Source organism: Neopelma chrysocephalum, unplaced genomic scaffold (genome assembly GCF_003984885.1).
Source record: "Neopelma chrysocephalum unplaced genomic scaffold, ASM398488v2 Primary Assembly neopelma1_147, whole genome shotgun sequence".
In the NCBI taxonomy this organism is placed as follows: Eukaryota; Metazoa; Chordata; class Aves; order Passeriformes; family Pipridae; genus Neopelma; species Neopelma chrysocephalum.
In genome coordinates, this window is record NW_020897809.1 from 3,591,986 (window position 1) to 3,860,843 (window position 268,858).

The window sequence follows — 268,858 nt, forward strand, 5'->3', positions numbered from 1 at the left end:
GGACACTCCAAAAGCCAAAATGAGTGCAAGCCTGATAAATCCTACCATCCTGTTTGCTACAAATCTGCTGCTGAGACTCCAGCCTGTAAATTTGACCCAATGTGTAAGAATGAAAAACTCTCCATAAATGAAAATGAAATCAGTTCATTTCCTCCTAAGACGTATTACATAAAATGGCAGCAAAACCATATCTAAGGAAAATAAAAACAACCCCAGCATCCCTGGGATATTTTCAGTAAAAACATCACCAAATTCTGTTGCTTTTGGAGGTCAGATGGCAAGCTTCATGTTCACAGTCGTGACTACATGCTCCTGTGAGTTTGTTTCCCTGGCTTTACAGGGACTGTTCGCGTGAATAACTGCTCCCGCAGAGTGAATAAAGGCATTTGCAATCTGGTCCCAGCTGGAAACTTATTTCTGAAGCCAGTTCACTCCCTTCATAAAGCACAGATTCTTTATTTTATCTTGTTTTGTATTTAGTTCACATGATTTGAAATCTTTAGGTTGACTGCTATACCATTCCAAATTGCTTCCTACTGGAAGAGGCATACGTTTTATAGCTCTTAATTCTTTCTGGACACATATTGGAATAGAGATATTCTTCTTGTCTGGGAGGAGAAGGGTAATTGCTGCCTGCCTGGATATCAGTTAATTAGCAGTCTCCTCACCAGTGGACACCTGGCTAAATCCACTCCTTTGCTGAGTAATTTATTAAATAACTACAAGACTATTGAGGCAGCCCCAACAGTATTTTACAACAAAGCACTAATTATTTGGTATATTAATGGCAAAAGAGATGTAAGGAAATACAGGGCATATATTCTCAATTGCTTACCAACCTTTCTTTCACATCTTTCTCTTGGATCACAGAGCTCAGTGAATTAGATCCAGTTGTTCCTCAAGTGAGGATGTGCCATAATTTCAGATAGTTATTGACTATCCTTTTCCTCTGTGGTTAATGCAATCTTGGCCTGGTTTGGAATGCAGAGTAACATTTCAAGCAGGAATCACTGTCAGCCCTGGCAAGGCTGCTTAGATAGGGAGAATCAGCCCCACTAAGTGCTGACGCCTGTGCAGTGGCTTGGGAAATGTGCGGAGGAAATGCCTGATAAACCTTTTGCTTGGCTGCCCTGTCACATCTTTGTGGGGCTGTCCATTAACATGCCACCAGCCCAGTGACAGCACTGGGGCCTGCCCAGATCACTTGGCCGCTGTCTAGTGGATAAGACAAGCTTTTTGGGGAATGTACCAAGATAATTACAGGAAGGTGAAGCTGAATTGTGTACATGTGCTGCGCCGAGTGCTCTGAGCAGGGGAGGCTTTATTCTGCAGTACGGAGACCAGATGGACTCTGTGACTGTTCTTTCGGTTTCTGGGGGAGAATTCAATACATATGGTCTGGAATCAACACCTCTTTTTGTCAGTACAAGTCACACCATCACACTCTGCTGCCCCCCCCCTCTAATTTTTGTTGTTGTTTTATAAACAGAAGATCTGCTGGAAGCAGGTATGTGTTAAGGCAGCCTTCTGAAATTTGCCAGCTCTTTATCCCTTTTGCTGAACCCCTGCTGGAATCAAATAGCCCAATTTCTTTTCTTCATCATTCCTGCAGGGTACAGACAGCTGTTATTTTGAAAAGAGAGGCTTTGTACCATAGTAATTCTTCTTAGCAATTTGAAAAAAGCACAAGCTTTCTTTTACTCTAATGTCTTATCAGATGGTATCTGTTGATACATATATAACATCCTACTGTATAAATTGTGAAAGTGGAAGGTCAGTAGTTTTGATGGTTGGGTCTAACTCTGTTCTTTTAGGGCCAGTCCTGGCAGCGTATCTAAGATATCTTGGTACACAAAAGGAATACACAGGTATTTCCCAGGTATTACTGAATAATACCAGTGGTCAGTTTAATGCTGGGATATGCTGACCGGGGAGGAAGCACACTCCAGTTTTTGGGTACTGCTTTCTAATACTTGATTCCTACAAAACCAAGCACTTTAACAAGTGTTAAAACATTATTCTGCATGGCATTATAGTTCATCTGTTGCAGTGTATTTTTTTTCCCAAGGAAAACAAGGTTTAATTCCATATCTTAGTGTACTGAATAGTTTAGTGTGCTGCAGATTAATTTGAAGAGACCCCCATTACAAGCAACTATAATAAAACTGTGGACCTAAATTGGTAACTCTAGTTTAAATATATATGACTGTACTCCATGATATGTTCACAGAAAAGAATTTAAAATCCTTTCTTGTCCATTTGTTAAAATAATTTACATTTTAATTTTATGTAGAACTTTTTTTGCCACATCTTGAATTGTTGGAAACCATGAAGCTTTGTTTTTAGTGAAATGTGCATGGTACAAAAAAAGAAACTATAATTTTAGATTTTCGTATATAATAGGCAGAGACCTAGATGATAAGTTTCAATGTCTGTTGGTTCTTCCTTGACTAAACACCTGCCCATTCTTTAGTGATGTTTGTGGTAGGGCAGATTTGCTGTTGTGTCATCCCACAATTCTAGAATATTAAGGCAGTAAACAGCACAGAAAATAAATTTTTCATATTGGAGGCAACTAACTCACACCAGGACCAGAATGTGTTAAAGGACAAAGCTGAAACATTGTACTGTCCTCTTGTTACAGACCAGAAATCAGGGGTGTGGGCAACACAGACCAGATAATTTTTAGGCTTTAGTGGGTTTGACCTTGAATTGGTTCAGAATATTTTCCACATGAGTAGCAAAACTGAACTAGTCTTTGAGGTAAAGGAGAAGCAGAACCCCACGGTTCTCTGATACACTTTTGTTTTATTTAAAAGAGTTAGTTTCCAAGGTAGAAGGGGTTAGTAATGATCCTAAAATGGTGATGATTTCTTTCTTATTTTTAAAAAAATCTCCTTCCTGAAATGTTCTTAAATGTTGTTTAGAATGCTTTCATTTAAATTAAATGGTTGAGTGGAATGAGATAAAGAATTATGCTGAATTCAGCAACCTTTCAGATGGTGGTGCCAGTTTGCTCTTAGGAAAGATCCGGGGGATTGTCCGTCAGAGTGGTCACTATTGCAGCTCTTGTACCTCACTGACCACTGGAGTTGCTGTCTTTTGTTTTTACAAAAGTAGCTGAAGTTTGGTTTCATCCTGGGCTGCTCACACTGACTCAATGCACACTTCCAGGTGAGTATATGAAGATCATTAGTTTGAGAGAAGCAATTTTCATGGATTCCTTATGTTTGATGTTGCGTAGGACTTGAATTGTGCACTGTGGACTCTGTAACTCAGTTTCATTTCATATTTTAGAAAGCATACCTGTAACTTGTGAGATAAAAAAGTCATTGAAGCTGTCACTGTCCATTGCACTCATGCTTTGACTTCTCCTTTGTGGTTCTCCTCATTCATTAATGCTGACATGCTGACTGATCTCACTCACATTTTATGATGCACAGACACTCCATATGTATGAGAAAAACCTGCCAGAGCCTGGGAGGCTTTTTTTCTCCAGTGAATTGATTATCTTCAAAGTCCTGTCCCATATCTAATTTTTTTTTTTTTGCAACAAGATCTTCCTGTGTGTCAGGGTATCAAAGGTGCCTTTAAACCAGCCTGTTTCCACAGCTGAGGGATCAACCTTAAGATGGTGTTGGTTTAGGATGTACTGGAGGGTTGGGTGCGAGGGGTTTTACAACTGCACAACCTCCACACTGATGACAGGGGTTAAATTGCCTTTAATCCCCAAGTATATACTAGCATAGGATTATTCTGGCTCCTGTTTTTTCACTGTAATTCCTGTCTACTTGGTGGGTCTTACACTTAGATCTATTCTAATGACCTTCAGGAAGTAATTAATATAACCTTCATATATATACCTTCAATATAACCTGGGAAAAGAATTGCAAAACTATTGTGAAAATTTTTGTTTTCCCTCTTTCATTTGTGGATAAGTGTTTGTATTTCACCCTGACTCAGAGGCACTTCCTCTGCTCCCTCACCCTCCATCAAGGAGCTGATGGAACAGGCCTATCCCTGCATTCTGCATGAAATGGGCTCCTTTTCCTCTTGCCACAAGGCTTGGACAGGAACGAAACAGTGGATGAAGCGTCCACCATAGGGTCATTTTGCTGCTGTTATGTATCCCTGTATCTACCAGGCTTTCCCTGATACAAGTTGGGATACCTTGCTGGAAAAGCTAATAATGCCTTTTGCTGTGAGGATTCCCACCTTGCAGAGCTCAGGATGAATGTCCTCCACAGCCTTGCTTCCCTAGAATCCTTTTTGCACTGTTTTGAAACTGCACTGAGACCAACCAAGTGGAAGTTCCCACATCATTTCCAGCCCAGGCAGAGATCATGCTGACCTTGCCCAGACTTCATGCTTGAATGTCTCCTGTGTGCTCAGAATTCTGATAAAAAAATCTGGGCTTTGGGTCTGGAGAATAGTACAGTAATAGGTACTGAATAATTTGACACATGTTTCTGACTGGCTGGAGGTCATTTAAGGCTTTGAAACTAACCGTGTGAAAAAAGGTGATGTGGAAGCTATTTTTGGAATAAAAGCAAATTTTAAGGTGTCTTTAGTGGTTCACAAGGATGAACCTTTTAAAAAGGATATAAAGTACCTATTTATATCTTTTCAGGAGAGGTATTGTAATTCCTTTTTCTGTTAATATAAAATATTGAGTTTAGAAAATGCCCAGTGCATTTTAAGCACATTTAAACTTTATATTCTATGAATTTGGCATACATACTAAAAAAGTAGCAGCTCTTTCTAGTCTCTTTTTTTCCCTCCCTCCCTGATTATGGATCACAGACACAGGGTGTAGGATTTATAAAATGTATGCAAGTGCAGACACATTCCTAAATGTCAGGGCAGCTTCAGGTGATTCTATCTAATTTTACTGCTTTGAAAGCTGATAAAATTTAAAATTCCTAATAAGCTGTAGAAAAAAAGACTTTTTACTGTTGGAAAATACCTAATTCAAAATATCTTCTAGTAGTATGGACGAAGAACTTGATATCGAAAACATTTAAAATGTTTTAAAAATGAAACTGAATGCTGTATTTCAACATTCCTGTTTTTCATTTGGATCTTTTTTCTTGTTCAAACTTTTAGCTGTACTGTAATATTTCAATATTACTGTAAAAATATTTCAACAGGACCTGGTTGATATTCCTCAATTAAGGTGGTGCAATCCACATTTCACCAAACATTTTAGGGTTTCAATATTTTTTATCCACTAAGGATGAAAATAAACTTTGAAATGCCTCGATTTCCCAAAGGATAGGAAATTTATTTCTCTAACTAGAAGTGTTTTACCACATTCTCCCTGAAGTAGGATCTGTGTCCTTATTACACAGTGTGCTTCCTCTTGCAGTCTTGATGATCAAAGCTTGAGAGCTGTCAGGTGAGAAAAAATGTGTAGCACATAAGAAGTGTGTATCAGTAACATATTGTTTAAAATCAAAGGAAATTACAACCAAAAAAAATCATGTTTCTTTTCACCTTAAAACTAAATCAACCCAGTGTTAATTAACCTTCAGAGACAGCAGTAGCTTCAGAAAATATTGGCTTTTCTGAGATTTTTATCAGAAGAAAGTCCTTGATCTCCAAATACATAACACAGAACTGGTTTTACAGTTCCAAGGGATTATTTAAAGAAAAAAAGAAGTTGCATCAAGATTTTTAGTCTCACTGAAGTCCATGAGCATTGGATTAGGTCCTTAGATCCGGTTATGTAAACATTTCTGTAACATTTTTAGACTGTAATGTTTGGCCTGTTACTATAGAGCGCTACAGTGCTTCTTATAGCTTGATGTTTTAATACCTACATTTGAAGAGCTTATAATTTATTTTTTACCTGGTACATCCACTTCCCATGTTAACGTTCCTTTCCTTTCTGCCCCCATCAAAACATGTGAAACAGCTGCCTGGGGTCTGACACCATGTAGGAATGCTGTTGAGTATCAGCAATCCCCAATTCACAGGAGAGGAGAGCTTATCCTTTGCATTTCATATTGCAGCTATTTCCTGTTTAAGGTTTTTTTAATCCACTGTCCTTGCTCCTTGTGCCTACTGAGTGGATAAATTTGCCCCCCCCTGTGAATGCTGCCTCGAAGACTTTCAACCTATTTTCTCTCTTCCTTACTCTGTATAAGCTTTATCTCTGTATGGTTTTATCTTTGTATAACGGGTCAGTGCAGAGTCTAAGGTTTTTGCCCAACAATGCTTAACCCCACCTAAAAACCTTGCTTCAGGTGTTAGCTGGGCCTGCAGTGACACAGGAGGGCTGTGCCTTGCAGAGGAGGCCTGGAAGGAGAGGTCCAGGAAACACTTGGCTTTGGTTCAGGGAGCTGCATGGTCAGGTACACAATGAAGGCAATACTCCATGTTCTGGGATCCTCTTAGAAAGAAATAAGGATCTCAGGGTTAAAAAGACTTGGCTCTTTCCCATTAATTATGCATACTGCACTGACTTTTCACCTAATTTTTCAAAAGATGTATCTCACTATCAACTGGATAGTGTTAAACAAAGGGAGCAGATTGATCTAAAGGGGGTGAATAATAGCTGCCTTGTGTCAGAACTGCTGAAAGATTGCACACTGAACCGAGTGAAACATGGTCCCTCAGTCATTGTTCATTCACTCTACTCTCCTGTGCCATCTGTTACGCGGTGCAGTGACACGCTAAATCACTGAATCTCGAAAGCATCAGCATTTTGCACAAAGGAAAAAGACTGAGAGTGCCAGGAAAATGCTTGTGAATGTGTGACCTGTATCTTATGCAAGCAGTGTGCCCTTCCCTGGCAGCACAGGCAAGCAGGGGAGTGGAGTTCCACCTCTTCTCTGTGCTAAATGACAATAAATATTATATTATATTATATTATAACATGTATGCATGATCTGATAAACTTTTGACAGAACTGTGGTTCTTAAGCACCAGCAGTGTTAATTACTACAGTGAAAATAATTCCTTTGCTACCAAATTAAACTGATGTTGCGTGGGCATGTGTCTGTTTTAATATTGCTTTTATTACCCTGTTTCTTACAGCCATCAGAGCTCTCCTAAGATGAGCACAATGTAGTTTTTCCATGTTCAGCAGTTGCACTGCTTTAAGAATGATGCAATAGACTTTCTCAAACACTTGAATGTATATTATGAAGGATGCACAGCTGCCCTTCTTCAAAAGCTGCTGGAAGAATATCACAGTCCAAACCTTCACTCATTTATTAAGTCAAGAAAGATGTGACCCTTACAAAGTCAATGGGGTTAGGTGACCTATATAGTTGTTATCTTACAATCTTTGTTGTAACTAATTCTGAACATGAGAAATAAGCACCCTCTTTTTTGACTTACTGAAATTCTTAAAATCCTCATAAAAATTTACTGAGATAATAATAGCAATCATATGTTGCATAGATAGTAGAGTTCATCTCTAAGTGCTTTTTAAAGATAAGAACCATCTTCATTGATGCTGAAACAAAATTAAAATGGCTTGTGCTAAGTCCCACAGCACCTACTGACAAAGATGGGCACTGATGAAACCATCCAATGCACCAAGTCTGTGCAACAGTACTTTATCTTTGTTGTTCTTGCCATTTTCTATGAATCAAACCTGTTAAAAAACTTTTTAAAAATATATAAAATAATAACTAATACTGTAATCTGTGCACACTTTACCTTAGCATTGCCTAGTTGTATTACTGCAAGAGGTGGTCCTATGTCAGTCCTGTTTTCTTTTATTTTGGACATTTGGAATGCTGGAGCAACAATCTCAATGCTGAAAGGAAGAAGGGAGAGAGGCACTCTACACTGCTTGAAAGAAATCTCATATATTAGTGGCATTTGCCACTCCTCAAACCAGTCCAAGCAGACCTATTTTCCTGCATTCCCAAAGTGAAGTCTGATCTTTACTGTTCAGATGTAGTATTTGTGTGTGGTCTGCCTTTTCTTTCTGCTTTATTTACTTCCATTGTTCTGCAGCATAAATTTGACTTAAATTACCATATTAATACTTCCCCTTCTGGATCTTTTAAGCCATTCATAGTAGTTTCATAACAATATATCTCACTGTGCTTTCAGTGCAATCCCCTCTCTATCACACCATGTTAATGACAGAAGGGATAGTTTTCCCCACTTAACTTCTTGCATCATGCTTTGTGAGATACTATTTGTTCCTGACATATGAAGGTATCTTGGGGTGCTGTCCTTGAAACCTTTGCTTTTCTTTTTGTTGTGTTCTTATTGTGTCTGCCTGGGCTTTAAGTTTTATGCTCTGCCAAATTTTAGCCCGGAGTGACAGCGGAGAAATGAGCATTATAATGAGAGTGCTGACAAACCCTTTGCTGTAATGACGTGAATGGCACAGCTATCACTTGAGTTTGCTGTGTTCTTTACTGTAAATCTTTAATGCTATTTTCTCTTTTTATCCCGTGTTGAGCAGTGGGATTACTCAAGTGGTTTATGGCTTAGAAGTTGTGCCATTGAGTGAGTTGTTCAGTGGGGTGGAAGGACTCCTCTCTGGGGGCTGCCTTCTTTTAGAGGTGTGGAAAAGTTTAGGATTTGAGAAGGAAAAACACTGTCAGCAAGAGGGTCAATACTTTATTGTCATTCCAGCACTGCCATCAACTTTGACCCCTGAGATCACTCCCTCTAATGACACCTAATTTTATGTGTGTTGGGTGAGGTAAGGTCAGTGTCCTCTGAGGTGGAAGAAACAGGGCATTTTGTACTGTAAAGAGGATAACAGTGAAGCCTTAAAAGTGAGAAAATTTAGCTTGTAATAAAGAAGTGTCAGTGGATGATGTAGGCATTAATATTTTAGACTGTAATTCATTTGGAGCAGGATGTCTGCATTCCTGTGTGCCATGGATGCTACCCAAAACATTTCTGACATTACCACAGTACAAATAATGTAGGGGCTAGATATGAATCCATACTGCAGTGCCCGTTCCCTGTCTGCATGTACCTGATGTTGCAGCAATGGAAGTAACAATGCTATGGAGTTTCCCTTTGATTTCAGTGACAGCAGAAACAAATTTTGAAGATGCTTTTTGGATTGGATCTCTAGCTTTTCTAAAATGGCAGAAGTTGTTTCATCTGAAATATGCTCTGGTATTTTATACCAGACAAGGATTTGGCTCCAGGAATCACCTCTGCCTGATTCCAGTCGGATGCAATTAGCATGTGGGTGGATGTGTGGCTCTCACTGTACCATGTGACCAGGTAATGCTAAAGAAGAGGGAACTATAATCCCTTTAGCTCCACCATATATCTTCCCATGGTGACAGATTAACACTGTGTCAATTTGAACAAAGTAAAAATGGTATGCATGTATTAAAAAAGATAAAACAAGGTGTATGTGCAGAAGGATGTTAAAAGCCTACAGATATCCACTGACATGAGCCTCATGAAGCTGAGCCCCATTTACCCATTGGGGAAATTAAATCTTCATCTTTGGACATGAAGAAGACTTGACTGTGCAAGGCCATGAGCAACCTGATCTGAAATGGTTCTGCTCTGAGTAGGGGATTGGACCAGGTGAGTTCAGAGGTCCTTTTCAGCTGATATTGTTCTATGAATCTAGTCTATTAAAAGAAAGATTAGTGGTGAAGTCATTGTCCTTTCTGTTGTGAATCTGACAAAACTTCTGAGCCAGTGGGTGCTTAGACCTGTCCAGGTGGAGATTAATGGCTCTGGCAGGATCGCTGAAGGAAGACCCTTCAAATGTGTTATACCAGAAACAGATTACCTCATTGTTGTCAGCAAAGTTAAGGTACAAGCTTTCATTTCATCTCCTGTGCTTCCCTGTCACAAAAACTGAGATCTATGTTTCCCTCATTCTTTACTATGACCTTTGAATAAAAATGCTTGTGACTCAAAAGTTCACCTGCTTTGTCTGAAATCATCCCACTTTTCCTTTGCTTTACTGTATGGAAATGATGTTGATTCACAGAGATTACTGTGCATCACCTGCCTTTGCTCTTTTTCTTTTTTTGCTTTTCACATGTGACAGCATTATATCACGGGACTTGCATCTACTTCTCAGGTTCTCTGGAGCAAGTATGATTTGGGCAGTTCCTGGAATGGTGTTCCACAGATGTGGCTGCCCTGGGGAGCACTGCTGCAAGCTGCTTTCCATAAGAAACAGCACAAACTCTTCAGATCATTCTCCCTCTTTAAATTCCCTCCATCTTTCAAGATTTCACTGCATAAAGAAGGCACACAGACACATTGTCTCTACAACTGTGTGTAACACTTGATTTCTTGAGCTGACAGCTACCACCAGTTATTCATTAATAGTCTTTTGAGGGACAGTGCTAATAGTGAGAACAGCAGCAGTGGGGGTGATATCATTATTCTCTGAGTCAGGTTTGATTAAAGAAGCTAAAAAATCACCAGGAGAAGCTTCTGAGAATCAGAATTGCAAACTAGATGATAACAACCTTCTCTGGATTATGTGTCGCCCTTCAGTTAAAACAGTTCTCTGTATTTCTGAGCTCTTAATTTACAACATTTTGCTGTCATGAAGCATACGCACAAAAGAAATTGTAGGGGAAAAGACCTGTGTAACCTTCTTGCTTTATTGTGCTTTACCATCACTGTACTCTCGGGCAGATCACAGCAGATGAGGTAAAGGCAGAAATTTTGGGGGTTTATTCTTACCCCAGACCTGTGATAGCAATAAAACTTGTTTCATCTCTCAATGCCTCATCTTACCTCCATGTAAAATGCAGTGGTTTTGGTTTATATTAAAAAGGAGGATTAGAAGCTTAGTCCATTCATTTTTGTAAAGCATTTTGAAATATTTAGAAGAAGATGTGAGTACAAAGGTTGGCGGGTTAGGAGCCTGCTGAGCAGGGTGGCAATGGTAATAAAATCGAGATGTGAGTTTTCTTGATTGCTTTTCTGGACTCTTGATTCGCAGTGTGACATAAAGAATTCATAAAGAGCCCTTGGCAGAGGTGAATAAGTGCAGTTATACAGCACCTCCAGAGCAGATACATGGTGATTCAGTGACTCCTGGGTTGAGAATAGGTACAGGAGGCAGATACACATATTTTCTTGAGTGTACAACCGAAGTTGTAAGTAGTAATGAGTAGTAAGACTTGGGTGTTAAGCATTCTGATTTCATTAGGATTGCTCTTTGAGACACAGATATGAACTGAAGTATAAAAAAGTTCTAATTTGTTGAGTGTCTAGTAAACTTTAAAAAAACTTCCAAAAATAGCAGCATAACTATAAGTGTAATAAATTCTAGACCTTTTGTCCCTTGTACCACTTTTCCAAATAGCTTACAGGAAGTCAATGTGTTAAGTCAAGCAGAAAGCTTTAGAAAACAAAATATATCTATTCTGCCCAAGAAGTGACACAATTTTTCATCCCTGCATGCCGAGGCAGTATTTGACACTAGGACATTCTGGTATATATGGTAACACATAAATCCATGCTGGTTCCTACAGACACCCTATATGGGGCTTTAGCCAGAAGCCATGGAAAGAAGTGCTCTGCAAAGAGACAGACAGGTATGAGGATGTGATCTCAGCCCCCTCTGTCCAGTGACCTTTTTCTGGCAGCCTCCTTTTCACTGGAACCTAAGGGAAAACTACAAATTCATTTTCGGAGGGACTATGGCAAAGACCTGTGGGAGACAACAGTCCCTTCATCTGTCTCCCTGTCTTGGTCCTCACTTACCAACTTTGGTGCTGCTAAAACTTGTCCTAAGTAGTTTAGCTCGTTTCCCTTTCCCCCCACTTAAATGTATGTATTAAATCAACAGCAAGTGTGCATTCTATTCTGGGAATTACTTCCCTGCACATTTCCCTATGGAGAACTAACATGTATCTTGCAGGGAGAAACAAGTGTGTTGATGTCTGACACATTACATTTTCTTCTATATTTGCCCTTCCTTTGTGTACAGCAAGAGGCTAAAAATTGTTGAGGATATTTGTTGCTTGTCACTCTTATTTGTGCATGATCATACACATACAGCCTTATGCAGGGACATGAAAACTTGGAATTTTAAAACAGTAAGGAAAGGTTTTATATCCTTGTTTATCCTCTAGGCACTGTGCTCTCACTTCTCTTTTGATACTGATGGGAAAGAGGCTTATTAATGAGCTGGTTCAATAGACTTGTTAAGAGATTTTCTTTATAATAAAAGAAAAAGCTTACCTTTTTGAAATTCCATCATTCAATGAAATTACATCACTGATTTAGTCTTTATTTTCCATATGACTAAGCATCTCCTTTTTATACAGAATAAAAATTCTTGTCAAGAAAAATTGGTCACAGTTCAGATGTTTTCTAACAAGACATCAGCTGCATCATTAGTGTGGTTTTCCTCTAAGCTGAGCATCAGCTTATATGAGAAAGAAGTGATTTGCTGAGCTCCACATTCTTCCTCCCTCTCCGATCTGCATATCGTGCTCCATTGCTGTGGTACATTAATTCTCTTGTGACCCAGCCATTCATAAATTAGCTCTCTCATCATCACTGCAGAGAGCACAGAATTGCAATTTAGTGAGGGAAAGATCCTGTAGGTCAGCCCATTCCATTTCCTCACCAGTATGAGATTGAGACGGGCTTGTGAAGGAATGGGGGAAACCAGAGGCACTCAGGTTCTGTATTATTCTGGTGGCATAGGTGGAAACTGGGACAACCACCACCAAGATGCTTGTTTTCCACTCCCTGAAGAGTGTGAGACTCTTCTGTCTCTCCAGTGAAGACCTGGTATCTTTATTTAGAGGCGTTTCTTCCAAGGAAAAGCCATCTTATTCTTTTCCCCATGAATTTCAGTGCAGAAGAACAGAAAAAGGATCCTTGTTGTTCAGAACATTTAATTTTAACAAGTGCATATTTGGTATTTGAGAAACAATCTATATATTTGTTCTGTGTAGCTTGAAGTGAAATACATGAGTGTTATCCCAAATATTCTAAAGTTAAATACAGTTGTATGGCAAATTTTGTTTTCAGGGTCTTTTTCTGGTTTATAAAAATCAGTCTCATACAAATTCTATGTTTTAGTTTCAAACCCAACCTTGCTTACTGTTTTTTCCCTGCATAAAGCCTTGCAATGTAGTGGCAGCTCATGTATTTACAGACACACAGCCTTCTCAGATGATGAAGGCAGATGAAGGTAATCTAGTCATTTTATTGAGGTAAATCTTCACACAACTATTTTTCTTCTGAAATATAATCCCTCTGGTTTTTATGTTTAGAATTCTTTGTTGACCTTGTCTGCTCTTACAACTCTCAGATCCACTGCTGTACTATGCATTGTATGCAATGTGCAAAAGAGTTTGGAATGCTGTGTTGTGTTCACACAAATAATATGGAATTTTTGGTTCAACTTTAAAGGAAGAAACCCACATTAGTTTCCTAATGCTGCCATATTTTAATACAAAATGCTTAGTGCTTTATGTTTGAGAAAATGTACAGCCCTAAACTCTGGTTATATCTTTTACACTCATCTTATAGTATTCTGACTGAAAATCCCACAGAACATGATGGCTCAGCTTTCAAGTCACTCTTATGCTCCTGGGCCATAAGAGTGAAAATGTATTTTGACAATGCCATTCAAGCCATACAGTGAGTTACAAATACCAGTTGACAAACATCTGTTTCATTTCTCTGTGGAACTGTGCTTGACTAGTGTGTGATAATGGGTGGACATACAAACATATTCCCTGAATAGCCAATAATGAAAAAGGATGATTTTATTTCTTACACACAGTGAACCTTCCAGTGCCGTTGTTCATAGTAATGGGTTGAGGCCACGCTGCTGCTGAAGTGAGAGTCAGTCTATCTCCTGGAAGATACAATTCTGTGGGAGTTTTGCATTTTCTTGATTATGAACAGCAGCTTTATTCAGGTTGGGCAATAATTTCATCAGCTGAGCTCAAAAAACATCTCAGGGAACTTTCTGAGACATTCCTCTAAGGCAGTTAAGAAAGTTTAATTCTTGTGACTACTGCACAGCTCTTTGCACATTGTATTTCCATTCCAGACTAATGTGCAGGGTGAGCTCCAAGTCAAATGTCCATTGGGATTTTAAGCCTGGTTCTCAACCCAGTTCAAAATTAGGATAAATGAAAATGGCCAATTCTCAGACTGGCTTCACTGGTGTCAGAGGTAATCACAAGTTTCTGCATGAAGTCCTAGTCCAGATAAAACCTGGTAGGAGCTGTACTAAGCAAGAATGTTTAGTGTCTTCAATACAGGCTTCTCTTTATGGACAGGGAACAATGTCCAGAGAACCAAATGGAAGAAGGATTTTTCTCATGGTAACTAAACATCAAAATCACACACACAGTGAGGTGCCAGCTGTACCTGCTGTTGTGAATGCAGTTTGAGGAATGACCTGACAAAGAGCCACAATGATTAGGGAGGAGTTGAGGGGCAGGAAAAATAAGTAGTTATTTAACTTTTCTGAAACAATTTAATAGCTAACAAAAGTTCATTCCCGTGTGTCCCTTTATCTGTGAGACATTTTTCTCTTGAGAATTGGCTATATGATAACATGGATTATTATCTCCTTCACACTCTTTTACACTCAGTATTGTCAAATACACATAAACTGAATGAGAGTCTTGTTTATTTTGTGAAAGAGTAGAAAAAGAGAATGGAAAACATAGACAACATCTACTTTAAAAATACTGTAGAATTATTAGATACAATAGATGCTAATTAACAGCTGATGGGGAATTTAAACCCAGCAATTTTGTGTTAATTCCCAGATTTAAATAACTGCTGTCAGTGGGAAAGAACTGATGATGTATCCAGATGACAGATTGCTCAGTGGGACATTCCTTTATTTGAAAAAAGTGAAAAATACAGCCACAACAATTCTACAATTAAAGGCATAGTAACTGATCAGCCCTATTTTGGCATCCATTGTGTTAACCCTATTCACACTGATTGACTCCCTAACACATATGAAACTATTTTTTGGAGAAAGGAGTGTTCATGGTGTATAAAATTGTCAGAAAGAGACTCTTAAGAAACTAAAGGAATAGTTTAATCACATTTTATTTTTCCTGTACATATTTAAGTACTTTCTGTCTAGGCCTATTTCTAAGGCTTTATTACTTCAGTTTTTCAGTACTAAATAAAATTTATGAAGAAATGATTGGGAAGCTCAATAGGTGCTTCTTTTTTTCCCAGGTTTTTCTTGAATTTGTGCAGCAAAAAGCTTTTTCTAAAAGATGCCTTCAGGAAAATGTCTTTTGTTTCCACTGCAAATGTATAGTGCTGTGACCACTAAAATGTGAGTTTGGAAATGAGAGTAGGCAGTAGCAGATGAAGCAGCACTACAGCTGTTTTGGGAACAGGAAAAAGGTGTGATCTCAAGGCAACAATTTGCTACTTTTTGGAAATCAACTCACTATATTCTTCTGGCTCTTTCAGTGATAAAAGGAATTAAACATGTCATAGATATATATGAAGAAGCTATTCCTAGTCAATTTTGCAGTCAACGCGTGATCATAATTTTGGTGAAAATTGGATTTTAACATTATTTTAAGAAAAGTATAATATACATAATAAGTATATAGTGTGTGATCTTTTAAAAATCAATTTAACTTGGCTCAGCATTAATGTGCACAGATGTAGCAGCTTGTTTCTTCAGCACTGTGAGTGAAGTGGCCAATTTAAACACCAAAGGAGAATGTCCCAGCTCGCTGTCATATGACATCTTTCCCCCTCTTTCAGTGCATTTTTAAGATGTAAATCCTGCTGCCTCTGACCTGCTGATGCAGACAGTCTCCAGCAAAGCCATGAGCCACACCTTCAGCTCCAGGTACCTGCAAAAGTCCAGTTCATATTCTGACTTCCAGAGCTGGCAACAAATTACTTCCGAGGTACTTGCCCCAAATGAATTAGGCAATCACAGTAAGTTTAGAAGAACTTTAAAGAAAGTAATTTAAAAAAAAAGCCAAATGGTAATTAAAGTACAATGCAGTATAGATACTCTATAAATAAATCATGCATGAATAAAGCACAAAACCTGCAAACCTGCCGAAGTCAAAAGGATTTTGTACCAGGCTGCCAACCTATTAAGAAGGAAAGCTCGCCCAGCTGAAGGATCAGAGAGTGCTCTGAAGGAGGTCTGTGCCTTCTAGATGGAAACCCCTTCAACCATGGCAATTCAACCTGAGAGAAATACCTTCTCACAGCTAAGCTCTCAGTATTTTTCACAAATGCAAAGTTGCTTTAACCTAACAGAGCACACAGATACATGTATTTTGTTGTTTGCCTCGGGTTTATTTATGCTAATGCTGATAAATCTTTTCCCTCTTGCCTCTGATGCTTTGTAGCTCTTCTCCTTCCCCCTAGCTCAGCTGAATGAAATGCTGTCTGTCTGAGACCTGTGCTCCCTGAGTTACACTCTGAGCTTCTGTGTGCATGTCTAAATTACTTTGGGTAGTTCCTTTTGTGGTTTATGTACTTGGCTTTTGTAATAGGGATCTGTTGTTACACCAGAGTTTCACAGTCTGAGACAAATATTTGATTGCTAGGCTGAAATTAAATGATTTAATGTAAAGGTGAAAAATTTTACTGCATCTTTCTAGGAGGAGCTCTGTTCAAGAATTGGTCTCCTTTTTTCCCTAGATGTTTTTGAATACTTTCCATAAAATCTTCAAAGATCTAGGACTTGTGCTTTCTAGAAGATAAATATATCTGCTTGTAATAAAACATAAGGTTTCTGTTGAGATACTGATGCAAAGGAAGGTCTATATGTCTATCAGAATTATTGCATTTCCTATACCGATCTATTAAATTCTTTTTCTCATTTTCCTTCTTAATTCATGACGTTACTAAGATTATTTATTTTCTGAAAGTCAAAATGTAAATCAAAGGTTCAGTTTAAACAAGAATTTTCAGTTTCTTTTTTAAAAATGACACAATCCTACCTACCCACTTATAGTCTTTCCTGTCTCCAGCATGAGCATCTGAATGTGTGATGCATGATACATGATACCTGAACCATTAATTTGTGCCTTGAAAAGATGTTGAAAGAATGATCTTCACTTAATAATGATTCTACATGACAATATATGAAGTATAGACCTGTAGATTTTAAGCCCATTAGAGACTTTTGTGACTGTCTATTTTGATCTATATAATTTTATGAATGAATCATTGTAGAATGTCCAGTAGCTATGACTGAAAGAGAACTGAGCCTTTGGGAAAATATTCAGTAGTGCAAAGTCCTTTGCAGGCCCACAGTTTATACTTTGTTCATGAGGCACATCAGGCAGTGTTTCATACATTGTATAACAAACTGATATCATCCACTTTTAGTTATCAAAAGATCATGTCAAATACCATAGAGAAATCTAAATATAATACATATTTTATTAAAACATCTCTTAGTCTCAAAAGGAAAAAGTGGCAAGATGGTCTGAAAGATTTATTTTCCATTGTCCTATGCCAACTTGTATGAATTATATTACCTTCCTTACTTACTGTTGCTTAAAAATTCCAGTGCTGACTTTTTTATTATCTTGCCCAGGATCTCTGTCAGGCTGACAGACATATAATTACCTTGGTCCTTCCATTTACTCTGCTCAGATTTGGCACAATTCAGCTTTCTTTCCATCAAGCTGAATTTTAGTATTGAATTCTCCTTCCAAGCTGGGGAACTGTCCTTGGAAAACTTAAAAATAATATCTGACACTGTATTGTTCACATCATGAAACCACAAGCATATGTCACTGAGAAATAAAAATGTTTTTCAAACAATTAAGCTTTAAGTCTTAAAAGAAAACCCTGCAGCAGTGGAGAATGACTTTAAACATGACTTAATGAATGACTTAAAATTACTTACTTTTTTGTTAAAAGTAACTTGGCTTCAGTAAGAATTTGAATACTTATTCTCTTGAAGTGCTTAATTCAGTGGTCAGAGATGATTTTGAAGCACTGGCATTTCTGACACAGGAATGCAAGTTGGGGTGATAGGTTGTATTGCTACTTAAAGGTTTATAGTGGTTTATTTAGAGGTCAAATGATGACAAGTTAAAACAAAACATCTTGCTAGTTATTAAGTAACTTGCAAAAGCAAACTAATCTTCACGGGCACTCGAAACCATCATGAGTTGATTATGAATTCAGAATGGTCCTTCAAGAGAGCATTCTGGTTTATCAAAGTACTGCACTGCATTTTTAAATGCAAAAGTAGTAAAAAGGTTGATTTTATTTATAATTACTTTTAGTAGTGATTCTATTGCAAACCATAGGATCAAGGTGTCTTTTATATTGTGTAGAATCTATCATGACATGGAATATGTTCTTTGATATAAATAAAACTATTAAATACAGGAATCTGAATTCCTCCTGCTTCTTCATTGCACTGTCACTGACTTGCTATTTAACATCATTGAGTTCTCTTCCATTTAATCTTCATTACATTGCTGGAATAGTTCCTGCAGCAGAAAGTTAAGTCCTAACACTATATAAATTAGCAGCAGAGCTCCCTCTGGTTTCAGTAATTCCATGATTTTATCCTGAATGCATAACCTGTCCTAATGTCGATTAAATCAATGTGAAGCAATGAAAGCTACTGGTTTGGGGTGCCCACAAATCATCAGATTGGTTGCAGTTAAAATCCATATACATAAAATTATATATCCATATATATAAAATACAATTACTGTTATGCTCAGGTGGGATGCAAACCTACAGAAACCTTATTCTTTGGTTTCATAAGCACACACAGGAACCTTCGTGGTGTCACTGCAAGAGGTGAATTCTGGCCCCATGGAATCGACGTCTCCCAGGGAGTTTTGCCTCCTTGCTCCAGCAAAACACTTGGCTCCAAGTTCTGCCTTGCCTGTGACTGCTCTGTAAAGCAATTAGCTAACTAGCCTTGTTCTTACAGCTATGCTGACATCAGCAGGGATGGTAGTGGCCAAAGAGTTTTGGCATGGATCTCTTTAATGTAATGTCATCAACCAGAGCATCCATAGTAGCTTCAGTACAGCCTGAAACACGGGATAGTGGAGGATGTCAGGGATAGTGGAAGGGCAGTAGGAGGTAAGAAGCATATCCAGAGATATTTATATTAAGCAGCATTCAATGACATTAAGGTGAAAATGACATAAAGGTTGTTTGAATGTGCATTTAGAAGGTCAGGTATATACAGAGAAAAAGAAATGCGAGTTGCATAGTGGTGAGTTTATTTAGTGTGCAGAATATAGGCAGAGGTATTGTGAATCTGATGAAGAGAATAGTTAGATAAAATGTATTTTTCAGCCTATTTTGGCAGTTCTTGGGCTTCAGACATGAGTTCAATAACCTCTTCATGGCAGAAAATGTTGGAATTAATCAAAGAAATTAAGCATTGTTACTGCATGCTCAGATGTGGAGAAGCAAAGAATGCAGTAGATTCTCTTTTTCTCTGGCTGACCAAATTACTTACTTGATACAAAAGGTTTAATCAAACTAACTTTAAGTTACCAAAAATTACTACATTCTTCAATTTTGTCTATAATATCTTGTGAATCTAAGATGGTCACTGAGTTCCTTCCTTCATGCTGCTAAATGTAAAGCCAGTGATCGGATGCAGGATGGGCCTGCTGACCTTTTATGCAAAAATCTGGTAGAATATAAGGTAAATACCCTGGTGTGAGGATCTTTCAGGTTTGGAGTTATTTTAAGGTGCTGGGAAGGGCTCATGACTGATCCGTAATCACCCATTATTTCAGATGTGCCATCATGTTTTACTGATTCCCATTGAGGATACGGCTGCTGCTGCTCTCCATTGGTTCTGCCTGAGTCGTGAGCCACTGGTTTCTGGGGGGGAAAAAAAGAACAGAAACTAGGGAGAGATTGCAAACTGTTGTCTCAGATTGACTTCACTTCAAAGTAAAGTTGGAAAATGAAGTTTGAAACATCCTGTATTTGTAAAGGTTTTCTCATTGTTGATTGCTATGGAATGCTTTTTATTTCTTCCTAATGCTATACCTGGTTACTATCTTGTGCTTTAATATCAGTAGCATCAGTCTGGACATTCAGGTTATAATGAGTCATCTCTGCTTTCCTGCTTCTTTCAGATTTAGTTTATTTTTTGTGTTCATCTTGAGCTCTTTCTGCAAAATCACTGTTAAAGGGCCACTGCTGTTTCAAATTTTCTTTCAAGTATATTTGTCACAAATAATGTAGCCTCACAGCTTCTCTGTGTTATTGGTTATTCTAGGTGGCACAAAGGTTATAGCTGATTTTATTGCTCTTAAAATCTTTTTTTTATACAATGTCTCCTCTGGAAGCTGTGTTCTTTTTTTCTGGCATTTCACTTTATTGCATGGATATTGAACAGAAGTGGGCATTTACATTTCTAGCTTTATCTTGTTGTTTTGTTGAGTCCTCTCATGCACAGGTTCTGTTAAGAGCTCAGTAGCTAATTCCTTGTTGATTCTCGTATCACTTCAATATTTTGAGACCCTTTATTTTCTTTCTTTGCAATCTTCTCACTTTGTCAATTCTGGCAGCCTTACTTAGTGCTGTTATTGGGTTTGGGGGTTTTTTTACAGTCTTCTAGTTCCATTTCATAATTCTCTTAATCCTCTTCAGATTTCATGTTCTTATATGTGTCATATACCTTCTATTTTTCCTCAAGAACTCTTTCAACATTCTTAGTCATCCACATTGGTCTTATCCTTCTTTTATGCCTAGAACAGCTGATTTTTCTCATGCTCTTGCAATCCCTTGTCCTCCCTTCCTTGCCCCACCTCCTGGTTTGTTCATTATTTAGCACTGGATGTGGCTGGATTGAAAGAAATACCAGATCTCATGGAAGTCAATGATATTGAAGTGTCTGCCTATTTAGGGGAAGCATTGATGTTTAGCTTCAGTGGTTCTGAGTCAGCCTTTGCCCCCAGGCCACTGCTGCATTGCTGGCTCATTTGAACAGTAGAGAAGGTGGTGCTTGGTGATGCAACAGGCACAGGCTGAAAAGATACAGATTCTGTTTGCCAAAAGGTAAATCTGTATGTAAGCAGGATGCTTAGGCAGAGGTAAAAAATAAACTTAAATTGCTTCGTTTTTCAGATAAATGTCTAGGAAGGCAAAAAGGTCCTTCTGTAGAGTGTATCAGCTAATGCACTTGGAAAACATGTTGTTTGGTTTTATAGTGGGCACCTTTCCATCAGAGGCAAGATCAAATCCATTCTCTATACACACTCCAACCCCAACCTTCATATTTGAATATAATTTAACTAGTGTTTCTGAAGAAGTTTAAACATTGTAATATTGTATCTGAAAACAAAATTAGATTTGAAGGATGGAGAAAAAGAATATTTCACATGGGTTTACAGTGTAGACTCTTGACAAAAATCCAACCTAATGAAGAAGCATTCCTGTCTGTTTTTATATAGCTCGATTCCTCATGTGTTTTAAGTATCCTAACAGCTTATTATTCTAAAAAACAGGTTCACAACCACCCTTTTTTGAAGTCCCTGTTACATTTGCTCTCTCCAGAGTTCTGAAGCTCTACCTCCCAGGCATCACAGCACCATTCCTCACTGCCACAAATGAGGAACATTTTAATGCCTCATTACAGTCAGCTACTCCCTGAACAGAGTGAGTGTTCTGTGTGGGTGTGTGTATGTTGTGTGTACCCCAGGAGCTGCCCACAGGTGAGATGCACTGCTCAAGAACAGGGGCAGCAGGGAAAGCAGCATTAGCCACCTTTCCTTGTGTCAGATACTAAAAGTCATAAAGATGTGCAGTGCTTTTTTTTAATCTTATTGTTGTTAAAACCACCTGAAATATTTGAGCTCTTTTTTCTCCTTTCCACTCTGAAAGCAAACTTTCAACTACAACTTGTTCCTCAATTAGAACTGCTCTGTGGAGAGATGGCACTGATGGAAAGAGGTAGTTTATATTGTGGCAATCCAGGACTACATCCAGGGGTTAGTCTAATATCTGACATACTTTAATTTACCTTGGACACTTTTCAAATATATGCCTGACTGCAAGATGCTGAGAAACTGTATCGTTAGCCAGGGATCTCCTTGGCAAAGGTCACAATCATTTGTATTTCCATTGAGAACACAATGTACTGAGGGCTAAAGCAGTTCTGAGGTTCCTCTGAGACATCATAATCTCAAAAATACTGATGGTTGAGAGAAAGTATTTGCTAGGATTTTTAAAATAATGGCATTTTTTCCTCTTTCAACTTTGTTTAAACCTTGGATTTTTAAACAAATTTTTGCTGGACTTTATGACTATATAAGATAATAGGTACGGTTGTAACACACCCACATTGTGTGACTCTTGAATGTGATTTTGTATGCATGGGACACTCAAATGTGTTTTATATTGCTAGGTACCTATATTAACTCTCCAGGGGCAGACTAAAAATTATTTCTCTCTCATCAAGCATTGTTTTACCCACTGTGTTGTACACAAAATAGGTCAAAATGTGCTACAGCTATGCAGAGCCCTTAAACCTAAATCAACATAATCTAAATTGAACTTCTAAGTGAAATTCACCATTTGGCTTGTTTACAATTTTCCAAATTCAGTATGAGACAAGAGGAAGCAATCTGTGTCTTTAAAGAATTAAAATGTGCCCATAAATAAGCTCAATCACTGGCCTTTGTAAAGAACAGGACAAAAAACCCCTCATCTACTAAATCAGCTAGAAGCTGGAAATAAATTTTGAGATTGTACTCTATGTTGTTGGGTTTGTTTATGTGGAGGTTTTTTTTAAACTGTGTATTTATATGGAACAGCAAACACAGATTATGCCTTAGTAATTTTTATGGCTTCGGCATCTGTCCATTTGCTTTTATTCACATATTTTCATAGCCATAATCTCTAGTTTCTTATTTGATGATGCAAACCTTTCAGATGTAGAAATGGATAAAAATCTTACTGAATCTAGTGAGAGTCATTTTCAGGAATAATCCCTTTATTTGACAGGAAATAAAGACCCCGGGCGAAAAAAAAAAGCAGCATGCATATTAGGTGACTGAAGATATTAATAGTGTCCAATGCTTTTATAGCTGGGTTTCTGCACAGGGAAATGCTAGAATTGCTCCACAATAACAAACTGGAAAAGGACATAATCCACCTGATCCTAAGTTTTATTTTGCATGCATAATAAAACTTTATTGTGTTTAAATTCCGGAGTACGTTGACAAGTCTGTCATCTGTCTCAAGGCAATACCCATATTAGGATACACCCCCTTCCTTGGGAAATGACACCCCACTTTGAGACACCAGTTCCACAGTCACTGAAAGGATCTTTACACATAAGTTCAAAGCTCTAAGTGAACTGCATCAACAAGCCAACTGTGTGAGGAGGGTGATTATAAAATATTGAGATTTGGCTGCACTCACTGATTTTCAATTAGCTTCAAGGGCATGCAGAAGAAAGCAAAAGTGTGACAGCATTTGTTAGTTGTTTTAGAAATATCAATATGATGCAAAACTGGAATATTTCCATTAAATTAAACACATCACAGCACATCCTCATTTGATGTGCTTGGGCAGTGATGTCTCTGATGAAAAAAAAACAATCCCCAACCCTCTACATAACAAAGCTTATTTCACAAGCACCTTTTGATAATTGCACCTGCTGGCTGAAAAACATAAAGGGAGAGCCCGTTGTGTCCTAAAGGAACTTTGTTATTTGCATCTACTCTATTACTGATTGAAAGCTCCTCTGTTGCCTTGTCTACTACTGGTGTGATCCCTCAGCGCTTTTCTATAGGGATTTGATTCCCTAGTCTATTAAGCTGGTCTTTGTGTTGTCAAGAGCTACACACTAAAGTCTTATGACATGAAAGGATATTTACTTTGCTTCCTTGTTTATGCTTTTGTCCTTTCAAACTCTTTGAACTCCAGTGAAAGCACCGTTGTCAGAGGTTTGACCTGACATGGTTCTGTGTTTTTTTGCATGTCACCATAAAACCAGGAAGAAAAATTCTTGGTTGGGTAGAAATCTGGATATCCTACAGCATTCAGAGAGACAGGGAAAGGAATTTTTGAATAATATAAAACTCATACATGTGTTTAAAAACAAAGGCTGAACATTTATACAAGATGTTAATGTTAAAGCCAAAGATGGGATCTTTACGTGACAGTCCCAGTTCTACCTGGTGAGGCACTTTAAAAATTATTGTCATATCATTTATATTGAGATTATATGACACATCCTCAATTATTTAACTTCAATCCTTTACTCCTGTGAGTAGTGCAGCTCATTGGATCTACTTGTAAGAATGCCAGATTTTAAAGAAAAATTGCTTTAAACTCTTGCTCCAGATGTGAAAATCTAGACTTGCGTTTCACTTCAGTAGCAGTTTACACTTGTTTCCCCCATTCTCTAATGTAGTTACTGGGATTGTCCCCTTGTTCTATAGGCCTGTGATTTTCTTATTATCTGTGGCTCCTGTTTCAGTGTGGGGTGCCTACACCAACAAAGAGACATGACTACATTTTCTCCAGTAGGTACCAATTAGCATAGGGAGGACGGTTTCTTCTTATACTTGTTAGCTCGTATGTACTCTAAAAGTAGTTTGTACCCACTGCTAGACCTACTTATTGTGAAACAGGTAAGGGCAAATCCTGCATGCTTTTGCTGCAGTAGAAAATTGTCTTCCAACAAAATAAATTTGGAATACATTTTGTGTCGTATCCGTAGCTGAATACATAAATTAATTAATTGGGAGAAAAGGTAAATATAAATATTTACCTTTGGTTTCTTGCTGTAAGTGTGGGCTGTCTCACACACTGAAATAGTGCATATTCCTGTAAAAGGAAGAATGGATCATGTGAAACTGTGTCATGATGCAGCCCCAGAACGAAGTAGGACATTTCTTGACCTTGGTGTGCCCAACTGTGCAGCTGTAGTGTTCTTCAAGAGCTGCTTATGACAAGGAATGTAGTAATTTTAAAAATCTATTTGGGAAAGGTTCTACACAGAAATTTGCTAAGTTCAAGTTTCCTGTATCTGCCAAGAGTTTTTTGAATCCCAGGCAATGTGTTGTGTTTAGCAACTGAACAATTTGACCAGTAACTGAGAATTTGATTTCACTCTGTACTCTGCTATATGTAAAACCCCATGAATTTTTTTTTACATATTCCCTAATATCTGTGCCAGTTTGTTAATATTTAATGCAGAGCTAATGAATTTCCCTTGTTCTGGCAAAAGTACTTCCAGATAGCACAGCAGAACAAGTTGGTTTAAAAGCTCTAAGTAAGTTTACATTTGAAAGGACACATTTGGGCTTTATAGCAGAAATCAAAGGGCTCTGTAGGAAGAGCAAGGACTCTTGCCTGAGGGCGTTTTCATTTGGGCTGGGCTCCCCTTGGAAGCAGCAGCCGGGGTAGCTCCCATGGGGTGCGGTGGGAGATGCTCCTGGGGCTGGAATTCCCACTTGATGCTGTGGGACCGGGCCGCCCCCTCTCCCGCTGCCTGGCTCTTGTCTCCCGCAGTCGCCGTGGGAGAGCCCCCACACAGCCGTGTTTGCCTCTCTAAAGTCTGTGCAGTTTTTAGTAGTCTCCCAGCCTCCGGTGCGGGGTTTTGAAACTCCATCACAAGCCACCAGCAGAACATTCTGCAGAAACTGGAGTGTGGCTTGTATTTATAAAAGTTATTTGTTTGCATGAGGCACATGTGCTGATACTGTGAGTCATCCATCCATTTTACTGTGACATTTTCAAGCACAATTATGTGTAGTGGAATTTTTTTGGTAGCTGGCTATGTTGCCCATCTGTGAAATCATCATTCTACCGAGCACTAAAAATAGAGATGAAACTCTTGAGAGAAAATTTTGAATCTACTTAAATGACAGTTTGAAATGTGCTCCTGCAGTCAACAGTTTAAATATTTTCTATCCTAAATATGGATACTCTAAATTTAAGGTGATGTAGTCCTGCTGTCACCACTTCAATTCACCTTGCTAGCACAGTAATACAGTTGGAAATAATTTCTGGCCAGAAACCCAGTCTGGTGCCCACCAAAGCCAAATCTCTTGGGCCCCAAATGACTGAGACTGGCGTAGGCGTGCAAGAGCTCTGGAAGGTGGATAACACATGTGTTGGAAAGGATTTATTAATAACAGGGGATCACTGGAGAAAAATGTGAAGACAGTCCATGATTGTAGATCAGAGGGGAACAGGGACAAGATTATTTCTTGAGTTTTGACTACTAGGAAAGGAAGCTTTGAGATAAAGAACAACAGAATATCCAGTAACTTTTAATTGGCTGTATTTTCAGTCAAAGCAAGTTAGTGAAAGATATGGTAAACACTGAAAATAGCAAAGAACTACAGCTAGGAGAGGGAACTGCTGGAAAAATATGAACTGTGTTGCTGAGTAATAGCATCCTAATTGAAGCCACAGAAAGCCAAGGAATCTAATTAGTCAGGAAAACACATTTCATTACATTCTTAGTAATTTGTTTTGAAAAAGTCCAACTGGATTTTAAATTGAACAGATTTTCAGTATGTTCAGAGCAGATTATATTGTTTATACTTTCATATAGAGACAATTCAAAATCATGTTTGCAGTTGTTCCTTGCTATCTGTGTGCCATTATATAAAGTTGTGCAGAGAGGATGGGAAAATAAATGAGGACTTTTGTTGAGTTGGTAAGCAATACTGGAGAGCATCACCCATTTCTTTAAACCACAGGCAATCTGAGACATACTTGAAGCTGTAGCTCAGCCAAACAAATGAAAAGAGCATTGCCTGTGCACCCTGCTGCCTTCCCTCCTTCTCTCCCTCCTTCTCCCTCCCTCTCGCCCTCCCTGGTTTTGTACAAGTTTTCACAATGAGATTGTTTCCACAAAATGTACAGCTAAGTACTGAAGTAGTGTTACTCACTTCATTTACATTCAGCTCTAAAAAATTTGTAATTTTGGTGAGTTTACATGCAAATGATTACATGGCAAGACCTCAGCGTGGTAGGTTTCTTGTATCTTGAATTTTTTTTCAAGCATTAAATAGGAGAGAAGAAAATCAAAATTATGCTTAGTATTAGTTACTTTGCTCATGCAAATTAATAAAAAAAACTGGTGCAAAACCATAAAAGACTGTTCTTGCAGAGGACACATAAAAATTCAGTGTTCTATCTCTTGGAAGTTCTTTTACCTATTAAATCTCAGGCATGGATATGGTCAATAACACGGACAATTAAGCCTCCCTCTCATCACCTTTATTCTAGAGTGGATTAATGTATTTTAAAATCCACTTATGCATAGTTTTATCTATTTCTGAGTTCCCAGTTAATGAGTTTTCAGAAGTATGCATGTTTTATATTTGTCTATATAAACTACATCCACAATAACAAAGTGCTATTTTAAGTTCTTTAAAGAGCCACCGTTACTTGTAGTGACATCAGAAAGATGATATTCATTGATCTGGCATAAACAATATACAGACATTTAAATTTCATCATGCTCTTTTTTAGATAAAAATTCTAACTCAAACTGTAGCTCTACCACAATTCAGATGAGAAGAATGAAAATAAAGTCTTTAGGCAAGAAAAAGAGGAATGCACCTGAAAATGTATACCAAATTAAAAGGAAATACATAACATGGATGAGAACGAATCCTGCAAGTCCTTGTTTGCAACATAACCACCCCTAATTAAAATATTCCTCCCATGAATAAGGATAGTAATAGTTTAGTATATATTAGCATAGTAATAACTTCAGCTGGACTATTAGAATTAATAATGGATTAACCCGCATGAGTGAGAATCCCTGCCTTGCTAAGGACTAGGCTGGTTCTGTAGCTTCCCATTTTTTATAAAATTACGTATTTGTTACGTAAGTTCCTCCCACATGCATTGCAATTGGATTTATTCTTTCTTCCTGCAATGATCCACTGCACAGGATTGCTCTGCTCCACTCCACAAGTTCGTCGTGGCTGAAGTTTTGGTTTATCCTTCTGCACAGCACCCCGAAATTTCTACTGGGCTCTGCTCCCATAATGTCCATAAGAGGCTGTTTCTTTGGCCGCCTCTTTTCCTTACAGAGAATAAACCCCTGAGAAGCAATAAATGTTATTGAGAGGGAAATGATAATAATTTAGTAGCAAATCTGCAATTAATGTATGATAATATTAAATGTATGTTCTCTCTGTTCTACCATTCTATAACATATAAGGGACGTACACTGAATATGGTGTGGTATAGAGGTATGACAGGTGGGGACATCCATATTTGTTTCTTCACTGAGGAATAGTTGTTTCCATTCAAAATGTCACCACTTATTGTGGTAGCTGGGACACATTCTAAAACATCCACAGGATGCTGGCTATTTCATTCAGGAATGAGTGATATAAAAGTGACAGAAAATTGATATAATTTTAGCAAAATAATTAGACACAAGTTTATAGAAGAAGGGAAAATAGCTGTGCAGAGGAGAATTGATGGCTTCAGTAAGTAGCACTTTTGTGACTAAAGGCTATCAGTGTTCTCAAATACTTTCTCAAAACTTTCTAAAAGGACTTTCTTTTTTAACTCTAATTATGATTTTGAAAATATAGTAGGGAATTTGAACTAGCAATAAAAGGAGAGTTAGCTTTTGAAATATGCACAACCATATGCTGTTGGTTTGGACAAACCACGAATAATTTTTTTCTCTGTTTCATGGTTTTATTGAGAGGCTTATGAAGTTTGGTTTTGAGGAGTATTCGGTAGCTTCCAAATACATATTGCTGTGTACAGTATATTTCAATACATATTCCAAGTACATATTGCTATGGTCCATTGTAAGGATTGGGGGTTAGAAAATAGATTTTAGAGAGGCCAAAATCCAGGAAATTTATGGAAACATTTGCAAGGGGAGCAGCCCTTTTCTGTGTGATGCTTTTTTGCTTGTGTTAAATCCAGGCCTGATTAGACATAATTTTCTCAATAGTGTCTCAGTGCTTAACTTCACAAGCCTTATTTCAAAAAAATGATTTGGATGCTGGAGTCCAGCTTTGCCAAGGTACTGCGTGCTGAGCACATTAGGTGCCTCCTTCAGTGCCTGCAGTGGTTGTTAGGCAACTAGTCTTGATTTAGACACTTTTGAAAATCTACCAAGCATTTTTGACACCTAAATATCTGACTGTTGAGAAAAGAAGTACTTTTGTGGACATTTGAGGCAAGTGCCCAAGTACATAGTAGACTATTTAATCTGGAAACAGCTGCTCTGTAATGACACCTGTGAACAGGGTGTGGTGCCTTCCCAATTAAATCAAATCTGCAACATCTGAGCCCAGCAGGTCAGAAGATTATAAAAGAGGAAGCACTAAACTGCAGGTCAAGAAGTGTTAGTGAGGGATCTTTCTGTGTGGGGTTGCTTTTCAAATCAACGTTGTTGTTAATTTTTTTTTTAATCCTTTAATTAACGAAGGTAAAGCCAAAAGGGGTAGGCTCCACCTAACAGAGAGCTTCTTCTAAAGCTGGAGGCTGAGCATTCTTCACCGAGTCCCTGGAGAATATCAGTGGTATTAAGGTTTTATTGCTCTTCTTCTAATTACTGTCTGTAGATGTTATTTATTATTAATTAGATGGAGGTAGTTGTGGATGAAGTATGGCTCAAAGAGCGGATAGGGACATGAATAAGGAAAGGGATGGTAGAAATGGTTTCACTGAGATGTTTTCTTAACAAAATACTACCTTTGTCAAAGATAAAGGTTCAAACCCTTTGGGTGTGATAGCGGCTTGTTTAAAAATTAATCATGCAATAGTATTTGAAAATATGGGGAAAAGTTCATTGCAGAGAAAACAAACTAATTTTGGAGCATCAGTTCTGTTTTGAATTTGTATGTCTATAATTCTTATTGTATTTCATTGATTACTTTTGTAGTGATTGAAACACTGCCTTGCCATAACTGAAGGCGGCTGTCCCGAGTTTCCTCCTTTGCAGTAGCACCTCACGGCCCCTCAGCCACGTGCATCGATACACGGCACTTCTGGGGTAGTTTCAGCACTAACGAGCAAAACCTTAAACGAATGTTTGAGGGCTCTGCAATGAAAAGTAATGCCAGAATTCATTCATTTCAAAGCCACATGATTTATTTGGGTAAACCATGGAAACCTCGGGGTCAGCTTGGAGTCAGAAAGACGGCATTTCAACAGGTCAGCGGAGAGCTCGGGATTGGGATGGGTAACTGGGGGGTTTCCCTGGAGGTGAGGGCAGAGGGGGCGGGCAGGTGAGCTGTGAGCTGTCTAGAGCGGGGAGAGGGACCTGGTGCCGCGGAAGCTCCTCCCGCACCTGCCCGGGACGGGGACGGAGGGCGCGGCGGGAGCGCAGCCGGCGGCGAGCGGGTTAAGGCGGCGGCGGCGGGCGCGGGTCTATTTGTGGTGCCGGAGCTGCGGGCGGCCCGAGAGCGGCTCCGCGCCCCCGCCCGGCCCGGCCGAGCGGCAGCAGCAGCAGCAGGTGGCGGCGGCAGCAGCGAGGGAGTTAAACCCCGCGGCGGCAGGAGGAGGGGGACTGCGAGCGGGCGGGCGGCGGCAGCAGCGGCAGGAGGAGGGGGACCGAGGCGGAGCGGGCGGCGGCAGGAGGAGGAGGAGGGGGACCGGGGAGCAAGGCAGCAGCGGCAGGAGGGGGACCGAGGAGCAGGCGGCGGCGGCGGCGGCAGCAGCCGGGTTGCTAGGGATGGAGAGATCCCGTGTCACCCGGATGTGAGTGTCATGTTGGCCCAAACTCTGAGGGATTTGGCAGCGGCGAAGCAGCAGCGGCAGGAGGAGGAGGAGCAGCAGCAGCCCCTCGCACGTCTCTAGTCACTACCATGGGGGTCGGGTAGCGGGTGGCGCAGGGGCAGCGCGCACCTGGCTCGGGGTGGGGTTGGGGGGCGTCTCTGCCCTTTTTTGTTTTTTCGTTTTCCTCTCACACATTGGAGAAAGTGAGAAAAATGCACCAGCAGCAGCAGCCCGAGCAGCACCCAGAAGGTAAGAGCCGGGGCGCCCACCAAGGGCAGCGGCGTGCTTGGGGCTGAAGGGAGGGAGGGGGCGGGGGAGGATTTATGAGGGATTTGGAAGTCGGGGATTGGGGGGGATTAGGGAAGGGGTTGAGGATGGGGTAGGTTTGGGATGGGAAAGGAATGAGCGGCTGTGTTCGAGGAGGGACCGGGAAGGGCAGAGGACGAGGAGAAGGCGGGATAAGGTGCTGCTCTCGGCGTGTGACCAACGTGCGAGTGGATTTATGCGCGTCTGTCTCTTGTCCTGGGGCCATTAATACCAGCCGGGAGAGGACACAGCTGGGTCTGCGTTTGCCTCTCACTTGTGTAATTGTGGACGAACCTGCCCGGGGATGCGGCTCCCGGGGGTTGCCCCGCGCCGGGCGGGAGGGCAGCGGGGTCCGAGGGCAGGGCGGCGGGTGCGATGCGCTCGGCCCCTGCCCGGCGGGGCGCACGGGGGCGAGACGCGCGGCTCCGCGGCGCTAATCCGCTCCGCCGACGGGCTCCGGCGCTACCTCAGCCCCCGCTGTTGTTTATAAATGATTCCTCCCTCCTCAATCAGCTGCAAGTTTGTGTTGCCTCCGAGGAAAACGCAGGCACCCGGGCTTTGTTTCCCTTTCGAGCATCCCTTGAAAAAGACGCTGGATGTATAGATAGATGGGTAGGTGGGCGGTTTATTTGCGCCGAGCCACGTTTCATGGCATCCCAAAGGGCAAGCGGAAGGCGGGGGAGATGGCTGTGCCATTGCTTTTATATCTGGAAAAAGAAAAAAGGGGGAGGAGGGTAGAAGGGATGCTTTGGGAAGATGCTGGAGGCAGATTTCCCACCTTTGCCCCCGCGGCGGCTCTGCCCCCCGTGTCACCCAGCTGTTGATGCGCCGCCGCTCGCCGCTGGCCAGCGCTCGCCGCGCCGGTGCCGCTCCCCGCGGCAGCTCCGTGGGCGCCCCGCCGTGACCCCCCCACTCCCCGCCGCCATCCCGGGGAGCCATCTTATGGCTCCCGCCTCCCCTCGCCCCCGGAGCGGGGGACGGGCCGGCCTCGGCCGCATCCACGCGCCTTCCCGGCGCTCCCGTGGTCCGTTCCCCCCGTCTAGAGCAGGAGGGCTCTGTCTCCCGTGCCTCTCCTCGACGAGCAGCGATCGCCTGGGAGCTGTTTTCCTCCCCTGCCGGGGTAGATCCGTTTCACAGTCATCCCGCCTGCCAGCCCGGATTCCCGACACGTATATTGTGCCGTTCCTCCATTTTTTTCCCCACCCAGGCATCTTCAAGTTTTGAATCTCACTCAGGAGCCTCTCCTTCCTACAGGTGCATGTAGGAGTAGACTGTTGCGCTAGTCAAAGAGCTCGCGAGGAAGGATCCTTGCGAGGAGGTGGTGTTTTGCCTCTTTGCTGTCATCTGTATAAAGAGGACTCGATTATTATTTGGAAGGTGCAGTTTATTTTTAAAATCCTTGTGAAAAAGCAAAACCAAACTCTGTCCTTTAACAGTGGGTTCACGTTTGTAATTTTCTAGTGTGAAAGATAGCAGAGTTTTATGAACATTTTCATCACAGACAACGTTGGATTTTTGCTTGTAGGAGGCATCCACGCATTTTTCTTTGAGAATGCAAAACAAGGCAAGATTTAACTTGCTTACAGGACTTCCCCCCCACACCCCACCCCTCCTTGCTGGTTGGTCTTAATTGAACAATGTGTATGAATTTTAAGCTACTACACTTTTTGACCAAAATGAATTGAGATAGTAGTAAATACTAAGGTGCTACAGCAAAGTTGATCTTCAGGAGTAGGTATGTTTTCCTGAAAAAAAAACATGAGGGCAGAAAAGCTGCCATCCAGTTAGGAAAAGAAGTGTTAAGTGGAAGAACCAAAATAAGAAGTGTAATACTTGTGTCTTGATGCTTACATTAAACTTGAAGTTATAATACTGATTCCTGAGCACAGTTGCATCTACCACAGCACAAGTGTGTGCATATGTCTGTGCCTGTGTGTCCAGTGGAAGCAACACACTGTCAAGAGGCAGTCAGAAATATTGGGACCCGTTCTAGCGTAAAAAATTATAACCAAGTACCTTTTTCTCTTGTCCCACAGAGGTGAACTATGCAAGTAGCACCAGAATTCCTCTCCCTGGTGACGGACCAGCTTTTCAGTCAAACAGTTCAGCACCATCCAAGCAAACTGTTCTATCTTGGCAAGCTGCAATCGATGCTGCTAGACAAGCAAAGGCTGCCCAAAACATGAGTACCACCACAGCCCAGCCTGTAGGATCTCTGTCCCAAAGAAAACGCCAGCAATATGCCAAGAGCAAAAAACAGGGTAATACATCTAATAGTCGGCCACCCCGTGCCCTTTTCTGTTTATCCCTCAACAACCCAATACGAAGAGCCTGCATTAGTCTAGTAGAATGGAAGTATCCTTTGCTGCAGTTTACTTTTTTTGTAATTCTCTTATGTTTTCTGAATGTATTGAGGGTTTTTTTTTTCTACAACATCTCTTAGAACATTACAACTAACACAGTAGTTCACTTGCACGTCTGGGTAACTGTCAGTGTTGATGGTAGTCAATTTTGCTTCAATTACTGTTAAAGATGGCCTTTTGTGTCATAAAGACACAATATCATTTTACTGACTTGAGTAGCTCAGTCAGAGAAAACCTCTAAGCTGTTCTTTTTTTTTTTTTCTTGAGAGGAGATGGGAGAACATTTTCAAGCTTACATTATATTCCAGCAAATCTCTGTATTGCATTTTTCACCCTTCCAAACAAGGTTGAATGGCTGTGAGTGTATCTAGCAGTGTTAACTGGGAGATTACTGAAGATGTCAAACCTGTGTCTTCCATGTTGCAGTTTGGTATATTGCCATTAGGGCAAATGGGTCAGATATAGAAATCTTTATAAAGAGATTGTTTTTCCAGGTACTAAATGTAGGAAGATTTTTACTTAAGCCAAGGAATCACTCTAAGTACACACAAGTGTCTAAAATATATTGATCTTCTGAGCTTTTACAACATATGTCTACCTCCAAACGTATTTGGAAGCATGTACATCTAGAGAGGAGATCAGAGATAGTGGCCTGTATTCATCATAACCTGTATGCTGAGAAGGGTTGCTTTTTCTTTAGTTCAGTGGTTGTGATGTGGAAATATGTGGATTTCTCTGGCAGAACTGAGAGCATGTTGATTTGGTATGTTATTTAATTACCAAGAAGAGGTTTGAAATAGAAAATAGTTTTGCCAAGGTACCAGGAGAAAAATGTTAGCCTATTAGCCATGGCAACATCCCTGTAATGGGAAACAGCTGTTCAAGAGAGTAGATTACTGAGGTAAAACTCATTTTGTTACTATAAACAGAACAGCCAACCTGGCAATAAGAGCTGTTACTCATTTATAGGGTTTTGTTTTTCAATTCTTTGAACAGAATTCAATTGTAAATTAAAGATAGCGAAATGGATTCTTCTTTCATTTAAACTGGTAGAAGTCCAAGTAATTTCGGTAAATTGGCCTCTCCTTGGCTAAGGTCAGGTAAATGAAATTACTATGGATCTAGAGTGGAATAACTCAGCGAGAATTTGTCCCAGTAGCACCACATCATAAAACAGGGTTGTCAGTCTTGTGCTGGTATGAATTGCTCACTTCAGTCTGGAAAATGCTGAGTGTTAAGACATGTGTTATAACTTTATTTTGTACACAGTATAGCAGCTGTTGATGTTGATAGGCTTTGTAGACATAAACTTGGCCCTTAAGGTGACAAACATTTTATAGACCAACAAAGAAAATTTAGCAAATCTTCCCCCAATCTTTTATGGACCTCTTGTGGAAACATATCAAGAAGTTATGCATCAAATATAGGAAAGGATGCAAAAAATCATAGCTGAGGTCCAAAGTACTTCCTTTCCAAAATTCCACAAACAGGTTCATCTGGGTGCTTTTATGTTTGTAGTTAAAAGAAAACGATGAAATACTTTGGGATAAAGGAGAATTAATGATAAACTGAAGGGTGAACTTCATAGGCATGAATTTTAAGAAATATTTTTTCTTCTGGAGACAAAAAGTATCTCCAGGTTTCTACTCCTGTCATCCAGATACATGATAAAAAGCATAGCTGCAGTTCTTACTGTTGTCAGTGTGAAAGCCTGAAGCCTCTCCTCATGCATGGCTACCAAGCCAGTCATGATGTTCTGTTCTTCACTGTACTCACCTAAACTTTGATCTGTCCTGACCAAAGCAAAATTATTCAGGAATCCAGCTGTTGGAGACATGAAGGGGCTCAGAATTTCCCTGCCTTGACTGTACAGCTTCCCAGGGCTCATACAGGGGAATAGTTGTGGTTTTTCTGGCACTCTTTCTCATATCCTGCTATGAACTATATCCCAAATTATTTTCCTCCTTTGGGCAAACATATTTCTATTTAATATTAATGGGACCTTTGTAAGTATCTGAGGACAGAACAGCTCCATGATTATTCCTTGCCCATCATGATGACCCACATATTGATTTAAGAGTGGGTAATTATATTCATCTTTGGAATTTAATATAAAGTGCTCTGTGGCAGCATGAGTAATAGTTTTCACTCTTTTCAAAAGGAAGAGGACGTTGGAAGATCATTGTGATGGAAAAATCATATGGTGTATATATAGTGCTATAACTAAAGGTGATGAAGTGTTTGTCATAGTTATCAGTCAAAAGATTGCCTTAAAGTAAGACTTGTTTTACAATTGTTGATACTGAAAGGAGAACTAGACTTAAAAGTTTGTAGATACTCACAATTCATGAATTCCTTAACAGATTTTCCAGACCATTTGACATATTTATACTACTGTCTATTTTTGCCAATTGTGTGGCCTTAGCTGTTTACATCCCATTCCCAGAAGATGATTCTAATTCAACTAATCATAATTTGGTAAGTAATCTTGAATTTTAATTTTGTGTTTGTTTGTTATGCTTTTAATTTGGTGGTTGTGATTAGCTGCTAGTATTTGAGACTGCATTAAGTAGAGGTACTTTCAGTTAAAAAAATTAATATATAATGATACGACAAAATGTATATGGAATTGTTCTGTTTTTTTCCTCCAGTATTAGGGTGTGCTCCCTTATGTAAAATGAGATTTTTCAGCAGTGAAATCCTTTGGAGGGAAATGTACATTAATATTATGCTGTGTACATGTGTATATTTGTCTGGTATAAAACCTTTAATTTGTGTTTTTATTGCTTATATTGATTAAATATATTTACTAGCTGTTATTGTTGCTGACACTTGTTTCAGATCTTCTGAAGGTTTGCTGCCTTTCCTAGTTTGTTGTCTAGTCTGTTTTCAGTTTTTAATGATGGTGTTTGGCTATGTATTTTCCTTGATATTTTAGTTTTTAATGAGAGGATGGTGGGAAATTGTACATTCATGTATTTTAAAGTGATAGGAACATCAGTGTGAGTTTTCAGAGTGGTCACTGCTGATATAAGTGATCTTTAAAAAAGGGATGGTACTGCAGTAAGTGTATCTGGAGATGTATTTCTTCCATTGAAAATAGTATATTAGTGTTGTGCTCGAAAATATATAATGGAAATTAATTTTTCTAGATTCTCTATTAAAACTTATAAAGGCTATCACACTCAAGGGTAATATTGAATTACATTGCAGTAATTTAATTGTTTATAATAAACTCCATCTTGAAATAGTAGAGTTCAGTGGTCCTGTGCACTCAAAACCTGCATGTGACTTTTTTTGGAGAGGAGGGTCATGAAATAAAGAATTGAATACCAGTAAGTGGGTAATTTTGGATTAATTTACCTGGAAAATTGGGGTTTATATGAGGTATTCTATTTTATGAACACCTTTGCGTAATTTGTGATATTTGGACGCTTCTTTATTTTCCTAAAAGTAATTCTTCTGTATGTATGACCCATTTCATGTATTTTTTTTATTTATCAAAATAAAGCAAATATGGACAATACAAATTGCTGATGAAAGGCAGAATAATTCAGGTCAATGTAAAGGAGTTATGCAGCTGTGTATCAAGCCAACCAACAGTCTTTCTCTCTCCTTTTTTTTTTTTCCTCTGAGAAATTCAGGGCACAAATCTCCATAACTGTCAATCCACCAAGAGATCCTCTAATAACTAATTTCATAAGGCATTACATGAAAAGGGTAAAGCAGTTACTTGTGTCAGAGGCTAATCATTTTGAGAAAATGTTTTTAGCACTAAATTTTTTAGGTTCATGTCTGGTATTTCTGACCCAATTTCAAGTCTACAATATGCTAGTATTTAGAACAAAATCGACATCTTCATCCCTGATGATTTTTTGGTTTTTTTTTATCTACTGTGGCCATGTTAGCCTAAGCAAAAATAAAATTCTGTGGCTTTTTTTTTCTTGCTAATAAAAGGTCCTTAATCCTTACTCATTTTAAATAGAAGGGTTCTTGAATATGACCAGTGTTCACTTGGCCACTTTAGTTATCTCAAATTGTCACTTAAATTTGCATCCTGTTTATACTGAAGTTGAGTTGTTCCACTGTGTTTGCTCAAATAATTTATACTGACAATGTATTTGAGTGGTGGAGTAGAGTTAAGTCCAGTAAGGGAACACACAGATACACCCTGTGTGCCCCATCTAATAAAACAAATAGTTCTGGAATGAGCAGCATTGGCTTTTCTTACAGCTAAGGTTCTCTATTATGAAATACATTAACCAGCAATCTAGATTCACGTCTCTCCCTCCTCACTGACCATTTTCCTAGTGTAGACCCATTTATTTGTTACTGTGGATTCAAGTGTGCTGTGAGGGAATATTACAGAAGAGCTGAGTTAGAAGTCTTCAGGCTTGTTTGGGAATGTGCTGGAGCATTTCCTGGTGCCTGATGTATATGTGTGTTTGAGAAAGAGGGCTGTCTTATAGTGGAAGCAGAGATTAATCTGTTAATGATGTTCAGATATTTTTGTGATATAGATCCAAAGAATAGACCAAATCTTAAAAATCACTGTTGAATGTTATAGGTTTGGTAGGATTTTAGTCCCCTGCATGTAGACATGTGTCTTTCCTGAGCCTTACACTTCCAGTTTGATCTTGCTAGGAGACTACTCTACTCTGGCTTTAATTCAAGTTCATCTTCATACATTTTAGTTTGCATATGGATGTTATATCTAGGGCTTGGTTCTCAGGGAATAAATCAGTGTTGCTTCATTGAATTGAATAGATTAATTGCTTTCCATCAGCTGGCTGAACTGGCTCATATTTTTTTCATTTGTAAACAGAAAAATGAAGTATTTATGCATGTGGGGTTTGTCTGTGAATACAAAATATACATAATTTGTAATCAGCCATGGAAAGAGGAAGCAATAGTACAAGAGAGCAAAAACCAGTGGAACACTTGAGTGGAAAGTAGGAATGGAAACTTTTCCAGTTTTTCTTGGGCTAGTGAGAAAGGCTCTTTGCGTATGGGGCAATTTGAGCAGGTGAAGTGTTCATTCCTTATGGCTCTGGGAAGTCTGCAGTGGCAACCACAATGCAAGGGTGCATGTGTAGAGTAGATGTTCAGTCCTCTCTGTGGTGGTGGTGGGATGTTGGAAGGCAGCTTTTGTTTGATGGAATTTGCAAGACTTGTAAGAGAAACCTGAGATGTGATTTCTGACTCTGTCTTCACCTGTGACTGAGGCAGTGAAACACTGACTGTGTGTCAACCACCCAACTGCTGGTTGGGCTGTGAGCGAGCCCTGGCCTTGCTTTGTCATTAAGGTTTCAACATGTGGTGTCTGACCAACACAGTTGTATGTTGCAGTAGTAATGGCAAAATAAATTGTATCACAGAATAACAAAAAAATTGAACAAACATTTTAAGAAACAGGTCTATGTGTCTTAAGAGAAATAGCAAATCAAATGTATGCATATTTATGTATTTCTTAACAATAGGCTGTATCTTGGGTATCATTCTTGAAAGTGAGTCAATTTTTGCTCCTAATTATCTTAAGATAAAGGTCTGTGAGAGAGTTCCACAGCTTGTTTTTAGAACAGTAGACAGTTTATAGACTACTGACAGTGCAAGCCAAGTGTAAGGATGGTACAACTGTATTTCTGTGTTGGTCACTTGTCTTTGCTGATCTATGAGTTGTCATTACTGATGTTTTTGTGATGGAGCCAGCTGCATGCTATGAGATAATGATGGTAATTTAGGGAAGTGAGAAGTTTTTTCCATATATTGGTGACTAAATTAAGAGGGTGGTAACCACAGATGATGTAGGATAGGAGTCCCTTTCATTATCACTTTTTTTTTGCATGTCTTTTTGTCTGAGTAGAGAAGCTTTGATTTCTGTTTTGCCTTTTTGCCATTCTCTGAGAGCAGAAGGTGCACTACAGAGATCTTCTTGCTCAGGGCATTCCTGGTCATACTTCTTCTCTCTGAAGAGTTGTGGGTGATACAAAACAATGCATTCAAATGAAGCAAAAGTGCAGGATTAAATAAAGCTTGACCACTTGCCAAATGTTCTCAGTTTTATCTAATCCTTTGTCTGAAACACCTTCATGTGTCTCTGATGTGTTCCAGGACAGGCAGGAGGAAGGAATCTTCTTTTCTGAATTTTGAATGGAGTAGTGGGTTTGTGTTCTGCATAGTGCAGTACAGACTGATGAACTTTAAAAACAGTTACTGAACTTGATTCTGAATTCTACTTCATTAACGATTAGGTCCCTAATTGGTGAAGGTACTTACACAAGTAGGTCCAGTTCTTCTGCAACTAGATGGGTGAAACTAGTATTGAACTGGAGAAGTTATTTTTCTCTTAGAGTGAGCAGGGGCAGCGTGCTTTGGGATAGAATCCTCATTAGCTCACTATTTCATATTTTAATGTAGTTTCTTTAGAAGTTTCAGCTGATCTGAACTTTCCATGCTTGAAAGCTCTCTTTTTGGAAGTGTTTCTTGTCTGAACTTGATAAGAAGCAGTTTCTGTCAGAAAGGGTTTCCTGTATATATCTTTCTTCTGTTTCTGCTGTATTTTCCTTCCCCCCTTCTCCCCCCCCATCTGTGGTATGTTATTTCCCTTCATGTCTTTTGTCTTTAACTTCTCACTCATTTCTTTCCTGTTGTCTTTTGTCTCTACCCTCTGGCTTCCCTCCGCATTTACTCTTCTGTTTGTCATTTTGTGCAGAATGATTTGCTCTATCTAGCTTTCCCACCTCAATTTTTCTTTCTGGTATCATCCTGCTGTATCATGTTCTGTTCTCCTGTGCTTTGCCTCCTGCTGCCTTTCCCATCAGCCTGACTGGCACTGGGCTTCTTATTTTTTACCATGTGCAGCCAGACTGGCATAATACAAGTCTGGATTTTGGCTGTGATCAAGACATTGTTGGTTGTTCCTTTTTCTTTCCTTTTTTTTCAATAAGTAAATGTGATCAATAAGATGGCATCCAAGCATATGGATTTATGAAAGCTATGCCCCTGAAGTTTGAGTCTGCTTGGTGTGTACTGCAGCTCTTGTGACTAGACCCTGAAGGTTTTCAGTGGTGACACTGTTCTACTTGAGAAGATTGACAGCCTGTGCATTTTGGGAGACTTAGTTGTATAAATTACAGCAGATTGGCAATTGCGAAGCCATGTGAGCAGAGAACTTGCCCCTAATGCATGAAGGGCTGGAAGGTAATGTTAAAGACTCTATGCCCCTGACAGCAGGATTCTTCAGCCTTGTGTCTGGCTACCACTGTCAGTGGGGAACCCTCTGAGTGAGGTTCTGTGTTAAAAGGTGGCCTCTCCAGCCTGTGCTTGCAGAGCAGGTCAGGTGCTGAAGGTCCTGGATGTCTCTTTGTCCCAGGCAGTTGGGACTGGGAGAGCCATAGTGGGGGACACTGCTACAGAAAGGTAATGTTTGTGTCCTACTTTCAGGCAAAGATTTCCTCTGTAAGTAGCTTTACGTGGATCTTTCAGTCTCTTCAGCAGTAGGAAATCCAGTGTTGTGCCTTCAATCTAGGGCACAGCAGGAGAGTACTCTGAGAAGAACCGGTTGAACTCTTGACTTAGAGGTGTCAGGCTTCCTGTCCTTATCTCATTAGCAACTCTGACTCATTCAGTTCTAAGGCCACATGACTAATTAATCCATCCATTGAAAAGATTGTTGGTTTTTTACCTTGCACCCAATTGTCCTCTAGATGTAGATTATCTGAAAACATTGTTGTAGAGTTTTAGTAATTTAAACCACATTTATTAAATAATTCTAAATTTTTTTGTTTAATTGCTAAATGTTGTATTTTAGAAAGATTTCAATGTATATCTGCTGTCTTGGTGTTTACTTTTTCAGCTCAGTGGTCTTTGAGGCTTTGGTCTCTCTCCCCTCAGAAAATTTTCCTATCTAAGTAACTTTTTGATACTGTATTTCTGATGTTTTTCTACCTTTGAGTTCTTAGCTAATGCTCTCCCCAAATGTCTAGCTGGCATAAAAGTCACCCAGGTAAACTTTTCAGGAAAGATGCAAGATAATTTGGACTCTGAAAATACTTCCCTTTGTATGCAAGGAAAACATGATGGAGACTTTACAATGATTTGTGTATATTTAGCCAAGCACCTACGTGCCTGCACTAAAGGCACTAGAATTTGTTTTAAGAGAAAATGTCATTAAGATTCAAAAATATAGGATGTATTTCTGTCCAATATACTACAGGAATCTTACGTTGTGTATCAATTCCAGTCAGTGAAATGTATTTACAGTTCTGTGTGTGAATAGCCAGGAGGGGCCTGTGAGAAAGTCAGTTTAATTTTGAAAAAAAAAATCCACAAATGTTAGGAGCTGTCATTTTTCACACAGGTTTGAAAATGAAGAGGTTTAGATCAGTTTTGTGACTATATGCTCATGCAAATGATCTTTCTTTTCTGCTCTTTTTAACGTACATTCATTACCCTGACATATATTTTCTCATTCAAAAAGCCATGAAATAACTATTTAACTGCTAGACTAACCTGCCTTATCTTTCATAGTAAAGCTGTTTGGTTATTAGGTGAGACAGTATGCAAAGTAAGTAACCTTTGCACAACTGCAAGAATTTCTTAATAGATGAGACTTCTCTAAGGGGATTATTAAAAAAATTGTAATATAGTATTCAGACCTATCTACATATTTCAATTTTTTTATATTACTGACAACCCAAAACTTCCAGTAGTATGCATTAGCTGATTATGGATTGCTTTGACTTTTATCAATGCAAATGGTGTATTCAGAAACCTTTTTTCCTTTATGGTGTAACGAACACCTCTGCAAAATAGATGAAAATTTGGAGTTTTTAATGTTTTACTCCCACTTTATCCTGCAGGAAGTTCCTAGGCTTATTCTATCTGTTCTGCATTACACCAGTAGTCTTGATAAACATAATTGAATGGGTCAAGTCCATTTCTAGTTGTGAATGAAACAAATTTTATTTCCCACTCTGGCTTAGGAAGAGGGGCATTCCTGAAAGAAGGATATGGCCAAAATGACTGGCAATTTCCAACTGGTAGAAAGGTCATTTGGGTTTGTAGAGGTTTGGGAGTAACATAGACAAGTCCTTGTTCTTCTCTATTCTGTGTGTCCTAAGATCTATGTGCCCTGAAGATGTGGCTACTTCAGCCCAAATTAAAATGTCTCTTTGGAGTACAGGGGTGTGAGAAGAAGGTCCATGACTTTGTGTTAAAAGTTTCAGTTAATGATGCTACAAAAACTTTTTTTTTTTAAATGCAAGAGAGAGCTTCTCAGTTGTCCAAACCAGAAGGCTTTACAGAAAGATGTACTTAATCATTCCAATTTGAAAGGAAATGTTTTTTCCGTGTTCAAAGTTGCAGGCTTGTTCCTGTGGGGAATTCCTACTAAGGACTTGTCTCTCCTTAAAAAGATTTGCTGGTAGTGCATTACTGGCAAATTGCCTAGGGAGAGACAGCATACACCAGAAAGAGTTCTTTCTATTATAGCCTAAAGTAAGTCTCTCAAATAGAGTAGTGCTGCTCTGGTAGAGAAAGCCTTTTCTTTTGGTTTCATTGTGCTGTGGGTAGCAGTGATTCCCTACCCTTCTTTTCCCTTACTCCCTGCTTGATAAAGATATGCCTGCAAAATGCGTAAGTATGGACTGGTCATGCTTAGTAAATAAGTAAATAATAAAAATAAATCAAATACATCCAAATACACAGAATAATTGTATTAGTTACCGTAGCAGTTGCGTGGTCAGTGGGGAAGTAGTTAGATTTGGTGTTAAAATAGCTGTAAGTGAAACCCAAATTGAGTGTTTAGGTTGAGTGGGAGAAGTTTGTACTTCTCATACAAACTATTGGAATAGAGTAAAAGATGATTTTCAAATGTTCTGAAAAAACCATGAACAGTCCTGGTTATAAAACCAGTTTGTGATGGTTATGTAAACCATGTGAATTACTCATTTACCCCAATATTGAGCATGTACATTGAACAGAACACTAATTATGGGTTTATTCCTTGGCAGTAGCTGCTATGCTAAAGGAAACCCTGAAAATTGTTTCTGAAAGTTTTACTCAAAAGATGAACGCACAGAATTGACAATCTTTCCATGTTGCTGTGTGTCAGTGCCACACCAAACAGACTGGCATAAGTTACTTGGATTTGCTCTGTAAAACCTGTTCTAAAACTCTTGTTTATGCTGAATATGGGTGTTTACCTACTTTTAAAAAGGTACTTCCTGTCAGAAGTATGAGAGACATTGAGTACTGTGTGTATTTGTTTTTTAATATGGCTTGTGAGTCAGTGCTGTGTCTTGAAACACCACGGAGTTGGGATCCATTGGTTTTTAAAGTGCTGCTGAAGGCTCACTTGCTTAATTTGAGCAGCAATGTGGAACTTTTTTGGGTGCTTTCAAAAAGGCAGTCCTTGTAAAGACTCATGTAGCTGTTAAATCAACTGAAATGTATTTTCTAATGTGGTGAACTTTAATGACAAACTGTTTTTGGTCATGGTTAATTGAATGTGTGATTTGCTTTACCATTCGTTTTGCAAGAATTCAGATTTGTTTATACTTCTGTCATGCAACAAAACCTTTCTTTTCCAGGGCCATCTGGAAAAATTGGGCCATGGAGAAAGGTTAAATGAATATATATAGTGATAGCGGGAGAATATTAATTAGGATGGATTTACTTCTAAGTGTTGTCTTTCTTTTGGTCATTGTGTAATAATTTGCAATAAAATTTTCATTTAATGAATTGCAAATTGAATATCGTTATATTCCCCCCTGCTCCCCCCCGGCCTCAGAGGAGATTGAGACCACAAGTGTAGTTTCTGGTTGTATAAAATTGACTTGGTAAAACCAATTAGCAGCTACTGTGGCTTGTGGTTGCTTTCATAGTAGTTTTTGTGAAGAACAGGGCTTTTAGAGTTCCATTTTTCTTGAAGAATGCCTTGATTAAACAGTGTGATTCTTCTCAGAGATGTAGGTGCTTGACTTCAGCATTTGAAACAAAACTTGAAATAAAGATTTGAGATTTATGCTCATAATTTAACTATAAAAGTAACATTTTCAATGATGTCAGCACAGCTAACCAGGATACATAATTTGTTTGTTCAATATCTGCAGGGATTGATAGTAATATTAAACTTTGAAGTCATGAGCAGATTGATTTGCATGGATTTATTTAGTTATGAACCAAGATTTCCCCTTCCCCCCTCTTGTTTAATATTAAAAGGTATTATGCCAGTATATTTTCAGTTTAGATACATGGCTAGAAGTCTGGGCAATGTTTGACTCTGCTGTTATGATATTTTTCATAGTGATTGTTATTCAAGGCAATAGAGAGCTGTTACTGGTTTGAGATCTTGTAGAATTATACATTTGGATGATGCCATTATTAAGGATCTGAGTCTTGCTGTTTGTTACTGTGGTAAATCACATAGTACAGACTGTGATCAGTGTTGGTTGGTGTAGCTGAAGAGATGATGTTTCTTGATTGATCTGATGTATCTTAATTGAGGAAAGTAGTTTAGCCCAAAGATTCATTTCTCCAGTTGTTTTAGTTGTCCTCCTCTTGTGGTACAAACCAGGTGGAATGTTGAATTTTATCACACTGGACATCTGATGTGTGTTGTGCTGAGCTACCAGGCTGCATTTCAGTAAAATTGTGTGGAAGATCCAGTGTCACAAAGGAGCAAACAGAGCTGTTACACTGGTACAGCATGAGGGCCAGAAATCTCTTTGCAATGTAAGAATATGAACATATGAAGTGCTTGTTAATAAGGTTCAGTGGTTTAATAATTACACTTTTCTGGGTTGCTGCAGAGTGCAGCAGCCTCCAGCAAGAGGCATCTTCTGTGGCTCAGCTAATCAGACAAATGCAGTCCTTCCAAGGAGCTGAGTAGCAAATACCCCAAAGCTGTCTTATGTTTATCAGACATTTTGTTAGTGCAGTTTTCACTCTGTTGGATTTATTATATTGCCATTACTTTTTTTTTTCATATATTCATCCAGACTCCTTTAAAACACATGACAATGATGTGTGGCATAAGCCAGTTATTCATCATGAAATGATATTTAAGTAATTATATACTTATCTTCATCACAAGAAGACTTATTAGTTCTGAGTGCAGGTAACTTCTGTTATTCAGTAATTTATTTCTTGCTATAGTAAAGGAAAAAGCTGAAAGAAAGCAACCTACCAAATTATATACCTCTTGTATGCTTATTTTAATAAGGTCTTAATCTCTTGACACTACTGACTTCAGAAAAAAGTGAAAAAATTAAGTGATAAAAAGGAACAGTGTTTAACCAAACTGTACCTAAAAGTGTCACGGCATGAAATGATGCTTACTCTTTGTGCTCTGATAGAAAGCTGGAGCAAAGGTGAATACTTCCAGGTATCAAGTATCTGGGACTGGCCTGCATCTGGCTCTGCCTCCTGTGGAGGTGCCTCAGCTGCTGTAATTCTCTAGGCATAGTGTAGAACAGGAAGCTTCTTTGTATTCTAGTACCACGTTGAGTGGTATTTCAAAGGTTTTAGGTTTTGTCTCAAATATAATGAAACTATATCATTTAACTGAAATTCCCTAAGAGCTGGTTTCAGCAGAGGCTGTTATTTTGCTGGCTAAGGACTCAGTTTTGTTTGCACTGTCACTGGTGTGTTGGTGCCAGCCCACCTTAAGCCCAGGCACGTGTGCCATCTGTGTTCCTAATGCAATAAGGAGACCTTACCCTGAACTCGGAAACACCCTGGAGGCTTTGCAGTCTTGACACCCATAGTTAATGCAGATTGAGCATAGGTAGACTGGGCGTGCACAGACCTAGTCTGTCAGCATGGGTTAGATTTGTGACTTTTTAAAAGGACTTTGTCTCCTGTAGTAGAAGAAAATCAACTGCTTCTCACATCTGTTTTCCCTAAGCACTGTATGGCTGAGAGGGTTTATCAATGTGGGTGAAAAATACATGGGCCACAAGTTCTGATGTAGCTTCAGCTTCTGAGAGCATCTGATTTCAGCCAAATAAAGCAGAAACAAATTTCTGAGTTATTTTTACATGACTTTTGAGAACAGGAAGGGAGAAACTTGGTGTTCCCTCTCTCCCCTAAATGCAGGCTGCAGCAAGAGCCCAAATGTCATACCAAAACTCAAGCAATGGCAGGCTGTTGGGATGAGGCTTTATTAATTTTCATGCTTACAGAACTGATTGTCTACTTTAAAAGAAACACTGAATTATGTGGGTTAAGAAAGGAAAATTGTTTGGTGCCATAGTGGAAAAGGTGAGAGAACGTAGGTAAAACGCTGACCGAGAACTTCAGGGTGAGCATTGAATGTTTTAGTTTGTCCCTAACTTCTTGGTATTCTTGGACAGGATATTTATATTTCTAGTATTTTATTTCCCCACCTACATAATAGTTTTCTACTTTAAAAGGATATCCACACTTTGATGCCATGAAGTATTCAGATATGGTGAATAGGGTTCATGTGAACAGTTAAGTGGAGCGATATGTAGGGAGTGCTCTTCAAGCAGTTTCTTGCTTTGCCTTTATCTGGAAATGCTTTGGCTGCCTTTCTGGTTAGCGCTTTCTGGAGAATTTTGTTGTTAGAGGCTATATTTTAAGTTTGAGTACGCAGAGTGTTTTGGCAGCAAATTTTGGCGAAGAAAAAGTGATTGGTAGTGGCAATATAGGAACAGAAGGAACAGCCACTGTTCCCATAGTGATACAGCAAAAGCAGTGACATTTAGGTAAACAGCAGTAGGACAGGAAATTTGGGGGAGTTAATGTTAGATGTCTCAGAAGATACAGTGAGCTCCCATACGGTGTTCGTGTGTATCTGAAAATGGTAATGTTAAGCCTCTATTTGTTACATTAGTAGCACAAGCACCCCTCAGTGTTTAGTTGGGAAGGTTGAGTGATTTCCTGAAGAGGTGATCTGTGAATGAAACAAAGGCAGGCAACATTCCATTCAGCAGAAATTGCACATAGCAAAAGAAAGCCTGATATTTTGAGTGTTCACAAATATGCTCATGGAACTGTCCAGCTGGTGGGAATAGTACCACTGAAGGTCTTTTTGTTTAGCGAGACTCTGTGTTCAGAAATGTTAGTTTAAGTTCCACGTTCCATCATTTAACAATAAAAGGAGAGAATCATAGAATGGCTTAGGTTGGAAGGGACCTTCAAGATCCTTGAGTTCCAACCCCCTGCCATGGGCAGGAACACCTTTCACTAGACCAGGCTGCTCAAAGCCCCATCCAACCTGGCCTTGAACACTTTTAGGGATGGAGCATAAACAGCAATGTTATATTCTTTTGATATGTGACTGTGAAATGCTACTAAACCCATAAAATTCTTTTGAATTTGCTTTTAAAGAAGTGCAGAACTTATAACGTTCTTACTCAAATTTCATCTTTAATGAGGAACAGAATTTACATGTAGTAATTCAATCTTTGGATCTGGTGTCTTTGGTGTGCAGAACTCATTTGTTTTTGCGAGGTGAATGTTTGCTCTTTTAATTTCATTTGTAAGTCAGGGAAAAGAAGGGATCAAACTTATGTGCCCAAGTGCATGCCAGAAAATATAAATCATGTGAAGAGGATTTAGTCCCAAGAAGAGATTATAAAATTTTTCTACCAGATGTGTAAACCATATTTTTGCAGAATGTGGAAGAAAAAGTGTAAACTCACAGAAATCTTATTTAAGTCTTCTTCAAATATTAAAACGCAAGTTAGTATGTCCATTTTATTCCACAAAACTTCAGTATTTTGTATCAGACTCTTGTTTTCAGCATGGCATTTGGAAGAGTTTGTGTTTGAGATACACAGCCGGTCCTATTATTAGCAAGTAATCTCAAAGTAAGTCCCTGGCAAGTGTGAAGGACAAATTAAGGTGCCAGAGGTTCAGGTACTTAGGCTATTTTCCACTTAGTTGTTTACTCATTTCTTTCTTCCACTTCTTCTCATTCTTCACGGGAAGAAAGTTGGTATTGGAGGCTCTGAGCTGATATTTTCACCATAATAATGTTCTTTTTGCCTTGACAAGGAGTGGAAGGTCATCTGTTGTTCTGAGAACTAAATCTTGACTGGTATGAACTGATGGGTAACCTCATCAGCTATCAATGAACTTAAAGGATTTGGATGTCTCTTCATAGTCATTGTCTGCACACACGGAGTCTGTAATTACAGAGTATAATGCTGATGTCTGCTCCTTGCTGAACTATTAGAGAGGTCACTAATAACAGAGATACTTAGGTTTCTTGGGCAAGGGGCAGATTTGTAGGCTCACATTTGTCTGAAGGAGGCATTTCCTCACCAGACAGGCAGCATTCAGTGTGCCAGACACTCCTGCACAGGGTCAGCACTCAGTACGCTGAGGTGACCCTGCAACAGCAGCTCTTCCTGCGTTGTACAATTTGTAAGCCCTCTGCAGTACATGGAGACAAGACAGGGAGATCTTAGAGTGTAAGAGCACAAGTTTTCTTATCCTCTCTCCTCTAAAGGTTTGGGGGGCCAGGAGGTTAAACACCAGTAAAAAGCCTGTGAGTTTAAAGCCCATGAGTTTACTGGTAACAGAGGCAGTTCAGGATGTGCTCTACAAAGCTCTGATTGTGTATTTTAGCAAAGACTGGCAAAGTTGCAAATGCTTCCTCACTTTTGCTTGCTGTGACTCCAGTCATGAATAGTGCATGTTGAAGTCCTACTGGAATGAAAGAAAATCCTTGAAGTCGAATCCTTGAATTTGAATGTTACTATATGAATTTCTTAAGTTTGTGGTGGAATATCTATTTCTCTAAAATGAAAATGGGGTAACTACAGGTGTTTATCTTGACGTAGAAAGGGAAGTTAAAGGGGCTTATTATCATTCTATCTAAAAGCTAAGACTGAATTTTTTTTTTTAATTTTAAAATGGTTTGTCCTTAAACTTAATATAAATCTGTCTTTGCATCTCTTTGTGTATTGACTTGATTAGAAGTGACTGGGTGGTGCTCTGAGACTACCCAGTTACAGGGTGACTCCTCTCATGCCACCTTTTTCATGGCTGCTCACGTTTTAAATTAATGCATTTTACTTGCAGTTGTGTTAAACACAAACATGGGAAGTATAATGACTTAGCTAATGAGTGATAAACTGCTGTGGTCTTATGATCACATTGAAATACCTGACTCCCATGGAGTAGAGAAGTTTTCAGCTTTCAGATTGTAATTAATTAAGTGTTAGAATTGTTATAATTTGAAGTAGGATGTAAGGTCTCAAGGGATTTTTACATTTTTTTAAGCCAAGCCTAGAGTGTGGGCATCTTACATAGAACCTGCCTTTTAAAGTATCTAGCTGTGTATTCAACTACTGTACCTGTTTTCAAATTAGAAGTAGCTTATCTAAGTTTGTATTGCCATTTGTAGTATGAACTCTATTATGGATACTTCTTTTTGCATCTGGTTAACTCTTTCCTAAGGCTAAAGGCTAAATAAAGGCTGTGGCTCTCAGAAGATTATTGAAGAATTCACTCATCTTTGAAAACCCATAAATAAGTTACATGTTACAGCAAAATTGTAAAAAAAAAAAATCAGAGGCAGACATCACAGTGGATTAATTTTTGATAAATGTCATGGCTTTGTGGTGTAATTTACTCTGTCAGGAGCTTTTCGGTTGATAAACGTTTATGAGAATTGATTCCCTAATTTGTAAGTTAGCCATGTGTTGCATGTATCTTTGCTCTACCAAAATAGTTGGATTCTGGCACATTTTATTCTATAGCTTTTCCTAATACAGTTTTTCTACCCATACTAACAGGTTTTTAAAAGCAGTGATATTTCAATGACGAAAATAATAACACTTCAAAAGACATTAAAATTGGTGAATGGTTTCCCACGACTTCAGTAATAGTTGAATGCTGCTATATTTTCTGCTAACACATGCCATGATTACTTGATAACTTGGTGCTATATCTATTCAAGCTGTGCATGAGTTAAGGAAAATATCACATATTTTAGCTTAGAGTTGCTAACTGTAATTTTGTATAGGCAGTAATAAGCAGTAAAATGTGCACTCTGTGCTTTGCAGTGACCTTCATTGTCGGATAAACCATAAGAGAAAAATAAAAATCAAAGACATGCTTAGAAATTCTTTGTTTGGAGGGCTAAATCTGGCCTGTATTCTGCTGTCCTAATTGTGCACAGTGACTGGGGACCTTTTCAGCTTGGGCAGGCACAGATCTTCCAAAGGGCACAATCAAAGCACTTGGTTTTGTTTCTGTTTTACAATCCTGTACATGTATCAGTCTAAACCAGTGATGTTTGTTCTGAGCTATAGATTTTTAGTCGGCATACCTGTTTTTTATGTAAATTTGAAAAGCACTCACACCTCTGTAAAGGACCAGTAGGTTATTTTTATCAATAACTTAGGCACCATAATTAGTTGAAAGTTAAATGTCAAGAATTCTCTCTCAGTTTGGATGTGCCCCAAAATTAACTTGGTCATGCTAGAAGCAACTCTACATTTTAGCAAGATTTTCCTTAATGTAGGAACAGCAAATTATAGCAGCTCTGCTGGCTTGTAGGATCAACCCCCCAGTCCTGGCTCTAACCCTGGCCAATAGGGAATGTCTGGGGAACAAAATAAGTGCACAGTACTGGATCCAGTTGTCCTCCAGAAGTTTGAGCCAGAGGTAGGTCTTCTGTTTAGTGGTTTTAGACGTGACAGTTCACATCAGTTTAATAATTCAGGCCCTAATTTTTTAAAATGTGTTGAGGGAACATCATCTGGTCATTGTACATGATTATTTTTATTCTAAAGATGCTTCAGCTGAGACAAATATTCTAACATCTCCCCCTAAAAAAAACTTCAAATATGGAACAATTTCCCACTCACCTGCAATTTTTTTTTTTTTACTCTTTCCATTTTGTCCTTTTGTGTCACTGTAGTAGATGTTTTTCCTTTTTCTTTCTGCACCTGTAAGGGAGTAAAATTTAAGAATGCAGTGATGGTTACTGTGAAGGTATTGCTCAGAAATAATACTTTGAATCAGAATGCTTCATGACATAATGACGTTACCTTCCAAGGAATCCAAATCTGAGATGCTGTTATGTATACTGTGTCACAATTGAGTGCTGTATAAGAGAGATTCTGACCCTGTATTCACCAAGTGGTGATCTGGGTTACAAGAATATTCTGTTTTTCTTGCCTTTGAAGGATTCCTAGTCTCATATAGTGTGTAATGGATAAGACACTATTTATTCAGGGTACGACACTATTTATGATGGATTAACTATTTTCTGTTAGCAGATATCTTTTAAAAACTGCATTTAATAGTATTTTGTCTGTTATTAATTTAATGCTTATTTCGGCAAACAAACTTCGAAGTTCAAAGTAATCCAAGCTTTCTTTGTCAGAGGTCAAATAGAATCCAACAAAGTTGTTCCCTACATGGATCTCATTTTTCCCACTCAGCTACCCCTCCAATTTAAGTGTTACTTTTTGGATACTGCAACTACCCCCCAACATCTGATGTTCTGTTTTTGAGATTTTGAATTGTAGCAGTATTTGTGTAATGGAGGGGTTAGTAAGAAAAGTACATTTTGAGAAAGCAGCAGCTGTGATCATAATATATCTGCTTTTGTACCACAAGCAAACAGAAAATGCACGTGGAACTTAGTACATCATTTAGGGCTGTGTCAGCTGTGCCTTTCAGCAGATGTCACTGCCACAGGTTTCTCATTTTAACTTTAGCATTTCACTGTAGAACTTTTGAGTAATTTCATTGGTAGAAGTTAGAGCCAGTAGGTCTTGGACAGATTCTAGTAATGACTTCAACTAAATCAGATGATCTCCAGATATTTAAATATAGTTTCTGCACATTATTGGTAATGATATCACATTACATTTTACTTACATGTAATGCTGGCTCACAACATCCTTCCTAAGTGTACTATTGCACTCAGTATTTCTCATTAAAGTATATCACAGTATTTTAAACATCTTCCTATTTACTTGTAGTAGACAAACATATTCCGTATCATGCCACCATGAACTTGTTTGAATTCTCTGGTGTTTTTTTGTGGAGAAGGCAGACAGTAGTGATAAGTAAGCTGCAGAATATCCCAACATTTGTCTGGAATTAAAATGTGTGGTGGATACAATTTGACAACTATCTCTTGCTTTATTTTCTTGTCCCAAGATTTTAGTCTAATTTGGTGACTTAATTTACTGATTTATAGTTTACTTAAAAACACTTTTGTATTACCAGATTACTAAATCAACATATGTGTTCAGTAAGCCAGTGACATATTCTTTTTCTTAAAAGGTAGTGAAAGAAGCTAGTGATTCCAGCTGAAGTAGGAGGAAAACACAGTTGGACTGAAATTGGTCAACAATAGGCAGCAGCTGTTAAAATCAACTGTTCTGTTTTCATCTCACTTACACTGCCTTCATTACCTGATGGATTGTGAATTAGTTACTTCTATGCTGACTTCTTGATTACCTAAGAGAAAATAAGACATTGTAGTTAAGCAGTAGAAAACAAATTCAGTTGGAATTAAATAATGCCAAAATGATTTGTTTTCTGTTTTGTTTTGGAAAACTATCCCACCTCTTTGATTCTTAAAAATAAAAATCTTTGTAGAAGTTTTGAATGCTGGAAGGGGTCTATACTCCAGCTGGTTTTTCCCCTATTCTTGTAAGTGATGATGATGACAATCATATCACTTTGCTGTTTTCCAGTGAGATAGACTAAAGTCTCTGTATGAGGTCCAAACCTTCCTAATTATTCATCAGAACAGCTTTGGGATCCTGTTCAGACACGTTTTTCATTACTATGGTGCTACATTTGCTACTAGAGACACTGCAGGAAGGAGGAATGGGAATGTTTCTGGGCAGCAACCTTCCTTATCAGGGCCTTCTCTTGACCTTCAGCTCAAGTGTTATTATCTTCAGTGTTGCACTGGTTCTAATAAATGAATGTACAGTCGAGGTATGAAAAGAGGCATTGCCCTCTTAGTGAATACAGATGATTCCACTCAAACTTTCTTCTTCTAGCTTGTTAGCAGTCCCGTTAGCTTTCAGCTATCCTAGATGCTAAGGAAGGGTGGACTGCACATTTATTTCTTCTGAGATTTCTCTGTTCTGCAGAATCTTTCAATTAGCTCATTGAGAAAGGCAGCTACAATAAAGCAGAGAATATAAATAACAGGCAGGGGATACAGTCATCTGAGAGAGCTGCCTCATCTGTAAAACTGTTAACTTCAAAGCCTTCCAAACTCCAAGAGTTAAAACCATGGGGTTGTTTGGCAGTTGGTGTACACCCCCACCTCCATGCCTGTTTTCCCTTGTCTTAATTGTTTAATGTAACTCAAATTTTAAATGGGAGATTGTTCTACTACTAAAGTGCTCTCTTTAGCCACTGCTGCTGAGCTGAAGTATGTAGTAATCAGGACAGCAATGGTGAAACTATGTTACAGGAATTTCTTTCTCCATTAGATGCTCTTGGATCACTGATAAAAGCTTCTGTGAGTTGCTAACGGAGATTCTAAGTGGTACAGATTACTAAGTAAGGAGCCATCTCGCAAGCAACTACATTGCTTGTCTAAGGTCAGCAGGCTCAGTGAGGAAAATCTATCACAGATTGCTTCAGCTGAGCTTTGTGGCTTTGTCTGTAAATTTACTTGTCTATAAATGTCCATCTCCTGGGAGGTGAGACAGGAATCAGTGAGCTGACTGGGTCTGTTTGGTGTGTCCACACCGGGAGGATACAGGACTTTGGTAACAGAATATTGGCACACCACAGTTTAAAAGAAAGTTTCCATGCCGGATAACTGCAAATTTCAATTGCTCTGTTGGGGGTCTGCCTAGGAAAGCTCCTAAAATGACCTCCCCATAGGGCACGTGGATGTGGCTGATCATGGTTTTCTCAACCTTCTGCACTGGTCACAGGCTTGGGCGTGGAGTGGGATGAGGAAGTGGGAGCCTGATGGTGTGTTCTGCTTCAACACCATCCTGTGTCCTCGTGTAGTGGAGATAACAAGGTCAGGCTCAGGTGCTAAATGGGCCCTGAGGGCACTCTAGACATTGTCTTGCTATGTTTGTGCTGGTAGCCTACAATGGTGATGGTGCTTCCTGAGAACAATAAAAATGCTGCAAAATAACCAGTATAATCTATGTACTGTTAATGATGGTTTCTCCTCTTGACCAGAAACTATGAAACAATGGCAGGGAGGTTGGAACTAGATGATCTCTAAGCTCCCTTCTAAACCAAGCCATTTTATGATTCTGTGAAGCTGATGGAAAATGGGGAAATACATTCTGGAAGTCATGCGCCATTTTCCAGTCTTATAAATTACTGCATTTGATAGTATTTTTGCATTTGTATTCTGTGTTTCTATGTTTTCTGTCAGCCTCCAAAATGCAGGTTAGTGCATCTTCTGAAGTTGATACCATAATTTTTATATAGTACAACTTTCCATCTTTTTTTGAAGTGGAAAGTTATTCTGTGCTGAAGGCTGATGTCTTTAATAGTTTGTGTACTTGTGAGAAGAGCCTTTCCATTTAGCTTATCAGTCAGCTGTACCTCTCATTTTTATCTTCAGATGTAGACAACAGCTGGGAGAGGCATGCTCTGGGTTGCTTTCATTGCTGATAAATACTTCAAAAATCATTAAAGAGAAGGCTCTTTCATGCTGAGTAAAAATCCTGCTTTGTTGTCTGTCCTTTCATGAAAATGTAGAAGATTTTGTGTGTCTCATTAGCATTAGTTATCTGTTGCAAATATGCTGACTACCTCTGCAAGAATAAGCTGGCAGTTTTTTAGCATTATTCTCAGCTAGCAAAAACTTGCTTTATCCCTTGCAAGCAGCATCTTGCACAGTGAGCTTGTGACTCAAACTCTGTGCATGAAAACAGTTCAGTCTTGGCTGGGGGGGTGGAGGGGAAAGAAATAGCCAAGTCCCTACTGAACACTTTGTGTGGAATTACTATTTAGGTCATTTTCACTAAGAAACACAGTGAATATAAAATTCATTTATTTGGAATTCTGGTCTAGAAGTTAGTCGAGAAGCTTTTTGCTTTGGACTAGAACATTTTGAAAATTTTAGTTTGTGTCAGAACTTTGGCCCATATGAAGATTTTCTGGATAGTTTGTAAAGAAATGCCAAGTTTCTGAAGCCAGATGGATGTTTTGCAGTGACAAAATCTATTAAAGGCCATATTGTACAAAGTCAAGATGCTTGCGTGTAATCTGTGATTCTCTCTTTTGGTCTTTTTCAAAAATGAGGTTCCAAATATCACATTTAATCAACACTGGGGTCACAGAGCTTGCTTGCTACATCAATTGCTTTATGGAACATTTCTAGGTGGAAGTGTGTTGTGATAACTTATTTTTTGTATTTCAGACAGTGACTACATAAAGCAAATTAAGGCAATAATATGTTTCATTCGACACGAGGCTCAGCAATTTGCAAAGGGGAGCCTAGGACAGGAAGTTCATAAAGCAAGTGCTTTTATATTGTAGTCTATTCTAAAAGTAACAATAAGGTTGAGGATTAAAAAAGTCACTAGCAAATGCATATTTGAAATGTTCATTTATGTCTTAGTGGTATAGTCTTCAATTTGCAAGCTGATTTCAGATATCAGTTGTGATAAGGATGTGGTCCATCACCTTCAACAGTTGAAGTTCAATGACATAGTAGTTTTCATTTATGGTGGAGGAGGAATAGAATGATATTGGAATATATCACTTGATTGACAGTGGAGATGATGCACAGGAATGATGTTGTATTGTTTTATCTGTCTTCTACTAAGGAAGTTGTCAGACTTGAGGTGTAGTTGCTTTCTAAATATACTGTTGAATTTGCTTTTGGACTTCTAGGATTTCAAAGTCACTTAATTGTAGATTTTGGGTGTCAAGCTGTGCCATGTAATGGGAATTTGTATATGTGTGTCGTGGTCCTCAGTTCTTGTTTTACTCACTGGCAATTCCTAACTCCTGTCTGGTATTTGATTTCTTCCTGGCTGGTGGTGTTTATCCTAACTGTGGTACTGCTCTCCTAGAATTTGAAACTAGTAATGATTGCCTGGCTGAAAAATTCAGGTCTCTTGAGAATACAACAAAGACGTAAGAAAGGGAGCCCATTTGTGTGGCTTTGGAGAGAGGCCAACGCTTCTGGAAGTGTTTGGAGATTGGGATTAAGGAGGACCAGCAGCAGGACTCTACTACCCATAGCACCAGGGAATTTAACATGCTGAGCCTCAAGGACATGTGCTATCATAAAAGATGTTCTACATTAGGTTTCCTTGCAGAACAGAGGTCAGAGCCTATAAATGGATGATAAGAAAATTAGGGGTGAGAGAGGCGAGGCTAATATAGTTATTTGGGAATGGATTCAGAGCAAACTGAATCAATTACTTCAGACCTAATTTTCATACTAAAACTAAATTTGTGCCAGGATGTTTGGTGAGAGTTGTCTGTATTTAATATTCTTGTTTGAAAGTCAAGTATTTAATAAACTTGAACATTTTGTTCAGTTACTGGGCAATGTCCCAGTTCGTGATGCTGTTGAAATGAAAATATTTTGAATGAATAGTGTTGAAAAGCACAGCAGAGGTCTTAATATTGATGGCATTCAAGTATTAATCAGGAACATGGTGTGTAGTGGGAAGTAACTATGTTCCTGTGTAAACTTTGTTACTTTGATATGACAAGAGGTTGTTTCTTTAAAAGTGAAGACCTGGATTGATTCCATTTTTACTCATATAAACTAGGGATTTATTCCTAAGGTGTCTGCATATAAAAATATTTTCCACTTGTCTGAACTAAATCTTTGGTGGTGTTGGTTTTATAAAGCATTGTAAGTCAATTTATAACGTCCAGATGTGCTAGCATGGAGCTGGATTATATTGTATAAATATCACATTTGAGCTATTAAGCATCTACGGTGACCGTGCAGTAAGTCTTCTGACCTCATTTGTTGATGTGAAGTTACTTGAGTAGCATGAAGGGGGTTTAGCCTTCAGAAGAGTGAATGGATATTATACACTATTAAAGTTTCCATACATGGATGGTTCAGGAATGTAATCTGAAGAGTTTTATAGCTGAGAAACCAGAGAAGTAGAATAGGATTTTTATTAGTATTGTAGAATTGCTGTTCAATTCCTGGCTTCCAGTTTTGGTTTTAGCAAGCTGAATGACTGTATCTTAATTCAACTACTTTTGGGGGGCTGGGAAGAAGGAGGGGGAAAAGGGAGAGAAGGGAAACTATTAAATTTTGCAAAAATCTAAGCATTTCCGAAACATTCGGCATTGTCAAAAAGGTTAGATAGGACTTACTTGCATCATGGGTATTATAAATGCAAACATTACATAAAGCATTTAGGATTGCATATTCAGAAGCCCTGTCTTATGGAAAGCCCTTTTTCTTTTTTCTGAAATCCACACACTTTTAACATGACCTTTTAGCTTGAAAGGTAGAATAACTTGGCAAAGGTAGGATAAATGGTTTTTATGAACTTGTGAAGAGGTTTCAGAAACCCGGTAAAAACTAGGTTGACTGATGTTCAAATTTGAAGTCAAATTCAATTATACATATAAAAATGTTATAAGTAGTTTAAAAAACAGATTGAAATGTATTAAAAATCAGATTAATCATTAGCTCCCGTCTCCTCTGCCAAAGGAAACTTGCCTCACATCTGCCAGCCAAATTTATTGTGGTTATTCCCTATCCTTGTGTTTCAAAGTGGTTTAGCCAAAATAGTTTAAACAATGAGCTTCACTTTTTTTTCTTTTCACCCTAAACTAAGCAGTGATGAGCAGCTAAGAACAGACTGAATGAGTTCTCCTTTCTGCTCTGCAGCTGGATCCAGAAGATGTTTGCTCACAGTTTCACTTCCAAGTTTAATACATAATCTTTACTTGACAATTATTCCCCTGTGTGAGGGGTTATGCAACCAGAATGTCCCTCCTTTTGTTGGAAGCACAGGAGGTGAGCGAGGTTGAGAGCTTTGTTACTACACAGCAGCAGGGATTGGACTGAATCAGGCAGATGTGCTTGAGCAAGGGGCTTGCATGGAATTGCCCCTGATGGATTTCAAAATATTGGAATGCTGTGAGGCTTCCCCCATTTATGGAGTGATGTAAATTCAGCACCAGTGAAGAGAAAGAACTGAAATTCTGGGAATGGAAACCTAGGTTTTCCTGTTTATTTTTGTTTTGCCCTCTGTGGACCATTTGTTTTGTGGATAAATGGTACTTACTTTAGCACATGGCCAAAATGTTAATTTTACTAGTTCAGGTAATTCAGAATTAATGTCTCTTTTTATGCTTCAATGCATTTGCAGTGGAGAAGCCTCAGCACATACATGAGCATGCAACATTTGGTAACGAGACATTATTATCAATTTGTTAAGTGCACAGATGGTACCTTTAATGCCATACAAGGCATGGAGAGATATGTTGCCAAGTTCTTATTTTAGTTATACTGATTGTGACTATAATTCTGCAGTTCTAGAACTATATCTGAATTTAGTCCTGGCTTTGGGTGGCAAAAAACAAACATAGGAGCTGAAAAAGTGCCCCCCCCTTTTTTTTTCAGTACCAATGCCAACAGATGATTTAATTACTGAATTTAACTTGTCCTGTAGTGAGAAATTCTTGTGATGCATACATGCAGTAAAGTGAGCTGAAGCCTACTCTTGGGAGTTCAATTATTATTTTTTATATTTCTGCGTTGTACATGTACAGTTTTCAGTTAGAAGCAGCTTCTCTATTTTGGTATTTTGAAAGGCAAGCTGACAAATGCCTATAACAGTCTACATACTTACATATGAGAAGTGTGGATGTAATTTAAAGCTTGTTGTGTCGAGCTGCTGTTACCTCAAAGAGTGGTGCTCTGCCAGTAATAGAGCATCTGCTCTCTGTTGACATTGTCAGAGGTTGAGGTCAGTAATGGTATTATGATCTACTGTATACTTAGCAAAGAGCAGGGTAAAGCCTTTCTGCTTCTAACATGTTTTGTGAGCCGTGTTTGCCACCACTATCACTGATTATAAAAAACAGAACTGTTTGTAGTTTGCTTAGGTGAATTTGCACATTGATTTTTACTGTGCTCTCAGATTTGAGAGCTACTGGTATTCCAACCTGATCATAAAATATAAAAGATGTCAGGCATACTTCTGGTGAGTTTAATGTCTTTCATCATCAGGGTAATATCCTCATCTGTGTAGTGTACCTTCTGAAACTTGGGTCTTGGGAATAGAGATCTGTGCTCAGAAAGATGATATCACACCAAAGCTGACAGCCTTGGGTATTGCAGAGGAGCAGTTCTGGAGGCTTAAATGGTATCAGAGAGAGCTACTAAGGAAGACAGGAAACTGAGGTATAATGTGGGCAGTGAGTACAGCTCTTGTGTCACCAGATACAGCAGAGAAAGGGGATCGATGTGAACAACAGTTGCTGTTATTGTATTGTTTTAGTGACATTTTGCTGATGCAGCAAAGCTGTGGCCAAAGCAAATCACACAGCAAAAATGTACTTTCCTGGGCTTGTTTTGCTGATGCTTCTGGAGAAAAAGGAACCTGAAAGGTGTTCCTGTGCCAGTGAAAGCACTGATAGTAATATTGTACCTGAAATCAATATGCTTTGTATCTTTTATGAAAGGCATAAGCAACTGAATTCTACCTCCCCATGTGAAATTGTCACTATAGTTTGCTTGGGCCTAGCAAAATTCCAAGTGATTCAATAGTAAACCAGAAGAGCTTTTTTATTGCCTCAGTGTATTTAATTAAATAGGTTTAGGAAAAAATAGGACATGAGCTTTGTGTTTAATTAAAATGCTAATTTGTAATTACAGGAGGCACATATGACCTTAAGTTATTGTGTGATAATCCGTTTCTTGTCAGATCTTGCTTCTAAATGGTGTAGTAGCAGTAACACTTCATGTTAGAGTGGTTTTGGTAATCAGAAGCAGTTCCAGTTCAGCACAGTAAACTCTAGTCAGTAATGCATCTTACGTACAGAGTTTGTTTTTAAACTTCTTATGAGTGCCTGTCGTTAGGTAGTAAAGCACAGCCTCTCTGAAACATTGCCAAAATCTTATTTTTGGTCCTGCAAGCTGATCTGGCCACACCAACCTCTTCCCCTGTGTGAAGAGCCGTTGGCTTTGCTGTTGTGCTGCAGCAGTGCCTGGAGAATGCAGGTGTGTGTTCACACAACGTGGGTTTAGTCTTAGATATCTGAGCAAGGTGTGCAGAGTTGAAATGTGTTACCAGGGATCTTTTAAATATGTTGTATAATTGAATCTTATTGATTACTCTTCCTGGCCCTCTGTGCTGGGTAAATATTTTATTACGTTTGAAACGCAGGTACTGATGCACTGGGAAGGTCGGACTTTGGGCACCTGCCTTTGTGTTTGTGCTGTTAACTTTTGCTGACTGGCAATGCAGGGACAGCTCCCCTGTGGCTGCAGAGCTCAAGCTTAGGTGGTGTTGCATGTGTGACCAGTGGCTGTTTGATGGCTTCTTTCTCATTCTAGGATCTACTTTGGGGTCATTTTTATAAGCTGGTGTGTAGTTTTAGATCTTACTCTTTCTTCAGTGGTCTGCAAGTTATGTCAAAACATAGTGTGTATATGGTGTGTCTTACATGAGTTGTGTTGTTCTTTGCTCTCTGTTACGCCCAAATTGATTTGTCTCACTCCACTTCTGCATTTCCTCAGCACACCACTGGAGAGCTGTTTGTACCTATGCTTGTGCTCTCATCCCATCCCCACACACCTCTATGCTGCAGCCTGTCTTTCTGCTTTTTAAGGCTCTGCTGTCATACCATGCCTGTATTCCTCTACACTGATCATGAATGTTCCATTTGACACAAAATTATCTACTTGTTACCGCTGTCTATGCGCAGCTGTGCTTATGCTGCGTGAAAATAAGCACAAGTAAACCAAACTAGGCAATGTTACCTGATGTTTGAAAGAATTGTTACGGCTTCAGGTGGTTGAGACATGTTCAGGCACAGTCTGTCTGATAAACCTTGGTCCAGAAACCCAGTACAGAGTCCAGGGCTTGTGCCTTGTCATTGGCAATACTGAATTTAACGGGCTATGGTTGTCTCTGCGATGTGACAGAAGTCCAAGCAATCCTGAAAAGTTGGTACATGAGAATGGATTGCAATCATAAGATTGCAAGATCTTCCTCTGGTGAGGTGGTTATGGGGAACTGTGTTAACAATTTCAGCAGCAGAGGAGTTCCCAAAATTCTGAGATTAGTAAAACAGTTTGGTCTTAGATGATCTCAGATTCCTTACTAAATAGAGTTAATTTTAAAGCAGCACTGTTATCCTTGAGTAACTCTACAGCTTCCCTGTGTTGCTGCAATAGTTTTCTAAATTAAAATTGGGAACGGTCATAATTTTTTAATGTGGTCATAATAAGCAGATTTTTCATCTTATAAAGAAACTAAAATGCACATAAAATAACAAAGACTATTTTTGTGTTTGCTACTCACACAAGATTAATTTGCAGAAGTTCTCTAGCAAAAGTTGGAGTACAAGAAGTTAAGATGAGAAATAAACCACTGTTATGTGCAGTTATGTTTCATTTATCAGGTTCTGTTTTTTCTTAATGAGCTCTGAAGTTTGGATGTACACATGGAGAAGAAGAACTAAGGCCAAGATAAAATAGCAGTATTGTCCTCTCATCTGTTGATTGCCCTCATGATTTGCAGATCCAATAGTGTGGTTTTGTCCTTACACTGTCTGTATACAACACATTTGGTAAGGGCTGCACTATATGAAACTTCTCACTGGGAAAAGGAATGAAGTTACAGGACTTTTTATTCAGGGAATATCCAGCCCTGTTACTTATCCAACTACTCCTTGGCTCAGAGCAGTACTTCTCTGAATTCAGTTTTGTTTCAGTGTTAGAGTAAAAGAATAATATATGTCTATCAGCTTGGGAAGAGACTGTTTCCTAAGTTCATTCTCAAATAGTCTTTTCTCTAGCAAGAATAATGGCAAAATTGGTCACTAATAAAAGCCCTTCTTACTGCACCAGATTAATCAAGAGCACAAAAATGTGGAAACTCTGAAAATCTGCAGGAAGTAGAGGAAATCTTTGTATGTGTGCACACACATGTGTGTTCATGCATGACTGCAGGCTGATGAATGAGTATTGGAATAACTGAAACTGAAAAATGGTGCAGTTCAAATACAGTTGTAATACGTAATGTTTATAAACATGGTTAATTCCCTAAACAAGGGAACTTCACATGTTTTTGTCTTCTGTGATCTTATCAGAGGGATAATTCCCCTCTATGGAAGATTTACATGATATTGCAGTAGGTGGGGGAAAATATACTGAAAAGTTTTAAGACTGGTGGAAAGCTTGTAAGTACACTCATTGCATCTGCTTTATACTGCTGACTAATTGTGTGAGTTAGCATGTATTTTTTTAGTATAACCAAATAGATTAACCTTACGTGTTTTTAAAGAATGCAATTAATCAGCAAAATTCTCTTGAGGTGGCTTTTTTAAATACCTATTTACATTTTTAATGAAAAACAAACGGAGTAATTCTTCAACTGGAGTAAAGGTACAGTTCCATAAACATGGATTAGAAGCAATACTGTGATTATTGCCAAATAAATATACTAGACCTGTTCATGCCTGTAAGTCTAGTTCGATTTTTAATGTATTCCAAAATGACTTGGAAAGTGCTGGGTACCTATATTTAGAAGTCTGCTATTGGAATTTCTGTATCAGAAGAAGGAATGAATCATCTTTAATAACTTGCATTCAAGTAACGTGATCCATATAATTTTTGCTGATTGTGTACAAAGATATTAAAGTTAAAATAGTTATGGTTTATTTATTCTCACATGCTGTACCTTCTCAGGAGGTGGGAGATGGTGGTCTTGTGTACTAGGTACAGACTCCACCTATAAAGTTCTGTAAAGTTACAAAAATAACATTATTCAAGGTAAAATTGATCAGGATGGAAAGAGTGTTGTGCCAGGCTAGTGATTCATTGCCAGAACACTTTTTTCCTGAATGCTAATTTTGTCTCCTTTAACCTTTTGGTCAGGTTAACTTTCTAAGGAGATAAATTGCACCTCACATGAGATCACAACACCACACAAAAGTGAAGTTTCCTTCTTTAAGACACTAAACTTGTATATAATAGTGTTACAATTTTATATTTTCTCAAATCTTTTGATATTATTTTATTGCATATAGCTATGAATTTAAAAAACCCAAATGGCTTACCATTGCAACTTGTAAAGCAGTTGTTCTCTTTCTATTTTTTTATTTTGCCTAGGTCTGTCTGCTCAGCTAATGCTGTGTTTTGAATTCTGATACAGAGGTCCAAAGCAGGAATTGGGCTTCTTTTGGCTTTTAACTTCTCCCTGTGATTAAAAAAAAATAGTAGTAAGGAAACGGTTGCATTTCTCCACAGCACATAACATTTCTAAGTTTGTGCAGTTCCAAGACAGCTGCTGTTGCAGGACATTAGATGGCCCTCTATGGAATGTACTAATTTTACTACTTGATTTTTTTACTTCTTTGTTTGGGTTTTGTTTGGGTTTTTGCTTTGTTTTGGGTTTATTTTGTGGATGGTTTTGCAAGCCAGTTACCAGGAGTGCAATTATATAATCCTGGTTTGATCACAGAGTAGTGTAAATTTGAAAGACTGTTTTACATAGGAAGCCAAACTTATCTGGCTCGTTGGCAAAGACCTGATTTTGCAGAAAAACTTTCATGATTTTGGTCAATGAAAATATGTAATAGTACAGGTGACCACTTAAACCCTTTCTGGGAAAGGCACTGGCTATACAGGTCACAAAAATGCATGCAAGTGTCATCCCTTCTGCAATAACTTTTAATTACGGAATACTTTGGATTGGATTCTTTTAACATGTACTGGAAGAATAAAACAACGTAAGTCTGTTGGTTATGTTCATATCTGAAAATAAAAATCTTTGAATTCTGCTCCCAACACATAGTTAGGGAAGAAAACACTTTTATATCTTAAACAGAAACAGTAATTCCATGTAGGACCTTACAGTCTTTGAGGAGTTACCTAAGCTTCTGACTAGGAAACTGTGATAGGAGTGCCAACTGTTATAAATAGTTAATCTAAGAAAGAGGATGATACATTGCTAGAAGAAAGATTATGCATATGATATGCATGCTTCTTGTTATGGGACAGAACCTTTTTCTGATTTCTATATGTGGTTGAAAAGCCACATTTTGGGACACTTTCAGCTTAGTGTTTCTGTATTTTTAAAATGAATAGCTAAGTAACTGCAGGAGCATCATCTGGGTATTTTTTTAAAAAAATCTCAGGGATTTATGATTAAAACTACTGATGTAGTAAACTAAAGGAAGTTTAAATATATTCTGGTCTGAATTACTTTGCATTTCTCCTTCAGTAGTTACTCAGTACAAGTTTTCCTTGTGGAGGATTAAAAGACAATGAATGCTGAAATCACATGCCCTAGGAACTCGTTAGCTTTTCTGCAATCTTGTAATCAGAGCTCCATATAATGAAAACTTCCCTTGTGGAGGTACTAATCTAGGAAGCAGGCCTATATTAATTATGTAATGGGAGTTGCTTTAGATGCAGTTTCCAAATGTTACTTTGTTACAGATGACTCTTTGCTCTTGAAGTGTTACTACATTTACTAATAAGCTTAAGAACTCTAAATTGTCTTTATCAAAAATAGGTCACCTGTTTTGTTTTCTAGCAGCAGAATTACTTTTTATGATTTAAAATCTCATTGTTCATTTTTTGGGCCAGCTCAGCTTAGGAGAAATCTTTTTGAATTTATCTCTTTACTATCCCTTAGTTTTTCTAAGCTACTTTCACTTGTATAAAATGTTTGGATTGTAGTCAAATGAGTAGAAAGACTGAGCAACTCAGTTTCTAAAGTAGAGAGGAATTCGATGGAAAAGGGACATGTATTTTGGTAGAGTCCTTACTAATTTAGTAATAATATGATCCACATGCAATTGCAAACTTATTTTTTATTCACCATTTGTTGCATTCAGAATATTTTGTTAAGTCACAGTTAAGGATACGCAGTTGTATTTACTTTACTGTATTAATTTAAATTCAGAGGAGAAATGGTCAGCAAAAGGTGCTCTCTGTCTAATAATTCTCTTAAGCATTGTGTTAACCAAATTTGTAGTATTGGTTAGTCCTCAAGCATCTCGTTGAACTTCACTTAACTGCTCAACACTTTATTTTGTAGGCAGCAGTACAGATGTTGTTGCAATAGTTGAACCAAGAAAATTCTGCACCAGAACTGACCATTTTTAGTACCTACCTCTGGCTTTTTTCCGTGCATGAACAGCCAAAGCAAGAGTATGGCTATTCCTGCTGGAGGAGAAGTTTAAATATTAACTCTTATGTACAATATCCATCAAGTTGAGCTGGTAGAGGAACATTATCCTCGGTTTTATCATGACTTGGTTTATGACCCCTACTGTAAATTGCATCCGTATAGAATAACAAATGCTCTTAATTGGAATTGCTTGAACTGCTTTTATTTAATAAAATAGCTTCTATAGGACTTTCCTTAGTCATGAGAATAGATATTCAAATGTAAATGGGTACAAAACACAGTCTATTAGTACATGTTGGCATGAGAATGAGCTTCAGCAAGTTTTATTCTAAATACTTGGTTATAGTGGTGCAGAACTTTATTGTAACAAATCACAGCTGCTTTGAAGATGAGCACACAGCCTTAGTCAGTGGCTGGTAATTTGTACTAACTTGCCTTTTTCTTCTCTCTATTCTGAATCATCGTGTAAATTGAGGTGGCTGAAAACTTTTCTGACATAAATAATGAAAAAGTAGTCACCTGGAAAAACAACATTAACAGTTTCTCATGTAGAGTTCAGAACAGAGTAATTGAATCTTGACAGTTTTTTCATTTTCATTGATGATTTAAAAAATCTTTTCTAGTAGGTATACTATGGTGAACAAGTTTTTAAACTTGTTTACATCTTTGAAAACAAAAGACAAAAGTTTTTGACAGCCTTTTTTCAGTTGTTCCACAGTTTTTTCCTTTTTTTATTCGAAGCATTGTGAATATCAGAATGTTAAAGAAAACATTTATATATCTGTCGAACTCAATGTAAATATCCCACTTGCTTTCTAAATAATGTTGATTCAGTTGAAGAAATTAATAAAAAAAAATGTATTATGTATATTGTGAAATGCTCTTGGAAATCCAGGGGAGATTTATGTCATTTTTTTACTCAACATGGCATTTGTGATAGAGAGACTTGTTGAAAAGCATGGTCTGATTTGTTCCTTAAATACTGTGAGCAATGTTCCTGTGAAGAACAAAATTTTTTTTGAAGGTGATTGTGGATTTTAAGTGTCTGAAATTGAGGCACTACAAATTCTACATAGTTTTGTGAAAGTTCAGTTGGAAATTGAAATGTTAAATTTCAGATTTGTTGCACTGAGTTATTAAAAAGAGAGAAAAATATTTGCCCTCCAGGCCTTGTATAGGAGTAAAAGGCTTAACATTATTCTGTACCTGTCCTCATGGTTCCTACAAACTATTATTTAGTCTTATTCTGGTTAATCTTAGAGTTAAAATAAAAAAGTTGGTCCTTTGAAGGATGTGTCCAGTTTCTGTCACTCTTTGCCTCTGATAGACAGGTTCTAACCACTCTTTGGGGGCATGTGGTACTAACTGGAGAGGGTTATGGTTTGGAATATTTCAGCTGACATGTTTATTCATTAACCTTACCCACAAAATACCAGGCTTGCTGTCCTATGGACTTGTCTAAGCCAAGGTCAAAAAATTTTCTCCCCCAAACTGGCCCCTTTGCTTGGTCTGTGTCCCAAAGGGAGCACTACCTACTCCTGCCATTTTTTCCCTTCATAATATGCAACAAGTGACTGGTGATGAATGGGTTCTTTAGCAAAATTTCATTAAGTTCATTTCCCACACGCATTCTAACTTCCTTCCAAAGTGAGAACCCGTGTTCTAAACCTTGTAATCATGTGTAACCTATTGCAAGAAGTGAAATTCTTTCTGCACTCAAGGGAACCTTATAAAACTTCAAGTATGATTCAGTTGTTCTTGCATTAAATAGTACTTACTCAAGGTGTAATTCTATTTGTTTTGATTATTAGATGGTTATTGTAACACTTGATCAGAATGACTCCGCTTTTAATTAGTCTCCAAGGACATGATGATGTGACTCATCCTCATGCTGAACTATTTTTAGTAAATATTTATGGTCTTACATAGTACTGGAAGGAAATGGACCCCAGTATGTTGACAGAGAAAAGAGTCCTTACTCTGGAGGTGTTCTAAGGTGTTGATTAAATAGTGTGGCTTTTTCCATGTGAGTGTTACAAGATTAGAATTTTCTAGACCACGTGATTACTGAATGTGACCAGGGATGTGAGAGTTGGATATAAAAGATATTCAAAGAATTTCAAATCACTGTCTGGTTTCAGGTAGATAGTAATCTGTGTTTAATATGGCCAAAGCCAGTGTCCTTGAGCTTGTTGGCAGTTTTCAGGGATATTTTACATACACATGCAGAAATATGAGAGATGACTTGTTGTTCAACTTCCTATAAAATACAGGAAATTTCTATACTATGTAGGACCAAATTAGAGGGTGAAGAATGCAGAGATGGAGCTACTTTCAGTATGCAGAGTTGTGGGTTTTTCTGAATGTTGATATCATTCAGTGAAAACTGGCCTAACACACAGTTTTGCTTTCACTGGGTTGGTAGGAGTGTATTTCTCTGCACTGCTGTTATACTGGTAAGGTACAGGCTTTTGGGTGCTTTTTCCCACTCTGGTGTTGCATTGACCTGTGCTGATGCTCTTCTACTTTATCTTAGTCTGTCATCATGCTGTAAATTAAAAATCATATCAGAACCAGTAATGAATGAATATACAGTATTCACCTGCATTCCATTCTGTACAATTTATGAGCTTTTCTCCTGTGTAAGATTTTCATCTCAGTATTCCCAAATAAGGTAGTAATATTTCAAAACTGGAAGGAAGTCATGCTGTAAAACATACTCACAGAAATAGTAAAGTTGTCAGCAGCAGCTTCTAAAATACATCCTTGTTAAATATTTTAAGATTCCATCATGTTCTCAATCATTTCCTTAGAAGGGACTGTGATCACAGTGGAGAATGTGTTACTTTTCTTTGAGCAACGTGTCTGTAGTCAACAAGAAATAGTTTGAGGCTCATGACCTTCTAAAGTCCTGCCAGAATTCTAGTTAGAAAGTTATTCCATAGCTGTAAGGAGGGAATTAAGAATCCTGCTGCATGAGAATAGAAGCCTCTGGAAGCACAAGGTGATTTACATGTACTGTGTTTTTCCTGAGGGGGCTCTGTTTTCCTGCTGTTTTTTAAGCAACAAGCTTTAAAAAATGTTACAAATAATTTCTGGGGACAGGTGATTTCCATATTTTCTGCAGACTTCACTGTTGAGCAAAGCCTTCAGAGACTTTTTAATTTCTGTTTCACCAAGCTATCGGGAAGGTGTTTCGATCACATTTGTGAGCAGGTCTTTCTGGTTATTTGTAGTTGAGTGTTCAGATAGTAAGAAGAAACATTATAAACTTAGTGGTGTGGAGATACAAGTGCAACTCATTCTGATCAATTTTGAGTTTTATATTTGTGTTTTCAGGTCAGCTGTTTTACTGAAAATAACTGCATCAAGAGTTTAAGAATATATAGCTAAAAGTAGTTCATTAAACTATAGGAAAGATGAATAAAATTGAATCCACTAACCAAAACATTTCTAATTGTTTAAAGAATACAAACTATTGAACAAAATAAGCTATACTTTCTTCAGGCCATTTGACATAAATATTGATGCATTAGTATGAGCTATTAAAACTAATTTGGCTTTGAATTCTTAAACTCCCCCTTTTCAGTCTCCTTAGCATGAATCTAGTGAATTTTTAATACAGTTTTTGCTAGTTTAAAAAAATCAAATCAGTACTGCAAAATCAGTGATTCTCAGTGCACCAGAAACACGATTTCATCATGCATTCGAAGAAACTTATTACAGTAAAATACACTACTGCAAAATTTATTTGTGAAGAGAGCATGCAGCACATGCCACTGGGTTGGCTTTTTTGTTGTTGCTAGTGCAATTTTACTAAGTATCGTGAATATGAAGCAAAGAACTCTGAGTAAAGTGGAACTTTTGCTGAGCTTGACATTGTGAGATTAGAAGATTGGACAAGATTAGCTCAAGGTAGACCTGTAGAAGCAAAGAGAAGCTGAAGGAGTTCGGTGGGGGGGGAAGGCAATTTGAAGAAAAAAATATAACTTGGTCAAAGTTCTATTTACCTTTTGCTTTCCAACTGGGCTGTAAAAATCTTTCTTGTCGTGTTTTCTTAAACATACATTTAAAAGGCTTCCTAAAAATACTCCTCACTTTTCTCCACCAAACCCAGATTGTTTTAGATAAAACTTCCCCTTCAGTTACTGAAACGAGTTGGATTAATCTCTGCAGTCCCAAAGAAAATCATACTCTGACAGCAATTTGCATTTCTCTTTCTTCCCTTGAGTGCTCCTGCATTTCATCGCCTGCAATTGGTGCTAATTCAATTTGCTCTCATTATGCTTTAGATCTCATGGCGTTGTCTGGTGCAAATTACTGTCTACAAAATCATGGCAGACTCACTCAGTTTTTCCAAACTTACTTCTGTGTAGGCTGACTTAGATGTGACTGCTGTTAACTGTGTTCATTCATTAAAATTTGTTTTGCTAATCAGATTTTTTGTTCTTGCTAGTCTGGCGAGAGATATTTGTATCCTCTTTAAGGTTAATTGTGTTACTTCTCATTTTGACATGCAATTCCTTGCTAATCTTGTGATTTTTTTTTTCTGTGTTTTTTTTTTGATAGGTTATTGTGTATTCTGATTTAAACTACTGAAGGTAATTTTAAATTCTCTCATATAAGAGAACTGAAAGAGTCCTGGATAGGCTGTGAAACACTTGGACTGTATTTTTGCATTTTTTTCATCCAAATCCTAAACATTTTGCATATAGTGATCCTAAATGTCTTAATGCAGGACGATGAAGCTATGCAACCTTTGGGCTGTAAGGGGAAAATTTTGACCAATAGCAGCACAACAGTGTGGCAGTGGTTATAGCAGATGCCTCACATGCGTCTGACCATTCTCCAAGTCTGGATGGGAGGCTCTTTGCTGTTGGGTTTGCTGCTCAAAGAGGGCAGGAGGAAATCCTAAATTTTTGGAGTTATAGACAAGGTTTGTTTAGGGACCTGTCAGAGCTTTTGACCCTGCTCTCTAGTGAATGACATGAGGCTTTAGTATTCACTCTTAAGCACAGTTTCAATGTTGTGCTTTTCTTCTGACAAGTTTACATAGGATGTCAGCCAAGAAAGAGCAAACACGGTCAGAGGTATGTTTGGAGGGCAAAATGGAGTTACTAAAGTTATTAAAGGACACTTCTTTATTCATAGATTAATTTCTTTCCTCTAGGTTGTTTGAAGGGCACTGTTTTTTGGCCTGAGGAAGGGAGAAGCTTTTATTAATTGAGTTGAATTGCTCTTGTTTTTATAGCTATAAAGTCAAGTCTGATTAAAAAGCATTTCCCTGGGTTGCTGTGGCAGTCATTATTTCAGGCTGGCAAAAGCAATCTAGGCTTTTGTCATGTGTTGGATCAGATAATGATGATTTCTGCTTCAGTTTATAGTTCTGTTACTGTTATTGGTAACTTCCATGGTCCCTTCTTCCAATTCCTGGAAGATGAAATCTGGTATCAATCTGACTTTTCTTTCTTTTCACCTTGTGCCGAAGTTACTTAAAGAATCCAGCCCTTGATACTTCAGCAATTCCCCTGTTAGATTATATGTCTTCAGTTATGCTTTCCTGTGTCATTTATTTTTTCTGTGGACTCTTACTCTTCTGAAAACTGTATTTTTTTTTTTCTTTCCCCCCCAAAGATGGTATATCTAAGGTTTTAGCTTGATGAACAATTTTCAGTCTCCCTGTTTACTTTAGCATTGCCTTCATCCCCCAGTGCATGTTTCTGCTGCTTTGATAGTGGTGTAGCTTTGTGCAGCTGTGAGGTGAGACAGATCAATGAACAGACCTGTGTAAAAATGGCCCCTCCCCACAATTTTCGATGAACTTTTAAAAGTTTGACACTTCATGCACTGAGGGTATTGTCTCTTCGGCCTGTTAGGTTTAGGGATCATCTGACCTACTATAGATGTCAGACTTTTATAAGCTCCATAGTACCTGTTGACAGTAATTGAAGATACACATGATCATGGGCCATGTCTGATGTGAGTCAAAATTCTGACTGCTGGGTAAACTGACATGGATACAGTGTGAAGTTAGTCTCAACCTCCAGACTTTTCTTGCGTTTGAATTCTGTGAGCAGAATTTTAAGGGAAGAACATGAGGACTTGTGGGCTTAGAACTTTCAGCATTGGATTTCTGAAGTTTGAACGAACACATGTGAAATTGTTACAGAAATGTTCCTCAACACTACAGTAAAACTGATGTTTTTGAGACACAATGTTTTAAAGAATACTGCTGAATCCTATTTTCTCCTGTCTTTAAGTTTTGTAGGCTAATGAGTTCTCATTTGGAACTGATTTTTGGTGTTGGCAGTTTGATTACAAGTACATTATCATGGTTGCTTCTGTAACTGGAAATACAAATATTATGTTGTCAAGTGACTCCAAGTACTGTAACAACTGCACAAGTCATCTGCAGAGCACACAGTGTTTAGGCACTTGTAATGCTTTTCTCTAAGGGAAATGTTGAGGGGAAAGGATACCAGATTAACAGATGTGGGTTTTTTGTGTGATTTTTTTAAAATCAGTGTAACAAATCCATTCTATGGAAAGTTAAGGATGTAGTCTCAGTATATGGTGGGCAATTCAGGGATGGAAAGTCTTAAACTACATTTTTAAATGTTATCATGGTTTCATGAATATTTTTCATGTATTTCCTGGTGAACTGAGGTATTTGAGGTAAGGTAGCACACAAACATAGTAGCACAGTAAAATGTCATGTGTAGTTGTGATGCCATATTAATAAATATTCCCTTGCAGATTAATGCTAAAAGAATAAAATTTCTTCATAACTGATGAATAACTCTTTGCTTAAATCTTTTGTGTAAGGCTAGGGCAGCATTCATCCTGTTGGTATCTAACCATCTGCATTCTTTATGGAAAGTGAATTTATTGCTTGGAGCAAACTGAACTTCCTTATCTACAAAATGATACTGTCCAGACAGTCTTCATGAAAGTTGTCAGATGCTTCATTGTGAGCCTCAAGTACTGTAGTTACTGTTATCTACTAAAACCTTGGTCTGGCTGGGCAAGTGATTGAAGACAGATATTAGGATGGATTCTGAAGAACTTGACCTAAACTTTATTAAATTGACATTTTCCAAGTAGACACAGTGTAAGGATTACATGGTTCCTTCCATGTAATCTATAATTTAGGGCAGATCTCTCAGCATACCAGAAGGATTCACCTTTCCTTGAGTTCTTCTGTTTTCATGCTTGATAGAAGAACAGAAAATGGGACAAAGTTATGATTTACGAAGTTATTTCCTTCTGTAAGTGTATGTATGATCCTTTATTTACACTGGAGGTCATATTTATGACAGAGTCTTTTACCTGTGCTGAATATTGGCTTCGAGTTTTAATAGGCTGGATCTTTGCACAGCTAAATGCAGTATCTAAATTTTAGTGTATATACTAATATTGAAATTTCAGTAATATTTGCTAACTAGAAAGTAACCTCATCCACAGTTCAGTCAAAGGTAAATTTAGAAATTGGTAGTTTATCACTGTTTCTACCAGATTGTCCAGCTATTTGTTATGTGTAGACACGTGGTAGGATTTGTTTTGAGCAAGCTGGTTGGTTATACTGTAGCTGCAGAAGAACACTCAAAGAATCCAATTTCAACCCTTATGCACCTAGATTTTTAAACAAATGACTGAAAGATGAAAGGGTCTATATCCTGTTATAACCTACTCTTCACCTATGTTTTAAACTTTTAATCCTCTACTAATCTTCTCTTACATGAACCTTGTGTTTGTGTTCATCCTAAACTGAACACACACAGGATTTTCAGAATTTTTGCCCTAATGCTGTTTTTGTGCTGAAAGCCAGACTTTGTGCAAATCTCTATGAAAAGTGTCAGTGATGCAGTTTTAATATTAACAGCATAGGGAAGTTGCCATCTCACATGGGGGGAGGGGGAAGGCTTTTATTTTTGCATTTTGCTTTAAAAGAGCAAATATATTCAATGTAGTAGGAAGCAAAAATTGGGGAAATTGTTTTTAAAAGAAATATTAATCTGCGTTATAGTGATGTGGCAAGGAGAAATTCTCTAGGTTAGGATTGGGGCAGGGATAGTTTAGATATAAATTAAAAAAATCTCTGTATTTGCAATTCCAGTTTCTCACCTCTGCTTGCTTCCTCTGGCTCTATATGCAAGGGTATAGTAAGCATATGGAAAAGTTTCTGATGTATATATATTTGAATTTTCTCCCTTGCAGTCTGCAATAGTTGGCCAGCATAAACATGTCAGGAAATACAGCCAGGTCATACTGACCTACTTTGCTTGCTTTTGGAGGGCAGAAGATTACTCTTCTATCCTTGTACTGTGATTTAGATGGATTTGGGAATAAGCCCAATTGAGGGGATTGGTTTGAAATCTCACTTTCTCCCCACTTCTCAGAATGTGCTACTATGAGGAGTCACTGCCATTGACAACATCTGAAAAGTGGTGTACTTTTCATTCTCCACTGTACCAGTAGCTTGTGTATTGCATATACAGACTATAATCAGGGTGTACATATAGTCTGTAATATACAGACTGTATATTACAACATGCAGGCTAAGTGTGTGTTTTATGAGCTACCATTAAAACTTTAAAGAAAATGAGATGCATGTAGAATTTGCACATAGCAGTGTTTTAGCTGGCCCAGCTCCAGCAGAGTGGTGTTGGGCTTCATTCCTGGTCTCAATTTCCAGTGCCTGGTTTCATCCCTGCCGTATGTGCTGTGGTAGAGTGTATTTCTGCATACGGTTCTTAGATGCTGAAATAGAGACCCCAGACAGCCAGAGTGCTGTCACAGATCAGGCTGCATGAATTGCCAGCCTATACCAGGTTTTATGGTGCTACCAAACTGCTGGGTCTAGCTGGTTATACACTGCAGCCAGAGGTTCAGTTACAGAATCCATAGGGTAGATTTAAAGCTCCCTGGCTGGGGCATGAAGATCAGCGCAGCTGCAGTGTCAGTGCCTTCACTCTCAGATGGTCAGGACTTCATTGTCAGCAGCTGGTGTCTTGCTGCTGCAGTTTTAAGGCTATTTCTTAGCTAGATTGAGATTAGTCTGCCTATTTATCTTATGATCAGTTTGCTATTCATAAGATAAATACATCTGTCCTTGATGCAGTAAAGTTGGCATTATATATGTATATTAATTACTTCTGACACAGTTAAACTAAGTGAGCAAATATGATCAAAGATTAACCGGAGTGTAGAAATAAAATATCTGTTGTGATAGACAATCTAAAGTAATGCCACACTAAGTGAACTCAAAGAATTATTCTTTAGCTTAGAGCAAGAAAACTCAGTAATGTGTATAAGCAAATATCGTGGTTTTTTTCTTACCTTTTTGCAAACACGCTTTACTCTGATGTTTTGTGGAATTTGGTGAAACATGGAGGTAAAGGGAAGCTAGGGAGGCAAAGAAGCTTGATATCAGTCTGATTGATATCTGTTTCTGTCTTCAGCATATCAAGTGAATTTGCTTGTGCCATCACTATAGTAATATTTTACTGCCTGACTTCAGACTTTACACAACTTGCAGTGTTTCAGAGTCCTCCCAGGAAACAGTTTATTCTACTTCACCAGTGGCTGGGGGCTTTGGTGTGGAAAATACTCTGGATCACCTGGCAACTGAACTAAGTTGTCTTGGCCTTTTCTTGAGACTTTTTATGCTTTTCCAGGGGGGAGAATTGGTGGTATCTCAACACATAATTCTTCAGAAATTAAAATATGCCCTGTAATTTAATTTTATTTGGTAAAACATCTGTGCTGCCCTTTCTTATGTAACGAACCAAAATCTAAGTGGGGCGTAAAATGTTGTTAGTACTCCTCTATTCTTGGTTGGTAGATGGGATAGTAGGTGCAATAATGGATGGTTTAACTTTCAGATTATGTCCTTTCACCTGGGCTAAGTAGAATGGTGCTGTCTGTAGTATTTGTTACTTTGGGGAATGCAAGTTAAGGTGAAAGGGTACATATACCAGAGACAAGGAACAAATGACAGCATTTTCAGTGACCTATGTTAGTGTATGCTATAGAAACTATGAGAATAAACAGCTACACAGCACAGTGCCTGATAATCATACTTTTGGAAGACTGCAAGTCAAAGTTAAAAAAACTGTTGTTCCTCCTTTCCATATGAAGTATTTCTTACAGAAACATTAAGTTTTTAATAATCACAAGGTCTGATTGCCTGCCTAACTTCTTTCTGCTCTTCTCATGGCTTGTTGCCATCACGGAATCTAAACGACAAAGTGTGTGGTCTGAAGACCTAATCTAACCATATCTTGTAACAGTAGTAAAAAGACTTTACATTTGTCCAATATGTTTCATCCAAAAAAAACCCCAACCCCATTACTACAGCAAAACATCACTGGATACTTTCCAAATACTGGATTCAGACCGTTTGACTTTACAAGAGAATAGTGTTTAATTCCAGACATGATAAATACATGACAGTGTATTTACATCGAGGCTTATGTAACAAGGGAAGAGATAACTTTATGCAAACCAGAATAATCCTTTTCTCTTCCAAGAAAATAGATCTGTGTTTTTAAGGATTCCCATAGAAAGGACTCCCCATATGTGAAATGTTAAGAGACTCTATGTGCTTATATAGAAAGGATAAATGGTTAAGGTGCCCTACTGAAAGGGAAGCCTGGGGTGCTTCAAAGACTTGTTTTGATCAAATGTGATTGGAGAAACTAGTGTTGAATCCTTGGTGGAGTTCAAGTGGTGACAATTTTGACCCTAAAGTAAGGATTTGAAGGTACAGAGTTTAAATACATTCACTGAAACAGACATAAAAGAAATTCATATCTTTAAATTACGTAACAGATTTATGTGCAGACTTTGTCACACCATGGAAATTGCTTTCTGACAGAGGGTAAATTAATCATCCTCTTGTGGATCAATTCAAATAAATAGGTGCAGAGGAAGGATAATAGGATGATTTTGTAAAGAAAACTTAATTCATAAGGGGGAACTGTAATAGCATGACATTTTTCAGCTAGGAAAATTGAAGAGAGAGAGAATCTCATTGGGGGAACATGAGGAAGAGAGAAAAGCTACTCAAGCTAAAGGATAGTGTTGGCACAAGAACAATTGGGTATCAACTCACTGTGGGTAAAGGTACATTAGTGATTAGAAGAGCTTTCTAGATGCCAGAGGGGTGAGATATGGGAACAGCATTCCAGTAGGAGTGAACAGGACATTCATTTTGGCAGGATTTGGACCCCAACTTCACATATTATCTTAATGCTATCAACTCTGCTGGGGAAAAGTACAGCAAAGAATGAAGAAATAAAGTAGGAAAAAGATGCAAATTTGAATTTACTGACATGTTGCCTTGATTTACCCCCAAACCTAATAAAATGCTAGGCTGTGTATTTTTTGTGACATTATTGTACAAAAGCAAGCTTTAGAATATGTGGAAGAACACGAAATACCGGGATTTTATTCAGCACAGTTAATTAGTGCTGCTGCTTCTTTTCACCAAAAACTTTGCAATTAGTAATTGATGGGTTTTCAAAGTCCATTGAGAGTTCCTGAGCAAGTAACAGCCCTGCTTCAAAGAGCTGTAGTTCATAGGAATCAGTAGCAGTGCATGTTTTATTATCTAAATGTATTTTTACTTCCTGGTTTATTCTTTATAGAACAGGAAGGATAGGATTTCTAATGCAAAGTCACTTTCCCAGTTAGAAAAGCCCATAGATATTTCATTATGTATACTTTTTGTAATGCTAGGGTATTAATGGAAATGAGGATTTATTGGAATCTAGTGTCACTGATTTTTGAGCTCCTTTCCTAAGTGATAATATATTGGAAATATATAGATTAATGATGACCTGTGAAATTGTATTTAAGCAGAAGTGCCAAAGTATCTCATACAGAGAAAGAACCTGATGGAATTGTAATGTAAATAAGGCTGAAATGGAGAACTATTTTAAATGTAAATCATGTTTTTATTCTTCTTGATCATATGTTTAGGACAAGGATGTTGTAGTTACTCGTGCAGGACAAACATTATGCAGTAATGTGGAAATAATAACATATGAAGTGCTTACCTGCTTTGAAGCAAAACCTGAATTTGTTTCTGAAAACCATTGGGTGACTTTAAAAATGTAACAGTAGTTAAGGTTAATCAAAAGTAAGAGGAATAAATGTATGATGACCTTTGTATTTCAGTGAAATAATGCATTTTTTAGTTTTGATGTTTCTTTCCTGTGGAAGAGCAGGACTGAGTCTTTCAGCAAACTTTTACTGCAGGGATCATTGCAGTGCTTTATGTATCTCTACACCAAATACTGCTGTAGAAATAGCACAATTGCTGGATGCCTTACTAAAACTAAATGTCATTGTCAGACAACAGAAAAAGTAGATCTCTAAAATAATCACTTTTACTTATGCCTGAAGAGTTGTGTTCTGTGATAGCGAGTTTGGAATCTTTCAGCCTTGATTCACAAAAAATGCATATACTCATATAATTTGTCTGATTTCGGTGGTATTATTACTGATCTGTGCTAGAGGAAATCAAGCAACTGATTTTTCTTGTGGAACTGTGATCCTATTTAAATAGTTGTAACTTTAAGGCTAAGCTGCCTTTCAAAAAACAGCATTATTTTAACTCATTGTAGAAATGAAACTGTTTTTGTATTCCTGTTTTTCTGTTTTTCAGTGTTTTAATACAAAATTCTGAGTCATCAGTGAACCTTTGTACAGCAAATATTATCTTTTGTTGTGAATAAATGAAAACTTACATTTTGCATTCCCATAAGTATCTGTTTGAAAAAAACCCCCAAACTTAAGCTCTTAAATCTGAGCTAAGGTGCCACTTGTTGGTTGTGGCTTAGGTGCTTAACTTTTCAAGGAGAAAGCCCAGATTCAACCCAACCAAAACAAAACTAAGAAACAAAGGTTATTCTCTGGTCAACAAGCACATGATACTCTTGCCACTGTTTTTACATTCCACTTTTCCTTCTTTGGCACCTTTTGTCTTTTAACTCTATGTCCAGGATAAACTAAGCATGCAGATTTAAAGACTGTCACTTCATGTACAGTCTGTTAATTGTGATTAGGATTTAGTTTTATATGCTATAAGAAAACAAATAACTGGTTAATATTTAAAAAGGAAATGCTGTCACAGTTGAAATACCAGGTTTGAAATATATAGTCACATTGAGAATAGAAGTTCATTCCCTGGTATTGTTAATACAGACTTTAAATGTTCCAAAATAAGTACATTGTTTCCTAAGTCTCAATATATTTAGGCATTAGTAAGAAATTAATGTATGTAGTCCACTTGGTAGTTACAAAGTATGTTGCATTTTACTTACTGCTTTTGAACATGGTCTGTATGTGTTAATAATTTAAGAACTGGTTTTATTTCCAGAACACTCAGATTTTAGGTCATAATTTTTAGTAATCTGTGGGATTTTTGGAGATCAGGGTAATTATAACAATTGTTACATACTTTTCTGTGAGGTGACTTGTTCACCATGTACAAGGCTGAATTTGTTGCTGGTATTTTTGCCTATTTTTATTAAAAAAAAAAACAAAACAAAACAAAACCAAAAACAAACAAAAAAAACCAATAAACCCAAAACAAGCCACAAAACCAGCCAAACATAAAGAAGTTCAGATGCTTCAAAAGGATGTGAACTAAGCCATGTAATATGGCTGAATTTCCCTGAAGGAGGAGGAAGGTGTCAGTTACGATTAATGTGAACAACATTTATGGCCCTGGAGATGTGACCTCTCGTTACAGTAAATGTGACAGCATGAATTACTTTCAATTACAGTGAACTACATTCAGCTACATTAGTTCTGACACACCTCACTAGGAGTCTGCTGCTGTGGGAGCTTGAACCAAAGGAAAAAAAAGGCAAAACCTCAGAGTGCAAGTGTGTGTGTGTCACTTGAGCAAAAGCACTGGATTCTGACTCTGACGTATTATTGCCTCGGGTTTTACACACTTCTGTTACATCATTTGTTATTTCCACTGGCACTTTCAGGTTTATGCCTTGGGCACTGAAGAATATGGAAACCACCTTTTTAGTATGCCATGTATAATAAATGTAAATGCTAAATTATCTTTTTTAAAAGGTTAGATGAATTATCCTTTTTATTTTTGTCAGATAGTAACCTGCACCTTTACTTGGAATTATAAGTGGGGTTTACTAGCTATCAGCATGTCCAATGTGTCCCACTTTTTTATGGCATAACTACCTTCTAATCTTTATCAACATTATGCATTTATTCTTACAAATTAAATATATCACAGCACAGGATATTTATCACTTGACAGAAGCAGTTCTTATAATGTCAGTACTTTTTCCTTCAAGGTTCAATTATCATGCTTGAGTTTCTACCTCTAAGCTTCCACAGAAAATAAAAGATGCCCAGGGCAGAAGTCAACCTTTCACTTTTGCTACAGAGGAGATGCCATCTATTTCACGCTGTGCTAAGTATTCCATCGAAACATGAGTAAAACAATGCCTTTGGCAAACCATAAATTAGAAATAGCACTAAGCAAAGGAAACAGCTTTAATTAAAGCATTTTGTTTCACTTTGAGGACTCGATTTGCAGAGTATTGGGCATTCTTTCTGCAGAGATGAAGACCCTCTTTTCAAATTCAAGGGACTGGTGTTGGAATCACATTAGAGAATTCATGATGTAAAACTGCTCGTTAACGAAAGAGGAAGAAAAATGGTGGTTGCTGATTCCAAAGTGATTCTGAATTAAGGCTGTAGAGTCTAAATTCCTGTTAGTCTTCATCCTATGTTAAGGACTAATTTTCAAACCTCAGTTTTTCCAGTATTTTCACTGGCCGTTCAATGCTATAATAGTGTTTTGTGAAAATATTTGTAAATGTTTCAATGGATATTATAAAAACCAATATGCAGTATAAACTGACTTCCATATGTTGGCAACTCCCCAGGCCATTAAGATACAAAGATTTGTATTTTAGTTGTTTTACTTACTAAAAATTAGATTAGAATAATATAATTTTTAGAGCTTTCTTCAAATCACTGAAACAGTGGGAGACTAATAGAATTTTCAGATCAGCTATTCTGGCTGTGAAATATCCTCACTTAGGCAGTCAGTGAGGATATTCAGATTCCCTCAAATCCTGTGTTTGGTTTTGGGCCCCTCACTTCGAAAGGGAGATTGAGGTGCCTGGAGTGTGTCCAGAGAAGGGCAACAAAGCTGGTGAAGGGTCTAGAAAATCCTGTGAGGAGCAGCTGATGTTGTTTAGCCTGGAGAAAAGGAGTCTCTGAGGGACCTTATCACTCTGTACAACAACCTGAGAGGAGATTGTTCTCCTCTATCATGTCTCAGAAGAAAGGACAACAGGAAATGGCCTTATAATTGTCCAAGGGAAGGTTCAAATTGGGTATTTAAAAAAAAACAAACCAAAACACTGAGAGAATGGTTGGGCATTAGAACAGGCTGCTCGGGGTGGTGATGGAATCACCATCTCTGCGAGTGTTCAAGAGTTCTCTGGATGTGGCACTTGAGGATATGGTTTAGGTGTGGTTGTGGTGGTGGTGGGTTGATGGTTGAACTAGATAATCTTGAGGGTCTCTTCCAGCCTTGATGATTCTGTCATCTTTGGTAAATGTATGTTAAATTCTGTGCATGTAAGTGAAAGAGACGAAAAATTAATTTTTTGGGTTTGGCTCTTGGTCTCTGTGATTTTTATCTGACTAATATAACAGGTTTTTTTCTTGCCTACTTGGGAGTAGTAGAGACTTTGGTTTTTAAGGGGAAAAAGCCTAATATTTCCAAAAGAGAGATAACAGCTCATTTCATGTAATTACTTTCAAGAATATAGTTTTAAAATATGCTTTAGGGCCTGTCCCACTGAATAGTTGGGAGAAAAGTCACAGGAATTATGACATTCTAAATCATCTGTAAAGCAGTTTTATAGGTGGAGAAAAAGCAGGTGTTGGTATTCTCAAACTGTCTCATAGTGATAATGGAAATGAACTTGAAACAGTGACAGAATACTGAATATATTGATGCGGACAGTGAGTTCTCTGGAAATCAAAACTGATATTCCAGATAAGGGAATAAATTAAAACAGACTTAGATGCAGTTCAGATGGGAATAATAACAAAATAATCTTCCTGATCAAGTGTTCTGTTTGCAGAAGTGGAAAATGAAATAAGACATTCAAAACTTAAATACATCCCCTGGGATGCCAAATGGAATGGGAATGAGAGGAAGGAAATGATTTCGTGTTGCAACTTTGAAATTACAAAGATGCACTTAGAGGCGTTTGCAGAATCTGGAATTGTAATTGTAGCAGGCACTGGAGGGACCCTAAATAATGTTCTTAACATTTCACAGGGTAGTTTGAAAACAGATTCATCTGTAGAGAAGAAAGAAATTTGGCTTCAGGGCAAACAGGCTCATGTCTTCCTTTCTATCAGAAGTGGAAGATTTTCACCAGTAAGGTTTGATCTGCAGATCACAGGAAGTGAACAAAACTTTTTTTTTTTTTTTTACTTTATTCAGTTTTGCTTTTACTGTGGCAAGTTTTCCTGATACCTTAGCAATGTATATCAGTAGTATTTCAAAATTAGTGCATTTAGCGTTACTTTGGTTGAACGCTTTTCTATCATGGGTAGAATGAATAAAAGAGTAGGGCTTCATGGTGGTGCTATTACTAGAGCTATAAGCTAAATATTTTATTTTTTCTAATGAATTTTCAGAAGAGTGGATCAGTCTTGTACCTGAACATGGCTGAAATTAAAGCAGGTGTATGAAATTAAAGGTATATATGAAGTTAAAGCATGGGTCTTGTTTGTGGACTGGGTACAAATCAGTGGTTTAGCTGTGCTGGTTTTGAATTTTTCTCGGAGCCCCTCTATGCTTATAAAGAGCTATTCCACTTAGTATTTCTCCATGTGCTCTGTTTGCAATGGAGCAAAGGGCTTCTGTTGAACACTGTCATGGCAGAAGAGCACATTTCTCCTTGTTTTTTCCTCTACAAATCTGCATTTTCTTTGTTATGGAACAGCCAGAGCAATCTGACCCTCAGATGTGTAATGAAAATGTCTCCATGTTCATTGAGCCTTCTGTTCAAGTTGGAAGAACTGTAGAAATCTTCCCTTTCATAGTTATCCAAATACTTAATGGGCACACAAAATGGGAATCTCCCTGCATTTTATTGCTGCAGGGAAATATCAGTTTCTACAGCCACATGAAATTTTCAATATCTGGAATTTCCTATAAGACATTCTTTCAAAACAAAGTCTTTTGTCAGTGAAAAAACTTTGATTTTTTGCTGTTGAATAAAATTTTTATTGAGTAGACACTTCAACCATTTGGTTGAAAAACAACCACAGTAGAAGAAAAAGTACTAGGAAGAATTTGTTCAGCAAACTGAGACAATCAAGGATAAAGTTGTGCTTTAACGTTTTCATGGCTATTGTAGACCATTCTCCTGTCAGTTTGGATAAATGCATGTTTTTGCTTCCTTACATCACTGTTCTGAACAGTATCTGCAAGGAGTGTTCTATCCTGCCTGCTCCTTCAGTTGAAAATGTATTTCACTGGCATCATTGCTGTCGACAGTTCTTTAGTTTATGGCTCCTAATGCTCTGGCAGGTTGTCTGCTCATAAATAATAGAGTCTTCCTAGATTTTTTTCAGTGGTTTTTAGTGCAATTTTACCTACTAAAAAATATAGAGTAAATGAGAGTGTATCTATGGAGTTAAGAAATTCTTTCTAGAAGAAAAGAATTGCAAAGAGATAATAGAGCATGTGGCATGTTGTTCCCAGAAAGGCATTAGATATTTCACACTGAAACTTATTTACCAAGTGTACCTTCTCCTCAGTGTGGGGTTGTCATATCCACATCATATCATCTGATGTTAGGATGTATTAAACAAGAAAGTAGGAACTCAATACAGATTTCTCTGATCAAATTTCTTAACATTGTGAATCCCTTATATCAGTAACATCCTGTAGTACTTTTAAAAACCCTTGTTGTTTTGTTTTTTTTTTTAATACTTTAATTCTGTAGCCAGTCCTGATACAGAAGACCCAGCCCTGGTCATAGCAGTTGACTGCTCTCCAAAAACAGGGGGTTGAAGAAAATGTTCTCAGTCCTGCTGGTTTTCAATGGGCAATAGTAAGACCACAAGTGTAGGATATTGGTTGGCCACTGGTCCAGGGCTCTGTCATTTAAATCCTGAGAAGGATGATTAGAAAACCTCCAATAAAACAACAGGCCTAAACCTTTGTATTCCTCTCAAAGTCAGACCAGGATATAGGGTAGGTGTGGTGTGTTTCAGTTTTTGAAAGCCTTACTCATGAGAATTTCTTAAACCTTTTCCACTGTAATAAAAACCAACCAGACAACCCCCCCCAAACAAACCCTATTAAACTAAATTATTTGTCCTTACATAATGGAAGTTTCTACCCTACTAGAAGTATTTAGAAAAACAAACTGTCCCATCGGGTCGATTTTTAACAAATCATTGCATAGTTTTTAATCTGACATAAGCAAAGAGCTACTGTAGTCATATATCTGACAGATTAATGAGTAAAGTATTGTGATGAAACTGCTCTGTCAGATTTGCCCAGTTCTTTTGTAATGAAAGTGAAAATTAGATTTGCAATCAGATGAATAAATCTTGGGCAAAAAACACCTACTCAAAGGATGTCATTGTTCTGTTTCCTGGCTGACACTGTCAGTGCAGAACAGAACTACAAACCCAATCTGTTCTCCACATTGTTTTAATTTTTTTTTTCCAGAAAGTCCTTGACATTCTTGAAAAACAGCACTGGATCATTATAGAGCTGTCAATGAGTACCTAACCCACAGAAATGTTACCTTTTTGGTCTTCAATTCCTTTTCCTTTGGGATGCCCCATTCCTTTGGGGTGACTCTGAGAACGCCTGCTTGAGGAATCTCCTGGAAAACAGACTTTTGTTGGGACAGACTTTTCCTGTGGCAAACTCCCCTATATAAAAGCTGAGCACAAAGTGACCATAACTGATGTGAGAGCCACTCCTATACACTGGAGAACTGTATTGGTCAAAGAAGGAAGTGCACAGGTTGGAAAACTAGGAAACTATTGGAAAGTGAACACAGGAAAAGTGGATATATTTAAATCTAGACTATTGCAGCGTCACCTGAATAGGTTGGCTGTTTGACAGTTTTTAAAAGAATTTATAACAGTATCTATGTTTTTGAAGTCTGATTAGCCAAAAAAAATGGGCAAAGCTCTCACAGGAGTATTATTTTTTCTTATATGTTTTGTAGTGAAATGCTGAACTACACTAATTATAGTTTGATTTGATTGGTGAGATTTTGGTCTGGAGTTTTTCTGTTTTAAGGAAAAACAGTTTATTTTGGCTTTTGGAATTGGTTTGTTTTGTGGGTTTTTTTTAACCACTTTGCCCTTGATTTTTTGTTTCTCTTAAAATGTTCTGGGAAGTCTGTATCTACAAAACACTCATAGAACATAAAAAATAGACTTGTTACTGGTCTTGTAACATCTGAAAGTTTTCCAAGCTCCAACATATATGTAAAAAAAAAAATTCCATAGAGGACTTACTGCTGTCAGTGCTCCTGTGTGTTCTCTACTCATGGGTTTCTGCATGGTCACAGTGAATTTATAGGGATTAAAATATTCTCTTGATTTTTAAATTCTCAGAACTTGAAGATGTTCACTAAACTACATGATACTTAGTAATATTCTCACCCCCTGGTTTTTAGCTAAAACCTGCTGTCTTATAAATAAATAAAACTGCTAGCAAGTAACAAAATATGTTTAATGTTAATGCTGTTTTATGACTAGATGCAGGTTTAATTCATCACTTGACACTGACTCTAGTCAACTGCGCAAGGTAAAATTATGAGACAATGTACCACTATACCCAAATATTCTGTTCTACTTTCTTTATTGTGCTGACCTTATTTTTTCTGAATATCATGAATTAGAGGGTGGCAGAAAGGCACCCAAGTAAATTGGATTCTGTTCTAGTTATATTCTTTATTGCTTACTTGGCCTGCTCTCAGCTGTGCAATTCAGATTCTTTGGCACTGTGCTCAGTCTTCAATAGGAGTTGTATGGATTTAGTGCTGAAGCTCTTGTGTCACCACCTGCCAGCGTTTCTCCAGCTTGCCTTCCACACCTTGCGAGTGTGCAGTCAGTGCAAAGTCATTAGTTCATTTTCCCTTGGTTGATAAATTTTCAGTACATGGTAAATTTGTGGTGGGTCTGTTACAGTTTTAATAATTTGAGTAAATTTTCAAAATCACAGCATTTATCTCGTTCTTCCAGAACAATAAGCAACAGTGGATTTAATAATGTGCATATAGAATGGATGTCTGTTGTTTTCACTTAGCTGTTATTCAGCAAAACTCTGTATTACCTGTCAGAGAGTAGAGTTCTGCCTAAATATAACATAGGAGGAAAAAAAAAGAAAGAATTTGGTTTTTTTTCTATTTGATGCTATGAACAGAAAATTCTTACTGAACACGTACTAAACAGAACTTGTACATGAACGGAACCAGCATGGATCCACACAGATCCTGGTAATTGATGTGAAAATTTGTCATTTGGATGCAACATTTTTTTGTACAAACTCTTATTTACGGAACAGAGGTGTTGACATCGTTATTGTGTTACTTACAAAGTTAAGTGGAAATACATGATTAAGAATATGATAAGCAATCACACTCAAAGAAGAAATATAGGTCTACAGTGCATTAAGAGGAATTGATTGCAGGAAATAATGAGAAAAGTCATCACAGTGTTAAACATGGTCTGCTTATTCATCTACCGCTGGCTGCCAGAGTCTGTCAGATGAAAGTAAAGGCATTACTGCTACCTGAAACTGTCTTTGCAGGCTGAGATACTATTTCAGTGATGTAAGTTGTTCAAATGCTCCTTCAGACTACACTGATTAAAAAACCCCAACTTTAAGAAACTTAATGACACTTAATTTTAATTACGGCTCAGTGTAATGCTGGCACATCCATTTTGTTTGTTTGCTGTGCTCAGTATTTGAGTTGTTTTATTGCACGTTCTTTTCTTGCAAACACAAATGCCTGCTTGAGATCTGGAGAATGGAACTGTTGTTAATTGGGGCTATACCAAGAGATTGTCAGTTCACAGTTCAAAAAAGATGAAAAGATTTTGTGTCCTCTTTGGAAACAGTGAAAATTCTGAGAGCGAGATTTGTTGCGTGGCAGTGGTACCAGGAATGTGAAATCCCTTTGGTTTTATATAGAACTGTGGTAGGAATGTTTATGCTGTGCAACACCTGCTTATTTCTACTCCTAAATATGGAGTTTGCATTTGGTTTTGACTTTTGTGTCTCAACCTTGCCATCAGATGTCCCAAACTGCCAAAGCATCTGGATCAGCAGCAATATGATGGTGTCCTATAAAGAGACTGGAGATATTTCTGGGCCTAATGCCAAATTCCTGCCCAGACTTGCCCTGGATTTTGCATGCATTCAATGTATTCAGACATAAAAGGGTCTCACGTACTTGAAATGTCACGTGCACTTGAAGTATGGAAATAATGTCTGTTGGCCCATGTTTGTGTTAAAGAAGTGCAGGGATGGGTACGTGGTTCTATTTTCTGAAGTTGCTGCGGAGCACTGTCAGGAAGCAAAGCTGCACTTCCATGTGCAGACATCTGACATAGCTGAGACCAGTAGTTGCATTCCCTCTGGTGGATCAGGACTGCTCAGGAAGGTACAATGTGATTTAATTGGATTGATCAGAACACAAATCCTTAAAATACTCTTTTTAGAACTCTCCCTCCCTTGTTTGTTATGTATCTAAAGACATAGTTAATCCAATTGTTCTCACCAAATTGTTAAGTGATAAATAATTCTAATTCTTCTAATAAATGGAGAGTAATTTACATGTCTATTCTTGGAAGTAAATGACTTTGTTTTTGTTTTTAAAGTTGATGAAATTAAGCTAGGCATATGGATATCTGTTTACCAGGTATATGGATTCCATGTTTGTTCTATTTTCTATATTGGGAAACTACTATAAGATTTTTCACATGTGGGAATAAATAGGTTTACTTTCCTTTTCTTTTTTTCATTCTTACTGTGGTGCAGGTCACAGATGATCTTCATGGGAATAAAGGTACACGAGGTGAAAAATTAAATAATTATATTTTAAAATTCAGAACTCAGTTACTTTTCTGTCTTATAGATGCTACGTTTTCCCAGTGGCAGAACTTGACAGGATGGCTGTTTGTCAAAAAGATAAAGGGCTTTATATGTTGTTGAGACATAGGTCACGCAACTTATTAAATACCACATGATTGATTCTTTTTTTTTTTTTTCCAAAATTAATGATGTCAAAGTATCTTGTGTTATGTCTGAACTTCATAAAGTTGTTCGGTTTACTTTGCTTAAATGGAGCCACGTTTTCTGCTAAACAGGTTTTTACTCTGATACAGGTGTATTACTCTGGGTGCAAAAATGTGTTTGCTCAGTTGAGAAATAATTGCTGTCTCTGATGCCAAGGGAATAGAAATTAATATGGGAAGACTTAATTACATAGCAGAATAGATTAAGGTTTTGCAAATTAATTACTTATTATTTTGAAACAATTATCTTGTGAAGCATCTTAAGTTAAATGCAGAGTTGTAGTGCATCACCTTACGACATGTAACAGTAGCTTTGCATATTTGTTTCAGAGATTTTGAAAATATGGAGATAAATGATGACTAATGTACACCATCTGGCCAGGGTGGGGGGAAAAAAAGATTTCCTGAGCAACAGGGTTTCTGCTAAGCTGATTTACTTAAAATAAGAAAGCGAATGCTTTTTTTCAATTTTTTTTTTTTTGAGAAAATGAAATTCTAATGATTTCACCTAAACTCACTGGGGAAGGGTAAGCCTTTGTTTTGTACTCCATGATCAATATTAAAGTGGAGCTCTTTGTGCTCCATCAGAAAGGAACTGTATCTTACCAGTCCTGTTGCATCATATATTCAGAAAAAGATTGCTGAGACTTGAAGATTTTGAGCAACATTAACAAAAGTGTTAGACAGCCTTGCAGGAATCAGCTGCCTGTGAGGAGAGATGACCCAGCTTTGTGTGGTACCAAGTCAGTGAACAAGCAACTGTAAATGTATGCAACCTTAGGATTAGATCCTTTGTAATGCAGACATATTGTTGTGCTTCATATCTTCTATAGGATTACAGCTGTCAGTTTTTTTCTGCTAATTTTGTGATGCAATATAGAACCATATGCAATAATAGATGTTAGAAATTATGTGCTATTTCCACTTTAATCTGTGCAATTTCTTAGACCCGAACAGCCTTCTCAGTTTCTTTTAATACAGTTTGTGTTTTGCAGGTACTCAGTCTTATGTATTTCCTTTGTTTCTTTTTGTTTTTTTGTTTTGTGTGTGTTTAGTTGTCTTCTTTCTCAGTGTTTCTACTTCCACTTTTAATGCAATAAAATATTCACTTAAAGATCTCAACTAATTTGAACAAAATAATATGTGTAGGGATTTGTCCACTGTGGAGAAAATAAAGCAGATAAATGTGTGCATCATAACCTGCTAGACATGCAGCCTTCAGTCTGTATTTTGAATCTGTCTTTTACTGTTTTATATTTATTTTTACTGAGCAACCCCACCTCTACAACTCTTCCAGTAATACTGAAAATGATGTGATGGATGAAACTTCATTTACTCTTGAGTAATAGTTGCTTAAGCTCTGGACATCCAAGATGATGTGTGGCCTACAGATGTATCAGGGTTGCAGAGGCAAAAAAATTGATGTCCATGGTGACTGGCAAGAAATTACCCAAGTGTGAGAAGGGACTGCCAGAACCTTCCTGAGTGTGAGCAGGTTGTTAACTTTGCAGTTCGTGTGAGAACATCTGTTGGCTGCCTACTTATTAGAGAGCCAAACAGTCTGTAAGGAAAGCACAGCCTGTACTTGGAATATTGTTAACTATAGGGCCAAGTCATTCATCTAGCCTCTGTGGGAGACACAAGTTGTGATTTAGAAAAAAAAATCAAAAAATTGAGTGTGTGAGAGCGTGGAAGGAAGGAAAAATGAAACACTGAAAAAATAATAGTCCTCTTTGGTTGTAGACATATAGATGTATAGAAATATCTGTGTTCCTTTTCTCAAGGTTTTCAAGGAACTGTGGCTCTGGGATTGCCCAGTGGCTGCTTTTGCAAAGCATCTTTTCTTGTGCCATTGGTTACATTAATAGCATTGTCCCTGATTCTATCTTGTGCCCATTATGAATATATATTTCTAGGGGCAAAATCTGGAACCATTCACATATGTGCTTTACAACAGGGAACAAGGATGGAAGGAAACACTTCCGTTCTTCAGAAAGGAATGAAAACTTTCCCAGTGTTCAAAGTTGTGTAAAATGTGGGAGCTTTAAGATGTGGAATGCACAGTGGGTGCAGGTAGTCATACATGCCCTGAATCTATCCCTACTTTTCCCTGTGATCATGGAAGAATTATTAGAATCATATCAGAATGAAGAAGTTACACAACTGTTACCTGGGAGAGACCTTTGGAAGTTACCTTTTCCTTTGGCTCCTAGCAGGACTGTTGCCAGCATTAGATCAGCTCAGCTGTACCATTGCACAGCTGCATCTTCAAAACTTCCTGCTTTAAACCTGCATGTTCCCGTTCTGCCCTACCCTTTCTGATAAAGAAACTTTTTTAATGTACTGTGAACTTCCAAACTTGCAGCTTATGACTGTTTCTCCTTATTTTCCCATGTGCTGCTAGTTATCATTTGTCTTCATAGTCTTTGTAGCCCCCTTATACTAGTTGTAGTCTACTGTTAGCTCTTCTCTTGAGGTCCCCTGGATGGAAAGGAGATTCTCCTTGCTGGAGAGGAAATATTTCCTTTTCTGGAACCTACACTCTCAACACCCACTTTGAACTAAGAGACCCAAAACTGTAGAAGTGTTGCAGCCTCACAGCACTGAGTAGAGATGCATCACAATTTCCCTCTGTCTGTTCACCATGCTGTTCCTAATACAGCCCAGTATGGAATTTGTCTGATTTACAATGAGCACATATTTAACTTGATGCCCACTGTGACTTCCAGGTCCTTTCTCAGCCCATATTGGTGTGGGATTATTTAACCTAAGGTGCAGCACTTCACATTTTTCCTTAGTGAGAGTCATGTGGCTTCTGTTGATGCAGCTGTCAAGGTTTCTTGTGGTCCATCTGGCAAGTGACACACACTGACCTTAAACCCACCGGTCGGTTTAAAAATGAGATTATCCTGCCTTCCGTGTGGATTTAATAGAATCTTTGCAATACTGTTTAGGAAATAAGAAACACTCCTGCTTCCATAAAAGAAATGAAATAAACAGGAACAAGATCAATATTACCTTTTAAACATGGATGGTAAGCGATAGGGTAGAGTTGTTTAGATTTGAACTGTCCCATTAAAATGAACTGTGGGGTATGTGGCCATTAGGCAGGTTACACTGGCATCAGAACTGGTGTGTAACCCAAATAGCAGAAGAGCATTAGAACATTTTCTGAAGGGGAACTGTGAAAGGCGAAGATGCTTTTTAGGATGGAACCTGGTAGGCTGATGGAACTAAATTACATGTTTACCTGTAAAACAGGACACTGGACATGGTGACCCAGGAGGTCCCATCCAGTCCTGTATCCTGTGTTCTTTTTAAGTAAAGAAGCTATTGCAGTCTTGTATATGTGAAACATATATCTTTTGTCTCACTTTTCCTCTTACTACTATGGTTTTGATATATATTTTGCCCACAGCAAATGCCAACCATAATATTTTTGTCTTCCTTACCTTGTCTTACATTATTTGTCATTCTATATCCAAGCTGCAGACTTAGTTATGTGCAGGGAGACAAAAATAGCTGTTATTGTGGAATGTGTACATGGCAGGATTTGCTTGTATTTAAGCATTTTTTGAGTATGTTTCTCAGGAATGCTGATAATCCATATTATTGTAATCTCTGTGGTGCTCTCCAGCTAAAGAGGTTTGATGGATTTTGGTGCACAAGCCATTCACATTTCTTCTGTCAGGCCACTTCACCCTTGTTAAGCAGTAATTGTTGTAGTTGATTGGTGATAAATTGATGGGTAAATGGAATAGACAATTTTGAGGGCAGTATTAGGAAGATTGAGGAGAAGGAGGATGTCCATCAGTGTTGCTGTACTGGAAGATCCCATACAAAATGTAAAGTAGCTGAGGAGAAGCTGCCTTGGGTGAAGTGTTACAGTGTTTATGAAGTGAGTTCCAAGGAGAGGAAAAAGGCAGGAGTAGAGGACTGAGCTGAGCAGGAGATGAGATCCAGGAAAAAGCCTTACCTGTCAGAGTGATCCCAGGGTACTGCTTATTGTAGGTGAAGAGTACATAGTTTATTGATAAGCCTCTGCATGTGTTTGGTCTCATATGTAACCATCTTAAATGGCCTTTTCAGGAGGAAAAGAAATCTATCTTCCCAAGTTCAAGACCTTGCATGTGAGAATATCAAGGTCTTCTTTTAAATTGTAAATGGTTGAGGCTTCGTTTCCTATTTGGTTGTATATGAAGGTGCCAGGATGTGTAACAAATAGGGATCATGTACTTTTGTGTGTTATACTTGTCCTCTATTTGAATGTATAATAGTAGAAGATTGTAATCCTGACTGGGCAGTCAATGTACTAACATTGCTTGTGATAAGTGAACAACATCATGTGTTCCTGAACAAGTTCAAAAAATGAATCGTACACTTTGTACCTTTTATTCTTGGCTGTAATATTTAAGTAACAATAGGTAACTAAACAAAGTATTATACAAAGTGATTATGTCTGATGGTAAGAACAGACATCTTAACTGATCTCTTTTGGTAGCAGTGGCTTCTACCATTTATCCAAATCAAGTATGCTAACACTGTAGAGAGAAGAAGCCCCCTAAATATTACCTAGTTAGTGAGGAAAAGAGATTCAATGTATAGTTCTGCTTAAAGTAAGAATATTGGTAAAATGCAGAAACTAATAACATTTAAAAAAAAATTAAACAAATATGAAGTTGGAGCTTCAATGATACAAGGTGGTGACACAGTACCTTAAAACTTCTTTGAGCATAATAGGGTGATTTAAAGAAACTGTGGTGATGTGGAAGAAAGAGTAAGTCAAAGTAAGCTTCTACATTAAGATGAAAAAGTTGTAAGACAGTTTAAAATGAAGTGAACACTCCGTTAAACAACTTAAAACTTTCTGAATCTCCTTAGTGTGGGATAATGCTATCTTAACCTTCCTTATTAGCTAGAACTCTGTAGGTCCTAATGAAATAAAGGCTGATGTAATGAATGCTAAGTATACCATTGCTTGCCTTCTGAGGGTATTTCCAGAGCCCTGTTCTACAGCATTTTCTGGTTTTAATGAATGCAGAGAATCCTATTGACCTGGATGGGACTATTTGCTTAAGCCAAAGGTACAGTATACTTCCATGTTTGCAGAAACAGAGCTGTTTTTTCTCTCACAGAGTGTGAAAACAGGAAAATCTCATGCAATTATGTAATTATAACCTTGTCAGTACAGTTATCATTAAGTGTTATGCAAACAAAACCTGTAAAATAAACTGCCATGGAGGTATCTCCTTAGTCCTGATCAATACAACTTACCCTCCTACTGCAAATTTGACCCAGTGAAAAGCTGTTACATTACATTGTCTTTTATTGTACTTTTTTGTCTTCTACAGGAAAAAGTAGAATATGCCTTCCTGATAATTTTTACAGTTGAAACATTTTTGAAGATTATAGCATATGGATTATTATTACACCCCAATGCATATGTTAGAAATGGATGGAATTTATTGGATTTTGTAATAGTAATAGTAGGGTAAGTAACTTACCTTTCATCATACAAATATTTTAAATTTTCTTTATGGGGAGGTAGATACAGGGCTGTTTGGCTGTGAGTAGTAGCCTCTGCTTGATTTCTGTTCCTGTGGAGCAAAAGAATGAACCAAGTGAAAAATTTTAAAAAAGTCTTGAAAGTTTTCAATGCTATCTGTACCTGTAGGCTGCATTGCATGATCAGCTTTATAGTGCAAGTTCCCAGAGAATTCTGAGTTCTGACAAAGATTTTTCCACAGTAGTCTTTCAGAATATTTTTCCATCTGATTTTTTCAAGGTAAACTGATGTCTTTCCATATGATGAAAGTTGATCTGTTGATTACATTATTTCATTTATTTGTTTAACTCTGTGCTGTGATCATGTGGCAATATCTATTATACAAAGACCTCTGGGAGAACCCACATGTTTCAAAGTAAAGAGTGGTCAAGGAGACAAAACTAACTGAGTGATTCCTTGACATTTGCAAAATCTGGGGGAACTTGATTTTGTTTTGAGATGCTGCATGTCAGGCCCCAGATACATTTATGACTTTGGCTTGTCTGGGGTAGAATTTCTGCTAAAAATTATCCTGTGCACCTTGCTATACCAGGAAGCCCTGGAGAGTTTGTTCTTTGCCTCAGAGCTTGGGCCTTACACAGGTTACAGAAGAGAGGAGAGTGGTACATCCCACATTTATGTTGTGCAGCTGCTTATGATGAATAACTTTTGTGTCAGGACTTCACGTCCATGGTTGTTCTAGTTCATTAGATCCTACCTTCAGCTATCTGGGGAATGAATCTCGAGACAGATATTCACTACTTTCCTAAATATTGTGGAGATTATATTAAAAATGTTTTTTCAGTACTTTAAATTCTGCTTATTGAAAATATTAATTATCTAGAACATGGAGAACATCATCCATGTGTAACCTTGTATGTTGTTGCTGGCTTGCAAAGACAGCCTCGGTGTGCATTATGCAGTTTTAATTTCAGTTTTAAATTCAAACTGTATCAAAGGTTGTGTGTAATTGAAAGGGCCCAGTGTCATTACAGTAAGGAAAAAGAAAAAGATGCAAAGTAAAAGAATTTGTAGTAAAGCATCGTTAAATTTGGGCAAGTACTACGAATGTATGAATGCATGAATGCCAGATTTGTAACTATTTGATTCTGAGATACTAAATGTTACTGAGAAGATTGTATTTGGGCCAGTTGCTTGGCATTCAGAGAGTTTTGGTCTAGGACTAAAATTTGTGTATAAATAGATCCTTCATCAGGTCAGGTCATTCTCAACAGATTGGCCTCTGTGCCTGAAGGGGAAGCTTGGTGGGCAGGTGTGGAGACTGTCACACACGAGTTCTGTTCTCTTGCCAAGCAGTCACTTGAATAGACCTCTTCCCTTTTGTCAAGTGACCACAGAGTTACAGTAACCCTGGAGCAGTCTAATTAACATGACCTCTATCTTTGGCCGTGTCCTAAATACATGATAACTAAAAAATTTTCCATTAACTCATAAAACTCTCATTGTTGGAGGCGAAGTGTAGTTAGGTCAAATGCTCACACTGAATCCATTGAAAATATGAATAAAAAAGGACTACAAGTTATCAAATACCTAAAATATCACACAAAGCTTGTCCTAGCTCAAAACCAAAATTTTTGGAATATAAACTATTGTGTAGGTTGTCAGCAGCATACATGTAAGGCAAGGTGGACCTTTCATAACACGTCAGGCACTGGCAAAACTGCAAGCAATGTTTTTATTCTTTAAAGAAGAGCACAGCCTACATGATTAAGCAAGCATGAGTCCCATTTATTTAATTAATATGTAAAAACCCAGTGAAAAATTGATTTTCATATATAACCCAAGGTGGATGTGGAATCACTTCTGGATCTGATTCTATTTGATTGGCTTCAATGTGAAATTTCATTAGGTATTTTAATAGCTCTGAAAGAGCTGCCATGATGTCCTATATTGAATGTATTGAAATTTCCTTCATGTGCTTTCTCAGCAGAAACTGTAACAGTCCAAATGCATTAATCTTAATTATACCCAAAGAAATCTCTACAAGCAAAAAGGAAACATGTATAGAGACTTTTTTTCCAAATCAAATCTGGCACTTAAACTTTCATAAACTGTAGAGGATTAAAAATGTAACTTTCAGTAAAGGAGATCAATAGTTCTCTGCCTTGATGGCTTTATAGGAATGACAAATGTCCTGGTTTCAGCTGGACAACATAAAGTGACAGCTGTAGACATAGCTGCAATATAGATATAGCTGTAAGCAGAGCATGAATTACTTTCAGTGGTCTACTACTTGCCTGCCTGCTACCTCACCTAATTTCCACTGATTTCTGTTAAAGAATAAGGTCCTGGTAGAGAAAGTTTTCATAGCATCTCCTGTGCCTGTAGCCCTGTAACTTTCTGAGTGTTGTGTGAACTGACAGGCTGAAAGCAGGTTCTCTGAATTCAAGACTTGATTCAGAAGTCTTTTTAATGTCTGCTTTTAGAGCATAAATAGTCACTCTTTAAATCATTGAGGTGGCTAGTTTTCCTAGAATTATGCTTCTATTAAATTATGGGACTGAATCAGGACCTGAAATATGAAATGTCTGGGTTTGGTTATAGCAGTATGTAGGTTGCTGATGTTCATTCCATCATCAGTAGAGTCTTTGTGGCTGGGTTTTGTTCTGGAGGAGAATGGAGTGGACCAGGGCTGGGTATTGACTGATGTGGGTTGATTGCTGACAGGGGGAAGGTAAAGTCTCCAATATTCTGGTTTAGGCAACCTATTAATATGTGATTTCAAGCAACTATCCAGCATGAGAGCTGTTAACCAGAGTTATGTAAACTTTTCATGACCAAAGTAAACCCCTGCACATTTCAGGCATCTTCTACAAGTATGAAACACTTTTTAGGGTTACGAAGCTCTACTAACTTTTGATAATCCTTTCAGGAGCAGTGCAGTTTTACAACTACTGAGCTACACACTCTGCAAAGCATAACATAGTTTGTGTGGTCCAGTTGCAGTCTAGAAAACCACTCATCTGAAGTGGAGCTCCAAACTAAAACCAACCTGAGCTTAATTTGTGTTTCAAGCACTTGCATCACTTTAAATTGCTGCTAGAAGTGGGAAAAAAAATAAAACTCTCATCTTCCAAACTGTTCTAATGATGCCTAGTTCATTCCTGCAGGGAAAAAATACAATATAATAAATGAGCCATCTGGGAATATATTTATCCTCAGAGGTATTATGTGTAAGAAAAAATTTTTTTGGTGTTGTTAGTTGTTACGCTCTATTTTTAATATATTCAGTTTCTGCTGACTGTATATAGAATATTGGAACTGCAATGTCACTTGGAATTCATATATTTCACCAAAATTAGACTAGATGGTTTTAGTTATTATCTATATCTTCTTCTAAAGAGAAGATTAATTGCCCAAAAGTTAGAGCTAAAATGTTTGAACCAAAGTAGCAAAGGAGCTTCATTTATTTAAAAGTAGCACTTTGCATATACAAGAGAAATGCTACATTATTGGGTATTGTGTGATCCTTGTTCTCTAGAGGGATTATAAACTCTTACACTTCCTAACTCCTGCTGCTATGATTTAATGTGTAAATATACCTCTCATTTTGACATCTGAACAACTTTTCAGAACTATCTGCAGTTCAAGTAATTTCCAAAGTAATTGTGTGGTAAATGAATAGTGATGACCTTACCTTTCCTCTAATCTTCTAGATTATTTAGTGTAATATTGGAACAATTAACCAAAGAAACAGACGGTGGCAGCCACTCGGGTGGCAAACCTGGTGGCTTTGATGTCAAAGCCCTAAGAGCCTTTCGTGTACTGCGACCTCTCCGGCTTGTATCAGGAGTGCCCAGTAAGCTCTTTTCCATTTAATTCCATTGGAATGAATACTGCAAACTGCTCTGATTATTTCACTTTCTTGTTCCAGGCACTAACAGAAATGAGAGGACAAAAATCTCAACTTTTTACTGTCTGGTTCTGTATATAAAGTGAATTTCAAGATGAGTGATACCCTTTTCCAAGTCGAACAAGGGATTGTGAATTCAGTCAGTGTATGATCTTCTTACACAGTTCAATAAGCAGATGGGGAATACACTTCCTTTTTAGGAGCTTTATATAAAAGGAAATTACATGTTAAAATGCTAAACCACCAGAAAATTAAATTCAGATTTTTTTTCAATTCTAAAAGCCTGCAGGTCTGAAAGTGTAGGTGGTCCTAAATTGGTTTATATGTTGGTAAGTGTATGCCAAAGCACATTACACATTTCGTCTTTCCTGCCCCCTCCAATGCACATGAATGCCTTCTGTTTATCTCAGTAGACCTAACAGATAAATTAGGAAACTTAAAAAGTAGAACAATATTGTTTAAAGAAAACCATTGAATTTTCTGATATTTCCCCTTTTCTTTTAATACATTATTAATTATTGAAGCTATTTGGCCTGAATACAAGATTCATGGCTTACAATTCAGCTCTTTCCAAGAGATTCAAAGGAAGAAAGCTGATTCTGTGTTTTTTCTATCATGGTCTGTTACATGGAAATGATCATGATTTTGCATGTTTGGCAAAAGGACTTCAGTGAGGATAGAAGCAGCCTATGGAATGTCAGAAAGGAAGTCTATTGAATTAAAAATGAGGCATTATTTTATTCTCGTTGGTACTGTGGCAGCTTCATTAGTCTGGGGTTCACTTGTTTTGATAAAACCAAAATTTGGATAAATATTTGATTGAGAAAAAAGAAATGAAGTAGTTCTGAAAGTGATAGGAGAGAGAAATGATATGAGTAAGTTTGTTCAGAGTAAAAATGTGTTTTCCCAATTAACTATATTTTTCTCTCCAGACCAAAAATACAGTTCTGCAATTGACTGAGTGTACATTTTCTCAGGACTTGCCACAAAGTTGTGGTGGCTGCACAGAACTTGTTAAAGGTCATATGAAATGACCCATAGCCCAACACTGATTACATGCCCTTTCTTTTTAGAAAACCGTAGATTCTCCTGACACATTTGAAGCACTTCTGTGACATAACAGAGGAAATAATTAGTCAGAAAGTTTTAGATTCTTTTGAAGCTTTTTGTTACAGGAATATTTTGTGGTTCTGGGCAGTAGAATTTTTTTAAAAAAATTATCTCTGCATGTTTGTTTCAATAATGTCTAATAATCTGCAATTATAGAAAGTTTGGTGGTGTGAGACATAGAAACATGGCTTATATCTTCATTTTTTTTCCCTTTTAGGTTTACAAGTTGTCCTGAACTCCATTATAAAAGCCATGGTCCCCCTCCTCCATATTGCCCTTTTGGTATTGTTTGTAATCATAATCTATGCTATTATAGGATTGGAACTTTTTATTGGAAAAATGCACAAATCTTGTTTTCTTATTGATTCAGGTAAGTCATGAAACTGTTGACTAAAATAAGGGTTTAATTATGTTTTCTTTCAAATCTGTGGGATTTCAGTTTGAAATAGAACCAGGGGCCAAAGCACTAGAACTTCTGTAACCCCAGTTTACACTGTGGTTTATAATTTTAGGAAGAGTGCATTCAATGGAAAAAAAAACAAACCAAAAAACAAACCAGCACCAAAACCACAAAAAAATCAAACCACTCAAAGACTAGAACATGCTCTGAGTAGGTTTTCATTTTTGATATGTATAGTTTAAATGTGCGTAGTGAAAATAATAAGAGTGACTCTGTACAAGGCACAACTTTTTGGCTTTTTTCCTCATTTCTGATTGCTGAAAGGGTACCTAGTCCTCTTTCAGGGAAGACAGACTTTACTGAGTTCATAATTTATCAGTGTTTCTCCTTCAAGATTGTGGCAGTGTGGTAAGAAGTGCAGTTCTGAAATGAGTAAAGAAAGAAAATGGTGTTCTCCATCCAGGTGAAATGATGAAATGGAAGTGTGTGTTGTTGGAGAATTTTGAAGGAGTGAAACCTCATGAGGGAGAGATCTTACCTAGTGGCTAAGGGTGCATTTCTATCAGCTAAGTAATGAAGATGACGTGTAGGAATTAGATCTCTTTTCCTTAATGGTCCTCATGTTGTCATGAAGTGGCAGGAAGTGAAGTAACAGCAATGAAAAGGAAAGAAAAAATTAGCCTGAGGAGCTTCTATGAAATGATGTATTATTGCATGCTACTTTCCACTGCTTAATTACTCAGGCTCTTGTATACATTGTTTTGATTAACTTATTTTGCAGTTGTAAGGCCCAGATGAGAGAGACTCAAAGCTCGAAAGCTCCCACGTGTTGCCTTTCTCAGCATTTCTCAGCTTGAAATCTGGATTTATGTTAGAGCAGGGTTGATGTTTCTTCACACAAGGGGTTAACTCATGAAAAATCGATAACTCAAAGCTGTGTTTTTTTTTTTTGATCAATTTTCAGATATACTAGTTGAAGAAGATCCAGCACCTTGTGCATTCTCAGGGAATGGACGTCAGTGTGTCATGAATGGCACTGAATGTAAGGGTGGATGGGTTGGACCGAACGGAGGCATAACCAACTTCGATAATTTTGCATTTGCAATGTTGACTGTGTTCCAGTGTATAACCATGGAAGGCTGGACGGATGTGTTGTACTGGGTAAGTTCATAAGTCACTGAGCTTGGTTTGCTTTTATGTTCAAATGAGAATTGAGCTGTGTTTTGCAATACCGTCATCAGGAGATCTGGATGAGTTTTGCAGAAGACAAACTCAGCTGCATATTCTTTCTGGTCACACATGTTACTCCTCAGGCTAAAAAGATATTTTAAAAACAAATTTTTTCATTGCTTATTTGAGAGTTTTTTGCCTGTTCCATTTGGATAAATGTAATACTACATTTATGTCCTTTGGACTAGCCTTTTTTCATGTAAACCTACAGTTATTAAGTATGTCTTCAGTGATTAAGTTTAAGAGCTCTCTTTTTGCAGTATTTCTGCAGAATTTTTCACAGTGTTAACATAAATTAGAACAAAGCACGCTCTCAACTGTCATTACTTGCCATGGGGACTGCAAACCATTTGTTTACCATTCAGAAACAACAAATTACAAGAGCCATGACCCTGATGTCATCTCCATAGAAGCAGCAAAAGGTATTCAAAAATGTAACTGTTAAATTCCTACCTTTAAATGCTACTTTGGTGTAAGGTATGGTACCTCCAAAGTCTTGCAACATAAACAAAGTCAGGTGGACACAAACTGTGAAACTGAAGATTTATTTAGTCTTGATTTTCCAAATGAGAACACAGATTTTTAAAGGAATAGTCTCCTAAATATACAGATAGACATTTCTCTGCTTAACCCCATTGCAGTCTAAGGGACACTACATTCTTTCGTGAATATTTAAGCGTTTAGATATCTGATGTGAGTGATTTGTCCAAGGTCATTCAAGAAGCCTGTGACAGCACCTTCCAGGTGCTGAACATCAGCGAGAATATTCTGTACTACTTGGTACTCTGCAGTAAGTCTTTGTGGCAGTTAGGACCTTATAACTAATACAACTCTAACCGTTCAAAGGTTGGAAAATATTTATGGAAGAAAAGTGATTACTAGTAAGGATCACTGTTAGCAAGCTGTTAAAAGTGGACGAGATCTCCAGATGTATTTTACTGGAACTATACTCCGAGTGATGTTGCTACCAGCAGCTCACCTGGTGAATTTGTTACTTTATCTGGCCAAGTGGGACTACTTACTGCTATTATCTGTTGTGGGGTACTGGATGCATTTAAGGATCTGGTATTACCCAGTGAATGAACACACAATTTTATGTAGTCATTTGTTGCAAATCAAGGTTAAATAAGCTGTTGCTATAACATTTAACACCAGTGTAATCTCATATAAAATCTGTGGTACTGGAGTACAGACTATGGAGATGTTTTAAGATAATGTTACTGTTCAAGATAATTAAGATGGTAAATGGACATTCTTTTAGGATGGAAAGACAAAAAAAGGCAAATATGAATATCTACTTCCACTGCCTTACCAGAGATACAAAACCAAATTGTAATAAAAGAATACTACAAGAATCTAAGGCAGCCATTTTAGCTCGATGTGGACGGGTTTTATGGATTGCTTTTTACTTGGAAATCTGTTGATGATACACAGACTGAATCAGTTTTACACAAAACAAACAAATAAACCTAAACCCATACATATTAGAAACTGCAGAACATTCTAATTTCCATTCAGTCACTGTGTGAACAGTGAAATAAATTCGGTAGGCTTATCTTGCGAGCAGGTGTAATGTGAGGGGGTGAAATATGTGCAATATTTTCCATCGTGTTCTGTGGCATTCTGTTAGCAAGGATGACAGCTGAAAATGACAGCTTCCAATAGCACTCCCTGGCACAGCTCGTTATCACCTGGTTAACGACAGTAAACTTGGTTTAAAAATTCTCCAAGCACCAATAATGATTTTTCCCTTAGGCATATCTATTATAAGTTGAGGCCTTGATCCTTCTACTGCTGGGAACCCTTCAGATTGTGGTGACTCACATGGGCATCCTGCTGCTCACCGGTTTGCATCTGAATCCCATATGTCCTACTGTTTTTAAAGTCTTCATCTGGCCCCTTTTTTCTTTCTAACTTACTTGCAACTCACTGGATAGCAGATATTACATATTCCATCCACAAGAAATATGACTCCTTAGTGCCAGAAGCTAGACTTGGGAGGTGAAAGGGTGTAGTGTCCTTGTTTTCACCAGCCAGTGCAGCCTGTGTGGTCCCAAATTGTACAGTGTGTTTGTGGCTGCACACCTGTGTGTCTTCTCCATTTATACCAGGACTGTGTTTATTCCTAGTCCCAGTCCTTTCTGTTTGCTCTTGAGCCCTAACTGAAGGCTCATGTTATTAGTTTTGGATTCCAGTGCAGTCCTTGTTATTGGCCAAGTGGCAGCTTTTGTGTGCCCAGGTTTTTAATGCTCTGGCTCCCATTCTAAAGCTGAGACCATAGTACTCTTTGCCTCACTTTCAATTTATGCTAGCAAGCTCTCAAGAATTACAAAAATTTGAGTCGGCATTTGCATATCTGGCTCTAGATTTTTCCCATGTCTTTGAAACATCTAGATGTATAGTCTATTAATGGCAAACACGGATTTTGTAAATTGGTTTTTATTTTTAGCTGTTTCACTCGATACGTAGGAACACAGATAATGAGCAGTGATACTTGCCAGCAAAACCCTCAATTTTCCCATGAGTACCAAAATTATCACATTTAATTCTTCTTGTTTTCACGATAGTGAAGTTATCTTTAGTTACTACACTCAAATAATCCACGCTGACACTACTGTAACTTGAATGAGAGATGGGCAGGGCCTCTGAGAAACCACCTTAATGGGATGGGCTACCAGCACAGTTGATTCAATGATGGAGCAACTGTATTAGTGGCTACTGAATTTTCCTAGCTCAATGTTATGGAGAGATGCTGCATTACCAAGTCAAATATTAACAGCTCCTCAGTTCTCTGACACCTGGCAAACACTGTTCAGATTGATCTGGAGACTTTTTGAGATTGAAGAACTCAAGCTAAAATTGCTGAATACACCGATATCTTAAATGGTTTTGCCTATTAATACACCTGCTGATATGTTAACAAGATATTCTCTCAAGGATTCATGTTTAAAATACTCAGTTCATTACTTGAAACGTCTAAGCAGTCTCAAATATATCTAAAACTTGCATAAGGTTTAAGGAAGGGGATGTCAGGTTTTTTTTAATATAGCCTTTACTGATACTTCTTAAAACTGTCTTACTAGTTTTTGTTAATAACATATATTATCATCAAAGAAATACTTCATTCATAAAAAAAGTGTGCACTTAGGAGTCTGTTTCTTGCTTCAGAAAGCTTTATATTCTTCACTATATTCACCGAAGCATCTTAGAACATCTGAAGAAAATCCATCAGTTCTGTAGCACAGCCTGTTTAGGCTACACAGCACTTTTGCTTGTGTCTATATGCCATTTTGCATAAGTGTCTACACAGCCATTGCATTAATGTTACTGGAAGTAACATATCAAGATAGAAAAGACTGTATCAGTAACTGTATTTCCATATACAAGTACAAGAACTGTGGCTTCCTTACTGGTTTCTCAATAGTACCAGGCAGTTTTCTTTATTATGCATGAGCTAAAAGGTAGAAAATCACTCTGTATTTATTTTCTACCTAGGTGGGAATTAGAAAAAACTATAACTCCCACATAAATCTATGTATAGAAAAAGAAAATAATTACAATAATAAAATAAAGCAGTCTATTGATTTTTTTTTTTCAGAATGTTAATCAGATGATCAGGAACTCAATCTTTTTAGATTGAGATCTTTTTAGAACGCTCCTAGTTCAAGAATCTTTAAGGAGAGCTTACTCAGAAGTATTATAAGGGGGTATAGTGTACTTGAAACCAGGTGATGTGCAGCCAAAGATTTTTCCTGAACACAAGGAAGTGTTTTACAAATACATCTCACAAGAAAATTCTTGGCTCATGCACAAAATGTATTACTAAGCTATAAACAAAAAGCTGCAAAATATGAAGTGTTATCAAAACTGTCATCAGAGTGCTGAGGAGTCTCCTAAAAAATACTTTTCAAAAAATGCAACCAGCAGTTAAATAATCAATAACACTCTAGGACTTCAAATTGAATGATTTAATGAGCTAATGGGAATCAACTACTGAGGGTGATTTAAGCCATATTAGTCCCACTCCACCTGCAGAAAGGACAGGCATGTTGCTCATCCAAATAATACTTGTCAGCAAGGAATTTCATCTTATTGTCTGAGAGAAGTCAGAGAATGCTTGATAGCTTTTTTTTCCCTTTGTAAATTAGTTGCAAATATTCGGCAGTGTTAAAAATTGTGAAGAAAAATTGCAGAAAATACTTATTTCTTCCTTTTTTTTGTTACATACCTACGGACAGCTTAATGCTGCTCTGTTAGCATCACTCAGCACCACTCTCAGGTCATCTAAGGGAGACTCTTCAGTGGAACAAGTCAGCTCATCCCCAAAGGCATCGATGTGCTGCATGCTCAGTGCTCCCAGCCTTTGATGACTACATAGCCAGAAATTTAACACATGATGTACAGCTGGAGAAAGAGTGACAGAAATTTTGGATGACAGCATTAGTATATTGCATAAATCTTGCTGAAGAGCCAGGGACAGCAGGCAGAATTTTTTCAATTTGAGTGTTAATTACTTCAATCCAGTTTCATGTTAAAATCTAGCTTAACTCCTCTGCCTTTAAGGTAATGATTTGGACTAATTACCTTTTTATGTTCTCTAGGTATAAAAAGCTCTGAATCAACCCATTTTAGATTGCAAAGAGAGAGAACTTAATCTCAGAGAGAAAAGGGAATGATAAAATTCAGACATGCAAACAGAGCTACCATCCCAAGGAATAATATACATATCAAGAGTTTGAATTAGGATCAGAGGGGATGATAATATAGTGTAATTTTTTTCCAATTAGCATCTTAACACAGATCCCACCCGAGGAGGATTTTAAACTACCTAACAGGGAAATATCTTTCCCATGAAGTGAACTTGATTGACTTTGACAAGTTATCTTGTATCTCAGTCTTAGCTGACTGCTGACCTGTACTGCAGTCAAAGCGTGGAACTAATTTCTTGTCACAGATCACTGCAAATACTAAAAAGAACTTATTATTTCTCCCCAGAAATTTTAAATAAAAAGGAGTAGAAACTGGATTAGAAATAGAGTCTGGAATTCAGGTAGTGCTAAGAATTCCACTAGTGGAATAGCTAGAGTTTCTTCCAAAAACTTTACCATGAGAAGAAAACCATTATTTTAAAAGCATCGTAGTTCCCAGTCTGTCCCAGGATAACAGTTCAGTAAATAAATTCAGATCTCCCTTGAGTATTCGGGTTTTGGTCATTATTGCTACATAAACTAAGGTAACAATTGTACATCATCTAACTGAACAGCGTATGCTATTCCTGCATTTTTTTGTGTCCGGCATATGGGGAATATTAAATACATCCAATTGTTATATAATCTTGCATAGGTGGCATAGCAGATACGAAGAGGGTGTTTAGTAACTATCACCAAACTGGGTATTTTTATTTTGTTCATTTTAATACATGATAGCTAAATATTTAAAAAGTAAACACACTATTCATCATATTAGTTACTCAATTCCAATAGTTTTTGAGCCCTTAGATTTGACAAATCAGTGCATAGGTTGTATAAATTTCTTTTGTGAAGTTAGCTTGGGCAATACAGATAAATAGGTAGAAGCACTCACAAAAATTGTTAATCCTAAATTAACAAGCTGAAACTCATGAAGGAATCAAACACTTGCATTTTTTTATACCCATTTTGTTAAACCTGGTAGAGTCTTCAACACCAAACCTTCTCTGGGTTACTCTTTTGTAGAGGTCGTACTGGTAGTACTCCTGATTTTTGTTGCGGTGATGTCCCTCTGCTCTGCAGTTTCAACGTGGCACAGCTCTCTGAAAAAGGACATAATTTCTTAGCAGTCATGTTTGACATCAAGGCTTTCCTTGGAACAATTACTTGATTTCCGCTCGCCCCCTCCCCCCAGTTAGACAGTAAGCTGATTAGTGGAATGCCACTCAGGAATTAGCTAAAATAGCATTATATGTAATATGAAGTATCTGAATGAAAAAGACCTGCATCCAAACAAATTTCTGAACAGTCTTAGTAAAAATTTTACAAACGATCACATTTTAAAGAATAAATGCCTCATGTGAGTACCAAATTTTTATGCTTCATTTGCTAAGTATGCATAAAAACAGCAGAAGGAAGATATTGAGGTCTGTTCAGATAGAGCAAAGCAAATTAACAAAACTGAAGCAGTCTTACAAGTTGAGGTTTAGCTTAAGAGGATCACTTATGTATCCATGTGCAACCATAGCACAGTTTACCTACAGAAGACGGAGGCCAAATTTAAGAGCTGATTAAACAAGTCTGAGGCTCTCTAGGTACTGTGGCAACTTCTCTAAGGGATCTATTTCTCTTTATGCCTACCTTGGTGCCTGAGCCATGGAATTCTGATTTTCCAGTTGTTGCTGAGCTGAAATGCTTAACAAAGCAGTGGGCTCGGTGCACATCCCACCAGTGCACCTCTGCTTGGTTCAGTAGATTCAAAGATGAGTCTGGCCAACCAGGAAAATGTCAGAGAAATCTGTGCTTTGACTCCAGAACACAGATAAGATTGAATACAAGATTTACACGTTTTTACAAACCAATCTGGAGGCTGCTGTACTTCAAGCACAGCCTGTTATAAGTCAGCTTTTAGTTAACTCCAAGAATATCTCAGGAAAAAACCTTTGAAGCCAGGGGGCTTTGAAAAGCTATCTGGTGTGCTCTACACTAAGTAGAAAAATAGCCTGATCTGAGGTTTTGTGAACCTCCATTGTATGCTTTGAAGAATGCAGGGTTAGTCCCACTTCACAAAATGCTGATTTCTGAAGGATTTTTACACCTGTCAAGAGACTGAGTCTGTCAGTCTTAACAATTTTTAAGGTGATTCGGTAGATTATAGGTAGCAATAAGTAAACCCACCACTTACGTGTTTGTTGGAATGTTATGAAAAGAGGAAGGTAAAGTTGGAACCTAAGGAAGCTAAGAAACCTAAAATATTTAAGAGAGTTTGAAACATTGTGGAAAAAAATTCAAAATAGGTTCATGCATCAGCACATTGTATCTGTAATGGTACAAATGCAGAATTAGAGGTGTTACTGCATTGCTTTATCATTATCCCCAGCTAGGGCTTACATAAATTAATACATACAAAGAGCTTGCAACAATTTTCAGTAAAAGAATACCAGGTGTTCAGAAAAGTAAGACCTTGATTTGCATACAATTGCACGTGAGGATTTTACAATTACCACAGATAGGGATAAATGAGATTTTAATGATTTCTAATTGATGTTTTAGATTGGAGTGTGCCATCTGCTGCTGTGTAGCACTAAGGGTTATGTCTGCTGTAAATTTGGCTTTCTCCGCATTTCACTTGAGAGTCTTGGTCTCTGATCACTTATGCTATGTTGTAATGGTAGTTGACTCCACCTACACCACAGCTAACAAGATAATTCACTCCAAGTGCCAGATGAGGCAGTTTCAGACTGTACCAAGTTTGTCCTATCAGCCCAAGATAATTCTTCAAGACTGCAGACATATACCCACAAATATATACACAGAAAATATAAAGAGCCGAGTGGACAACGCATAGTAAACATCTACTGTTATTGTCAAACAGAATTAAGGGATAAGAAAAATACTTTGTTCTTCCTATCATCCATCATTTCATCTGTCCTCTGGTTGATGTGGTGGATAAACTAATTAGAACAGAAATTCAAACAATAAGACTGGATCTGTAAAAACGCACAAGGAAGACCAAGAAGGATGGTACTTGGTGGTGTCCTTGCAATAGGTGCTATGAAGGCTAAAAGCCTCATGGCCTCAAAAAGATCCAGGACAAGTCCATTGAGAGCCATTAAATATGACACCTCCTTTGGTTATTATACATCCCTGAGCCACAGAGCGGGGGAGTCTTGCAAGATGTTTCACTGAGGGTTTGAGGTGTGGTGTCTCCTTCAATTCCTGGTGTCACTTTAACATAATTCAAGGGCTTTTATTGCTTGTATTTCTTAGTTGCAACTTCCAGTACATTTGGAATTTGTCTTTAACTCCTTATTCTGCACTTAGTGTGAAAAGTCAGCATTAATCCTTTCAATCTTGTTTCTGAGGATGGAGATTTTCCTGTTCTCATATATTAACCAAGTTCTGTCTCAGTCTTTAATCAGAAGGCAAATCGACTCCTTTAATCTTTCTTTAATTGGAAGTTGTGGAAAATGCCATTTGACATGCATGAAATAAGCAGCAAAGTTTTCCAAAAGGAAAGGACTTCTTTTTATACTTTGATCTCTGGTATTAATGCAATCTGAAATATTGCTTCATGAATAGAAATTACAATGCATTACTTGAATAGAGTTTAATTGTATCTAGAATTAAACGATAAAGTTGTTGAGTACTGCTGTTTCAGGCTGTTCTTCTTAGGAATTCAATCTTAGATTAGTGCCAAGGTGTTCTACTAGGTTCAGGTGTTCCTGAATTATGGAATGCTTTTGAATTAGCTCAGCATCTGCCCAAAATGAAATCTTTCTTCTAGTACTGGTTTGCTGCAGTTGCCAATTTTTACTTCACGAGGCATTAGTCCTGGATAGATGAGCCTAAAACATTGGGCTAAAAATGAAAGCACATAAATGAAAAGGAATTTTTTTATATGTTACACACTATAATGTGAAGGAAGGAAATGCAAATCACAGTTGCCCATGCTGACAGAGCAGGAGAATTTGAGCTTCACTCCTGAGTTACTGAGTTAGCACAATGCCTGGCTGCTTGAATATGTTCTCTTTGTGAGCAAAAACAGAGTATGGAGTAGTATTACAGTGATTTCCAGAGCTCTGTTTTCTCAAAGTAAAATTGCAAATATTAATATTTCGGGTTTTTTAAAAAGACACATAGGAGGCAAATGTTATCAACACCAGATGAATTTGTCTTCACACTGGTGACTTGCAAACAACTGCTGATGGAATAATTTAGATAGATGCAAAACACATTCATATGTATTTGGAATTTAATTAAATTTGCTCTGATCAGTTATTGCTGGAAAAACACTTTGCCTGTATGGTATGAGCCATGTCTTTTAACATGAAATTGAAGGTAATGATCCCAACCTTTCTAAATGGCTATAATCCTTCTTCATATCAACTTCTCCAAAATTCAGCTCTGTTGAAACTAAAAGGAAAAAAAAAATCCAACCCAAATATATATTTTCAAGTTTTCTTTTTCTTTTTTATTTTTTTTTCCCCCTAGAAAGTCTAAGTAATTTTAAGTTACTTTTCGGTACCTCAGTTCAGTTGCGAAAGCATTTTGGAAGACAATACATAGATTATTTTAAAAGATGCAAGAAAAAGCTGTGTAAAATAATCTTCTTTGGTTACTTAGGAAGTTTGTTTACTTTGGTAAGTATAAACTGGTATTAATACAAATCACCACTGAGGGAAAGTGCTTCTAGGCCTTAACTTGCAAAACTTAATGCGTGTGCTTATATCGGACCATCTATAGGGCCACCCTGCAGAAGCTGAGATTATGATACCTTAATAAAGGACAGAGGAAAAAATAAAATAATTTTGGAAAACATTTGTTCTCTGTTCCAACAGAGATGTTAAGGACAGGGGTTTAACTTAATTAGCCACAGAGCTCAAAGCCTGATCACAAATTTCCGATACAACAAACACAACAGCATTCACAGAAGAGAAAACAGATCTGCAAAAAGGTTGTTCTACAACACCACGTCTAATTTTTATCTGCTGAATTTTCATGTTTAAAAAACAGCTTAAGAAGAATCTAATGCAAACTTGTCAGTATAAACAAAAAAGCCACAATAATTCCTTTTCAAGAAGAGACATTTCCAAGAAGTTTCATGTCAGAATTATTTTTGTTACTTAGCAAAATGTGTTTTTGCACCTGAATGCTACACACAAAACCAAATTTCCCTGTTTTAAAATACCTGTTTTTCTGAATAGGCCTTTTTAGATCTCCATCCGTATATTTCTGAAGTCATCCTTTGATAGGTATAATGATCTGGCTAAGAATAGCCAGTGGAAGAGTTCTTTATAGAAAATATGTGAGTCTATAGAGACTGTATTTAAAGCTCAGTTACTTCAACCTCACCTTAAAAAAATTAATTAGCAACAACTTTTTAAAGTCTATTCAACCTTGATATAATTTATGTTCAAAAGTGTGTCTGGAGTGTTTCCATTATGTTTCTAAAATTTTACACAAGTTTGTTCTCATTTATTTATTTTTTAATTAATTTAAAATATCTGGCAGCATCCGACTAGTATTTCAGGAGAAAACTATTGGAATTCTGTGTTACAGAAAAAGTAATACTTCTTGTACTGTTGAGATACATATTGCTGTTTATTTTCTCAAATGATCATTCATGTCAATAGGATATATAGGAACTAAAAATCCTAATATTTCAATATACTTTGTGATCATTTTAATTGGAGATCTGAAATTTATTTCATGTTCTCAGTGTTAAAGAACAGAACTGTTGTAATGCCCCATTTATGTTTGATAATATTTCTGATCTGAATACTAGGTTCAGTCACCATTTTGTTTTAGGGTATGTATTGGAAATGCAAAGTGAACGTGGCCAGTGCCTTCTTTTGACGTTGTTCTTTCATTACTGAAGGAATGCATAGAATGTTATCTAACCTGAATGATCAAATTCTCCTTTTCTCTGACTCTTCATTGCTGTTAATATAGTGATCTACTCTATAAGATCATCTTATTTCTTGCAGATGAATGATGCTATGGGATTTGAATTGCCATGGGTGTATTTTGTCAGTCTCGTCATCTTTGGGTCATTTTTCGTACTAAATCTTGTTCTTGGTGTATTGAGCGGGTAAGCATACACCTTTTTCATCATGAAGGCAGAGTCCTGAATTCAGTTGCCATGAACACACAGGTTATCTCATACAGGTGAGACTTCAGTTGTGATGACATCTTTTAATAAACCTCTATTGCTTCCTCCTCTGATTAGAACAGAAAAAGTTGTCTCTGGTTATCATATAAATAACACACAAACACCAAAATCAGAGTTTAGACCTATCAATATATATTCATGTCCAGCCTTGTGGCAAAGTTATAAGAAGGACTAATAATTCTCATACACTTAAATGTTATTTCAATGAATCTTCTAAGGCATCACATAGACAAAAAAATTTGGGTAAGTAAATTTAAACAGTTGTTCATTCATTTTTTAAAGAACTGGATAAGCCATAAACTTTGTGTTGAACCTACGTGATCTGGCAGCTGCAAAAAGGACTCTGCTGTTTAATAAATGACTGAATCATAACTTATTTCCTTACGTTTTACAGGTAAATGATGCAATAGGATGTGAATGGCCATGGATCTATTTTGTTAGTCTTATCATCCTTGGCTCATTTTTCGTACTTAACCTGGTTCTTGGTGTACTTAGTGGGTAAGCAGTTGAGTTAACATTGTGTATGCTACTGCTACTTGTAAGATGGCCTCTGCATTTACTCAAGCTTCTCAGCAATGGCTTTTTTGCATGCACTTGAGATTCTAATGTCATCCTACCAGTGTTTGCTCTTTGGACTGAACTGTGTGATTCTACTGCCTGTATCTGTCTTGACATCACGTTCACCATGCTTGCTAAAAGTACTCATTAAATGAGGCACTAATCTCCTTATTCTATAATATTCCTGCAGGGAAGAACATTTTGCACGCAGAGATGGGTGGTGCACCTGTACAAATATTCTGCCCTGTAGTTATATACAAGTGGTTTTTTCTGAAAGACTAACTTCTGCTTTTGTTCAAATAGTCATAAAATAATTGAAGTGTTGTTTATGTTTACTAGTCACGTATTTTGCACAAAATTTTGCAAAGCATTTTTAATGGGTGCTTCAGGATCTGTCTTACAGGAAGAGTGTGGCTGTGTTACCCTGACACAAAGTGTTTGGCGCTTCCTGTGTTGCTGAGCTGTGAACTGCTGTGACAACCTGCACCAGGAGGCTGATATATTTATCAATAATCAAGTATCAATTTAATGCAGTTGTCAGTGGGAGGTTGTCACAGCTTTTTGTTGGTTTGTGAACTCCAGGCTCCAGCCAAGAATTGAAGTCATATCAGCTGTAGCTGTATAATGTGCTTTAAAACTGTAATTTATGGCAGGAGTTTGTCAGGTTTTCTTCTTACAAAGCCCCCTTCCTTGAGGTTGCAACTCCGTTTCCTTTGCTGTTTCCTGGTTACTAACATACTTGAGCTTGGGAAACTCCAGTTTATGGTCAAGATATTTTCTGATAAACATACCAAAGATCCTGCTAGCATTTGAATACTAAAAAGAAAATTAATGTAGTTGTATGTATTAGCTTTCATTTGACCAGAACAGTCTTGTTTGCTGTATATCTCAGGCAAGCTGTGCCATCTTTGTTGGCCAACAGAAGATTTTTCTCTTGCATGGAAAGCAGCCTGACACCACAGTTATGGTGTCCTCAGGCTGCTGATTGTGTGTGCAGCCCTGTTCATGTCTTTGCCACATTGTATGCTAGACTTGAAAAAAATTATAATGCATTATTCCAGGAAATCAGATAAACAAAATTTCCACTTGTTGATGTAACTGTGTTACAGGAGCATTTTTATCTGATGAGTGGTTTTACAGTGTGCTTTTTAAAATCTTAAATCATTTATCTATGATAGGTTACTGTTGCACAAAGGAAACTAGGGAAAGCATACTTTTACCTTACTGTCAGAATTGCTTTACAAAACAGATATTTAAAAGCCAGAAGGCAGTGCTAAACCCACATTGCTGATTTTTTTTTTTTTTTTTAGTTAATCTCTTCCTTCCAAGACCTATCCTGTAAAGTCTGATTTATACAGTCATATCAGCTTTGTTTTATCCAAGGACAAATGTGTAAGCTGTTGTAAAACTAAGGGCCTAGCTTTCAGCCACAATGGACAAACAAAATAATAAATAGAAGGACAGATAAATGAGAGTAGTTGCAGTGTAAATTATTTCTTCTTTCATGCTGTTACCTAACGTTGCTGTGTGACCAGACTTTGCACTGAAGTCATTAGAGGATTAGGCTCTCACAGTTCCTTCCCTGGCCCTTAAGAAGGTTGTAAGCACCAATTAGTTTTCTTCCTGTCGTGTGAAGGTGTCTGGTAACAGATAATAAATATTCCTGTTTTTCCTTCCATGACTCAGATTGTTATTGGTTTGGGAGTTTGGTTTTAAAAATAAATCATAGGGAAAGCTATGCCAGATTTGGTATTTTGTTGCATGAATTAATTCTTCTACTGAATCCATGGAAATTTCGAGAAACCCTCATGACTCTGCTTTACATTTGATTTAATACATTTAAAATACTATATAAGGCTTGCAACATTATGATACATATGATATTTGTTGGAATGTGGAGTTGCTCTTTAGCTGCTGTTCCAATACAGGGAAAGAGGTGTCCCCATGTTCTTGGGTTCCTTTCTGCAGACAAGAAACGACCCCTGATTTCTGGGTATTTTGTGACCCACAGAGCAGTAATGCTCTTCAGAGCCCTTGCTGGCTTGCCTTTGGTTTCCAGTGAACAGAAATGGCAATGTCCAGTGTGATGTGAACCCCTCCTTAAATTCATCCGGTCATTAATTGCTAAATTTATTTTTCTGCCATAGTGTCACCCCACGTCAGGGTCACTTGAGTGAGTGCTCAGGGTGTTTGATGAATTGTATCAATCCATGTTTGCCCTGAATACATGAAAGAGCCTTTCTAAAACTCCCTGGTTTTGTTTTCTATCAGAAGAAAATTACACTAGTGAGCTGAGACACGTGATATATAAATATCACCAAGAATTGACATAAAAAGCAGCAGGAGAAAGGAAAATAGAGTATTCCTAAAACATACTGATCATACCAAACTGATGTTGAGTATAGAACTGAAGAAAATGTCTTGGTGTACTTGTTTAAAACTCTGACAAACAAGGGCCAGTGTGGAATACTGTGACTCTGATTTATTTTCAATTCTATATGACATTTGTATATGAATAATATCTATTTTTCACATCTTTTCTATTTAGACCTAATAATCTAAATTTTATTGATTAAAGTGATGTACTAGTAAAATCCAGTGGATATTTTTGTATTCCTTAGTAGACAGGTAATACCTTTCATTCTGAGCCAAACATTGAATATGTAACACATGCATTTTTTGTTTTTTATTTAAGGGTTATTAGCTTTTACATTTTATGCTCTTCAAATCATAGCATGAAACTTGGTTTATGATAAATCAATAGATAAAATTAAATTTCACTGAACTGATCAAATGGCAAGAATGCAAAAATTATGCCAACTTACTTGAAAAGCATGGCTTTGCATACAGATTTTGAAAGTGGAATCTGAATGCCTTTTCTGTATGAAAGTGTTACTTCCTGTAATATCAGGTTATGCTGTGTACATTTAAATTTGTCTGCTGTTTTGATCTGTTTGTGGGTTTAAAATATTCAGTCATTCTCTTTGCACTCCTTTGTTACCCTGTGACCATCTGCCCCTTTGTATTTCTGTAATGCCTCTTGTGCACTGCATGTTTGATGTATTTAGATACTGTACAAGTGGATGAGAATGATGGTTTGGCAGATCTTTTGTTTTACATCTAGCTGTTTCTGAAGGTGAGTATTTCCTGGTGATCCGTGTCAGTCTTGCCTGCTGAAGGTGACATTCTTAAAATTAGAGTTCATATTTCTAATAGCAGAAGTGTAAATTAATAGAAACAATGTGTGTGTGGAATCTGCATGTGGGAAATATTGTAATTTCTGCATGGAAGCTGACTGTGGAGATTTTATCCTAAATATTCCCTTGAATAACAAGGATGGAGAGAATTCATAGGCTTGAGTTAATTAATCTTTTTCAAAATACTCAAATTTTTACTCTGTATCAGACACTAGAAGTATTCACATTAGTCTAAAAGTGAATTCTCAATTGAAAAGCTTTTTCAGTTTTCAAGGCTTGACAGGAAAATCCATTCTGGAAAAAGACTCCAGGTCAGGTTTTAGAATTGGCTCCAGTTCCAGTTCAGGCTCTAGTTCCATCTCAGAAATTAGAGCCACCTTTAAAAAATACACCAGAAATGGTTCCAGCTTTAGCAGTGACCTGTAAAAGTTGCCCTAGAGGCAGCTCTAGAGATGCTCTCCAGAAATAGGATCTAGATTCAGCTCTACTAAATGTCTCTATAAATTGCTCCAGAAAGGACTATGGGAAAAGGATACAGAACATGCTCTAAATCCATCTCCAATAAATGGCTGGACAATTGAACCTAGATCCAGCTCTGGAAAAGACCTCAGGAAATGGACCTAGTCCCACTCTAGGAAAGAGCAATAAAATTGGCATAAGACGTGTTTTTTGAAAGTGCTCTAGAAATGGCTCTAGACCCAATTAGAGATGTGGCTCTAGGAAAGGGCTGGTGATGGCTCTTGGTCCAGCTTCAGTGGGGGCTCTGGAGAAGGCTGTAGCTCTGACCTGAGAGCAGATTTGACAAACAGCTCAACCCTAAGGATATTAGAAAAATTGGCTGTAGTTCCAGCTCCAGAAATATACCTGGAACTGTATTTGAAATTGTGGTTCAAAACATTTGCCTGCTGATAATTTCTTTCATCACCATGAATTTCTTAGGAATCTGTCTGGACACCTGGAACAGTCAGATCTTTCACAATTCTTTCAATATTTGGAAATAGAGAGCAAAGTGCTTTTGCAGCTCTTGAAAGCTGCTATGGATGTATTCAGATATTTTCATTACCTTTGGCTGGTCTGCATTTTGTTCATTCCTATTACAAATCTAAAGGTATTCATGGCTCTGAATAATTGTTTTAGCTCCTAGAAATTGCAGGGTGATCATGGTACGGTCACGCTCTATTTTGGTTGCTTTGTCTTTTGATCCAGAATCAGTGGGAGGTTCAGTCTGTAAGAGACACCAGTGCACCCTTTTTCCTTTTGTAAAATTTCCTCTGGTTGTGGTATAAGGAGTAGGCATTGCATCTTTGGGGCAACTTCATGCTTGATGGAATGGCACAGAAATTGCTGCTGAGGGGCTGCCCAGTGATTCCAGCTCTGTGAAGGGTGGTGAACTACTTCAGGAGCCTGCTTTTCATGGAGCTTTGATTACACACAGTGTGACAGGCATAAACTGGACCTATGTTCTCTGAAGGCATGAAATACTAGAACAGAAACTGGGAGCTGAGGACAGGCCTCCTCCAAATATTCTAGGATTAAAAAAAACAGAGCATGTCATGGCATTTGATGCAAGAGACCGTGAGCTGAAATTGAAAGTTAAGTTAGAAATTATAGGGTTATTAGGAAGTTAACAACTAAAGATAAACCTTAAAAAATTAAGAGAATTGAGCACTACTCATCCATCCTGAAAGTAGTTTTAAAAGTGCTTCAAAAGTTAAGATAAACATACCAGTAATTCAGTATGCATTAAACTGTTTTGCTATGAACAGAGGAAATACTAGATTATAAAACTTCATAACTTATTTATCAAGAGGCATGGCTTTTAATGATGCATGATAATCTATTCCTGAAGATAGTCCTTATCATTAGGGGATAGTTTCTGCTGACGGCATTTTCTGCTCAAGGCATTAGTATTTCTTTGGGTAGCCATGGGAACAAATAAGACCTTTCAAACACACTTTAATAAATCTTTAAGTTGAATCTATTGCCTTGCAAAAGGGCACCAGAACATAAGCTTTGACATGTCCTTATATCCTCCTACATGTAGTCTTGCAGGTTACTAAGAGAATGTTAATTTTTTCAATTTCTTTCTCCCAGTAATATTTGCGATGTATGTACATAATGATGCTAAAAGCTAAGGGTATGTACTCATCCACACTAATCTCACAGCAATATCTGTCAATTAATGTCATATAAAATATGTTGGCACAGATAAGCTCATACACCTAAGGACTGTTGTCTACAGTATAGATGGAAAAAATTGTAGAAAAAGACATTTGAATAATGATGCACCAAATAGAAAATGGCACTGAACTGTCATCCACAGCCTCTCAGCAAAAGGGAAATGAACTGGTTTTGACAATGTTCCTTTTCACAGCAACAGGAAGGCCTAGTGAAAAAAATAAAAATTATTGCTGAAAATTCAACTCCTTCCCATAGATAAATAGGATATACATTCAAAACAAGAGAGAGTCTCTGGCTGTAGATCTGAGCATGTTATGAGCCAAAGTAGGCTCTTCTATTTGTTCTGTGGCTACTAAAAGTAAAACTCAAACACAAATATATACAAAACAAGAGAATGTTATTCTTGATTGATCAATTGTTATTACTGTTATTACTAACAGTAATAAATTGTTATTACTGTTATTACTAACAGTAATAAATCAGCAAATCCTTTCATCTAAATACAGTAATTACTGATGGACTGCTTTAGACAGAAGCAACTACGGTCAGTGGGAGTAGTTTGTACTCTTGAATAAGAACTTGGAGGGAACTGATTTTATTTCAGTCCTGTCTGAACTGACCACACCAAGGCTTCTTCAGGATTAGTTCTGTGAGTCTTGGCAGGTAACAAACCACATCAGCTTCAGGAACTGTTGACAAGGGCCCATCCCAGTGGTGGGGTGATGGTGGGATATGGTCCTGTGCTTGGTACTGCACCTTCTTTTTCTAAGAATTCCAGTATGTCCTGAGCCAAATGGTCTTGACTCAGGACAGGAAGAGCACATCTTAATGTGCAGATTTAATAAGTCTGAAACATCAGGTCTTGGTTTTGTTGCTGTATCAAATGGTTCCCTGTGTTGCTGTTCCCACCTGTGATCCTGTAGCATTGATGTGCACTCTGGCACAGGAAGGTTGTACAGGCCCTCTGCTACACAGAGGTGGTGCTGGAGCCATTGAATATACATTTTGTCAACTGCTAATGAACTGCATAGAAATAACTATGGTAGGTAATACCAGTTTGCATTTTCCCATCAAGAACCCAATGCTCCTTGCTCAAGGAAAATTCCTGCTAGGATTTTTTTGTGCTACAGAAATAATTTTAGTGTTCAGCCTCTGAGGCGTTTTGGTTCCCCCCCCAAAAGAAGGGGTGGTAACAATGATGTATACAAATCTCCTGTAATTAAAGATGTGATGTTACTTAACCTTTGTGTCTCTCCACATCTGTTACACTTTACACCCAGCTGTGAGCTGTTGTCCATTCTTAGCTGTACACTTAAAGCAGTTTTAGTTCTGTGATTTGATTCTGCTAATTTGTTGGTTGGTATGGTTACCACTGTGTGAAACCTCTCCTGTGAGTCTGGTCCCCAACACTGTACTCCTGTGAGTACATTTTTATTATTATGTGACTATTCCCTGCAAATAAATGAGAGTCTGGATGTCTGGGTGACAGTTTTACGTATAGCATTAGCATAACACTTTCTACATCCCAGACCCGGTGTGCAGCAAGTTCTACACTGCAAGAGATTAATTATGTCTCTCACTGCATTTGCAGTGACACAGAAGGGCAGTAACATGGCTAACGAAGAATTTGTGTTCTGCTTTATGGTTTGACATCAAAAGAAATTGTTAATTTCCCATCATCAATGCCTAGTGATGCCCAGGAGATATAACAACACTCCTGGTGTTGCACAGGCCCCCTTAGGAAATGTGTCTGGTCCTTAGCATGGGGAAACTTGCAGATGGTAGGAGGCCAGAATAGGTGTGTTTGCAGTTATTATGCCCGTGAATTGCAGAGAGAAGGGAGAGTACACCAAATACTCAATTTAAATAAATTCTTGTCTTAAGATTTGTGGTTAATATGGCCCTGCCTGAAATTTCAGGTGTGTGAACCAGAGAGCTGTAACTGAGTCCCAGCAGGTTCTCCCTGCTGCCACTTCCACCCTGTTGCATCGAGCCATTTCCAACTGATGCATATCAGCAGGAGTTATTTCACTCTGTTGAAGGAAGAATAATCTGGCATGATTGCCCCAGACTACTGAAGCATGAACTCAAGCCCTGCATTTTATATGCTTCTGCCTCAACAACCATTGATGATGACGGTGTTGTGCCTAAACAGAGATGAGATCATCTTTCTGCAGGGACACAAGGAATTTTTGGGCAATAGAAATAAAACCTGCATATTATGTAGCAGGTTAGGTATCACTAGAAGTAAATGAGATTATGTAAACGAGTCTCGGTTAAATGCTTTATTTTGCAAGTTATGTCTCTATTCTGCTGCAGATGAAGCACCCCCTGCCCCACATACACTTTGAAATGTCAGATCCAGGTCGTTTTATCAAACCAGAATGAAATGCGTATTTTCAAGTTAGCTCTCTTAGCACAGGCATTTGTGAAACCAAATATTTACAGAGCTTAAGTCCACTTACTGCAATTAATGTGCAATTTCCTGAGCCTGTCAGCTTCAGAGGCTTCTACTTGGAGTGCTGGGTTGATGACAGGGAGGCCAGTTGAGGCCATCAGTCCAACCATGTCAGTACTACGTTGCCTACAGAGCCAAAAGCTTTTTCTTTCTTCCCTGGATCAGGCTGTGCATTCCACAGCCATGAAATGCTGCACAAGCAGCTGTCTTATTCCTCCCTCCAGGAGAGCAACCAATGTCTATGTATCTTTATCTAAATATTCAAATATCTTTTTGTATAAATGTTTTTGTCAGAAGTTTTAAAGAGCCAACATCTCTCTCACTCCTCACCCCCATAATCTTTTTCAAATAACTTGTTTCTTAAGGAAAAAAGATGGTTTTGTTTTGGTAATAGGAAAGTCATTACTTTCCAATTCCATTAAGTTCTACTTTCTTATTCATATCATTTGACTTAAAGGAGCATGTCCATATGTACCTGAGGGATACCACTTCATTGTGGCTGTGATAGAAAAAAATTCCTTAGAGCCAGATTCTTCCTTCTCCTGGAGAAAATGCAGTCTTCTCAGGTGCTATACTTCCTTACAAACAGTCAGTTTTTAAAAAAGTTTTTAAATATCATGGAAATAAACACCCTTCCGTCTCCCCCTACTGATAAATTGCTGCAGCATTTAACAAGGCAGTGTCTGACTTCTGTGCTGTATTAAAGGGAAAGGTCAGAGTTAGCTGTGTATATAAAAAACTGTGACTCTACATTAAAATGGCTACATGCAGAGAATTAAACAGAGTTAAAAGGTGGCTCAGCCATGGGTAAAATGCAGTTTAAACTATCAGCTGTGCCAGCTGATTTATTTAAAAATTGTTTCTTACACTCCTCTCTATATAATAACAGCAACTTTCCTTTTACTTTACCCTCATACATCACATATCCTTTGAATTAATGAGAAACACCCAAAGGGCTTAACTGAAAAAGATGTGAATACTTAGTAAAAGCTAGCAATGCTTGTTAGCTGTGATTTCATATTATGCCATGATAGCTCTTTTTTCAAAGGCTCTGTGGGAAGAGAGGTACGAGTGTGTTGCCTCAATTGGGTGTAAATGACGGTGTCTAATGCTCTAAACCCAGCATTCCATAAACCAAATAGTTTCTTACTGGCTTGTGAAATTCTTTTTTTTTAAAGCAATTATCCTTCAGAGAGGTCTTTGGGGCTCTCTCTCTTTCACAAGCATTTTTGTGACGAGATGGCCTTTTGCAGGACCTCGTCCTTGGATGGTAGATGAAGGGTAGCAAATGCAAAGCAAGCACTGGCGTTCTTCAGCTTCATTACAGTGCCATCAGATGGAACAGGATGATCTCCACGTGCCAAAATGAAATTTTGTTAAGTCCTCAGCTGTAAAAGGTGTAATGCCTGCCTCTTAGCTTTTGCAACAGAAAGCTGTGTAGCTTCTGCAACATAACGTTAAAAAAAAAGCAACATCTGTATTGTAAAGGGCTTAACTCTTAAATTAACTGATGTCTTCTAAACACTAAATTTATGCTCCAACATGTTTGAAGACAAAACAATAAAAATAAGTAAAACCCCTGGTGAGATTATGTCTTTGCAATTCTGAATAAACAATCTATATCACTGAACTGAAATGCCTTCTTAAAGTATTTTGTCTTAAACTGATTTTCTAATATTTTCCATTAGAAAAGGGATTTTATTGAGTGCTTTAATAAATTTCTCCTTTAAAAGTGTATTAATTAGGGACTATTTTCTAGTGAAATAAATAAAGGAGTTGCAAATTCACAGCAAATGAAATTGCTGTAGCCATTTTTTAAATTTAATTTGAGCGCTATTGTAAGATTAACATGGACAAGTAGTGGTAGGACAAGGAATAATGGCTTTAAACTGAACAAGGTCAGGGTTGGATTAGATATTAGAAAGAAATTCTTCCCTTTGAGGGGGTGAGGTCCTGGCACAAGTTGCCCAGAGAACCTGTGGTTGCCCCTTCCCTGGAACTAAGGCCAGGTTAGATGGGGCTTTGAGCAACCTGGTCCAATGGAAGATGTCCCTGTCCATGGCAGGGGCCTGGAACCAGATGGTCTTTAAGGTCCCTTCCAACTCAAACCATTCTGTGATGAATATATTAGTTGGAACAAACCTGATTTTAAATATTGAATTGGTACATATTTACAATACAGTTCAAAAGATGCTTGCCTACCCTTAATTCTATGTGCTGATACTCAGATAAATTGGAATGTGTTCGATCCTTCTAGTGAAGGGAATAATGGGTTTGGAGTTGTGCATCACACCAAATGTTGTAATAATGTCAGCAGATGAGATGTGGTAGAAGAATATACTTGGTAGTGGTTTTGAGTTACAGATCATTAAGAGAATCATAGATTTATAGGGTAATTCAGATTGGAAGAGACCTCAGCAGGCCATTTATCCAATTTCCTTCTCATGACTTCATTATAATAATCATCATTCCATGATAATTTAGGGATTAAGCCAAAACACAAACTAAACTAGGCAGACAGTCCAATGCATTGTTTTGAGATTGGGGCAACGAGATAGAGGACAAAAGGATGCATTTCTGATCTGTGAGAGCAGGATTCTAGGTTCTGTTACAGAGAGAGAAAAGGCAGAACATCTATATCTCAAACAGCACAAGTTTCTGTCCGTGCTGTAGTTAAGAGAGAGCACAATAGTGGAAATCTGGAACGTTTGGGCATGGGCAATGAACTGTGGCTGGAAGAGGAAGGATTTTAGAACTGGATGCCAGAATTTCATTTTCATTGAAACTAATACTCAGCATTGATATTATTTTGTTACTGCAAGTTAATTACTATTTGTAGATAAAAGCGATTTTAAAATCTATATAGAAGAACACAGAATTAAGTGGGGGAATGGACCCTTTCCCTGTGGGACGTGTTAGGAATACCACTTAATTTTCAACTAAGTCAGAAAATCTCTGAAAGTTGTGATGTAACATGGCAGGGATTTGCCATGACTTCTTTGCACCTCTACCTTGTTTTCAAAGCAGCTCTCAAATCTGCAGTGTGTTTTCTATGTCACTGTGTTACTCTGCAATGTCAAGACCTGGATCAAAATGCTTGGGAGTTTGTCAGTCAATGCTTTTTTTTCTGCTTTATCCGAATTTGATAGGGAATTTTCCAAAGAAAGAGAAAAAGCCAAGGCCCGAGGGGACTTTCAGAAGCTACGTGAAAAACAGCAGCTCGAAGAAGATCTGAAGGGATATTTGGACTGGATAACGCAAGCAGAAGACATTGACCCTGAGAACGATGAAGAGGCTGATGAGGAAGGCAAGAGGAACAGTACGTATTCCTTCCTCTACTCCTTCTGTGGGGACAGTTTGACTGACACACTGGGGTGAATGTGGCTGGTCTGATGTGGCTTTCTCATTTCAGTTTGCAAAAGTTTTGGGTAGCAGAGCAATTGTCTGTTAATACAGTGATGCTGAGTCATGGAACATAATTTGGAATCTCACAACACACCAGTGCTCTGGGGTGTCCATGTATAAATCATTGTCTGCTCTTAGTCACCGCTGAGACTTTTAAACTTGGCTTTATTTGTGTTCTGTAAAAAGTTAGTGCATGGAAGCTACGTGCCTCTAGGTATCACTGTAAATCCTTACTCGAGAGGAGTGTGTATTTGCCTGTAGGTGCATGCATGGGAATAATAATAATATAAAGAGCTTAAAAATATGGCCTAAGCTACAGTTAAGAAATAACCTTGTGCTAATAGTGAGGATTTTATTTTTGTTTTGAAGTAGGCAAAGGAGATTCTCGATCTTTCTTTTTGATATTCAAGAAAACCATATAAAATCTTTTTTACTACATGTCTTAACTGAGTGTGAAATAGAGTCTTGTGGGATTTTCATTTGACACTAAGAAATATCACTTACTTACAGTGTATTTATTTGACATTGTGTGTTATGGGACATGTAATTTATGCTGTAGTGACCTTCTTGTGCTTCTGACCTGAGTCCTAAAGTAGAGGAACGAGTTTCATGATATTACAACAACTGTAAAAGTTATACTTGATTTATGTATAGCAGAAAATTCTGGTAACAGCAGTATTTTAGTGTCATAGTTTAGCAGAGGTTATTTTAGCCTCTTTGCTATGTTTTCATAAAAGGATTTAAAATTTTTATGAGAACGCAGTTTCAGAATGTGGTTTATGATTTAATACTAAACCCAAGATTAAAGTCCAAATTTCAATATGTATACTAAGTAGCACCTTGTTATTAATGTCATACTCTGGAAAGTTATGGTATTTGTTTATTTAGATACCACTGAGTATTTATAAGGAAATGCATCTATAAGCTGTTTGTCAAAGACAACTCAGAATATTATTTTCTGTGTTGAAATAATACATCATTACTCCCGTTTTTCTTCTAGTGCTGCTAATTTATTATGGACTGTTCTTTTAAACCACAGTACTTTTTGGATGTAGTAAATAACAAAAATAGTGTGATTTGATATTGAGTTAGCTGTTTTTAAACTTATCTCTGCATTGTATGTAGTTAAGATTTTTAAAATCTTTGCTTTTGAATTTCAGATTTTTATTAGTCCTTTAGTTCACAATAAAAGCAGAGTATGGACCTGTGCTACTGCCTGGAAGGAGATAATCATTTTATGAGAGGCTGGAAGGAAACTTGTGGGTTGATGTTGATGCCAGCATCACCCGGAAAGAAATAATTTATGTCTATATGAAAATCTGTTGCACAAACAGAATTTTTATCTAGAATAGAGCAAAAAATACTTAATTATTGCTGCGAACACTGTGTGGAAGGGATACATAAACTGTGGGTTTGGGGCCCAGTACCAAGTCCTAAGACTGAGAAATAAAAGGTGGTGCATTCTAAGGAGTAAATGCACTTTGTCCAAGGCTGCTGTGCAGAACTGTAGGTGGTACAGAATTGTAGGTGATGCCAAATTTTCACAGAGCGTTGGACAACCACGCTGTCAGCTCTGCTGCCAATGGACTTGGTTTACAGATGAAATCCCAGGAACTTTTTGCATCCTGTTCAAATTGGGGGTTTGTTAATAGGCTGTAAAAACCCCCTTTGCTCCAGCAGTCCTTAAACCTGGCTTCTAGGTCATGTGGATAAAAAAATACTTGTTTGCATAGTTGATTGAGTTTGAAAGAGCTTTTAAGTCTAAACTTTTAACTTGGGCATAATTTTAGGCTAAGTTAAGGGTTGCAGGAAGCTTGCAGAGTAAAAATAGAAGGAAAGTAATTAAAAGAACTTTAAGAGAAATGTCAGGAATTTTATTTCAGGCATGCATATATGTTTTGAGTGGAAATTTCCAGCAGACAGGCAATCTCCTAGCATTCCTGGGTTTGTGCACATTAGCTTAAATGTGTGGCTTGGAATTTCATTTTTCATATCAACTGCAATGGGCTGTAAAGGAGGAAGGGTTACTGAGTTGCTCCACCTCCTTGCATTCAAGACATGAATAGTAAGCTTAGGAAATAAATTTAGTCCACATTGGTGATGGTTTCTTTTGAGTTATCTTTAAAGTATAAGGTGGAGCTGAGTCCCAAGGTAGTCAGAATCATAATTTTCGGGCTTCTAGGCAACTGTATTCCTATTTGAATATCTAAACCTCTGGGTGATCAAGATAACTGCTGATTTATGGTTATAGAAGATTGTTATAGTGCAACTTCAGTGGTGTGGAAGAGCTCTGGGCTTAGGATACAGAAGAACTCTGTGGCAGGAAAAGGTAGAGATTTCAAAGGCTGTTAAGTCAGTGATTAATAGTTTCTCACATCCTTTAAAATTGTAGTTGGGGTTCCTGCAACCCCCCAGCATTTTAAAATTTCTAACCAAGGAAGGCAATAAGTCATTTATTTATTAACTCTATGTATTTTTCCATCTGTGTTACTGATAGTGGGCGGGTATTCAGTGCTGTTGAATAAAAGAATACCTTTTAACTACTAGAATTGTAAATATGTCTTTAGTAAAAGTTGGAAGTCTTTGTTATGAACTAATAGCTGGTTACCCTGAAGTCAATGAAAAAGCTTCCATTGCCTTCAGAGCATTGCAAATTCAGCTCAAAATGCGAAAATCCGTGCGAGGAGAGGGATTTAGCTGTGATTAGTTATGCTGCCGGTGATTTCAGTTTGTTTTGCCTAACCTTGCCTGTGTTGTGTGTACGGACACGTTTTTGTTTTTTGCGTTGCGACTGCTGCCACCTCCTGTGTCACCGCTGGGATTACATGTGCTTACCCAGGGGTTACACTGGCCGACTTAATGGAAGACAAGAAGAAAAGCAGACTTAGCTGCTTTGGCCGTTCTTCCAATAAACATGGTAAAACGTGTTCTGATTTGCAGTTGAACTTTCTTTTGTGCCAGTACTGCATTGGATGTGTTAGCTTTTGGGAGCACATATTGAATGCATTTTCTATAACCAAGGCTATCCATCTGTAGCATGTGACCCCTCGTGCATGCAGTCCTTCCTGCTGGTTGAAGTGCATGTCTGAAATGAGGTGCTGCTCTACCTCCCTGAAGCAGAGTGTTTAATCCATTCAGATTTCCACTGAAGTGTCTTTGTCTGTGACTTTCTTGTTGAAGCATAGGTTTTCTTCTTCAGAAGTCAGGTAAATGAGATAAAAGAAGTATTTTAAATTTAGGTATGAAGAAATGAATACAAATATTTGACAAGCTTTATAATGGATCGTGGTGTAAGCTTAGAACAGTATGATGACAGTATTTACAAATTATTTTTAATACTTACAATGTAGAATCTCACAAAACCTAACAAGCTTTTACTGTATCTCCTTTTGTTATTAAAGGTTTCATTTCTGTGCTTTCTGATCTATTCAGTTTTTCCCCACCCACACTGGAGCTGGACAGGGACTTTAGAGTATGATAGTTATTTTCAAAGCTGCACTTTTTTAGTACTGGCAAATGTGTTGTTTTGCCATAATCACAATTGCAGTAGTTGAGAGGTCTACTTTTAATCCTATCTGCAACAGTTATTTGAATAACTGGCTTCCTTGCTGTCCTAAGAATCACTACTGTAGCCCAGACTGAGGCTGAAAAATCTGATCCAGTTACTTTAGAGAGTGCAGAATGTTGTTAGAAGTTGCTAGGACCCAATGGACTCATTTTGTGCAAACACTGAGTCTGCTTGAAGTTATTTGTGCGACCGTTGCAGATATTGTCTAACAGCTTGCACAGCTTTACAGCCTGAAATAGTTTTTCTGTAAAAGTTGCTGAAAGATGGTTGCAGTTTTACTTTGGATATGTGTTTCAACGCAGCCTTTAAATGAGCAGGTTCAGGTTCTGATGGCTCTCATAAAGTAGCCTGGAACTGGCTGAAAACTTACTGTAAACTTGCTGTTGTTGGCTGGCAGCCCCTGCTGTCTTGCTACTCCCGCCTGACCTTGCTGGTCAAAAACATCCCCAAGCACATGTGCACTGACTTGGTTTTTTCTGCCTTGCAGGGCAAGTAGAACTTTTGTGAGTAGGGTTTTTCTGAAGTACAAGTCAATGGCCTAAGTTTATTTTTTTTCTGTGTTAGTGAGACTTTTATATTGATCTGAGTAGCTCACACTTAGACTGACACTGGATTAGAAATACTACCCTAAATATTTTTCTTTGTTTTACCTCTCCCTCTGTTTCCATTAAAAGCACCACATCTGTGGAGTGTGCAGCATTCCCAAGGTTCATAGTGTCATCCTTCAGGCTGCAAGTGGTTGGTTCAGTGATACTACTGTAATGAACACTGATTATTTTGCTCTCCTCCCACTGCCATGCAGCCATTCAACCTTACATTGCTTTTCCACGGGCTGCCTATAAAAAGTGAGAGCCTACAAGAATGATTGTTGATTATATCAACATTAAATCTACATGAAGACAGGTATCTTGCCATACTGTTGTGTAGAAAATATTCCAAGCAGACTCTCCTTAAAATGAATTTACACCAAGGAGCTTCACAGTCAGAACAGATAGCACCACTTCTTCCTGATGTGTTTTCTGGGCATACAGCAGAGTTAGGAAAATTTGAGGTGAATTTGCAATGATAATATTGCCAATTTGGGGATTTTTTTTTCACCCCGTTTTCCTATTTGACTACCTCAGAGATTTGGTATAAAGGATTCAGAAAATTCATATCCTAATTTAGGAAAGAATTAGGAGAATTTTGGAGCTCAAGAAATTGGTTGGCTATTGCTAGCAGACAGAAGATCACTTTTTTTGCAAAGTTGATTTAAAATTTTGCCCATATAGTACCTTTTAAAATAATTCCAAGATTCTGTGCAGTAACCAATACTGATGAGCTGTGCAGGTCACTCCATATCGGCACATGTAACCAGAAGGCTGCCCAAGGTGCACCAGAGTGAAAATGAGATCAGCCTATGGATCCAAAATTGCATAGTGGAAGTTGAAAGAGGTTAAAATGTTAATTATATACATTCTAGAGGGAGACATTTCTAACAATAATACTTGACACCACAGTTCGGTAGTTCAGGTAATTCTGGATTCTACAGTGATGAAAATTGTGATGAAAATTGTCATATTGCAGGATTATGTAATTTATTTCTTGTAACTTCTGCTGGCTAGGACACGTCACTACTGATGGACACATCACTGCTGATGGGCACTGGCTTGCTCTTTGCTATGCATTAGTTATGTTACATCCTGGAGTGAAGTTTGAAATTCCTGCTCCAAAGTCTGAAAACTCTTTAGAGTAAATAGAGAACATAATAGATTGTTTTTCTTATGTTATATTTTTATCTACAGAAATAAAATGTAGTAGTTGAAGTATTTGACCTGTTTTCTATATACTCAGGAAAGTATTAAGCTGCATGCTGTATGGGTTGCTTATATTGCCTAATGCAAGCACTCTTTTGTTTGAAGTGAGTTAGCTTAATTGAAGAGATTATTAGATCTAGAAATCTACATAATCTTTCCAGAAGAATGCCAGTGAAATAAGGGCAAAAGGTGAATAAAGAATAAATTTGGTCTCTTCCTTTGAATACTGGGCTGCCACTTTAAAGATCTCAAAGCTGACCATGCTGAGCTCAGAGTCTTTCCAAACTTCAGTGTGTGCTGTATTTGCCTGATGAACACCACCTGCCCTTAAGAAGCTGTGGTCATTAAATTGGGTCTTTTGGAGGCTTGGCAGGTTGCTTGCATTAGCAGAGTGGATGTGGACATGCAGTGCTGCTGCTCTTTTCTTCTGGCTCAAGATCTAATGGCATTGCTGGAGCTGGACTTCCACACGGTGCCTTTCTCAGTACTCCTGTCGAGTGTTAATTTTGACGTATAAATTACAGTATAATCACAGCTGCGTTTCTAATGTGAATTAACTGTCTATGGTTCTTTTTTTTCCTCTTCTGTTTGTAACACAGCACCTGCAAGTCACTTAAGAGCTAGAGCAACAGCCATGTTGTGTCTGAAAGAGAGAATAACATTCTGACTGTATTTAATAATTAGCAGAACTGATGTTCACTTCAATAGAGACAAAGATTTTTTTCTTTTGTGCTTTGTTTTTCTTCATGCAGTCCTGTTCAAAAAGGTCTGGTATTATTGTGGACTACCATATCAAGTCTGGGTAGACTTGAATTAAAATGCCGAATAATTTTAAAAATAATGACAAATGTAGTTTCGGTGACACTGAGTGACACTTTATGAAGAACCGGATTCTAGGTACTGCTTTTAGGTGAGGGAAGGGTTGATAAATTTGAAATACAGGTGTGAGACACATTGTATATAAGTAATAATTGCAAAACTGTGCCTAGCTCTGTTTTCCTGTCAGCTCTTAGTAACAATGTATGAAACAAGACTTGTGCGCTCATATTTTGCAGTTACCCATCACAAGTGCTGAAATGGGATCAGGTGACTATAATGTTGTGTTTCCTAACAGCATGCATGTCACCCAGGACAAGGCAAACAGTTCAGTTCTTTACCATACCAGGAAACCCCTTGGATTTATTGCAGAAGACCCCCCTGGCATTTTGAAATAAAAATTCTTAGTTCTGAAGACCTGAGGCTATGTTTGAAATAGTTTTGTGATTTTTTTTCTGCAACCCTTTGAAATTTTAATAGTCGAATTTGGATATCAAGGATTTTTTTCATTACTTCTGAAGCCTGTAAGCTGTGGAGTTCACACAGGACTAGCAATATTCATTTTTTAAAACTGAAGCATGATATTAGAATTGAGGCACTTGCAGGTGCTAACCAGGGACTTTCCATACATAAAGCAATTACAGTAATATTTTGAAAGACTCATCAAAACAGAAGAACCTTGTGAAAGAAGGTGTTGCTGTGCTTATTGCCTGAAGTGCTTTGTTTATTCAAACACCTGCATGGATGTTTTGGATCTTTCTTTGTTATACCACTCTCTTTAACTTTTCCTATAACAGTGACTTACATTTATGGGGACAGATTCTCAGCTGTTGCAAACAGTAGATGAGCATCTGGCCTGCATAGACCTGTCAGTCTCTCAGCTGGGATAGAACTGATGGGCATGGAAAGCAAACCAGGACTTACCGTTCCGTGTATCTTTGTGTCAGTGTTGAGGCAATATAGAGAGACTTACTGACAGTTCTCATTCTGTACCTGCTGTGGAGACAAATCGGAAAATTCAGGGCCTGATTCTTAAATCTCACTTATATTATGAAGTGTGTAATTAAACCTGCTTTAAACCTCTTTTAGGCTACCAAAATAATGAGACCTCCCTATCAGAAGTAGGCAGTGTATCCTTTCTGCCTTTGGTACTCTCAGTGCACAAACACTGGCTTTTAAACCCTTCCCAAAAAAACAAAACAAAATAAACCAACCAAGCAAATCATCAAAACAGTGGAAGGTACACACCACAATACCTTTAGAATGCTCTGGTTTTCTTCTGTTCTTGCTGTTCTACAGTAATTTCAGGGCATCTTCTACCTCTCTTATTTTTTCTTATTTTATGTGGTATTTGTACTGTATAGACCTGCAGCATTAATTTTACATCTTTCCTGTTCCTGAGTTCTTTCTTTCATTCTTTGCTTGCAATGTAGGCATGTTCTCCCCTAGGAAGTACTGAGAACTTCAGCTGTTCATCATTTCCTAACACCTTTTGACACAAGGTGTCCTCCCTTTATATTTCACTTGATTTGAAGATAAATGATGATGATCCATCTTCAAATGAGTTTTGTCTAAAAGTCATTAGCTACAATTGCTAACTGCTCGGTAATGATCCACTATAGGTACAGTAATTCACTGTGTAACAAATGTCATCATCCCCTTTTTAATTAGTATTAATTCTCATCATCATTTGCAGTACCCATCCTGCCATCCCCAGTGCTCCTTCCTGCTGCTCACACAGTATTTGCAGGCACATTTATTTTCTATCTTCTTGCCTTGATAATTCACGATGTCAGGAAAAGCAAAGAGTGGTCAGTATGACCAGAGTGTGATAGTTCCTGCTTTCAGAAGTTGGATGATATTTCCTGGAATTACCAAGCACGTTAACAACTCTTCAGCTGATAAGCATCTCCAAAGTGTTAACAGAATGCTTCTCAAAATGACAGGTCACAAAATCTAGCTCATGATTATTCCTTTACAAGGGGTAGTATTCTTTGTTACAAACCTCCTCTACTTTGTATTCTGTAGTGCATTGTCAACAGTTATGTTGAGTCATTGAAAAGAAACAAAGAAGCCACCATGCTCTGGAGTTCTGTGTGCTTTTGCTCTAAAGAGGACTGATGAAGTGTCTGACTTCATCTACTGCTCCTCCGCTCTTCCAAGCTCTCATTAGAGGAACGAAAGGTGGAGGTATTGTTGCCATAGGACAGGAGATGGTGATGTGTGTGAAGCCTTGGCTGGTGATGAGTCTAAAGCAGTGCCTGTCTCCCCACAGCAAGCATGCCCACCAGCGAGACCGAGTCGGTGAACACGGAGAACGTGAGCGGAGAGGGGGAGAGCCCACCTTGCTGTGGGAGCTTATGGTGAGTACGGGCACGGGTTTCAAGTGCCCACCCTGACCAACTCAAAGTGTAAAAGAATCATTCTTTCCCCATCGTTTATTTAGCCCAAACTGCTTTGAAATAGTCAAGCTTTGTATGACACTTCAGGGGTTTTTTTTGCCTTTCAGTAGGTTTAGACCAGTTATTACAGTATTAAAGTGCTCTGAAAATTCTCAAGGTAGGAAGATATAAAGCAATTCAACTCAACTTGCAATGAAGTCATGTTTTCCTGAGAGCTTTTATAAAATATAATTATTGTCCAGAGTGATAAGAACAGAAGTTCCTGATTACACGGAGGAAGGAATGTTTTCTGTTAAATTGTGCATGACTTGGAGAATATCTATTTTTTTCAACAATAACTGAATGTATGGGAATTATTTCTATATCCCACGGTATTCGCTATTTGTTTGCTCAGATTTTTGTGACTTCCAAGCTTCTACATGTTTATTCAAGGTTTGTTTACTTAGTTTTAAAGGAGATTTCCTTTTTTCTCTTAGAAAATTTGTAAGGCTTCAGGAATGGTATTTCAGAAAAAAATAAATAACAGGCAATAGAATTTCAGCATTCATGATGCATTTTGTTAAAAACTTTTTTTATATATATGTAATTCCAATGCAAAATTCTAAAGAAAATGAATTTGTGTTAATTGTTTCTACATTCTTAAAAATGTATTTTCCTTTTCTTCTAGTCAAACCATCTCAAAATCCAAGTTCAGGTCAGTATTTTCCTCTCATAATCGCTTTTTTTCCATATGACTGTTCACATATCATAATGATCTCACAAAAATACTCTTTATTTAGTGTAGTTTTAATTTTACTATGTGAAAGTTCTTCCTAACAGTTACTAGCAAATACAAAAGTAAAGTATCCAGGAACACTTCTGGAAATCAAACTCCCTCATTTGCTTTGCTGATATTTGCAGCTTTCTTTTCACTTACTAGCAGCATTTGGGAATGTGAGCTTCTATTTTTTCAAGTATGTTTGCAGAAGGAAAGTGTTATAAGCAAAATTAATAATTAATAGTCCTGATACTGCAGACACTGGATGTACCAGTACAAACCCAGTAGGATTCTTTATTTTGATTTTATTTTCCCATCTTATAGGACGTATATTTAGTAATTATAAAGGATAATTTCAAACACAGAAGAGATAGCCCTTTCTGTTTAAAAAGGTTAGGTTACTCCATGAAGGAACAACAACAAAAAGCTCTGTGATTTAAGGTAAGTAATCAAGTGGTTGACTTAGTGAATCATGAAGGGCAAAGACACTCCTGCAATTGCAGACAACCCACAGGGTAAATATTTTTTGCATAAAATTATCAGTGAGGGACAGTCAAGAAGATGTGGCAACATCTGGCACCAGCAGTTTAGGCAATATCTGGAGTAGTTCCAGTTTTTTAACTCTGATAAAACTGATTTTGGTGTTGGATGCAGAGCAAGTAATTTATTGGTAACAACAATGTGTTCTCCTTGCATTGGCTTCAGAAAGCCTGGAGGTGCAAAGTTTGAGCCTGCTTTTGACTCCTACAAGTAGAGATATTCCAACAGTATGATCCTTGTCTCATTGACTTCAATCATAGGATGTTCTGTAAGTGTAGAAAAAAGTCTGTTTAACCTACCCAGGGAAGGAGCCATCCTGATGATGGCCATGGACATAGCCCTTATAGCAGGGATTGGCAAGATAAGAATGTTCTTGAATACCATGTTGATTTAGGTCAGGACAGGATATTTTTCCTTTATATGGTTAGAATACTGCAAAGGCTTGAGACATCTTTGTACTGATTTCTGGAACCAGTATTAATTTCCATTACTTCAAGTACCAATTTAAGGTGCATAAGGAAAACTCAGCTAATGCTGGCATACAGTTCCCAGAAGTGAAGCAGAGATATCTAGTTTTATGAATCCAAAGATACACCCTCATACCTAGGTACAACTTTTAATTGTACTTTATTATCAGTCTTATTTACTTCACAAACATTTGCTCACTGACACAATTTCAGGGCACATCAGTAGAAATCTCTAGGATTTGGTGAATAAGATTTGTAATGTTACAGAGTAGATTTCTAAAAGGTGACCTTAACATTCCTACCTTGCTTAATCCTGCCAGAATTCTGTCTGTGGTTTAACTCAAAGCCTGCATTTTCAGACTAAATTTAATTTGAATTCTAAGTTGATTCATTGGCTTTTCTTTATTGCTATTAAGGGTATGGGGCCTTGGAAAGACAGATCTATCTTGTTACTCAATGGAATGTTGAATGCAACCTAATCTAATTATGTCACAGGCAATTAGAGTCTGCAAAAGTTGTGGTTTACATTTAGAAATCTATAAAGAAATCTAAAAAAGGAATAACACATTAGCAGTCCCTTATCTGCAGCTGGTAATAATTTACACAATTATTGAAATACTGTACACGTATTTATGAAAATGTACTTGCTCACACATACGTACTTGCACTGTTTCTACACAGAAGAAGCCGTCCTTAAGTTTATATGCATTTTCTATATAATAATAAATTTGTTTTTATTTGAACTTGCAGTCGACGCTGGCGTCGCTGGAACCGATTTAATAGAAGAAAATGTAGAGCTGCAGTAAAATCTGTCACATTTTATTGGCTTGTTATTGTCTTAGTCTTTCTGAACACATTAACTATCTCCTCAGAGCATTACAATCAACCTGACTGGCTGACCCAGATCCAAGGTACAACTAAAAGTTGTTTGTCCTGGTTTTGACCATAGATACTTGCATTTATCAGTGGCTACTTTTGTACTTTGTCGTTCTGTTGTTTGCTGTCCTGAGGGATATACAGCCCAGCCAAAGGGAGATACAAGAAATGACTGAATGTCTTTGATTTCCACAGCTGTAACACAGCTTAGTGGTAGCCAGCACAGACCTGACTATACTAAATTGTAAATACCTGTACTTTTAGCATGAAACCAGGCCTGAAAGATGAGGAAGGAAATGGTACCTGGCACAGCAGAACATGCTGTGGGCTGGCTGCTTAAGTTACAGCATGGACTAAAGCTGTGAGTTGAGGAACTGTGAACTGCACAACAGATTGGAAAGATGAATAGTTTATAGGTGGCAGGTTACATCCTTGTATAACTTTTGCCACTGAGACATAAATTACAGTCCAACATGAAAAGACAATACTTTCTTCTTAAGCAAAAAGCTGCAAACTAGTGTTGAAAGCGTAGTTATAATATGTTAAAATGAAAATGAAATCTATGAGGCAATTCAGAATCTTTCTTTTTTTAATATTTTGTTCCAGATATCGCAAATAAAGTTCTTCTGGCTTTATTCACCTGTGAAATGTTAGTAAAGATGTACAGCTTGGGCCTACAGGCTTATTTTGTTTCTCTCTTTAACCGCTTTGATTGCTTCGTTGTTTGTGGTGGCATTGTTGAAACCATTTTGGTGGAGTTGGAAATTATGTCACCCCTTGGAATTTCAGTGTTTCGCTGTGTTCGTCTCCTGCGTATTTTTAAAGTAACAAGGTAAGATTATCTAATACTGCTAATTCTAAGGATAGCTGAAGAGTGATCAGCAATTCTTTTGTAATACTTCATCATGCACTGCTCTTTTACTGTTTTGTTTGAGGTTTTTTTGCTGTGTGTTAACACACGCATTTTAATTTATAGGCACTGGGCATCCCTGAGCAACTTGGTAGCATCCTTGTTAAACTCAATGAAGTCCATTGCTTCACTGTTGCTTCTGCTTTTCCTCTTCATCATAATCTTCTCGTTGCTTGGAATGCAGCTGTTTGGAGGCAAATTTAATTTTGATGAAACTCAAACAAAACGGAGCACCTTCGATAATTTTCCACAAGCTCTTTTAACTGTATTCCAGGTAACTTTCTTTCATCCCGTATGAAACATTTTACCTTTGATCAACAAAACTGTTTAGGTGATCATGTTGCCTGAAAGTAAAATCACGAATACTGTTTATTCAGTTTACTTTAAGTAACATTCTGCTCATTAAATTCAGTACTCTGGTAACTCAGCACCATTTGTACCATTTGTTTCATATCTTATTTGATCTATCTATGCAACATAGCTGTCATGTTACTTCACAAAAGGAGATCTCCTTTGTCCATTAAATACATGACTAGGAAAAGAGGTGGAATGTTGTTTTTGTTTTGATCAAATTTGTTTCTTTAACTTCATTAGCTATATGAAAGTTCAGCTATGCCCAAGCAGGAAAAAATAATAAACCTTGTAAGAGTGCTTATTTACATATGGGTTATATAACTTACTCTGATGCAAAATTAAGCATTAATTTCTTTAGAGATGCTTTCAGGTTTTATTAAAATTTTAAGGCAACTTGTATGTGACTTGTGAAAAGGTAGGGCTGTACTTCGAGTTTACTTTTCATGAATTTGTAATGCTCTTTTTAATTTTTGCCAATGTGGATACTGGAATTAGGCTAATTGGTTTCATCTTTCTAGTAATTTTCACACTCACCCTGCAAGATTCACTTTTTTGGCAACTTTCTGTCTCTTGGGTAGAAGTTGCATCTGGTGATTGCCCAGAGCAAGCAAAAACCATTTCCATTTAATTTTAGCATGAGGAAATATCAATGCAATACTGAGAATTTTTATACTAACTTGATTTTTAAGTGGTGAACTTTTGCTACGTATGTGGCGTTACTGAAAACCAGGGCTCTTACTTTCACATGCCAAAATGAATAAAATGTCAATAAAAATTTATTTTTATTATTTTTGCCTTTGAAGTTCAGTCATACAAATGCATAGCATAAAATAAAAGCTGTTAGAGTTAAACCCAAGCTTTTAGGAGGTGTTTATTTGAATGGAAATTTCAAAACAGAGTATGGTATTGCTTTGTGCATTAACAGAAGATTAGCTGTGTTGTGGTCAGAGGAAGTGTGTTCATTGTACTTTTTGATGCTGAGTTACTAATAATCTACTAATGTCTGCTCCTTAGATTCTAACAGGTGAAGACTGGAATGCTGTTATGTACGATGGCATAATGGCATACGGTGGTCCGTCATCCTCAGGCATGATAGTCTGTATATATTTCATTATCCTCTTCATCTGTGGTAACTGTATCCTTTACACTCACTGGAGACACCTCCAAATGGGGCTGTGTGCCAGGGATATATGCAAAATCTCTCTAGGAGGGGGTAAATGGCCACAGGCACACAAGCACTTTCTGCATTTGCTGTGTCCCTTAAATAGACTTTTCTTTGTACACCTGTTCCCTGATGAACAAGAGTCAGTGATGCTCAGTCCATCTCCCGCCACCACAAGGGCAGAAACCAGGGAATGTTTTCTGTCTTCCTTCAGTGGGAACATGGCCTTATTCTACCTGCTCTTTGACATCTCTCCACCTGAAAACACATGGATGTGGTCTGGTTTCCAGGGCAGTAATATCCCATCCATCCTCGTGACGCTCGGTACAGCCCTGTTAGTTCTGACACACGGGGACAGGGGAGCCAGTGATCCCTGGGTAGTGTGGGGACCAGAGGAGAGAAATCTGCATGGGGAGATGTGGAGTCAGAGTTAGGATTAAGTCTGCTGAAACAGTCCCCTTCCCTGCCTTCAGTGTGCTGGAAATGCTTCCTTGGCCCCATGTAGAAACAAAGTACTGTCATTCTCAGAAGTTCTTAAAAGGTCGGGAGGTGATAAAAGGGCAAAACCATTCTATTTTCTGTAATAAATGGTATTTGTATCAGTATTTTTATCAGCATTTTTACTTAACTGATACAAACTGAAGCACAGAATCTGATAGAGATTTTTGTAGACATGGAAGACAGAGCATTATAAAAATGAATTTTTCAAAATGCCTGAACAGTCTTCACTTGTAATAGACAATTTCAGATTTGATACTTGCCCAGGCTGGCGTGAAGCTGAATTTCATTTATTTAAAAAAAAAAAAAGTCAAGTATTCTGCAGTTTTAAAATCTGTGACCCTAAGGGATCTCTGCTTACTTTACAGCCAGTATTATCTAGTCCATTAAATGAGTGTTGTTTGCACTACACTCCAACATCACAAATCTCCACACTGTAGGTTGGGAACATGTGTTTTATATCTCTCACATTGTCAGTGTTTATGCTGATAATAAACCAAACAAGTATAGTAAGGCATAGTGTCCTTAAAATGATTTGAAATAGATATCTTGCTAAATGTCTTCTTGGCCATTGCTGTGGATAACTTGGCAGATGCTGAAAGTCTAAATACAGCTCAGAAAGAAGAAGCTGAAGAAAAGGAAAGGAAAAAGAATGCAAGGTAAAATAGCATGGGCATGTTGAAAAAACAGGAGAGGGAAGGAGGAGGGTACTGAATTCTTTCATAAGGATTTTCTTTATATAATGTCTTTAACATCTAATGTCTTTACCATCTTCAAAATTTATTGGACTCAAGAAAAAAATAAGAAAATTTGCCTAGACACTAAAATAATAGCCAAATAGTAGAATTGAAGATAAAGTTAGGTAGTAATTGGGATGAATTAAGAACATAATGATCATCTAGTGATATTTAAAAATTGCAACAGTAGGATTTATTGAACAAATAGCACAAGAACGTGTCTGTTGTTGCCAGTGCACAACTCCCTGTGGAATCAGTTCTCTAAGCCTTATATAGACAAGAAGAAAACCTTCCTCTGAAATCAGTGCAAGCCTGTGGAAGTCAATGAAAGTTGTTTGTATGAGTTCAAGGGCACAGTTTATCCCTCTAGAAAAGAGTAATAATCATGTACTGAATTTTTTAGGGCTTAGCTTCTGGAATTATATTCAAGATTATAATCTTTTAAATGGATCATTGCATTCAAATGCAGTAGATTTTGTTGCTCTGACACCTGCAGCTGTGCAAAATATTTTAAATATCTTAGTATAAGGTTTTAGATATGCTCTCTTAACTTTTCATAGAATTGGTATAGTTCACTTAAAAATGTCTGTCTTTGCATGGCATGCTTCATAATTGTTATTGTATTGTTTTGCAGAAAAGAGAGTCTGGAAAATAAAAAAACTGAGAAGTCAGAAGCTGACCAAAAGAAGCCCAAGGATAGTAAGGTGTTTATTTTAAAAATTGTGTCTTTTCTCAGAAGCAGTTTTACTAATTTTGCTAGGGAGTAGTTTTCAAGACTACTGTGCATTGTGCAATTTCTTTTATGAACCCATTATCCCTATCCCATTTCCAGGCAAAGGAAACTTAGTTCTGATGCTTTGCATCCTCACAATATCTCTTAATTCAGAAAACCCTCTTGGTATCAGTATACCCTGAGAAGGGAAGCTATTTTAGAACAAAATATTTAATGTTAGAAAAATGTGTTGTCATTTTAGGATTCCTGTAGGTATTTTGCTTGATAAATCCAATAGATTAGTGAATGATAAACTCCTTAGTAGAATGTTCCAATATTCTTGGTAACTTTAATCAAAGCCTGTTGGTCGTATCCTCTACACAGCTAAAAAGGTGTGGATACTATAGAAAAATAATTTTTGAGAAATATGTAATAAACTGTCAGCTCTCCTCTGTTTTCAGTTACCCTGTTTCAGAAAACTGAGACTTAGGGATCACTTCTCTGACTTCAGAGGCTTATTTGGTTTACTTTCTGTTGAACTTTATACTCCAAGCTATATTCAAATTTATTTTTCTTCTTGTGCATCCCTTTCATTTCTTCAGGTGACAATTGGTGAATATGGAGAAGGAGAGGAGGAGGATAAAGATCCCTATCCACCCTGTGATGTACCAGGTATGTGAATACTAGCTAGAACACAAGCACATTTAAGTTTGCTAAAATATCCTAAACTTGGTCTTGCTGAGCATTGAATCAATTCCTTTGAAGTCGGTGAAGTTGTGCTCTGTTATCAGTGGATAAGTGGACCTGTAAGCTGCTAAGTATTATCTTTTCCTGCAGCTTCCTAGACAGTACAGACATCATATGAGAGTTAATACTGTGAGCCTCAAGACTGTTGTGGTAACACTATCTGGATGTGGGAGCGAATTCTAAACTTCTCTAAAACTTTTGGCAGAAAAGGGACATTCCAGGGCTCGTGACGTTTGGTCAATTTTCTTCCAGTCCAGTGAACACACTTATCTAAAAATCGACTCTGCCTGATGGTCTGGATGCCTGTTACAGAAATCTGCCCTAAATTTTGAGCACACAGTGCTCAACCAGTGCACAGAGCTCAGCACCCCCACAGCACAGCTCAGGCATGGGCTGACAGTCAGGGGATTTTTATAGCCATGCTGTGAATATATAAGTATTTCCTGTAAGCCGTGTATATTTTAATACAAGCTATGTTTTTGCATTGTTATGAACAAAACCTCAATATTTTTTAGTTTATAATAAAAGAAGTGTTTAATTTAAAGTAGGTGAAGATGAAGAAGATGAGGAGGATGAACCAGAGGTACCAGCAGGCCCACGCCCCCGTAGGATATCAGAACTAAACATGAAAGAGAAGATCACACCGATCCCTGAAGGGAGTGCCTTCTTCATTTTCAGCAGCACCAACCCGTAAATAAGATTTTGAAAAATACTGTTTTAGTGCATTAGGGTTGAACAGTGAAGCAACAGACCTCCTTCCAAGGAGGTTAGGAATAGAAATCTAGTATCTTCAACAGAACAGAGATTGGCTTCCCTCCTAAAATTTTCATAACTATTTGGCAAATGAAAAGAATTTGAAAAATATATTAGTTTTCTTCCAACCGTTGAAGATAATAGCATTTTGTACATATAGTGTGAAGTCTGCACATGTCTGGAAAGTGCCCTTTAATGTGCAGTATCTATTTGCTATGTTAGTCACTGGATATAAAAGCTGTGATATAAGATCTGAGAATCTTCTGCATGAAATAGAATTTCTTGTAGCCCTAGTAACCTTTGTGGAGCAATACAGGCAAGAAGAAGAGACAACAGGAAAAGAAAGAGAAAAGATGTATACATTCCTCTTAGCATTTCCCAGATTCAAACAAACACCAAAGATAAAGACAAATTATTTAAAAAATCAAGAACAATAATAGTTGGATTTTGGAGGGAATTGGGATCTTTCACCTCTCAGTCTAACTCCAGATCATTTGAAGTTCTACACTGCTGAGAAAGCAAACTTGACTAATCAGTAAAATTCATTACTAATTGTTGGGTGGAAGTGAACAAGTGAATTAAATTCAGTTTCTACAGACTGAACATAGCTGAGGCATTTATAGATGGCATTTTTATGAGCAGTCTTAGAAATAAGTTTAAGAGTTACTTGGCATGGGAGAATGCTCTCTCCTCAGTGGTAGGGGTCATCATAAGTTTAGAAGATGTTGTGATCATTAAGATACAATGTTTTGGGTTTGTATCTTACTCGTTGCATGCATTGTCTGCAGCTCTTCAGAATTTGCAAACAAAGTGGAAAGAGAGCTCTTTTAATTAGTAATTTTAAGAACACATATACTGAATGCAAAAATATTAGATTTGTTGAACATGTCAAATTGCTTTCAGCTTCAACTAACACTCCATATTCTCAGGCCACAACGGCCAACTTGCTTAAGTAAGGTACACTGTACTCCAATTATCTGCTTAGTAACAGGAGAACAAATTTTTCCTGAGAATCTTCTGATTCTTCAGCAGAATTTAGACAACTTCAGTGTTAGTCAGTTATGAACCTGATCCTGCCTTTTTGTCAGTTTAATCCCAGATCTCCTCTACCAAGGTGCTCAACAGTCTTTGTTATAACCCTGGGCTCAGTGACTGAGCATATGTGCAGTTACACTTCACGTCATGTGGCTGAAACCTCATGGCTTTGGAGTCTTCGACACCCACTTACCCTGAAATTCTGTGAGAAAATCTTCACAGAGATTCTGAGTTGAGTTGTCTTTAAGTAGCGCAGTGAGATCTGCAACCTAAGCCACGTCTCCCAAGATGAATAATTTTGACAGCTTTGGTAGGAATCAAATCAAACAGGGCATCTGAACTGACCTATTATCTAGTGTTGGTCCTTTTGATGTTGTCCTCTGTACATGTGCAGTGGTACAAACACTGGAACTTGCAGTGAAATTCATAACCCATTGAAAACCAACCCCTCTCAGATTCCTTTGACAAAGTGCATCTTCAATACAGGTGAATTGACTTTTGAATTTATTTCCATTCTTAGAAATCTGACCAATAGCTTCCATGTTTTCACTGTTTTTTGCTGCTGACTGTTGTTCTGTTACTGTTGGCAGAGTAACAGAAAACATGTTGTATATTAACCATCTGCTGAATTCTATGTGCACACATGGTTTATTTTTGTATCTCTTCTTTAGAATTCGAGTGGGATGCCACAGACTTATCAATCATCACATCTTTACCAATCTCATCCTTGTCTTCATCATGCTGAGCAGTGTTTCCCTGGCAGCAGAAGATCCAATTCGCAGCCACTCTTTTCGAAATAATGTAAGTCCCTCATTTTTGTGTCTGAAGATAAATATACCCTCACAGGATAATAATTCTTTGGGACTAGTGCCTAGTTTTTAATTTTCATGTTAAGAAACATTCCTTTTCCTTTTTCAAGCCATACATTTATATTCTTTTTGCATTAAAAAGCACAAATCTTTAAAGTCAATTAACTTTATGGATGGAACATCATCAGTATTAGAAGTGTTTATTATTTACATCATATATTTCCTTTGGCTATTGTTTAGTAGGATATAGGTTCAAGCTGAGTGTAATATCTATAATTTTCATATTTTTTCATACTTTGCAGCTGGAGTACCTGATGTGCATTTCCTGAATCACTCTTAGTGCTTGTCAGTGTTTGTCACTGATTTAAAAATGGCAGTTAAAATTATCACTGTTTATCACATGTTGGGAATAGATTCTGACCTGTTCTCTCTTCTCCTTCACTTACTCTATTATATGGTCCTGGGGCACTTAGAGTAACACTCTGTAGTGAATGCATGGATTCATAACAATATCACCTCTTCTTTCAAAGAAACTAGTGTGGCCACACTAAGGGGTTTGAGTACCCCCATGTTGGACTCAAAGATCCTTGGGTTCATGATTTATCTTTCTTCAAAGATAAAAAGAGACCAAAGCACAAAGACACTCTCCATGCACTATTCAGCAGAGCTGTGTGCTTCCCACATCTATAGAACTGGACAGTGTAACCTTATGAATAAATCACACCAATGGTTAAGAAAAAGAGAGCTGGTGGGGAATACTGAAATTACTGTTATAGGAATGGCTTCAAGAGCTGATAATTATTTTCATAACTAAAGGAGCACTGGGAAAATGTAAGTGGTAACTGAAAGGGTTTTTCCTCTTTGGGGTACAGACAAAATGTGTGAGGGATTTCAGGAAGGCATTACCCTCTTGTTGTAAGTATTCTCACATGCCCCAGACCTGCGTATTTTTCTTTTTGTTACCTGGAGTGTTCATTTTCCTTCCACCAGCCAGCTCAGCAATGGAATGAAGGTTTACAAACTGGAATGCCTTTAAATATTTTATTTTAACTCTAGAATGAATTGGTTACTGATTAATCTTTGTTGAATTGTTTTATTATTTGCATATTTTTTCAGCCACAGCAAACTGCAGAAGGATGGGATCTTCAATGGAATATGGGGAAAAATGATTTCCTTTCATTTCATCTAACATGAATTGTTTTTTTGTGTGTGCTGTTTCTTTATTTTATTTCTCCTTTCCATTTTGTTCCTTGTTGAACCATGGGCAACATGTTTCTGTGCACAACTGTTTGCTAATTGGATTGCTGGAACCTTGAAACTAAACTCTTCCCCTACTGCAGTGCAGGTTGATCTTTAAATTATGTGCTGGTGATATGGCCACTTTGAGAGGGTGAAATCTGGGTTGTACTGAAATGTATGTTCATGTGCTGTCGACAGCAGGGAGGTCAATGCCAAATCCACAATCCTCTTAGAAGTTTGCATATCACTGTGCAACTGTTGTGAGGTCTTAAATTTCCTACAAGTAAATCACTGCTGTATCTTTCAAGCTCAAGGAAAAAGGGCTCTAGCAATGGTTTTAAGTAATTTCGTTATTTTTTAGTTTGCTTTGAGACACTCGAGCCAAGCCTATACTGGAACAATATAATGTAGCAAAGTGTGAAATGATATGCAGTCTACGAGTATCCTCTGAAGTTTTGTGATGCAGTACTTTGGTAAAAAAACCCAGATGTTATTAATACATATTTGTTCTTTGTATAAGATTCTGTATCTCTGCTAAAGGCTGAAGAAAGTATCTGTGAAAGGTGATGGATGAAAGTCTGAATTGAAAGTGTTGATATTGGGTCCTGTCAATTCGTTAGGGGTGAAATCTAATACCTAAGCACAGTGGTGTCTGTTAAATTTTTAAGCAAATAAAAATGGTTGCACAATAGCTGGAATTTTAAACTACTTTGTCTAAATTCTCCATCTATTGACTTAGATTAATTCTGGTGTTGTTGTGCATGTGGTCTAAATTGTAAAAATTTATTAATAGATGGATTTCTTACTGTGGCACGTGTTATACCTTGCAGATACTTGGTTACTTTGACTATGCTTTCACAGCCATCTTTACTGTTGAAATCCTGTTAAAGGTAATGCATTGTTAATTGATCCTTGTTAGCTCAAAAGCAGCTTTAGCAATAATGTTTGTAACTTTTTGTTTACCTTCCAGATCCTAGGGTATGCAGATTATGTCTTCACTAGTATGTTTACATTTGAGATCATTTTGAAGGTAACAGGTTTTTAAAGGAAGCTTGTTTAAAAGGATTTTCCTTGTGTGTCACCTGCCAAGAAAAGGCACTTGAAGTGTTCTTCGCCTTTTCTCTAAGCGATCAAAGCTAAACTCTTTTAAACTAGAGGATTTTTTTATTTGACAGTTCCTCATAGTTTTGATTGGTCATTTTTTTTACCATTGGGTGCATGAAGAAGCTGATTTTTTACCATTACATCAGTTTAATAATTCATTTTTTACCCTTTTTAAACTTACAGTTGTCAGAAAAGGGAAAAATAATTCACTGCGCATGAGCTTTTCCTTCTCCTTGCTCTGGCATTTCCAAAAGAGATAATCAGTCTTATAAGGAGAGAGCATGTAATTTCTCATTTCTTTTGCTGAACTATATCCACAGAGCTAAAATAGTAGATAACTATTTTCTTGCAATAGGACTTGCAAGACATCTTGCATTTATCTATCTACACACTAAGATACTTTGCATTTATCTTGGGCATACATTTAAATACACAGACAGGCATAAATATGCTTGCTTAAATGTATTACCCATGCATGAGCCAAAAATTGGCATTTTAATGTATAGTTTGTGTACTGATTGTTAAGAATGTCCATTGGGGTTACTCACATTTTTGATGTACGAGACTTACTCTGGCAAAGAAGCCATTGAACTGAGGATTGCATTCACGATGTAACAAAATGCTGAACGAGGAATTAAAATTTTTTGTTGGAAATTGGCAAAATATTCTTTCAGAGATTTGCTCGTGATTCGTAAACATTTCATGCTGTGCTTATTCACTGTGAGGTTTTGTTTGAGTAACCCTGATTTGTACACTTAAAAATTGCTGGCACACTAAGAATCTGTACATAAACTTTGCATTTCCAGTTGAGGATTAAGCTTAACAAAATCTCTTCTCCCAGCTTTTGCTCATATTGCTGTGCATACTCTTCACAATGCGATTTGATTAATACTAATTGATGCAATATTTGGGCTGTTTACAAGATAAGCTGTACTGTAAGTAATAGACTATTTTTATGCTTGTGAATTCTCTCCCAGAGTTATGTTTATCCCCTTATTTCTCATTTTCAGCAGTGAGGAGCTTGCTATAGAATTGATTGTTCTTATAACTTTTGTAGCATGCTAAAATAAATACCCAGTTTTTTTGCTACTAGAGAAAGGCCAAACTAAAGGAGAGGACGAAGAGCTGAAAAGAGCTGTAGAATTAGATCAGGCTTGTTCTTGACTCTGAATTTGAGAAGCCATAAAAAAATACTTTGCCACTATTTCTCTGGCAGAAGAGAGTCAGTAAACTTCCACAAGCACTGAGCAGCAAGTTCTGTAGCTCCTGCAGTTCCATTTGTGTTTCTCTAGGAGACAGAAGAATTATAAAGCGTGGCATAATGAGGCATAACTGGATGTGTTAAGAAAAACAACATTCCTGCTAACTGCAGAAGACTTTGGCACGGAGCAACTTAAGAGTTATCCAAGGGAAGCAGGAAGCTCTGGAGCTTGGGCTGCTGAAATCTGGCATTGCAAAACATTACAAGGAAACAAGAAGCCACATCATAGCCAAACATGTTGATGCTTCTGACTCTTTCTCCAGGAAGCTCTGCCCTGCAGTACATTGTTATGTAAAGGAAAATAAACTGTACCTTAAAAATGTAATGGACAGCCAGGCCATGACACACATACACAGACAGTGCCTGCTTTACTAACATGTCTCAGACACTGGCTTTGCTTGCTTATGGCTGGAGCCCTCCATGTCCTCTGGGCTGGGTTTTGCGCTGTGCTTCTCACAGTATCCAGGTCATACAGAAGCTGCGTGTGTTCTGCAAGGAGAAAATTCAAGGCTAGACCTGCTGTAACAGTAGTATTCCATGATTTCCAGGCAAAAAAAGTATATGAAACTGAAATTAAGATAACCAGAGGCGGTATTATCAGCTGCAGTGGAGAAACTTGTAAATGTCCAAAACCGAGCACTAAAACAGAGTAACTCTCAGCATGTTTGGGGTCTCCCTGTGCTCTCACTGCTCTGCAGACACGAGGATTTCCACATAACATGGTGTTGAGTATATGAATGAGTATATGAATAACAGAAGAGTTGCAACATCAGTTTAAAAGCATTTGAGAATTCTCTTATGACACTGAAATCCAGTTTACCATCCTGTTTGCAGTGCTTGGGAAAGGTGAAAACATCAAGGGTCAGGTTAGGGGCTTGTGCTTTTAACCTTGCCCTACTGTGCTAATCCCACACCATTTAAACTTGCTATAGGGAGTTCTAGTCAAATGCTTCCACTGGGATTTGTGGTGGTTTAAGTATGAGTCTCTGTATGAAGGTGGAGAGATATATACTTCACCTGTACTTTTAGGTCAATAATTGACTTTATTTTTGTGGGAGTCATTACATGAAGCATTGTGTGCTGCTAACTGATAACATGCTACAGTGTAAATAAGTAGTTGCAGATGGATGTAAATCTGATATTCAGGCTTAGTTCAGTGTTTAACTCCCACTGATTTTAATAAGTTTACTCTGTACAGGTGTAAGTGAAAGAGCTAGGAATGTAATGGAAATTTTATAATGTAACTGTGTTATCTCTCATGTCATGGCATAGGTTAGAGCTTTAGCATTTTTACTCTTCTAGCTTGGAGGAGCATTTAGTATTTTGATCATGACAAAAGAAGGCTCAACATGAGAATAAGGAGAGGAGGGTTTAAAAAAAATGCCTGTTTCCTTTACAGAGGTGTAGATTTTATCAACAGTGATGGTTTGTCATGCACAAGACTTGCAAATTCCTGCAGATCAAGTAGTGATGCAGTTGACTGAGATGCCTATTGCCCGTAGCTCTGTTATATGTTGTGGAACAATCTTGAAAGCTGTAGTAATCTGCTGTGAGGGGAAATGAAATAAAATCTTTTTACTACACCATGAGAAATAGAACAGAATAGGAAGTACAGGGTTTAAAATCACAATTAAGGTCAGATATTCTCTAGCTGGTAGTGAGTTTTCTTACCTGTGGAAAACAATGAGTAGCTAAGTATTCAGTTCTTTTTTTCTGAGGCTGAAGAAATTAGAATCCATGTGCCTGAGCTGACTACTAGGTATTTTTCAGAGATATCCTTATTTTTGTGACGAGTTTTTAGTTTCAGTGTTTCAGTCTTAATCTGTAACTATGGAAAGACCTATGAAATAGTCTATTCAGCTGGTGATTCTGTGCTTCTAATGGCTTAACTAGACTCCTCTGTGCATTTTTTAACTGGTACATACTTGCAGTTATGGTAAGGGTCTAATCCCTAGATTAGGAACCAAATTCAGCTTTGAGATACCCAAGAACATCTGCTCAGATGCTCTCTGCAGCCATAATTCATAGAGCCTCTGTCAATGGCTCCTAATTAAACCTGCCAATGATGCATACAGGTTCCTTGGCAAGATACACTTTGTGTGCTTGTTTCATCTAGGGACATAAAAAAAGAATTAAGAAAAAGTCCAACAGGGAGAGCAACTTTTGATATTCCCCACAGAACAGCAAAATTTGGAGACCCTTGTCCAAACATAATACAGAACAGTTTACGAGTTGTTTCAGGTTATTCCAAGACACTAACTCATGATCCTAACATGTTTCCCATAAGTCAAAGGGAAATAGCCATGTAATGCTGCCTTAGGACAGCCTTGTCCTGGTGCTGTACCAGATTTGACTCTCAGGTGTTTACTGGGCCCCATAGGCCCCACGGGCTGCGTAGAAGTCATATGCCACATAAGCCCCATAGACCCCATGGGCCCTATAGGCAGTACTTTTTCAGCTCCTTCAATTCTCAGGGTAATATGAATGATTAGGAGTCAGAATTGGACCCTACAGTTTAGTAAGCATGGCAGTTTTATGGGTTTTTTGGTAGTAATTTTTTTAATGAAGGCCAAATCAATTCAGTGTAATCACCTCAGCCTTATTGGTTCTTACACAAAATAAAACATTGTTTACATCAGAAACAATTAACATACTTGTTGGTGTTACTTGAGCAGAATTTTTGTGATTTAAATGAAAGATTTAATGTATGTAGTAGGATTGTTTTATCTCTCAATTACTTTTAGAAAGTGAGATAGTATTGTATGCATTCACACTCTAGGCAAGTGTCTTGTAAACAGCCTAAATGTGAATTTGAATAAGCTGAAATATAGACTAAGTGTGTAACAATTCTATTTTTAGATGACAGCTTTTGGAGCGTTCCTTCATAAAGGGTCCTTCTGCAGGAATTATTTTAATTTGCTGGATTTGCTGGTTGTGGGTGTTTCTCTGGTATCATTTGGTATTCAGTAAGTACTATACTTATAATGTGAATGATTTATTTTTACTTCGGGGTTTTATACTGAAATCAGAGTTTCAGCTCCTTTTGTTCCCTCATGGTGTGTAGGTGTGCAGTGTCAGTATTTAGTGTTGGGACTTGCAAGAGGTAGTGCTTCACTACTAATAAGGGTTGGAATAAATTACTACTTCCCACTATTAACAAGAGATCAAGGAAGAGCACTATGGCACTGCATTGTATAGCAATATTACCTGGAGCTTCAGGAGGTTTATGTGCCTTCTCTTGTGCTATTGCCACATCTGCAATCTAGTTTTATGTGGTTGATCTTTCAGTGTAGACCTACAGGGGTGTGTAACTAGACAGTATTTGAAGAGTGAGAGAACCTACACCTTAATCAGGACTGTAAGTGGTAGTGAAGAGATTTCTTTGTTTTGTTTGGGTCAGAGTAAACATAATAAAAGAATAAATAAATAATAAAGGTGCTTAGTGGTTCACTGAGCTGTCGTTCCTCATTCAAAATCATCTGTGAAACCTTTTGTGACTTAGAAAAGGGCAAAGGTGGGTGTCAGGCAACTGGTCCCCGCTTTGAACTCTGCTGGTACCAGAACACCTATTGCACAAGCTTTCAGTTTCACATGTTCTTCAAAAGGCTGTCCACTATTATTGCCTTAAAATGCAGTCCTAGCCCCTCTTAAAGAGAATGTAAATTATTTTGGATCTTTTGATCTCCACCTAGTTCAAAATTAAGGCATTCATTGATTTACAGGATTTATATGTGTCTTCAAAAGAGCTTGTCAACAATGAAAAATACTTTGGGGACTATTTTGCTCCATTATAGTGTCAGACGAGCTTCTGAGTTCTTAATTCCGAAGTTGCTCCAGAAATAAAAATAATTCTTATGATATTTAAGAGATTGATACTATTTTCTAGTGTTTACATAAAAGATCAATAAAGAATAAAAAGTCTTGTATATATATACATCTTGTGATTTTTTAAAAAAAATTTCATGTTTAAGGAAGTTGTAAGAACATTGTTATTCTTGGTAATACAATCAGTTACCTTAAAAGTAACAGAATAACTCTTTTTTTCTCCCTAGATCAAGTGCTATCTCAGTCGTGAAGATCCTCAGAGTTTTAAGAGTATTGAGGCCTCTAAGGGCAATAAACAGAGCAAAAGGACTTAAGGTGTTTATTCTTTCAAGTTATATTTCTGTTGGTCTGATTCTGTATTCTGCTTCAGGTTAAAAATTCTTGCACAAGAAAAATTGTCTACAGAAGTTCAGAGAGCAAGGACATAAATCAGTTCCTGATTCTTAAACATATCTGATCTTAAAAAGCTTGGGTTCTGCCCACAGTTACAGAAGTTTGTATGTGGAGGAACTACCACTGAGACCAGATTTTGACTAATGAACCAACATGTCAGTGCAGTATTTTAATTGTTTATCCATAGTGTTTATGTAATTTTTAGTCAGTTGATGTTGATGGGTTTATGTCAACAGATTTTACAAACAAATCTAGAAAACAAGTCTAATTGCAGTATTAGGTATAATACTGACAACACAAAAATAGTAATTTTAAAAAATAGTACAAAACCAGATTTTATGCTTTGTATGCTGTGACAAATTGAATTAAATTTTTTTCTTTCTTTCATTCCAGCATGTTGTTCAATGTGTCTTTGTGGCTATCAGAACTATTGGTAATATCATGATAGTTACAACTCTGCTGCAGTTCATGTTTGCTTGTATTGGGGTGCAGCTGTTCAAGGTAAGAAGACACTCAGAATTTACAGTTCATCAAGAAAAATAAAACTGAGTTGAATTCTTAGTTACTTGCTGCTGGAACTGGGTGGCCCCAATTCTGAACTAATCGTAGTATAAATGTGTGTATTTTGCATATTCTCCATTTTGTCATTGCTTTTTGTTTTTATATGTAGGGAAAATTCTACAAGTGCACTGATGAGGCAAAACAGAATCCTGAGGAATGCCGGTGAGAAGATCTTTGGTCTAAGAATGTGACACATTATATTCTGAATAACTTAAATTGTATATGGGCAGGCATGTGTCAGGCCATTTAGATTTGTGTAAATTGGGATTGTCATCTTAAATCCACCAGAAAACACAGGTTAGCAAGGAAATAAAACAAGCATAAGGAGGGAATAAAAGAAGCAGTTTTGAATAGTGCATTGAGTAACTCTGGGGTTAATTTAATATTTCACTAATGACAGTTTCTTTCCCACAGAGGGATATACATCGTTTATAAAGATGGAGATGTCGATAATCCAATGGTCAAAGAGAGGGTCTGGCAAAATAGTGATTTCAACTTTGATAATGTTCTGTCTGCTATGATGGCCCTTTTCACAGTATCCACCTTTGAAGGGTGGCCAGCGTGAGTGGATTCTCCATGTTTTCAAAGTGTTGTTAAGATGGTTGCATTTTCCAGAACAGTTTGCTGTCATTTGCCAGGCATCTTTTGGCAAAAAAGCAGTTTTAAATAATGGTATAGAAAGTTATTAAGGGAGGAAGTAAAAAACCTATTATCCTGAATCTGTGCACTTTTCCTGTATTTTAGGAAAAGTAAGAAAGGGTGAACTTTTTTATACTGTTTGATTACCAATCTTCCAGTTACTTTTGCTATAATGAGCTACTCCTCAGCTCTAATGGAAGGAATAATTTTAGATGTTTATCCATTGATGCCCTTTAAGTAGTGATAATTTGAAGATTTAAGGCCCTTGAGTAAAACTTTTGCTAAAAAATCAGGCAGTAGTACACTGCATAGAGAAACCCAGGAAGAGCAAACTGCCACTCATCATTTCCCTAAGTGAGAAGAGTCTTAGAGAATAGCTTTATGTGGGGAAATAATTGAAAACTACCACCATCTGGTCATTACCCTGTTTCTTTCAGAAAAGATAGTATGCCAATGTGTGCTGTGATTCTTCTGGTTTCAATATTGTTGCAAGCACTGTCAGAATCTGGAAAAAGGAGACCATTTCTGAAACCTGTCCTCTGAGTCTGCATATTTTACTGTTTTCTCATTTCAATGATAATGAAGATTAAATTATGTTTGTTTTTCAGGCTGCTGTACAAAGCGATTGATTCAAATGGCGAGAACGTAGGACCTGTGTACAACTATAGAGTGGAGATCTCAATTTTCTTCATCATCTATATCATCATTATTGCTTTCTTTATGATGAACATATTTGTTGGTTTTGTGATTGTCACATTTCAAGAACAGGGAGAACAAGAGTACAAGAACTGTGAGCTGGACAAAAATCAGGTTAAAATAAATAACTTTTGAAAATATCTTTTTTTGTTTATGCATGAAGAGCTTCCTTTCTGCTTTGGGTCAGAAGAGGGCACCAAACACGTATCTTAGTATTTGTTAATTTCATTTTTTTCCACTGTCAACTGGGTATTGAGGTTATTATATATTTCTCTTTCCATTAGCCCAGCTTATCATTCTTTTTGTTGTGAAAGGTGTTCAATTAAGCTTGTTATCTTCTTAATGTCTTGCTTTTTGGTGCCACATTAAGAAGAATACAGTACTTGACAGGTTATCCATAGGCAGAGATAGGTTTTGCAATAAGAACTGGAACAGAGATTTTATGTTCTGAATAGTCTGAAAGTGTTTGAAGTTCAAAATGTTCTACTCCCCACCCTCATTTATTTAGAAATCCATGTGAGATATTCAGATTAAAATGACAAAATCTGTCCCCTTTTATTGTTTAATCCTTTGATAGAGAAACTCCTCAGTCACAACGTGTCAGGTATTCTTGGCCAACTGTAACACACTTCATTTAAACAAAGCCAAGCATGAAACTTTAGCCAGGATTAGCCAGCATTCATTGTGCACCATCACTCAGGTGCTGTGAGCATTACCTGAGGGACAAGGGGAAGGCCCAGTGTACAGGAAGATTATGAAAATGGATCCATGATGTTCCTACATATGTCACATGATTTTGCTGGGCAGTTTAATTGAACTACTGGGAATAACATTTCCCCAGTATTTGTTTTGCTGACCTCAAGGGTTTTGTGCTGAGCAGTCACATTGGTGGTTGAAAACGGAGTAAAGACTTAATAGTCATGTTCTTAACAGTCATGCTTTGTACTATACATATACATACATATAGGTGATAGTATATTACTGTGTGCTACTACACTGTAAAAAGGCAAAACACTTGAGAATTTCGATGAGCATTGTTCGATTATTTGCATGTGGCTGAGTAGTGTCTATGGTTAGATACAGTTGTAAATCCCAAGGGAGGATTGGGAAGCTACTTGATTACTTTATTAACACTTAATAATAAAAAACTCTACATCAAGTAGATAGACTGTTTTTGAGAGTTTTATTTTAATGATTGTACTACCAGTTGATTAGCTGTTAGGTAATTAGTTGATTACCTGTTAGGTACCTGTTTAAAGTCTGACAATTTTTGATGTATTTGCTTTACAGCGTCAGTGTGTGGAATATGCCTTGAAGGCACGTCCTCTCCGTAGATATATTCCAAAAAACCCTTACCAATACAAGTTCTGGTATGTGGTGAATTCTACTGGATTTGAATACATCATGTTTGTCCTCATCATGCTGAACACCCTTTGCTTGGCTATGCAGGTAGGAAAACCAGAAGCTCTCTTGAAGCAGTTGGCATAAATTACAGGGAAGGATATGGGTGTTATAATGCCTTTAATTTATGGTAACTTGTTTTTTTTTATGAAGTGAAACTTTAAAAAATGCACTTTTGATCATAGTGTTTTTCTGTGACATGTTCTAGTTGTCTCCATCTTTCCCTGGGGATTTCAGATTTTGATAAGAAAAAGAATGGTTTGAATTCAGTTCACAAAGCCATTCTGCTTTTCTCCGTAAACTTGCTTACACTGTACCCCTGTGACTAACATACTTCAGGTTTTCTAAGCAAGTGGCACAAGGTTGTGTAATGTTAAAGTCTTGCATATAAAGCTTGGAAAAATTAGAAAGGAGTCTAATACTCCTTTTTTGAAGGAGCAGTTTTCCTCTCAAAACCATCTCTCTGGACATTCCCTTAGGATGTTGAGGAATGACCATTTTGTTCTGCTCAGTGCCTAAACAGAATAGATTTAAACAATTCCATACTTGACCAGAGATATTCAGCTAATATTGCATATTTATAGGTGTGCTTCCTAAATTTCACTAGAAAATGTGTTCCTGTGCTGCATTTTTGTCAATTCTGTCTTATGCTGCTTTTCTTTCACTTAATATTTTAAAGCCTTTACTTCTGGTAAGTATTTTATTTTTCATTCACAGCACTATGGACAGTCTAAGCTCTTTAATGATGCGATGGACATTATGAATATGGTTTTCACAGGAGTGTTCACCGTTGAAATGGTTTTGAAACTGATTGCATTCAAACCCAAGGTAAGTTTAAGATATGCTTTAATTAGGTCATCACCACAGGAATTAAATATAGTGTTTCACACTAGCTGTACCTTACTCAAAGAACAGAAAGAACAAACATTTTCCCACATTTATCTATCAGTGAAATCATAATAGAAATGTAACACCAGGAAATGAAATGCAGATATCAGAAAATAATCTCACAAAGTCGTTGATGAGATCTGGATTATTCTGAAGTAATGAAAATGTCCCTTTCTAAATCAGATAAATCATTTCCTGTTACAAGCATTACCACATCTCCTGTTCTGGGTTCTACATTCATTACTTTACACTAATTTAATCTCCAGTAAAGACCTGTATATTATGCTATATTTCATCTTCTAAAATGCAAAATTATTTCTTTATAAAATACAACTAAGTATTACAAACATACACGTAAATAATTTGCATATTCAATAGCCTTTTTGGACTTTTATATTTTTAGTTATATATATACACAAAATTTGGTAGAAGGCCCCACACTGAGCAGTTGATTCCTTGCCTTAAAGGGACACTGTCAATATGATTGATGCAGACACATTTTCAAAAGTAGATTTGCAAGAGAAACTGATAACTATAATTACTAAGAGAAAAAAAAGATAAAATTTTCCTGTGGCAGCTAATGAAGTCCTCTTGTTCAGTTCTTATACTGCCTTTATGAAGTGCAAAAGTTAGTGATGAAAAACCAAACTAAATTTTTTTTCAGTACAACAAAATCAATGTTTATTCTGGGCTTATATCTATGTAAATAACTCCAGTGTCTTCACTTGCTACACATGGAATTTGAAAAAAACCAGATGTGCCATTTGAAGTTTACTGATCTCACTATCTAAGGCTGGTGCTTTTCATTTTCCATTGCCCTTCTTTTAAAGTGACCAGCATATCTGCATCTGGAGCTGGCTGTGACCTGTGCCCCTTCCTGGTGTGAAGCAGTGACCCGGGTGGCTGTGGGCTCTGTGGGCAGTCCTGTTCTTGCTTTAACCCACCAGCTCTCATGCTTTCACAGCACGGCTGCCCAGAGCTCAGCGTGGAGTAGGTGTATAACTACTGTTCAGCTTTTCAAAACCATTTGTTCAGCTTGCATTTAGAATTGGGCTCAGCCCTGGAGCCTGAGCTACTTGATTTAAAGTGAGCTCGTGTTTGCGTGCAGAAGTGAACAAATTATCCATCACTTGAGATCTGATGTTGAGATGTGAACTGTGGAGTTCTGGGTGAATGCTTACCCACTCTCCTGTAGTCTTGCTCTGCACTGTCCAGTCCATTGTACATTTCTAATGAATTTATTTGTATTTTTGTGTCAGCTATCTTATTTAAATACTAAGGGTTTCACATTAAAAATAGCACAATATGAGGCCCCAGAGGAGATAGCTCAGATATGTGGACCGCAGTGTCATGAGTTGCTGATTGTGTTTCCTGATCTGTATTTCCTGTTCTATATCCTTGTTTTGCACAGAAGACTTTGCTGCATTTTATCATCTGCTCTTTGAAAGAAGATTGTGAATCCTTGTATGGTTCTCCATGCACTTGTGACTGTAGTCAGAAATAGCAGCTAATGCAAAATACAGTGGTCTGATCATGAGTGTATAAATCACAGTGCTCCATTTGTACTGTGGGCTTCCTATTTGTTATCAAATGCAATGTCTTAATACTGGTCTCTAAGACTCTGTACAATTTGAGTTTTAATTCTGTTGCAACATGCTTTCTATCTGATTGGATGCTTTTATTGTGAGAGATCCCTGGATCTGAACCCTGAGAGTTTGAAGGGCAGACGCTGCCAGTGAAAGATCCTCATTTCCTGAATTTTGTCCCCCCATAGATGCAGAACACTCTAAACTTGTTAATTAGCAGGACAAGGTTAAAAGACCATGGTATTAATCAGAATTTTGGAAGAGCCTAATAAGCAGGAAAGGAAGGGAGTTAAATATTTTTAAAGGTTTTCTTGTTATACTTTGGAGATTGTAACCTTTTAAATTGCCAGATACCCTTTAACAAAACACCTATTGCTAACATATATTACATAGTTCCTTAAAAATCACAAGTCAGCTAGCAGTCTTAAGCAGAACATGAATGCCTTGAATTTTAATTTTAAACTAGATACATGCTTAAAAGAACAATTAATTGCTTTAAGTAATATTAAGATTTAATAATAGTAGGAACAATCTGAATCCCAATTTAAGGTTTTGCTTTAGGGTCTGTGAGGGAAGAGTGATTAGTTTCTTCTATGTCTGTGTCACTGGTGGGTCTCTTAGACTAGTCTGACAGAATTAACAGTTTTGTTTATTAATTTTGTGCATTTAAAAAATTATTCCATCAAATAAAAACTCCATTACTCACTGTAAAAATAAGAATAGATAAAACACCTGTTAGTTTTTACTCATCTGCTTGACAGTGTCCCCTTAATATGTTGACAAAAATCCTGTGTAAACTGCGATCCTTTGGTTTTGCTGGTCATGTAAACTTCAGGCTACTATAAATAATTGATACTCATACTATGATATTGTGTTGTTTAAAACCAAGGCACTACAGGCTCCCTTCCAACTCTGAAATATATAAAATTTGAATAAGTGCTAGGTATTAAAGGTGATGCTAAGTGTCTGGCACACTTGACTGGGAGATTGGATCACACAGTACTTTGCAGATTGAGGCCCTAAAATTTTCAAGAGAGTACTAAAAGGACTAAAATATTTATGTGCTAGATGAATCGAAACATATTTTGGTGTTCATTCTCTATGCCTCTGTATTCCCCAGGATTTGTGATTTTGTCCTTCAGCATTTCTCAATGAGCAAATTTTTCATAATATAAAATAAAAGAGCAGGCCTTTTTCTTCACGCTGTACTTCACATTTGCTAAAATCTGTACTTAGCATGGATCAGTGCAGTACAAAACAAAATACAGCTATGAAATCTAAAATAATACATCAGCACATACTGTCTGTACAGCTTCACGATAGCTAGTGTTGCTTAAACTTGTAATGATTTTCCATGTCGTTTTACATCAGATTTTTGTAAGAAAAAAGGAAAGATGGCTAGTAAGTGAATTGATCTTGGGTCATTGCAGTGGTGAAAACAACTTATTTGCATGATGTTTATTTGCTGTGACTTGTCCATTCCTCCCTTTTCCAAAACCATCTTTATTTTCTCTTAGTTTTTTGTTTATTTGTATGCTTTTGCTTTACATATTACTTTGAACAATATTTGTCTATACTGATGGAAAAGGTTTCATAAAATAAATAAATGTATAAAGTATTTTAGCTGTAAAGTGTTTTAGCTGTATTGAATCAAAATGTGAATTTTTTATTTCAGTGCTTTATATTGTAGCATGTCTAGTAAAGTCACTTTTTCTATAGCTGAAATTCACCTTTATTTGGAGGACCTTTTTTGATTCCCATTGTAGAGGAAGATGGATAGCACACCTCAGGATTGTGCTGATTATGTGTTTGCTGTTTGCCAATAGTCTCTTATTTTGTGTGTATATATATATATATATAAATATTCCTATTTTAAAATCAAGGAAGATTCTTAGAAATGAGGAATGTGAATGACCAGGAAGGATATTATGAGAGTAACTCCCTTTCTTTAGTTGGCAGCCGCCAACTAGGATTATAAATTTCAGTACTGTTGAAGTAGTTCAGCATGATGTTTAGTAAAACTTTGGGAATGGCTTGTTCTCATGAGGCAGAATGAGTAAGGAAGGAGTGACAGGGAATTGTGTAGGAGCTCTCAGAAGAGGAGGAGTTTTTTCAGGAGGTCAAATCCATGAACACCTCTTTTTGCCCCAAGAGTGGACTTGGTAGTTAATCCCAAAGAACCAAAGTGTGAGGTGCCAAGGGCTGTGGAGATAATCATACTCTGATCTATTTTCCTCTTACAGCCCCTTCCTTAAATAAAGGAATGATTATAGCAATTTGTGTTTTAAAAGGGCTAGAAGAGAGTAGCATTAAAAACATAATGAGCCTTTCCTGACTGCTCAGTGCTTCCTCTCCTAGAATAAAAACTCTACTGTAGCAGCTCTCTCATAGTCTTCAGGAGCAAATTCCCACACAAAATTAGCTTTTTTATCTTTTAAACTGTGAAGTTGCTAGGATTCTCACAGTTTAAAATCTCGAGAAAAGCATCAGTCCAATTCTAAAATATTTTGGAACTGATTTTGCTTTTCAGTGCTAACAACCCATGTAATAACTTAAACTACTCAGCTAAAACATTATTTTATAGTAAAGTGTAATAATAAGTGCAAATAGCACATTTGTAATTTTAGACTTCTTGCTAAATTTATTATTTTAGAGTTTCAGTAGTTGCTGACAAGTTAATATTTTAAAATTTTAAAGATTTAAAAATTTTAAAGTTTTTAAAATTTTAAAAGCAGAATGTACATATACAAAATGTCCATTTCAGTTTTGGTCACGTAATGCACATTCCTTAGTCATGGTTGGCTGATAAATTAATATATCTGAGTGTGGTAAAGGGCAAGTTCAGTAATTTTTGCAATTCTGGATTTCTGTAATAGCTAGGCAAAATCCACATATTGCAGAAAACCTACATCTCTTGCCTCTATAGAGTTGTCTTCATGAGCATAATATGCCTTGATTTGTTCCCAGTGACAGATTGATCCTGGAACCCACCTCAAGGTTTCTTCTGAAATACCTTTTTGCTCAAAAATGCAGTTTTGTTGCCAGTAGTCAGCTAATTGCATGACAGCACTTTGTATAACCCTTTGCAGCAATGTCCCAGTAACATACACATAAGAAATATATATTTAAAGCCATAAAATGTCAGAAGGGTGATTAAGCAATTTATGAAAATGAATTTTCAGACATTGGACTGGCTGCATTATCAGCATTAAGAAATTGTTCAGGTTGCTGTGATTCCTAGTACTGACTTCACTGGATACAGAATCAGAGTGACTGCAAATGTAGTATGAGTTCCTGTATTAAACCTAGTTTATGAACAGAAGATTATCAGTTCTCTAATATTTATGCACAGTTTCACATTAATAATTGTGCATGTTTATCTAATTATGTGCTTTGACCTTTTAAATATTTTTACCAGTCACTTAGACAGGACTATCACAAAATCCTTAACATTAAGGAGGCTTCAATTGGCTTGGTCTTGCAGAAATATTATAAAAGGGATCTTGTCTTGCTCATTAGGGTATACGTGTTAGAATTTTTCAGCCTTGCTGGAAGTCCAAACCCAGTTTTGGATGATGGCTTGCCTGCCAACATTGTGCTTATCTGATGGTGTGTTATGCATGTGTAGTGTGTGTGTGTGTGTGTCTGTGTGTGTGTGTCTGTACATGTATATATATAAAGTATATATATACACACACATGCACATATATGTTGCTTTTCCTTCAGTAGGCAATATTGTTTTGTTTTTGTTTTGTTTTTTCCTCATTAGACCACAGGTTTTGTTTAACTAATTTCTGTTTATGCAAAACTAAACAGAAGTATGCAAATATTTGACATTTCATGTGTAATCACAAACGTTTGCACCCTGCCTGCTCTGTTCAGGGCTATTTTAGTGATGCCTGGAATACGTTTGACTCCCTCATCGTTATTGGCAGCATAGTAGACGTCGTTCTCAGTGAAGCTGATGTGAGTATATCCCAGCTTACTTTCCTCAGTCCCTACTTCTCTTTCTCTGTCTCCCCACTATTTCCATCATCTGGACAAGTCACAGATTTTGATCTGATGTTTCTAAAGTTTGAGTACAGACCAGTCATAGGTCAATTATGTTGATATGGGAAATAAATAGCCTTTTTTTTCTACCAATTTTTTTGAGCTATGAAAGGGAAAGATTAGATTGTATAGTGGTACGTCAGAGAAGCCTAGAGTGTTTCTGTGTTATAACACTGTCCTTTTCTTCTCTTTTTCTGTTTGTGTTTTTCTCTTGCTCTCTTTCTGCTGAATGCTTGTCCTAACAGCACTATTTCACTGATGCATGGAACACTTTTGATGCCTTAATTGTTGTTGGTAGCGTCGTTGATATTGCTATAACAGAAGTTAATGTAAGTAGCAACTGTTCATGCACTAAAAAGTAATTGCTGTCATCAAGAAATACAGAAAATGTAAAGTTAATCCCCCCAAAATCCTTTTTTAGAAAAGTATGTTTAATCCTGGAATCAAAGACGAAAACATTGATATAGATGTTTGTACCAGCTGTTATTACTTATTTATATACCTGTGTGGTTGCACATGCACACAGCATAGTGAGACAATAAGAATTATGTTTTTCTATGCATGTAAAGAAAATATTTTTTAAAATTTATGTATAAAATAGAAATTAAGCTTCTGTTACTATTTTACTTGAAGCCCAATGGGTTCTGTATGTAATTTGACTAAGATAATTCAAGATTCTGTAAGTTGTTTCACTGCCTCAGTTTAACAAATAATGATTTCTTTTTCTGTGGGAGGGTTGGGTTTTAGAGCGGTGTTAGCATTAGCAGAAGGAGGGCACATAAGAAACTAAGGCTTTCCATGCTGTGGAAAACAGAACATTTGCTCTTTTCCTGTTCCTTTGGCTTTTCCTATCCTGCAGTAAGTGTTTTGAAATTTGAATTATTCTTATAATACTTAGAAAACTCCATCTGCCCCCAAATTTTTGACTGATGGTCATTACCCATATAGGTGTTAGGACAACAGATTCATCTTAAAATTGCTTCCTGATCTTGTGTTAAAGCGTGAGAATCTCATGTGTGACTAAAACGGAGGAGTGATGTGATAACATGGGAGCAGGAGAACCTTAGCCTGACCTTTAGATTTCAGACTGATTTTGCTCAGTTCTCAGTGGGTGATGGATCTTCCCATGAACTGAAGGAACTTGAGCTGCCAGGGAAGGTCAGTCAGCACAGAACTGCAGTGCCCCATTGAGACATTTTTTAAAGTATAACTACTCTTCACAGACTAGATTTTTAAAAACTGCCTCTGATTGATTTTTAATTTTTTTTTTCTTTTAGTTTTGTTCAGGGTTTTTGTTCCCTGAGAAGTTTAGACCGAGACTTTCAGCTCAAGTATTTACAATTTACCCATCATCTCCTGTCACAATAGTGTAGATGAGCATAGTGTCTGAGAAGAGTAAAAAGACCAGTCGTTTAGAATAGCTTTCCCTAATAACTGCAGAATGTATTTGATTGTGAAGAGATTGAAAGATAGCTCAGATGTGCTTTCATGATCAAAGCAGATGTCCCTGCATTTAACACTGTATGGACAGTGTTAATTTGACAGCATTACTTGTAACTGATCACTGCTGAGCTTTCAGCTGGGAAGAACACTGTCATTTTAGTAATTCTCACGGTTGTCTTGAAAATATTCTGGAGATCAAGTAGTGATCTTCAGGATAAGTACAAACACAGTCAACAACTGGCACTGTCATTTCTTAGTTTTCATGCAATACTCATTGGAGGAAAAAGACTCATCTTTGATTTCATTAGTTTTGCACAGCAGACTATTTGTGTACTAAGTATTGTCTGTTCCTGGTCTTTCCACTTTTCTGTGCTTTGTTTGTTCAAGTCAATAGTGTATTACAGTTTCAATATATTTTTTGGGCTTGATTTCCCATTTTCAACATGAAAGAGTTAATACTGCAGAGTGTCCAAGGAAATTACTTAGATTTTTATTACTTTTGTTGTATTGATTCTACTGAATTATTCCTGCTTGATTAGTTCTGTGTAAATTTCTGTAATCCAAATTCAGTATTTTAGAATCTTTTCCTTAGTATTTTTTCGGCATTCTGAATTGTGCCATTCCACCTGTACTTGTTACCTGACACTGACAGTGATCCTGGGAAATCTATAGCTCTGCTAAGATGCTGACAAAACTTTGTTTTCAATGGGGATTTCAAGCACGATTGAAATAGCACCAGTGAAAATTCCCACTATGGAAACTTCTTAAACTGAGCTCTTAAACTGAGCTCAGCCTTGTTTGAGGGCTGATCTGAAGAAGTGACAGCACTGACATCAACTCAGATCTTGTTGCAGTTCTAATTGCACGAGCACAACAATCTGAATTGATCAATGGGAAAAAAGACTTGAAAGAATGTGAATACTTAATGTACTCCATAGGAACTAAACATTCTTTTAGGATTACATATATAATTGCCTCATGCTCTGGAAACAGCTCAGTGTCATTCTCACAGTCTAGCTGTGTATACTTAGATCCATTGCTAAGGCCAGCAAGTCTTTCTGGTATACAACAAGTTTGTATCTGACCCATTTTTTTCAAGACAATGGGTTGGACTGTCCAGTTATCTATCACCTTGATTTCAGTATTCAATTCTGGAAATTATGTGTCATCTCTTTTATTTTGTTGTTCATTTTCTTTTTTTAACACTTTATAATGTATATGCTGCCCTGAGGGTGATTCTTCTGATCCAGTAACCTCCCATTCATTCACACATAATCCAGGAAATTACTGTGCTTTGAATATTTTTAGCGCCTGTGGAAGTCAGTGTTTATTGTATTAAGCAATTTACAGGATTGCTCAGCATCCTCAAGGACTGGCTCAGTGACCAATGCCAGAAATGAACCACCTCAGAGCAACATATATTTTGGCAGTAAAAAATTTTCTATGATTGTTTTTCTTAATTTACTCTTTCATTAAATGTCCCTTCCTTCAACCTTCTTTTATGAACCTAATTGGTTTTCATGTTCATTTTATTTTTAGAAATTATTAGAGGCAAGTATATATAAGTAAATATATATATATATGGTATAGCAACAAAAAAAATTAAAACCACTACTAAAACCTATATAATTACTTTTGGGCTCTGTGGCCTTTTGTTTTCAAAAAGTTTCACATAACATGCAAGACCTTGTGTGGTCATAGAAATGGTTCCTTGTCAATTAAAGAAACAGAGGAATGATTGTGAGACACAAAGTGTTGTCAGCCCATTCTGGGAGATGGACATATATAACTCATGACAATAAGAGATAAATAAATTTGAAATAAAATCTGAATAAATGAGTAAGTTATTAAAAGGAAATAACAGAGAAGTTTCATTCTGGTCTGACTGTATAGAAATGATGTTATTTTCCAGCTCAGAAACCATTTGTATGATCAACACTGAATGACTTAGAAGCATGATCACATTGTTGCAGTAGTGGTTACAAGGGTTTTAATTCACGTTTTTTATATAAGTTTCTTTAACCATTCATGTGCTGCCAAAATGTCGAGAAAATAATGCAGAGATCACTTTCCTCTTCCTTTGTGCAAATGTTTAATGCCATCAGTATAGGACTAATTTTATTCTTGAAATTAAGTAAAATTCTGGTTCTTTGCTGAAATAGGGCTTAAATGAATAGCATTTATATCTTCATCCTGAGTCCCTCAGGAAAACCTATTTGTCTTGAACCATCACTGTAAACACATGAAGCTTGTTCAATGCTTACACTGCTGGAACAGCTGAGAGGGGTTGGGGGCAGTGTCATACATCAAAAAATCTGGCAAAACCAGAACTGGATGTTGTGCCATTTGGCAAGAAGGGGCACCATTATTGGTATGGGATGCTCTGTTGGTTTGCTGGGCTGCTGCTGCAGTGTGTACTGGGAGGGCTGGTGCTTATTTTTATATAGTTGCCCACTCACCCAGTAGCTGGTGGGACAGCTGGCCTTGGTTACCTGGGGGAGTGGAGTAAAAACCTCGTCTCTACCTCCTGTAAGAGATTCTGGATTCCAGCTTTGAACAAGAGCAGTCCAATTCAGTTTAGGTAGAATCATAGAGACAACCAGGTTGGAAAAGATCTCTGAGATCATCAAGTCCAACCCTTGATCCAACACTGCTGTGGTTACCAAACCATGGCACTGATGCCACATCCAGTCTCATCTTAAAAACCTCCAGGACGGTGGATCCACCACCTCCCTGGGCAGCCCATTCCAAAATGATATCACTTTATTCATCCCTATCATATGTTAAAACTTTCCTATCATATGTTAGAACATCCTTATCATATGTTAAAACTTAGATTTTGGTTGTAGTTATTGATATTTTTGGATACCATCAATATATTTTATAGACTTTTGCAAATGTACCTCTATAGGCTCAAGGATAGGTCAGAAAACTACATTCTCATATGGCTTTACTTTCATTATTATGACGTTTTCTTGCTATATGAAATCTCTACTGTGTTGCAATATTTAATTTGGAGACAGAAATAAATTTCTGAGCTGCTTTCCTGAAGATGGTAACATTAATAATTTATTTGCTTTATTGCACAACTGAATATTTTTTAGTTATGCCATCAACATGTTAGTTATGAACTTAGAGTTTTAAATACATCTTTTACAAGGGAAAAGGTATTTTTTTAATCTTCTCTGGGGTTCTTCACATTGACTCAAAATGTTTATTAAATTATGTTTGTGGGCATTTGGTTCACATTGAACTGGGAATATAGAGAGCACTAATAAGACTGTGGAGAAATTTACTTGCCCACACATCTGAATTCCAGTAACTGTTCTCTGAACAAATTGTATGTGTATATGACACACATACAGTACACATTTCTGGAGATATTTTGGCAACCTGAATGTTTTCCTGTATATGCTGTTGTCATCATATGTGTTTGTCATTCAGATGCTTCCTTCTATATTTGCAGTGACGATGATATTGTCATTGTGTGTTCATTTGTTCTGGCATAGTCTTGGACCCTTTGGCACAATCTGTTAAAAAGAAGCATTTGACCAACACTATATACTAATATCCACTGTTTTTCACCACGTTTATTTTTTTCTTAAGCACAGACCTACTTTGTTTGCTTCCAATGCATGATGCAATCTGTTTCACACTGTTCACAGTTTTGACATTGAAGTCTTTTTTAGTCAGGATGTTTATTTTGAACATTTGTTGCAATATCAAGGGTGTAATGAGGAGTTCCTGCTTATGAAATGTGCTAAATTTTTCATAAGCAGCATTAGTACTTGGCCAAAAATGGTAGCAGGTTGAAAACATTTTAATCAGTGAGTCAGAAATTGAGGTGATCATGGGTTAATCTTTTTAGAGGGTTGTGATTGTTTGGGGCAGAAAGCTGTTCTGTTGCACTTTGATTAACTAAAAAAAGAAAAATCATATATTACTACCTATTTAAAGTATTTAAGAATTGGCTTAAAATTCCATAGTTATGAAGTGCTGTGCTGACCCGGGCTCTGAGTGTAGCTGGCACATGGCTGACAGAAAAGGTAGAATAACGAAGGCAGTGTCTGCCCTCATTCACCTCATTGCAGGGTGTTGGTGAGCCAAGCAGGGAGAGCAGGAGATGTTCATTTATTCCGGCTGTGCCCATTACCAGACTCCTAGAAGTGATCCTGGAATCACATCTGTCATCTTAGGAATCACACAGTCCCATGGGAGACAAAAAAATCCTAATGATGACCAGCCGGTCCTGAAGCATTGGAATGATTGGTGGAAGGTGGGAGGAAAGAGGAGGCTGGAGGTAGATTTTCTGACCACAGGAAATATTTTTATTTGCATTCTTGTCAGCAGACATCATCCCCAGAGACAGTCTGTGCTCAGCCTGCCCCCTGCTCAGTCTCAAGTCCATTTTAATACCTCCTCTGCATATACATAAATGTGCCAGCTACTGACATGTGCACAGGCACGGGATATTCCCAACGTTGCACATCAGGTTGTGTGTTTGGGTACTGTATGATTTTCTTTGTCTCCAGGAAGCAGATGTTCTGGTTTTGTCAATCTCTCTGTTATTATTGCTGAAGGTTGTGTTATCTTTACCTGAGTAGCCCAGATCTGAGCATTGCTTCGTGCTGGATGGACACACATAACCATTAACTAATTTTGTCTTCTAAAGGAGCATTTCCTTTATAAATATGAATAATGTTTTCTTTGAGGTATATCATTATATTAGTTTCATTATAATTGGTATTAATAACATAATCCAAACTGCTTCATTATCAGAGGGAAATGCCAAAGAGGGTTAAAAAATAGATACACTTACTTTAAAATGTCAAACTCAAAACACTTGGCCAGTGATGGGCAGAAATTGAATACTTTCAGATCCATTAGAAAAATCTCCTCTGGTGTGAGGTGTTCATGTTCATATTTGTTTCTAGCATCTATCTCCATCTTGGTATTAATGCACAATTTACTTTTTGTGATCAGAGTGTTTTTCATTACTGGCCTGAACTTTCCGGTGTCTGTAATTGGTAATCTCTTGGATATGACATCCTAACACTTCCCAGCAGCATCAGGTCATCCATCAGAAACAGGCAATTAGGACTGCTTAGTCCAAAGAAGCTGAGAAAGAGGGATTTGTGAGAGGAGTGTATGTTACTCGGTCCTGGGCATACACTACTGTGCACACAGAAATACGTTCAGTGACCTTCAGCCAAAAAAAGTGGAGGGATCATCATTCCTGAGTACCTGCAGTAGAACTGTTCACTTAGTTTGGGTAATAAAAAGTGAGAATGAAATAATTATTAAGATAGTAATACATAGAAAAACTTTTTTTTTAACCAATTTTTCCTTTTGTGAGGTTTTTTTTCGTAATCAAGTCATAATGCAAACTCATTATTTTTTTGTTTTGGAAAAGTGATTAAATAACTGTGTAGGACCAAAGTATCCTTTTTCTGTTATAATCTATCCCATTACAAATTGCTATCCTAATACTGTTCCTAGTTTATTTGGGGCTCAATCCTGCCCCTATAAAAGCTAGAGGGAAAAACTCTCAAATACCAAACCCAGCATTTTACTTCATTTTTAAGTTACAGTTTGTGATGATACTGTAATTCAGTCTGATCTGTATCTGTCAAATACTTTGTTCTTTGATGATGTAAAATACTGAATGTTACCTAAGTAATTTGCTCACTATTTAAGACAGTATAAAGCTCAACATGAGTCAGTCTCCAGAGATTAATATGACATTTCAGGCTTCATCTGCAGAAGGTGTAATGAAACCCTTCTTTTTCTAAAGTTTCAGATCAAAAGGATTTTTTTTTCTGTACTAAAAAGTCAATAGCAGTGGGTCTGTGTGCACTAGTGCAGGTTTGGGATGGATATAGGTAGGCAACTTTGCAAGATTGTTTCCATTTTTTGTGGTATTTTGAAATGTATGATGTTTGTGATAATGATTTTCTCCTTAATTATATTTTGATAGGTTTATTTCAAATTGTTAAAATATGCAGGGAATTTCTAATGAAGCAGTTGTTTTTCATTGGCAGCATATTTTCTGTGTATTTTATATAAGTTCTTAAAAAGTTTAGATGTTCCAGCTGATTTTACAAATACTCTGCTTAATGAAGTTTTATGAGGAGATTTGGGGGTTGCCTAATTTAATGCATAAATTTAGTAATAATTCCTTAAACAGTTTTAAGAGTCTTTGTTTCAGAATCTCAGGGCAGTGATATATCTATATGTAGATTGCATGTACTTGAGCAAACAGTTATTTTTACCTCATTTTTCCCTTGTGAAGCCTTTCTATTATATATGTTTTGAAAAAAGATAAGGGAGAAAACAATTAGTGTTTTAATAATGATCTGATTTTTAAAAAGTACTACCTCTTACTGGTTTTTTTTACCATAGTATGTTTGTATAATACATTTTCAGCAGAATCAGCTCCTCTCTTTTCCCTTCCTTCTCCTCAAGTTTTATCTTGAGTAACAGCATCACTTGAGATTTTGGTAGAAGTGTGGCATTGAGTGTGACAGATGCATCCACAGTGTGTTGGAAGCAGCACTGAGGTGGCATCATGTTCATCTATGTGATAGGAATTGTCACATAGATATTTTAGAAGGATATTTTAGGCAAGAGGGTAAGACCCATCACTTGAATCGAACGTCCAGAATGCCATTTGTTCTAATACAATAAATGTTTTTATTTAAAGACTTCTATTCAACTTTGGAAGAAGCTGCTGCAAATCTCTCAGTGCACAAGCAAGCATAGAACGTTGGTCCTCTAAGCTTTGCCAGCTGCTGTGCTAAGTGTCAGACCATTTGGGATATTGGGACAGTTTGTCCCAAAGTCAGGGAGAGAGATTAAAAAGAGAAAACTGAGATTGTTCTTCACAGGACACAGAGTTTGGCTTTGTGAACAAGAAGCTGGTGTGTGCCCTTCTCCTCCTTGTAGCTCCTGAGGGTTGCACAGACCTGTTCTAAAAGGGTCAGTTGAGTCCTGAAGCCCTTTCTCCATGCCTGATCCTGTTACATCAGCTCAGGTATATGAGTGCTTTGTAGATGGTGAGAAGTTCAAGTGTTGCCTTCTCATTTGCACTGCTGGGGAAGTGTTAACCTTCATGGCCTTGTGCTAGAAATGTTTGTCTGTCACTTTGGCAGAGTGAAAATGTGTCCTTATAAAGCACTGCAACACCCAGTGTTCATCACTGAGTAATCTCAAGTGAATTAACTTTGCTTTAAGGGAGCTCCTGCTGTGATATAAAACACAATTATGGGTAGATTCCAGTGATGGAGTAACTAATCTTCAAAAAGAGCACAGGAGAAAAGGGACCTTGAAAGGCTAGTTTGACCCCAAAGCTTTGTTCTGGAGTTTTAGTTGGGCTTACTGCTATAATTTTGTACAACATATGGAAGTTGATGGCTAATTTCGTTTGGCTTACATAGGAGCAGATATTTTGTTTTGTATTTATTTTCTGTCAGGTCTTTTAATCATGTTTTATACTAGCAGATTTTAGTATGAGTCAGCTAGCAATGTTTTAGTATGAGTCAGCCAACATGAAATGCTAAGAGGATGGTTTTATAAGGATATTAATGTTTTGTTCAGGATGTTATTGAGTTGAAAGATGTTCATTTACATTTGGAAATGAAAAATGTTCTACATTTTATTTATGGTTAAGCTGACTTTTTTGATCTTTTATTTGATTTTAATATTTAATGTTCTTAATTTCTTAAAGCCAAAGCCAACTGAAACAGTCACAACTGATGAGTCTGGGGTAAGATCAGTAAACTGACCCCAGTGGTTTTACCTCTACTTGAGTTTATTCTTTTTACCATGTCTTTTTTCCACCAATTTTTTCTGTATTTTTCATAACTGTCTTACTGCAAAGGTGTTATGCAGTGGTTTGCATTCATTGTCAATGTTCTATTGAAGTCTACTACAAACAAACCCAATATGATCCTATTAACAAACCAGAAAACTTGGAAATGCATGTGATGTGTGAAGCATTTCTACAGGTCCTGTGTTTTCAGCATGTAATTTTTCCTTTCATATCATGGTTATCAAGGTGAACAGGCCCTCAAGATACATTTTCAAATCTTACCTTTTCCACCTTTGCATTTTATGTTGTTTTTCTGGAAGTGTTGCATGTTTGAGTTTGTATTTGGTTTGACTTCTCCATGATGCTCTTCAGAACTCTGAGGACAGCGCTAGGATCTCCATCACTTTTTTTCGTCTCTTCCGGGTCATGAGGTTGGTGAAGCTGCTCAGCAGAGGAGAAGGAATCAGAACTTTACTGTGGACATTTATCAAGTCATTCCAGGTTAGCAAAATTGGTTTAAATTTGCTTAATAATTATAACCATGTATACACCAAATTTTATGAAAAAATACCCTGTAGAGTGCAAAAAAAAAAAATTAATACTATAAATGATATCAATTATATGTAAATATATTTCCATGTTAATGCCAAAATGAACTTCACCAGTTACTTCAGTGAGGCTGAGGGTCATTCTTTGTCATTTAATAATAGCTGTTACTGTGAGATTTCTATGGTTCTTCCCCCCAAAAATTTGGTATATTAAAAAGGGGTAGGATAAGTTTGACATACATAGATCTCACACTGCCACACATTTTATTAGATGATTAGAAAAGAAGAATTTAACCCATTTTTTACAGGAAACCAATTTCATGTGTAACAGATACTTGAATCATTGCTCCTGAAAACTGATGAAGGTGAAGTTAATAGAACTCTGTAACTGTGTAGAACAAAGTCTCTTTGTGTTGTCAGAATCAGTAATGAAAATAAAATTAAAACCACTAAAGGTGATTCCTCCCTCTGGATTGCTGGCAGAAATAATTTAAAATACAATGAAGCTTGTGTTCATTCTATGCAGCAGAGTATTCAGAGTGACAGGTAATATTGTTTTAAGCACTTGCAGAGGAAAAAAAACAACTTAGAAAAGTCTTTGTTGTAGAGAGAAATTATTTTTGTAAATGGAAATAGAATGAAGTTATTAAAAGACAATGCACCTGTCCTGTTTCTAGGCTCTGCCTTACGTTGCCCTCCTGATTGCCATGCTGTTCTTCATCTATGCTGTCATTGGGATGCAGGTAATTATACAAGTGTTCTAGCATTAAAGAACAGTACAGTCTTGTCTGAGAATTGTTTCCTAAGGTGTTTATTGAAGCATTCCTTTGATAGTGGTGCTCTGTGTAAGGCAGTGCCTTCAGAGTAACGTAAAAATCACTATCTTGACAAATCTAAAGTTTAATGAAAGTGTGCCTGTGAAAGTGTTTTTCATACATTCGGAAGCAAGTTTAACCTGCAAGACCTACAGCCTCTGTCAGCACACATCACTGGAATGAAAGTCAAAATCTGGTTTATTGTAGGTATTTGGAAAAGTGGCCATGAGGGACAACAATCAAATAAACAGAAACAACAATTTTCAGACTTTCCCCCAAGCTGTGCTTCTTCTCTTCAGGTGAGTAAACCTTAACTCTTACTGAATGCATCCCATTTCATAGACCTATGGAAAGTGTTCAAAATGTGTTTGCAGGTGACAATCAGTTCATCTTAACAAGCCCATACTCTCTCTGTCTGTATGCTGAGTGTCCATGGGCACAGCAGGGGTTTGATGATGTGATACAGAGCTGAACTTATTACAGCTGTTGTGAAACACCTCATTTGTGCAGTAATTGTCCAGGTAGAGCCCAAACATAGTCAGCCCTGATATCACTGTGGGAGTATTGGGAAAGGGGAAAAAGATTGTGCCTTTGCTGAAATTATTACAAGTACAACTAGTGGGACAGTTGGAAGAAATGAAAAGTTGCTATGAACATAACAAAATAAACTGTTCTTTACATTTACTGAGGAGTTGACAAACAGTAGAGGGTGTAACTTGCAGAAGGGAAATACCAGATAAGCAGCAGGAAAAACTTTATGATGGCAAAGGTAGCTAAATCGTGATGGGGGGGATTATGTGATCTCCATTGGTGGAGAGTTTGAGAAGAAGGTAACCATTTGCCAGGAATGCTTCCTGGAGCAAGGAGAGAGAATGACATGGAACCCTTATGGTGCATTAGTTGACCTTATGAAATGTGTCTGCAGTGTCAGATGTATGCTTGTCAGTTCTAAAACTTGCTCTGTATTTCTTAGTTCCTGCTCTGAAATGTTCTTCTGGCTTCACATTTGCACCAGTACAGCTCCCAGCGTTTTGTCAGAGCTTTACAAATTAATACATCTTTAATCCATTTTGATCAAATAATTCTCATTTTATCTTTGTGACCTTATAAAGGTGTGCCACTGGAGAAGCCTGGCAGGAAATCATGCTGGCATGTTTGCCTGGAAAACGCTGTGATCCAGAATCCGATTATAATCCAGGGGAAGAATACACATGTGGAAGCAATTTTGCCATCATTTATTTTATTAGTTTTTACATGCTCTGTGCATTTCTGGTGAGTTTAGCTTTTACTTATTAACAGAAATGAGCTTTAGGCATTTTGACTTTCTTCTGGATTAAGAGCTGTGGGTTGAGAGAACGATTGAAAATCCCATATCCAAAATATTTTGGCAAGGTTATATTTTTCCATACAGAATATTAAATCCTGTATCTTATACCAATTTTTACAGTGAGGGTGGTGAAACACTGGAACAAGTTGCCCAGAGAGGTGGTAGATGCCCCCCATCCCGGGAAGCATTCAAGGTTAGGTTGGATGGAGCTCTGGGCAACCCGATCTGGCTCAAGACGTCCCTGCTCGTTGCAGGGGGGTTGGACTAGATGACCTTTAAAGGTCCTTTCCAACCCAAATAACTCTGTGGTTCTAAATTACCATGTGCAAGATTTTCTTTTGTGTGTAGGGTGGTTGGCTGCACCTTTGAAAGCTTCTTAAGTTAACAGTCTTTTCATAGCTGTTATTTCACGCAGTTCTCAATAGTGTCAGTAAATATCCCCTAATAATAAAGCTGCAATTATTTTGACTTACTAGTAAATGCTATTTGTATTATTTAAACTTAGCAGAATTTGGATTGGTCTCTCTACAAGTGTGCTCAATTTGTGGCACATGAAATGTGAACAATAACCTTTCACCTAATCCATGGCCTAATGGATTACTTGCTCTAAAATAATTGTTGAAATATGTTTTTCGTCATTGCAGGTGTGTGGTCTAAGCTGGTTGATTTGTTCTATTCACAATACTGATCTCCTTGCAAAAGGAGAGTGATGCAACAGAATTCTGTGAACAGAATTCTTCCACTGCTCTGCATCACCTTCTGTGTTAACAAAACATGCAGAAGTCTTATTGTTATGAAATTGAATCCTATTACTACAGAAACTGTTTCCTGAGATCTACACTGTGTCAAACATGTGTATAGGATCCATTCTTCAATTCGATGTGGTGGGATCTGGCAAATCAAGGAAGAGAAACAAATCCATTTTGCAGCCTGTGTCAAAAACTAAGTACTCTATAGTAGAATCATATTCTCATTATGTCATTACTTGATAGAGTTTCAGTTAGTTAAATGAAATTATTTTCTGTGATATTTGATTATATTTGCCAAAAAATCGTCAATTCATTTGTTTGAATTCTTAACCTACTCTACCTACTGAATTTAAAAAAAAAAGCAAAATGATCAAGGCAGATTGTTCTTAGTTACTTTTTTTCCCTCCTTTAGATTATAAACTTGTTTGTGGCTGTTATTATGGATAATTTTGATTATTTGACACGTGACTGGTCTATTCTGGGTCCCCATCATTTGGATGAATTCAAAAGGATATGGTCAGAATATGACCCTGAAGCAAAGTAAGTTAGATCATTTCTCTGATATGATTTATTTGGTAAAAACAATAAAAGCAGAATGTAGTATATTTTGGGGGAGTGGATGTTTGGTAACTGATGTGTGTTGATTCCAGGGGAAGGATAAAGCATCTTGATGTGGTTACATTACTGAGGCGCATCCAGCCACCCCTTGGTTTTGGCAAGTTATGTCCTCACCGAGTGGCCTGCAAGGTAGGGCTTGGTTTCTCTTGCAGTTCATGCAATTCTGGCCCATATTTATTACATGTGCACAAGTAATCCTGTCTTTTCACAAGGTTTCATTCACTCTCAACTTTTCCTGTTTTTTTTGGTTTTTTGTTTTTTTTTCCCCAGGCTTAAGTTAAAGCAGCAAAATTAAGGTCATTTCTTTCTGTGCACTCATTTGAGTACTTACCACCAATGTAAAGCTCTTCATAGAGGATCAAAATGACAGGGATCAGTGTGTGTATCTGTTATTAGTCTGTTATTGTCACATATCTGAGCTACCTCATCCCAGCATTTCTGGTGGCCTATCTCACTACTTCAGCCCAGTGACATTTCTGATTTCTCTTCAGTCTCAGGGAGAAGAGGGTGGTAGTTTGCTTTAATTGACAATAAAGTTTTGATACAGCGCTTTTACAGTCGCATTCATGAGAATTTTGCTCCACATGAAACACAGAAATGAGATTGTAGGGTGGGCACTGCAAGATGATAAAGCAAGCTGAAGTGAATAATGGTGTGTAATACGATATGTAGCAGTAAGTGAGGAGACAGAAGATTAATGGGAATTTAAAATTATACAGAATCTGTCAGGCAAAATGTGTGATTTTGAGGTGATTTTAATTGTATTTTAATATAAAAGTTGAAAAGCAGCACAAAGGAGAGGAATGACTACTGCATTATTTGACAACCTCAGAACTATGGATGTTGTGGGTTTAGCAATTTCAGTGGGAATTAATCCTTTTAATTAAAAGATTGTTACAACGGTATTGTCATTGGGATTTCTTGTGTATCTGTTTTAAAAATAGGTAAGTTGACATACAGACCACTGGGTTGGAATAGAATGTCACAAGGCGTACTTAAAGCAAACCTGTATGTTAAGATCAATTATTCATTGAGTAATGCTTTTAAACTAGAATAGAGGAAAATCCAGGTCGGACATTAGGAACAGATTCTGATAGATTAAATAGTATTCTTTTGACAGACAGGGTCACAGCAATGCTGCTCTAAAAGATGAACACTAACCCAAAGGGAAAAGCCCCTTCCCAGTAGTTCAGTGTAGGTGGCATAAGAGATGCACGGCAGGACTAAAGAGCTGCCTGAGCAGTACAAGACAGGCCTGGTGCTGTGGTTCTTTAGGGAGCACGAGGAACCCCTGGGAAACCTGGAACGTGACTGAAACTGGAGTGCATGCTCTTAAATAACTGCTTTTGTCCTTAATACTTGCACAGTGTGACTTACAGTCATAGCCAAGGACTGAGCTTGGATATTTGAAAATTGCCTAAATAAACAGCTCATGAAAACTTGACAGTTTTAGTTTTTGTGTGAGCATGCATGTGATTAATGCCAGAAAGAAGCGATTTTGACTGCCTATTATACACAGCTAGAGTGGAGGACTCAAATTTTTTTGAAGAACTTATATAATTTGTGTGCCTCTCACTAATATTATTGTTTGAATACATGAGGTTTTCAAAAATTAACATTACATAAGGTGTTTTTCAAACAAAGCAATGTCAAAATTTGTTTTCCTCTTCTCATTTTCAGAGGTTAGTAGCCATGAATATGCCACTAAACAGTGATGGAACCGTCATGTTCAATGCTACTTTGTTTGCTCTGGTTAGGACTGCTCTAAAGATAAAAACAGAAGGTAAGGTTCTTTGCTGTAAAGCCTTTCTGGACTTGTCACAAGGTACAGTGAGGAAAAGTTACAATTTATTCATTTTGTTGGACATGAGTAAAGGTGCCTTGGTCTCACTGGATATGACTTGCTTTTGGATCATGGATTTTATTCACTGTTGCTAGTAATCACTTGCTAGAAAATGAAAGGAAAGGGGTAGTGAGGCCAGAGCCCAGCATATTGCAGAAATTAATCTATGCTTTAATCTGATCAGATAAAAATGTGCAGCAGGGGCATAACAGGAGTTCTACTATAAGGAATGAATGAATTCCCCTTCCTGCCCAACCAAAACACTTCTTTCTCACTACCTTTTAGCTTGGTGCCTTGGATTCTGCACTGGTGCAACTGCAGCTTTTGCATGCTTGAAAACAACATCCCCAGTCTGGTTGAGGCCAGTTCTGACTGGTTTGAATGAATTTCTGTAATTTGCATTGAAGAGGGAAAAGGTTTTAAAAATAGTGATATGTTTCAGATAATTTGCTTTCTGTTTTCATACTTTTTTTACCTTTTTTCCCCATTCTGTTACTCCTCTATCTTCTTCTCAGCAGAATTTGAGTTCCACTGTCAACAACAAACTTAGGTTAAGCCCCCTCAGGCATCACTGTGGTTTAGGTGAGCACTGAAAGAGATGAAAAACTGCTCAGTACTCAGTTGCCTGAACTTTCAAGCCTGTACAACTGAGTAATTACTGTAATTAAACAAATAAAGGCTTAGCTTTGGATCAAGAAAGAAGTGGCTTGTAAAGAACAAGTTGGCACTTTCTGGACAGCTTAAGCATAAGGAGAGACAGAGTGAGGCCAAGGTCTGTAAATCACAGTTGACCTCTGCAGTGCTCAGAGACTGATTTGAAAGCACCAGGAACTCGCTGTCTTATGCCCTTTCTTCTCTTTAGTTGTTGTATTATTGTTTGCTACATGACGGAGCTTAGGTTTGCCACAAAGGATCCCTGTCACAGTCTTTAATTGTATAGAGCTAATTAACATCCAAAGGCTCATTCATTGCAGCTGGTTGAAACATAATTGCCATCCTCCCTTTTTCTGTTTCATTGCCACAGGTAACCTAGAGCAAGCAAATGAAGAACTTAGAGCAGTTATAAAGAAAATATGGAAGAAAACGAGCATGAAACTACTTGACCAAGTTGTCCCTCCAGCTGGCGGTCAGTCTGATAAACTTTGCACTGTGCTGTTCTCTGTGCCTGTTGGTCTTTCTAGACTGTCAGGAACCAAAGAAATGAAATTACTACATTTTGCAATTGTAATGTCATTGAAGGACAACAAACAATAACAAAATAAATATTGAGAAAATGATATCCTTTTACACTAGATAATACATATAGGACTGATAAGTGACATTTTCTTAAATCAAAAAGAGAGAGAGGAAAATATTATGCTTATTTTCTTGCTTGTGACATATACCTTATTAGACCTAAATCTAGTCTTGATTTCGGATTATTCAGCAAAATAAACTAGTTTAATTTTGATGCACTGATTAAAACAACATGTTTTGTACTACGCTACATTATAGCTTATTTGCTTGTATATGTTGAATACTTCTGGGAGAAAAAAAAATTATTGCCAGCTTTAATTTTTTTTTTGCTAAATTAATAAAGCAAGAGGTTAAATCATCTCAGTTACACTAGTTTAAACCAGAATCAGTCCACAGTCAACAGATGATGGAAATGGTTCAGATTTACACCAGTATGACTGAGATATGAATATGGCCCATGTAAAGAGATATCTCAATTGTAATGACACCAAACATTTGTGTTACAGAATTACAAGGCACGTTTATTAGATGTTCCTACGTGCTGTAAAATAACATGTCAAACGTGTTATATCTCTCTTTGTAAATATATATATCCTGATATATATATATTTAGCCTTTTTCAATATATACATTTTTATTCATATGCTGTAGTGTAGGTTTAGGTGACTGTTCTTTTCTTGCTTTTTCAAGTTTTAAAAGTGCAGGATCTGTTGCACTGTCAGCCACACCCAAGATATGTTTACCTGGACATCCAATACTCAGATCTATTGTAATCACCTGGTGTTTCTTGTAGTTAATTGTACCTTCATAGTGTTACAGCAGCTTCCCAGACTGATCAGACTCAAGAGCCCGGGCATGGTGGTGGTGGAGGCTGACCCTGGAAGGTGATGCTCAGGCCCAGGCAGGAGGAGCACGCTGCCTGCACTGCTCTGCAGCATGACCCAGCAAGGAGCAGTAGCTTTGTGGCTGCAGGAGCCACTTGCTATTGGTGTGGTGGCTGCCAGATAATAGTGGGGATGAAGGCAAAACCTGAGCCTATTTGACTCTTCAAAGGGGAAATGATACTGCACATTTAAAACAACTTTTGTGTTCTACTCTGTTGTTCTTAGCCTTACACCTAAGTGCTTGCATGGCATAGATGAATCGCTTTGTTATTGTTGTAACTATGTGCTTGAGCTTTTTCTGCAGCCTCTGTTCCTTTCAACTATGAGTCTTTCCGAATATTCTGAAGCAATTCTGTTTTAGGGTGGTGGCATGGAATTAGTGTTGCCTCTTGCCGACTTTATTCCCCTACATTTTTTAATTGAAATAGAGATGCATGCTTCAGAATAGCGAGCTCTGCCTGCCTAAATCAATCTGACAAAGAACCTGTACAGATTACATTCCTAGAACTAATCTTACATAGTAATTCACTGTTAACTTCAGCTTCATTTCATTGCTGAATATAAGCTGTATATTTATTTTCAGCTATACTAAAATTCATTGCTGATATTCTGCAAATGTAGCTCTTCAGTGTAGCTAGAAGGCTGAAAAATGGATCTGCTCAATTGATAGGAAACAGTATGGCTTCTGCAACCCAGTAGAAATAAGAACATGTTGAGAGGTACTGCAGCTTTATGAATTTTCGATTTTAGTTTGGTTTGTTCCTCTGTGGACCTTATTATGATTTACCTGAAAATTGAAAATATTTTAAACCACCTAGAAAAAAAAGAGGAATACAGCTATTTTACATTCATATGCCATAGGAGTGTAAAATAGCTTAGTGTATGGTAGAAATTAGTTTTGATGTTTAATATTCAGTGGAAAATTGTATATGAATTAACGCCAGTGACAGCTGATAATAGCCATCTGCTAGGAGACACAAAATTCTTTTCAATATAAATCAACAAAGCATCCAAGTTTAATATGTTAGAATCACTTGCACTTAAAAGTATTGAGAGGTCTAGTTTATAACATTTTTCTCCAGTACTGCTTTTACTGCTATTACTGGATGGTAGGTCCTTTGTGTGCTCATGACTGTGCCTCCAGAACACTTATTTGCAGAGCAGAATGAAAATAATCAGTATCGTATTTTTTCCCTTGGATTATAAATAGATGCACTAGAAATAGACAGTTAATTCTTGTTACTGATTAAATAACTTATTACTGTAACTTAATTAGACTGTTAATAGTTAGCAACGCGTTTTTAGTACAGAAAAGTGAACCTGCTTTGCAAAAACATAGAATGTCAGTCAAATGTCTGCTGTATGAATGAGACTAGAGAGTAAGAGAAATACAACTCACTGAAGATTCACCTGTATTCTCTGAACTCCCCAGTCTCCACCTGCTAGCCCATTAAACCCTGCCTAATACTTTTTGCCCTCTTTCAAAAGCTTCCTACTGAAATGATTCCTTTTGCTGTCACTAATTGTAATTAGCCATGTGTCTATTCTGTGGTCAGTTATGCTTAGCTGCCCCCCTGTACCTGTCTATATCTGGCTATATGTGTGTTACTCCATAAACAAAGTCACCCTTGGCCAGGTGTCCGTCCCTGTGTGCCCGTGTCTGCAGTACAACTGACTGTGCCTGGGAAATACATGTGCATCTTGTTGGTACATGCAGACTTGGACATGCCCAATTCAGCAAACTGGTAGGGCATTCATCTGATATGCTTGTAAAAAGTTGGTGCATGTCCAGAGTGATCAGTAAGGGCCCTGCATTTCTGCATACTGATATTTCACAGGTATTGTCATCTCAGGCACACTCAGTAGTTGTGCAGTGTCATAGCCTGATTTGAGACATGCTCTAAGTGCAACCCATAGTATGTTATATCAAGTCTGTCACTTCTATGTGCTTGTTCCTTCTAGGAGCCATTTACTATTTCACTTCCTTAACAGTTCTGTTCAAATACTTGAAATAAAATAGAATAAAGGATGGGGAAAGGCTTATCTGGGGAGTTTGACCAAGGCTACAGTGTAAGTCGATGGGTTCAGCTAAACTAAGGCAGGCAGGTTCAGAGTAGGTGCTGTGTAAGAGATCTAATACAAAGCACCATTAGTCCCTGAAGAGCTGCAAAAGGAGATTACACGTGAACATCAAAGGAAATGTTCACAAAAAGTTTAGAAATTAGATTTGTGGAGTCAATTAAAAAGCCTTTTGCTGCTGAGGCTGAATCTGTAGACTGGTGAGCTTTTCTTGTGAGCTATGGAGTTCCTGCTATTTCCTACTAGTTCCCCCTTTCCTAGCAGGAACTGGGGGGCCTCAGACGTTTGAGGAGTTGTCACTTGGGCAGAGCAGGCTCTTTAATATGCTAAGATATTTCCTGCGACAGACTGGTCTCCCAAACAATATTTTTTGAAGCAATTATTATAATTATTTTTCCTTTGATACGTTTAAAGACAAACTGCTGGGAGAAGACATTCTGTGTGCATTTTCACTGAAGTTAAAGCCTATCCTGCTTTCTCCCATGCATACAGCCCATTTCAGATGTTATGATGAGAGGAGCTGATTTTGAATGGTAGAGGTTTCATTTTGAGATAAATTTTATCACAGAGGCAAAAATTAATTCAAACAGTCCATGGATTGGATTTCTCATCCTTTTTTTATGTGAAAGCAAGTCACTAGAAGAAGAAAGTCAATTAAATTAGAAACAAACAGTCATTACAGGTAAAAATAGTATTAGAAATACTGTCATTAGTGAGATACATTGGCACATATTGTTGATAAAACAAAAATACAACAACATTCTGTTTTAATCAAATGTTAATGTATAATATCTGATTAGAGCATTTGCTTGATGGGAGCAAGAGGAAAAGCTTGTTTAACAGAACGTGCTCACATGTAAAATCCCCACAGAACAGAAAACAAACTCAAGTCTATTCTAAAACTCCATTAGAGAGTTAAAATAGGGAGAAAGCAAACGACATTAAAACAGAATCCATACTTTCTAACAGAGGTGTGTTAAAATGTGCCTGGGCATGTTAGATTTTCATGTTCAGCCAAGGCATGACTGTACAGAGTAACCCAGAGCCTGAGATGGGATAGACACCTGTCTGTCCCAGCAAGGGCAGCTGGAATGATGGGAACTTACTCCCCATCAGGATGATCCCTGACAGCAGAGAGAACCTGGATGCTTAGACCACACCAGCCCTCCTTTACGTACGGCAGCAGCCAGCCTGAAACGCTATTGCAGATGGCTATTTCAGGATATTGAAAACCACTGGGAGGCTGGACAGCACAGCAGGAAGAGAAGTAGCCAACTTCATGTCAGATAACTAGAGAGGAAAAAAATGTGTGACAACAAAAGCAATGTTTTTGAATGGAAAACTACTCCTACTAGTTTTCTGGCAAGCATTACTGGGAGATGAAACCTGCCCCGCTGAAGGATTCACTGGACTCATAAAACAGGCACAGGCATTCTTAATATGCTGTGAGCAGGTGACTGTGGTGTCCTCACAAGGACAATGCCACCTGCCTTTGAACTTTGGAAACTTTGAAATTTGAATTTTGTTCACAACAGTGACTCTGTAAACATGCTTGCTTTTATTGTCCTGGCTGTTTGCCTATCATTTGAATTGTACTAAATTAACTGATGGAAGTTATTTTCATTCCTATCAGCATTGCAGAGCTCACACAACACATAATGTGGGAGAGAGCCATGTTGTTTTGTATTTACTGTTATCAATATCACCTGTGTAGAAGGTGGTTAAAGACCACATCTTAAACATATAAAAAATACATGAAATTGTAACTTCTGTGGTATTTCATCAGAGACAGGAACCTGTCTTGTCTTATCTGACAATAAAATAGCAGAAGTTACAGTGTAACATGAGCATCTGGGGCACAAAATTCAAACTGGGAGATGCTCAGGTATTGCAGTGAGGGCACGACACCAATAAAAAAATCTGCAGAGCGAAGCAGGCTGTAAAGATGTCCAAGTCCTTGAGCAATCAGAACAATGCTACACCGATACACTGACTAAGCAAATTTGGTTCAGCCATGACAAAAAAAAAGAGATGTAGGCAGGACCTTTTTTTTTACAGTCACTCTTATGAACATCAATGTATGTATGTCATAGTAGCTTGTATTTAATCTATTTATTCCAAGGAACTAAAGCCAGTACTTCAGCTTCACTGCATATACAAATATGTTTATGGTTTTGTTAGAAACTTACTTAGAAGGACATGAGACTTGGTATTGTATTTTCTTCTTTATTAAGGATGAGTTCACTTAACTGACTGAGCCAAAACTGCTTGCTAAAACATTGCTTTTAAGTGAGTTACAGGGTCCATTGCTGTAAGCTGAAAGTGCAGCACCTATTGCACCCATCACATTTTCCCCCCAAATCAGATATGAGTGTACAGGCTATTGATAAATGTGCTGACTTGGGAGAGATCTGTCTGGTCTGTTCATTTAGATGATGAGGTAACCGTGGGGAAGTTCTATGCCACCTTCCTGATACAGGACTACTTTAGGAAATTCAAGAAACGCAAAGAACAAGGACTGGTGGGGAAATATCCTGCGAAGAATACCACGATTGCTCTGCAGGTGATTCTGTTTTTACTTTTTTAGCTAACCATTTTGTGACCTTACTTGAAATAGCAGGTAGATGAATATTGATGATTGTGCAATGCTGCCAGGATTTTATTTAGCTGGGACACTTTTGGCCCTTATTCATCAGAAAAGTAAAACGTAATCCTGCTATTCTGCTATAACAAGGTAAGTGCAAAAAGTTATTCTCTATGGATTACTCCAACAGTAGCAAGGGTTATAAAATCTTGTAGCAAGTCTTGATACATTGCAATCTAAAGTTGCTGGTACAGAATTGGATAAATAAAGTTCTGAGCTATCATTTATGTTCGTTTTGCTTTAACTGTTTAATATTTTGTGTTCCTACAATGGCATAAGCCAGTTCTCAGGGAACTTCCTAATATGCATGACCTCACAGTAAAGAGGGTTTTATACAGTATCATTTCTTAATTCTCATTGTTCCTTTCCTTTTCCACTTATGACTACTGGTGAAAAACCTTCCTGTTTTTTATTTGCAAATTCCGAATTCCACATTCATCAATTTCTTTCATAGGAAGTAATATTAACATACTGCATTAATGTCACACACTTCTGTCTGTCTCTTAAAACAAGCTATCAAATGGAAACCAGGACAATAGATCTGTCTGTCAACAGGCCTGCAGCAAGCAGTCCATAGAGTACACGTGATCTAAAGGGCAAATTCTGAAAACTTCTGTCCAGTGGTACCCTTTCTATTATGAATTTTGAAACAGGCAAATGGAAGGCTGTTCTCAAATAATTCCAGACATCATACACTGCACCATTTTTATTGGATTGGGACTTTGTGAATTTCAGTTAATGCTGAGTAGTTTACTACAAACTATAAATACTTTTAGTGTTTCTGATAATTTTTTACTCTGATGCCAAAATTTACAGATATGTTATGAAAATCCCTTTTCTAAAAGAGGAGAAATGTGTTAACCTGATTTAGCTACTGTTTTCTTTGTTAAAAAATCCTGTTGGTTTATACTTCAGTTTAGCAGAACAATCTTTGCTGTGTGAAGTGAGTAATTTCTTTCATTCCTGTGTCCTAAGAATGCCTCTGCTGGCAGCTCTGACACACATTGTGTTGCAAGTCACCACAAGCATAAGAGATGCAGCAAGCAGGGAAAGGTTCATCACAATTCTTGCTATTGATTTGGGAGCAAATGGCTTGCCAGGAAATGTATGAACTGTATTTGCATAGTATGAAAGATGAGAAAATTATTAGGAATAGAAGTGATAAAAAGACTGGAAATAGTTGAGAGGAAAATGAAAGACAATGGATTTTTAGAAAGGCCTTTGTAGACTTCATTATTGCAGAAGCATTGGAACATAAGGAGCTCAAAATTAGTTTTAAGCCACAGTATTACAGGTTTCCACTTGTGTTTTTGAAGTTTCACACATAAAAACATAGAAACAAACACTGAGTTTTCAAATGTGAGCGTGCTCTGTTATTTGTTACTGGATCATGCTTCCTGTTCAATGACAAAAGTAGAGGGCAAGATGGAACTGGAAAAAATTAGCTCTTTGTTCATCTTTAGACAACTATTTTTTCAATTCAAAACAGGTAAAAAAATGACCATGAATCTCTGCTAGGAATCTACAAAGGCTTATGGGATTTGAGACATAGCACATTTTTTTTTCTGATTAAAATAATGCTCCTGTGGGAATAAGATGAGCCAGGCCAGTAGATGGGAAGGTTCTTTCTTTCTTTTTTTGACCTCTTTGTTCCAGACTTACTTTGTCCAAAGCTCAAATGGTTGTCAGTGTTTTCAAAAACCTGTGGTGTTAACAACCATTTTTTGGCAGTGTAATTTATGGGTATATCATCCAACTTAGTTCTCAACTCTACAGGCATTTTTGTCTGTGTTTACCTTTTTTTGTTGTTTTGAGAACTTTCTTTTTGAAATTAGAAACTTCCTGTAGTCAGGGCAGGCATGTTACTGCAGCAGCAGCTTTTGTTTACTTTCTATAAACTAGTTAAGATTTCACAGTATCTGGAGTTGTGATAATACCACTGCAAACAGCCTCTGCTTTCTGGACTTGAGAAAGTCCAGCAGAAGCTGTCTGTAATTTTTTGAGTTCTATCATTAAGAACCTTTCTATACCAGGAATTGTTTGCTTAAAGCTTTAAATAACATGAGGAAAGTACTTTTATCGGGCTAATAAGAAAAGGCTTTCCAGCCATCTGATTCTTCTATTTGTAAAGAATAAGACCAACTGTATTTTCATATTCTTGATTACATCTTCTCTCTGTTGCAGACCAGTTGTCAGGCTGCAAGATCCTTAAGCAAACCAGCAGATAAAAGGCAATGTCACCTGTTCCAATTTGTGTCTGAAACCATATGAGCAATAAATGCTCTTGTACTTTTGCTGATGCCTGTGACTTTCTCTTGGGGTAGTTGACCTAGTTAATTAGTGAAGACCATGGTTCCTAAGGATCTAATAAACCATGCATTATCTAGCCTGGCTTTCCTTATCTCCTTTCTCCTGCGAGAAAGGGAGAAAACGACCTGCTATCAGGCTTTACAATCCCTTCCTAACCGTTGAATGAAGCAGGAGATGAGTCACAGTTTTATAATCCTGCTGATTCTTACAGTTGTTACACTTTTCCTGACTTCAGAGAGTAAACAACCCCTGTGAGAGAGAAGGCATATGCTCCTTGTGACAAAATCCCATGTGTTTTAGTTCTCAGGACAACTGTTAGTCAAGAAATTAATGTATCTTGCCGTTTTCCCTGTTTCATGGGAATCCAATAGAATTTTTTTAATGTAGATCACTTCTTTGCCTTCCTTTATTCCTCGTGTTCTCAGTAGTATTTTGTTGGGGTTTTGAAGGTTGGTTTGTTTAGTTTTTTCCAATAGTTTCATTTAGTACTTTTGAAGATACTGAAGAGAAATCCTGTCACTGTCAAATGGCCTAAGGCACTGTTCTTCCAAGAGAGTTACACTTACTTTTTTTTTTTTGAAACTAATCCTTTAGTTATAATCTAGGATAAGGAGTTGGATGCCTTGCTTTTTGCTAAAACTGTTTAAAACATTTACTTCTCATGCTGCTATCTCTGGAATGACTTATAGGCATTGGGTTGAGTTAGAAAATTAGAACAGAGCTCCCTGCAAAACTAGATTTGCTTTGTGAATACCAGAGCATGCAGCAGGCAGGAATTCCCCTTCTTACCACACAATAACTTCATTTGGTGTGATTTTTATTCTATAGAGCTCACGTTTTCCTCAAGGATGTAGCATTTGCTGTTAGCCCAGCACAGCTGCTGTTTGGGTACGTGTCAGAGAGGAGGAGGCAGCCCAGAAAGTGAAGTGGGTCTCAGGGGAATGATTATCTGCTCAGACTATTAAGTCAAGAAAATCTTTTTGCTGTGAAGTTTCAAATTCCTCCTCACTCAGAAAAGGACACTTCAAATTATAACCAACAGTAGTTTTTCTAAACTTGCATATTGGCACCAAAAACATCTTCAGAACTGCGATAACAATATCCCTGGGAACTCCACTGTCTGTCTTTTGCAGACCCGGGGTTTTCACCTCTTATGAAGGGAAGAAAACAAGTGGCTCTGAAATGACAGATGACCAGTTTATGTTAGATCTCTACTGCCATTTTTGTGATGTTATACATGCTCCTAGGTCACAAGAAAAAAGGTGCCTTTCTTATGCTATTGACTGATACTTATCCAGTGAGAACAAATATATTTTCTGGGTCAGAAAGAGATGTCTTTCTGTAATGATGGAAATTTGTATTGAGCCAAACAGTAGTCACGTTGCTAATAAAATAAATGTTAAATGAAGCATGAAGAATTTTAATTACTTTCATCTGGTACTTAGGGGCAATGAATTAATTCTACACTATTTTTCCTAGGAAAATACTTACTATATTTTCTGTACTTACTGTATATACTTACTATACTTACTGTACTAACAGTGTAAGTAACATTTGCAGCTATTTTTCGCATTTATTTACAAGTAACACTTTTTGTTAATACACAGAAATAAAAGTTAAAAGATATTTCCCCTGCCTCCTACACAATAGCACTGATTTAGTGAGCTGAACTTGATTTTTAGAATCATGTTTCAGATTAAATTAATTATGCTCTTTTCCCTCTGCAGATGTTATAACTGATATTAACCCCACAGTAAACATTAATAGAAAAAGGAAAAAACCCCAACCCTCTAGTAGGCATCGTCTGAGGGGTTAATCTGTAGCTCCAGTTCCATTGAATTGTGCTCCCATGCTGATGTGGTGTTCGCAGGAGGGCTTAGCTCCAAGGCAGTCTGGGTTGGACTGAGAGCAGAGCTTTTGTGTAGTTGTGGAGCAGCACACTCGGTGTTGGGAGCCGGGCTCTGAGAGGATGAACAGCTCTGGAGAATCACGGCTCGACTACTATGTCTCTTATGTTCACTGCTATAGTGTAGGTCTATCCAGCTATTTCTCTGCACGCTTATTTCCTTATTTTAGTAGTTCTTGTGTTGTATTCTGTTTGTACTAACCTCAGTTTATTTTTGTGTTGTCAGAGTAGCTTTGAGATTTTATGTTCTTTTTAGTTTTCTCTGCTATAAAATACGCAGATAGTAAAAACGTGTTCATTAGCTACAAATGTAATGGTTTATTTGAACATTTTTAGAGTCCTAGGCTTTCAGGACTCTGAACCTCTGAAGACCTAAGGATTTAGAATAAATGTTTATGCTTGTTCCAGATCTAGTGAGTTTGTACAGCAATATACATAAATATACATCATTGTTCTAAAGGCTGTGAAGCAAAGCTTACCAGTGTTTTCCATTTCCTGATATCATTCTAAGATGCCTCAAAAGAGGGAGCATTGTGTATTTTATGTGACTGGAAATAGTTTAGATGATAATGATTCTTACTATTTAAATAAGGGTATTGTGCTTGCAGTTCTTAATCTAAGCTTAAACTGCATCTATATGTATGTTGGACCATATCTCACAATGCTTGTAGACTGAATTTAGCTACAGGGAAAATGATCTTTTTGTGGTTCCAGTATTTATAAGCACTTAAACATTTTTCTAGAAGTCATGACTCTGGAGTCTTGCATTATACACAGATTTCTTAACATAAGTCATGTATTTAAAATGGTGTTACTGTTTTATGCATACTATAGACATGGAAAAATTGATTTAAAATGTATTTGGCATTTTTTATAGACAATCTTTTCAAAATATTTAAATGTTTAACTTTAAAACATTCTGATGTTTTGGTGTGAGGTGCTTTTTAAGCCTCTTAGAGAGTCTCTCCGTCTCTAAATAACCAATACAGGGATACAGTTATTGGCCATTCGACATTTTTTCTCCCCAAGGGACTCCTGCAGTTCTGTTTTTGCAGCATTTGAAGGCACATACATGTCATCTCAATGGTGTGTTGGAGACAGGGGCATCATTCATTGTCTCTTCAGATGCTGTTTAGGACCCAGCACTGGTGTCTCAGTGCCTTGTGCCATCTTGATGACACTGCAGGTGCTGTTGTGCCTCCTGAAGCACAGCTGCACAGAATTACCATCTTCATTTGAAGTCATCTTGTGCATTTATGGGAAAGCCTAATTAAAGGCATGCCTGGGTTTCTCATGTAATTATGTTGTTCAGCACTCTGTGTATCACTGGTTTGCTAAATAACCATTGGACTGGTTCATGCCATCTTAAGCCTACAAGGAAAAAATGAAGCAAGGAAGGCATTAAAAATTAAGTTTTGGAGAAAGGATGTGTCTGAACAAGAATTAACTTCTTTTGCCAACTTCTAGTGAAATCTCTAGAATAGAATTAGAGGCAATCAAACATATTAGTCTCTTTTCTTCCTTTATTTTAAAGAAACAAAAAAATAGAAAAACCTGAGGAGAAAGTACAGATGTTCTCTGGCAGAACAGCATGGATAGTTCAATCATGCAGTTTTGATCAATGTTATCCCTATAGAATTGGTGCCTAAACATGTTTCTGGCATGTGTTATCTGTTATAGACTCTTTCATCTTCCAATGTCTGTGATGAAAACAAAATCTGCTGAAAGGTATAGGGTAAATGCACATAAACATTAACACCCATGTGTCATTGCAAGAGGTCTGTTACATGGAAATTAGTGTTACTGGAGAGAGATGAGATGATAGAGGCTGCCTGCTTTCTCTTGAGTAAAGGAGGGGTAATTCACTAAGAAGTAAGCCAGAAGGCAGTTGGAAATGTAATCAAAATTAAATCATTATTCAATATGTTGCTGTCAAATGTGGCTTGTCTCAGGTCCTAGGCATATATTTGTGAGACTTAGTCACAATTTGGCAGGCAGGAATATGAGCTGGTGGTTTTTGTCAGGGCTAAAATTTACCATACTGCTGTCTGAGAGTGTTGTGTTCACAGGAGGGCTTAGCTCCAGGGCAGTCTGGGTTGGACTTGAAAGCACAGAGCTTTTGTGTGGTTGTAGGGCAGTGCACTCAGTGTCAGCACTGGGAGATGGGCTCTGTGAGGATGAATATATCTGGGGACAAGACTTGACTACTGTGTCTCTTGTGTTCACTGCTGTAGCCTAGGTCCATTCGGCTATTTTATTGCACCCTTATTTCCTCATTTTAGTAGTTCTTGCATTGTATTCTGTTCACAAGTTTATTTTTCTGTTAAAGTGTCACTGTAGCTTTGAGGTTTTTTGTTCTTTTTAGTTTCCTTTGCTATAAAGTAAGCAGGTAGAGAATGTGAAATGCAAGTGACTATTCTTGCTAATGATCAAAAATAATAGCAATCCTCTGCTAAATAAATACTGCCTTTGCCTCTGCTAAATAAATAGAAGCCTTTGGTCTTCTACTTGAAAATCTGTACCTTATAGTGTTAATTTTACTTCCCTTCAGCACCTTACAAAATGACAACCATTAGCCACCTTGCTGAGGTTTTGACTGTGCAAGTAGCATGAGAAGTGGGAGAAAGCACAAAGTATTCATGAAACGTGTATTGTATATTAACTCACTAGTAAATGATTTTTAGAACCTTGTTCACTTATAGCGTAACTCTCAAAGTTCATCCCTGAGGAAGAAAATTTAATTGCCAAATACATGTAGCTAATGTGATCAGTCAGGCACCTTTTTCAGGAGGTGAAATACTGGGATGAGTGAAACCTGCAGAGCAGCCTGTGGTAAATCTACACTGTTGGATTAAAAATTTTTGGTTCATCCCTTTCCGGATTCTGATTGCCCACACTGCATAAATGCCTTTTTGCTCCTCATCAAACCAGCTTGTTCTGTTTTGAGTGGGAATCCGACTGTAATGCAGTGGTATGTTCCTGGGAATGTGTGTGAGAACAGCAAGAATGGGACCAAGCCATGTTTGGGGCCCTCCAAGGTCCTTCAGCTCCAGCTGGAGCTCTGAAACACAAACAAAATTCTCTACACATCCTTATGCCACCCCAGGGCAAGTAACATGCAATGGCAGTGTTGTGCCATAGAACTAAAGCTCTGATGGGCTGGGAAAACCTTCAAAAAATGCAAAAAAAAAGAATCAGGTTTTTAGATAATAATCAAAAATTGGGCCAAGTGCTGTGCATGATTTTTAGTAGTGCAAGTGTAATGTAGTAAAGAGTTAAACAAACACATCTTTGATTTCTTCTGAATCTGATGAGATAAAAAAAAGGAGTTGGGAAGAACAAAACTGTGTTTCTTGCTTTGGACCAGAGTTAAAACAGGAAAAATGTCTCCTATTTGATGCAAGGCAGGCCTGTACAAAAGCCCTGAATTCTTGGCATGGGTATGAGGTCTGTTTCTAACGTGCAGGTCTGTCCTTGACAAGTCTCAACATTTTCCCTTTTCCTAAAGGTTGCTTGTGGTGGCCGACTTGAGAGGACTGTGAACTGGTGTACACTAAGGTCCATGCTGCTGTAGCTAAATGGTCTTCTGCCCTAAACTAAAATTTTAAATCAAATATCTGTGTACCAAAGTGCAGTGTAGATGAGCTGGAATTATTTCACTGCTTTCTTTTCCATCTGAGCTCTGCTAAAATTGCTGTTGCTGTAGCAAAACTCTCCTTGTGTTTCCTTTGTGGACACAGGCTGCAAACATTTAATACACATCTCATTGAAATGCATTTTATTAGAGTTCTTGCTGATTACTTATACCTTATTATAAGATGAATCCTATTTCTGTAAGGGTCCATAAATATCCGTGGTCTTTTAGTCAGTATCTACACTGATAATAAAGACGTGATCACCTCATCAGGGTTGTACTGGAATATATAAGCCTTTTATTAAACAGTAAAGAAACTCAACAGTAGGATGCATCCTGTGTGGATGGCAGGATACGAAAACTTGTTAACTGTCCTTTAAAATAAATTAAAGAGCGACAAAGAATTTGCATTCCTAATGTATTATGATATTGTCATTGATTTAGGCAGGACTAAGGACACTTCATGATATTGGCCCTGAAATACGCCGAGCTATATCCTGTGACTTGCAAGATGATGAACCAGAGGAAAACAATCCAGAGGAGGAGGAAGATGTTTATAAAGTAATGTCAGAACACAACCACGTGCATTGTTTTATCATATAATATGAGATTAAAGAACAAGCTTATCCTTGAATATGAAATAATATATATGTACCTAAACCCCTCAAATCAGTAAAATATAAATATTTTATAAATAAGTATATTTTATGTATAAATCTATAAAAATGGTATTACCAGGACACTTGCATTTCATCATAAATTTAGGAAGCAGCTCCTGCAGGGTGACTCTCCTGCCCCTAATTCTTTCTCATTAATTCTTATTTTTCCTTAGGCAAATCCTAAGAAAATGTATGAACCTTGCCATCTCAAATTTTGATAGTGGCATGGTGTAAACTGGAATTGTATTAACTTCTGCAGTGGTAGATAGGAAGAAGAGAATGAAATTCTGTGCAGCCAAACCACAACAGACACAGAGCTGCATCTTTAAAAATGAATGCCTGGAATTGCATACAGGACAAATAAATATAAATTGTATTTCTAGTTTCTCATGAGGGATATCAATAAGAATCAGTTATAAAAATGATTAGTTTTCCTCTTCTACGCTATTTAGTCCTAATGGCGAACACGTACGGTTGGTGTTATAATCAGAAGCAATCTGGAAACCATTTGTCAGCCAGCAAGAAAACTTAATTTTTCCCAAGCATTTCAGAAGAAGCAGATGTAAAACATGCTTCTACAGGAATTATATCAGAAGCCCCATAGCTTGCTACTGTCCTTTGCTAAAAAGGAGGATGTGGCACTGGAGGCAGTGCCCCAGCTACCATCAGTAGATGCATTTCTCTGCCAACCATCATTACCTCCTGTCTTCTCTAGATTGAGCTTCAAGACAGACTGCTGTCATCCAAGACCCACACCTGGCTAGACAGGGAGGCTACATTATCTGGGTCAGGTGTAAAAGAGAGCTGCATGTCATGGTCATAACTTAGCACTTCATTCTCTCTTTCACCATCCATTACACTCTCAGGGCTGGTAAAGAGTAAACTACTCTTTCTTGTACCTCTGCAAGAAGAAAGAATGGAAGCACTGAAGCTGAATGTTACCTACTTGAGTTATGCTTGCAAGCTGTTGCATGGCACTCCATCCTGTCTGAGTGACGCCTGTTGCAAACCGGTGCTCTGGGAGAACAGGAGACAATTCCACCAGAGTGTTCTCAAAAACGAAGCAGACACGTCCCTTTCTGAGGAAGTTGGTGCATGTTCATGTATGGGAATCTAGGTTTCTCCTGCGTAATAAAATGTGGAGAAAACTGGATATGTCACATTTAGTTGTATGGAAAAGAATAATGATCACGGCATAATGTCGATTTGACTCGGAAATACAATATTGTCATTATCACAATCACATCTGTGTCACTTCAGGAGATCCCATCTAAAGCATCATAAAACTAGAAAGAAAAATCACAGATTATTTGAATTGCTACTTTTGTATGCATGTAGGAGAGAAAAGTAAGTTGTCACTGTCAAAAATATGTTCTGTTAAGGTATCTGATATAATTTTTTCTTTCTCTTCTCCTAAAACAGAGGAATGGTGCCCTCTTTGGCAACCACATAAACCATATTAGCAGTGACAGACGAGACTCATTTCAACAGATCAACACCACACACCGTCCCTTACATGTTCAGCGGCCTTCATTTCCACCTGCAAGTGATACTGAGAAAAATATCTATCATCAGGCAGGAAACTCTGTATACCACAATCATCATCATCACAACTCAGTAGGAAAGCATGTTCCAAACTCAACAAATGCCAATCTCAATAATGCCAACGTGTCCAAACATCATGGAAAACACGCAAGTTTTGGAAATCGTGAGCACAGATCTGAGAACAGTTACCGTTCACACTCCAGAACTGATCACGAGAAGCGCAGACGGCCAAGCAGTAGGAGGTAAACTCACAAATACCTATTTGCTTTTAAATAAATTTACAAATACACTATAAGAAACTTATGCTAGGTGAAATTAATTTGACACTTCATTTCTGTTGCCTAACGATGTATGAGATTTATCTAAAATCTAACTCCGATGTATGGAAAATAGCTTGGAAAAGGTTTGAAAGTAGCAGTTTTCCTTAAAGTGAAGTTATCAGTTACAGCACAGATATTGTAATTACCAAAGAATTTCTCTTAATGACTTGTTCTTAAAATTTCTTTCTCATTTTCATGGCTTACCTGGATAGAACACGCTACTATGAAACATACATTAGGTGAGTTGATATTGTTCTGACATAATTGAAGGGGGCAAAGCAGTTTTTCTCCTTTCCTTTTTCTCCTTTTGCTTTTCAAAATTAACTGTATGACAATGCATATGATTAATAAATTAAGTGACGATTTCTAAGTCAAATTTTCCACTACCTGTTCTAAAAGGACAAACTTCTGGTCAAGTTCAAAGTTGTTCAAGTCCTTTTAAAAGTCCAGGCAGGTCTCTGCAGTTTTGAACAGGCTAAAGATCACACCTGATGATGGCCCTTGTTAAAAATTTACTTGCAAAGACTGGAAAACCACTGGTGTTAGCTTTGATAAATGTTAATGTGTACAGTTCCACTTATAGGGGACCCAAAATCTTTCCTGATTTTATGTCTTAATATTTTCCAAGACAACTTTTTAGAACAGGATCTGTTTTTTTAGTTGAAGTGCATAAATGGACATCTAGTGCTGGTTTTAATGTCTGGAGTTGCATATCCATGTCAGATTTTTCTTGGCAGACCTCACTGAGAACTCATTAATATTTGAGCCATTTCACAAACTTCACACATTTAAGAGAGGTTGTGCTTCTTCAAGTGACTGAATGTGTGTTTTGCAAAAATGTCTTAAACGTATTTGACTTCCCTGAGCATCCCCTTATTATTTCCCTGTTTGTATTATAAGGAAATAAAGGGAGATAATCTTTAAGAAACAGATACATTATTCATGTTCTGAACTGCACTACTCTGCACTACTATGACACCACCTTCTAGAGAGTTCTTAATGATGCTTTTTCCTTTGGAAGCAGATTAAAAGAACTGTGTGTAAAATAAAGAATGTACAATTGATATAAATAGAAAAAACATAAGTATTTGTTTGCTACTTACAGATCTGACACTGGTGATGGGCGTCGACCTACTATTTGCCGTGAAGAACATGAAGTCCAAGACTATTGCAATGATGATCATTATTTGGGAGAGCAGGAATATTTCAGTGGAGAGGAGTATTATGAAGATGACAGTATGTTGTCAGGAAACAGGTGAGGATATATTTTAAACTAGGAAAATATTTCAATAAATTAGATACTGTAGAGCCTTCCCTAAGCACACTTACACTCTCTAATGAAGTTAATATTCCACAACTGCTGGCAAGTAAAATGATGAGTAGGAATAGAGAGTGTACAGAAGATTTTTTGTGTTTGGCATCATGTGCTGACTCCAGCAAAACTTCTGTACCAAATTCAAAGGAAGGACAAAGTTCCTTTGAACTGATTATGAACTTGGTAGTGTATTTAACTCATATCATCTTTGCATTCAATATTTTAATTTCAGATTTAAGAAGAAAAGGCATTGATTTAATTTTGCTGAATTTAAGCTATTCTCTGCAGTTTTATTTCCTATACTTTCTTCAGAAATGGACTGGAGAGAGTTTTTCTAACTTTAGGATGGGCTCCCAAGTTAGTTCAGCTTTGAGCATTGCCAAATTTGATTTGAGCACTGTGCTGTTGGCTTCGGGCAGCAATGGCTTCAGCAACAGGGCAGGTCCTGACTTTGCATTGGGACTACTCCTGTCTGTAAATAACAGGCTTCCTGTTGTTCAGGCAGTGTTTGGGTGCTACTTTGGGTGGAAGTTCTGATATTCCTGTGATAGTAGTTCTTCAAATATAAGATCATTCCAGTGTTTTCTGTCAAGGAACAGAACCTGTATTTGGTAATACTTGAAGGACTTTCTATTTAAAAGAAAAACAAATGCACCTTTTCCTCAAATATCTTGTGGGGTTTTTTTTAATTCCGTAATATCCATCTTCTCCTTATGTTGTAAAAAGACATATGCATTTACCAGAATGTATTTTTCTTCCTTCCTATGTTTCCCTTCTGCTGGATAAATTCAATAACAAAAATAACCTCTACTTCTGTTGATAATTTTTTTTGCTTTGAAGTCCATCCCAGAAGCAGAGGAATTTATTACCATTTTGTCTTACATCCATAAGTGCATATGCACCAGTGCCAGACATGTTTAACTCTTCTTCTCCTCCTATACTGACTGTCTTCACCATCTGATTTCTGGCAAGATTGGCACCCTAATCTGCATCTTGCTGGTTTGCATAAAAGCTAGGATTTGCATGAAAGCTAAATTTTGCGGAATTCTCAGGTCACTAATTTTTTTTTATATGATAGAGTCAAATAACACCTTTCCAAGATGTGATTTTAAATGACAAGTATCCAGAATGTAAAAGGCTTAAATCCATTCTCTGAGTATCTGTGCTCCCACACATTACTCAGGCTTCACAAGAGAAGATGGCAGCAGTAGAACAGAGTATTTAGTTTATTTTTTTAAGCAGTGTGCAACTCAGGTCTTACATTTTAGCCTGTACTGGTAAGAAGAAATTGATTGAAAATATAATTTGATAAAAATTTCACCTGAGAACTGACTGTGTAACTGTACTAGTACAAAGGTGTATGCCCACTATCTCAAAATCATACAGAAACTGGAATTTAAAATTGAGTGGTGCAATTATATAACATAGTATTTAATTATCTTGCTGGAGAAAGAATAGACTTGAAAGTCTTCTAGAAGAAAACTAATAGATCAATTTACAGATACTCACTAAAATAACATTTTCTTGATTGTATTTTAAATGCAGGCATATATATGATTACCACTGTAGATATCACTGCCATGACTCAGATTTTGAGAGATCAAAAGGTTACCATCACCCACATGGTTTTTTTGAGGAAGATGATTCACAAATCTGCTATGATACAAAAAGATCTCCTAGGAGACGGCTGCTACCTCCAACACCACCACGTAAGTACATTAAGAACAATTTGTTTGCAAATCTAGAATTCTTTAAATGCATTCAGACATGTTCCGGTTTAAAAAGGCTTGTTTTCAGCTTGGATTTCAAACATGACATTTCTTGATTACTTTTGCCAGTGCAATGTTGTGTATGGCAGAAATATTTGTCCATCCTGAGAGACTGGCCAGAGAATCTGCGGCTTGTAGCTTACAAGTCAGTCTTTCTAGTATTTCTTGCCTCACTCATCCAATAATATAAAAATAACCAGTGTCATTACTAGTTTTAACTTGGTTTGATAAATGAAGAAAGAGCAAGGTGGGATGCAGCAATAGTTTGCTTTGAAACTTTGAGCAGGGGGTTTCAATCCATGTGCCCTTTACTCACACCTACAGATGTGCGGCACTGCTGTTGATCAGTGCCAGTCTCTCTAGGATAATTTTCAGGGAAGAGAGAACCTAGAGTGAACTTTGTTTTGGCTTTTCCTTTCCTCACTTTTGAAGTGCCTTTAGCTTTTTAACATGCTTCACAAGTTGCTGTGAAAAATAAGTGTTATGCTGAGCTAAGCATCTTATTTCAGATTCACATTCATATTTTATTCTGCCATCTCAGGAACAATGCTTAATATTCTGTGTTTCCTCTGAGGGAGAAAACGTTTCAGTTTATAGATTGAGTTAGCATTGTCAACAGATATGTTTACCTATTTCTTTAATTTTCATTTATTCTCTTCCTTAGATCTTTCCCTTGGTTTCTCCTTATCTCAAGAACAATGTTGCTTTATCTGCATTTCTGCAAGCTCTCATGCTTCTTATCTTGTAATTCTCTCTTTGTATGTTCCAGGCCATGCTGCAGAGATCAGCGATGCTGATCCTCTGCTGAAACTAGGCACAGGCTCAAAACTCTTGGACTTTTGGTCTTTGACCTCTGACACTTCATAGAGAGGAAGTACAAAAGTGCAAAAGAAACCTCTTTTTATGGGTCTTTCTTGTTGGTGCAGGAGAAACAACACTCAGCACTGTGCAGTGCCCACGGTGTGGGCTGCACAGCCAGGTCTGTCACGTGTCTCTGGGTGGTGCATTTAACCAGTGCCATCCAGGCAAGACAACGCAGGATTGTTTCTAGAAGTCTCCACATTTTATTTGTTCTAAGGTGGAGAGTTGTCTTCCATTCTGATGATGGTAGGAGCCAGAGCCACAGTCCAGTTATCTGTGGAAGGATGACTGCAAGGACCCCGTGAGTGGGAAAATGAGTTTCAGTCCTTTCCCATTTCAGTCACCTTAAAGGAAATGCAGGTATAGATTTAAAAGATAACAGTGTCTCAGAGACAAGTGTAGTGAGATCATGATGTATCTGAGGCACAGTCTCAGACTCTCCAAAGCTACAGAAAGCTTTAGTAAAGGGCAGCAGCAAAATATGTCATCATGTAATAAAGGTAGCATTCTTCAGCAATACTGTCAGTGTTGGATACACACTTTCGGCACTCAACTCCTTATGAAAAGACTGGTAATGCTCTTTGCTACTTGGCATTCTGACCTTAAGGGGCACAGACGGAAAAAGCAAAAAGAATGAGTCTGGTACTACAGAGAGTAAATAACTCAGATGAACAGTAGTGAAATGTCCAGAAAGCTGGTAGCTGTCTTCCAGCAGCAGAAGGAAAAGACTTCAGACAAAGGAGAGACTGTGAAAGGAGACCCCTGTACATCTTCCAACAAGATTTTATGATAGCAGAGGAATTTTAAGACAAAGAAATAGATGCAGGAGAACAACCTTCTTATAAAAATCCTCTTGGGTCTGCCCTTGAAACTGTTGTGAGAGAAGGGTTGAAGGCTTCCTCTAACTGCAGTCTTTGGCATTCATTTAACTTTTCTGATAAGGTTTAATGATGGTGTTGGGCAGACATTTCTTTAGAGGAAGTTGCACTTTTTATCTCTCCTACAGGAGATTAGATAAATGTACTAGATAAGAGGGTTTGATATCCTAGGATAAGAGGAGCTAGTTCTGATCTAAGTTGCACAAGGGTACCATAGGAAGTCCTTTGACTCACCAGTATAAGAAGAGCATGGTCAGGCCTCCTGTCATAACCATTTATTTAATATTCAGGAACACAGTTGAGAAATTATAAAGGCTTGGTATCTGAGCAGATTTTAAAAGAAGCTCACACCTATTATTTTTAACTAGAGTATGGTCTCTTTGGTCTGGGGAGGAAGCCTTAATGTCCTTGCATAAAAAAGGAAAGAAAAAAGAAAAAAAGGGATCTGCAGCATTGCTGCTGGCATCTGGATTCAGTCCATGCTGACATAACATACAGTGCCTTGGCTGAGAACTGCAGTGAATTGAGCTCCATGTCAAGCTTTAGAGATGTTTTTATACCAAACTCACCACTAAAGTATTGAAGCAGTTTCCAGAAGTGTACTGAGAAATGATTAAGTTGTTCCTACAGACTCTTTTCTGCAGAGAAGCATGTGCAAAGAAGTGTCTTGTTTTGGATGAGGGGACTTTTTGGATTGCTTTTTATTTGTTTTGGTATTGGGACATTTAGCATGTTAGGATCAGGAGCTAAGGCTAACATTCCTGTATTTGAATTTACCATACAGACAATGGAAAGAGACAAAGTTCGCATTAAGTGGACTGAATCACCTCCTGCAGGTGCCTGTTTTAGGCCAATAGCTCTTAAAAAACCTTGATTGTTAGTATCCAGCATTAAGTGTCTGTGGCACTTAACTCTGTTGTTCACAAAATTCTCGGTATTGGAAAAAAGATACCAAGAATAGTTTCAATTAGTTTCAAGAGAGCAAAGTTTTGTATCATTTCTTGGTACAATCAGGTTCTTTCCAGTTTTCCACTATGATGCTTGCAGCTGTGAGGATGTATCTGGATTTCAGCTGCTGTTCAGCATCCAGGCTTTCTTCACACTGAAGCTTCCCAGTGTTCTGCAGGTTTTCACCAAGACCAGCTGAAACATTTCCACATCAGCCAAACGTCTTGTTTGAATTCAGATTTCTACTTTTTCCTTTCTAGCATTCACATGAATTACAGTGTACGTGACAGCTGAGATCAGGGCTGGTCGTTGTCCTGAGTAACAGAATAAATAGTAGGAATTGACAGCATGACTCAACTTTGACTTGGATATGACTTTTCATATTGCACATGGCTTCCAAGGAACTGGGGATTTGGTATTTGCTTTGGGAAGTCTGATTCATTAGAATCCAGAGTTTGAAATGGTGGGGAAGAAAGAAGAAACTCACAGCAGTTTATGGCAAACCTCTGCAGTTGGGTGTCTGAACCAGTCAGGTGCATCACAAAAGCTTGTTCTGTGAAACAGCTGACTCAAATTCGGTTATATTAGGCTACTTGTATGATTTCTACCTGGGACTGCTTTTGCTCATTTGATGAATCTATCCTGTATCTTATAACCAGCTGCTTACTTCTGTTAGCACAAGTTGTTTCTTACTTGGGGATCTGTTTTTGTTTGTGTTATAGTTGACTCACACTGGAATTCTAGAAATAACAGACTTTGAGCAAAAATATTTTATGTTCCTAATGAATTATGGTTTCCCTGTAGCACACAGAAGATCTTCCTTTAACTTTGAATGCCTCCGCCGACAAAGTAGCCAAGATGAGATACCACTCTCTCCTAATTTTCACCATCGCACTGCTTTACCACTTCATTTAATGCAACAGCAGGTAAACACAAACTCTGACTTAACTAATAATAAGTTAGATCTTTCCAGCTTCTATATTGTACTTCTGACTTTCACTGTTGTTTGAAACAATACTAGTGTATTGGAGTGTTTGCTGTGAGTAACTTCTAGGCCAAGTGTAGGCTTGTAGTAGAACACTGACCTTGTACAAAACATTGAGAATGAGGAGCTTGTTCCTTTGACTCTTGAAGTGCCCACAAAGAGTGGGGATGCCCTAAAGAATTTTGACCAGGACCGCATGACACAGCAGCTGTTTATTAATCTTTGCCTATGGGGTTACTCAACTCCATTTGTGTGAGAATTTGCAAGTACCACATACACGTCTTCTGGGGCTCAGTGCCTGACTTGGATAATGCTGACAGCTTCCTATCCTGTCCCTGCAGGACAGAAGGGATGTTTCTATACTTTGCTTTCTTGAATATATTGCATAAGCAAAAAGATTTTGTGATATGCATAAAATGGAAAAAAATAGCACTTTATCCTGTCAGTTTACCAGTTTCAGTGCTGTTCTACACTACACATCAGAAAATGTTAATTTTGCAAAGCTGCTGCCTGCAAAATTGAACTAAATGCTGAAGTGAGAAATGGGTATCACTGAGCATTTGAAATCACTAACTTCTCACATTCTTCGCCTCACCAGGTCATGGCTGTTGCAGGTCTGGATTCCAGCAAAGCTCATAAACACTCACCAAGTCGTTCAACGCGTTCCTGGGCTACCCCACCTGCCACCCCTCCCAACAGGGACCGCACTCCGTATTACACCCCTCTGATCCAGGTGGACAGGGCTGATTCCACAGAGCACATGAATGGCAGCCTGCCTTCCCTGCACAGGAGCTCTTGGTACACGGATGACCCTGACATTTCCTACCGGACATTTACACCAGCCAATTTGACTGTCCCCAATGACTTTAGGCATAAACACAGTGACAAGCAGAGGAGCGCAGACAGTCTGGTAGAAGCGGTGAGTATTGCAGGAACCTCTGAACTGGCCAGCAGTGTCTGTCTGTTCAGTTTTTGTGTTGGCTTTAAAAAGCATATCATTTGGTTCACAATAGCTCTCTGAAAAATGTGTTTTTTTCAGTTTCATAGCCCCCAGCTGGCTTTAAGTAAAGAGTGAAACTTTTTGAGTTGCATAGTAAAGGATTTCTGCTGAATCTAAATCGTAACATCAGTGAGGTAGTAATCCGAGAACTGAAGATATTTCAATATTTTGAAATCTAAGTTTTCTAGATGAGGATCAGTTCTGGAGTATCCCTCCACAAGGGCAATAAGGAAGAGATGATGCATATGCCTGTTTTCTTCATTGTTTCTGTAGAAATATATCACCATTTTTGCAATAATCTGAATAAAACATCAAAAACTCTATGAATCAGTGTGCTAAATGCAGAGGGGTAAGTAACAACTACAAAGATTGATTTATAGGTGTACTAAAGAATGTTAGGAATTTCCTTTAATGTTAAAAAAGATGTAAAGATAAAGAGTGTACAGCATTTCTGAATCATAATTACTGTTGTTGCTTCTATCTATCACTTCTTTTCCATTGCTATGAGCTAAACAATACATTTTGTTACTTGTTTTAGCGCATGGGAATTCAACATCTTTTTTCCATGAACTCTAAAGTACTGAGAACATGCAAAATCTGTATTTCAGGCAGTTGTTCTAATTGCACCATCTGAGATATATTAACTGTATCAGCCTGATGATTCATGTTTATCAAAGACTACCACAAAATTTCTGAAGAGAAGTGTCAGATGTGCTGCAAAATCAGTTGTGCTATCACACACCTCAAAGTGTGATTTAATTGTTCTTTACACAGGCAGTTTTGATGGGAGTTGCTGTAGTGATTCAGCATGGGGTTTCTAGTGTTTTCCACAAACAAGAAGCTTTGTTATGATCTGTCTGTTCTTCTCTGATTCCATTGTGTATCTCACTCTCTCCCATTCATCTGCCAGGTACTTATATCTGAAGGCCTAGGAAGGTATGCAAAGGACCCTAAATTTGTTTCTGCTACGAAACACGAGATTGCTGATGCATGTGACATGACTATTGATGAGATGGAAAGTGCAGCAAGTAATCTTCTCAATGGAAATATTAGCAATGGGACCAACGGGGATATGTTTCCAATTTTAAGCAGACAAGATTATGAACTTCAAGATTTTGGTCCTGGCTATAGTGATGAAGAACCGGAAACGGGACGATATGAAGAAGACTTAGCTGATGAAATGATATGCATTACAAGTTTATAGTATTTAGCAAGGAAAATGATTCTAATAACAGAAAAAGTGCCTCATAGTTTAAAGATGCTAGGCACTAGCTGGAGTGAATAACCAATCAAAGTTTTGTACGAGTGATGTCACACCTCAAGGAAGCCATAACTAATAAATTTATTATCTCCAGGTTGCCGAAATGTGATCAGAGCTGCAGTTTGTCAAGTCTCCTCCCGCAGAGCCTTCAGTTCCTCTGTAGGAATAAGGTTATTTTGAAACCAAGCAGATTGTGACAATCAGTTTTTTGAGGGCTAGAGCAGGATTCTGAGGTGTAATATCTTGCCTGTCTTTCAACCTTGTGCTGCTGTCCTTTATAGTAGAGCAGGATTTTGTCAGTGAAAATGTCTGTATAGGTCTGGCACAAAATTGTGCAGGAAACAGCAACATGAGATGAGTGATGACAACAAATAATGTCATTACCTCAGTGCTCAATAGCATATCAGCTACCCATTGCATATCCATTCTAACGTTGTTTTCAAACTTGCCTCCTGATTTCTTTTCTTAATGCTGTTCTAAAATGCAGTTTGTCATGCTCTACCTGTTAGAGATCTTTGGAAAAAGAAGTTATATAAAGAATAATCTGTCATATGTAACATCAGTTTACATAGGAAAATATCATTCAGATAGTCTGTTTTATGACTATCACGTTAAGGGCAAAATATACTGGAATAATTGCATTCTTACTAATGCACTTGCAACCAGGTTATAGTAGAATTAGATAAGATAGTTTGCTAAAAATTATATAGTAGAAAATATTGTAAATTAATTGTAATATACAATGATTTGTATTTGTAAAGAGATGTTCTATATTTTGTAATTATTGTACCGTAATTGAACTGCAGCAATATTTATGGACCCTAATTATTGTAACTCTCCACAGAATTCTAGATAGAAGTATTTTTACTTGGAATATATAGATCTATAGCATAAATATTTAAATAGAGCCACCTCTCAGTGTAAATCTCTTTTTGGGATAAAGTGTCAAGTTTGAACTTGGCAACAGAACAGATTTTTTTTTTTAATAATTGAGTCAAAAGAATCTCTCTGCATAAGGGATGCACCATTGACTACTTAAGTCTTATACTTGGAAAGGTAAAAGATTTAAAGTTATTTCAACTTTTTTGACTGAAAAATAAGCTCTAATTTTATTTTTGTATTAATCCCATGCAAAAAAAATTAACAACTTGGCAAGTTCTGCCAAGGTATGGTCATGAGACTAAGTGTAATACCTACATACCCTAATTTGACACAGTAAGCATCTTGGGCAGAAAATACTTCACAGGGAAATTAAAATGCTTTACTTCAGTACTACATTGTCTGCTCGTAAAGAAAAGAAATATGATAAAATGATTCTACACAGAACCAAAAACCTTGATATACAAAGTATACTATTTTATTGCCTCTACCTTTCTGTTGTTCTGTGTGTACTATTTCAAAGATTTATTTTTATGCAATCAAGAGAGGGCTTCGATATTGTTCACAATGCAGTAAAACCCTGAAATGACTTTGAGGCTGAAATGACCTTGGAGGATAATTAAAACACACGGAAAGCTACTGTCTATTTTGTTAGCACTGGATAACAATGACTTGTTCTAACAAGTTATCTTATCAGGTTTTACCTGTAGTTCATATGCTAGATAGCAATCCAGTTCACATTTTTACAAATGTGATGTTTAAAACATGTCAATAAGCATTTTGTACATAATGACAGTTTCCTATGAATAGCTTACAGACTTCCTCTGAAATCATTCTTATTTCAAATGCCAGGATAAGAACTTAAAGGTTTGTAAATTATTTCTTGACCTACATCATTTTGTATTAAAACAAATGCAAAATGTTCTTCAAAATAAAACTGTGTAATAATTTTATTATACTTGGGTGTCCTTTTACTAATATTTTTTTTCACCAAGAAGCTCCAATGGTTAAATTCTGTTTGCATTGTCTGAAGAATGGGAGGGGATGTGTGGAATATAGTATCAGTCTATAGTATCAGAGCATGCACATCTTTTATGAATGGTTGCTGTTAACCAGAAAGAAAAAAAGCAACTAGAGTATTCATATAAAAAAAGGGATTATTACTTCCCTAGATACAGATCTATGGAAACAATTAGGAAAATTTTATTTTAATCCCCTAAAACATCAATATTTTTCATGCTATCTGCTGGGAAGTGGTTGTGTAGATTACCCAGCTATAGTCACTTGTTGCATTTTCCCAGCTTACAGAAAAAAAACTCCAGGGAGCCAAAATGGAGCTTTCTGGATTTGGTATCTTGTGAAATAACAATGAATAGTTTTCAAAGTTCCACCTACTGTGGTATACCCACTTCTGAAAACCACCTGTAAGGCAACAGAAGTTAAACATTAAAAAAAATAAATAAAATCCCAGACTTTTATTTTGTTGAGCATCGACCTCTGATAGCACATCAGATTTGGCAGAATGAACTGAAAGATTTTTTTTTTAATTAATGATTTGTCCAAGGAAACAGAAAACAATATGCTGACCTCACTGTATTTTCTTGCTGTTAGTCCTTAGCCTTTAATAATTTGATGAGAGACTCTTTAGGGCAGATAAGCTATTTTATGAGAAAACTGTTTGCAAAAGTAAACAAGGAAGGAAATTTAGTTTCAAACCATGTTCTATGTAGTTAATAGTTTAAGGGAGAACATATGTATGGATACATAGAATACCTGTTCAATTTTACTAAAGAAGTCCATGGAAAAAAGTAATCAATATATGCACAATTATATGGTAATTGGCACCCTTAAAATACTGCCAATCATATTAATTATTCAATACAGAAAACTAGAAGTTCTTTCAACAATTAGAACATATTTTAAGTCCCCAAATTCATTTATGTGTGTTTGTAATGACAGAAAACATTAGTAAAGAATTAGACATTGTGAAGTCTTTTACAGTGAAGTAAATTCACTGAAAAAGTGAATCTACAAAATATATTCATATTTGAACACTGGGGGCTTTTTGGAGCTTGGATGACAGAAGAATTGAGACTGAAGTTACAATACTGTGATAAGATATCATGTGTTCTCTCTACAATAACTCTTCATTTTAACTATAATATTAAAAGTATTGATTCTTTAATTATTCCTTAAAATTTCTGTGTTTATTGTATAGAAAATGCATATTCCAAGCCCAGTTTACAGTTTTCCAGTATTTATATAGCTGCCTCATTCGGTTGCAGATTAACTGAAATCAGACACTTGGAAAGGATTTTAAGTTGCTGCAACATCAGAAGTTCTGATGTACAAAACCTTACATAAATTAAATATAATGCAGTTTTATAAATACTGCTATTTTCTGCTGCTTTTGAAAGCATTTGTCAAACTAAAGCAACTTGAACTGAAATGTGTGTACAAAAGATGTGGGTTTGGTCACTTTTCTTTCTTAATCTCATTGTCCCCAGCCAGAGACCTCCAACTGTCTGAAGCATCTGCAGCAAGGTATTCCCATGGAAATGCTGGTGTTCCCACTTGTAGAACTGTTGCTGGTTCAAGCCATGCTGGCGGGTCTAGTAACTTCCAAATTCTTACATCAAACAGCTTTTACAGTTAACTGGTTTTGAATACATAAATAGAAATATGTGTAGAAAAATTAGTGTCTTGGTAGAATTGGGAATAATCACACTCTATTATTCTGTTAAATAAGTAAAACACTGGAATTATCAGCCTGTGTTCTGCAATTCAATAAGGTGTTAATAAGATGGTTAATTTTAGCTAGCAGACTGCCAGTGCTCCACAGGGCATGTTAGAATATCTTGGACGTGTTCTAAGCATGACTTGACTGCTAGAAGTCAGAACAATTTTACCAGGAATTCAATATCAGCAGCCAGATGTCAGCAAGAGAAACTAATGGTAAGACTGGTGTTACCTAATGATTTCCCCAGAGCAACAAAACCTTTCAGCCATTTCTCTAGCACTGCGTCAGAGGAATGTCACGAAGGAGCCTCAGCGTTTACAGCAGTGAGGCTGGAATTAATAAAGCAACTGCAGTTCACAGCAATGAAAATATCTAAGTGTTTAGAAAGGGAGGAATCTGCAAGGTGTCTATGGGTGCAAGAAAAGATTATGTTTCAGAAGAAATGCCTGATTATTTGATTACTCAGTGCAGCGATGTGTACCTGAACTAAGACACATACAGTTTGGCATAGATACCTTGCTATTTACTCGTATTTTTAGGGCTTGACATAATGGCAGAGGATAGGTCTGTGTGTGTTCAGTGATAAGTTATGTAAACCAGTGGCTAGTTAATCCTCTGCAGTTGCATAATGACAATTCCCATTTTGCATGCCTAGAGTGGAAACCCATGTTGTAAATCTGCAAATGCAGGAACTTCAGCTTTCCACCTTGCCAAATTGCTTCCCCTCTCAACTGCACAGGACTGTGGTAAGTCTCACCTGTTTATATTACTCTGAGTATGCTAATTGTGTTCCAAATGACACTAAGACACTTACTGAATACCTTTAAAGGAAAATCTCAGAAGCACAGGTGCTGAATAAAAATGATTTGCCATTAAAAGGTACAGAATACGCAGTCCATGCTTCTCCCAAACACACATTCACATCAGATCAATTGTGCCTTTCAGCTAATCAATCACCTATGACTTGAAATATTCCTGTTCTTCCCCTCATTTCAAAAGAAGGCATCACATACATAGAGAAGGTTTACCTGCCTCTTTTTGGAGCAGAGTTCGCCGTCATCTTCCATCTTCAGTGTTTTTGTTTGTCTTTATGCAGAGATTGAAGTGAATCAAGTCCTTTCCCTCAGTTAACAGCAGGGCTTCCAATCACTGCCTTACAGCGAGCACCACCAGGTACGAATATCTGCCTTAAACATCTGCAGTTGTCCCTCTAGCCAATGTCTGAGTCAGCAAGGTTTTTTACAATCTGTTCAAATGGTGTCAAATTCCATTTTTTTTCTGAAAAAAAGTTTATTCTGTTTGCCACCAAACTTTGGCTACAGAAGCTTTTAATTTATAATTTGACAGCTGCTTAGTCAGAAGTTATTTTGCAATACTTAATAAATACAAACTAATCAATGGATTCAATTTCATTCAATAAGTTGTTCCCTTAGGTTTGTTTTTTTAAAAGTCAGTACCTGAAAGTTAGATTGACACAGAAAACAGCCATGAAAGATCATGTAGCTTAATTTACACATTTGAAGATAATAAAATTAAGATTTAAGTCCCAACTAAAATGGATTCACTGAATAAGATACTTGTGTTCTAATTTAAAAAGATCTCTTCCCATATTATCAGCTTATGCAGTTATTTTGAATAACATTTCATTTTAAATGTAGTTTGGCTGTAATTTTTTAAATAAAAGCAAGGCACCATTCACAGTATTTGTTGAGAAATATGTTTTGTAAACAATCATCTTGGAACTAAGACCAGTAACTTTAAGGATGTTACAGGAAGTGCAGATCTCTTACTGTGCCAAATGATAAAGTGGTACAACTAAATCAGCTTAAATTGTGAACAGAATTCTACTAAGCTCCTTGTGGGAAAAAAAAAAACAAACAAAAAACCAAAAAAACAAGGAGAAATTCCAGTTTTCTGTTACATTTTTATAAATATTTTTATAACTATTAGCTCCAGCTCTGTATTTTTTTGAAAAATAAGTTTCTGATATATGCAATGTATGTCTTCTTCCTGAATACTATACAGTTAAGACTGCTAATGAAATCTCACCTTCAGTGTGAATTTGTAAACCATGTGTTCCTCTCATAGAAACAAGATTTAACAAACTGTGAGCACATGCAGGTTCCTCTCTTTGCTATGAATTCTGATACAAACTACTTTGGCTTGTGAATATGAAATTGCATAAATGCCTACATTTACTTAACCATTCCTTGCAGGATGTGGGGATAACTGACCAGCCGTTAGCCTGGATAATATTCTCATAGCAGTTAAAATTCTTCCTTTAAATAACAAGGCAGACCATAATGATTTTCAAAATAGCACACATTAATATCTTCCATTCCTCATGCAATTGCACAGTATTCCTGGCTCACGTGCACACCTGTCATTTAGAAACAGCTTCTCTTCAACAAAAAGTTTGAATTTACCACAGGAGGTCATATTTAACTTAACTTGTGATTCTTGGGGTGGCCTGCACAGGGCCAGAAGTTGGACTCAATGGTCCTGATGGGTCCTTTCCACTCAGCATATTCTATGATTCTGTAATTCTAAAATAAGCGACTTAAACCAGCTCATTAAAAAAAAAAAGCAGGTAGTCTAATAAAAAAAAAGTTAAAATTAATAGTTATTTTATTAGGATATGTTGTTTTGTGGGATATTTATCATGTTGGCATGTTCAGTATGAGATCCCCACATGCTGATCAAAGCCTAAGTAGCAAAAGATGTGAAAGGATGAGAATATTCATTTATCTCTGTGATTCCAAGGTTTTGGGCTTATATACAGGAACGTTTTTCTCCTGAAGTGATGGGAGGCCCTTAATTATATCTGCAGCTTTCTCCGCTATCATGATAGTTGGGGCATTCAGATTTCCACTGACAACACTGGGCATTATTGAAGCATCGACGACTCTGAGGTTCTCAACGCCAATGACTTTTGTTTGGGGATCAACTACAGCAGTGCTGTCTGAGGGCAGACCCATTTTGCAGGTGCAGGAAGGATGATAAGCACTATCAGCCTTCTGCCTTATGAAAGCATCTATTTCTTTGTCAGACTGAACGTGGCTTCCCGGTTGAATTTCAGGCCCACAAAATTTTTCCAAAGCTTTCTGAGCAAAGATCTCTCTGGTCAATTTGACACACTGGCGGAATTCCCAAATATCTCTTTCTGTGCAGAGAGAAAAATAAGAAAATTGTAAGTAGACCTTTAATTTAGCAATACATACAGAATGCATAACAGAAAAAATAGCATAGAAGAAAAAAGGCTGGAGGGAAAGTCTCTCACTTACTGCTGAAAGCCATAATAAAGCAGAATATTTTTCAAAGTCACAGATATTTACATTCACTGTGAACAAAACTCTCACTTGTATTGCACAGTCCCAAAAGGGAATAGGTGAGCTATGAGAAATTGCTCTTTATTTTGCTGTACCCACTGTCCAGCCAAGGCCATTATTCTCAGCACAAAGAAGCAAATGAGATGCATTCCTTCCCAAGCAGAGGAGGGATGGAATGAACAGCATGACACAGCAAACACTGAGAATTCTGACTGCACCCCCTCCAGGGAATTCTTCTAGTTTATAGGGTGCTTTGGACAACCACCTCTTTCAATACTAGTTGATTTTATAAATGAAAAATCAGTAACAACATACCAACCAACGCTTCTGAAGTGGTGCTGAGTAGATACAAAAATCTGCCACTGAAACAGGCAAGAAGTAAGTTGACATCAGAGCAAGGAGAGGCTGCAATTACCTGTTGACAGGTAGTTGGGCTCAATGACAGGATGGTCATTGGGGTCTGTACTCTTCAGCTTCAGCCAGCCCACACTTGTGCTCCTCATGGGTCCCACGTGGACCTGCAACAACAGTGCTGTACTCGTGACACAATCCCACCAGATGAGGTTCCAAATTCAGTATGAGATGGGTTTTTTTTGCAATTTAGACAGACTTTGCAAATTCAGCAAAAATAAATGTTAAACAGAGATAATGGAAAATACCATCGAAGATTTTCCTGTTTTACATAATTTTTTTGTAAATGTATTCCATAAGGGGAAGGAAACACCAACTCACAGCTGTTCTTTTGATTTAAAATACAATCATTCCAATTTAGCAGTAGCAGAGCATTCTAATACAATCAGCAGTTGGACCAAATTACTATCATCCCTGAAGAAAAAAGAATGGCAAAAAGAAATATGTATATTCAGTGACAGTTCTCCAGAATTAGCACAGACTTGAATCAAGATCACAGTCTAAAATGGGGCTTGGATTTGTGCCAATTAATAAGTATGTGGTCTTATAAATTTTTACTTAAACCTTTGTCTAAACTGCAGTGGAACAGGGAACAACTTGATTTAGTTTTCAACAGCACCTACCATAATGTTATCCTAATCAACAGCACTTCACTAGTGCAAATCCTTGAACAGCAATTCAATACTTGCATATTTTCTCAGAAATAAAAAGTAACATAATTTTGGTAGCAATATCAAATGACAAGCTTGTGTTTTTTTCCCCAATGTAGGAGGTTAAGCCAACTCTTTCATATTATACTGTACAAAGTATTTTTCAGTATACAGTCAAATTATCAATATTTGCAATGGAGTGTAAGCCTCCTTGCTAATACAAGACATTATTGGAACATATTCTTCAACTCACCTGGTAAGCTTCCATTGTGGAAGCAACCCGACCATGGTCAATCACCTGAGAAGGAAGAAAGTGGAACTGAATGTCGGGGTGAGGAACCCCTGGTTCACTTCGGATAAAACCACCAGATTCTAAGTGGGCAGTGGCTCCCTCACCTAAAGAGTGTAAATGAGATTGAAGATGCCATTAAAAGACCTCAGAAGAGCAACAAATCCACTGCTTTTTAACCCTTAGTAACACTAACTACTATTAATAATTTATAGATTCAGCATCAATTGCAAGGAACGCGAATCCATTATGAACAGCTTGTAATTTAAGCAATGTGCATCACTTCCATCTGCTTTTTAATGACTAGATAAATGTAAATATGCATAACTTTGGAAATCCTGTTTGTTTGAGAGCGGGCTGTTACAGTTCTCTCACTAACTGGCAGACCCAGGGTCTGACTCCAGAAGCAGATTTGGTCCCAGGGCCCACAGGTGTGGAGGGAAGCGACCTCAGCATCCCGATATTCCTGCCCTGCACACTCCCTGATGTGCAGTACAGTTATCCCATCACATCCCCACATGTAATAGGCAGAACCATCCACAGTCCCCACCCTGAAGGGAAAGATGAAAAGCCTGCAATGTGCCCCATATAATGTTATTCCCACATCTGTTTAAAACTGTAAGTTAGCTGTCAATATTTACTTGTGTGGTAAAAAGCCACATATACCCAGTGTAAGTTGTCAAATACTAACAGAATAATTCAGCAAGTGGTGAAGACCTCAACTTTGACCAAACTATTTTACTGATGTCAAGGACTGTATTTACAGATTCTTTTTAAGGTACAACTTACAGCTGAGTTACTGTAAAATGCACTGTCCTTTTAGCAAAAGTCAGTTTGCATTTACTTGCAGGCCTAAAGGATTCTGATCAGAGCAACAAATAATTGTTCTTCTGGGACAATTTTACAGAAAACTTAGTTCAGTTCAACAATATGTTTCTATTGACATTACATGGATTTCAAGTAGAATATTTTCTTCATTTTTTTAACAATAGCTTTCTCAGTAGCACTGATTTTAAAATGTAGAATTTTTCTTCAAATGAGATACAGGAATGTCAAAAATAGCATTAAAATATTCTGATTTACAAGAAAATATTTCAAATCCATTTGCAAGTTCCAGTTATTTTCCAGAGCATGAAAAAAGTTACATATCAAGGCTCCCAGCCTATGAAATTCATGGATGAAAGGCTGTAATAATAAATCAATCAAGGGTAGAATGATTGCATACTTTGTTTCATACCTGTAAATTTCCAAAGCCATTCCAGACCAATCCTCATCATGTTAAGTGGCTTTTGTGCACTATATAGGGTAATAGGCTTGGTGCACTTTTGCTGGACGTACACTTCTAAATGATCTTGAAGGTTCTGCCCTACTCCTGAAGGCAAAAATAAAGGGGGAGGAGGGAGAATAAAGGGTGGGAGGGGAAGTTATTTCATACAGAACAGTTACACACCACATTGGCTACCAGAAAACAGCATAAATGGGAACTAAACTGACTTCTTACAAGGGCAGTGGTGACTAAGACCAAAACCATGAGTCATATCAGCCTTTTGCTCATGTCAGAATAAGGTTTTACATAAACATAGCATAACTAGAATGAAAATAGAAAGTTAGTACAGTACTAACTTTTTTAGTTTTAAGGAAAAGTTCATGTTATTCCTTCTATATTTGAGTATTTATGACAGTGAGAGTTTATACAATCTGTTGTGGATCAAAACTCACTCAAAATCCTTAATGAGAATTGTGCTGCTTAACCTTAAAGTGTGCCTTCAGAAAGGCATTTTTACTATCAAATGTAGTGAAGAAAGTGTAGGAGTTTATAGTTCAGTTCTATAATCAATGCATGTTTCCAGTGATTTGTATAAAAATCAATGCAGCTTTCCACTGATTTGTAACAAACACATTTCAGTCCACACAACGTGATATAAACAAAACTGAATTTCATGATTCATTTTATTTAAAGGTCATTGAATTGCATCTGTAGGAACATGAAAGGTTAAAACAAATAAAAAAATTACCAGGAAGATGGCAAACAACAGGGATTCCCAGTTTTTTTAGATCATCTGCATTTCCAATTCCAGACAACATAAGCAGCTGTGGAGAATTTATGGCACCTCCACTTAAAATAACTTCCTTATTGGCAAAAACCTAAAAGGAAATGAGCACAAAAGCCCTAAGATTATTAAGCCTGAGCTGACTGAAAGCAATGTCAAGAGCTTCTGTTCGGATATGCTGTTCTGATCCAGATTAGACACCCTTCCCTCACATTTTCCTCATCCTAAATGCGTTCCTGTCTTGCCAGAAGTTTCCGCAGAGAGAAATAATCAAGCTTTCACTTTGATCATTTCTGTATTTATTCCCAGCTTTACAATCCATTCAAATCGGATGGCACATAAACATTCAGCTCAGTCAGTACCACGGCTGCAAATAAACTCCTGTCCTACTTGCCAGGAAAAAAGTACCTATGACATTCGGATCAGTCAGTTAAGCTTCTCTTCCGTTTTCAATAACCATTTGTAAATTAAAACTGAAACTCCTAAGGGAGATCTTGAATTCAGAGACATGCTAGCTCAAAAATTCTCAAGAGCTTATTTTCTTAATTCAACCAAGACTAATGTTTGGTTTTTTTAGCTCGTTGTAGTTCTCAGAAGCCCCTCAATCACTACAGCACTACCGAGAAAACTGTCTGCAGGCATATCCCTAATTCTGTTTTGCTGACACACTTTTCATAAGACAGTTTGGTCTGAGCTGGTCATGATACAGCTGCTAAACTATTCCTCTGCCTTTGACTTGGTTTTCTGTGCTGTATAATTCTTTTCCTAGAACCTTTTCTGCAAGTATTTTGGCACATCATCCTTCCAAGGGTTCTGCCTCAGTATATTCTCATTTAGCAATACCAAAATCTTTCTCTGTGTCATTTGTATTTGGGGTCTTCCTCTTCGCTGTAGCCACATCTCTTAAATTTGGGATCAGAATAAGCCCTCCTAGTGCTTTTTACAGTTAAAACTGTGTGGAGTAAGGAAATATTGATACCCTCCTCCTTTTCCCTTCACTCTTTGAAAGAGGATGATGTGGGTGAACCCAATCATGTTCAAACTATCCCTTTCTACTCCAGTGAGATGGCTCATGGACACACACGTGTTCCATGAACACGCACGTGTTCCATCCTCCCTGGTCACACGAATGTTGCCTGTTGTATAGACACTGAGTTAGGGATTACAAACTGAATAGTAACTCTCGGACATAAGAAAGAAAATTCAACGTTCATCTATCCTTAAGAAAGAGCAACTACACCACAGAAGAAGCAAAAAGTATGCAACAATTTGATGCAAATTCTAAGCTAGTCCAACATGTTAAAGCAATACATATTTGCAAAAGTAATCCCATAACATTTATCCTTGAATTCTAATATATCACTGTGGCCATGGTGAAGACAAAATAGGTGACACACACAATTACTCCCCTGAGCTTCTCCTCATTACAAGCAAAATCCAAGAGGGTTTAAGGAAACATAGAGGCTACCCAGGGAAGTGCTGGAGTCACCATCCCAGGAAGCATTCAAAAAACAGGGAGATGTGGCACTTTGTGGTATAGTTTAGTAGGCAAGGTGGTAGTTGGTCGAAGGTTGGACTTGATCTTGGAGGTCTTTTCCAACCTTAATTCTATGATTCTGTGATTCCATGTGTGGTATTGCTCATCTGCATTTTCCACTTCCATAGAATGGAAGGTGCTATTATGAGTAGCTGTTTGATTTTATTTTAGGTAAGATATTTAGCTTCTAAAGTAACATTAAAAAGTGATATGCTTTTCCTATAGTATGGTGGAGCATTAACAGATTAGCATGGAAGGCATATTAACTTGGAGTAATTCTGTCCTTTTTGAACGACACTTCAGCTATACAGAATGATTGTAAATGAGATTGTTGCTGGAGTAAGACTAGGAAGTAATAGGAAGAAGAAGTTTCATAAATTATTTTCACACTATTTATCTAATATTGCTCACAGATGGCCAGTGAGCCATTTTTGTTTATTATTGTTTTGCTCTGGGCAATCATTAGTATGTTAAAAGCACATCTATGCCTGTTGAATCAATACTTAGATCTGTATTTTGCATGTTATACAAATATAACTTACTTACATTTTCTATGGTACACACAGAACTGGTGCCAATTTGTTCTAAGTACCATTCAAATGATGTTTGTTCAGTCTAAACTCACTGCAATGTCAGCACTGTAGTTATTCTCAGCCTATATAGTTTTTCATGGTGCTTAAAGTTAACATGCTAAGAGAAAAACTGACTTTGATATACTTTTGTATGGGTTATTTAGTTTGTGATACATTGAAACATTTTAATCCTTTAAAATATTATTTTCTGCTTGATTCTGAACTTAGAAAGTCTAGGAATGTTCAGCCTACCTTCCATACTTTTGTCAGAGAGCTTACTGGAATACTGGAATCTTTCTCTAGGACCTCAACCTCTAGTGAAATAACAAGTCACTGGCTGGTGAATAGGTTTTGAATCATGCTTGAATCAGGTTTTGGTGATCTCTTGATGTAAAAGAGATCCTATCTAAAATGGACTGTAAAAACAGAAACTCTCTAATGTAATCAAGTGTTTCATCTTGATGTTCATAATGCAATAAAATTACTAGCTCTTCCATCCTGACATGTCTAAAATTTTCCAGAAAGTAAAAGAAGAGAAATCCTACAATTGTGATGCTGTGGGGGCAAAAAAAGGAAAGGAAATACTTTGAAGGTGTACTTTGTCTGATATATGCTAATATATATCATTCCTTCACTATGTATAATTCATACATATATTAATATGCATGGAAATTCATAGCAATTAAAGAATTAAAGAATTTTGCAATTAAATGTTCCGATACTCAGAAAGTCTTTGATCATGTGTAATTAGGTTTCCAAGACCTTCTTCAACAAAGTTAATCTCGATAATGGCACAAGAACAGCAATTAGAGACACTGTTTTCACAGACATTTAATAGCTCATGAAATCAATTAAACGTTCTGCAACTTTTGTTTTACATTGTTAAAATGATTATCATCACCAAACCACTTAGACAACAACAGATTTGTTCTGTGCATTAGAAAATGAAAGAACAGTTTATTTGTACTGCATTTTAACTTTTAGCAAGTGTTCAGTCACAGAACTCTTGTCTGCCGAGTCTTATTAGACTTACTGAACTCAAACCATCAAAATTTGTACTCTACTCTCTCTAGAATATTATTATTACACTTTTTAGTTGTTTTATACTTGTTTGTGTCTAAGTATCTCAGGTTATTAGCATGCAAGCCCCTTTTAGGCAATATCCTAGTTACACACTCCGTAACCAGCTGTTAAGGGAAGTGAGGATGTTTTAGCTCTTCAGAAGTCAATGGATTGAAAGAAGCATAAAATTAACTGATTATCCACAGAGTTAAGTTGTAATGACAATTCAAGCTTCTTTCCACACAATCACATGTTCAGTTGAAGTTGGACTGAGACTGAAAAATACTCATTCCACAACCAACCATAAGGCAAGTTTCATCATTATGTTTCATCATTACTATCCCATGTTTCATCCCATTACTATCTTGATACATAATGGCAAAGTGGAAGTGAATGACTTGTTATTTATCCCTTGAGCCATTCAGAGCTCAGATCTGGCTTTTACAAATTTTCCTATGCCAGAACATAATTTTAAGAATTGTTTTTCAGAAACATCAGCATTGCAGTCAACACTAGTCAATATGCTGAGGCAGTGCATGATTGCACCATAGGTTCCAATCAGGCATCTTACACAACATTCTTGTGTAACATCAAGTTATGACTTGTCCCCTCAGTACTGAGAGATGGAAATATGATGGAGAAGTTAATCTCTAAATCAATACAACTGAAATATCACCCACTGTAGAATAACTGACAAGGAATCATATACTGGTGTCACTTTTAATAAAAGTTGTTTTTTTTTTTTTAAATTAATTTTGCTTTGACTCATACCTTTCAACTGGAAAATAAAAATCTCTTACCTTTTTCGTTTGCCCATTTTTCACATACTCAACACCAATGCATTTTGTTCCTTGAAACAAGATTTTTGTTACAAGTGTCTTCTCTGCAACTGACAAATTTGGGCGTGATATGGCTGGGCGAAGATAAGCACTAGCTGTGCTCCATCTTTGACCTACAATGTATATTTACATTAAACATCAAAATAGTCATGCTCAGTATTCTTCAGATTTTGGCCAATAACCACCAGGATGTTTACAGAGGGAAAGCCTTCACAGAGTTTATCAGTTCGAAGCAAATGTGATTTGAAATAATAGCGAAAGATTTTATTTTAACATAACATATTTCACAGTGACATAGTTTAACTGTGAATCAAGACTTGCCTGCCAATGCAATTTTCAATGAAATACACACTAGACTGATAGCAAGCTGCTGGGAAATGAACAGGGTGCAAACATAGAGTGCCATAGCTGTGTAGTAATCTAAACACCCAAATGGCATTCAGTGCAGATTATATGTCCATATTCCAAAATTACTTCAGAAGTACCACTGATGGCTCAGAAACAGAAATTATTTATGGATCCCATTATGATTTACCTTGATGTACAGTCATGTCCATCCAGCCAAATCCTTCTTGCTGATAGCCATTCATATCATCTGTGAAGGGATACCCAGCTTGCTGGGTCGCCTCCAGGAATGCTTGATGAAGAGGATGGTTTGTTTTCCCTCTTGACACGTGCAGGGGTCCATTTCCACCTCTGTACTGATTTGACCCCAGTTCATGTGTCTGTGCCTTCTTAAAATAGGGCAAGCAATGTTCATAGTCCCATCCCGTAGCCCCTTCCCTGTTCCATCTGTTATAATCCTCTGCATGCCCTCGGATGTAAACCATAGCATTGAGGGAAGAGGAGCCACCCCACACTCTCCCTCGGGGCCAGTACATCACTCGGTTGTCCATGTGCTTTTGGGGTGTTGTGTGGTAATACCAGTTATATTTCTCATCACAGAGGTTGTATGTTAACGCAGCAGGCATGTGAATCTTCCACATCAGTCTTTTACTGCCTAGAAGGGTATCTTTAGGGCCTGCTTCCAAAAGGAGCACAGTACTGAGAGGGTCTTCTGTCAGTCTGTTGGCTAATACACACCCTGCTGATCCAGCTCCAACAATGACATAGCTGTAAGAGTTTGCCTTTTCAGAACTAAGCTGAGATGACGCACGTGAAATTTTGAGTTGTTGTTCATTGATGCCCAATATGTTCTTTAATGTGTGTGCTTTAAACAAGCTTCCTGTTACTTTGCCCATCTGACTTACAGGTCTGCACCACTTAACTCCTTTCATTAAGTACGACATCTTTACTGATAGTACCAGTTTTGCAGAATTTTCAACAAAAATCCAGTGTTTTACCTTAGAAAAACAAACAAAAAAATACTAATTAAGATGTAAGCATTACTACGTCTAAAATGTCAGTCATTTTCAGGTAACACTGGTATACTACACCCATTCTCACTATCCAGGAACAATGGATAATATTAGCAATGTCAATAAACCAATAAACATTTACTCTTAAATTTGCTGTCTTATTATTCATTTAATGCAGTCTATATATATGTATTATATGCAGCCTGACTTCTATTTACTCCTGGTTCCTGAGATAGATACACGACAGACATATTCAAATATTTGCCAAACCCGTAAAGGGTGGAAACCTTTGCTCACCTAGTAGTCTGTCTTCACCCACCTCTAATAGGAAAGAATACAAGAAAAACAACAATTCCACAAACTTCTCTGTAAGTTTTTGACAGACAGTGATATCACACAAGCAATTCACAGTGGAAATGATGAGTATGCCCACTGCACATTCTGCCAGACCAAATCTAGGACATCTCTACACAACAAATGTGTAACAGTGAAACTCATTTCCAGCTATCCCTAAGGTGAAAAACTGCTGGGTTTGGAGGCATGACTCCAAACATAGGGAAAGGCAAAATCTCTTCATCTGTGGCTTTCTACCCTAGTACTAAACCCAGGTCCTGCAAGAGTTCTCCAAGTACAGTTACAATCCATCATCACCAGATCCTCAGGCTGAGTAGGAATGGCAAGTTTTTTACCTTCAGAGAAGCCTGTGAGCCCTGTTAGCAACACAGGTTTAGCTCTGTCTTATACTGGTTTTCATAGCCTGTGTGTCACAGAAACTGTTGCTGCTGGCCAGTCAAAAGTATTTCTCTTGCTCTCTCCCTTGAAACTCATTCCTTTTGGTATAAACTCTTAGTGAATAGGGATATCTTTAGGTTGTAAATAGTATTTCTCCCTGGCCCGTGGCTTATGTCTAAGCCATTGCTGGGGATTCCAGAGATAGCAACTTATCCAGAGGCTGTTCCACTGTAATGCATTAGCCAGCTGAAGGATATAAAAAAGTTTTTTCCTGAAATACATTGAATACTGTATTATGTTTGTGAAGTAAAATTTTTCAGAAATTAGTTACATTGTTACTGTTGATTTTTTTTACATTCAAATTTCATAGTTATCCAATATTTTGTAATATAAAACCTGTATTTCTTCTTAAATGTCTGGGGTTTTTCACTAAAAGAAAACATGCTTTAATGAATCACTGAAGTAATCAGCTTTTTCTTACTGAACAGTGGAACAGAACTGTACTCCTTTTCTTGGATGAAACTCTACAGTGTAAAGTTTGTGAGAGCACACACAAGCCCCTAAGGCCCAACTCTGTAACAAAACAGATGTAAGTTTGCTGATGAATGTTAAAAGTCTTTGATGTACAATTATATGCAATTTTATGTACAATCTCATGTGCAAAAGTATGGGTTTTTTTTACTCTCAGGGAAAGGATGGGAAGAAGCATACATTTGACTCTTCTTAGAAAAACTTGTAATAGGCTGTACAAACCCCCAAACTTCTGAAAAATGAACAACCAATCATGGAGAACAGTTTGCTCTGCAAAGAAAAAAAAAGATGCTGGGGATATGTCTGAGCCTAAAGTTCACACAGGTGATTCTCACATGGCTAATTCAAAACTGAGCCCAGCTGAAGGTGGGGGTGGAATTTGTTTTTTGCAGGTGGCAACTATTAAAGGATTGTCTCTTGCAGGAAGGAGGTTTGCCCATTTCCTATGATGCAGCAGAGGTGCGTGCAAAGGTAGAGAGGTTTTTACTTGATTTGTTTGTTATGAAGAGGGTTATGGTTTTGAAGTACTGATGTTTAACCTGCAAAACTGATGGGTCACGGGACTTTATTGATTCAGGAAGAGCAAATTGGTGATGGGGCTGGTAGAACATGGGCCTGGGCCTGAACAATCTGAGAAAGATATTCTGTCCCTATAATGTGGGTTGTTTCTACTTTTCTGGGAGAAGTAAACACTCAGATTTTGGTCCTACAGAAGGTCAACATTTAGACAGATAGGGCTCACAGACTCTGAAATGAGTGCTGACTGGCTTCTTTTGGCATCCATTGAATATTACTGTACCTCCTAACCAGAATGCTGGTTGTTAAGCCTGAAATCTACCTAGTCCTTAGCTGAGGGTAGGTTCTCCAAAATCCCTGGAATCGTGTTCAGTCAGGGACTGATCTACCCTGATAGTGCTGGAGGCTGTAGTTCTACAGCTTGCTAAAGCATAAACAATCGCTATTGAGCTCCCAAAAACACTCTCTGAAGTGGCACTCCAAAGACAGCAGTGATATGACAGGATTAAGTGTTTGTTTCTTGCCTTGTGCCAGAATCCTAATACTGAAGTCTATACCTTTTAAAAGCTGGTTTGCTTAAGAGCCTCTCGCAGATACAGGCTTTGAAACTCAAAACTATTCAATATTTTATTGAAGAAGTTGGTCTAAAGGACTGAGATCATCAAGTCCCGAAATTGGAACATGATGATACTTCTCTACAATAATGTATGAAGTACTATAAGCACGCGTGGGTTAATCACAATTCAAGTTCTTCAGTGGCAAATACTCTTGTGGAATGTGGTAGAACTACAGAAAATGTAATCCTTTCCCTTTTTTTTTGGTTTGGTGGTTTTTTTTTTTTTTGTTTTGGTTTGGTTTTTTTTTGTTGTTGTTGTTTTTTTCCACTGGAGCATTTAGAACTTGTGAAGTATTCCTAAAAACTGTATTTCAGCAAGAAAGGCACTTTTTTTCAGTAACTGGAAAAAATCAAGTATTATCTTAATACATAGAGTCACTTGAGGCTCTGAAATGCGCAGGCCCTCTTTACCCAGGGAATTATAGTTTTATGGCAGCTCTATTAAATAGTGTAGTGGATATGTCAAAATGAAATACATAGAAATGTGAAAGTATACACAATGTGGTTCTACTGGAATGCTCTCTACTTACTACAAACAAAAAGCTGTCTTTTGCGCCTCACTGAATATTATTGCATGCCTATCAGAATTCCCGCAAATCAGGACCTCTTTATGAACATGTAGTAACATGTTCCTCAGGAATCAGTGAGCAGACCTGCAGAAATGCATATGGCAGCAACATAAAATACATTCCCTGTATTGCAGTAGAGCTTCAAAATCTGGAGCTCATTTTAAAAAAGTTTGTTGCTATTCCGCAGGGCCTACAGATGGTGGTCTTACAAGACTGAGGAGAGCAGGAGCACCTGAACAGGAAAATTCTCTTGCTACAATTTAATAATATACTTAATTGGACACTGGTGAGCTCGAAGTGGGCATTGGAGTTCTGAAATGAAGTGTTTGGGGCTCCTTGTATCATTGTAATACATTTCTGAATACAGTATCAGGTTGATGTAATCCATGAGTACCTACAATACTACTGTTGTGACTCCACAGATGTTGATCTGGGGTCACATATGAAAACAGATTTCTCTAAGGGGCAGTGATGCTGTAAAAGGTGAAGAATGTGTTACTTCACTTTTTTTTTTTTTAAGAAGGGGAGACAAAAAGGAGAGGAAAAAAAGGCTGCATAAGACATCTAAGGACTAAACTGGCTTTCACTCTCTGTAAGAAAGATAAGCAAAGGCGTTAGGATTCAGCCCAGAGACCTCACTCCTAGACTTCTAAAGGGCTCACAGTCCACTGCAAAGAGAGGAAGGAGGATATCCTCCATGCATAGGAGGGTGTATTGGAAAATGGGTAGCAATGAAATGGTTCTGTAGTATATGAGGTGCCTAATCTAAAAGTGTTAGAGGGCATTGGGCATCATTACTGTTAACCAACCAGAGCTGTCCCGTTCTTTGATAAAACTGCAAATGAGTGATCAAAAATATGTACCACAACAGAGCACCCACTGTCTGGGCTGAAGGCTGAATTACCAGCCAAGAAAGTTAAATCTAATATTGATGTTCTTTTTAAGTAAAATTAAATTTACTCTACCACATTTTTCACATTTATAGTTAGACATGATTCCATGTTTGGAATTTTTGTTTGTTTGTTTGGGTTTTTGTGGTTTGGTTGGTTTTGTGTTTTCTTTGCTGGGTTTGTTTGTTCATTTCATTTTACATCAAATGGAACAGGACGGAATAACATCTGAGAGCATTTTTATCTTGCAAGGTGTGAACTCAGTCAGCGCTGTCCTGGCCATAACATTCAAGTAACTTTGAGAGTCAGTGTGTAGATGATTCACAAACTTCTGTTCTCTTAAGTTCTGAAGTGCAGAGGTCAAAAACCAAGCCATTCTGATTTAGTTTAAATGCAGCATACATATTTGGATTGAATGGATTAAAACACGAGTTTCAAGGCACAATTCTTTTTGCTGTATTGATCCATATCCACTCTCCTTTATGCATGGTCCTTCTGCACGAGCACTGTCCTAGCCCAGTTCTTCTAAACTGATCCTGGAACAAAGAGGGCCACTGTGCCTGAAACTTTACTCCCTGTCCTATTTTGACAGAGCCAAAACGAGAATATCCTCTCTGGCAGATGTAAAATACGCCCCTCTCCCAGAGATGTCCACAGCGTGGATAACACACGATGCAGCAGAACAATGAAACCTTGTCAGTATGTTTACCCTTCACGGTGTTGCCAAAACCTGTCAGGCCTGACTGTGTGAGGCGCAGGAGGAGCAGCTCCTCAGGTAAAAGCAGCTCTTACCTTTTGTTTGTTTGTTTTTCCCTGCTGGAGGCTGTGTAACACCGTTTAAATCAAGCTGCCTGGGAATGTTTTGGACTAACTTTCACTTCAGTCCCGCTAGGAAGGAAGTTCATTCACTTACAAAAACTTTGTGGCAAGTTTCCTTTCCACGGCTGGAACCGTTCAAGCCCACTTACCTCGCCGCTTCCTCCTGAGAACAAGCGTGTCCGGCCGCTGTGAGCTCCGCCGGGTCTGCGGCTGCCCGCGACTCCTCTCGGGGGGCTCCTGCACCACAGAGACCGGGGCCGCCAGAGGAGGAGGGAGATCGCGGGTCTGTCCCGCAGGAGGGGGCACCCACGGACACGTCTCTGTCCGTCCCCGCCGCGGAGGCCGCTCGTGTGTGGGGCTGCCCTGGGCGGTGGAGCAGCGGGACCGCGCCGCCGACCCTCGGCAGCCACCGCCCAGCTCCGGGGGGGGACGGGGGTGGTCCCTGCGAGCGCTGGGGCCGCCGGCGGGGGGGTGGAGAGCTCTGTGGAGAGGCAGGGCAGGAGCGCGGGTGGGACTTCCCCCCGGAACGCACCCTTTGGCCGCTGCGGAGAATGTGTCAGAGCGGCTTCGTGCTGTTTCGAAAGCGGCGCCGGGCCGAAGTCCGCCCGTCCGTCCCGCTGGAGTGCGCGGGCGGCTGGAGCTCCGCGGGCCGGGGCCGGGACAGCTTCGCCCGCGGGACTTCGGCAGTGTCCAGGTCCGCGCTCAGGCGGCCTCCCCCGCTCCTCTCCCGGGAGCGCTCCAACTTTTTCACTCCGCCCCTAGTGGGGTGGACAAAAAGGCTTTTTTTGTTTAGGGTTTTTTTTGTTGTTTTTGGTTGGTTGATTGGTTGGGTTTTTTTTTCCCCTTTAAAGCAATAAAAGTGGTTTTGCTTTTTAAAGCAAACGTCTTCGACAGTGTTTTCACCTCGGCTGCGAACCCGCTTTCCAACGGGAGCGCTGGGAGCTGCAAGGCGGCTCGAGGTGAAGGGGGAAGCTCCAGGTCGCGATGGGGCGGGCGGGCCCCGCTCCACCGTCCGTGTCCCTGCCCGGCACTGCCGGAGTGTCCCTGTATGAGCCGTAGGCGAAGTGCTCGAGGACAGCCTGTGAAAGTTGAGCTGGACCTTGCAGTTCAAGGCTTTAGGTGCCATCCTTACCTGTGCAATGCGTGTTTCCGGGAGAACACCTTGGTTTGGAAGGGAGCGAGTAGCAAACGAGTTGTCCCAAAGTGCCTGTGTGGAACTGACTGTCGGGTTTGGTGCTCATCACCGATAAGTGTGTGTTCAATGATAACTCAGAATATCCCACTGGGTAGCCAATGCTGACTAGAAATTGTTGATGCTATCTCATCCTTGGCTACTCAGAGAGAGAATCACTCCTTTATGCATATTTCAATAGAATTTAGTGAAAATACACACAGATCGTATATTTGCTAAAATTTTAAATATCCATTTAAATTCATAGTCTTTAAAGATAATTTTGCTGACGTACAGCAGAAGTTGTACTAAAATTGGTACTATGAACACATATAGACATAATACTGAAGGGGGAAAGATGACTCCAAAAGTGTTTCACAATATCATCTTTGCCTGAATATTGAATAGGGTGTAAGACCTACTTCTGAATCTTTCCCTCTATCATACCCATGGCCTAATTATGGAAATTTTGAGAATTCTGTGCAGTTGAATTTGGATAGTATTGCCATATTTTAATCTGTGGATATGAGATTGAGAAATTTTCTTAGTTTACATGTGATGATGGATTTAGTCTAGTTACTGGTTGGTACTCTGATATGACCAAATGTACCTTTAGCAGACTAAACAAATTCCTTGCAGATTGGAGCATGCAGATGTGTAACTAAGAAGTACTATGCTTCTAAATCAGTTGGAAGTTTAGTAGGCTAGATATTTTTGCCACATATATTTTCAGGCAGCAGTGCCTGAATTGAAACAGCTGCAGAGAATCCCTGTTGTAACAAACACTTCTGATTTGCCCCTTCAAAAGCAAGATCACTCTGTAAGGTCATAAGGTGCCACCTGCAGGGTGTGTGGTGCCTACCACAAGCACAGCTTCAGCAGAAACACATTTCATCACTTATATAGTTATTAACAACTTTAAACTGAAATCTTTTCAACCCTCAGGGGGTTTGCAAAAATACAGACAAAATTAGGAGTGAGTTTTACAACAAGCAGTCTTGGGCTTGAACATTTAATATTGCTTTATGAGCATCAAAGGTATGAAGTTCTTATTGATACAGACATAGAAGCAAAGGTAATTTTCTGTTAAATTATTGTAAATCGAAAGCATAGTTTTCTAAGTTGTCCTTCTGTAGTAGCACAGCAGGAGGCTCTTGCTTCCAGTGAAGTGCAATGACCAGAGCTGGCCAGAGAACACAGGGAGAGGGTTTAACAGAGCTGCTGTTGCTTTCAGAGGAGCTCTGCTCTGCTGGTAACATTATTTTAGTTCTTGAGATTATATTCTTAAGAATGGTTTAAACAGTGTGTTTTTACTCAGAATGAGATTAATCAATGAACATGACAATGTAAGAAAATACATAGTAACTAGGAATTAGGCTTCACTAACTTAACTATCCTAAGATACTCTGTTTTGTTGTATTTGACTAGTAGATTTAAAGATAAATGTATATGAATGATCTACAATTCTGCTGTTAAGAATATGTAATAGTTTCAAAGCCTAGTAAGGGCAATTTGAAATGCAATTAAATATTTAACATGATTTAACTTCATAATGATTCTTTTTGTGATAAATGGTTTTGACTTTTTTCTTCCCCTCCATACCCGTCTTCAGGATTTCATGTCACTATTAGATAAATGAAACTAGAATTTCTGTGAGGATACCAGGGGGTGATGAGAGCACTGATATTTTTGTAAAAGTAAGCAACATTTAAAATTCCAGTAATGATTAACCATTTTGCATTGCCTTTTAGCACAATTTCTCTTCTATATATGGGCATTGGAAATGCTTGTTTCAGTAATTGTGTGCATTTTCTCTAAAGTCTATTAAAATATGCATAAATGAATCCATAAATACCATACATTGATAAGTATTATTATGATAACTGAAGATGGTTTTTACAGACTTGTTTCAAAGCGATTCTTTCTCTTTCAGAGCTCCTCACAATCAATTCTGTTGGAGGATTTGTGTGTTTTCTCCCTGCTGCTCTACTTGTGGCTGTATGTGCTGCAGTAGCTCATCACAGATCAAGGTAAGAGTTCTTACTTTTTCAAGTTTCAGTATTCTGTAATTCCTGCTGTTTGAGTTTTGCTGCAAGCATCCTTTTAGATAAGATCATGTGACGAGACCACCTTTTAGGTATCATTGTAATGGAAACTGTCTCAAGTTTTTTTAGGAAGCTCCAGATGTGGCTATATCAATGTTTCAGTTTAAATCATTCCTGTGCTTTTGAAGGGAGCTGCCCATGAGCCTCTCTCTGGTTGGGTTGGTATCACAGGGTGGGTTTGTATTGAGCAGAGCAGCCTAAATGCCCTCAGATGAAATTAAACTGGAAGTTGTACTCTAATGAATCTGACATTGTCAAACTGCTAATTGCTGTGCAGACCACGGGACTGGACTAGGGCTGGGCTGCAGGAACTCCCCTGAAATACTCAGTGCAGAAATGTGTTCCTTGGCCCCAAGGGTTTGTTCTGTCATCTCTGCCTTTCTCCCACACTCCCTACTAATGTAAGCACAGCCTTTTTCCTTCAGTTGCTTTCTTCCTAAATGGAGAATAAATATTGAATCTCTTACAACAAATAGCACTTCTGTAACTAAGGATTATTTGTTGGGAGAGAGAGCCCATGGACCTGTACCACAGAACTGAGGTTGCTGCTGGCTGTATAAAACTGCAGCTAGTTCTTTTGGGTGTATTATATTGACTTTTGGAAAATAGGGAAAAAAGCAGACTCTACCCTGGATAATGAAAAGCTAACAAGAGGCTTTGATGATAAGAACCAGCAAGAAAAAAATACTCCACTTCCAAATTCTTGTCTTTTCACTGAATAATATAATTTATTACATAAGTAAAATACCAACAGCAACTGCAGTTTTAATTCTTCATTTCACTTTTTTCCATAATGATCACTTATATAACAACTTCATCTCCTGGTAATGTTAGAGTAGGAGTCCGAGTAAGACATTAAACCCACAGCTGAACTCTTCAGCTGTTGCTTCCGTGTACATGTACCTGGAATGAATCTTGACTTAACATCTGTCTCATCAACATTTTATACCTTAAGTTCCCACATTGTGCAATTTGAATATACATAACCTGTACAGTATAAATACAGTTAATTTGGAGATGACTGTGGTACTCTGTACACAGAATTCAATGCCTACAATTCCAAAGTTGAAATGTAGCAATGCTGAAGTCACATGCATTCAGTAAGATTGTTTTTGCAACACTTCTGGAAAAATCTCATTTGAAGTCAATATTAATAAAATACAAAAATATATATCAGCAGAAGATCAATACATCTGCACTGGAAAAAAAAAAAAGGGGCATTTGGGGAAAGGAATCTTGAGTTAAGCAGGTTCCACTGCAGCCACATCCATCACCACACGAATGCAGCTCGTTCTCGTAACATTCGGACACCAAAGCGCTGCCACTCCCGCTGATAAATCCAGAGCTCCTGAGTTGTGTCAAGACAGGCCAAAACTGCACCTCCTTTCCAGGCAATTAAGCGTGGATCCATATCCTAAATTCAAAACACAGATTGCACACAATCACTGGTCTGATTTTGCATAGTTCTCCAAGATGTATCCTACTTTTTCTAACACTATTCACCACTTAGAATCCTGGGGGGTAGGGGAGGAGAAAGGTTTTTCAATATTATCCAGGAAAAACTAGTGAGATAAAAATATGTAAAGAATTTTTAAGATATTTTGAGAAGTCACTTTTTTTTTTTTTAAGATGCCTTTTAGGCATGTCATGAAAATTCTGCCTTCAGCAATGGAGGCTCTCAAATATACTCAAGTTTTAAATTTACAAGTTTTGCCTGATTAATGCCAAATGAAAATTGATCTTAATGCCATGTTTTCTTTTATCTTAATACTAATTTAAAAAAAATAAATCACAATTTCTTGCTGAGGAGACAGGTTAACTTCACAGGCCAGTACTAACTGTTTCTTTAAGAATAGGACCTTTGGCTAATAAACACTTCATTGATCCATACCAGTAACACTCTTGCTCTGCCTTTAACTTCCTGCCTGTAACTGGCCAGTGCCAGTTCTCTCTGGCTCTCCTAAATCTCAGATATTCAACTACTCTGTGGTTTTGACAGAATTTTTTACTTTTAATTTTTCAAAGATTTCAACCAATCATAGTTTATTGACCATTTAGCTCTCAGTTAATAGTTACCTTAGGTCTTGTGATGACTTCAACATTTTCAACAACTCTTCTGAAAGAAGGTGGCATTTTGTTGAGAATTCGGTGTTGAAGGAACTCCTGAGCCTTATGAAACATAAGGCCTCCTCCCACTACTAAGATGGAGCTGTACATCTTCTTTTTTGTATCATCAGATGCTGGAATGAATGGATATATAGAAACATCTGTAGTTTTTAAAGTTAATATGGTCTGTATTTGTATTACAATGTATTTAGCACAAGTCAAACCAGAATGGAAACTGATGTTTGATTTTAAACTTCTTTTTCTATTCCTTGGAGATTCCAAACATGTAGCTCAAGAAACCTCGACAAAGATGCAAGTGTAAGAAACAGTGTAGCTACTCTCGAGATGATCAAATTTAGGGACATACGTCTTTATATTCGGTAAAATACAGGGGTTACATAAATCCACACTGACATTTCTTTTTGTGAAGACTTTTAGAGACTTGTACAAATGTAATTCTTACCACAGCAGTCGATACTATGAAGGATGGCTTTGTCAAGGCCCAAGGCTTTGCCTTCAAACTGAGAAACAGCAGTTTTCCTGGACATGTGAGCAGTTAAAGGTTCCTCTGAATCATTGCCAGATATCATACAATCACTCTGGGAAGATCCCAATTCCACTTCTTGTGGGTAGATCCTCTCTGAAATGTCTGAGGTTTGGCCTCTCAATTCTCCCTCAAATGCACCAGGCTTTGACATGGATTTTCTATCAGCTGTAGCTTTCGCAGACTTAAAAATCAGAAAAGAAGTTGAACTATGAGAAATGCAAAAATATCTTCAGCAGGTTACACAACAATACAAAGACTTAACTAAGCCCCATTGTACTTCCCTTCACCTTTTTGCACAGTAAGGTTAAGCACTGCATTATTACCTCATCTGATAACTTTTATTTTAATCCCCACATTCAAAGTAAGGGTTTTATTTTGAACTCCATCGGATTGATCAATCCTATAATATGAAGCCTTCTTAGACTCAGAAAATGCAGAGTTCTAATTAAAGACTTGTCTAGACATCCATAATTCCTTAATCTAAATATATTCTTTAATACTTCTGACCCAGGTAACAAACTTTGGTCTCTGAGATGAGCTAATGAGTCCTCATTTTATTCCCCAATTAAGTGATACTTAATGAAAAATAAAACCAGCATTCACACACCTGCTCCTGCTTACTTTGTGTGGCTAGCAGGTAATGTTCATCATGAGGATCCTCAGGGTCACCTTGTGACCTGTGTTGTAAAGTTGTCATTTTTTGTCCAACAATTCCAAAAGTTGCCGGATAAAACAGGGCCATTGGAGCCTGAAGAATGAGAGATTTGGTATGAGTTTACCATTCAGTTTTTCTTTTTTCGACATTTACTGTAAAAAAAGAAAAGCCTGGTTCTATTTTTCCTCACAATTCAAAATTAAATAGAGGTGTTTTTTTCCAAGTAGTTTGTAACAGACTGAAGCATCTTTTTCTTTGTATAATTTAAAAAAGTCCAACAAATACACTTGTATATGTATACAAGTTTTGTTACAGATTCTGGCATTGTATGATAAATACTCAAATACAGTTTGTTAAAAAATTAGAAAATTCAGTGGTGAAAGAAAAACTTGCAAAATTAGCATTCATTCCTTGCACTTGAAGGATAATCATCATATGCAGTTGAAGCCTCAACCATTCTGACTAAAACTAGTTAGGAAGTCTTGTGTGTCCACTAGTGCTGCATTGGGCCTTTTCACACCTTTGGTAATTAATTTTAGAACTGTCAACAAGAATAGTTTAAGAACAATCCATAAATTACATGGGTTTAGTAACACTGGGCCCATATGAAATGAGGCTCTGAGTCTTAATGCTCAATATTCTCATTATTAAATACAAAAAAAAAATCACCTGTAATTTTTCATCCCCTAATCGGAACTGGTATAATAAAGCTGGAGAATCCGGATGCCGAATTTGGAACTCGTGATCTTGCAATCCAGAAATATCCTAAAGTCAAAAACAATGTAAGCAAAAATTTGTATCTTTTATACTTATCAAGCCACATAACCTATTTAAACTCTAGGAAACAAAAAAAAGTAACAAAACTCTTGAAACTATGGATTTCATTTACCTATTCTTGAATTCTTTAAGTCTTACTTGGAGAACACACTATTTTCTCCCTCTCACCTGGTCTAGATGACAAAAAGTCTCCTTTAGGTGCTGCAGCAGCAGGCAATCCAACTTATTAGTTAACTGACAGTCTCTATATGGGAATCCTGCTCGTTGCATAAGCCAATAAAAACACCTTGACACATCAGATCCTCCATATGCAAGGCACAGCCTAAAGCACAGAGAAGAAGAAAATTTTTCTGTTTATTTGCTGAAACACTGGCTGCCTGCAGTAGCATGCAAAGGAATACTTGGAAAACATTCAACATGCTAGGATCATGACTTTCAACCAGTTTGCAGAGCACAGTATCAATTCTGATCAGCTCTGCCTGTTTCTTTTTTTTTTTTTAAAGACATCAGAATTCTCTAAGGTTCACATTTTAACAGATGACCCTGTTACATGGCACACAGTAAAAAAACCTCAAATGGTATTTATGGAAAATTTTTCCTTTTTAAAGTCAAGCCTTTGGTAAGCAACTAAGTACATGCTTGTGATAATCCTACATATTATAAGATACCTGGTGTTGCGATGGGAAACACCATCTTCTACACAGCAAACACTCGTCTTCTGATCTCCCACATCTACAATACATGCGCTGCTTAAACCACTTCCAAAGGTAGCACAGACAGACTCCTGGTGCACAATAATTCCTGGTAATATGAAAAAAAATTATATTAAATTCGTGCCGAACTCCAGTCATGTTGCTGATGTTTAAAGGACATTTTCATGTCTTTTAAGGATCTGCAGATGGCCTGACTCTGCCCTGAAGGACTGTGTATTTAATGAAGAGGGGGTCGAGGATATTATTTAGATATTTTTTTTGTTGGGTTAGCCTTTAAAAGTTCTGAGAAAGCTAAGAGCAGGGTGGATGCCTATACTCAAATTACCTTTTTTTAATTATTATTATTATTATTATTTTGCCTCTAAACTTTACTTTTTTTTTAGCCAGCACTGCAGGGTTTTGCTTATCAGATGCACATGAATTGTTTTCCTAATTTTTTCTAGTTTTAATCAAATAGCATCACCATTAGCATTCTAGATATGCTCTTTAAGTAGTTATAAATTAAGGTCCAATTTCTCCCTCTATTTTCATTTCAATGTACCTTTAACTTTGCAAATGAGTACATTTGTATCACAAGCCCACACTTAAACCTGAGACGTACTGGAGGTTTCAGTCTGTCCTTCTAAGCAACAAAGGGAAAAAACAGCTTAATTGAGCTGTGCTTTGTAGACACTAAGTAGAATTACTTTTTGAAGGCAAATGTTTTTAGATAGATTAAGACAATTCAGTTATGCTGTAAAATTAGTTCATCTCTTTACTAAATTATTATAGAGGAAATGGCACTTTCAAGAGTTAATAATGCTACTTTCTGACTTGCATGTATCAGATGACTAATAACCTTTTTATTTTTTCTTGATATTCTTCCAATTCCACTGCAAATTCTTCTATCCCAGTGCTAGTACATTTTTAAAGAGTACTACTAGGTAGTAGTGTTCCCATTACTGCTGTTCAAAAACTTGTGAGAATTCAAACAAAGCATCATCTAGTACCATTCTGCTCAAAAATTAAAATAGCCAATATGGCTTGTTCATTTTAATATGATGAAACAAATAAAATCCAATATATATACATACACGTGAAAAAAATTTAAATCTCATGAGATCATTCCCTCTTTCTGCAGTATTTATTTATCACCTACTTAATTCCTTCAGATAAGAAGTCTCTTTTTGTAAAATGAATGTCTTTGATTAGATGTAGAACTGGTTAAATGGGTTCACTGCTTAAGCAATAATATTTAAGTGTATATTCTTCTGAGAGTAATATTTGGAAACTGTTTGCACTTTGTATTGATCTATTATTAAACAGCAGCAGTTTTAATCTCCAACATCTTACAATTAACTTACTGTTTGCCTAGTCTCTATCATTTAACTTATTATTCTTGTCCACTTTTCCTGTTCATTCCTTGCATATCTAATAAAACGAAATGACTTTGCAGAACCAAAAGTACCACTACTACTTTGATATATTTTAAATTAAGTATGATTGGGTTACTGTGCCTTCTGTAATGACTTTCTGTGAAATCCAAGCAAGATGGTTAATAATGCAGCAGTGCTTTCCAGAAAACAAGTTAGAAACTTCCAGAAGTTTATCTGAAAGGAAATTTTCATCAGAGGGCTTTCCAGTCTGGAAATAAACATGCAGAAGAAGCTAAGAAATGCTTGGTTGTTTTGCTTGTATTTTTTATTTTATGTGCTTAAGCCAACTTTGAAACTTCCTATCATGTCATCCCTGGAGGGGACAGAAGCAGCATCTTCCATCATACCCTTTTGTTTTGAAGGCTGAGAATCTTAATACTCTGTAGAGTTAAAATTGTGCATTTTAGAAATACTTGAGAAATCAGACTGTTGCTACTTTTGCCTCAGCTGAATGAGAAACCCACAGTCAGAATTCGTAACAGCAAACCAAAAAACTTGTTTCAATACCAGCCAACCATTCTGCCCCTTTAAAAGAGACAACAGTTATGTGAATAGTAAAAGATGAAGATGTTAGTCCCAGCCAAAGTGGGATTGATGTGCAAAAATATGCATTAAAGGAAAAAAAATTCTTAATTAATCATTAAGTTCTTGCTCAAGTATGGTTTTACCTGAGAAGCCCATCTTCATTAGGATCATATTTACCAGTTCTTTCACGTGTTGTTTATTATAGATGTCTGGAATTAGTAAAATGCATCTGTAGTACTGAAGACAAAAACAGTAAATTAAATCCAGCTCTCAAATAAATTTTCTCTTTACATTCTTGAACACCTGATGCTAAGGAAGAAAGCACGATATACAAGTTATTAAAAAAAAGTAAAATTGTAGAAAAGGTGAAGGTTTTTTAATACTTAAAAAAATGAGTTCAAAGTGCATGCCAAGCTAATAGTTTGTAGGCCACTAAAATGTTTAAAAGTACATCAGACATGAGAAAAACATCTACTTGGCAAGGGCAAGAAATGATACAAGTATTAGGCCACTCTTCCTCAGGTGCCTCCTTTACAGTCAATAAAAAAGCCCAAACAAATGAAGACTAAGACTGTGAAATGTCTGTAACGGGATTTCTAAACCTCCTCCTTAGAAGTTCTATAAACAATTTTTGTCTTAAAGCCACGGAAAAAAATTCCAAATGAGGTCTTAGGAACCATGCTCACAGAATGAATTTGTTAAGAGGCTCGCAATAACAGCAAGTTAATTCTCTTTTACGGTAACATTTATAGTAGTGCACACAGCCCACCTAAATGTGTTGTTCACAGCTCACCTTTAGGTCTTTCAGTGGTATTTCCAGATATTTTTGTATTGCATGTGACCATATAACTTCAAGGTCTGCTAATACTGCAGTGAGAGAGCCACCAGGTCCCGGGTGGAGATTCAACTGCCCTCTTCTAATGGGCCAATGTATATTATAAGAATCCAATGGATTAACATACAGTGCCTGAAAATAAGAGATGATGTTCTATGCATTGCTTTCCCCCCAAAATTAGCAACAAATATTAGAATGAAAAATATTTCAGAAGCAGATATAATAAGACATACAGCAGCACTCAGACCAATGTGACAGAAATACAGTGGATTTCATTGTAACAGGGCTTGATTGAAACCATTCTAAAGACACTAAATACGTTGTTTAAATTGTTTGAATGTTCTTACCCATGGACATCTACTGAACAAAATGGTATATTTTTCCACTATCTCAAATGAGGAATTAAAATAATTATAGCTCTTTGAAGTTCATGAATACCTAGTTACTCAGCAGCAATTCCATGTACTGATCTTTTTATCAGTTTCTTGCCTTTTCTCTGATTTGTGCCATATGGACAAAGTTCTCACCTAGTCCCTGCAGAAACACTGATTTATAGCAGCAAAGGATCCAAGACACTTGTTAGGCAAATGGGGGAAACCCTCAGGTCTTGCTGAACGATAACAAATATTCAATTACTCCACCGTAAAGTTTCTCATATATTGCTTGGCTAACTTCATGTGTCTTGCAGTACATATTAACTTGTATCAAACGGCCGCTGCTGACATGGTTGCATTTAAACATATGAAGCCTCATTCAGCAGGAAAAGAAATCTTACCTCTTCTCCTACCAAAAATTCAGGATGATTTGATGTGTTTGTCCACTTGGCCCCAGAGCTGTGGTCCAAAATAGCTGGTCGCATCTGTCTGTTGTAAGACCTGGCCTGAAATGTAATCAAAACAAACCCTGTCGATAAATATTTCACCAGTCACCTTTTTGCACAGAAGAAAAAGGAAACACCCCTTTGACCCCACCCCTCGAGGAAATGTTTTAAATCTTAATTTTCTCAGATCTTCAGAGATAGGTCACACAATAGCATTATACATAATTGCTGTAAAAAGGATATCTATACTTGTCCACTAAAACACAGCAACATACCAAAGGACTATATGAATCTTAAGAATGAGTTACCTGATCAGGTGACACTGGAATACGCCTTGCTCCATTGGACATCTTTTTGGACCATATTGCTTGGTCCACCATTTTAAGGCCATTTTGTCTCTGCTCAGTACTTTCAGGTTTCTAAGGAAAACCCCAAATATACAACGTAAATACTTACTTTCCAACTACATGTCTGCATACTGGTAATACTGAAGCTATGGTTAAAGAATGAAATCATTACTGTGGTTGATAGACTGTAGAAAGGACAGAGATTTGTACAATGCAAAATAAATGTATGCTTATTTTTAAAGAAATTATTTTTTATATTAGAGTTCCCAACACCTATTTATCAAAATCAATTTGAATCTTTTAAGTGACTGGAGTGGCTGCTGGACTTCATCTCCAAAATGATGCACTCAGGCCATTTTTTAACTACAGAAATATCAAGTACAAGCAAAAATGTTTAAATAGATCTCAATTATTTAAATGTGACGTTTAATATTAGCGACATTAATTTGATTTTTATTTTTTTACAGATGCAGATTAAGACCACTAGATATATTTTTTAAGCAGGTTGGAATAAAATTACTTGCTGTGTTATCCAAGTCACAAACCAACTTGCAACCAACACATTCACGAATGGAGAAATCCAATTCTAATCCTACATCTGGCATTCTATCAAAAGAAATACCGAGTGTGGTACCAGACCACAGCACAGGGAAATCAACATGCATAAACCCTCAATCTGTCAATTTATTTGATTTAGTTCATTAAAACAAATCAAATAAAACCCAATCATAGACTGGTGCAAACCTACTGACAGCACATTAAAAGTATGAAAAAAAAGTGGAACTTGAGATGTATTCTCCTCTGGAAAAACATAGAGTATGAGGGGAAGATATGCACTATAGAAAGATGCAACAGAAATGGGTAATGAGCACACGGATTTTAGCGACCCGGGAGGCCGCGCGGCGGTGTTTCCCGGCTTACATTGAGGCCGTCCCTGAGGAGCCAGCTGTCCCTGTAGGCCGCCTGGCCCTGCTGCTTGTGCCGCCGGGCAATGACGTGCGGGATGCCCGCGGGCAAAGTGTCCGTGGCTCTCCCGAGCCGCAGGGTGGTCGAGCCGGGGTGGATCACCACGATGAAGTTGCTCTGTATTTGCTGAAAGCAGCACAACGCGCACGGAGTGAGACAGAACTCCCACGCCGTCCTGGAACTCTCCCCACGCCCACCCGGAGCCCCCCGGCGCTTCCACACCCCCCTCCCCAGGCCTTTAAAAGGCCGAGCCCGGGCCGGGCCCGCCCCAGCGGGGAGGGGAGGAAGCGCCGCTCTGAGCGTCCGCGGCCGGGCCTCACCTCCTGCAGGGACTCGGGCACGGCGGCGGGGACGATGGGCCGCTTGACGCCGCGCTGCTCCCGCTCCCGGTCGCGCTCCTTGTCCTTCCCGTTCTCCGCCTCGCCCTTCTCCGCCTGGGTCATGCTCCGGCCGGGCGGAAGCCGCGTCTGCCGGGGCCGAGCGGCGCCGGGCCCAGCGCGGGGCGGAAGCGGGCGGGACCCGCGCCCGGCACCGCCCCTGGGCAGGTACGGGGGGGGCTCGGCTTGAGGGGGCACCGCTGCCCCTCGGGAGGGACCGGGGCCCTCGGCTCGAGGGCGGCTCGGCAGCCCCTTGGCGCTGCCCCGGGTTGGCTCGGCTCGCAGCGGGTGCAGGGACAGCGGCTGCCCCGGCCCCCGCTCTGAGGGGCCGAGCGGCGGCAACGAGGGAGCCTGGGGAGCAGCAGCCGAGTGCTGAGCTGGGAGGTTACTGCTACTGGGACTGCGGGAGGGGTGAGACAGCCCCCTAACAGCTTAAAATACGCCTCTGGGTAAAGAGCGCAGCACAGCTGAGGTACGCGGTGCACCTGTGAAGAGCTAACGATGGCCAGTCTACCTGCACATACCTGCTGCGTGGGCAGCAAGTTCCTCTGTGAGCTCCGCGCATGGGACGTTTGAGTGGGACTGAGGAAGAGCTGGGTTTTAAGGCTGAAGGATGCTGTCATACAGCAAGTCGAAAGGGGGTAACTTTGTGTTGGGTACGTATTGCAGGAGTCGGAGGCGCTGGAGGGGCTTGTTAACCGAGGGGCGCTGTTGGATGTTTTAATTTCCTGCTCAAGAGGTGGGGAATACACTCAGTGCAGGTGGCTCCGGCTGCAGGCGCAGTGCGAGCTGCGGGGTGAGCTCTGGGGGGCGGGAGCCCGAGGCAAGAGGCCGTGAACTGCCGACCCTTTGCACAACAGAGGGGATGTGCGGCCCCGCCCGGTGAGGAGACACGGCAGGAGCCGACAGCCACCAGATATTCCAGTGCTTAGACTGCGAGCGCGTAAAAGCCCAGGACTTCCTTTGTTCGGGGTTCCTCCTCGGAGGCACCAGCTCGAGCTGTTGTTATTTACTTATTGCACCAACATTAAATTATTTTAAGGATCCAGACGTCTGAGACTCTCCTATGGGAAAACCTGGGGTCGAGCTGGTAAGGAGACCTGGTCTGTGTGTTGAGTGGGGTGTGTGGGAGTCAAGTAGGGCACCCATGGGCTCACTGGAACCACCTGCTGTGAAGGGGCCTCAATCCCAGCTCAGGTGGTGTGGGTGTGACTGCCAGAGTGGCTCCCGGATGGTCAGATAGGAAAGTTTCCTTAACAAGAGAGTTATAGAGAGGCTTAAGTAAAAATTTTGCAGTGGCACCTTGTAGAAAATAATTTAATCTGGATTCTTGTCAGCTAATGTTTTCTCAAATAGATCTAGCCCTCTCTAAACCAAACAAAAAATCCCCCAACAAACCAAATCCAAATGAGCTCCAAGAACAGTAAGAAACTCCCATCCTGAAATGGAGTAAAGTAGATAAAAGGTAGTTACTGTTTGAAAGAAAATAACTTTCTGCATTAGCACACAGTATTTCAGTTCACTACCTTTTTCTTCATATACTAAAAACAAGACCTAATTTTATTGAAAAAAAACCTCAAAGTTTTACCAAAATTTGTACAGTAAATAGGCTTATACATTTGAGTAAGTTTATAATGGAGAAGGAGGCTGTTTCAACAGCTGTACCCATTATGGGCCTTAAGGAAGTAAGTTTGTAAAAGGCAAGGATTGTAAAACAAAGTAATTTGTAAACTGCGTTTTTAAAGTGCTTTTAGAGTGTCATTAATACCATGAAAATACAGCAAAGTACAGAATGTTTGTCCTGACAAAGACAGAGTAAATACAAAACTTCTTAGGAAGCGCTGCTTTAAGTTTGGCTCTTGAGGGACCATCTCTATCAACTATAAATATCTATCAACTATAAATATGTATTTTTCCTCATTTGAATAGCTAAGGACTTACTGTACTTCAGATTTTTTGGTTTCTAAAAATGATGAGAAAGTCAGCCTTGTGACAAGCCAAATATAATTTACTTATTACTTTGTAACTACAGTAAAATATTCACAAACTATACAAAGACTTTAGACAGTAAACATGTATTTAATAAAACTGTGGTTCAGTTACACTGGATCCTGGAAGAAGGAGTTCCCAGTACAACTTCATTAATCTGCTTATATCACAGAACAGCTTCCAGTCAGATGTACACATTCACAATATTCAAACTCATTTGGTCCACCACTAAACTCTTCTTCCTTTCATCTTGCAAATGTGTACACTTGTGCCTGCCTCTTCAGCAGGCGTTTACCTAAAAGATAAAGCAATTGCAGTACATTTAAAAACAACAAGGCCTTTCTTTGTGAGATTAAAATTAAATAATAATTTTAAAATAAAATTGTTTTTAATTTAGCTAGATGACACATGCTAAAGACTTTCAAATTTTATTCCTGAGCAGGTTACACATTGCTGTGATTACCCGAAAGCCACCCCGAGAGTCTTTGCTGGCCTCGTGTCCAGTCAAAAAGGAAAAAAAAACCCCTAAACCACCATATTTGAAAGAAGCTTATCCTTTTTCTAAAGAACTGAAATACTGGTGTATGTGCTTTTTGGTTATGAACTTCTCCCTATCAGACTTACAGGTAGTGATGGTAACACTTTTGTGATGGTAACAATAAGGAGTGATTGATGACAAGGATTGTTTACTTAGGTCTTGAAGTAAATTAAACTATCCTGTATATACACACAGTGTTAGATGTAACTCTGACTAGCCAAAATAACTAATAAAACAGAATTAAAGTTCAGGCAGCTGAAAGAAATTTAAAGACCAGGGCTTTTGCCTCCATTTTTAAGCGGTTCTGATTTTTATACTTTACTGGAATTCAAGATTTGTATGGCTATATCATTGTAACAGGAAAAATAAGATTTTTACTAAGTCTGTTAACAATTATTTTCCTTCTTTTCTATTAAGTATCTATTTAAAATAAAACCCCCCTATACGTTATATGATAACTATTAGAAATGCAAAGAAAGTTTCAATTGCTTCTGATCTGGACAGGACTTTAAATTAGCAGCCAAAAAAAATGAAAAGCTATAAATAATTTTTTATAAGCTGTGTTCAAAAATCTTTGTTAACACTTTGTATATCCACTTCTGTGCAATTAAAAACCACCATTTCTGACCCAAAATCTTTTAACATCCTCTCCCCCTTCCCTTTCTCCTCCACTTTACTGTAAGTATCTACCATTTTGATTATCTGCCTGTTCTGGTAACTTCTGCAAAAGTTATACCTTAACCTTGATTATTGTAATTAAGAAACTCCCCAATATTCAAAGCAGGATAGAGCAGATTTGGAATTACCTTCCTCATCCACCCCCAGCCATTGGTGGTGGACTGGGGCCTCCACCCCAGTGATTTATTCGACCCATCCTACGCCGAGGATGTGCTGGAGGCCTGAAAAGAAAGCAATTCTATTGTCATTAAACTTTTAAACTAGAAATATAACACTGTCTCTAAATGACAGTACTTAGTTAGAACCTCGGAAAAAAATCAGTTTCCTGTTAAAAGCTGTAAAAAACCTCTAACCCCGCTTTCAAAAAAATTCTTTTATAATTCTTTAATAGTTTCAGAGTGTGTTAGGCTATATTATTTTTCAAGCTGTCCAAAGCTTGATAAACATTTTAGTCTTCCTACACAACCTAATTAATCTACTCAGATTCACGTGACTTTGCTAAGATAGGAAAAAAAATCAGAACTGGTGTGAATATGAAAAAAATACCCTCTTCCATCATTGTATCCTGAATAGGAGGAAGATGTATAGCCTCTTCTTCTCAAATCTGGTTGAATAATGCTCTGGAAACTGAAAAATAAAACAAGAGTTAGGTGAATTGACTGCTAGACATGGTTTAGCTATTTTTGGATTGCAAGATAAGAAATGGCCCGAAAAACAGTAAATATGTTAAGGAATGAATGGTGTATCTTGCCAAGATCATAGTTGTTTAATTCTTGGCAATTCTTCTCCTACATATCAAACTAAAATCTGAATTAATTCCAAATTACAGTGAGGCTCAAACTATAAAATCTCATCTTTGGGTAAATATGCAAGAAATGCATAAAGTATAAACCTGTAACTGAAATAATCAAGAACTGTTGAATACATCACAAGAACTTTCTGTGTCTTAACTGGCTTTCATCTGGGGCCATAAATTTGTCATTACTGCTGTGTGATTATTTTTACATAGCCAGGATCTCTTGTCACCAGTAGAAATTCTCCAAGTAACAGCTTAATTATTGGATCAGCTATTAGACATTAGCTGTTTAACAAAAGTGTATGCTTTTTCTTTTTTGCAGTATCAAAATAGATGAAATGTAAGAAAACTCATTTGAACTTCCAAGAAGTTAGCATCACTTTTCATGCACTTTATACTACTGTAGTACTTAGCAAACAAAACTACCTAGTCACAGTAAAATATTTATAGATAGGAATGCTAAAGATTAAACACAACATTTTTATTGTTGTGTTAGTGATAATACTGAGTAGCTTCTACCTATGTCAAATCTAAAATAAAGCTCACCAAAAGAATTAACTTGTACTTACAACAGAACCACAAAATCTGCTATGGACCAGAAGAAATCTGTTATAGATGATAAACTCCAAGGAGCCCGACTCTGGTTATCCAAAACTTGTCCTGTAACATATCCAAACACAAAACATCCAGTGATGTTCAGTGTGTGACACTGCACAGTACACCCAAGCATATCTGCTGAGTCCAGAATTTACAAATAGGAGGGAGAAACTTCACGTCATGGGCAACGGCGGCGAGTTTCACTGCCTAGAGATAATTTATTGAGCAAGCACTCGAACTACTGGGGTCACCATCGTCAAAGGGGCTCTGCGTCCAGGAAACCTATAAAAAGTACCAGGGCAGCGGCTGTCTCCCCGCATGTTGTTTAAGTGCTGTTCTTTTACGCTCCCGGTGTTCGCAGACCACGCTCGGCCCCTTCAAAGTCCCCAAGCGCAGTTCAGAAGCAGGCGAGCTCAGCGCAGGCCGCGGGGAGCGCGGGGTGACGCGACACCGGCAGGGCCGGGCCCCGCCGGGCTCCCCCGGCAGCGGGGGCCGCGCTCTGCCCCGCGCGGGCCCGGGGCCCGCCGTCACTGCCCAGACAGACCCCGCCCGGCGCCCCGGCCCCGGCCCCTTCCCCTCACCATTAGAGATGTAAACCATGGCGGCTCCTGCCCCACCAGCCCTGCCCGCTGCGCATGAGCAGCAGGGCCGGCTGACGGGGCGCTCGCCGCTCCTTCCGGAGCCGGAAGGCGGGGCTGTGGCGCTCTTGGGCGGTGCTTGGTGCCCCGGTTACTTGCCCAGAGATATCATAACGGCACTCAGCTCCTGTTAACGGGGAGTCACTCTGAGCACGCCGTATTAACGAGGGATACCCCTCAGCACCCTTGTTAACCGGGCGTCCCCTTCAGCACCCCCTGTTAACGGGGACTCCCCCTCAGCATCTCTTAACGAGGGGTCCCCCTCGGCAGCCCCTGTTAACGAAGAATCCCCCTCAGCCCCTGTCACGGGGATCTCCCCTCGCCCCGCGGGCCCGGCCTGAGGCGGGCGGTGCTCGAGAGCAGCGTCTCCTCCCTCAGAGCGGTTCTGCTTCACCCCAAACCATATTTATTTCAGTAGTGCCAGCGCTGTGTTGGAGTTTCTTTGCCGTGTCCATTAAGCGTCTTAACAACAGTAACAGGAGTCGGTAGTCTGTCAGGGTTTCATAAAAACTAAACGTTCTTAGCTGCCGGCTGTAATAATGGTAGAAATATGACCAAGTGGACAAGGTTATTTAACACTTTTGACTAAAGGGAACTTTTGTTCCTTGTATTTAATGACAGATATGTGGCTTTGTGTTTTCCCATTATGTTTGTGGGAATGTTCAGCCCAAAGTTGAGCATTTGTTTTGTTTTATTTTTATGAAAGCTTTGCCCTGCAAATAGTGGCAGCATTTTTTCTCAGGGAGAATCCATGCATGCAAAATTAGAGGTAACTATGCAGCTATATAGGCAAATTTAATATATTACCTTCTCTTTTTTTTTTTTAAGCTAAACTTGTAGACAAGGGATGTTTAATTCTGCTGGGCAATGGCAGTGAAAAATGAATGTAAAAGCACTTTAATACTTCCTTTGCAACAGCTGTATTTTCCTAATAATGAAGTAAAGTCCTTTGCTAAGAGGGGCACAACACAAGAGTGTTTTCTGAAGTTGAAATTGTAATATTGTGCCTCTGACAGTGTAGTTTGTCCCCTCAGTAAAGAAATTGTTTGCAACTGACAAGTGTTTACAAATGTTCGATGTTCAGAAACAAACTCTTGCGAACAACTGAAAGCAATTGTGAAAGAAAAGTATCTGTAACAAGGTCTGTAAAATAAACGTTTATCATTAATGTAAGAGGTGGGTAATCTACCACTTAATAAATGGGGCAATACAAAAGTGTTTAGAAAATAGTGCATAATGGATATAAACACAGGCAGTATGTTAAAATGATTCAGGGACTACACCTATTTGTTTTCTTAATTAGTCCTGTTTATGGTAATTTTTTCAAATAGTAGTCAAATAATAGGAAAATAACTGTACTTAAGGAAAATATATGACAAATGTATACCTTTATTAATATGCTAACCTGGAAATTATATAGTCTTGTTTTTAAATTACTTTAATTAATATATTTTATTTTCTTTTCACTAGACATTGAGACAAAACAGCAAGTTTAAAGAACTGTTGCACAAGTTGAAAATACAACATTCACTAAGACGAAAACAAAAAGAGGGAGGACAGAAATGGGAAAGTAATGGCATTAAGTAGCCTAAAGGAGGTATTGTGAATTTTATGGTGTATTGAAAACACACACAAACTAACTCTTGCTTGTATAGAACCAAACATCACAGTCCAAACTTTTCACAGGACTTTACACAGAAACATAATAGTGAACCTGAATATGAGCAGGTAATTATTCCTCCTGACCTCGAGCTCTGTATGCAGTTAATGTTGTCCTGCATGAATTAATGTAATAAGAGTTCAAACAATTCCATTAAAATGAATTATCTTTCAGGGGGAATATGTTAATCATGCAGAAAAGAACAATGTATTTTTTGCTTTCCAAATGACAGAAAGAACCCAAACAACAAAGAAGATGGCTAGTGAGTTCTTCAGGTGCTTGGTTGTTTTTTGTTTTGTTTTTAAATTAAGTGTGAGATAGTCTTGGTTTATTTAGTAATAAAGTAATGATAAATAACATCTTAGCGCCCTAAGATTATATAATTACAATGCAACATTTATCTGAAATGTATTTTTGGTAAATGAAACAAAAGAAATACACTTTTTAAATTGAGAGTACTGCTGTGTGTATATTCCTAGCCATTTATTTTTCTAAGAGAATATGTCCAGGTACTTAACAGTGTCAGAATAACCAACCATTGTTACAATGATACATGAAAATGTTAGTATTTTTAACTGTTTTTAATGCACTTACGTATACATTATTTATTAATTTATTTCCATATTTAAGTTTTAGACATGAGAACGTGTGGTTAAAAATCAATGGTAGCATTGCATTATCAACCTGGTTATCTATTGGCCAGGAACTAAGCAGAGAAGTGGAATGGGAAAAGAGTTATCCACATGCAGTTGGGATATATGGTACAGCTGGGACAGAAGGTGTGGGCATAAACTGTGGTGGGAGCTCCTTCCATGGCCCTGACATCCCACTCTGAGCAGCTGGGGCAGGGTGGGTGTCTCCAGCTGGGGCTCGCTACAGTTCTTCAGTGACCCCACCCTTGCTTTCAGCCTGGTGCTGGGAAGTTGAGGACAACAGGGGCCCTGCGCCTGCACCTCTGCTTAAGGAAAACCAGTAGAAGAGGCGTTTTTAGAGTCAGCGGCAGAAACACAAACCAGCTGGGCTGCCCTTCTCAAGGTGAGTGCTCTGAGGAGTAGAGCTGGTTGGGCTTCTGAAGGTGAGTGTCATGAGCAGCAGAGCTGGGTAGAGGTAAGAGCTAAAAGTTAACTGAGATGCTATTTGGAAACTGGAGAGATGTGATTATTTGACAACAGGCAAAGTAAATATTTGTGCAATGCCATGAAGAGTAGTGTAGGCCATACATTAAGAAATTGAAAAACAGCAATATACTAAATGGGCTTTAAATTTTTTTAAATGTAATTTGTTTTAGGTGGTTTATTTTTTTTAGACTGTTCCAAGTGTAAATTTGTCTATCTTAATTCCTTGTGAATTGTATATTTGTCTAAGTACTGCTGTCTGAGCAACATATTACTGTGCTTTATTAATGTTTTCTATTTTTTAATGAAAACTAGTAAAACCATGGGTCAGCTATTTTGATAGCATTTTGTATACTGAGGGATGACCTTTCAGTTGTGATGCAAGAGAGTTAGAAAATTGTGTGCATAGAGAAGTGATGATGCACCATGAACAGTGCTTGTACTTTCTAAAGCTTATGCTACATTTTTAATGTGAATGCAGACTTTTTAAGAGAAAATAATTTTGAATTGAAGACTAAACAGGAACAACTTGACCCTGCCCCGAAGAGGATTTGCAGGATACTGACCAAATTTATTAACAGAAATAGAAAAGGCCCATTTTTTTCCTCTCGCTGGCCTATAGTTATTTCACATAGTGATTATCATGTTACACTACCACATAATTTAAATGGAAACATTCAAAACTTAATTTGGATTTGAATTATTCATGAAAGAGCTGATTGTCACATAGTATTTGTCTTATACACACACAATTAATACTGTATGTGTTAGAGTGAGGAGGTCTTTTAATTGTCACATTACAAATGTAGAATGCTCATTGCAACATAAGCATAAAACTCAGAGGACTTTTCACAGGATTCTGTTTTTTGACAGCTCCTATAAGAAAAAATAATTTGCTGTTTGTGGAAGAGCTGGAATCAATTCTTGAAACTAAATTATGTTGATTTAATGTCAGAACTTTAAACAGAATTTACCTGTTCAAGTAGCTTCAGTTCTAAATAACTGATTGAAGACCTAATTTTTTTTTATTCCCTAGTGCCCCAGATAGACATATATTCATGTACTGTGGGCTTTGAGTTAGAGATATCTTGTGCAAATTTCAACTGGAAGATATATTTGGCAAAATCAGCATCTCTGATCCTGGCATTAAATCAGGTCAAGAACATAAGCACATAATGCTATGAACTGTTTTTTTCCCTGGCTGGGACAGAGACGAGATGTTCTAGGAACAGAATTGGTCTGCAAATTGTTTGTTTATACAATTTGTTGGTACTGAATAACAAACATTACGAGGCTTTAGTTCAAAATTATTACCGTTAAGAGTTCGAAAACAAACATATGCTTGAGGAATGCCAAAGGACTGTCTTGTGCTTTTATATTCCTTTAGATAACAGCATATCCTTATATACAGGAACCCATAACTGGCTTTATGTGTTACATATTCTTAACAGCAAAGACTTCATCCCTCAGGAGAATTAAATTGGTGGTCTTCAATTTAAAGTCATATGAAAGTCTAGAAAGAAACTTCCCCACTCTTCTACACGGGGCGAATACTGTGCTACAGTTAATGTCCGGGCACAGAAAGAGCGGGGTCACTAATTGGTCGAAGCACCTGAGCACAGCGAAGAAATACCCGGGTTTCAGGTGCGGTTTTTGGGTGGGAATACTTGGAATGTCCAGCGGGTGGCAGCGCAAGTGTGAAATAACGCGACCTGCTTTGTTTATATAAATATGGCCCATCTTCGCGAACGAAGATTTGGGGAAAGGTCTTTTTACCTTTCCAGCCTGCGCAATGGATTTTTTAGGTGAGACACAGCCTGCGCTGAACTGAGCCCACCCTTTAATCCTGAGGTTCATCTGCCGGGGCCAAGCAAGCTTGGACAATGGCAGTGAGGTCCTCAGGACGTAGGTTTGTTTAGAGTGTCCTTCTCATAGATGGATGGCCACACAGGGCTAACGACCTCCATCAGGCCAGGAGACCGGGGACTCGAACCCGTGGTCGCAGCAGTGAGAGTCCTGCACGCTAACCACTAGGCCACCAGGGGTCTCGACCTGCTTTGTTTAACCACGCTCCAAATGTCCTACCACCTCTGTCGGAGAATATTTGCTTTCTCCTTTATAGAGAAATCCTTCGTCCCGTGCCACTTGACACTTATGTAATGCTTAAATGGCAAATTCTTGCCGGGTTGGGGACCAGTGTTGACTACACAGATGTATAGTGATTGGGGAATTTGTTAAAAGTGTCATAGTGGTAGAGTTTGGGGTAAAGTTGGAGAAATGCTTGTGTGTTTACATATGACTGGGGAGTTCATTGGTTGGAGTTTGTTGGCTTTTTCTTTTTTTTTTCTCCACCCCTGTCTTCCTCCCCCAGTTAGTGAAATAGCAGACTTCCTATTTTGTTAGTGGAGCCTTTGGCAATTTTTTTGGTGTAAATGAAAAAAAAAGGTGAACATAAGTAAGTGTAATAAGAACATTTTTAAGTACAGCAGGTAGGAAAAATAATGATAATTACATGGGTCAACTGAAAATAAAAATCAGGTCCTCAAACCTATGCTGTAAGTTAATGACAAAGCCTGAAATGGAACTGACCTGCTTATTCTCATACTTGTGTAATTTCTTGAGGATATCCTTGCATCTGTCAGGTAGAGGAAACAAAAGAAGTCTCAGGCTCTGTTAGTCTTTTGGTTTAAGGCAAATATTCCTTGCCTTGTTATGCTTTCTGCTAATACATGAGAATTAGATTTGTCATGTACCTCATGAGTCTGGACTGTGGATGTATGCACACACACAAGCCTGCTTTGGCATGTTTTCCTTTTTTCCTGAAGTCTTTTAAAAGTAATGGGCTTTCTGTTTAGTAAAGAGTAAAATTTAATACAATGAAACTTGAAGAATAAATGTTCAAGTTAGGGCTTATCCTTTTTCCTTACTGGTCTTATATTTTAAAATCCTGTTTGTAAAGTTGGCTTGTAGGCACACCTGCAGATTTCACACGGCTATTTCCACTTCCCAGTTTTTACTTTCATACTGATGATGATGCCACTATGCTGTTGCAGTATCTTTAGAAATTAAAAGGAATGATTAAGCAGACAAATGGATTTATTAAGACAGGTGTTGTGAGGTGAATATTGGTTTTACAATAAATGTGTTCACTGAGGTCTGTTAGGGCATATAGTGTGTTTCTGTTCTCTGTAAAAGTTCTATTAACTGTTTATTAAGCTGCCTGTTTTAGGTGATAGCTAGGTTGTGAATACACTTAGAAGAGGAAAAAAAGGCTTAGCTCACTGATGCTCTTGAGCTGCTTGTAAACAGCTGGAACATTCTTATCAGCCACCTGGTGGGAGAGGTATGGGCTATATGACTGAGAAAACTCATATGTGAAAAGTAGGAAAGGAAGCTGGAAAACTTGCATTCCAACAAGATGCTGCTGCTTGTCACTTATCTTTATTTTTGTGTCTGAGATGACTACAACATAAAATACGTCGTGGAATCCTCTGGCTATCAGAGGCAGAGTTAGCCCCCAGTAGGAAAGACTTGAATATACTTATTTGATATTTTTGTTCATTTTCATCAGACTAGCTGACAAACCCATGGTTTCACTTCTTTACAGTCATACTGGCACGACTTTAAAAACTCTTCCTTTTCTGCCTGACTTAAATAACTAGGTTTGAAACAAATTCAGGACATTCAGAAGAATCCCCAGTAACTTCTTTATGTTGAAAATTAATAGCAATTGAATTGTCATGTGTTCCATGCTCAATGAAGAACAAAAGCCTACCTGTGAAGAATTCATAAGTGCTAATTTTATTCACCAATAACTACAGTAAAAATTAAGGTTCTCCAGCAATCCAGCCAGCATGAAGCTGAGCTTCAGAGTTAGAGAAAAAGAATGCAAGTCAGACTAAGTAATGGCAGGATAAAATTTCTTGTTAAGTTCTTCCATAAAGTAATATGTTGAGTTCTAATTACTGCATCATAAAACAAGACATTATAGCAGTACCGAGGAGGGTTGTAAAAGTTGATGTCTTTTAGAAGCAAAGTCAAGCATAAAAAGTCTGCAGTAGTAATAATGTAGTAATATCTAAGTACCTGAAAAAATAAATAATGAGAGAGTTGAAATATATAAAAATGTAAATGGATTAAGCAGCGGAAAGTTTTTCGTTTTCCTTGGTAACAAAAATATTTGACAGTGAAAATTAATGGGTGATAACAGGTATCAAGAAGCCCTTTATGTTGTCTTGACATCAATGCAGAAGGAGGTTGTTCTTCTTCAAATAATAAACCCACCAAAACCTGCATTGTAAGACTGTTTTTCTTGGAAAAGGCTTTGAAATCAAGCATTTTATATTTTATACTTTCATCATAGGATTCTCACATTCTAAGCTACTTTCAAAGTTAAATTTACTTTCAGAAGAAGTAGAGGTAAGTTTGAAAAGTTTTCCTTAGGCATTGGATTCCTTCAATCTTGTTGCCCTGGGACAAAATAAAAATAAATCCATGAGAGTGCAAAGAAATTGAATGCTTTTGACTGAGAAAAGTTTTAATTTATGCTCTAAAAACAGTCAAGGATATAAGCAAGCATGTCTGAATCTCCAAGCAGTAGGAATTAAGCTGAAACATTTGACTAAAAAGCTTATTCCCATCTTTATCTCATATGGTATCTTGTGATTTTCTTTGGAGTGTTTGGCAGCAGGTACTGGAAAGAGCTACAGCAAAGCATTTGATGCTTGGAACTCCTTTCAGAGACTTTCCAGTGATCACTGCTCCCCGCTGCTTACCTTGCTGCTGTGAATCTGCAGCCTTTCTTATGGATATTAGAAGCAGTCATTAGGCCTCTGGAATATTTGCTTCTCTCATTCTGTTTGTTACAACTTCATATTTCTCATCATTAACAGAATTTTCCACATGCTGTCCCAGCAGTGTTTGTCTGACTTGTTTCCAAGACAAGATAACGCTGTGCTGCACTGTCCCACAGCACGACACAGTCTTGCTGAGAGACCAGAGAGCATCAGTTAATTGTGAGAGTGAAGTCAGGCACCAGCATGAAAATGCAAGGATTTTAACAAGCAGGTCTCATGGCTGGTTTCCTCACTGAGCATATACCTCAATCACACTTAACTGCTGCCAAAGCAGCAGGGCTGCATTATCTTTTAGAGCTTTGTAAATGATGTTGAATATCATTTGTATAATGCTTTAGGTGGGTGTGACTCATGGAGAATTTACTTCTGAACGTTCCCCACCTGCGCCATGACCCTCTAGGCTGGGCTTTGCTGCTGACCCAGCACACCACATGCATTCCCTGACATGTAACAAGGGGTTTGGCTGTTCATGTGGCTGCCAGAGAGCAAGGACAAGGATGCCAGGCTTGGGGCAACTGCTTTTGTTCATTGTGCAGGAAATCTCCAGGTGTGTGGCAGCAAGGTGAGCAGGAGACAGTTGGTGATGAAGTTCTGTATTTTCTTGGGTATTTCCTGATTTGAAGACCTTCTCTGCACCCTTTAAACCATTCATAATTTTAAGTCATTAGAGACAGAGGGAGAAAGGATGAAGATTATTTGTTCTTCAGGGGTTATACTTTCACCCTTTAACATAAGCCTTTATGCTACAAGATTTTCTTCTGGGCTATTAGCCAGGTACACGAATCAGTGTAGTCCTAATCAGAGAGATGACAACTAAACTGGTATGAGGAAAACTTCCAAAGATTTGAACTCACAGTAGATTACAATGCTTTGTTAGGCTAATAGATTTTACAAAGTGCTTGTTTACAGATTGTCCTCTTGAAGCTGTTCAAAACATGCTCCTGAGAGCAAGTTAAAAAAAAAAATAAAATCAATGGAGAGTGGTTTTGGCCATCACTTGCTTTTCTGCTGCAATGTGACTGGTCCTGTCAGAGCTCACTTGTTTAATGCTAAGAGGCAGAATCCAAGCTCTGGAACCAGTGAGCTGGATTTTGTCACGTTGCTTTCTTTTGTCAATTAAGCCTGTTCTGAAGAGACAGAAACTTCACTAATAGCTTCTCAAAGTTCCTTCTGTTATTGTGGGGTCGGAGCTTTCCATGCATACAAAAGTGATACTGTTGCCTTCAAATTTCAGCTGTTTCATTGCTTGACAGCGTCGTGTGTTGATTTTGAGGTGTTTGATTGTTTTTTTTCCCCTCAAGGGTTATTTTCTAAAGCTGTTTCGCAGATGACACCTGACTACACTTATAAGTTTTTTTAAAATAAAAATTTAATAGTAGCTTATGCAATCTATGCTTTGGCATGGATTGCATAATTGGACAATAAATTGCCTAATTTGTATAGAAATTACTAGATTCCTGATATAATATTGAAAAGCATGTGTCTGGGAACACAAATATAAAGATCTCTCCTAAGTGTTTTCTTGCCAACAGTATAAGATCTGGGTGTCTCTTCGAATGGGTAAATTGCTCGTATAGTTCTGTATCTTTCTTGAACCTTTGCTTTAGCAGTTTCTGGCCCATTTACAAATGGTACAGTATAACATACCCACTGTGGGAATATGTCAGTATTTGGGTACCCAGAAAGTAATGTTTCTGCAAAGTGATTAAGCATGGAAGAGTAATATTTATTATTAGACTTATGTAAAAGAAAAACTTGGAGACAACTTGTTCTTTCAGTCCTTGAAGCCATTATTTGAATCTCCTAATGTTTAATATCTCAATCTTTTTCTAGCCATTCTTTGGTTTTGAAGGTCTTGAGGCAACTCTTGACAGTTTTACGAATAGAAGCAATGACAGTGTATGGATTATCAGCATTTAAAGATCTAAGTTTTTGATCACAGCATTCTTCCCTCCTTTTCCATTAACTTCCTAATTAGGTTTACACTGTAATTTTCATTATTGCTATCATTGAAATACCTGTAGTCAGCTCAAGTTATGTATAAATTAAAGATAGAATATTTAATTACGCTGCATTTTTCATTTTAAGCTTGAAACTGAATAAACTTAATACTTCTGGCAAAACTAGTTCCCTTAATACAAATAATCAATTACATTTTCCTTTCTGCCTCATGGCCAGACATGCAGAGAGATTCTTTCCACCTGGGTTCTTCATGTCATTTGAAAAGCCAGAATTAAAAGGGACAGAAGAGGGATTGCAGCCCTCTCCATTTCATCACATAAACTTTCCCTCTGTGCAGCTGGTACACTGAAAATGAAACTGCTTCAGAACAGGCTCAATAGATATTAACTGCGAGAACAAAGGAACTTTAATTCTATAGTGTGTTTTTTCTCCTAGAGAATTAGCATTACTGATATTGGGGGAATCCATAATCATCTTGATACATCAATGTAAAATAAATTTCCATGTCTTTTTGTAAGTTTGGTTGCTGTTTTCCCCCTTCCTGAAACTTCCATCCCCTGACTGTGAAGTGTAAATCTCCCTTGCAATATGTGATCTGTAGTAACAGATACCCTGAAGATTATGCAATTCTCCTCATCTCAGCAGTTAATTCCCTCACTATTTTATGGCATATGTATAGCCTATGTGTGTATAAAATACTTGGGATAAGCAGAAAATAGAGGAAGTATACAAACTAGAAATTATATATAGAAACAAGGGAGAAAAGTGCTTTCTGTGCAAATGGTTGGTTGTGTATGTGCTGCATCTACTCATGTCTCCTTGCTGGTGTGGAAACTCAGGTCATCTTCAGAAGTCTGTGGACCCTCTTGAGGAAGTCAGTGGCTCTTGGAACCTTCATCAGTAGCTGAACTTGTTTTTATAACTCTTAAGCTGTGGCTTCTACTGGCTAGGACAAGGCAAAAATATCTCTCCTTGGCTCAAGAGGTTACTACGTGTGTTACATAGAAACAGTTTTCACAGCCTTGTTTGTGAAGGCAGTTTAATTTTTCTACTTCGTAATCCCTCAGGCAGGGTCACATGGGGCCTTTACAGAGAATTTAAACCTGATCACTGTGTTACCAGAATTCATTGCTATTTGAGATCATCAGCTTCTTTGGGGTCCTAGGCCTGCTGTGACTCTGCAGAACTCCTATAGATTGTTGCTAATGTTTTTTGCAGCAGCTTTCCTATTCTTTGCATATTGATACGCTGTGCTCATCTTGCATATAACTAGTGCAGCATTTTGTTCTAAAATGTTGTTGTAAATCACTTTTATGTTTTCAAATGTCTTTGCAAGGTGGTGGAATGACTTAGCAGAAAATATTGCAGTTGCTGACAGCAGATTCTTTCCCTTTAGAGATAATGCTTGCAAAAAGAAAACATAATATGATAGCGTAAGCAGAAAAAAATCTGGAAGTCTTGTTGCCCACTTTGGTTCCGTGACCTTGGATGTAATTAAAAGACTTCTTATCTTTGTTGCTCAAGAAATGGGTAGATATTCCAATACACAAACTTGACTGATTTTTATGAAGAAAGAGGAAAAATGAGCTAGAGTCTGGGAACTTGAAAGGTAACTATATTGATTTTTTTCCTAAGAAATTTTTATTAAAAATTGACCTCTCTGAGATCTGAACAAGTACAGATTTTTCTGCTTTTTAATATGTTTGTTTCATCTAATGGAGCAAATCTACTAAGGAAAAAGAAAATCAGTTTTTTGGGTTTATATTTTTCCAGTGCAAACCTTTATCTAACTAAAAAGGTATGAGTATTGCCTTTATCCTACAAAGTTATCTGAGTCATTATATTTTCTAATTTCACTAGCGAGTATGTGTCCTTAGATCCTCTTGAATGAAAATAAGACATTTTAATCTGACCATGTTCATTGTATCATGGGAAATCCTATTCCAATTATGTCTCCTTTTCTTTTGTCAATGATCCTATTTTAAATATCTGATGTCTGTGATAGCAGCCAGGTTATGTGAATCCTCATTTTTGTAACACACATCCTGTTTTACATATGTTTATTTTATTATTATTAACCAAATCAGACCTAAGTGCCATCAACCATGACGTGTTTTGCAGCATTCTGACTTAATTTGTGTCTGTCTTACCATATCTTTCTTTTCCATTGATCGCACAGAAGTGAACAAGACCGTGCTGTTTATCTTTTTTTTCTCCTTCTTTTGTCTTTAGTCTACTCATTCTCTGTTTCTGGGCCTCTGAAGGAATTATGGGAACTCACATTGCTAGATAGTTGTGGGGGAGGAATGTCTGAGAGTCAAGGAATTTATTGATATACTTAACCAGAGACTGTAGGGGAAAAAAAGAGCCCCCCCTAACCAGCACAGACTTTTCAGATGGCTGTGGGCAGCAGGAGACTGCAGTGGTACTCAGACTGCTCCAGGACTGCTCTTAATCATCTTGAAACTTCACATTACAAAACTTCCCCGACTGTCCTGATCATGGCAGAACTGAGGTTTGTGTGGTTACTTTTGGGGCAATGGCTGCTGGTGCTTTCTGACAAATCTAGTTCCTTCCTGATGAATTTTTTTTAAGAATGGGAACAGCAGATATATTTAAGCTGAGTGCCAATCACCTTAGGGCAGTAGTGCTAGATGACACTCTCTCTCCTCTTCTTACCATTTCATCCCCAAATCAGTAATAGTCTTTGACAAGCATTGCTGTGATTAAGTAAAGAGATGGATTGCTTTTTTAAAAGTGCTTCACAGAGTATGAAAAAAATACTTTGAGGACTGCTTAGATTAATAATTCATAGTTAGCTGATGTGGCAGGACAAACAAAGTACACCAAAGTTCCAGTTACCTGGAGATCATGAATGTCACTGCATCCTTAACATAATGGACAAGATGCTGCTTCAGGACTTTCAGGGCCAATGTATTCATTGTTCTCCAGTTTGTCCAATGTAGCAATTAATGTGATTAAGCTAGTGCCAATTCTGCTTAAATACTATTGCACTGGGTCGTTAACTTTAACACTGTCATCATGTTCTCCCTAGTGCATTTACCTTATTTAAGGAAGATACTAATGCTTAGCATTCACTTGGATGAAGAACATATTAGTGCTTCTATAGTTCTCAAGATATTACTCAAAGTGTTCATGCATTAGGAATTATATTGGACTAATGGGGGAAAAATTCAACCCTAAATCCTTTGGCCACTTGAGACTCCCACTGATATTACAGCAAGTTTCTTTATACCCATAATGTGCAAACCTATTGGTGTTTAGCCAGTTGTGTGTGTGGTTTTTATCTTGATGGATGTTTGGTTAGGAAATCTTTAAGGTTGCCTAGAATAAAGGATGCTAAAGCTGTTCCTAGGTCCTATGAAGGATGTAATGCAACAGAAGAATTATCAAATAATTCTCAAGCAGTTCTTCTTATCCAAAAGACATGACAAGACATGCTGGACTTTTTAGTGAGAACTCTTGGGATTGGCTGGAGACAGCTATAATGGGTGCCTGAAGATGGGTCAGCAGTGGGTAGTAGGTCTAGACACAAGTGAAATGTTTTTTCCAGAAATAACTTAAATAGCTACAAACTCCTGCATATAAATTTGTTGGTTTTGGAAAATTGTCTCATGTTTAGAAGAGTGCCAATGTTCAGAATGAGCCGAAATTCATCCTGCAGAGACTTGGGAAAAGGTTCTGGTGTCAGTTACACAGCCATGAACCTACAGAAATGGTTATTCAGGTAGCAGCTGATGCTGGTGGCTTCTAGTCTTTATTGGATATCCCTCATATACTTGAAACAAGGAAGTGACTGAATGTCACATATAACAGTCTCTGTGGACTAGAAACTTATTGTAAGAGAGGAAGAAAAAAGAAGGCATTGATTTTCATTGTTACTGTTACTGCTCTCATTTTCTACCTGCGGGAATGAGAGTAAGAAAAATGTGTAAAATAAATTAATGTTTTATAATTTGCATATATTTGATCTTAGGAGAATGAGTCCTTGGACTTGAGCTTAAAGGGAAGAGGAAATATACTTCTGTGGCTCTATACCTGAAAAAATGCCTAGGAAAGCACTGCAGAAGCACCTATATCTGCTAGTGGATTTCAGACGTGATCTTCAAATGTTCATGTTACTTCACTTGGGAGAGTTTTAAAAATAAAGGCAGATGCTGAAATCAGAAACATGTCGGGTCCAGCGTCTATGACATGTGAAAGTCTGTTAGGAACTAGGCTAGAAATTAACCTGTGAACTCATTTCCAGTGAGATTAGAATACATTCACAACTCAGAGAGAGATAGGAGGTGGGAGCTCTTGACCAAATGACACAAAAGTGCAAGCTCAAAAAAAGAAATAAAAAGTTAAGAGTCTCATCTGAAAGACAAAGAAATTAAAAGTGCTGTCTGGTAGACAGGCAGTACGTTATCATGCAGATTACAGGGTGCCCTTGGAAGATGAAGGAGAGATGAAAAGAGCGTAGTAGAAATCCACAGGAATATGGGAAAGGACATGCAAAGCTTCTGGCACAGGGGGGGCATAGACCATTTCCAGCCTCAGGAGATTGTGTATAGGGACTTTGGGGGAACAGGAGGAAAGAAATATGTGAGGAGATTGCCATGGGTGCAGTCTGTGCCTATAACAAAATATATAACCTGAGAAATTGAGGGATTGGTCAGATGTGCCTGAAACGATTTTCAGAGGGAGACAGCATAAGAATTTTTGATTGTGAAGTTATAGTCTGCTACCTTTTAATTAAACCTTTATAAATACTTTTACAGAAATGAGAGTACGTTGTTTTGTGCATAGTGAATGGCAAAAGAGTGCTCAAAAAGTGAGTTGGGATGGACAGACAAGGGCACTGTGAAGTCATCCCTAGCATATAGTGTAATGTTCCATGTGTGGAAAAGCATGTAGATGTCCAAGGGCTTGGGTACATGGGATCGGTCACTGTAATAAAGGCAACTTTACTGAATAAAGTTAAGATCTTCTTTGTACCACATTAAAGACAATGAAGGGGGCTCTCATCAAAGTGTAAAGTGATTATGAAAACATTTATTTTTACTTTTGATACTACTTTTTTAAGATGTGCAACCTTCTATGAAGTGCATAAAGCAACTCAATATCTGTTTGGAACAGGTAATTTAATATTTTTATGTACTAATCTATATGAACATCTACATGTCCGTAATTATGCTTCCTTTCATCCTTCTTCCTTGTTTGTTTATTTTTTTTCTGAGATCTTGTAGTTTAAAAAAAATTCCCAATGTTTTGCAGTTTGACCTGAAAGGTCAAAATGAAATGTATACAACCCTGCTCCTATAGAGCTGGTGAACAATGTAGTGGATTCTGTCACTCCTGTGTAGAGCAGGAGATGTGTTAATTAACTTTTTTCTTAGCTGCATCACTTATTGAAAAATATTCTGGCAAAATGATTGTAGCTATGGATAGAAATTAAATTCTTCACTCTGAGCCCTGGTACATACCATAAACTGCCTTGCCTCTAATGGCCCTTCAGTTCCAAAATCATTGAGTTTTTTGTCTAGGCAGCCTTTGGAAGCATATGTCTGCAGTACTTTGCATCTTGAAATAAACTGAGGGAACTTTCACAGTTCTGTAGAATCATCTGACTTGATAAGTACCAAAGAATATGGAGTTTTTCTTTTGCACTAGCCAGATGGATTCCACAGATCCCATATTGCACAGTCTGATCTATAGTCTTGACAGTAGTTTCTAATGTACATTTTATCTCCAGTTTTAATTTGTGATGACCTTTACTTCATTAGTTAATGATTTTAAATTGTGTGATCCATTAGCTGTTTGATTCAGTAGCCATGTACTTCTAGAAATTGCTTCCCAATAGATTCTCTTAGAGTTTTATGTTTTTAGAGGGAGGACAATTTCTTACTTCTTGGACATTTCCAAACTTTTACGGAATTGGGATTGAGAATATATAATGCTTAAGCAAATTTCCTTTTAATTACCTAGTCCACTTCCTTGTGAGAAAATTTGACCTCTTCAGTGCAAAATCCTATACAAAATATATTTTTGGGCAGAGGAGGTGTATCTGCACTTCCATCTTTTGGGTCTTCCTCAAATGCTGACAATTTTTTTCTATGTTTAAAATGATAAAACGTAAGGAACGTTCTTTGGAGATTCACTTTTCCAGGTACTTGGGAAAATTTGTGCTTGTTTATCATAAATTCTAGGTGTCTGTTGGTCCTGCACACCTTAATGAGAACTGCAGGGGTTTGGCCCCTTTCACTGTGGTATTCACAGTAACGGGCTGGGCAATGTGTCGAAATCACACCCTGTTTTAAACCTGACTCAGATTCAGATAATAATTAGTATTTTAATCATTCTGAAGCAGTATGATTTTTTTAAGGAAATGAAGACTTTTCTATGCATCAGTCAACTCAAAGGAGTTAGAAATGCCTCACAGTTCCCCAGAAGACTTGCTTTTTTTGTGGGAACTGACTGGAACCTGAAACTTTTATTATGACATGTGCCTATCATGAGCAATGTAGAGGGCAGGTGGAAAGTGAGAAGATAACTTGCCTGAATAAGGGACCCTGTGAAATCCTCACCTGAGACAAAAGAAAGACTTGTGTGAGGGTACCATGGGATTTGTTTATGGATAAAAAGAGAGGAATAGTTTTATAATGTATCCCTCCAAGATAAAATGGTAGCAGCCTGCTTTGATTGCATTTCAAAGGACTTGTGGCACATTAAACCAATTCAGGGAGTTAAGAAGCTTTACACAGTGATCCCAAGACCTTTAGATGTTATTTTATAGTAGGCCCATGTAAAAAACATCCAAATTTTGTGTATGTATTTTTTCTGTATATGATGAGCTCATTAGTTCCTCTGAGAACACAGAGCTACCTGAGGGTAAGAAACTTTAGGTCCCAGACTAGTGAAAAATAATTCCCAGGATGAATTTCTTAAACCTTTCAGATGGAAATCATGCAAACTGAAAAAAGAAAAAGTGCATTTCAAGGTTAAAAGAGACTATTATAATGAGATGAGTATGCTAAAAAAAAATGCATAAGTTATGTTTACTAGATGAAGGCTTTTTATTCTTACTAGTGTTGCATTCAGTATTTGTAATACAGAATCTAGGGAATTCTGCCTGGTGCCTGTATTTAAGTTAAGGTGGAGTAGTTTATAAGCAGAATAAAATGGTCAGTGTTTCAAGTTAACAACAAGTAAAATAAAATAACTATAATAAAAGTGAATGAAAGAGATATAATATCTAAACTGTGTGCATTGCCCCTTCCTTGTGAAGACCATCTATCCTTAGGGAATTTGCTTAGTTCACAGCTATTGCTGGCATTTTGAACTGCATTTTGACTTTGGTACAAAATATATTGGACTGTTGGGAGCTTGGTGACCATGTCATGTAAAACCTACATTCAATAAGTGGCATGCAAAACCAGTATAAATATCAGTGTGTATGTATAGACAGCTAACAGATAATTACCAGTGAACTGTCATCAGGAATACAAAATTATGGTGATTATGGGAACAGAAAATAACTGCCTTTCTGCCTCTCTTTTTAATGCTGGTACATATTCTCATGTGAAAACCACAAGTTCTTTTCCAGGTCACTTTTGCATATGCTGTTCCTTTCTGTGAAAATCTTACAAAAAATAATTCTGAAAGATGGAGATTTTTCATGCCCTCATGGGCAATCCATATTTGACCTTTTCCAACAAGTTAATGTCCAGGTTAGAGAGTTTTAGTCATAAAAACTAGTAAAGCCAGTGCAGCATCTACAATGAGTTTTTCAGCAAATTAGCAAGGGTAGCATGAAACAAATCAAGTATGCCTTATGATAGTTTGTTGCTTCTCCAAATAAGAAATAGATTTTTTTCATGCAGTAATGGAAACTTCTCCTGTGGTATGGCTTGTCTTGCCTGTATTTCTAGAGGGTATAATTACAGATAATGGACTTTGGTTTGCATCTTGGGATTTCAGAATTTTGCAGAGCAACAAAATTTGATTGTTGTGCTCTCACTAAATCCTTTCAAACTCAATGACAGAAGTGATATCAAAACTGTCAAAAGACCCAAGCAAACAAAACCCACAATAACTGTTAAAAGGCAAAGCATGTGTTTGTGTAAGTAATGCTGAACTTCAAGACTACATCTACGAAAGACCCTCATGCTTGTGGGCTGTAATGCAAAATAACAATGATGGAAAAATGGTCAATAAGGTAAAATCATCAGCCCTTAGTGTTATTTGAACAAGCCCATTGTAATGATGCTCTTTCATGAGAGCATTTAGATGTAATGTGAGGCACTTATAGATGCTGGATATACATTTCAAACATGAATATCCTCTTTCTTATCTTAACTGAAATGACCTTTCATGTTATTCTATTCTCATCAGTCTCTTTGCTGAAAGACTTTGCAGCTTGCACATCTCTGTGTGTTTTAGCCTGTAGTTAATGCATATGCATTCACTGTTTTGGCAGGTGCAGATGCAGTTCACTTCAGACTCTCAAGGATAGTGATCCAGTTATTCCTAAATGTGTGAATTGGCTGGGGCATCACTTACCCAACTGCACCCCGACAGATTCTCTACAACAGGTTTTCATTGCAGGGATCACCTCCAAATCCTGATCGATAATTTGTGTGTAGTACCTGCTGTAATAATTCCATTATAGCATGCACTGTGGAAGGAACTCCAGTTCTTTTGGCACAGAAGAGCTGCAAAACTGTATGTTATTCTCACCATGCAATTAGGCTGTGAAACCTTTCTATCAAGTTGTAGATTCTATGAGAATTCAAAAAGTGGCTATGCGCATTTGTGAAAGAAAAATTCTTGAAGGATGAGGAAGCACAAATATATCAACTGTGGGTCAAGAAGTCTGAGCTGCAAGCTGGTGGAGGTTGGGAGAATATTCTTTGGAGTTATTTTTCAAGTTATTTTTCAATTTTTTTTTTCTTTACATTCACTCTTGGCACCTATAAGAGCTGGAGTACTGAGTTGGCTGGCTGGCTTAATGCAGAGATTCTTATGATAAATTCTTACAATCCTTTAAGGATTTTTCACTAGAAAAATTAAAAGTACTTAGTAAACAGGTGTTTTTAAAATGTCTTATGGGTAGTTCACACTTAGCAGGTAAGGAGAGGTCAGTGGTAGCCTCCAAACTGAGGATAAATATGTTTGTATTTTCTTGAATCTATGTCTCTTTGTTGCTGTCTCCCTGATTACTGTGCTTTCTAGGGTTCTACCAGCAACCTTAGGATACCTGATTAGAACTGCTGTTGCCCTGTTTTTAAGATGGTCAGTGGTGGCTGAGTTGCTACACTGGTGTGGAATGGGAAGTAAAGTGACTAATTCAGTTTATTATGTGGAAAAGCCAAGTAACTGAGCACAGAAGGAATTCAACTGTATCATTCCATCTCCTTCCCTATTGGTGCTTGGACTTGTCTCAGCACATTGCCTGGTTTCATCAGTGTAATAAATCCAAAAAACTGTCAGGTTTCCATTATCACCATCTCTGGCACATGAGGTAGATTTTAAGTAGATGATTCATGAGAATGCGTTGTTGGAAAGGGCTGTGCTGAAATGTGTGTGACAGATGTCAAGGAAATATTGCTGATATATTTTAAGTACTGCTCCCAATTGAAGCATTCTTGAAAGTGTAAATATCCTATAACAACAAGGAAAAAACCTTCTGTGCTCATCAGGAAGTGCTTTGTATATGGTTTACTGGAGCCAGGCTGAACATTTATGATTCTGACAATAGACAGACATAGAATAACAATATTAAAGTCATCCTTCTGGATAGCATTCCAAGACACATTGCTGTGCTTCTATGCTACTTTTCAGCTTTTATGTAAAGATGATTTCCTCTTCATCACCTTTTGTCATTTCTTAGCACTGTAAATGGGACACTTATTTTTGCAAAAATGTTTGTGCAAAAGGCACAGAAGTTCACAAGTGCCTTATAAATGACAGTTATAATGGCAGATATGCAAGGGCAACTCCCAGCATGTCAACCAAGTTTCCTTGTATATATGTGTGTGGGTAGGACCAGCTTGGAAAAGTTATTCAGGTGGAAAAGTTGTCACAGATACAAGACTTCATTAAACCATATAAATAATTAGTTAAAAGTCCTGTGGACTAAAGTATCGCGTGATGGGGGTTCTTAAAAATTAAGACAAAATTAAAAACAAAGCCAAAACTCCCCAAATAATTTAGAAATTCCAGACAGGGTTGTAAGATAACGAGGATTAAAACCAGTCCACAGAGATGAGAGTGAAGGGAGTGCCTGCCAAGCCTGGGACAAGGCCCCTTTCGCTCCTGTGGCTGCTCTCTAAGAACCAGGAAAGGAAAAAGCTGAAACAAATCAGTTTGAGCAGCAAGAGAAAGATGTGAATGGCTGTGAGATCACTGTGTGTTGGCAAGGATGCCAAACACCCAAGGAGAGTGGAAATAGAAGGGAAAGAGCCACTAAAACTCTGCTTAGACTTCGTGATTTAATAGGTGGTTCCATGAGTTGAGTATGTTGAGTTTTTGTCTTTATTGGAAGAAATCCTTGCACATTAACAGATCTGAAATTTCTTTATACTTACCAATATTTACTGATTTTTATGGCTGTAAATGGTAGGGAAATGTAGGGAAATCAGAAAGGTGACTTTGCCATCTAAAGTTTTTATCTTCAGCACAAAATTATATAAATGATAGAAAGAAATGTATGCTAGGAACTTAAGCATATAATAACATTGGAATCAATGATTTCTGCCCAGAGAAATGACCTTTTATACAGCAACCAGTGTTCTGTTTTATAAATATTTGATGAAACGCTTTAGACTGAGCTTGTTGTTAACAAACGGGATAAATGAGTGTAAGTGTGCTGTGCTGCCTTAGGCTGTCTGAGCAGTGCTGTCCATACTGCTGGACCTTCCAAGAGGCTGGGTGAGACTGTTGGGGGAGTTGCCATTGTGAACTTGGCTTATGCACCTTGCTGTTGCAGTTAAAATAGGTGGTACCATGCATATATATGTGTGCCTATGTGTGTATCTATTTCTATTTGAAAGACTTAATTCTTGCTTTTCTGATTCTATAATGATGAAGTTAAAAACCTGTTTCTGTGTCTTCATGCAGTGTAGGCCATGCTCCAAGCAATGACTGTAGAAATTGTCTTTCCTCTTGGTTTCTGTCTGCGAGTTCAAATGAATTCCATGATGTGATACTGTCAGCTAGTTTTGTGCTTTCATGTATTTGCTCAAAAAGAAGCACACTTTTGATGTTGTTCTACTTATGTCTCATCAAAGGTTTTGTAGCAGCTGCATTTCATGGTTCTCTGCAAAACCACCTGGAAAGCATCCATCGTCTGAAAGTGATATTCTTAAGAGTGCCTTGCAGACTCAGATTTGCAGGTTGCTGAATGCTGCTAAATTGAAAACGACCCTATTTGAAAGGAAATGGATGCCGTCAATCCTTTAAGAATATCAAAAGCTACAGTACAAACAGCTCACAAAATGTAATGGGTGTCTAGAGATCCAGCTGTAAAGCTGCAGTGCTAGTGCAATCTGTTGAATTTTAGTCAGATAGAGTAAGATTTTGCATATCTCTCTTAAAATGGTTTTATAGTGAATGGCTATTTTAAACATTTACTGAATATGTGATTACCTGTGCTTTTTGAAGGAGACAAGACCTATATTTAAAGGAATTGCAGTTAAATATTCCTGTTACCTTCATGTCTTCCCCTTTCAAGTTGGCAAAGAGAAAAGCATGTGCATTGATTTACATCTGCTTATCCAAACGTACATGCATTTAAAGGATCATTGAAAAAAGGATCATTGCTGCTCTTCAATATTGATTAGGAGAGTATTTAAAATACTATTTTTTTAAAGAGAGATAAGGAATAAATTATGCATGCTCATGATGAAGTTACTTATGAAGTCCACAAGGATCTGTTCATGTACCTGTACTGGTCTATATAATTCTATGTATGCATAAATTATTAGTAAAAAGGGTAATTAGTACTATCAACAACAAATTTTGTGTCTTCAGTTATCTTAAACAGTGAAAACTTGATTTGACTGCTGAGAGCTTGAGAAGGATCTTTTAATAGTGTATGATGCAGTAACATAATAACAATTTTTTTTAAAGTGCCAGGTAATGTCAAGAGGAAAACCAAATATAATTCTACAGTGATCTCTGAATTGGCTATTGGTAATCAGAGGAAAAGAAAAATATCTCAGAAGTATTCTTGATGGTTCTCCAAAAGTATCACTGAAGGTTTACACTGGATTATTCCAAGAGGCTTTAGAAAATACTAATTTTGATGAAACATCTATGCTTTCTCAACAAATCCATTTTGAAAAAAAATCTTGATTAAAAGTATTCTCATATCCATCTTATTCCTTTTAAAGTTAATCAGTCAAAGAAAGTTAGGGTACTTAAATATCTAAAATTAACCGAAAATATCAAGTACAATGAGAAGCTCTGCTCTTTTTGGTTTGTTTTGTTCTGTAGTAATGTGCTTTTCCTTTCCATCAATCATTTCTAGTGGCACTTAATGCTGTGATTCATACCATTAATTTATTCCAAGAATTTACATAGAGAGTATGTAATAATTAACTACTACATCCTGTAGTATTGGTTTCACTAACTGCTACATGAAAGGACAGATATCTCCATACTGATCTGACATTTTTTACTGTTCAGGTGATATAAAGGAGCCAGATGCTGGCTGTAATTAATCAGTAGAGAATTGTTCTGTTGATGGAAAGCTCTCAGCTGGAATAAAGCACACAGAGCTGCGTTCTGCACCAAACACTTCTACCTCCCTGACATCAGAAGAGGGACAACATTTTGATCCATTAATCTGGCTGATGTGTAATGTCTTATGAAAAACATGTGTTGCTAAGACATTAGGTTGATGTTGGCTTGCCCACAGAATTATGGAGCTGTAATTATTTGCTTGTTTTTCGTCTGCTGTGCTGGTCAGATGAAGAATGTAGGAGATAACGTAATGCATGAAGAATTTAGACACTGTCATTTTTCTGAGCAATGGTTATTCAATTAAAAGTAATTCTAGAAAGTTTTAGAAAGATATGAAACTAAGTCTTTTATACTATTTCTCCTCATATATTGACAAAGATTTGTGAGGATCTCCTTAGTCACATGTAGTACAGTAAAGGAGTACTTTAAATGCTTCCTTTTAAAAAGGAAGGTTATTGTTTAGATTTTACACAGAAGAGCAGCTAGTAAGGTGCCCTTCCCTCAGGATCACTCAAATAAGTAGTATGCATATGCTTTTTGTTAAACTGTTTCCCCTGGTTTTGCATTTACAGTACGTTTTAAGAAAAGGAAGACAAATTCATACCAGAAAATAGAGTGAAAAATGAAATCTTTATTCAAAGCATAAAAGTAAAACACTTTGTGGAAGTTTTTTTGATTATTAAAAAAGAGTGAGGTTTAATCTTTCTGCAGTTTTATGTAATCTTCTGTTCCTTCCAAATCACAGAAAAAACCCCAAATATCAAAGAAGACATTGCTATGGGGAGAATTTAAATGCGTAGTTTATTTCAGCTATTGATTGTGAAGATGTTTTAAATGAGAACTGCTCTCCGTTGACAGCCAGGACGCAACACTGAGATTGCAGGAGCCCGCAGTTATCACTACTAAGATGTACCAGCAGCGCGGTTCCCGCGGGGTCCTCCCTGCGCTACCCCGTGTCCTCCGCTGGGTGACACCACAGTACGCGGGAAGGGCGCGCTGCTCCTGGGAGAGCAGGTGGGAGAACAGAGGGAAGGTGGGAATACTAAAAAGCATGTTTTGGAATACAGTTCTGCCGTGAATTATAGAAAACAGGCGTTTCTAAATGAGCCCCCTCTTCTAGGTCTGAAGCTTTAAGTGGCAGATGATCTCTCTTCATTCACCTGAGAATTTAGAAATGCATGCTGATGGTTTTTCTTTCTATGCTGATCTAGCACTTGAAGGATTCCTGTCACAGTGTAGTATTGAAGTGGAAATGGGTGTCCGATGGAAAGAGAAATTCTGAAGTTCTGCTGTCTTCCTTTTTTTTTTCCTATTTTTTTATTTTATTTTATTTTAGCCCTCTGTCCATTAGTTACAGAACTCTGGTCCAGACCCTGTATTTGCTTGCACTTTTAAAATTTGTGTCACTTTTGGCTGCAGTCGTTCCTGCTTCACATTGTAGTGACAGTGACTGATAGCTTTGAAATTAAGTACCCACCACGTAATCCCTGGACCCCATTTCTTCTGGGTGTGGGTTCTCAGCCACACTGAACTGCAGCCCTACTGGCCATATTCACATTGCTCTTTAGTATTCTCCAGAGCACCATGACAGAGAAACTCTTCTCTGCTGATTTTGTTTTTTTTTTCTCTGTATCAACACCATCAAGGCTTACAGCCTCCTTATGCTGGCTACAGGAATATGCAAAGCACCTGCCAGGTTATTCATCCACTTTAGCTTTTTGTTTGGGATTACTAGAAGTTGGCATTGCCAGTTCCTGGAGATGTGATGAAACCAAAGTGTGTCTGCGTGATGGACAGGATACTGTTGTAATCCAGTTTCTCTTTGGGGTAATCAGAAGATGTGTAATTTCATCATAGTTACCAAACACAGTGGAGTTATTATAGGCCTTACAGGTACCTTTGATTAGTGTTGATAGAATGAATTTCACAGTTAGTGAAATCCTTCACACCTGGGAGTCCCTCCAGCCGTGTGATGAAAGGGGAAGCTGTTTCCTGGAAGGCCTCTTGGTACAGTGTCATTCCTAAGTGCCCTTTGAGGACCTTTCTGGGAAAGAGAGCCCATGCAAGTCTCCAGTGTGGCTAAGAAGCTTATGACAAACATGTCCAAGGGAAGTAAAGCTCTCCATGTCTTCATATTAATACTGGTTGATTTTTTTGTTTTGTTTTTTTTAGCCTCATCTACACTTAGAGCTCATTAAAGAGCTAAGTGGATGAAGATCTGTGGCTTATGGTACAGTTATAGACCATTTGTGTGGTAGTCTAAGAATCCATATTCAGTCCTTAACAACACAGATTCCTGACAGTTTCTGTGCTTTCAATCCCACTTGCTATAAATACATAATGGAAAAATCTAAGTGTTAAAAATGTCAAAGTGTTTTCCAGGTTGCTGCTGCGATGAACTGAATGTGCCAAAGGGGGTCACAGGTGAGAGTGGAGAATTGGATCTGCTGCTACATAATCTTATTGCCTCATAGTAATGTTAATGGTAAATTGCTGTAACAGTGATATTGTACATCCTCATAGGGCAAACGAGAGCAGTGGAAAGAAAAACACAACTCATTTAATCGTTGAGATTAAAAAAAAGTATTAAAACTAAGGTTTTATTTTTTAATGTGAAACATTTTTGAACTGCATTTGTGGTTATTTCAATGTAGTTTTATGCATTTACCTGGCTGTTAAGCAGCTCATAGATGTAGGGGCACAGCTGAGTAACACTGTTGGTTTTGCTTCTCAAGGAAGTCTGTCTTAGGGCTGGTAAACTGGTAAACCCATTGAACTTCTAGTGCTGAACAAAGGGATCTTTCAGTTTGGCACGGACCACTAGCTTCATTCATAGCTTTTACATGGAATTTCATGTTTAACAAAAAACCTCCAATGAGATAGACATGATTTCTAAATTCTAGCATGTTCTAGTGTAGGTGTTTTCCTCATCCCTCATTGACCTGTTTTCATCAGTCTCTTTTCTAATGGAAAGACCATCTACTGTGTATTAACTTCCCTGCAGGGTTTGCCATCCTTTTCCCTCTCTATTGTAGGGGCAAACCTAATGCATAAAGGTGTTGCTGCAGTCCGGTGGAATTTGCAACAGAGTTATTGTTAAGAAATGTTCAATTGTCTCTTTTACAAGTGTACATCACGTGTTTTTCATTATATGTTTTTGCAAGGATAGGAAAATACAGCTTAAAAATCACTTGCTGAGCTCAAAATCCTTTCCCCATTCTTTGGTTACCTTCTTGCTGCTTTTGCCATGCAGTTTTGTTTCCTTTTGTGAACTTAATAGTTTAGAAGAGAGAGAACATAGAAGAAAATATGCTTGTTCATATCAAAACATTTCTCCATGTGTTTCAGCAATGTTCTTACCAAAACAATTACTGTTGTGTTTCATCAATATTCCTGTAAGAAAAAAGCAGTTTTTATCTAAGCATAGTTTTTCATTTTCCCCGTGGAAGCTTGGAATAAACTCATTAAAAATATACAGAGTGATGTAATGGTGGTACTGTTGTGTACCATTGGGAAGCCTTTAATGATCAGTTTGTAAGATATGCTTTGCTCTATGTGCTATGAATTGATGTGGGTGAGAATAATTATTAGTTTCAGTGCAATCTGTCCCAATGCCCTTTTCAACAGAAGGTTCAGGCTGCAGTGTCTAATTGCTGGATAGATGGATTTATAGTGAGTTGTGGTCTACAGGGCATAACATTTAGTGGATACACCATGCCTGCTTCTGCAGCTGCATGCTTCCAGCTTTTACAGATGATGAATGCTGTCATTTCTGATCTCTGAATGAATCAAAAAGGAAACCAAATCTTGCCATTAGTCCCATCACTTGCTTGTATTTTCTGCCTCTTGTAATAAACTACACTGGAATTATTTGAGGCACCTTTTTTTTGCAAATACTTTTCTGCCTGTATTCAGTTGGGTGTCCCACAAGACACATTTAATGCAAAAGTGTCAGTTGTAGCTCACCTTGTTATATTAGTTATACTTGAGAGTTTTAATAGGGCTGTGTTTATCAGTGTATCATTTTGTTATCTCACCAAGGGTGTGTTGTGGTATTTCATTTGCCTAGTATTTTCTAAATATGTGGAAATACATCTGAAGAACATTTTTTTTTTAATTTCTGTTTTTCAAATAGGAAAGCTGATGCATAGAATCAGGTTCACTCAGAGTCCACAAAAAGGCTGTTGTCCAGCTAGAAATAACCCCAAGTCTGGGCTCTTAGGCTCCTACTTTAGTATTCATTACTGATCCATATCATATCCTATTTGAAATAAAAGGGAATCAAACATCTCCTATGTTTGTTTAAATAGAAAATGTTGCTCCTATTCCCTGTGCTAAATACAGATGAGTGTAAGTTACTGAATCCACAATATGAAGACTGAGTTCTCTCCTTGCTCTCAATGAATTACTTTTTGTTTGTTTGGTTTGGCTTTCTTTTGTTCTGTTAAGTTACAATTAGGAAAATGTATTATTTCTACTCAATGCTGATTTTGCTCTTGACATCACGCAAAATGTCAAATTCCCATTCCCTCTGCTGAGATGCTTAGAGCATAGAGGAGACAGAGACTTTAAGAAACTTTTTGATTAGTTGGTGGTTCATCATAGTAGGAATACAAGTGTTTTTCTTGTGTTTCCCACAAATTATTAAATGGTAAATACAAATAATTTTTATTTTTTAATTGGATGGAATGTGTTTTACTGATAGTCAGCAGATGAAACTGTATCAATAAAGCTAATTCTGCTACAGAAACTCATGCTTGGATTTAGACAAAGAAATGCTCTTTTTTCTTTTTTTTTTTTTGATGTTCCTGTTGCTTTATTCTGAGTACTATTTAGAATACTAGGAAGGGTGAAGAAATGTCTAAGTGGTATATTTTGGGAAGTGATCATAAGAATGAAATGAGTGTGCTGTAAAGAATCCATGGTACTTGCATTGGAAGGCAGCCTCTTGGGAGCTGCAATCTGTTCCTGAAGCACGTTGCTTTTAAAGGAACACACACTGCTTTACAGGATATCTTGGCTCATTAGCATTTATTTCTGTGACTGCTTCACGGCAATCCTGAATCATCCTGTCAACATGCCCCTTGCCTGGGCTGTTTGGATTTGAGACATTGATCCTTAGGAGTCCACTTGGATAAAGAAATACTGTGCATTTCCTTTCAAGAAAGGGCACTATTGAAAGTAAACGTGGGCACATGCAGGCTTGGCTGTCTTTGTGTTTGCTTTCTTCTTCAGGCAAATAGATGATCTGGGTTTGATTTCCACAGTTCTGATGCTGTCAAGCTTCTTGAATTAGTCTGCTTCTGGTATTCTCTGCTTATGACTTTGCCTCTTCTTACAAAATGTACATGCCAAAATTGAATGTATGTTATGCATAGACAAATTACACCTGTGTTAAAGAAGTTAACTTTAGTTTTCATAAATTTACCAAATAATTTTTAATATAAGCCAGGTCGTGATTTGTTACAAAAAAATTATAAAATTAGAGGCAAGAAAAGATCCTTTCATTGTGAAATCAACACCAATGATTATGTCTGGTTAAGCATAGTTCTAGTGGTCCACAGAATTGCGTTGGTATTAAGAGGTGCCACAACATGAAACAGTGCTGTGCAACATGTGTTAAAAATAGACTTCAAAGAGAATTACTACAGTTTGATTTAATTATATTTGTAATAGACATCCACACAGCTTCCTGGTTATAACTAATTAGGTGACATGGAGCCCAAGCACATTCTTAGGCAATTGTGGCATGTATATGCACATACATAGGAAATATGTAATACAACCATTTGCACCACCTCTGTGGTGCAAATAGCTTTCTTTTGGTTAAAAAAATGACCTTACCAAAAAGGCTTAGTGTACAAATATATATATATGGATACACATACATGGCTATATGTATATATTTATAAAAAAAAAATTCTGCATAAAATAGTTCTTGTTTGTATTTCACTGTTGATTAATGTGAAATGCTCGTGTTAGTATTTAAACAGCTTCTTCCTCAAGTCTTTTTAGTGTATTTCCACATTTTTATGATGTTCCTGTAAAGTTCTTGAGGTTACAGCAGACTGTCATGTTAGATCTTCACGTTCTGAAAGCACAGTGAAGTCAGCTGCTAGTTTTTACTCATTATTTCATTAATATTCACTAATATTTCATTCATTATTTCCTTAATATTTCAGCTTTCTCAGCTTGTAGCTCAAACTTCTGGGACAGGTTGGTTTGCAACTCCAGCAAGTTCTTCAACAGCTGCTGTTGGTTAGTCAGCATTTTATAGATGATTGTCATTGTACAGTATGGCAGTAAAAATGTTGTACTGAATAATGTCATATATATTCAATAAACTTAGAACTTTTGCAAGCAACATAAACCTTAAAATGATTCCTAAAATAAGGATCTTTCGAAATATCTTTTAATCTGTTATACCTAGAAAATAGAGACATAATATTTTCTGAGGCCTCTTATAAAAATTTCCGTAGTCAACAACCATAACTGTGTTGTCCAGTTCCACTTTGCTGGGTTTGGAAGCTACTCTGTGTTGAGGTGAGAATGCTTTCATTTTCAGCTTTTATCATGGGGAAGGGTTTTATTTTATGGGAAGGTTATGCGTGTGTGGTGCTTTTGCAATGAGCTGTGAAAGTAACTCTGAAATTTCTCTAATAGACCATTCCCCAGTCTTAGGATCTGAGCTGACAACACCTTGGCCCTGGTCCTGAGCTGCACTGCAGGCTCTTTGCACCGTGCCAGCAGTGCAAGGTGACTCC

The 268,858-nt window shown here is 37.7% G+C and overlaps 4 protein-coding genes and 2 long non-coding RNA genes across 19 annotated transcripts; 2 read left to right on the top strand and 4 right to left on the bottom strand.

Annotated features, from left to right (window-relative positions):
• Positions 1-30,849: 30,849 nt before the first annotated feature.
• Positions 30,850-202,603, top strand: CACNA1D (calcium voltage-gated channel subunit alpha1 D). 12 transcript variants are annotated; one of them, XM_027701085.1, is made up of 50 exons: positions 30,850-30,891; positions 32,985-33,303; positions 35,684-35,789; positions 93,328-93,467; positions 97,199-97,341; positions 98,723-98,875; positions 99,870-100,066; positions 110,814-110,917; positions 122,542-122,711; positions 131,253-131,340; positions 132,047-132,073; positions 133,894-134,054; positions 134,626-134,851; positions 134,996-135,203; positions 136,298-136,418; positions 137,488-137,602; positions 138,315-138,384; positions 138,995-139,064; positions 139,685-139,829; positions 141,599-141,728; positions 143,806-143,865; positions 148,200-148,306; positions 149,393-149,480; positions 149,952-150,059; positions 150,229-150,281; positions 150,534-150,680; positions 151,367-151,568; positions 152,745-152,903; positions 153,573-153,683; positions 156,701-156,730; positions 159,212-159,295; positions 159,625-159,708; positions 168,549-168,587; positions 169,005-169,133; positions 169,858-169,923; positions 170,203-170,294; positions 171,108-171,267; positions 172,484-172,611; positions 172,722-172,818; positions 174,370-174,472; positions 175,557-175,658; positions 181,164-181,294; positions 189,670-189,786; positions 191,307-191,671; positions 191,962-191,988; positions 192,855-193,004; positions 194,604-194,773; positions 198,325-198,446; positions 199,104-199,424; positions 200,416-202,603. In XM_027701085.1, exons 1-50 carry the CDS (start codon positions 30,855-30,857, stop codon positions 200,707-200,709), a joined length of 6,576 nt encoding a protein of 2,191 aa, XP_027556886.1. In that variant the 5' UTR covers positions 30,850-30,854; the 3' UTR covers positions 200,710-202,603. The 12 variants fall into 12 exon arrangements, with proteins under 12 accessions (XP_027556886.1, XP_027556885.1, XP_027556887.1 ...); XM_027701084.1 differs by lacking the exon at positions 110,814-110,917 and adding an exon at positions 111,393-111,496; XM_027701086.1 differs by lacking the exon at positions 110,814-110,917 and adding an exon at positions 111,393-111,496 and having other exon boundaries at positions 139,688-139,829.
• Positions 184,798-192,964, bottom strand: LOC113976168. Its single transcript, XR_003537022.1, has 3 exons — positions 192,853-192,964; positions 190,831-191,008; positions 184,798-186,962 (listed from the first exon to the last, which is right to left on the bottom strand). It is a non-coding gene; the product is annotated as an uncharacterized LOC113976168 (long non-coding RNA).
• Positions 202,604-206,988: 4,385 nt separating the features above from the next.
• CHDH (choline dehydrogenase) lies at positions 206,989-221,539 on the bottom strand. Its single transcript, XM_027700395.1, has 8 exons — positions 221,306-221,539; positions 215,661-216,469; positions 215,087-215,238; positions 211,080-211,209; positions 210,302-210,436; positions 209,029-209,171; positions 208,130-208,232; positions 206,989-207,548 (listed from the first exon to the last, which is right to left on the bottom strand). The coding sequence occupies exons 2-8, from the start codon at positions 216,412-216,414 to the stop codon at positions 207,130-207,132; spliced, it is 1,836 nt and encodes a 611-aa protein (XP_027556196.1). The 5' UTR covers positions 216,415-216,469; positions 221,306-221,539; the 3' UTR covers positions 206,989-207,129.
• Positions 216,939-234,656, bottom strand: ACTR8 (ARP8 actin related protein 8 homolog). Its single transcript, XM_027700394.1, has 14 exons — positions 234,459-234,656; positions 234,094-234,264; positions 233,134-233,244; positions 232,781-232,885; positions 231,964-232,137; positions 231,314-231,407; positions 229,186-229,318; positions 228,686-228,839; positions 228,410-228,505; positions 227,693-227,833; positions 227,002-227,266; positions 226,509-226,672; positions 225,148-225,846; positions 216,939-216,949 (listed from the first exon to the last, which is right to left on the bottom strand). The coding sequence occupies exons 1-13, from the start codon at positions 234,579-234,581 to the stop codon at positions 225,703-225,705; spliced, it is 1,875 nt and encodes a 624-aa protein (XP_027556195.1). The 5' UTR covers positions 234,582-234,656; the 3' UTR covers positions 216,939-216,949; positions 225,148-225,702.
• Positions 234,657-236,502: 1,846 nt separating this feature from the next.
• SELENOK (selenoprotein K) lies at positions 236,503-239,824 on the bottom strand. Of its 3 annotated transcripts, none has more exons than XR_003536952.1 (5): positions 239,365-239,535; positions 239,086-239,176; positions 238,267-238,347; positions 237,849-237,941; positions 236,503-236,799 (listed from the first exon to the last, which is right to left on the bottom strand). XR_003536952.1 is itself a non-coding variant. In XM_027700396.1 (5 exons), exons 1-5 carry the CDS (start codon positions 239,711-239,713, stop codon positions 236,796-236,798), a joined length of 288 nt encoding a protein of 95 aa, XP_027556197.1. In that variant the 5' UTR covers positions 239,714-239,824; the 3' UTR covers positions 236,503-236,795. The 3 variants fall into 3 exon arrangements, 2 of the variants coding, with proteins under 2 accessions (XP_027556197.1, XP_027556198.1); XM_027700396.1 differs by lacking the exon at positions 239,365-239,535 and adding an exon at positions 239,695-239,824; XM_027700397.1 differs by lacking the exons at positions 236,503-236,799; positions 239,365-239,535 and adding an exon at positions 239,695-239,824 and having other exon boundaries at positions 237,845-237,941.
• Positions 239,825-240,352: 528 nt separating this feature from the next.
• LOC113975858 lies at positions 240,353-242,480 on the top strand. The gene is made up of 4 exons (XR_003536953.1): positions 240,353-240,520; positions 241,222-241,348; positions 241,644-241,686; positions 242,320-242,480. It is a non-coding gene; the product is annotated as an uncharacterized LOC113975858 (long non-coding RNA).
• Positions 242,481-268,858: the final 26,378 nt, after the last annotated feature.

Coding starts and splice junctions, on each gene's coding strand:
- CHDH (XM_027700395.1), bottom strand. CDS start 216,414: ATGTCGTACTTAATGAAAGGAGTTAAGTGGTGCAGACCTGTAAGTCAG. Junction 215,239..215,660: donor GGACATGACTGTACATCAAG/GTAAATCATAAT, acceptor TATACATTGTAG/GTCAAAGATGGAGCACAGCT. Junction 209,172..210,301: donor ATGGCTTTGGAAATTTACAG/GTATGAAACAAA, acceptor TACACTCTTTAG/GTGAGGGAGCCACTGCCCAC.
- ACTR8 (XM_027700394.1), bottom strand. CDS start 234,581: ATGACCCAGGCGGAGAAGGGCGAGGCGGAGAACGGGAAGGACAAGGAG. Junction 233,245..234,093: donor TCCTCAGGGACGGCCTCAAT/GTAAGCCGGGAA, acceptor GGTTTTCCTTAG/AAACCTGAAAGTACTGAGCA. Junction 231,408..231,963: donor TACCACTGAAAGACCTAAAG/GTGAGCTGTGAA, acceptor TTTTGTCTTCAG/TACTACAGATGCATTTTACT.
- CACNA1D (XM_027701085.1), top strand. CDS start 30,855: ATGCACCAGCAGCAGCAGCCCGAGCAGCACCCAGAAG. Junction 134,852..134,995: donor CGTATTTTTAAAGTAACAAG/GTAAGATTATCT, acceptor TTTAATTTATAG/GCACTGGGCATCCCTGAGCA. Junction 181,295..189,669: donor ATACCACGATTGCTCTGCAG/GTGATTCTGTTT, acceptor TCATTGATTTAG/GCAGGACTAAGGACACTTCA.